The sequence below is a fragment of the Suillus subalutaceus genome (assembly GCF_016647625.1).
Source record: "Suillus subalutaceus strain FC151 chromosome Unknown DFJ58scaffold_19, whole genome shotgun sequence".
Taxonomy (NCBI): Eukaryota; Fungi; Basidiomycota; class Agaricomycetes; order Boletales; family Suillaceae; genus Suillus; species Suillus subalutaceus.
The window spans coordinates 220,617-473,272 of record NW_024540268.1 but is presented as its reverse complement, the minus strand read 5'-3'; the positions used below and the strand labels follow the sequence as shown (position 1 = coordinate 473,272).

At 48.7% G+C, this 252,656-nt stretch overlaps 78 protein-coding genes and 2 non-coding genes across 80 annotated transcripts; 44 read left to right on the top strand and 36 right to left on the bottom strand.

Moving 5' to 3' along the window:
* Positions 1 to 15: 15 nt before the first annotated feature.
* Positions 16 to 383, top strand: DFJ58DRAFT_168385 (uncharacterized protein). The gene is made up of 2 exons (XM_041379000.1): positions 16 to 220; positions 279 to 383. Exons 1-2 carry the CDS (start codon positions 32 to 34, stop codon positions 372 to 374), a joined length of 285 nt encoding a protein of 94 aa, XP_041247505.1. The 5' UTR covers positions 16 to 31; the 3' UTR covers positions 375 to 383.
* A 3,770-nt stretch (positions 384 to 4,153) lies between these two features.
* Positions 4,154 to 5,635, bottom strand: DFJ58DRAFT_168336 (uncharacterized protein). The gene is made up of 6 exons (XM_041378999.1): positions 5,411 to 5,635; positions 5,119 to 5,350; positions 4,972 to 5,064; positions 4,670 to 4,912; positions 4,599 to 4,607; positions 4,154 to 4,518 (listed from the first exon to the last, which is right to left on the bottom strand). Exons 1-6 carry the CDS (start codon positions 5,446 to 5,448, stop codon positions 4,231 to 4,233), a joined length of 903 nt encoding a protein of 300 aa, XP_041247504.1. The 5' UTR covers positions 5,449 to 5,635; the 3' UTR covers positions 4,154 to 4,230.
* A 1,238-nt stretch (positions 5,636 to 6,873) lies between these two features.
* Positions 6,874 to 8,114, bottom strand: DFJ58DRAFT_771595 (uncharacterized protein). The gene is made up of 5 exons (XM_041389156.1): positions 7,998 to 8,114; positions 7,862 to 7,951; positions 7,743 to 7,803; positions 7,233 to 7,710; positions 6,874 to 7,182 (listed from the first exon to the last, which is right to left on the bottom strand). The coding sequence occupies exons 1-5, from the start codon at positions 8,074 to 8,076 to the stop codon at positions 7,090 to 7,092; spliced, it is 801 nt and encodes a 266-aa protein (XP_041247503.1). The 5' UTR covers positions 8,077 to 8,114; the 3' UTR covers positions 6,874 to 7,089.
* Positions 8,115 to 22,009: 13,895 nt separating this feature from the next.
* DFJ58DRAFT_912002 (uncharacterized protein) lies at positions 22,010 to 23,340 on the top strand. Its single transcript, XM_041395256.1, has 6 exons — positions 22,010 to 22,561; positions 22,647 to 22,674; positions 22,734 to 22,820; positions 22,922 to 22,954; positions 22,982 to 23,021; positions 23,228 to 23,340. Exons 1-6 carry the CDS (start codon positions 22,426 to 22,428, stop codon positions 23,255 to 23,257), a joined length of 354 nt encoding a protein of 117 aa, XP_041247502.1. The 5' UTR covers positions 22,010 to 22,425; the 3' UTR covers positions 23,258 to 23,340.
* Positions 23,341 to 23,450: 110 nt separating this feature from the next.
* On the top strand, positions 23,451 to 24,970 carry DFJ58DRAFT_771567 (uncharacterized protein; the record flags this gene model as incomplete). Its single annotated transcript, XM_041389155.1, has 4 exons — positions 23,451 to 24,091; positions 24,147 to 24,277; positions 24,368 to 24,425; positions 24,501 to 24,970. Coding segments are annotated over 4 exons (636 nt in total), but the record flags the coding sequence as incomplete, so codon positions are not given.
* Positions 24,939 to 25,391, bottom strand: DFJ58DRAFT_743352 (uncharacterized protein; the record flags this gene model as incomplete). Its single annotated transcript, XM_041387258.1, has 1 exon — positions 24,939 to 25,391. One exon carries the CDS (start codon positions 25,389 to 25,391, stop codon positions 24,939 to 24,941), a length of 453 nt encoding a protein of 150 aa, XP_041247500.1.
* A 2,092-nt stretch (positions 25,392 to 27,483) lies between these two features.
* On the top strand, positions 27,484 to 28,758 carry DFJ58DRAFT_655369 (uncharacterized protein; the record flags this gene model as incomplete). The annotated part of the gene is made up of 4 exons (XM_041381848.1): positions 27,484 to 27,629; positions 27,682 to 27,899; positions 27,974 to 28,079; positions 28,374 to 28,758. The coding sequence occupies 4 exons, from the start codon at positions 27,484 to 27,486 to the stop codon at positions 28,756 to 28,758; spliced, it is 855 nt and encodes a 284-aa protein (XP_041247499.1).
* A 7,953-nt stretch (positions 28,759 to 36,711) lies between these two features.
* Positions 36,712 to 38,918, top strand: DFJ58DRAFT_771554 (glycosyltransferase family 33 protein). Its single transcript, XM_041389154.1, has 9 exons — positions 36,712 to 36,984; positions 37,041 to 37,231; positions 37,284 to 37,432; positions 37,482 to 37,571; positions 37,622 to 37,694; positions 37,744 to 38,209; positions 38,258 to 38,372; positions 38,424 to 38,499; positions 38,551 to 38,918. The coding sequence occupies exons 1-9, from the start codon at positions 36,750 to 36,752 to the stop codon at positions 38,758 to 38,760; spliced, it is 1,605 nt and encodes a 534-aa protein (XP_041247498.1). The 5' UTR covers positions 36,712 to 36,749; the 3' UTR covers positions 38,761 to 38,918.
* An 826-nt stretch (positions 38,919 to 39,744) lies between these two features.
* Positions 39,745 to 41,870, top strand: DFJ58DRAFT_724457 (multi-copper oxidase laccase-like protein; the record flags this gene model as incomplete). Its single annotated transcript, XM_041385110.1, has 6 exons — positions 39,745 to 39,844; positions 39,897 to 40,151; positions 40,206 to 40,385; positions 40,433 to 40,499; positions 40,556 to 41,497; positions 41,555 to 41,870. 6 exons carry the CDS (start codon positions 39,745 to 39,747, stop codon positions 41,868 to 41,870), a joined length of 1,860 nt encoding a protein of 619 aa, XP_041247497.1.
* Positions 41,871 to 42,050: 180 nt separating this feature from the next.
* Positions 42,051 to 43,132, bottom strand: DFJ58DRAFT_714759 (uncharacterized protein; the record flags this gene model as incomplete). The annotated part of the gene is made up of 6 exons (XM_041384056.1): positions 42,051 to 42,367; positions 42,424 to 42,538; positions 42,595 to 42,635; positions 42,698 to 42,740; positions 42,772 to 43,011; positions 43,073 to 43,132. The coding sequence occupies 6 exons, from the start codon at positions 43,130 to 43,132 to the stop codon at positions 42,051 to 42,053; spliced, it is 816 nt and encodes a 271-aa protein (XP_041247496.1).
* Positions 43,133 to 43,418: 286 nt separating this feature from the next.
* Positions 43,419 to 45,370, top strand: DFJ58DRAFT_771549 (uncharacterized protein). The gene is made up of 6 exons (XM_041389153.1): positions 43,419 to 43,466; positions 43,522 to 43,655; positions 43,716 to 44,260; positions 44,372 to 44,795; positions 44,857 to 45,133; positions 45,192 to 45,370. The coding sequence occupies exons 2-5, from the start codon at positions 43,541 to 43,543 to the stop codon at positions 45,090 to 45,092; spliced, it is 1,320 nt and encodes a 439-aa protein (XP_041247495.1). The 5' UTR covers positions 43,419 to 43,466; positions 43,522 to 43,540; the 3' UTR covers positions 45,093 to 45,133; positions 45,192 to 45,370.
* A 179-nt stretch (positions 45,371 to 45,549) lies between these two features.
* On the top strand, positions 45,550 to 46,281 carry DFJ58DRAFT_864760 (uncharacterized protein; the record flags this gene model as incomplete). The annotated part of the gene is made up of 4 exons (XM_041394138.1): positions 45,550 to 45,645; positions 45,681 to 45,755; positions 45,814 to 45,841; positions 45,868 to 46,281. The coding sequence occupies 4 exons, from the start codon at positions 45,550 to 45,552 to the stop codon at positions 46,146 to 46,148; spliced, it is 480 nt and encodes a 159-aa protein (XP_041247494.1). The 3' UTR covers positions 46,149 to 46,281.
* Positions 46,282 to 47,410: 1,129 nt separating this feature from the next.
* DFJ58DRAFT_699273 (uncharacterized protein) lies at positions 47,411 to 48,470 on the top strand (the record flags this gene model as incomplete). The annotated part of the gene is made up of 2 exons (XM_041383545.1): positions 47,411 to 47,712; positions 47,761 to 48,470. 2 exons carry the CDS (start codon positions 47,411 to 47,413, stop codon positions 48,452 to 48,454), a joined length of 996 nt encoding a protein of 331 aa, XP_041247493.1. The 3' UTR covers positions 48,455 to 48,470.
* Positions 48,471 to 48,909: 439 nt separating this feature from the next.
* On the top strand, positions 48,910 to 49,289 carry DFJ58DRAFT_838656 (uncharacterized protein; the record flags this gene model as incomplete). The annotated part of the gene is made up of 3 exons (XM_041392472.1): positions 48,910 to 48,945; positions 48,968 to 49,143; positions 49,166 to 49,289. 3 exons carry the CDS (start codon positions 48,910 to 48,912, stop codon positions 49,287 to 49,289), a joined length of 336 nt encoding a protein of 111 aa, XP_041247492.1.
* Positions 49,290 to 50,709: 1,420 nt separating this feature from the next.
* On the top strand, positions 50,710 to 52,928 carry DFJ58DRAFT_838655 (uncharacterized protein; the record flags this gene model as incomplete). The annotated part of the gene is made up of 2 exons (XM_041392471.1): positions 50,710 to 52,160; positions 52,211 to 52,928. The coding sequence occupies 2 exons, from the start codon at positions 50,710 to 50,712 to the stop codon at positions 52,926 to 52,928; spliced, it is 2,169 nt and encodes a 722-aa protein (XP_041247491.1).
* Positions 52,929 to 53,016: 88 nt separating this feature from the next.
* DFJ58DRAFT_168076 (phosphoesterase family-domain-containing protein) lies at positions 53,017 to 55,043 on the bottom strand. The gene is made up of 8 exons (XM_041378997.1): positions 54,972 to 55,043; positions 54,624 to 54,919; positions 54,068 to 54,572; positions 53,961 to 54,013; positions 53,788 to 53,907; positions 53,621 to 53,731; positions 53,500 to 53,570; positions 53,017 to 53,449 (listed from the first exon to the last, which is right to left on the bottom strand). The coding sequence occupies exons 2-8, from the start codon at positions 54,713 to 54,715 to the stop codon at positions 53,106 to 53,108; spliced, it is 1,296 nt and encodes a 431-aa protein (XP_041247490.1). The 5' UTR covers positions 54,716 to 54,919; positions 54,972 to 55,043; the 3' UTR covers positions 53,017 to 53,105.
* Positions 55,044 to 58,866: 3,823 nt separating this feature from the next.
* DFJ58DRAFT_838653 (uncharacterized protein) lies at positions 58,867 to 60,792 on the bottom strand (the record flags this gene model as incomplete). The annotated part of the gene is made up of 7 exons (XM_041392470.1): positions 58,867 to 59,163; positions 59,201 to 59,539; positions 59,596 to 59,724; positions 59,784 to 60,026; positions 60,080 to 60,454; positions 60,512 to 60,721; positions 60,778 to 60,792. 7 exons carry the CDS (start codon positions 60,790 to 60,792, stop codon positions 58,867 to 58,869), a joined length of 1,608 nt encoding a protein of 535 aa, XP_041247489.1.
* Positions 60,793 to 61,620: 828 nt separating this feature from the next.
* DFJ58DRAFT_838652 (uncharacterized protein) lies at positions 61,621 to 65,305 on the bottom strand (the record flags this gene model as incomplete). The annotated part of the gene is given in 14 exon segments (XM_041392469.1): positions 61,621 to 62,070; positions 62,129 to 62,455; positions 62,511 to 62,708; positions 62,766 to 62,945; positions 63,010 to 63,106; positions 63,163 to 63,271; positions 63,424 to 63,584; positions 63,635 to 63,831; positions 63,893 to 64,072; positions 64,127 to 64,207; positions 64,227 to 64,346; positions 64,403 to 64,794; positions 64,846 to 65,022; positions 65,095 to 65,305. 14 exon segments carry the CDS (start codon positions 65,303 to 65,305, stop codon positions 61,621 to 61,623), a joined length of 2,880 nt encoding a protein of 959 aa, XP_041247488.1.
* A 1,837-nt stretch (positions 65,306 to 67,142) lies between these two features.
* Positions 67,143 to 68,562, top strand: DFJ58DRAFT_864754 (uncharacterized protein; the record flags this gene model as incomplete). Its single annotated transcript, XM_041394137.1, is given in 4 exon segments — positions 67,143 to 67,256; positions 67,323 to 67,344; positions 67,391 to 67,914; positions 67,928 to 68,562. Coding segments are annotated over 4 exon segments (1,110 nt in total), but the record flags the coding sequence as incomplete, so codon positions are not given.
* Positions 68,563 to 73,794: 5,232 nt separating this feature from the next.
* On the top strand, positions 73,795 to 75,110 carry DFJ58DRAFT_743344 (uncharacterized protein; the record flags this gene model as incomplete). The annotated part of the gene is made up of 5 exons (XM_041387257.1): positions 73,795 to 73,861; positions 73,920 to 74,044; positions 74,098 to 74,190; positions 74,244 to 74,470; positions 74,639 to 75,110. The coding sequence occupies 5 exons, from the start codon at positions 73,795 to 73,797 to the stop codon at positions 74,841 to 74,843; spliced, it is 717 nt and encodes a 238-aa protein (XP_041247486.1). The 3' UTR covers positions 74,844 to 75,110.
* DFJ58DRAFT_838650 (uncharacterized protein) lies at positions 75,002 to 76,309 on the bottom strand (the record flags this gene model as incomplete). Its single annotated transcript, XM_041392468.1, has 7 exons — positions 75,002 to 75,052; positions 75,143 to 75,262; positions 75,475 to 75,533; positions 75,603 to 75,659; positions 75,745 to 75,844; positions 75,882 to 76,077; positions 76,161 to 76,309. 7 exons carry the CDS (start codon positions 76,307 to 76,309, stop codon positions 75,002 to 75,004), a joined length of 732 nt encoding a protein of 243 aa, XP_041247485.1.
* Positions 76,310 to 77,507: 1,198 nt separating this feature from the next.
* On the top strand, positions 77,508 to 79,215 carry DFJ58DRAFT_167889 (copper fist DNA binding domain-containing protein). The gene is made up of 6 exons (XM_041378996.1): positions 77,508 to 77,590; positions 77,650 to 77,678; positions 77,735 to 77,943; positions 77,996 to 78,094; positions 78,149 to 79,027; positions 79,086 to 79,215. Exons 1-5 carry the CDS (start codon positions 77,588 to 77,590, stop codon positions 78,988 to 78,990), a joined length of 1,182 nt encoding a protein of 393 aa, XP_041247484.1. The 5' UTR covers positions 77,508 to 77,587; the 3' UTR covers positions 78,991 to 79,027; positions 79,086 to 79,215.
* A 2,093-nt stretch (positions 79,216 to 81,308) lies between these two features.
* On the bottom strand, positions 81,309 to 86,947 carry DFJ58DRAFT_655346 (uncharacterized protein; the record flags this gene model as incomplete). The annotated part of the gene is made up of 10 exons (XM_041381847.1): positions 81,309 to 81,618; positions 81,754 to 82,046; positions 82,563 to 83,025; positions 83,161 to 83,462; positions 83,529 to 83,761; positions 83,879 to 84,273; positions 84,331 to 84,457; positions 85,208 to 85,260; positions 85,632 to 85,708; positions 85,802 to 86,947. 10 exons carry the CDS (start codon positions 86,945 to 86,947, stop codon positions 81,309 to 81,311), a joined length of 3,399 nt encoding a protein of 1,132 aa, XP_041247483.1.
* A 1,881-nt stretch (positions 86,948 to 88,828) lies between these two features.
* On the top strand, positions 88,829 to 91,371 carry DFJ58DRAFT_771505 (peptidase S28). Its single transcript, XM_041389152.1, has 12 exons — positions 88,829 to 89,429; positions 89,491 to 89,533; positions 89,587 to 89,701; positions 89,754 to 89,832; positions 89,892 to 90,094; positions 90,150 to 90,359; positions 90,411 to 90,446; positions 90,499 to 90,600; positions 90,660 to 90,740; positions 90,793 to 90,907; positions 90,966 to 91,052; positions 91,110 to 91,371. The coding sequence occupies exons 1-12, from the start codon at positions 88,958 to 88,960 to the stop codon at positions 91,244 to 91,246; spliced, it is 1,680 nt and encodes a 559-aa protein (XP_041247482.1). The 5' UTR covers positions 88,829 to 88,957; the 3' UTR covers positions 91,247 to 91,371.
* Positions 91,372 to 92,164: 793 nt separating this feature from the next.
* On the top strand, positions 92,165 to 92,828 carry DFJ58DRAFT_167686 (uncharacterized protein). The gene has a single exon (XM_041378994.1). The coding sequence runs from the start codon at positions 92,274 to 92,276 to the stop codon at positions 92,694 to 92,696; it is 423 nt and encodes a 140-aa protein (XP_041247481.1). The 5' UTR covers positions 92,165 to 92,273; the 3' UTR covers positions 92,697 to 92,828.
* Positions 92,829 to 95,742: 2,914 nt separating this feature from the next.
* On the top strand, positions 95,743 to 97,516 carry DFJ58DRAFT_714755 (cytochrome P450; the record flags this gene model as incomplete). Its single annotated transcript, XM_041384055.1, has 6 exons — positions 95,743 to 96,068; positions 96,119 to 96,307; positions 96,363 to 96,930; positions 96,983 to 97,027; positions 97,080 to 97,399; positions 97,450 to 97,516. The coding sequence occupies 6 exons, from the start codon at positions 95,743 to 95,745 to the stop codon at positions 97,514 to 97,516; spliced, it is 1,515 nt and encodes a 504-aa protein (XP_041247480.1).
* Positions 97,517 to 98,175: 659 nt separating this feature from the next.
* On the bottom strand, positions 98,176 to 100,932 carry DFJ58DRAFT_167476 (heterokaryon incompatibility protein-domain-containing protein). The gene is made up of 3 exons (XM_041378992.1): positions 100,726 to 100,932; positions 100,454 to 100,672; positions 98,176 to 100,400 (listed from the first exon to the last, which is right to left on the bottom strand). Exons 2-3 carry the CDS (start codon positions 100,664 to 100,666, stop codon positions 98,235 to 98,237), a joined length of 2,379 nt encoding a protein of 792 aa, XP_041247479.1. The 5' UTR covers positions 100,667 to 100,672; positions 100,726 to 100,932; the 3' UTR covers positions 98,176 to 98,234.
* Position 100,933: 1 nt separating this feature from the next.
* Positions 100,934 to 103,143, bottom strand: DFJ58DRAFT_167491 (uncharacterized protein). The gene is made up of 6 exons (XM_041378993.1): positions 102,873 to 103,143; positions 102,703 to 102,817; positions 102,238 to 102,653; positions 101,944 to 102,190; positions 101,143 to 101,889; positions 100,934 to 101,091 (listed from the first exon to the last, which is right to left on the bottom strand). The coding sequence occupies exons 2-6, from the start codon at positions 102,799 to 102,801 to the stop codon at positions 101,041 to 101,043; spliced, it is 1,560 nt and encodes a 519-aa protein (XP_041247478.1). The 5' UTR covers positions 102,802 to 102,817; positions 102,873 to 103,143; the 3' UTR covers positions 100,934 to 101,040.
* Positions 103,144 to 103,325: 182 nt separating this feature from the next.
* On the bottom strand, positions 103,326 to 104,271 carry DFJ58DRAFT_771480 (uncharacterized protein). The gene is made up of 2 exons (XM_041389151.1): positions 104,124 to 104,271; positions 103,326 to 104,057 (listed from the first exon to the last, which is right to left on the bottom strand). Exon 2 carries the CDS (start codon positions 103,887 to 103,889, stop codon positions 103,542 to 103,544), a length of 348 nt encoding a protein of 115 aa, XP_041247477.1. The 5' UTR covers positions 103,890 to 104,057; positions 104,124 to 104,271; the 3' UTR covers positions 103,326 to 103,541.
* Positions 104,272 to 104,608: 337 nt separating this feature from the next.
* Positions 104,609 to 105,646, bottom strand: DFJ58DRAFT_771477 (HSP20-like chaperone). The gene is made up of 5 exons (XM_041389150.1): positions 105,523 to 105,646; positions 105,357 to 105,457; positions 105,240 to 105,294; positions 104,875 to 105,189; positions 104,609 to 104,819 (listed from the first exon to the last, which is right to left on the bottom strand). Exons 1-5 carry the CDS (start codon positions 105,580 to 105,582, stop codon positions 104,703 to 104,705), a joined length of 648 nt encoding a protein of 215 aa, XP_041247476.1. The 5' UTR covers positions 105,583 to 105,646; the 3' UTR covers positions 104,609 to 104,702.
* An 84-nt stretch (positions 105,647 to 105,730) lies between these two features.
* Positions 105,731 to 107,052, top strand: DFJ58DRAFT_771476 (SYF2 splicing factor-domain-containing protein). Its single transcript, XM_041389149.1, has 6 exons — positions 105,731 to 105,907; positions 105,954 to 106,203; positions 106,260 to 106,432; positions 106,492 to 106,619; positions 106,672 to 106,768; positions 106,822 to 107,052. Exons 1-6 carry the CDS (start codon positions 105,812 to 105,814, stop codon positions 106,888 to 106,890), a joined length of 813 nt encoding a protein of 270 aa, XP_041247475.1. The 5' UTR covers positions 105,731 to 105,811; the 3' UTR covers positions 106,891 to 107,052.
* Positions 107,053 to 109,907: 2,855 nt separating this feature from the next.
* On the top strand, positions 109,908 to 110,966 carry DFJ58DRAFT_679953 (uncharacterized protein). The gene is made up of 3 exons (XM_041383191.1): positions 109,908 to 109,983; positions 110,042 to 110,146; positions 110,197 to 110,966. The coding sequence occupies exons 1-3, from the start codon at positions 109,979 to 109,981 to the stop codon at positions 110,819 to 110,821; spliced, it is 735 nt and encodes a 244-aa protein (XP_041247474.1). The 5' UTR covers positions 109,908 to 109,978; the 3' UTR covers positions 110,822 to 110,966.
* Positions 110,967 to 110,978: 12 nt separating this feature from the next.
* Positions 110,979 to 113,877, top strand: DFJ58DRAFT_167393 (WD40-repeat-containing domain protein). Its single transcript, XM_041378991.1, has 10 exons — positions 110,979 to 111,253; positions 111,306 to 111,883; positions 111,929 to 112,052; positions 112,103 to 112,210; positions 112,261 to 112,316; positions 112,369 to 112,815; positions 112,869 to 113,163; positions 113,217 to 113,326; positions 113,378 to 113,494; positions 113,549 to 113,877. Exons 1-10 carry the CDS (start codon positions 111,088 to 111,090, stop codon positions 113,696 to 113,698), a joined length of 2,151 nt encoding a protein of 716 aa, XP_041247473.1. The 5' UTR covers positions 110,979 to 111,087; the 3' UTR covers positions 113,699 to 113,877.
* A 309-nt stretch (positions 113,878 to 114,186) lies between these two features.
* On the bottom strand, positions 114,187 to 115,992 carry DFJ58DRAFT_743333 (uncharacterized protein; the record flags this gene model as incomplete). Its single annotated transcript, XM_041387256.1, has 8 exons — positions 114,187 to 114,340; positions 114,391 to 114,468; positions 114,517 to 114,966; positions 115,016 to 115,036; positions 115,087 to 115,256; positions 115,313 to 115,331; positions 115,388 to 115,488; positions 115,765 to 115,992. The coding sequence occupies 8 exons, from the start codon at positions 115,990 to 115,992 to the stop codon at positions 114,187 to 114,189; spliced, it is 1,221 nt and encodes a 406-aa protein (XP_041247472.1).
* Positions 115,993 to 116,016: 24 nt separating this feature from the next.
* Positions 116,017 to 118,358, bottom strand: DFJ58DRAFT_771458 (carbohydrate-binding module family 43 protein/Glycoside hydrolase family 72 protein). Its single transcript, XM_041389148.1, has 6 exons — positions 118,033 to 118,358; positions 117,754 to 117,955; positions 117,487 to 117,702; positions 117,278 to 117,427; positions 116,614 to 117,224; positions 116,017 to 116,558 (listed from the first exon to the last, which is right to left on the bottom strand). Exons 1-6 carry the CDS (start codon positions 118,190 to 118,192, stop codon positions 116,218 to 116,220), a joined length of 1,680 nt encoding a protein of 559 aa, XP_041247471.1. The 5' UTR covers positions 118,193 to 118,358; the 3' UTR covers positions 116,017 to 116,217.
* Positions 118,359 to 127,702: 9,344 nt separating this feature from the next.
* DFJ58DRAFT_167140 (P-loop containing nucleoside triphosphate hydrolase protein) lies at positions 127,703 to 128,903 on the bottom strand. The gene is made up of 4 exons (XM_041378989.1): positions 128,715 to 128,903; positions 128,597 to 128,663; positions 128,473 to 128,541; positions 127,703 to 128,409 (listed from the first exon to the last, which is right to left on the bottom strand). Exons 3-4 carry the CDS (start codon positions 128,529 to 128,531, stop codon positions 127,737 to 127,739), a joined length of 732 nt encoding a protein of 243 aa, XP_041247470.1. The 5' UTR covers positions 128,532 to 128,541; positions 128,597 to 128,663; positions 128,715 to 128,903; the 3' UTR covers positions 127,703 to 127,736.
* Positions 128,904 to 130,353: 1,450 nt separating this feature from the next.
* DFJ58DRAFT_t56 lies at positions 130,354 to 130,443 on the bottom strand. Its single transcript has one exon. It is a non-coding gene; the product is annotated as a tRNA-Lys (tRNA).
* A 769-nt stretch (positions 130,444 to 131,212) lies between these two features.
* DFJ58DRAFT_t55 lies at positions 131,213 to 131,306 on the bottom strand. Its single transcript has one exon. It is a non-coding gene; the product is annotated as a tRNA-Lys (tRNA).
* Positions 131,307 to 131,432: 126 nt separating this feature from the next.
* On the top strand, positions 131,433 to 131,869 carry DFJ58DRAFT_167001 (ribosomal protein S14). Its single transcript, XM_041378987.1, has 4 exons — positions 131,433 to 131,476; positions 131,527 to 131,609; positions 131,663 to 131,762; positions 131,815 to 131,869. Exons 2-4 carry the CDS (start codon positions 131,548 to 131,550, stop codon positions 131,821 to 131,823), a joined length of 171 nt encoding a protein of 56 aa, XP_041247469.1. The 5' UTR covers positions 131,433 to 131,476; positions 131,527 to 131,547; the 3' UTR covers positions 131,824 to 131,869.
* Positions 131,870 to 132,351: 482 nt separating this feature from the next.
* On the bottom strand, positions 132,352 to 136,258 carry DFJ58DRAFT_167101 (ARM repeat-containing protein). The gene is made up of 11 exons (XM_041378988.1): positions 136,000 to 136,258; positions 135,906 to 135,944; positions 135,230 to 135,842; positions 135,127 to 135,185; positions 134,291 to 135,077; positions 133,900 to 134,237; positions 133,711 to 133,848; positions 133,483 to 133,653; positions 133,311 to 133,430; positions 133,152 to 133,262; positions 132,352 to 133,101 (listed from the first exon to the last, which is right to left on the bottom strand). Exons 1-11 carry the CDS (start codon positions 136,093 to 136,095, stop codon positions 132,544 to 132,546), a joined length of 3,030 nt encoding a protein of 1,009 aa, XP_041247468.1. The 5' UTR covers positions 136,096 to 136,258; the 3' UTR covers positions 132,352 to 132,543.
* Positions 136,259 to 136,993: 735 nt separating this feature from the next.
* Positions 136,994 to 140,756, bottom strand: DFJ58DRAFT_771421 (uncharacterized protein). Its single transcript, XM_041389147.1, has 10 exons — positions 140,583 to 140,756; positions 139,254 to 140,531; positions 138,906 to 139,204; positions 138,750 to 138,852; positions 138,611 to 138,692; positions 138,431 to 138,560; positions 138,028 to 138,378; positions 137,896 to 137,974; positions 137,737 to 137,840; positions 136,994 to 137,685 (listed from the first exon to the last, which is right to left on the bottom strand). The coding sequence occupies exons 1-10, from the start codon at positions 140,646 to 140,648 to the stop codon at positions 137,118 to 137,120; spliced, it is 3,060 nt and encodes a 1,019-aa protein (XP_041247467.1). The 5' UTR covers positions 140,649 to 140,756; the 3' UTR covers positions 136,994 to 137,117.
* On the top strand, positions 140,745 to 142,664 carry DFJ58DRAFT_771414 (uncharacterized protein). The gene is made up of 5 exons (XM_041389146.1): positions 140,745 to 140,989; positions 141,044 to 141,099; positions 141,150 to 141,255; positions 141,308 to 142,421; positions 142,479 to 142,664. Exons 1-4 carry the CDS (start codon positions 140,816 to 140,818, stop codon positions 142,391 to 142,393), a joined length of 1,422 nt encoding a protein of 473 aa, XP_041247466.1. The 5' UTR covers positions 140,745 to 140,815; the 3' UTR covers positions 142,394 to 142,421; positions 142,479 to 142,664.
* A 164-nt stretch (positions 142,665 to 142,828) lies between these two features.
* DFJ58DRAFT_166935 (polysaccharide lyase family 8 protein) lies at positions 142,829 to 145,910 on the top strand. The gene is made up of 12 exons (XM_041378986.1): positions 142,829 to 142,851; positions 142,904 to 143,176; positions 143,230 to 143,342; positions 143,405 to 143,607; positions 143,660 to 143,938; positions 143,994 to 144,061; positions 144,116 to 144,248; positions 144,299 to 144,316; positions 144,364 to 144,407; positions 144,461 to 144,626; positions 144,678 to 144,761; positions 144,810 to 145,910. The coding sequence occupies exons 2-12, from the start codon at positions 142,950 to 142,952 to the stop codon at positions 145,824 to 145,826; spliced, it is 2,352 nt and encodes a 783-aa protein (XP_041247465.1). The 5' UTR covers positions 142,829 to 142,851; positions 142,904 to 142,949; the 3' UTR covers positions 145,827 to 145,910.
* Positions 145,911 to 145,993: 83 nt separating this feature from the next.
* Positions 145,994 to 146,938, bottom strand: DFJ58DRAFT_655300 (uncharacterized protein; the record flags this gene model as incomplete). Its single annotated transcript, XM_041381842.1, has 1 exon — positions 145,994 to 146,938. One exon carries the CDS (start codon positions 146,936 to 146,938, stop codon positions 145,994 to 145,996), a length of 945 nt encoding a protein of 314 aa, XP_041247464.1.
* A 181-nt stretch (positions 146,939 to 147,119) lies between these two features.
* Positions 147,120 to 150,141, bottom strand: DFJ58DRAFT_771410 (uncharacterized protein). The gene is made up of 5 exons (XM_041389145.1): positions 149,881 to 150,141; positions 149,823 to 149,849; positions 149,637 to 149,761; positions 148,568 to 149,534; positions 147,120 to 148,507 (listed from the first exon to the last, which is right to left on the bottom strand). The coding sequence occupies exons 1-5, from the start codon at positions 150,091 to 150,093 to the stop codon at positions 147,302 to 147,304; spliced, it is 2,538 nt and encodes an 845-aa protein (XP_041247463.1). The 5' UTR covers positions 150,094 to 150,141; the 3' UTR covers positions 147,120 to 147,301.
* Positions 150,142 to 150,204: 63 nt separating this feature from the next.
* On the top strand, positions 150,205 to 151,085 carry DFJ58DRAFT_724423 (NO signaling/Golgi transport ligand-binding domain-containing protein; the record flags this gene model as incomplete). The annotated part of the gene is made up of 3 exons (XM_041385109.1): positions 150,205 to 150,491; positions 150,553 to 150,749; positions 150,802 to 151,085. 3 exons carry the CDS (start codon positions 150,205 to 150,207, stop codon positions 151,083 to 151,085), a joined length of 768 nt encoding a protein of 255 aa, XP_041247462.1.
* Positions 151,086 to 152,035: 950 nt separating this feature from the next.
* DFJ58DRAFT_166883 (uncharacterized protein) lies at positions 152,036 to 153,256 on the top strand. Its single transcript, XM_041378982.1, has 2 exons — positions 152,036 to 152,292; positions 152,354 to 153,256. The coding sequence occupies exons 1-2, from the start codon at positions 152,125 to 152,127 to the stop codon at positions 153,167 to 153,169; spliced, it is 984 nt and encodes a 327-aa protein (XP_041247461.1). The 5' UTR covers positions 152,036 to 152,124; the 3' UTR covers positions 153,170 to 153,256.
* DFJ58DRAFT_166886 (uncharacterized protein) lies at positions 153,256 to 154,831 on the bottom strand. The gene is made up of 3 exons (XM_041378983.1): positions 154,673 to 154,831; positions 153,748 to 154,619; positions 153,256 to 153,696 (listed from the first exon to the last, which is right to left on the bottom strand). Exons 1-3 carry the CDS (start codon positions 154,728 to 154,730, stop codon positions 153,343 to 153,345), a joined length of 1,284 nt encoding a protein of 427 aa, XP_041247460.1. The 5' UTR covers positions 154,731 to 154,831; the 3' UTR covers positions 153,256 to 153,342.
* A 641-nt stretch (positions 154,832 to 155,472) lies between these two features.
* On the top strand, positions 155,473 to 158,377 carry DFJ58DRAFT_724420 (poly polymerase catalytic domain-containing protein; the record flags this gene model as incomplete). Its single annotated transcript, XM_041385108.1, has 22 exons — positions 155,473 to 155,772; positions 155,830 to 155,884; positions 155,936 to 156,017; positions 156,068 to 156,170; positions 156,217 to 156,319; positions 156,373 to 156,390; positions 156,444 to 156,544; positions 156,598 to 156,626; positions 156,673 to 156,728; positions 156,787 to 156,833; positions 156,886 to 156,983; positions 157,037 to 157,073; positions 157,153 to 157,185; positions 157,238 to 157,274; positions 157,413 to 157,562; positions 157,616 to 157,666; positions 157,721 to 157,755; positions 157,807 to 157,818; positions 157,874 to 157,896; positions 157,947 to 158,060; positions 158,119 to 158,266; positions 158,315 to 158,377. The coding sequence occupies 22 exons, from the start codon at positions 155,473 to 155,475 to the stop codon at positions 158,375 to 158,377; spliced, it is 1,695 nt and encodes a 564-aa protein (XP_041247459.1).
* Positions 158,378 to 158,589: 212 nt separating this feature from the next.
* On the top strand, positions 158,590 to 160,402 carry DFJ58DRAFT_655234 (microfibrillar-associated protein MFAP1, Zn finger, CCHC type protein; the record flags this gene model as incomplete). The annotated part of the gene is made up of 6 exons (XM_041381839.1): positions 158,590 to 158,941; positions 159,009 to 159,165; positions 159,216 to 159,361; positions 159,411 to 159,694; positions 159,747 to 159,996; positions 160,050 to 160,402. 6 exons carry the CDS (start codon positions 158,590 to 158,592, stop codon positions 160,400 to 160,402), a joined length of 1,542 nt encoding a protein of 513 aa, XP_041247458.1.
* Positions 160,403 to 160,521: 119 nt separating this feature from the next.
* On the top strand, positions 160,522 to 164,577 carry DFJ58DRAFT_864663 (RdRP-domain-containing protein; the record flags this gene model as incomplete). Its single annotated transcript, XM_041394136.1, has 6 exons — positions 160,522 to 162,274; positions 162,322 to 163,292; positions 163,348 to 163,420; positions 163,469 to 163,582; positions 163,634 to 164,233; positions 164,284 to 164,577. Exons 1-6 carry the CDS (start codon positions 160,709 to 160,711, stop codon positions 164,575 to 164,577), a joined length of 3,618 nt encoding a protein of 1,205 aa, XP_041247457.1. The 5' UTR covers positions 160,522 to 160,708.
* Positions 164,578 to 164,708: 131 nt separating this feature from the next.
* DFJ58DRAFT_771389 (uncharacterized protein) lies at positions 164,709 to 167,803 on the bottom strand. The gene is made up of 8 exons (XM_041389144.1): positions 167,666 to 167,803; positions 166,752 to 167,608; positions 166,577 to 166,697; positions 166,507 to 166,521; positions 166,323 to 166,453; positions 166,194 to 166,268; positions 165,060 to 166,145; positions 164,709 to 165,009 (listed from the first exon to the last, which is right to left on the bottom strand). The coding sequence occupies exons 2-8, from the start codon at positions 167,530 to 167,532 to the stop codon at positions 164,873 to 164,875; spliced, it is 2,346 nt and encodes a 781-aa protein (XP_041247456.1). The 5' UTR covers positions 167,533 to 167,608; positions 167,666 to 167,803; the 3' UTR covers positions 164,709 to 164,872.
* A 68-nt stretch (positions 167,804 to 167,871) lies between these two features.
* DFJ58DRAFT_714732 (proteasome maturation factor UMP1-domain-containing protein) lies at positions 167,872 to 168,492 on the top strand (the record flags this gene model as incomplete). The annotated part of the gene is made up of 5 exons (XM_041384054.1): positions 167,872 to 167,874; positions 167,926 to 168,081; positions 168,133 to 168,234; positions 168,284 to 168,377; positions 168,431 to 168,492. 5 exons carry the CDS (start codon positions 167,872 to 167,874, stop codon positions 168,490 to 168,492), a joined length of 417 nt encoding a protein of 138 aa, XP_041247455.1.
* A 252-nt stretch (positions 168,493 to 168,744) lies between these two features.
* Positions 168,745 to 169,485, bottom strand: DFJ58DRAFT_714731 (uncharacterized protein; the record flags this gene model as incomplete). The annotated part of the gene is made up of 3 exons (XM_041384053.1): positions 168,745 to 168,817; positions 168,880 to 169,115; positions 169,171 to 169,485. The coding sequence occupies 3 exons, from the start codon at positions 169,483 to 169,485 to the stop codon at positions 168,745 to 168,747; spliced, it is 624 nt and encodes a 207-aa protein (XP_041247454.1).
* A 406-nt stretch (positions 169,486 to 169,891) lies between these two features.
* On the top strand, positions 169,892 to 170,773 carry DFJ58DRAFT_771387 (uncharacterized protein). The gene is made up of 3 exons (XM_041389143.1): positions 169,892 to 170,238; positions 170,290 to 170,593; positions 170,642 to 170,773. Exons 1-3 carry the CDS (start codon positions 170,087 to 170,089, stop codon positions 170,645 to 170,647), a joined length of 462 nt encoding a protein of 153 aa, XP_041247453.1. The 5' UTR covers positions 169,892 to 170,086; the 3' UTR covers positions 170,648 to 170,773.
* Positions 170,774 to 171,921: 1,148 nt separating this feature from the next.
* DFJ58DRAFT_771385 (Shwachman-Bodian-diamond syndrome protein) lies at positions 171,922 to 173,347 on the bottom strand. The gene is made up of 7 exons (XM_041389142.1): positions 173,237 to 173,347; positions 173,128 to 173,179; positions 173,033 to 173,076; positions 172,848 to 172,977; positions 172,600 to 172,800; positions 172,376 to 172,546; positions 171,922 to 172,325 (listed from the first exon to the last, which is right to left on the bottom strand). The coding sequence occupies exons 1-7, from the start codon at positions 173,266 to 173,268 to the stop codon at positions 172,209 to 172,211; spliced, it is 747 nt and encodes a 248-aa protein (XP_041247452.1). The 5' UTR covers positions 173,269 to 173,347; the 3' UTR covers positions 171,922 to 172,208.
* A 67-nt stretch (positions 173,348 to 173,414) lies between these two features.
* On the top strand, positions 173,415 to 175,715 carry DFJ58DRAFT_771381 (uncharacterized protein). Its single transcript, XM_041389141.1, has 8 exons — positions 173,415 to 173,594; positions 173,699 to 173,739; positions 173,795 to 173,902; positions 173,957 to 174,283; positions 174,378 to 174,441; positions 174,559 to 174,728; positions 174,782 to 175,110; positions 175,164 to 175,715. The coding sequence occupies exons 1-8, from the start codon at positions 173,566 to 173,568 to the stop codon at positions 175,293 to 175,295; spliced, it is 1,200 nt and encodes a 399-aa protein (XP_041247451.1). The 5' UTR covers positions 173,415 to 173,565; the 3' UTR covers positions 175,296 to 175,715.
* Positions 175,716 to 175,931: 216 nt separating this feature from the next.
* DFJ58DRAFT_771379 (uncharacterized protein) lies at positions 175,932 to 176,833 on the top strand. The gene is made up of 4 exons (XM_041389140.1): positions 175,932 to 176,281; positions 176,332 to 176,413; positions 176,465 to 176,556; positions 176,610 to 176,833. The coding sequence occupies exons 1-4, from the start codon at positions 176,162 to 176,164 to the stop codon at positions 176,664 to 176,666; spliced, it is 351 nt and encodes a 116-aa protein (XP_041247450.1). The 5' UTR covers positions 175,932 to 176,161; the 3' UTR covers positions 176,667 to 176,833.
* Positions 176,834 to 183,732: 6,899 nt separating this feature from the next.
* DFJ58DRAFT_771365 (lipoyltransferase) lies at positions 183,733 to 184,702 on the top strand. Its single transcript, XM_041389139.1, has one exon. It carries the CDS (start codon positions 183,760 to 183,762, stop codon positions 184,540 to 184,542), a length of 783 nt encoding a protein of 260 aa, XP_041247449.1. The 5' UTR covers positions 183,733 to 183,759; the 3' UTR covers positions 184,543 to 184,702.
* Positions 184,703 to 185,200: 498 nt separating this feature from the next.
* DFJ58DRAFT_166596 (NAD-P-binding protein) lies at positions 185,201 to 186,108 on the top strand. The gene is made up of 2 exons (XM_041378980.1): positions 185,201 to 185,300; positions 185,357 to 186,108. The coding sequence occupies exon 2, from the start codon at positions 185,376 to 185,378 to the stop codon at positions 186,036 to 186,038; it is 663 nt and encodes a 220-aa protein (XP_041247448.1). The 5' UTR covers positions 185,201 to 185,300; positions 185,357 to 185,375; the 3' UTR covers positions 186,039 to 186,108.
* Positions 186,108 to 187,320, bottom strand: DFJ58DRAFT_166600 (ATP11 protein-domain-containing protein). The gene is made up of 2 exons (XM_041378981.1): positions 186,985 to 187,320; positions 186,108 to 186,927 (listed from the first exon to the last, which is right to left on the bottom strand). Exons 1-2 carry the CDS (start codon positions 187,207 to 187,209, stop codon positions 186,178 to 186,180), a joined length of 975 nt encoding a protein of 324 aa, XP_041247447.1. The 5' UTR covers positions 187,210 to 187,320; the 3' UTR covers positions 186,108 to 186,177.
* Positions 187,321 to 187,598: 278 nt separating this feature from the next.
* DFJ58DRAFT_743311 (uncharacterized protein) lies at positions 187,599 to 189,112 on the top strand. Its single transcript, XM_041387255.1, has 3 exons — positions 187,599 to 188,668; positions 188,716 to 188,880; positions 188,930 to 189,112. The coding sequence occupies exons 1-3, from the start codon at positions 187,763 to 187,765 to the stop codon at positions 188,975 to 188,977; spliced, it is 1,119 nt and encodes a 372-aa protein (XP_041247446.1). The 5' UTR covers positions 187,599 to 187,762; the 3' UTR covers positions 188,978 to 189,112.
* A 441-nt stretch (positions 189,113 to 189,553) lies between these two features.
* On the top strand, positions 189,554 to 191,437 carry DFJ58DRAFT_771361 (HAD-like domain-containing protein). Its single transcript, XM_041389138.1, has 8 exons — positions 189,554 to 189,934; positions 189,985 to 190,050; positions 190,160 to 190,228; positions 190,280 to 190,384; positions 190,433 to 190,534; positions 190,610 to 190,766; positions 190,869 to 191,014; positions 191,069 to 191,437. The coding sequence occupies exons 1-8, from the start codon at positions 189,605 to 189,607 to the stop codon at positions 191,327 to 191,329; spliced, it is 1,236 nt and encodes a 411-aa protein (XP_041247445.1). The 5' UTR covers positions 189,554 to 189,604; the 3' UTR covers positions 191,330 to 191,437.
* A 567-nt stretch (positions 191,438 to 192,004) lies between these two features.
* On the top strand, positions 192,005 to 194,360 carry DFJ58DRAFT_864619 (heterokaryon incompatibility protein-domain-containing protein; the record flags this gene model as incomplete). Its single annotated transcript, XM_041394135.1, has 2 exons — positions 192,005 to 192,500; positions 192,529 to 194,360. Coding segments are annotated over 2 exons (1,980 nt in total), but the record flags the coding sequence as incomplete, so codon positions are not given.
* A 2,208-nt stretch (positions 194,361 to 196,568) lies between these two features.
* DFJ58DRAFT_699195 (ammonium transporter) lies at positions 196,569 to 198,765 on the top strand. The gene is made up of 7 exons (XM_041383544.1): positions 196,569 to 196,669; positions 196,739 to 196,754; positions 196,817 to 196,887; positions 196,956 to 197,372; positions 197,430 to 197,843; positions 197,893 to 198,209; positions 198,262 to 198,765. The coding sequence occupies exons 1-7, from the start codon at positions 196,621 to 196,623 to the stop codon at positions 198,520 to 198,522; spliced, it is 1,545 nt and encodes a 514-aa protein (XP_041247443.1). The 5' UTR covers positions 196,569 to 196,620; the 3' UTR covers positions 198,523 to 198,765.
* A 399-nt stretch (positions 198,766 to 199,164) lies between these two features.
* On the bottom strand, positions 199,165 to 201,131 carry DFJ58DRAFT_724402 (FAD/NAD(P)-binding domain-containing protein; the record flags this gene model as incomplete). The annotated part of the gene is made up of 8 exons (XM_041385107.1): positions 199,165 to 199,330; positions 199,390 to 199,478; positions 199,530 to 199,994; positions 200,046 to 200,183; positions 200,241 to 200,442; positions 200,491 to 200,582; positions 200,635 to 200,819; positions 200,882 to 201,131. The coding sequence occupies 8 exons, from the start codon at positions 201,129 to 201,131 to the stop codon at positions 199,165 to 199,167; spliced, it is 1,587 nt and encodes a 528-aa protein (XP_041247442.1).
* A 325-nt stretch (positions 201,132 to 201,456) lies between these two features.
* On the top strand, positions 201,457 to 203,676 carry DFJ58DRAFT_771352 (uncharacterized protein). Its single transcript, XM_041389137.1, has 8 exons — positions 201,457 to 202,539; positions 202,592 to 202,602; positions 202,653 to 202,660; positions 202,710 to 202,979; positions 203,039 to 203,070; positions 203,133 to 203,212; positions 203,269 to 203,280; positions 203,338 to 203,676. Exons 1-8 carry the CDS (start codon positions 201,683 to 201,685, stop codon positions 203,403 to 203,405), a joined length of 1,338 nt encoding a protein of 445 aa, XP_041247441.1. The 5' UTR covers positions 201,457 to 201,682; the 3' UTR covers positions 203,406 to 203,676.
* Positions 203,677 to 204,215: 539 nt separating this feature from the next.
* Positions 204,216 to 205,442, bottom strand: DFJ58DRAFT_864602 (uncharacterized protein; the record flags this gene model as incomplete). Its single annotated transcript, XM_041394134.1, has 3 exons — positions 204,216 to 205,092; positions 205,141 to 205,202; positions 205,373 to 205,442. 3 exons carry the CDS (start codon positions 205,440 to 205,442, stop codon positions 204,325 to 204,327), a joined length of 900 nt encoding a protein of 299 aa, XP_041247440.1. The 3' UTR covers positions 204,216 to 204,324.
* Positions 205,443 to 206,543: 1,101 nt separating this feature from the next.
* On the top strand, positions 206,544 to 207,386 carry DFJ58DRAFT_771346 (Cerato-platanin). The gene is made up of 3 exons (XM_041389136.1): positions 206,544 to 207,101; positions 207,170 to 207,246; positions 207,302 to 207,386. The coding sequence occupies exon 1, from the start codon at positions 206,624 to 206,626 to the stop codon at positions 207,053 to 207,055; it is 432 nt and encodes a 143-aa protein (XP_041247439.1). The 5' UTR covers positions 206,544 to 206,623; the 3' UTR covers positions 207,056 to 207,101; positions 207,170 to 207,246; positions 207,302 to 207,386.
* Positions 207,387 to 210,273: 2,887 nt separating this feature from the next.
* Positions 210,274 to 212,654, bottom strand: DFJ58DRAFT_166281 (uncharacterized protein). Its single transcript, XM_041378979.1, has 11 exons — positions 212,089 to 212,654; positions 211,909 to 212,036; positions 211,731 to 211,854; positions 211,468 to 211,674; positions 211,107 to 211,411; positions 210,920 to 211,058; positions 210,852 to 210,854; positions 210,724 to 210,738; positions 210,653 to 210,655; positions 210,374 to 210,440; positions 210,274 to 210,306 (listed from the first exon to the last, which is right to left on the bottom strand). The coding sequence occupies exons 1-10, from the start codon at positions 212,518 to 212,520 to the stop codon at positions 210,402 to 210,404; spliced, it is 1,395 nt and encodes a 464-aa protein (XP_041247438.1). The 5' UTR covers positions 212,521 to 212,654; the 3' UTR covers positions 210,274 to 210,306; positions 210,374 to 210,401.
* A 1,889-nt stretch (positions 212,655 to 214,543) lies between these two features.
* On the bottom strand, positions 214,544 to 216,241 carry DFJ58DRAFT_771317 (uncharacterized protein). Its single transcript, XM_041389135.1, has 6 exons — positions 216,094 to 216,241; positions 215,852 to 216,037; positions 215,662 to 215,800; positions 215,130 to 215,613; positions 214,942 to 215,074; positions 214,544 to 214,892 (listed from the first exon to the last, which is right to left on the bottom strand). Exons 1-6 carry the CDS (start codon positions 216,167 to 216,169, stop codon positions 214,603 to 214,605), a joined length of 1,308 nt encoding a protein of 435 aa, XP_041247437.1. The 5' UTR covers positions 216,170 to 216,241; the 3' UTR covers positions 214,544 to 214,602.
* A 1,718-nt stretch (positions 216,242 to 217,959) lies between these two features.
* Positions 217,960 to 218,592, bottom strand: DFJ58DRAFT_655269 (uncharacterized protein; the record flags this gene model as incomplete). Its single annotated transcript, XM_041381841.1, has 2 exons — positions 217,960 to 218,340; positions 218,392 to 218,592. 2 exons carry the CDS (start codon positions 218,590 to 218,592, stop codon positions 217,960 to 217,962), a joined length of 582 nt encoding a protein of 193 aa, XP_041247436.1.
* A 1,576-nt stretch (positions 218,593 to 220,168) lies between these two features.
* DFJ58DRAFT_838609 (uncharacterized protein) lies at positions 220,169 to 220,762 on the bottom strand (the record flags this gene model as incomplete). The annotated part of the gene is made up of 4 exons (XM_041392467.1): positions 220,169 to 220,261; positions 220,308 to 220,471; positions 220,530 to 220,610; positions 220,666 to 220,762. The coding sequence occupies 4 exons, from the start codon at positions 220,760 to 220,762 to the stop codon at positions 220,169 to 220,171; spliced, it is 435 nt and encodes a 144-aa protein (XP_041247435.1).
* Positions 220,763 to 221,038: 276 nt separating this feature from the next.
* Positions 221,039 to 223,347, top strand: DFJ58DRAFT_724396 (uncharacterized protein; the record flags this gene model as incomplete). The annotated part of the gene is made up of 6 exons (XM_041385106.1): positions 221,039 to 221,278; positions 221,346 to 221,722; positions 221,780 to 221,908; positions 221,968 to 222,074; positions 222,130 to 223,273; positions 223,329 to 223,347. The coding sequence occupies 6 exons, from the start codon at positions 221,039 to 221,041 to the stop codon at positions 223,345 to 223,347; spliced, it is 2,016 nt and encodes a 671-aa protein (XP_041247434.1).
* A 1,637-nt stretch (positions 223,348 to 224,984) lies between these two features.
* On the top strand, positions 224,985 to 225,278 carry DFJ58DRAFT_655251 (DNA helicase Pif1 like protein; the record flags this gene model as incomplete). The annotated part of the gene is made up of 1 exon (XM_041381840.1): positions 224,985 to 225,278. The coding sequence occupies one exon, from the start codon at positions 224,985 to 224,987 to the stop codon at positions 225,276 to 225,278; it is 294 nt and encodes a 97-aa protein (XP_041247433.1).
* A 6,629-nt stretch (positions 225,279 to 231,907) lies between these two features.
* Positions 231,908 to 232,330, bottom strand: DFJ58DRAFT_655329 (uncharacterized protein; the record flags this gene model as incomplete). The annotated part of the gene is made up of 1 exon (XM_041381844.1): positions 231,908 to 232,330. One exon carries the CDS (start codon positions 232,328 to 232,330, stop codon positions 231,908 to 231,910), a length of 423 nt encoding a protein of 140 aa, XP_041247432.1.
* Positions 232,331 to 232,458: 128 nt separating this feature from the next.
* Positions 232,459 to 236,286, top strand: DFJ58DRAFT_714719 (uncharacterized protein; the record flags this gene model as incomplete). The annotated part of the gene is made up of 9 exons (XM_041384052.1): positions 232,459 to 232,514; positions 232,650 to 232,672; positions 232,921 to 232,967; positions 233,174 to 233,836; positions 233,893 to 234,071; positions 234,123 to 234,462; positions 234,516 to 235,071; positions 235,120 to 235,956; positions 236,012 to 236,286. The coding sequence occupies 9 exons, from the start codon at positions 232,459 to 232,461 to the stop codon at positions 236,284 to 236,286; spliced, it is 2,976 nt and encodes a 991-aa protein (XP_041247431.1).
* Positions 236,287 to 236,425: 139 nt separating this feature from the next.
* DFJ58DRAFT_864592 (uncharacterized protein) lies at positions 236,426 to 237,288 on the top strand (the record flags this gene model as incomplete). Its single annotated transcript, XM_041394133.1, has 3 exons — positions 236,426 to 236,697; positions 236,744 to 237,040; positions 237,088 to 237,288. Exons 1-3 carry the CDS (start codon positions 236,470 to 236,472, stop codon positions 237,286 to 237,288), a joined length of 726 nt encoding a protein of 241 aa, XP_041247430.1. The 5' UTR covers positions 236,426 to 236,469.
* Positions 237,289 to 237,802: 514 nt separating this feature from the next.
* On the bottom strand, positions 237,803 to 239,634 carry DFJ58DRAFT_838605 (uncharacterized protein; the record flags this gene model as incomplete). The annotated part of the gene is made up of 7 exons (XM_041392466.1): positions 237,803 to 238,000; positions 238,078 to 238,216; positions 238,338 to 238,445; positions 238,508 to 238,875; positions 238,928 to 239,098; positions 239,154 to 239,362; positions 239,421 to 239,634. 7 exons carry the CDS (start codon positions 239,632 to 239,634, stop codon positions 237,803 to 237,805), a joined length of 1,407 nt encoding a protein of 468 aa, XP_041247429.1.
* Positions 239,635 to 249,487: 9,853 nt separating this feature from the next.
* On the bottom strand, positions 249,488 to 250,193 carry DFJ58DRAFT_911956 (110 kDa antigen; the record flags this gene model as incomplete). The annotated part of the gene is made up of 2 exons (XM_041395255.1): positions 249,488 to 250,070; positions 250,096 to 250,193. 2 exons carry the CDS (start codon positions 250,191 to 250,193, stop codon positions 249,833 to 249,835), a joined length of 336 nt encoding a protein of 111 aa, XP_041247428.1. The 3' UTR covers positions 249,488 to 249,832.
* Positions 250,194 to 252,656: the final 2,463 nt, after the last annotated feature.

Genomic DNA, 252,656 nt, shown 5'->3' with positions numbered 1-252,656 from the left:
AAAGACCATTCCGCCTCTTCAACTCCTCGGCATGATCGCTCTCATCCTTACCATTACCGGTATCTCCGATGAGACAAGTTCTAGCTCGGGCTCAAGCTCGAGTGGGAACATTATGCGCAGAGCCGGTGTCATCCTCTTTGCCGTCCTATACATTATCCTTGTCGGCATTTGCGTGCACCAATGGACCCAAATCCGCTCTGTCATGAGAGACCGCAAGCAGGTGAGCTTTTCGAAGCACCGTCATCTATCCGACCAATGTTCTTACGCATTATCTTCAGCTCTTGAAGGCCATCTCCGTCGCACTTCCCTTCCTGGCTATTTCGGACGCTCTACAGCATATTGTCCACATTCTCTTCGAGCTCGTTTTTCGATAACCTCAACCTTCAACCTACCCAAGCCGACACTAGCGATCCCTCGCAAAATTCACATCTTCACGGTGCGAATGGCAGATCTACCTTGTAATGGATATGCTCATGGAGTATGCCGTTGTGATCATCTACTTGTGTTGCAGCCCTCGTGCTTCCCCTCAAGCGAAGATTACAAGTCTCCAGAATCGTATCAAGACCAGTACCCAATGAATGCGCCTCAGTATTGAGCGTTCAGGCGTCAGTGAATGAGAGTCATGTCCGGTTACGGAGCCGTATTTCGGTTCAATGGATTAATGATACCATCCCCATGATAGCATCTGTTTACAAGGTCCACCTACCGCTCGTAAATATGTTGTCATAGGTTGGCTTAATAGTGTGGTATTAATTATTTTATGACCTGGTTCAAATAAACATATGCATATCTCGATGTCACTTATGGATTGCCTCTGAGGGAGTAGGATATTGAAAACAAATACCGAGGACCTTCAAGTCCCCAGTACTAAGTTGACTGACATGAGGACCGAGTTGCTCATTGACAGGAATATGACCGAGTCCGATCGTCATGCATCATGGCCTTACAACACAATAAATAACCATGTCGATGATCGAGATTAGGAGACCAGACATCTACCTCTATCATATGTAAGGAGAATCGTTCCGTGGAAGCAATTTCCGGGGCTCCTGTTGTGTGGGCTCCACACGAGGTCCCAATAAAGTATTCGATAAACAACGTTATGCCTCTATTGTATGTACTCGGGAAATAGATAACATATGGAAAGTAAGAGATCGTCGTAAGATTAATGATGGCCGTCAGTATACTCAGGAGAGTGCAGCAGATAAGGAGCCAGAAGCGGGTCCAGCGTCCAGCGTTGTTTGATCGTAGCATGAGGATTAGCATTCAAAGTTGCATTAGCAACGACGGGAGTGCAGTGGAGGTGGAGACGGTAGCATGCGGTTGCAAAGACGACTGGGTTTGGAGCTGCGCCGCTGGATTGCTGCGTGACGGTGCTATTGGGAGGGGCGTGAGCTGCTCGCAGTAGGATTTTTCGGATTGGCCTCGGGATTGGCCTCCGTTTCTCTCTTGCTGAAGCATTTCTCTACGTGATGTGAGATAGAGTTCGAAGGAGAAAATGATATCAGGAGTTGAACATCCGAGAAGGATACAGTGACATACGGGTTTGGCCTGGCAAAGCGGGACGTCAACTACTGCTGGGGGACGTTCATGCAGCTCGATATGTGCAGCGCTTCGTCTGGCAGAAAGACGATTTCGAATCCAGTGGAAAGGACGGGGGGCGGGATGGCGTATGGCGTGTATCAGGGTGCATAGGGCGGAATAAAGATGACAACGGCTACGAAGGGTGTGTCCAAACGATGGTGGTGGTAGGGAGTGGGTGCGGTATTGTGCAGACAACTGAAAACATTGTGATGAAAACAATATTGGATGAGATATAATTAACGACGTACGTGAGCACGGTCAGGTATGTCGTCGAAAAAACCTCGGGGTACTTGATTTAGGACCTTGATCGGCTGACGGACAGGACGTCGTGTAGCATCAGTCTAGAAAGCATAAGCTTGGGTGCAATGAGGATTGTTTATGAGAGTTTCACGTACAGCGAGTAGCGACTTGTTTCGCTTGTCCAAAAGAAGGTCGTTGAGGCCAGCTTCTTGTAATATTGCAGAAACATCCCATGTGTACGCGTTATCATTGAAGGCAACCGGTGGCTAGTAGTCTTCCATCTGGACGCAAAGGACACACAGAGCACGTAAAGCGTATGATGGAGGGGCGAGCCAATGGGCTGGCCGTTGTCAAGGTCCACAATTGTGCGGTGTTGTCATTCGATGCGCTTGCGAGGATGCGGCCATTTGGAGATATTGCAATGTCATTAATAATGTCGGTGTGCCCCATCACAGCGATCTGTTTCCAATTTGAAGTATTCCATGTTTTAATCAACCCGTCGGTTGACGCGGAGATAAGTATTTTTCCATCCGGGGTCCAAGCCAACTGATTCACGCAAAGTGTGTGTCCTTTGAGAGTGGCGACAAGCTTGCCTGTCTTCGCATCCCAAATTCTGACTGGTTCCTCGCGTACTGTGTATACCAGTTGCGCTAGTGTTCCAGGAGTCCACTTGTCGCATCCACCGGTTGCAAACATGGTCATGTCTGGCGAGCAGATGACTGCGTGCACTTGTTGGTGCCCAGTCTCAATTAGACCGAGGATTGTCTTTCCCTTCTCCGCGTCCCACTCCCTTGCAGTTCCATCGAGGGATCCGGTCACCACTCGCCGACCATCTCGACTCCAACAGACAGAAACCACTTTTCTGTATGTTCCATCCATTTCGCGATGACTTTGCCTGTGTCGATGTCCCACAACTTCACTGCGCCGTCTACACACCCGCCGCTAACCACTTTCTTCCCGTCCGGAGACAACGCTAATCGTCCACACTTGATTGTCTCCGTCCCGCCAGTCGTGTCCTATCTGTTTCCCACTCTTCAAGTCCCATACTCCGCAGCGAGTCTCCTGAACAAGTCATCATCCGCTGTCCGTCTGGGAGATGTATGGCCCCAGTGACCCAATCGGTGTGTCCTTCGAATTTTTGGCTGGGCGTTATCTTTGATCCACCCTGCAATCCCAACGTTGGATGAAGACATGATCCTCAGTTTCAACTATAGAGTGTATCATTGTCTCAGCTTTCATTCACCAAAGTCCAAAATCATCACTTACTACGATGTGTTTTGACACCGAGACACAATGGGCGTTTAGGTCAAGTCAGAATTGAGTACTGGAAATTCGAGCTGGTACGTTCACATTTGGTATGATAGGCTGTGCAGCTGAAGCGCCCAAGCCTAGGCCCTCGGCCTCATTTCTGATCATGACTTATATTTCCATCAGTCGCAATCTTGGTTCCCGTTTTCACAGCCTGGCCAATGGTAAATTGCGCCCCAGATATTTGCCTCTCCAGCAAAACTACTCTTCGAACGCGCCCGTCGTCTGGCTCAGGCTGTTCTATTGTCTGTCAAAGCTGCATTAACCAAGCGATGATACCTGATGTCAATCCAACCGTCATCGAGGGATGGGTCTCCGTCATCACAACCGCCCGAATGTGTCTCCTCTCAGCTATAGTGCTAATCGGACTACTACCTGACCAGTAGTGCAGGCTGACAGGAACTTGTCATGATCACCGAACATATCAGCGATACAAATGATACTTGTATCGGCGTCCGCACATTGAGATAATCGATAATGACTTCCACGTAACGACTGACAATATCAATCCGCGTCGCTTGCAAACCTTATTTTGACACCAGCCTTTTCATTCAAACTCGGTTTCGCCTTCACTACTAGTAAGTAGTTCTGCGTAACGCATCTCACAAATCTGCCGTGTGCCTTTGCAATACCTAGCTCTTTGTACGACGCTAGACGATGTTGCAGTCTTTATTTATGTGCCGAGCTAATCGCAGTATTCATATTTCACGTTATTTGCAACTGCTGTATATGTGTCCACGATCAGTGGATGACGGGTGACGTGCTATAAGCTTTATTGTAGACTCCACACGATGTATTCTTCACACTGCCGGGTCCAGCCAGCTGAGGCTGGATGCAAGTAAGATTGCTGCCAACGCCGGTAATCACGCTCCTATAAACATGTTACAAATAACTACGTCGATAATGAAGTTTAGAAACCAGACATATACCATCTACCATATGTAAGAAGAATCGTTCCGTGGAAGCAAATTGCGTGGCTCCCATGTACGGGGCTCCACACGAGGTCCCAATAAAGTATGCGATAAACAAATTTATGCCTTCATTGTGTGTACTCGAGGGATGGGATAACATATGGGAAGTAATGGATCGTCGTAAAGATTAATGATGGCCGTCAGTATACTCAGAAGAGGTGCAACAAATAAAGTGCCAGAAACGAGCCCAGCGACCAGCGTTTGTGGTCGTGGCATGACGATTAGTATTTGAAGTTGTATTAGCGACGATGGGAGGTGCAGTGGTGGTGGAAACGGCAGCATGCAGTTGCGAAGACGACTGGGTATGAGCTGGGCCGCTGAATTTCTGCGTGATGGTGCTATTGGGAGGGCGTGAACTGCTTGCAGCAGGATTTTCCCAGATTGGCCTCCGTCTCTCTCTTGCTGAATCGTTTCTCTACGTGATGTGAGATAGAGTTTGAAGGAAAAAAATCATATCAGGAGGAGTTGAACATCCGAGAAGACAAAGTGACATACAAGTAGCGGCTGGCAAATAAGGAGAAAATGATATCAGGAGTTGAACATCCGAGAAGGATAAAGTGACATACGTATCTGTTCGGCCGGCAGGAGACTTCAACTACTCTTGGGGGGCGCTTGTGCAACTCGATGTCTGCACCACCTGACTTGCCAGAAAGATGATTTCGAACCAAGTGGAAAGGACGGGGTCGGGGTGGCGCATCGTGTGCATCCGAGTCGGGGTGTATGGGGCGGAATAAAGTCAAAAAACGGCCACGAAGAGTGTTTCTACGCGATGGCAATGATAGAGGCCGGGGACGGTGTTGTACAGACAACTGAGACCATTAAGACAATAAAAACAGGACCAGTGCATGAGGCATTATTAACGACGTACGTGAGCACGATTTGGTGTGTCCTCTAAAAAACCACGGGGTACCAGAGAGGACTCCATGATTGACTGACGGACAGGATGTGGTGTAGCATCAGTCTAGAATGCGCAAGCTTAAATGAAAAGAGAACTGCTGATGAGATCGTCACGTACAGCGAGTAGCGACTTGTCGCGCTGGTCCAAAAGAAGGTCGTCGAGGCCAGCCTCTTTTAATATCGCAGAAATATCCCATATATACGCGTTGTGGTCATCGCAGCCGGTAGCTAGCAGCTTTCCATCTGCTGAAAAGGACACGCGGTTCACGAAATGCGCATGTTTGAGCGGGGAACTGATGGGCTGGCCGTTGTCGAGATTCCACAATCGAGCTGTGTTGTCGTAGGATGCGCTTGCGAGGATGCGACCATTTGGTGATATGCAATGGCATAGACAGCGTTGGTGTGCTCACCGAGCACAGCGATCTCCTTCCATGTTTTTGTATCCCATGTCCTAATTGAGGAATCAACTGACCCAGATATAAGCGCCAACTGGGTCCAAGCCAGGCAATACACCCAATTTGTGTGTCCTTTGAGAGTTGCAACAAGTTCGCCTGTCTTCAAATTCCAGATTTTGATTGCGGACTCAGAATCAGGAACCGAGCTTCCAGCAGTCGCAAACATGGTCACGCCTGGCGAGTAGACAACTGCCTCCACGCGTTCGTGCCAAGTCTCAATCGGACCCAGGACTGTCTCTCCGTTCTCCACGTCCCACTCCCTTGCAGTCCCATCGTAGGAGCCGCTCACTACTCGCTGACCATCTCGACTCCAGCAGACAGACCACACCGCATTCGTATGTCCCATCCATTTCGCGACGACTTTGCCTATGTCGATGTCCCACAACCTCACTGCGCCATCCACACTCCCGCCGCTAACCACTTTCTTCCCATCCGGAGACAATGCTATCGTCCGTACTTCACTATCTCCGTCCCGCCAGTCGTCTCCTATCTGTTTCCCATTCTTCAGGTTCCACATCCGCAGTGAGCCATCGCTTGAACAAGTCATCATCCGCTGTCCGTCTGGCAGATGTATGGTCCCTGTGACCCAACCAGTATGTCCTTCGAATTTTTGGCTGGGCGTTATCTCTGATGCCTCCTGAATTCCAATGATGGATGAAGACATGATCCTCAGTTTCAACTACCGAGTGCATCCCTGTCTCAGCTTTCATTCGACAAAGTCCAAAACCATAACTTACTATGATATATCTTGATACCCCAACACAATGTGCGTTTATGTCGAGTCAGAGTTGAGTACACTGGAAGTCTGAGCTGGTACCTTTTATATGTAACATATTTTCCACAGCTTGTATTATAGGCTGTGTAGCTGAAGCGCCCCAGCCTCATTTATACCCATGACTTGTATTCTATCAGTCACGATCTTGATCCCCGTTTTTACTCCCTGGCCAATGATAAATTGCGCGCCAGACATCTGCCTCTCCACTTAACTACTCCTCGAATGCACCCGTTATCTGCTCTGTCCTATGTCTGTCAAAACTACGTCAACCAAGCGATGTCAGTCCAATGTCATCCTCTGTCATCCGAACCGCTCGAACGTGCCTCCTCTATCCGACTACTACCTGACCAGTGGTGCAGGCTGGTAGGAACTCACCGTGATTATTAAAAATATCGGTGTACTCCCGCGCGTTGAGATCATCGACAATGACTCCCAAGTTATGACTGACAATACCAATCGCTTGCAAACATTGTTTTGATACTGGCTTTTCACTCAAACTCGGTTTCACCTTCCATAATTAGTCCTGCGTCAATGTTTCCCACAAATCTGCTGTGTGCCTTGGCCTTTTGTACGACATTAGACGATGTCGCAGGTTTTGTAGTAAGCCAGGCTGCTGCTGACACCGTCGGTCCCCTGGTCATCATTTTGTGAGGTGGGAATATGTATAATTCTGACATTACCCTCGTGACGCCTGAATTGTAGATTACTTGTATGATCTACAGTAGACATCGGAGGGCTCAGCAGGCATCGAGTATAAAGTCAACTTCAGTAGTGTAAGGTAACAGCCTCTCATACGGACATATATCGTGCCATCCTGTGCGAGTAAACTCGTTAAGCCACCACTGATGCCAGAAGCGACTCACTTGGAATCTTTATTCTTTCCATTCTTCGCCAGCCGTTCCTCGAGCTTGGCAAACTCATCCAATGCAATGACCTCCTCTTCATCCAAGATCTGATTTATCATCAGCTAGAGGCAAACACCGCAGGGACGTATGAACATACCTGCTCTACACCCTTCACCTCCGGGATATAATGCATCAACATCCTCTCAATTCCAGACTTCAACGTTACGGCGCTAGATGAGCACCCTCTGCAGCTTCCCTTCAATTTAACTTTCACAAAGCCTTCGTCACTAAACCCTCGGTATTCTATATCGCCACCGTCTTCCATGATCGCTGGTCGGACACGAGTTTCAAGCAGCTCTTTAATCATCGCTACCGTCTCAGAGTCCGTGTCAAGAATCTGAGTGTCCTGAGGGCCGGCGGCTTCTCTGTCCTCTTCCGATCGGAAAAGTGGTAAACCGGCAGAAAAATGCTCCATAAGTATTGAGTAAATCTCTGGCTTGATGACTGCCCACGGGTTTTCGCTGTCTTTCGACACCGTGACGAAATCCGGACCGTAAAAAATAGCTTTGACACCCTCAATGCCCATAAGACGGATTGCAAGTGGAGATTTTAACTGCTGATCGCGTGTCAAGGAACTCGGCCGTTCCTTCGCCCATGACACCTACACCAGTATGAATTTGAGAGATCGTCATTGGGCGTAGTCTCTGTCTGTATGAACATGGATCGACCTGGACGTACATCAATAATCCATTGAGAACAAGTCAGAGACAAAAAAGTGGGACGTACATTGTGGGGATGCTACGCCGAACGACGGCGCAGCTTTTTGGGGCGTGGATGCCTGAGGCAGAGTTGCGAGTGTAGGTCCGCGATGTACTGCTGCGCGTACAGGAGTGGATGAAATTGATCTTGTCCAGGACCGAACAGCCATATTCGAGGGTACGGTTCGAGGCAGAGCGTGCGCTCGACAGGGCTCTGATAGATCTGGAGGCAAGCCTAGACATGACGGTCACAAGTACAATGTGTTGGTGCTCGCTCGCTTACTCTGATTCAAAATAGGAACAAACATAAACGTAATGTTGTTGCTCTCAAATAGGAACCTTCGCGTCATTGGCAGGGGCCGGGGGCCGTCAGACGTTTCGACTTTTTCCGGAGAAAAATATGGCCGCAAAGGCCTATATTGGCGAGTAGTAACGTCACGTGTTTGAACAAGCCATCACAGCGAGGCTGTGGCAATGTCGGAAGGAGTCCTTATTCGGATTTCAAGACCTAAGTATCAAGTTACTGTAAGCAGGTCTTCGAGTTCAAGCCCAAGCTCTTGATATCTGCCAACAGATTCAATACGTTGCAATGAAGAAGTTCTCGGGATAAATTATCCATCATAGCATCCATTGCTCTGGAGTCTGAAGGATAAGGTTGTGCTGAGTTTGAAAATTTTTGTGTCAGAACCCGAATTAATATTAGGAATACTAGCAACCGCCGGTGTGCATCAGTTATTTTTAATTTCTCATCTCAATTATTACATAATTAAAACTGCCATGGAAACCGGTGAGAAAGCATGCCCCTTATCCAGGTTTGGAATTCGAGAAATGTTTCGGTATATACGGGAGCATGCCACGATGCAGTGCATGCTTCGGAGGGACCCATCGTGCTCTTATCGTCGTGCGTCTATTGTTTGATTCACATACCACCACCATCCAGCAAGCATTTCCACAACGCTGAAATCGATTAAATCGATACCGTTTCAGCTCAAGCAACTTCGTACGTTGTCCTTCAAGGTTACCATCGCTGTTCAATCGCCCGACACACCCCAACTAGTACTCCCTGAGTCATTTTATTGACGAGATGAATGACTGCTACGACCCTTTGTCGAATCAAAATCTAAGTCAGTATTCTATGTGATTCGTTCTCCCTCTCTCTGACCTCATGTACAGTCACTATATCGTCTGATGGAACTTGGAAGATGCTGTCACAGGTTGCTGTCAAGGGTGCTGAAATGACTCCCCCGATCGTCAGCCCCATCCGAAATGTTTGCGAGGGACCAGAGTTGATCTTCTCAACTACATCCACGGATTATTAGAAAACCGAGGAAGAGACACCTTATTTGGCTGCGTGGCACGGCTGGCGTCGGGAAGTCTGCCGTTGCGTTCACTATGGCTGAGAGGATGAGAGCTCTCAGTGCGACGGACCACACGACTAACGAAAAGCGACTCGCTGGAACGTTCTTTTTCTCGCGCAAAGCACACCAAACAACGCACCGACTGGTTATTTTTTTGCCACGCTTGCCTACCCACCTTGCTAGCAATTTTCCTAGCATCCGGGGAGGACGTGAACCAAAGCTATCCGCGAGAATCCGGCGCTTCTGGACCCCAATGAGTCTTCTTCATGACCAGATGGAGGCGCCTCTCTTCTGCAACCTCTCCGCAAGCTTCAATTCAGGCTGCGCGGGTGTCCGCCTTTGGTATATGTTATTGATTCCCTTGATGAATGCACGTCCGAAACCAAGGTTGCTGATCTCATCTTCCTGCTCGGCCGAGCTTTTCGTGATCCCGAAACTACCTCTGATCCACATTCTGCTCACCAGTCGCTCGGAAGCACATATTGACGAAGCAATTCAGGGCGATGACATGCGCCCGCTGGTGTGTGAGATACCAATGAGGGATACTGGGAAGGGTGTTGCAGCCGTACTTTCGTTAGACGGCGCAGATGTCGACCAGATACCGGGGGACGGTACCATTTTTTCGTTGGATGGTATAGATGTTGAACAGGACATCTATATTTTCTTGGAGCATTCCTTTACACAGTTACGACATCGCTATCCCGGTTTCCCTCAGCCATCAGGAGATCAACTCATGCGGCTGGTTAGCCGAGCGGGCAGACGTTTCATCGTGGCATCTACGATGATGAAATTTATCGTCAATGATGGATACAAAGATCCCCGCGATCGGCTTGAGCTCATGCTCGAGTCAACGTGTGGCTTTCTACCAGGAACGGAGGTGTACAAGTTATACGACCTTATCCTTTCCACATGTACCGATCCCAAGCGGGCATACCAGCACCTGTCTATCGTTGCTGCCCTTGCAGACCCTCTACCTATCGCACAAATCTCGAAACTTCTCGGCCCTGGTCTGGGCCGTGATGTCGAGACAGTGTTGGTGCACTACGGTCAATCATGGATATTCCTACCGACAGTCATCTTCCGGTGAATATATTTCACTCATCCGTTCGTGACTATGCTTCCGACCCCTCGAACTGCGGCCTTCCTGAAATACAAGATATCACACCACCCCACTCGCTACTCGCTGAATCCTGTCTACGCTTGATGATGAAGGACATTCCAAGACGCATGACCCTCCTAGATGCTCTCTCAAAATTGAACAAGCAAAGTCAAGCTATGGAAGCCCATGATCCACAGCGCTTAAAGCAGTTGTTAGCCTTCGTCGTTCAGCCACCGGAGCCAATGCAAGTTCTCACAGGTTTGTTATGGCTTCGGGGAGATCGGGGTTCAGAATTACATTTTTGGCTGGAGACCCTGGATGGACGAGCCTGGCTTCAGGCACAGGACGGAAGAAACTGGCTGCAGACCCAGTGCGGGTATGCCTGGCTGCAGACCCAGCACGGGTTAGACTGGCTGCAGACTCAAGATGGGTTAGACTGGCTCCCAACGGAGGGAGGGCGACATTGGCTGCAGACCCAGGGTTGGCAAGACTGGCTTCCGACCGAGGTTGGACGACACTGGTTGCAGACTCAAAGCGGACGAGACTGGCTGCAACACCAGGGCGGACGAGACTGGCTGCAGCACCAGGGCGGACGAGATTGGTTACAAACCCAAGGCGGACGAGACTGGCTCCAGACCCAGGGTGGGCGAGTATGGTTGCAGACTTCACGAGGAAGAGACTGGGTACAGACCTCACGTGGGAGAGATTGGTTGCAGACCCTGCCTGGGCGGGTGTGGATGCAGACGCAGGGTGGGCGAGAGTGGATGCACACCCAGGACGGGCAAGAGTGGCTGCGGTGCCGGGCTGGCGGAGAGTGGCTGCAGACGCAGAGTGGACGAGAGTGGTTGCAGACGCAGAGCGCGCGGGAGTGGATACAGACCCGGAGTGGGCGAGAGTGGTACCAATCTCAACCTGGGCAATCGTGGCTGCAGTCTCAGGTAAGGCCAACACAGCTGCACATACGGGCCAGGCGAGCGTGGCTTCAAACTCAGTACGCAGAAGCTTGCTGGTTGAACCAATTCAAAGATGTTCAGTTGCGGGACGAACATGGGTGGCTACGGTCTCAAGGTGGGCAAGAATGGCTACAGACCGATGATGGACAATCCTGGTTGCAGACGTACCCTGATCAACGGCATCAGTCGACTCCTTCGGCCTTTGTCTGGGTGGCAATGGAAGAATTTTCGAGTACATTGGAAGTCATCCGCGAGTACACAATCATCCCAGAATTACCACCACCAGCTTGTCAAGTGATCCATCAGTTCAAGAGCTTGCCAGATTTCTTGATGCTTCCGGCATTTCTGGCGTTGAATTACCTGGAGTGTCCCGCCTCTGCATTCCCACAAGATCGGTCTCTACCAGACATGGAGATCATACGTGCTATGGCGGCGTTCGTAACGTTCGCAAAGGAAGCACGAGAAAATAGTCGATCTGCTTCGGACGCCCAGAAGTACTCATATCAAAACTGGGTCTTCCATCTCTCGCGAGCTTCAAATCCATGGGACGACGTGCTCCACGATATATTCAAGGCTTTCTGGGACCGTCATCTCCTCTCCTGGCTCGAAGCTCAGTGGTTGTTTAAAGGGGCTGCAATCTTGCCTCCTTATTTTATCCGAAGGACAGAAAATTGCAAAGGTACTATGCCTCCAATAGTTTATGCGACTCGGCCCTGACTGTGTATGCATATAGGCGCATCTCAAGACTTCCTTGTGAACTCGCTGAAGCTGTCGATTTATGCAATGTGCCTTGTTGATTAATCTCATTTTTCCACGTTGCTCTAGTCGCGTATTTTTTATTTTCTCTCCTTGAGGCATATCCTGCGCTTCTCTACACGAGCGCAAATACATATTGGTCCCACTGTCCTCATTTTGATTCTTGCACCGGCTTTAGGCATCGATATATATCTAACGGATTGGCAGAAAAACGTTAGCTGTACTCTTTCCTTTTTTTTTTTTTGGTATCCTTGTTTATTGTTTTGCGGGGCGGGAGCCCTATGATAGACACTACGCACAGTAACTTTGTTTGTTAACCTCTAGAATATCACGATGACATCGAACTCCAGACGATATGAGGGATGCATATTGCAAAGGACCTCTCCCGCAAGTATTTTTTACAGATTATCGGTGACTTCAAGGACGTGTTTGTAATGCGGACTCGCTCGTAATTTGCACACTGTTGCGAAGTTGGTTGTAGTTTATGTAAATCAAGCGACAATTGATGAAGTCGATTCTGTCCCGTCGCCGGCATGGCCAGCTGCAGATTTTTTATGGGAAACAATGAAATGATTTCAACTCCATTATAAAGTGGTACTAGTTGTTCGCACTTGTACTTATGCGAAACACATGCTCTGTCCTAACATATTTATGTAGAAATGCCTCCGCAGGACAGGTCAACCGTTCTGGGGAGTGACTACATAGTGATATCTCGACTGCCCCAGCTGCTCAGTGGTCTTTATATACATATCTATCTATCTATCTACCGTGACATATTGTAAGCATGGAGCGGAAGCAATTCGCGTCGACGCCACGTGTGCCCTCCACTGGAGACCCCTCTCAGTACACGCGTTCTCGAACAATCTGTTCCGAACGCCTGACACTGCTATTTCAGGTGATCTAAAGAGTTTTCTTTTTGCAGGACCTAGCAATGATCTTCCTGGGATCGGTCTTTACTCAGGCCAAATTCAATCTACATAATTCTGATCAGCCTCGCTTGGCCTCGCAAGAGCGCAGGCTGTGGGGTTAGCCAGCAAAAGGATCTTCCCAAACGAGAGTTCAGGAAGATCTGATGAATACTGCAGTGCGTAAGAACAGGCTCCAAGACGTAGGTACTAAGGTAGAGAGAACCAAGATGAGCCAGGACATACGTGAATACGTGTGAGAAAAGCCGTATACTAAGACGACGAGCAGGTGAGAAGAGGATTCAAGGCACCTCGTCCACACACCTGACACGACGATGAGCAGGTGAGAAGACTCGAAGAGGCGTGAAACTCCTATATCTCCGCCAGCGGCTGCGGAGATTGTTTAAGATAGAACACCGGTTCATCAGGTGACCTATCGTGACACTTCAACAAAACTGCATCATCTCGCTGTGACCACTGTCACTCCGGTCTCAACGGTAGCTACAAGAGCCATTTTCAAACATCACCAACTGTCTTCTTACGCCCGCCTTTTCACTTGCTATATCGTCATCCCATTAGTGCTAAATAGATTGTTTTGGTGCGCCAGCCTGAGCTAGCTCATACCCGTCGAAATCACTAGGAAATCTAACGTCCACATCCCCTCACGATTGACGCTGTTCTACAACTACTCCGGGCTAGCCATATATAGTTGATCTCAGTCGTACGTCGATCCTTGATTTGATTATGGCTTCTATGATCTCTAACGTTTCAAAGTCTAACACAACTAGCTCATCGTTATTCTATCACGCAACTTATGTCATAACAGATGAGTCAAAATCTATGTCAGAATCTGCTTTGCTTATTCCCTTTTGCTCGCTGACATCAATATTAACAGTTTCCTCGTTGTCTGAAGCAACTTGGGAGAGGTTGTCTCGCGTCGCTGTCAAAGGCGCTGAATATGACTCTCCTGAACGCCAGCCCCATCCGAAATGTTTGCAAAGGACCAGGGTGGATCTTCTCAACCACATCCACACATCATTAAACAACCGGGAGAAGAATAAAATCATCTGGCTTCATGGCACGGCAGGCGTCGGAAAGTCTGCTGTTGCGTTCACTGTGGCTGAGAGGATGAGAGCTCTCAGTGCGGCGGACCACGCGACTAACGAAATGCGACTCGGTGCGACATTCTTTTTCTCGCGCAAGCACACGAAACGATGCACGACTGGCTATTTTTTCGCGACGCTTGCATACCAGCTTGCTACCAATTTCCCCACCATCCGGGAGGACGTGAACAAAGTTATACGCGAGAATCCCGCTCTTCTCGGTCCTGACAAGTCACTTCGCGAACAAATGAATTTGCTTTTTCTCCAACATCTTCGGACGCTTCGGTTCAGACTGGCCAAGTCTTTGCCAGTGGTATTTGTTATTGACGCCATTGATGAATGCATATCCGTAACCGAGCTTACTGATCTCATCTCCCTGCTTGGAGAAGTTCTTCGTGATCCCCATGTGCCAGCAATCCACATACTGCTCACAAGTCGCTTCGAATCGCACATCCGTGAAGCCATTCAGAAATTGGGTGTGCAGCTGGTGGATGAAATACCGGGGGACGGTACCATTTTCTCGTTTGACGGCACAGATGTCGACCAGGACATCTATATTTTCCTGGAGCATTCTTTTACACAGCTACAATATCGCTATCCCAGTTTCCCTCAACCATCAAGAGATCAACTCACGCGGCTAGTTAACCGAGCGGGCAGACGTTTCATCGTAGCGTCTACGATGATGAAATTTATCGACAATGATGGATACAAAGATCCCCGCGATCGGCTTGAACTCATGCTCGAGTCAACGTGTGGCTTTCTACCAGGAACGGAGGTGTACAAGTTATACGACCTTATCCTTTCCACATGTACCGATCCCAAGCGGGCATACCAGCACCTGTCTATCGTTGCTGCCCTTGCAGACCCTCTATCTATCGCACAAATCTCAGAACTTCTCGGCCCAGGTCAGGACCGTGATGTCGAAACAGTGTTGGTACAGCTACGTTCAATCATAGACATTCCTACCGACAGCCGTCTTCCCGTGAACATCTTTCACTCGTCCGTTCGTGACTATGCTTCCGACCCCTCGAACTGCGGCCTTCCTGAAATACAAGATATCACATCACCCCACTCGCTACTCGCTGAATCCTGTCTACGCTTGATGATGAAGGACATTCCAAGACGCATGAACCTCCTAGATGCTCTCTCAAAATTGAACAAGCAAAGTCAAGCTATGGAAGCCCATGATCCCCGGCGCTTAAAACAGTCGTTAGTTTTCATCGCCCAGCCACCGGAGCCAATGCGAGCTCTTACAGGCTTGCTATGGCTTCGAGGAGATCGCGGTCCAGATTTACATTTCTGGCCAGAGACTCCGGATGGACGCGCCTGGCTTCAGATCCAGGACGGAAAGAAGTGGCTACAGACTCAGCGCGGGTATGCCTGGTTGCAAACCCAGCACGGCTCGGGATGGTTGCAGACCCAAGACGGGTTAGACTGGCTCCCAACCCGGGCCGGGAGACGCTGGCTCCACAACAGGGGCGGGCGACTCTGGCTATCGACTGAGGAAGGATTAGGCTGGTTGGAGACCTCGGATGGACGAGAGTGGCTGCAGATTGAGGACGCACATTCCTGGCTGAAAGATAAGGCGGGACGAGACTGGCTGCAGGCCCAGGGTGGAGTAGACTGGTTGCAGACCCAGGGCGGAAGAAAGTGGCTGCAGCTACAGGGTGGACGAGAGTGGCTGCAGCTCCAGGGTGGACGAGAGTGGCTACAGACGCACTCGGGGCGAGCGTGGCTGTATTTGCCGTGCGGACGAGAGTGGCTGATGTCTGAGGACGGGGACAATTGGCGACAATCGTACGACGGGCAAGAGTGGTTACAATCCCAGGGCGGGCGGGAGTGGTTACAGACGCCGAGCGGGCGCGAGTGGCTGCAGTCGCAATCTGGGCGAACGTGGCTACGGTCCCAACTTGGGAGAACGTGGCTGAAGACGCAAGCTACTCCGCCAACCCAGCTACAAATACTGGCCAGACAAGCGTGGCTGCAAGACCAGGTGGCGGAAGCCTTCAGGTTATCCCTCGTTGATAAAGCCTCGAGTTTGGAGCGGTTCAGCAATGAGGGCGAGCCAAATTTCCTGCGGTCCAAGGCTGGGCAAGAATGGCTACAGACTGAAGACGGACATTCCTGGTTGCAGAGCCAGGATGGCCGAGATTGGCAGTCGACTCCTGAAGCGTCTGTGTGGGTAATAACGGAAGAATTCTCGAGCACGTTCGCGGTTATCAGACAATACACAATTGCCCCAAGATTACACATGTTGCCAGCGTTCCAAGCCATCCAGCAGTTCAGGAGCTTGCCCGATTTCTTGATGTTTCCGGCGTTTCTAGCATCAAGGCCCCAGGATCATTCCACTCCTGAATTACCACAAGGTCGTCTTCGACCAGACATGGAGATCTCCCGTGCTATGGAAGCCTTTATAGCATTCACACAAGAAGCACGGGAACAGAGTCGATCAACATCTAGTGCTCTCAGCTATGCATGTCAAAACTGGGCCTTCCATCTTTCGCAAGCCCCAAGCTTATGGGACGACGATCTCAACTATGCATTTAAGCTCTTCTGGGATCGTCACCTCCTCTCCTGGCTCGAAAGGCAGTGGTGTTTGAAGGGCCTGCAGTCTTGCCTCGTTATTTTATCCAAAGGGCAGGAAGTTGCGCAGGTGTGTATGTGTGCGACTTTCGCGACTCATCGCTTAACCTGCGCGTTTAGGCACATCTCCAAGCTTCATAGTCACTCATTGTCTCTTGCACACCTGTCGCCTTTGCACTCTTCTCTGCCCATCTCGACACCTTCAAGTGCATCTCTCCCATCTCCCTTATTTCATCGCCTTTCGACATCTCCCACCGCCACCCCATCTATGCGTTTGCTCACCTGCCCCCCATAGCCAGCTGACGCCTCCCGCTACGCCCCCTTTTTCGGTTCCAATTTATGCCCATTGGGGTAATGTACCCTATGTCAATTAGCCTGAGGGTGCCCTGTCTATACCTCTGATCTCGCAAATGCACCAGCGTGAGGGTTACCTCCGCTGGTCCGCCGACCGCTTTAGATGCGCAGATCATCGAAGATGAGTTTAACTTGTCTCCTGATTGCATGATGGTGATGGCGTCCATCTCGTGGGGTGTTCGTCTGAAGCGCGTACTCTCCACCATCCCTTACAACCTGACATTATCACTGACCCTCATACAATCTATCACTAATACCCATTTATATTCGTATTTCACACTCACTCACTATGCACCCTACATCTTGCACTGCACACGGAATTCATGTACTCAGCGGATGTATTTTAAATATAGTTTATTGTCTGGGTCTCCGAGCGAGCTCAGTTTTCTCCTACGCCAGGTATGAATTTCAGAGAATCATCGTTAGGCGTGATCTTTGTCTGTATGAACATGGATCGACCTGGACGTACATCAATAATTCTACGCTGAACGATGGTGCAGCTTTTGGGGAATGCCTGAGACAGTTGCGAGAGTGGGTCCACGATGTACTGCTGCGCGTACAGGCGTGGATAAAATTGAATCCACTGGCAGGACCGAACAGCATATTCGAATCCACTCGAGATAGAGCGCGCGCTGGACAGGGTTCTGATAGTTCTGGAGGCAAGCCTAGACATGACAGTACTATGTAGTCATAAATGTATGTGTCGGTGCTCGCTTGCTTATTCACCTAGCATGCTGATTCAAAATTGGATGCCAAGACTCTGCGCCGTGCGGTGCGTGTCATTCTGACAAATGGACTTGCCCAGAAAACATGATCGTATCGACCAATTAGAACATGTCATGTGAGCGCAGCGGTGGCAGTGGTCAAATTCCTTATTCGGTGTTCAAGGCACCAGGCCTCAGCGAGTAAGTACTTGAGCACCGAGTATCAACTTGTCAAGTAGAACCTTCGAGCTCAAGTACATTTTGATATCTGCTGCAATAATTGATTATTAATGAAGTTCTGGGTATGAATTATCGCTGCTCACAAGATCAAGGATTCTAAGCTGTTCCACCGTCTGAATACCATGGGACATCCATAGTTGGATTCGGTTTCAATAGTAAGTGTGAGGAACACTAAATATACCACAACAGCAGTATCGGGGGACTCAGTTTTGGTTTTGGGAGTTTCTGAGCGCCTGTTGATAACTTGTTTCCACATTCCACCATCATCCAGCAAGCTTTCCAGAATATTGTAACGGGTCGTCCGATCGACCCCATTAGATTTTCCTATCTCCACCTCGGGCGCATGTCCATAGTTCAACACCGATCCAAGTTACACTGGCAGCCGAGGTATTGATTCTTCGTACACGAGGTTAAGATCCAACTTGACGTTACGGCTTAGACTTTCGTCCTCGATAAAATTCGTACGTTGAGTACCTCTGACTTTGCTGTCAATTCAACCAGTGCTTTAGTACTTTGAATGATATGGATTTCGGCTACCAGTACAAACAATTGCCAACGCGTCAGGATCTATATATTATCTTATCTCCTCTCCCTCTGACCTCATTAACAGTTCCTCTACCGGTCGAAGGAACCTGGGAGAAGCTGTCCCAGCTCGCTGTCAAGGGTGCTGAATATGACTCCCTCGAACGCCGGCCCCATTCAAAATGTTTGGAAGGAACTCGGGTGGGCCTTCTTCACTGTATTCACGGGTTTTTAGACGACCGAGAGAAGAGTCGGCTCATTTGGCTGCATGGTACGGCAGGCGTCGGAAAGTCTGCCGTTGCGTTCACAGTAGCTGAGAGGATGAGAGCGCTGAGAGTAACAGACTACACGACTATCGGAGGGCGACTCGCGGGAACGTTTTTTTTCTCCCGCAAGCATACCAAACGTTGCACGACTGGTTATTTTTTTGTGACACTGGCCTATCAGCTTGCTAGCAATTATCCAAGCGTTCGGGAGGACGTGAACAAAGCTATACGCGATAATCCTGCGCTTCTGAACCCCAACGAGTCCCTTCACGACCAGATGGAGGTGCTCTTTCTGCAACCCCTCCGGAAACTTCGCTTCAGGCTGTGCGGGTGTCCGCCTTTGGTGTACGTTGTTGATGCCCTTGATGAATGTACGTCCGAAACCAAGGTCGCGGAGCTCATCTTCCTGCTTGGCCGAGCTCTTCGTAGTCCCGAACTACCTACAACCCACGTTGTGCTCACGAGTCGCTTGGAAGCGCACATCCGTGAAGCCATTCAGAAATTAGAGGTGCAGCAGGTCGAGGAGATATCAGTGGACACTTCTGGGGCTGGTGTCGTTGCGTTAGACGGCACAGAGGTTGACAATGACATCTACATATTCTTGCAGCATTCCTTCACAGAGCTTGAAAATCGCTATTCAGGTTTTCTGCAGCCACCCAAGGATCAACTGGCCCGACTGGCGAGTCCCGCAGGCAGACTTTTCATCGTAGCGTCTACGATAATGAGGTTCATCGATGATCGGGACAATGATCCTTGTGATCGTCTTCAGCTCATGCTGGAGCTAACAAGTGAACTTCCACCAGGAAGGGAAGTGTACAAATTGTACGACCGTATCCTCGCTACGTGTGCTGACCCCCCTCGGGCATTTATGTACCTGTCCATTGTTGCTGCCCTTGCGGACCCTCTACCTATCTCACAAATCTCGGAACTTCTTGGCCCCAGTCATGGCAGGGATGTCGAGACAACACTGGTGCAGCTACGGTCTATCATGGATATTCCTTCCGACAGCCATCTCCCTGTGAATATTTACCACTCATCTGTTCGTGACTATGCCTCCAACCCTTTGAACTACAGCCTTCCTCAAGTTCAATACATTACACCGCCACATTCCCTACTCGCACAGTCGTCTTTCCGCTTGATGATGCGAGACATTCCACAAAGCACGGCCCTCTTGGATGCGCTCTCAGAATTGGAGAAGCAGAGTCAAGCTCTACAACCCCACGACCCCCAGAGTTTACAACAAACTTTAGCCTTCGTCGTCCAGCCACCGGAGTCACTGCGTGTTCTTATAAGTTTGTTATGGATTCGAGGAGATCGCAGTTTAGAATTACAATCCTGGTTAGAGACCCTGGACGGGCGTGCGTGGCTACAGACCCAGAGAGGGAAAGACTGGCTGCAGACGCAGCGCGGGCATGATTGGTTAGAGACTCAAGACGGGTTAGACTGGCTTCCGACTCAAGATGGGTTAGACTGGCTGCAAACTCAGGGCGGGAGACATTGGCTGCAGGCTCAGGGCTGGCTAGACTGGCTTCCAACCCAGGACGGACGAGACTGGCTACAGACCCAAGGCGGACGAGACTGGCTGCAGACCCAGGGTGGACGAGACTGGCTGCAGACCCAGGGTGGACGAGACTGGCTGCAGACCCAAGGCGGACGAGACTGGCTGCAGTTCCAGGGCGGACGGGACTGGCTGCAGACCCAGGGTGGGCGAGTGTGGCTGCAGACTGAGAGCGGGAGAGACTGGGTGCAGACCCTCCGCGGGAGAGATTGGCTGCAGACCCCGCCTGGGCGAGTCTGGATGCAGACCCAGGGGGGGGCGAGAGTGGATGCAAACTCTGGACGGGCAAAGCTGGCTCCAGACTCGGAGCGGACAGGAGTGGCTCCAGACTCAGAGCGGGCGGGAGTGGCTACGGGCCCCGAGCGGGCAAGAGTGGACGCAGAGCTGGAGCGGGAAAGAGTGGCTCAAATCCCAGCCTGGGCAAAGGTGGGTGCAGTCCAAAGTAAGACCAACGCAGCTGCACACCCAGGCCAGGCGAGCGTGGCTTCAGATTCAGCACGCGGAAGCTCGCTGGTTGGACCAGTTCAAAGATGCCCAGTGTCGGGGCGAACATGAGTGGCTACAGTCTCAAGGTGGGCGAGAATGGCTGCAGACCGAGGATGGACAATCTTGGTTGCAGACGTGCCATGATCCAGGGCAGCGGTCGACTCCTTCGACTTCTGTCTGGGTTGCAATGGAAGAATTCTCGAGTACATTGGAAGCCATCCGCGAGTATACAACCTTCCCAGAATTGCCACTGCCAGCTTTTCAAGTGATCCAGCAGTTCAAGAATTTACCCGATTTCTTGGCGTTTCCGGTGTTTCTGGCGTTAAGGCACATCGACCGCTCTGCCTCTGAGTTTCCACGAGATCGTTTTCTACCAGATGTGGAGATCGTTCATGCTATGGCTGCGTTTGCAATGGTAGGAAGCGAAGTACAGGAAAGAAATCGGTCGGCTTCAGAGGCTCTGAAGTATGCATGTCAGAATTGGACATTTCATCTCTCGCGAGCTCCGAATCCATGGGACGATGGGCTCCACCGCATATTCAAGGTTTTCTGGGACCATCATCTTTCCTCCTGGTTTGAAGCGCAGTGGTGTTTGAAGGGACTGCAGCCTTGCCTCGTTGTTTTATCTGATGGACAGAAAATTGCAAAGGTCTGTTTCCAACAGTTTTTGCGATTCAATACCTGGTCAGGCTGATCTGCACATATAGGAACATCTCAATGCCCTCAGGTGATCTCAGTTACGAGTCTGAAGTTGTCGGTTTTATGTTATTGATCTCTTTCTGCCACGTTACTTAAGTTATGTACTTGAATTTTTCTTGTTCGGACATAAGTTAGTCTCCCTAGTTAGACCAAAAGAGAAGGAAGATACTAAGTCACGCTAGATTTTTACCCTACGACCCGCGTTCGAATCTTCTGCTTGCCTTTATGTTATTTTCCGCTTTGTGCGTTGAGCTGACACAAACAGGAGACTACAAACACGGCCAAACTTCGCCACACTCCAAGTTGTGCCAGTCGGCTAGGTATTCACAGTGTGGCTAATTAGGATTAAGGCTCTCTACACACCGCCGACTGGGTAGGAGTCTGAGTCAGCCCTAGACCCCAGCAATTCCCCGGTCTAGTATTCCTAAGCCAAGTAAATCTTAAGTCCGTTTATCTTCTAGCAACATAAGGTACCTGCAGCGGTCCTGCGCTACATTTTGCCCATGCCGTCGCCCACTGACATTCTCTCTTCCACTTCCTTTATTCTACTTAGTAAACTACGTAAGATGGAAGGTGATTTAAGAAAATGCAAGTAAAATTGATCACAACAAAGACTGAACATTATCATGGAGACACAATTTTATTCCCAAACAAATCATCAGGTCTCTATGTTCTAAGCTCATCCAACTTCGAAGAAGGATCCCCCAAACGGACAACACGTCGAAGTCATCAATGCCGTTTGAGTTGCCGTTCACAAGTGCGAAAAGGTTGTCCTGTAGTAGTTGCGAGGGGAATACTCGTTTTTTATCTGGAAAGCGAGCTCGCGGGTGTGGCAGAGGATGGCGGTGGTACCGGCGCAGGCTCTTGTTTTGGAATACCTGGCGATGATATAAGATACGAGCAGTACAATTCTCCATACCTGGGGGAGATGCGATTGAGGCCGGGGATGTCAATGTTGAATAACACGGTGGCGGCGTGTCCGGCGTTGTTGGCGAGATAATGTAAGATGAATTTGGGGGAGGGTGGGCAGGCTTTGGCGGAGAACGACGATGGTGGCCATACGAGGGTGTGGGCGCCAAAAGCACACCTTCAATCACCAGAGAAGGACGAGGGCAGCGAAGGTGATGGACGAATGGAGTTTGGTGCGGTGGAGGCCCGGGGCGCACAGGCACACGCCGCCGCATGCACTGATAAAACTTGACTTGAGAGCTAGATGAGCACGGACAGCGGGTATTCTGGACAAGCAAAAATATGAGTAATGAACCCAAGTCATAGGTTGAGTTGATTGAGGTTTAGATGGCGACTTTCATGTAGACGAATCGTCGTTGGCGCTGACAAGCGCCAGAAAGTTGTCCTGTTCGTAGTCAAGAGGTTTTTGCCGCCGATGTTCCTACTACTCGGGTAAGTCGGAGGTAAATTCGCAGTTGACAAGGTTTTCGAGGTCTTGTCATTATGTTTTTACGTTACGCTGCACGTACTATTATGGTACGCGCAATCGGCAGCCCCCAGAAGTCGGCAGTCACGCAAATGTCACAGTAAGTCACGACATGTTACTGAGCCAGTTTCAAAGTCAGCTCGGCAGTCAAGCAGGAGCGCAAGGAAGTGAGTTAGTATTCGGCGTGAGCAAGCAAGTACAGTATATACTAGTAGAATCTAAGTACGAGGGTGACCATGATTAGTACCGTAGTTGTATAATTGAGGGGGATGTGTAGGGAGACTGTGTGTGTTGTAAGGATGCTGAGGTTGTCTGTCCAAGTTTGATGATGACGCAATGGGACCGCCGGATGAATTATTATGTTGCGTTGTAGAGTAAGATGGTGCGCGGAGAGCTGGATTAGCATAGAATTGATGAAAATATGGCTGATTAGTAAAGTGTGGAGGATAATATGGATTAAAAGAATGTGCACTGGCAGGTGGGGTGAAAAAATGAGTACCGGAAGTGTTGGATGAGGTAGCGTCATTGTCTTGCGAGGCTAGTGTACCGTGGAAATCCACCGAGTTATCCACCTGCGTGGATATCCACCCAGTTATTCACGTGAATAACTAGGTGGATAACTCGAGGTCAAAATTGATAGGGTGGATTATGTGAATAACTCAAATAACAGTATACATGCGCAGGGTTACGCTAAATAGTACTAAATACTCTTAAAAAGCTTAATTATCGAACACTGCGAATCTACAAGCCTACTTAGTTGGTGGAATGTCAAGCAATGTTTGTTTGGTCGAACATCGACGTGAAAATTGGATGGAATAGTGTGAACTTCAAGTCATTTATCCCCCCAGCCGAGCTTCGTGATTCGTGATCCACAAAACTTTCATGCAGCAACACCTCAAAGATCAACTAGTTGAGCTGCGACAATGTCTCAAGGCACTGCCAACGGACATTCCTGTTCCACCGGCAACAGAATCCAAGTACAAGTTCTCCGACTTCAGCCCAGATGCTGAATGGACTATAGACATTGGCGAGGCTGGTGCTGTCAACCGAGAGTTAGAAGTTAGGCTTGGTAATCGCGTCAATGGCCTAAAACTTGTAGAGCGAGGTCTAGAAATAGAGGCCGTAGTGGATGTTTTGGGAACATGGATCGAAAAATGTCCAGGTGACATCATCCTCGAGAAGTGGGTGCATGACATCCTCGAAGCTGCGCAAAGTGTCATTCTTGCTGCTGGAAAAGCTGTGAATTACATTTACTTCGCACCCCAGAAAAACTCATCACTGACGCACCATACAGTTACCAAAGTATTTGCATCAGTCAAATGACGATCCGGACATAGAGCTTGTGAGCTCCCCAATCAAAAAAGCCAAGGCATCGAAGAAGAAAAAGATCAAGATTGTCGAGTCCGACGTGTCTGTCATGCACCTATACACAGATGCCGAACATAAACCTGCGAAGGGAAAAGGTGGTGCGAAAGTTGATCCTCTGATGGATCTTCTCTCTGTCAACACGTACCTCAAAAGTAATCCCAAGATGATTGTTCGGTGTTCTGGAGCTGAATATGGATGCGCCACAACCTGGGCTGCACCTCGCTGGAAGACCCGAGTATTCGGACATGCATTGCAATGCGGAAAACTGGACAAAATCGATTCAACGCTACGGGATCGTGTTCGGACCGCTATGGCCAAGGAATCCCTAGGTCAGACTCAGATGTCACTGCTGACCCCGAGGATATAGCAGAAGATGGCTCAAGTAAAGTTGATTCTTTCGACGGTGAAGATTTCGATGCTGCCAGTATCATCAATCTCAATTCCAGGAAACTAGTCGACGTGCTGGCTGATAAAGATTTGGCACCTGCAGCGCCAAGAAGCACTGTCGTTCTTCCACCAGCAAGCACCATTGTGCAAGAGAGGGTCTTGACAGAGGCAGATTGGGACATGGAATAGATGTTATATGATACATATTTACTTAATACTGGTGAATGAACGCAAATTTCGCAAAACGCGCCATGGATTGAAAATTTGCAGCGCCCGGATAGGCCCGGATCCACCGGGCCGGTTTTGCCGGCGGTGGATATCCACCATACTCACCGGTAGATAACTGACCCCCAATTTCTCCAGGGTGGATATCCACGGTGGATAACTCTCCAGAGGGTTATCCACGGTACACTATGCGAGGCGCCACTACTAGCCTGTCCTGTCGATGACGCAGTGGCTAAATTCTTATTCTTCGAACGCGTTTTTCCCGTCTGGAAGAGCGCAGCAAAACGTGGATTGTAGGCAAAGTGCTGATTTGCGGCATCAGCAAGAAACTCTCTGAGTCTAGTCCTGAGTTCCTCAACCGTTCCATCTCTTGAAATCTTGAGAGCGCCAGCAAGTGCGATAAAATGATCATCCTTGCGCCGGAGTGTTGAGAGTGCATCAAACGTCTTCGACTCGATATCGCGTTCGATCTGAGTGTGGCGCGCTTCATCTTCTGTCTTCTTTTTGGCCTGCTTCTCCGCGTCGGCCTTATCCTTTTCACGCTGCTCTAGCCCCATGACCAGCAGCACAGCACCAGTCGGCACTGGCAAGGCACTGGTGTGTGCAGTATTGAAACTCCGTCACGGCATATATCGGCAGGTGACATTTCTGCGTGACTTCGGCACTTTCAGCTATCTCATTCAATTCTGCTTCAAATGTATTTGTTTGACCTCGTATTGAGTTGTGTTAGAGAGAGAATGATGTCTATGTAAATAATTTTGTGTTTAGGTAGCTGGAAACACGAGTTTTGTGAAAGTGCCGACTTCTGGGGGCTGCCGATTGCGCGTACCATAATAGTACCTTGTTTTCGGGAGCTTTTGGAAGCCGAAGTATTTCGGAAGGGTAACAGGGCACTCATCACTCCAGTCGGGAATTCCCACCGGTATGGTACTTATGGTACCTGAGAGATACAGCTTACGTTATATTGCAATCAATGTTCGTTCACGGTGATCCTGTACTTGATTTGGAAATCATCACCCAATACTATGATATCCGGCGTTGCTGTACTTGATTTAGAAGTTATCGCCCCCTGATTCAATTATGGTACATGAGAGATACAGCTTACGTTATATTGCAATCAATGTTCCTGCACGGCGATCCTGTACTTGATTTGGAAGTCATCACCCAATGCTATGGTGAATCAGAGTACTATCCTGTGAAGAAGTATGGTTTCAAACTCGAAAAACGACGGTCGAGTCACGAACGGTCACGTCGTGACCGATGCCCTCATCCTCTTTCGATCGACGATCCGTATTAACGAGCCGTCAGCAGCCTCAGAGGACACCCGTCACCCCCCCCGCCTTGGAACCTCCGTCGACCCTTGCTCCTACAAACAACGCTTGATCCCGCGCCTGGAGAAAACGAGAGGGCTTTGGCCGGGGCAAACAAGAACGAAGGCGCCCTGAAGCGCTAAGGCCAACGATTCCGCCCCAAACTCATAGCCGTGAGCCAACAGATGTCGCGGGCATCACGGAACTCGGACGCGAAGGTATGGAAGTCGCAGTCACTCACTGAGGGCATTTTCCAGGGACCAGCCGTAGCACCAGGGAAATTTGGAAAGGAGGGTTTTCAGTGGGAAAGGACCGGATTGAGTTGGCGAAGTGGGAAGGAAAGAGTGAGTGAGGGGGGAGCAGCTGAAGAAGGAAGGGAGGAAATATATGCATGGCAGGTATGTCCCATGCCGTCAGTTGCTCCCTGTCTTCTGAAACTGGCCGGATCCGTAATTCCCTTCGAGCACAGATCCTCCCCTCCCCAGCTTTGTACGTCACGATTTCCGCATCGTGGACTTTGCACCATCTGGGTGCCACCCGGCCGTTTGCGTGGTTACCCTGATGCATCAAAGGTGAGGGATGCTTCGATATTGGCTACCACCGAACTTCACTCACCGAAACTCCCAGCGCCCGCTGTTTATACTGCCGTTGAGTGCCGTCAACATGATGTTGTTGAAGCTCTCCAGTGGGTCCGAAGAACTGACCGATGTCACGCCCAGATGCGAACATCTTTTTTCACCTGAGAAACACATGGTGGACGAGCGTGCTTGCCTGCAAAACTGAGGGAGGATGGCTGGAGTGCAGCCCATCGGGTCGAAAAAAAGACGGTCTTTGCGTGCGCTAGGACAGTCCCTTGGATCCGAAAATTGGACCGTCTTTTTCATTTCTTTCCTGCTATCCTCCTCCTTGACCACTTCCGAGCCTCTTTGTTGTTACGAGTCGCTTGATTACAAATCCAATTCTCTCTTTGGCGCAGTCCAAGAGGGGCCTCTCAGCTTTCACTCTTCAAGTCCGTTGACCATGGCTGCCGCAGCCAACTCAGTATGGCACTTTCCTGGCCTGCGTGACGTGCTCCCATCTGCATCAGCTAGTGGTATTGAAATGGATGATATCACTGAGGATGTTGCGGCTGAGCAGGAAACCCTTGTCGAGCCGAGTGACAGGGTATCCGACAATGTCTGCACCATGGACCCTCCCCTCCCGTCAATGTCTGTGAAGTCAATAGATGCACCTGACTTCGCAAGACTGCAGTCAACGCTGATGGATGCCTCAAAGGGTGTCACTGAAGGCACCAGTGCAGAATACAAAAGGTTTGTCGTGTTTACCCACTGGCTTGGGCATGCTGACATGGACTACTTGCAGGCTGATGAACGCATGTGTCGCGTTTCTTACTGGCCTCCGTCTGCTGGGGAGCAACGAGGATTTTTTCTGCAAAAAGCCACGCGCTGATGCGCCGTGGCTGATCGTTGCATGGATCATGAATATGTAAGTTTGTCTTGCGAGATGCCATGGGCTCGCCATGCTGATCGATTCAAAGGTGTGACTCCCTCAATATTGATGGCACAACGAAGCCATCGACCCAGGACCGCGGAACATATGGTCATGCACAGAAGATGCGTGCGTCGATGACATATGCTTTCGGGAGGCTCAATGGTCTGGGCAACATGCCCTGGCATGAGTCGGATGCCGGAGGTGGGCTTATGGTTGGCAACCCGTCGATATCTGTCGAGGTGTCATCGTACATGTGCTCCCTCCGTAGACGGAAGGTAAGCTTTCTTTGCCTGTCCGACACCTCTCTCGATTGATGACCATCCAACCCTAGGTTCAAGCTGGTGAAGTTGCAAATAGTGCTCGTGCCATAACATCGGTGAGCTGCTTCTGGCCCTTGAATGACTCACCCATTACTCAGTTCTTGCAGGATATTTTGCTCAAGTTGTACCACCATAACCACCCTCGCTCACAACTGGACCATCCGAAAATACCAACCTGGCGAGCGAGGTCAATCCGGCTTGGACTTGTGGGGTGGTGGGCGTGTTCAGAGGCTTCTGCAGGCAGCCTACACGGTGTCATTCCTGTGCATGCTCCGTTTTGATGAAGTGCTAAAGATTCAGGTCCACGATCTCCGAGTGCATGAGGACCGGATGGTCCTGCACCTCCCCTTCCGCAAGACCCACCAAAATGGAGGTTCGTGATGCTTCGAAGTCGAACTTAAGAGTGTTTGTGCTGTAGTGCACGTACTGACTATCCTGTAGAGATCAAGCCATTTCACCTGTGGTCCCTTCCATCGTGCGAAGCCCATATCTGCCCTGTTAGAGCACTTGCTGCCTGGTTGAGCGAGTCCAAGATCACATCAGGTTACTTGTTCCGAAAGATCGCGTCCGGTGACCGCATAGCAGAAGCAAACTCTCCAATGGTGAGTTCCTGCTGTATCCTACTAGCTGTACAAATTCCTGATGCACGATGTCAGTCCTCTGAGCAGTTCCTGGAGTTATTTCGCAACAATCTGCTGGACATCAACATTGACCCTGCCCCTTATGGTACCCACTCGTTCCGGAGGGGTGGCTGTCAGTACCTCCACGTCGAAAAAATGCTGGCCACTAAGGAGGATATGTGAGTGGGGAGGTTGGAGCGCGGAGTTCTCCAACCTAACCATAGTGAAGTATCTCATTTCTTCAAACGATGACCCTGCAGAGCCACGGGAACATTTTTTCGACCCTAACAGACCACCTATGGTTAAGTGCCCACAGTGCGGGAGGTGCTGTGCTTGTGCTTAGTAGGTGTTATGTAGAATGTACGAAAACCTTGTATCTCCTCCTTACTCTAAACCGGCTTCCAACTGAATCAAGGAGTACTACCCCCCCGCCTACCAATTACATCTACCTGCATCCTAATCTGTGGGACTGTGTATCCTTATTTTCCTCCCCTGACGTTGCCATTCCGCGGGAGAAGCTTTAGATGAAGTATCACCAAACTCAGTCTACTCGACCTAGCGCCACCCAAACCTCAGTCTACTCAACCTACGACGAGACACTCTGACCCATGCGCCACCCAAACCTCAGTCTACTCAACCTACGACGAGACACTCTGACCTATGACAAGACACTCTGACCCATGCGCCACCCAAACCTCAGTCTACTCAACCTACGACGAGACACTCTGACCCCAAACCTCAGTCTACTCAGCCTACGACGAGACACTCTGACCCACCCAAACCTCAGCCTACTCAGCCTACAACGAGACACTCTGACCCACCCAAACCTCAGTCTACTCAGCCTACGACGAGACACTCTGACCCCAAACCTCAGTCTACTCAGCCTACGACGAGACACTCTGACCCCAAACCTCAGTCTACTCAGCCTACGACGAGACACTCTCACCCATGTGCCACCCAAACCTCAGTCTACTCAACCTACGACGAGACACTCTGACCCCATTTTACAGCTCAGTGTCAAACAGATGCGCATACGAGGAAGCCGAGGATGTGGAGACATAGTCTCCTGATGATTTGGGTTGTAGGCCTACTATATCAACAAAACACCTTGTATACTTGCTACAGATCATGCTGCAATGCCCACTTAATCCTCCTCGTCTTTGACGTCCACGTCCTCCGAGTCTGCTTTTGTGCTCTCATCCCTTTCTTCGATGGGCTCATCCTCGTTTCGCTTTAAGATCTCCTCTACTTGCCCGCTCCTCCGCATCATCTCGCATCATCTCGATGACATCCCTTGCCTCAGCATAATCTTTAAGTTGCTTGTAAACGTTCTGAACAATGCTTTCATTAAAACCATGCTGCTCTGCAAGGAACTTGATGGATGCTGCAAAACCAAGGCGGGCAAAGTGCATGATGTCACCGCTGTGAATGTCGGTGTCTGAGATCTTCGACCCAACAGCAGCAGTACTGCTTGTCTCGCTGGCATAGTCTTTGAATGGTGTTGTCATTGTAGGCTAGTGCTGATTCAGTGCACTGGTCCTTCATTAGAAATGAAAATCGAGCAGTACCTTGGGTGTGTTTGAGCGTGGTGTCGAAGTGGCGTGTAAGAGAGAGAGAGATAATGTTGCCCCTAATGCTGCTGCTGTTGCCCCTTATGTGCTTACATACTAATTTTTCTCCGTGTACTAGACGTGACCGACTCAGATCAAACCTATGGGTTCCGCAGACTATAGAGGCTGACCAGAGTCACCAGACTGTTGAAAAACGCGGACCTGATAGTAAATGTGCCCTTCATTCAACTTGAAAGTTTGTACGTATGAAAAGTTAGTTGCATAGCCCTAGTATTTACTGTCCTTCGTGGCACCCATGAACATGTCCACCAGCCAATTCATTGAATCGTTTAGCGACCGCTGATGGTTTCACCATCACATGCTCTTCTCCACCCTTCCAGTATGTGAATAGATCGTCGAACTCGTCACCATATTCTTTGCGAGCATGCTCAACAGCTGCAGCAAGGACCGTCTTGCGCTTGACACATAGTTTCTGGACGATCGCAGTATAAGTCATGCGTTTGCCATCAGCACTGAACTCCTCCCAGAATTGCGATTCGGTGCCTTCCCGATAGCGTTCAACAACATACTGGGCAACAGAAACGAGGGCGCAGAGCACATCAGCAAGCTGTGGTAGCAGGCCCGAGGTTCAAGAGCAGCACTTACCCGCCAGTCCGTCCACTTACTCTTCGTGCCCTTCCACTGATGATCACGGCCATAGCGGTACAGCAAGGGCCAGTACTCAAGTGCGATTGGGTGGCCTTGAATATTCATGACAGACTCCCCCTCCCAGTGGACTGTGCGGTCATCCCACATGCTGTTGAGCCGTGAGATGTTGTTCACGAAGCTGATGGCAGGGGGGTCTGGAATCTCGGCATCTGCCAGTTTCAGGACGGTGCCATCCCCGAGCGTGACAATGCGCAGCTTGTCACTGACTGGCTCTGGCATAGGTGGTGGTGGTGGTGGTGGTGGCACGGCACTCACAGCATCCTGTTTGAAACATCGGTCAGCTCACGAGAACTTGATGTGGACCTCAAAAAAACACTACCGCTGGGTTTTCGTCAATACCAGCCTCATGGGTGCTAGTTGATCTAGCACCTGGCTGTAGGAGGGCGTCTTGGACAATCCCAACGAGTCTCGTGCCCACGCTCTGGATGATGGCATCTTCGAAGAGGGCATCAGCAGAATGCCGCAAAGAACTGGTGCTGTCAGCAGTTGTGCTAGGATGAGCAGACGGGGTGCTTGCTACTTCAGGTGTGCCATCCGTCAACGCATATGGATACTTGCTATTGATGGCATCGGCCTGCTCAACGAACACATCAGATATGAAAGGGAGCCAGAGGCAGGGGCTCACCCAGGGCAGTAGCGCTGCAATTTCATCTTGCGTGCGCATGTCTTTTGAGCGGCTGGTGGTGGCAGCAGGAGCAGAGGTGAGGGCTGCTTCAGTACCAAGCAGCAACTGGGTGCGGCGTTGGGTTGACTGCTTCATGCGGCCCGCCTTGGCCTTGCTTGTCGAATGTCCCACTCGTGGGCCCTTGTGAGCTCTGTGAGCCCCTGGCCGGAGCCTTGAAGGATGATAACCAAGGTGAGCCAAAATTGTGCCTTTGAAGCGAGCCCTATTCACGCACCTATCCCATGAATCTCGGTCTCGACTGAAGTCTTCCAGCCGCTCACAAAGCACGGACTTGGTGCCAGTGGAGGTGAGTCCAAGCTGGCGGCACTGCTTCTTCAGTGTCTTGACGTTCATATTGGAGCTTAGCATGGTGGCATTCATCCGAGTCAGTCAAATAGAAGATGGCAATTGGAGAAAGACAGACGACTCACATGGAGATGTACTGGACCTCGGGCTCACCATCTGGTCGAAATCGAAGTGGGAAGGGCAGGGCGTGGTCCGCATCAGGTGAGTCCTGAGCTCCTCGGCCTCTGCTGGGCGCTTCAGCAGACTCGACATGCTCGACTTCGCCAGCACCAGCACTCCAGAACGAGTCGTGGTCAGCGACGGAGCCCACCGTGGCAGCAGTGGTGAGGTGAGTGGTGGCGGCAGCGGCAGTGTGGTTGAGGGAGGTCATCACGACGATGTCGGCGCAGTCCTTTGACCTGCTCCGGCGGCGGGGGGGCGGAAGACAGCAGCCACAGAAAGAATTGACGGGGATGCTCGGCCTCCACCAGTGGTAGGTGACCAGGAGGATGAGGAGGACTAACGCAGCAACGAGGATGAGGGCTCCGCCAACGTGCAGGCCTCCTTGGTTGGTGACAGCAGAGGGGTTAGCAGACGAGTCCGACTCGAGTCTGCGTGAGATCTGGAGGCAGCCAGGTCAGCAACCGTCCTGTCGCAGCAAAAAACATACAGCAAGATAAGCGGGGCCGACGATCGAGGAAACGGACGACGAGGAACACACAACGACCGTTCAGAACGCTGTTGCGGTTCCGGGGGTCTGCGCCACCGCGATCGAAGCAAGAAAGACGTTCGTCGCTCACGTCATCCGACGAAACGGCGTTTGCCGAAGCGTCACGCCCGCAAACGGACCGGACCGTGTTGTTTTCGAGAGAAGTTATCGCCCCCTTATTTAATTACAGCTGTTTGCATTCCACTTAATTCCTCGCTTCTCCCGAGGTTCTTCAACTATCTCCTAGCTACTTCCTATAACACTCGCGTCCTAGACCCAAGTAACCTTTGGACTATCCTATCAGTGGGCCATCACTTCATAGCTCAATCTTTTCGCCACGATCCTTCGGTTTTGCGTCTTCGTACAGGGTATGTTGCACCCCGGGATAACCGCTGTTCATATGACATCTAACCTCGCTGCCGAACCCGTCTAGTTGCGTTCCATCACACAATCTATGTCACAACATTGGTGTATGAATCAAAAATCTATGTCAGTATCTATCTGTTTCGTTCTCCCTCTCTCTGACCTCATCAACAGGTCTTCCGTCGTCTGCAGGCACTTGGGAGAATCTGTCCCAGGTCGCTGTCAAGGGGGCTGAATATGACTCCCCCGAACGCCAGCCCCATCCAAAATGTTTGGAAGGGACCCGGGTGGACGTTCTCAATTATTTACTCAAATCATTTGACAACCGAGAGAGTCGATTGATCTGGCTGCATGGTATGGCAGGCGTCGGAAAGTCCGCTGTTGCATTCACTGTAGCTGAGAGGATGAGAGCTCTGAGAGTCGCGGACCACACAACTAACGAAAGGCGGCTTGCAGGAACTTTCTTCTTCTCGCGCAAGCACTCTAAAACGCTGCACGACTGGTTACTTTTTTGCCACGCTGGCCTATCAGCTTGCTAGCAATTATCCAAGTGTCCTGGAGGACCTGAAAAAATCTATACGCGAGAATCCCGCTCTTCTAGGCCCCGACAAGTCACTTCCCGAACAGATGGATGCGCTGTTTCTCCAACCTCTCTGGAGGCTCCGTTTCAGACTGCGCGAGTCTTTGGTGTTTGTTATTGACGCCATTGATGAATGCACATCCGAAACCGAGGTTGCTGATCTCATCTCCCTACTTGGCCAAGCTCTTCGTAAACCCAACCTCCCCGTAATCCATGTCCTGCTCACAAGCCGCTTGGAAGCGCATATCCGTGAGGCTATTCAGAAATTAGAGGTGCGCCTTGTGGACGAGATACCAGGGGGTACCACTATCTCGTTAGACGGCACAGGTGTTGACCGGGATATCTACATTTTCTTGGAACATTCCTTCAGACAGTTGTTAGGTCGCCATCCCGATGTCCCTCCACCAACAAGGGATCAATTTATGCGGCTTGTTAGCCGAGCGGGCAGACGTTTCATCGTGGCGTCTACGATGATCAAGTTTATCGTCAATGATGGATATGAAGATCCCCGCGATCGTTTTCAGCTCATGCTCGAATCAAAGTGCGACTTTCTGCCAGGAGCCGAAGTGTACAAGTTATACGATCATATCCTTTCCACCTGTGCCAACCCCAGGCGGTCATATCTGCATCTGTCCATTGTTGCTGCCCTTGAAGACCCTCTAACTATCTCGCAAATCTCGAAACTTCTCGGCCCGGGTCAGGGCAGTGATGTTGAGACAGCGCTGGTGCAGCTTACGGTCAATCATAGATATTCCTATCGACAGCCGTCTTCCCGTGAATATCTTTCACTCGTCTGTTCGTGACTATGCTTTAGACCCATCCAATTGCGGCCTTCCTGAAGTACAAGATATCATACCACCCCACTCCCTACTCGGTGAATCCTCATTGCGTTTGATAATACGAGACATTCCAAGACGCACAGCCCTCCTTGATGCTCTCTCAGAATTGAAGAAGCACAGTCCAGCTACGCAACCCCATGACCCCCAGAGCTTAAAGCAGTCGTTAGCCTTCGTCGTCCAGCCACCAGAGTCAATACAAGTTCTTATGGGTTTGCTATGGCTTCAGGGAGATCGCAGTTCGGATCTACTATTCTGGTTAGACACCCTGGATGGACGTGCTTGGCTGCAAACCCAGCACGGGAAAGACTGGCTGCAGACCCAGTGCGGGTGTGCCTGGCTGCAGACTCAGGACGGGTTGGGATGGCTGCAGACCCACGACGGGTTGGACTGGCTCCCAACCCGGGCCGGGAGACGCTGGCTCCACAACAGGAGCGGGCGAGTCTGGCTATCGACTGAGGAAGGATTAGGCTGGTTGGAGACCCCGGATGGGCGAGAGTGGCTGCAGATTGAGGACGCACATTCCTGGCTGAAGGACAAGGCAGGACGAGACTGGTTGCAGGACCAGGGTGGAGTAGATTGGTTGCAGACCCAGGGCGGGAGGGTGTGGCTGCTGTTACAGGGTGGGCAAGAGTGGCTGAAGACCCGGCCTGGGCGAGAGTGGTTACAGAGCCAGCCAGGGCAAGTGTGGTTGTATACGCCGGGGGGACGAGAGTGGTCAAAGTCCGAGGACGGGCAAACTTGGTTACAGTCCTATGGCGGGGCGAGAGTGGTTGCAATCCCAGGGCGGGCGAGAGTGGCTACAGATGCCGAGTGGGCGGGGAGTGGCTGCAGTCGCAACCCGGGCGAACGTGGCTACGGTCCGAACCTGGACGAACCTGGCTGCAGACTCAAGCTAGGCCAACGCAGCTACAAACTCAAGCCAGGCGAACCTGGCTGCAGGACCAGATGGCAGAAGCCTCGCGGTCGCTCCTGATCACGGAAGCCTTGAGGTTAAACCAGTTCAGCAATGTCCGGTATCATGGCGAGCCAAACTGGCTGCTGTCCCAGGGTGGGCGAGAATGGCTACAGATTGAAGACGGGCGTTCCTGGCTGCAGACCCAGGATGGTCGAGACTGGCAAGTAACTCCTGCAGCGTCTGTGTGGGCAGCGATGGAAGAATTCTCGAGCGCAGTCGGAGCCATCAGAGAGTTCACAATCACCCCAGGATCGCGCATGCTGCCTGCTCTTCAAGTAATCGAGCAGTTCGGGAGCTTGTCCGATGTCTTGATGTTTCCGGCGTTTCTGGCATTAGGCCCCCGAGATCATTCCATCTCTGCCTCCATCTCTGCCTCCACCTCTGCCTCCACCTCTGCGTCACCACATGGTCGTCTTCCGCCAGATACGGGGATCTTACGTGCTATGAGCGGCTTTGTGGCATTCGCACAAGAAGCACGGGAACAGAGTCAAGCAACATCTGGCGCTCTCAATTATGCATGTCAAAACTGGGCCTTCCATCTCTCGCAAGCTCCGAACCAATGGGACGACGGGTTTAAACATGTATTTAAACTCTTCTGGGATTATCACTCCCTCTCCTGGCTTGAAAGGCAGTGGTGTTTGAAGGGTCTGGAGTCTTGCCTTGTTGTTTTATCCGAAGGGCAGAGACTTGCGCAGGTGTGTTTGTTTGCGATTTCGCGACTTGGTGCCTGACCTACGTGTATAGGTACATCTCCAAGCTCCACAGTCGGCTCAATCACGAGCTTGAAGCTATCACCTGTGTCCAGCTTCACAACGACCTCTTTCGAATGTTTCTAGCGCCCATGCATTCAGCAATCCGTGCGTTGATGAGTCGAGGGAGCCTCTAAGTACAGTTGGAGGCGCGGTGCAAATATACCCGTACCCCGCCCGTTACCTCTTGCACCCACCTGCTGCCTTTAACCGCACTGGTTCCCACCTCTTCCCATCTCTCGCCACCTCCAACTGTCTTTCCCAAATCCTCATCGCTTCGTTATCTCCTACTACCACCTTTCACCACTTTCTCGTCTGCCCAATACCCAGCTGACGCCTCAGGCCTCAGGCCACACCCATGCACAGCCACCATCCCCCGTCCTGTAACGCTATCACTGATCCTCACCCATTCATGTACACTTACATTCACATTCACAATCACTAAGCTCCCTGGTCATCGTTCCCTTGCACTCATATAGATATATTTTAAAATATACTTTATTGTCTGTATTATAGACAAGGCAAGAAGGATATTAAGAGGAGCAGCCCACCACAAACGTCTATGGCAACGTTCTTGCAGGCTGTCTCCTCATCTATTGGCAATAGTACTATTATGCGTTCTCGTCGATTGTGTACTCTGGATAAAGCAGTCAAGATGTGTAGACGCCTACTACTAACTTACTAAGGTCGCTGTCAATGGTGGCTGTGTCGTGTATGCCCTTCTGCTCGCTGTGCTCAAGGCTCCAATGCGATGATAGCAAACAAGAGTCGCGATTTTCACGACTTCTTTATATTCGCAGCATTATCTTTTTTTGCGCTTCTGGTGTTCCTTGTCGTGAATGTCTTCCAGAAGGTGCGACAAACCCCGAAATTGCGCTCAGTCGCCATTCTCGTGTTAGGCGATGTGGGACGCAGCCCGCGAATGATGTACCATGCAGAGAGCTTTGCGAAGCTGGAATTTGACACCTATCTCATTGGATACGAAGGTGAGAACTGCTGGTATCGCATTTTTTCAAACTGACATTCGACACGTCCGAGTCAGGCTCCAAGCCGATACTTTCGCTAACCTCCCTCTCGAATATCAGGTTGTCCTACTTGTCAGAACCACCACCACCTGTTACGCGGATTCCTTTCGTTCTAGCCGCTCCGATCAAAATTCTATATCAGATAGCCACCATTCTATACACGCTAGTCTTTGATATACCCCGCCCGCCCGAGTTTATCATGGTGCAGGTATGAATATAAATGTGGCTGCCACCTTCAGCGCTCGAATATATTTTTGCAGAATCCCCCAAGTATTCCCACTCTCGCTTTAGTGTGGCTTGTCGGAGGGATAATGGGAAGCAAAGTGATCATCGACTGGCATAACCTCGGGTATAGCATTCTCACATTGAGATTGGGGGAGACACATCTGCTCGTCAATATCGCGAAACGGTATGTTCATCATCATTTGTGCCAAGCGTTCTTTACCATCCTCCTTTAGCTTTGAGATCATATTCGGCAGTTCTGCGTACGCTCACCTCTTCGTTACAAACGCTATGCGAAACCATCTGGAGCAGGAATGGGGTTTGATGTTTGTCTGATTGTCTACAATATCAACTTATGATTAATTACTGGTTCCAGAGGACACAAGGCGGTCTTGCATGATCGTCCACCCAGCCACTTTCACAAGTGTCTACCTTTAGAAGTCCATGAGGTACAAAAGTGACTCTGATATCCAGTGGTATCTGACACCTTTGATGTAGCTCTTCATACGGCTTGGACGCTCGATATCGCCATCACTTGTCGATTTTCTCCCCAGTGCGTCGCCGCCATATACGACCCAATTCACCGAAATACTTGGACTCCTACCGTATTCAGCTTCTCACGCACCTAGCTCCCCGACTTCGCCCAGTCTTCGAAAAGATCGCCCAGCGCTGCTGGTGAGCAGTACGTCATGGACACCAGACGAAGACTTTGGCATTCTCTTGGAGGCATTGAAGCTCTACGAGTCTCGTGCTCGTGAAGTAAATCTTACGAATTATGAGAACTCGCAATCAAAACACGATTCAAAGGAACGACAAGTCTTGCCTCGCATATGGATGGTCATCACAGGCAAAGGGCCGCTTAAAGAACGATACATGGCAGAAGTGGAGCTCTTGCAAAAAGACTGGCAGTATGTCAGGTGCACCAGTTTATGGCTTGAAGCCGAAGACTATCCCCTTTTGCTGGGTAAGCCGTTCGCGCATGGTCACAAGTTCGCTCACCAATCTTATCTAGGCTCTGCTGACTTGGGCATATCCTTGCACTCAAGTTCGTCCGCGCTCGATTTACCAATGAAAATCGTTGATATGTTCGGATGCGGACTCCCCGTTTGTGCCCTCGATTTTGCATGGTGAGAACCCGCGTGATTAGACCTCTGTCATATTGATAGCCGCATTCGCAGCCTTCCAGAGCTTGTCAGAGACGGTATTAATGGCCTGGTTTTCAGGAATGCGTCTCAGCTCGCAGAGCATCTGGAGGTAGGACCCATCCCCCCTACGATATAGATGAAGACTGACTACGCATCATAGACCCTCCTCACTTCTTTTCCTTCGTCACCTGCACTTGATTCTTTACGGAAAAATCTGGAACGAGCATTACAGGTACCGCTCAATGTCGAGCGTCATGTCCATAATCACGAACACCAAGAAGGTGATGACAGGGAGTGGGGTTCTTGGTCAGAGAACTGGAACCGTGTTGTGAAACCTTTGGTGCTGAGAGATTCAGGACGATTTGGTTGAATTCTGGGTCTACTTTCGGAGCAAACGATCTCAGTGTTGCATGGGATATTGATTATAACTGTCATTAATTACCTGGACTATACAATCATTTGCAATACCAATCTTATGTTATCGTTCGTGTACAAGCAATCTGTTCGCCTTGGAACGTTTACCATGAATTACAATAAGAGATGTTTGTACACTACGTTTGCTGTTAGTGCCTTTTCTCCTCTTCTCTCTCAAATAGTGTTCGACCGAATGGCGCGCCGACATCGTACTTTCGACAGTGCGGTGTAGAGTTGTTCGTGAGCAAACGGATGAGTCAAACTCAGAGAAGGATTGATAAATTCATCCACCAGTAATGTTGTCTCGTCGCTACCGTGCCGCTGATCCGTCTCAGAGAGTATTTTCCGCATCGCAAAGAGTAGACTTAGACATGGAGATAAGCGCATGGCACGCAGACTGCAGGCTGCCGAGCACACACTGACAGGGACCTGGGAGCCGGGGTGGGGCTTAAATGGAGCGCATACAGAATCAAACGAGTTGCTTCCGCGGTATCAAACGTTTCGTCCTTAAATACGTTAGGCATATGACCGCATGCCCCGTAGCACCCACCTCTCAGTCCGTGGAACACATCCATGGGTACTTTTCAGCCATGATTTCAAGGAAGTTGCCATCTAATTATGTCATCGGCACGTCCAACTTGATTATGTAATGGTTCTTCGTTTGCGGAAAGAATGCTGGCGCTCTCCAAGCTGGCAATTCCAAGCCGCTAAGCGGACCGAATCTTCCTGGCAGATGGACTTCGAGGGTGGACTCGTATCGTGTGCGAACGTTCTAAATTGATCATCCTTGGTTATTTAGAATCCCATCATACAGATGGATATCTTTACCACTGATTCGTGCCTGTCTTCACATCAATAGTCCTTACGAACGTGCATCCTCGAATCTCTAGCCCATATAGAGTGAATTAGCGCCTCAGGGGCCGACATCCTTTTTTTCACGATGTCCACCGTGGTGTCACCCTCGAAGGAGGGTAGCTCGAGCGACCATGAGGATCTGGCTTTAACGAGGCCCGCGTTACACCCACCAGGCAAAGTGGTTCGTGGACTTGCGTCGCAACTGTTTGATTTTATTCCAACTAGAATTTCCAATAGGTCGTCGCAAGTTGTTCATAATCACCGGGATAGCTGGCGCCGTTGTGGTCGTGCTCGCTTTGGCTCTTGGTTTGGGGCTCGGATTGGGATTGAAGAAAACGTCGAACTTGAGCTATGTCACGACGAATTCTTCATTTCTCCTGGATCAGAATTTTGTTGTTACGAACACAACGACAACCAGATACTACGAATTCATCATATCTGAAGCAGTCGGTTCACCTGATGGTGTCGAGAGAACTATGTTAGTGGTGAACAGTACGCCACGTTACTCCATACATGATGATGATCCCACTGACTTTGGAACTTTAGACCAATTCCCTGGCCCTCTTATTGAGGTGAACAGCGGCGATGAGCTTGTGGTTAATGTTTTCAATCAATTACCCAATGGCACCACTATTCACTGGCATGGTCAACTTCAAAACGGGACCAACTACATGGATGGTACCAACGGTATCACTCAGTGCCCTATTCCTCCGGGAATGAATTTTAGTAGGTTTACTTCTTGTGACCACGTTCCACGAGTCTAACATATTTAGCCTATCGTTTCACCATTAATCCGAACCAGTACGGAACGTTCTGGTATCATGCCCATGCATCTACACAGTAAACATCTGCAGCACATGGTGGTTTCCTTTTGAGGCTAACGTGAACAAAACAAGGTACACAGATGGCATTTACGGTCCACTTATAATTCACTCTCTCAGCGAGCCTATTTATGGCCAATATGACCGCGAGGCGCTTGTCATACTTTCGGGGTTCGTATCGGTATTTTTTTTTGTCTGTGTTCTCAGGGCGACTCTCTTTCTAGATTGGTATGATGTGATGTCTTCCGGATTACTCACTCAGTACTTGAGCTCTGCTGGAATCGATGGCTCCAACTATGGTGGAGTTAACCCTGGAGCAGAACCTCCCCCGGATAGCGGTCTCATCAACGGCAAGATGAACGGTTCCTCATTCGATCTTCAACCAAATTTGCGCTATCGGCTTCGTCTCATTAATATGGGCTCACTGACGGAGTTCATGTTCAGCGTAGACTCGCACGTGCTGAGCGTTGTTGAAGCAGACGGGACATCTCTTGTACCTGTGGATGTGCACCGTGTCCCTATACACGTCGCACAGCGCTACTCTGTTATCTTGACGACAAATCAGACAGCAGGATCGTACAACGTACGCGCCGAGATGCAGGCCACTTGCTACAAACTCAGTAATCCAAACCTCAACACGATGGTGCTGGCTACGATGACATACGGTGCCTCGCCAACGACACCAAACACCCAGGATTGGTCGGACGCATTCCCCTCCCTTTGTCTCGACCTCAACAGCACAATGATTGTACCCCAAATTGCCATGAACCCACCCAATAGCACGGACACCGTTCAAATCTTCATGTCTTTTCAGCAAACAACTCAATCTGGCGGAACGCAAACGCTGGCATTCATGAACAGCACGAGTTGGCAAGCAGAGAGCACGAATCCTACCTTGCTGCAGATGTCAAAGCTCGGGATCCAGACTACCTTCGACTCAAGCCAACTTGTCATTACCAATGATAATATCACTGTCGTTGACTTAATCTTGAATAACTACGATGATGCTAGCCACCCGTATGTGCCGTTGATTATACATCAGTCCTAGTCTCTTGTGACTAACGCACCGTGTAGATTCCATCTTCATGGGCATGTATTCTGGATTCTTGGTGAAGGTGATGGCGATTACCAGTCTGGGGTGTCGCAATTCAATACGACCAACCCGCCGAGACGCGACACATTGACTCTTCCCGGCTATGGCTGGATCGCCATCCGCTTCATTACCGACAACCCAGGGCTCTGGGCATTCCATTGTCATATTGGCTGGCACATGGCTGCAGGGCTGTTGATGCAATTTGCGAGTCTACCGAGCCAAATCCAGCAGTTTGAAATGCCATCTTATTTGAGTGACCAATGCACACAGCAGAGTGGGGGTTTGGTGGCAAACTAGTGTGCAGTCTTTAGGCATACTCGTACATTTTCAGAAGTCATTCACACTAGATAAATATTATGTAGAGAATGATGTATGTCGAACGGTTGAACGTAAAGACGGCTGAGGGCAACTCAGACTAGAGAGGGCTTGTGATACAACGACTCAAGATGCAGATGAACCAGCAGCAGCCCTCGAGTTCTACAATTCCAACACATCCTTGACACTCTTCCACTGGTGCCCAGGCCATAGTGCATTACCGCTATGAGCATTCTCCGGGATGTCCTTGTCGGCGTAGTTGTCCCACCCGGAGCTGCCTCGGCCCTGCTCAAATAAGCCTTGCAAAAGAGTCTGCTTAACGTATCCTTCGGGAAGGGAGGTGACATGCTCTACTGCAATATTCTTGGATGCATATAGGGCGCCAACTTTATTGAAGGATGTGCGTTCTCCCTCGATGCGGAACGTAGCATCATGGAGTTTAGCCGGTGGGAGGGATGTAAGAATGTGAGCGGTAAAACCTAGATTGTATCCCATGTCATTATGTATGATCATTGAAAAATGATTATCACAATACCTGCAACGTCTTCCAAGGCAGTGGTAGAAAAGGAAGCATCACCCTTGCCAAGGACCATGAACTTCCCGGTGTCAACTCCAGCGAACTGTGGGAGGAACTCCATGAACATCCCGGTCTGTGTCAAAAGGTGTTACTAGTTCTGCCAGATGTATGGGATAAACGAGTATTTACATAGAAGCGCACTGAAGGAATGCCCAATGACTTCAGGTAGTCTACAATACCACGAGCGTTTAACGACTTCCAACTAAACCAGGCACAAAATAAAAAATCTCACCAGCAAACTGTGATTTGATGACCAGGTGACCACCCTTGCCTCCCTCCGTAGGCAGACCGAATTCATGAGGGAACGAAAAGTTTTACACCAGCTTCCTTGGCAGCGTCAGCGATAGTAGACTGCGCAGGTAATGCGCCGTATGCCAATGCAGAAATCACGACCTCCACTTTATGCTCGCGGAGAATGGAGGCGACTGCTTTGACGTCAGCATAGTCGGCCGTGGCAATCTTTGCGCCCTCGAGGAGTGGGCTGCTGTCGATGTACTCGAGGGTCGAGCGAGAGCAACTACTGACGCGCCCTCGCTCAAGCAAAGCCTAGTAAACAGTCAGATAAACTGAGGAAATACAATCAATAGTTATTGAATCTTGCCTTCACGATACGGCCACCGATTGTGGGGCCTGCGCCTGCAACTGCGAAGGAGGTGTAGAGAGACATGGATAGTGTAGGGAGGGAGGGAGGGAGATAGGGCGACATGTACCTCAAGCCTAGACTCGTGACCAGTCTGATGTACGTCCTTTGAGAGTGGGAATCTTGACGTAGTCCAGGCTGGTCTCGAGCCTACCTCAGGCCGTCATAATGTTCAACGGGCATGGGAGAGCTGTTTTATTTTGTGCTTTATTACTTCAAACTATATATATCACATGATTCTAGCAACGCGTGACGTAATATCATGATGGATAACGTCACTCTGATCTCAGCGACTGACGCGCGCTAGAATCTCATCAAGAACACTCACCACACACAGCGCTCGTAGCTTTGAAATCTACTCGTAAGTTACATTTACTCTTTGTTCACTAAATACTAAAAGTCTCACATGTGTAAAGGTATACTAGCTAAGTTATAATGGTCGTCTTCTTTCAATGCAGTGATGTCCATGAAGATGCTATCGTGTTCGGCGAGCCCCTCAAATTTTCAGAAACATCAAGAGATGTACAACCCCCTCCCAAGGGCAGATTCCGTCCACTCGTTTTCCACTCTTGATAGCACTGAGCTTCCTGAACCGACCGGTTTTGTGTAGCCCCGCATGAAAGCACAGGTAATTTCAAAGCAGCTGACTCTCCTATCCAACTGGATCAGGAGATATTATCTACACACGGTCCTTCAAGCTCCAAGCCACCACCGTTGAGCATGCAGATCAACAGCGTTGACATGGAGCAGGCGTCAACAGCTCTTCAGAAGGTCTCAAATAACTGCACAACTTCCGCATGCGTGAACAAGGACGATGCAAAGAATTATTGCAAGGTTAAGGAAAGAGAGGGGCCCCCGGAACGACTAGCAGTGAACCTGGCCAAGGACGTCCTCTCAAGCGGGCTAGATCTGATTGCGCTACCGCTCAAAATCACGAAACTTTTTACATTTTGGATGCCAATACTCTCATCGAGGTTGATGGGGTGCTGTTCAAGCTTCATCGTTCCAGGCTGGTCATCAAGTCTTCATTCTTCGCACAGCTTCTTGAACATAACCTCAAAGATGATTTCCCTAATAACGACGATTGTGTGGGTGGAAAATAATGGCAAGGTGATGGTATACCACCTCGGTAACATTACTACGGTGGACGACCTCGTGGCTCTCTTGAAATTTGATGATAACCCAATGTAACGTATATCATTATCTTTGCATGGATCAGTCTGACTATCTTTAGCGAATATTACTTTCAACCTCCCCCATTATCAGTTTCTCGCCCCCATTCTCCGTGCTGCGACTGCCTTGGGCTTCGAAACGTATCGTGTTTGGGCAGCTCAAGTTCTTGGGCAAACATGGACATCCTCCCTGGCAGATTTGACCTCCGAGCCGAAGGAAAATGCTGCGGAATTTATTGCCCTTGCACGTTCATGTGACGTGAATAGTGGTGTGAAGCGTGCTTTGTATGAACTTGCCAGAACACGCGGGATTGGTCTGCATGGCAACGACGTCCTTGGGCAGTCAGGACTCGAGCAGATTAGCCATGCAGACCAGAAGTGCGTGGTTCTCATAAGAGAACTGTCGGTCACCACCTGGTCAGAAATCGCTGTGCGAATTGGCATGTCACCTTGCCAGGGGGATAAAGTCAATACATCTACCCCCTGGAACAAGAAAGCGAAGTTTTCCGTATCACAAGGTACTGCTATATTCCTGGTTATTTTAAACGTCTGACTCATTCTTTTCATCACTTGCGTCAGAGACATGTTCATTTGAATATGGCATCCAGGATGCCTGGAACAAACGCATCCATGACTCTGGGCTGTACACAAAATTTCTATTTGATCCGGTGTGCGGTGCCCAGGCGTTGATCGACATTCCGTGGGGGGAGGAAGGCTGGTGTTCTCATTGTATCCGGTCAAAACGAGCTACGTGGAAAAAGATACGAGAAAAACTTTGGAGTGACATGGACAAGTGGATTCCTGGTCATGAATGATTATGTAGCAAGATACTGAACAGACAAGCCCGAGATATGGTGTACGTGAACACTTCTACGGCGTATATACCGGCTGCTATTTTGACTCTCCACCATCAGACTGCTGTTTGACGTGCCGAACTTGAACTTGAAGACTCGTGGCTTTCCTGGAAATGGATCATCTTATTGTGGAGGTGGCGGTTCGTCCCCTGGTTGTTTGGGATCGAAGCGATATTGTATTTGCATAGTCTTTTTTCTAGTCGCATGATGAAATGTTGCAACCTCGTAATGAATAAAAGAAATATGAGTATGATTATTAATGGGCGGTCTTATCGATGACTAGCACTGCGATAATCGTTCACGACCTGCAGAGCTTCTCTAAGTTTAGCGAATGGCTAAGCTCGGAGGCATGTGTTTGTCCGAGTGGTAGTTGTTCGAGCCTTGCGCTGCGATTCGATATTGCAACTTCAGTCATGACATGGACATTTGGTCTCCTGAATTCGTTCTAACAATTGGTCTGGACTTCAAAGGTCAAAACATGGAGGTCAAAGGAAAGTACATTTGCATTGAGATGGTGAGTAATATTCGACTTAAGAATGGAACACCCAGGGAGTGCACGTGTGGGATGTGATAGGAGGACGTTTTCAAGCAATCACAAACCACGGGATCGATGGCATCGTGAAGGTACATGACACGACGAATCAGACGACCTTTGATAGTGAAATCATCTTCGGATATTTAGACCGTTCACCTTATTCCGATAGACATCCGTGCGTGACACGAGCGTATCAAGCAGAGTGTGTTAAAGCAGACGGGCTGGACACACAGACCGTGACGAAGGAGCAAGGGAAAAACGTTAGCAAATCAATTGGGCATCAAATTTATAGAGGCTCACTAGCAAAGACGAACGAGGGCGTAGACGATGCATTCCTGGTTATGACAAAGTTAGTGGCTCTTTGTGCATTGCCAAGGCAAGGACGCAGCCCTCCTGGTGACAAAGTGCACAACTGCGGAGACAAAGATGTGAGCGCAAAGATAGAGGTGGTCACTCATGCATCCGAGTCATGGTGGAAATGAAAATAGCAGTGTGCGGAAGAACAATGGCCAGCATCAGACGGATTAGTTTCCAAATATCGTTGACAGTGGGCAGGCAGGGCTTGTGCAGATTGGCAAATAAAGAACCCTTTGTCACCATATCACGAGGAATAACTGCTTCCTGGTTATTTATGTGACGATGCAGTGATGAAAAATCAAATCATAAAAGCTTTACTCCTTGCCACCGCTTCCACACCACCGTGACAGTGCCACCAATACGTGTACAGTTTTATCATGCCACGGTACAGATATGACTTGCAACACATCGCTCCAGAAAAGAGGGACTCCGAGCGCAAAAGACTATGGTGCATTGAAAAGAAAAAGGATCCTGAAGTAGAACAGAAGATGAGAGCACTGAATACCGAACATAAGCGAGCTTCACGGCAGCGTCTAAAAGCGGCGAAACAACAAAGCATTGGCAACAGTCATTTCGACCCTTCCCATAGCGGTGAAGACAATCATGAAACCAATGCTTCAGTTCATACTTCTCCAAAAAATAGATCCGATATTAAAGCAGAGGACGCCAATTCTACGAGGTCAATACCGATATCGTCTGGCCATTGCAATTCATCTAGAGCTAAAGCACAACCATCTGGCTCCACTGTGACTGGGGTGCGCACTGAACCTCCCCGCGCGCCTTCTCAATCTCAAACCGTTTCCCCTGCCGCCATACGACATCATCCGATTCATCCCTCCATCAGAATCAAACATCGATCTTTCCGCCAAGGGTTGTCTACAACCAAAGGTAGAGCGGAAATATTCTCTCGAGTCTGATATTCCTTCCTTATCTGAGATGGTCACAAAGGCACATTCTCTGGCATCGTAGTCTGCCGAGTCCACTTTTCAGAATGGTCAAGTCCAAGGCCCCGCTGATGTGCTTGCTGCCTGCTCACAGGGCAATATATCTTCAGACCTCTTGAAGAAATCAACGGTGATGAAGGATTCCGCATCTTCCCCCCAAACGGCCGCGTTACATGGCTCAGTTAAGGCCTCTGGCTCCAATCGAACACTCAAGTTCTTCCATTATATCTTCTCTCACTACTTCTGATGACGAAGATGGGGAAAGAAACACGAATGATACAACCAACCTGATTGTTCATGTCGGGTCTGCAACACCACGAAATATGACCGAATATCCTTCGCATATGTCTCTTTCCCCTCTTACGCCTCTGCCGCCCACTTACGACAAGGGCAAGAGAAGGGCTTCGATTGAATCTGTTCCCAGTTGCGAAGAGGACATCTCAATGGAGAACTTCCGGCCTACAAAGCGTTCAAAGTTGGAACTAGCTGCACCTGTATCCCATAAAAACGAACAATTCTGGATCCTTGACGGGAATACGGTCCTTGAGGTTGGAGGCGTGCTCTTCAAACTCCACCGTTCTAGGCTTGTTGATCAGTCAATCTTTTTTTCTCACCTCTTGGACGAGCGCAATGTGCAGATGGACGGTGTCGTAGTAAAAAGTGATGAAAACGGGATAGTGTACCACCTGTCGAATACTACGCCGAAAGACTTAGAGGCACTGCTACAGCTCGATAAAAACCCAATGTAGGGATTTATTTTTTCTCATTTTGATATAATATTGATTACCCACAGGGCATATTATCTCGTCCCCCCTCCGTTCCCGGTCTTGGCTGCTATCATTCGTGCAGCAACTGCATTACGTTTCGATACGTATCGAGCTTTCGCCGTGAAACATTTAGAGAATGCATGGTCTTCTTCTGTCACAGATCTGACCACAGAAAGAAAATCTAATGCAGTGGAAGTTGTAGTTCTCGCGCGGACCTGTGGCATCAATAGCGTGTTGAAGAGAGCCTTCTATGAAATGGTTCGGGTGGCGGGTTATGGTCTTGGTGACGGTGAATTTGATGCAGACAATGGAGAACGGCCCCAGGAAATCAGCCGCGCAGATGAAAGGCGTCTGGAACGCATGAGGGAGCATCTTATCTCGGCCTGGTTGCAGGTTGCGGTGCGCGTGGACCGCACTTTCATATGCCCGAACCAACCAAAGGAGCCTACTGCGGGTACTGAATCGAGGTCATCGACTTTACCCAAATGCCCGTCTCTGTATTCGAAGCGAGATGCTTGGGAGAGGCGTGTTCACGATTCTGGGCTCTATGCCGAGTACAAGTTTGACCCTTTCTGTGGACTTCAAGCCCTGATCGATATCAAATGGGACGAGGACGAGGGCTGGTGCTCAGACTGTGTGCACGCAAAACGAGAAGTTTGGAGAACAATGCGTCAGAGAACTTGGGAGCGTATCGAAGTATGGATGGGTCTTGACAAATAACCGACGTCTGACATTCGGGCCCGATAGTGCTTAACTAGCATGTATTTGTATGGTGACACATCTTGAGCATTAATGTCATTCTTGTGGGACGCGTGAAATTGTATGAACCAAGTTTCTGGCCATATCAACCACCTTTTCGTGCCTCATTCATCTGCGTTAGCCTTCCTGAACCCCTTCTCCGCGGACTCATATCTGCATACAGATCAATCGTCATTAGCTCGATTTCCCATCCTGGCGATAGCTCACAGGACAATATTAATACTGCTCTGGCCACGCTGGGGAGCAGTTTTTTTGTCGTATCTCCTATTCTCGCTGCACTTGACTTCGTTTTGTGCAGGGACCGTTACTTGTCTTTATGGCGTTGGCAGATCGATCCTTAGTACCTGCAGTTCAGTCACGACGGTTGGTCTTCTGGGTTCATTCCAACAATCAGCCTTGAGTTCAAAGGTCGACACATGGACGCCGAAGCGCAATACATTCGCATTGAAATAGTGAGTAAGATTCGACTTCGAGAACGGAAGGCTCAAGGAGTACGAGATAGGAGAAGAACGTTTTCGAGCAGTCGCAAAGACATCTTACCGCGGGATCGGCGGCAATGTGATGGTATATGATGTGACGAATCAGACAACCTTTGATAGTGAGATCATCGTCGGGCATTTGGACCGTTCACCTTACTCAGACAGATATCCGTGCGTGGTATAATTATGTCAGTATGAAGTTCCTTGGGAACAAAGCAGACGGATCGGACTCACGAATTGTTGTGGAGGAGCAAGGAGAAGCGTTAGCAGATCAATTGGGTATCAAATTATGGAGACTCATCAGGACGAGGGCGTAGACTAGACCCTGGTCATGATAAAGTTAGTGGCCCTTCAAGGGTATTTGCTGAAAAACTTAAGTTCAAGTTCGAAGCAAAGCGTTCTGAGTCCGACGTTTTGAGTTGAGAATGCGAAAAGGTCAGACGCAGGCCGCTGGAGCGTACTGAGGCCAGATCTCGGGTTGGGGGGATGAAGGGGACCACGGAGGAACGAGACCAAACCAAAACACGCTGGCAAGATTATAAAGGGGGGTGGGTGGGTGACTAAAACTTTGGCTGAGAGAGCGGAAGGTGGGGAAGGAGGCAAAGAAGGAAATCTAAAGGATCTTTGCAGGGCCGTGCATATATCTATGAAAACGTGAAGATCTGTGCAAGTGTGAGATATATCAAAGCCGCATAGGCTTACAAAGCCCCACCTGATCTACGCTATCAACTCGCAAGCTTCATTCAAGTTGATCGCATAGATCGAGCAGCTCGTACAGAAATATAGAAGGTGGAAGAGCTGTGGGATATGGCCGAGTCTTGCTCGGTCGGAGGCTGGCTCGACACTATTAATTTCTGGATCCCTCCTACCTAGGGATCTTTGACCAAGCACATGCCAAGACTGAGAATGAGTATTGGCAATTTTCGAAAGATACCTCATTATTTCTGCGCAGGGTCGGCCTACTAAGGGAGCAACGAGTAAGTGAGAGAAAAATGACGAGGAGTACGAGCATTGATGAGATGCACGGGAATGAGCGTCAACTTCTCATCCTCGTCGCTGCGCAGGGTCACTGCAGGTTCAAATGATGAAGCGATGAGTGAGAGATTGGGTAATGATTGCCGGCAGGTTAGGATACAATGGTCGTAATCGATTGAACACGCTCCTGCAAATTCTGCCGAAATTTCTGCCATCTGACAGCAATAACAATTCTGCCAAATCGATCAGAATCGTGCTCATAAATATATGCAGAATATAAAAGTGTTTCCCCATCCTCAGAGATATCATTTGAGATCCCCTTCATTTAGCTGCATGCGAGATTAAAAACTCTCAGATGAGCTACAGGCTTACAATCAGTCACTGCTAGCTCCATTGGCTAGCGGCCAAGCAGACGGCCTTTCTTGGTGGAAAAACGTTCCAATCAATTCCGATCGCCCGTTCAAGGCCTTTGCTCCTAGAGCATTAACGAAGTTGAAGTGCTCGAGGGAAATGCTTTTGGTTATGACGAGTTGGGTCGGATCGATAAAGGAATAATACCACTGGCTATTCTAGATGAGGTTGAGGTGGTTAAATACAATGGCGAGGATGACGAGGCAACAAATATTGATGAGTCATCGTTAGGGATGCCGTAACCGTAATATAAGCTGTGGGCCTGCCTGGGCGCCTATATTAGTTTTGCCGGTTATAACCGGCATCTAAGTAGTTCTGCACTACCATCCGGGCTGAACGCGACACACAAAAATGGCCACAGGTAAATCGCCGTCGGCGTCTGGTCTCGTTGGCCATTCTTCGTCAGTACAAGATCATGTGCAGTCGTCATCCTATCAAAGCAGAAAATATGCAGATGTTCACAACAACGCGAAATATCGAGAACCACAGACATCCGACCTTTTAATGGGACCTGATGACGATAGCGATGATGATGAAGATGATGAGGACGATGAAGATTATATACCTGAAGATGACAAGACTTACACTGCCAGTGAAACAGGCTACTCCGTACGCGAAGGCGACTTGGACCTAGGTGGAGACGAAGAAAGTGAAGGCCGAGGTGAAGTGGAAGGGGAAGGCGATGAAGGCGAAGAAGACGACGAAGACGAAGACGAAGAAGGTGAAAGTGAAGATGAAGATGAGGCTGAAAACAAACGTGTCGAACTTGAAGGCAGCGACGAAAAGGTTGAAAACAACCATGGAGACAACGCTTCAGCTCATGCTTCTCTGAAAAACGACATCGAAGCAGCAAACACTAATTCTGCAAGGTCGTTACCAGTGTTTCCTAGGCCTGGCTACAGCAACGAGCCTAGAGCTAAATCAAAAGGGAGTTCACCATGTAGCCTCAAGAGTACTCTATCTCCCTCACCACCTCCCTGCGCGCCTTCTCAATCTCAACCTTTCCCCCTACCATCGTATGACCCTATGACTCCCTTGGACCCGAGTATTGATCTTTCCTTGAAGGGCGATTTGCCGCTAAAGGCAGAGCTGGAATCCTCTCCCGAGCCCGACTTTCCTTCCGTGTCTCAGATGCTCGCAAAGACGCGTCCTTCGGCATCGCAGCCTGCGAAATCTACCTTTGAGAAAGGTCGGGCGCAAGGCTCTGCTCATGTTTCTGCTATCCGTTCACAGGACATTGTCTCTTTGAATGTCTCGAAGTCGCCGATGGCGATTCATAATGTCGCATCTTCCCCCTCACTGTCGCAGCCCAAACGTCCACGTCCTGTGGCTTGCAAGGCGAAGCCACGGGCTCTGCCGATTGAGCCTCGTAGCTCTTCGACTCTATCCCATTCCGCTACTCCTGGCGATGAAGATGGGGACAGGAACAAGAATAACGGCAAGGGAAAGAGAAGGGCTTCGATCGAATCATCTCACAGTGGTAAAGAGGATATCCCAAGGGAGAACCTCCGCCCCACAAAGCGTTCAAAGTTGGAACTAGCTGCACCTGTGCCGCACAAACACGAACAATTCTGGATCCTTGATGGCAACACCGTCCTCGAGGTTGGAGGCGTGCTCTTCAAACTCCACCGTTCTAGGCTCGTTGATCAGTCAACTTTTTTTGCTAACCTCTTGGATGAGCAAGATGTGCTTATGGACGACAGTGTCGTAGTCGAAAGGGATGAACATGGCATAGTATACCACCTGTCGAACACCACGCCGACAGACCTCGAGGCATTACTACAGCTCGATAAGAACCCGATGTAAGGATTTCATCTTTCCATCTTTGTTTGATATTTACTACAACTTACAGGGATTATTATTTCGTCCCCCCTGCATTCCAAGTCTTGGCTGCTATCCTTCGCGCAGCAACCAGGTTAGGTTTCGACACGTATCGTGCGTTCGCCTTGAAACTCTTAGAAAATGCTTGGTCCTCTTCTCTCGCGGATCTCACCACGGAAAGTAAATCCAATGCAGCGGAAGTCGTGGTTCTCGCGCGGACCTGTGGCGTCGAAAGCGTCTTGAAGAGGGCTTTCTATGAAATGGTTCGGGTAACAGGCTACGGTCTCGGCGACGGCGAGTTGGACGGCGACGATGGAAAAGAATCCCAGGAAATCAGTCGCGCAGACGAAAGACGTTTGGAACGCATGAGAGAGCATCTTATCTCGGCCTGGTCACAGGTTGCGGTGCGCGTGGATCGTTCCTTCAAATGCCCCAACCGAACAAAGGGGACTTCTGGGACACCTGGGAGGGCTTATATCCTTGGATCGTCCTCTACTTCATCGCGTCTCCCTGGATGTCCTTCTTTGTCTTCGAAGAAAGACGCTTGGGAGAGACGCGTGCACGACTCTGGGCTCTACGAGGAGTATCAGTTTGACCCTTTGTGCGGACTTCAAGCCCTGATCGACATCAAATGGGACGAGGAAGAAGGCTGGTGCTCAGACTGTGTGCAGGCAAGACGAGAAGCTTGGACAAGAATGCGTCAGAAAACTTGGGGGCGCGTTGGAGTGTGGATGGGTCTTGACAACTGATCGAAGTCTGGCATTCAGACCTGAGGGTAACTATCATGTATTTTGTACAACGATACCTTGTTCGCACGTTGGTAATGTCCTGTATCGATTTGCCCGACGCACTCTGCCACCCACACCAAAAAAACGGATATAACAATATGGGATAAACTTTACTGCAACACTACATAGCTACGTCCACTAGAGTAGCATTGCCGCGACTGCAGCAACAGCGACTGCAGCAATCATGCTGCCTGCATTGCTCGTCAAACCAGCAGCAGAGCTAGTGGTTGTAGCTGCAGATATATTGACTGGTGCGGGAGCATCGGCCGAGTTCAGCGACATGTTGACGTTAGGAGCAACAAAGGTCGGTCCACTACCACCGCCAGTACCGTTCGTGTTGGGTGCTAAATAGGGGACGTAGTAGTCAACGTTCAACGGTCCTGGGATGGTCCCAGTGATGTTGAGCTGGGGAAGGTCGGTAGAGGAACCTGTGAGGTTGTTGTTCTGATATGAGGTGGACGCAGCAACGAAGTTGAAAACATCTGGATAATACAATCAGAATACAGTACAAAAAGGTGCAAAGGGTACGCACTGGCCAACGTCTTGTTGGTGTCCCCACGACCGAGGTTACCGAGGTCCCAGTTGTTCTCGACAGTTGAAAGTCTGTTCGTGGATTAGTTAGTCCAACACCTACGTTAAGTTTCAATACTTACGTCGAGTAATGTGTATAGAACGTTGGATCGGTGGTATTCTTCATGGCCTCGGGGATGACTCCACCCAGGAGGAGGCTGTATACGTTGTTATCAATCGTATAGGTCTCGTTTCTTTGCAAACAAGGACTTTAAGATCAACAAGCATGGTACAATGGGAAGAAACGCACTCGTCGAAGGTGAGCAAGATGAGCGTTGAATTGGTGTTGAAGTTCGTGTCGTTGAGCAAGGGTAAGAGCCAATAGTTGAGCCAGGCAGCAGCATATGCAACACTAGTATCGTGAGCGTCACTGCATGACCTTGTAAGATATTACATAAGGCAATGATTGGAAAATGGGCATACTCGCGGAGGTTCGGGGTGATGAAAATCCACTGAGAAAGCGAATTGTTACCAACCTGTTCCAGGGTGAATACATCAAGTTTGAGATCACAAGTTAAATGAACGCGTACATCGACAGCAAAGTCGTTGAAGTTCCTAATACGCGCCGATCTGGTACTGATGTTCGCTACGGATTCGTAGATGACCAATGGGTTGTGCTTGCGCACGTAGTAGGTGTAACCGTCAGAATTGGTAAAGTTGTATGGTTCATAGCCATCCGTGGGCATATTTTCCTGATAAGTAGCCCAGCTAATGTTCTTCTGATCGAGCAAGTCCACAACAGTGGATATGTTGGTGGGAATGTACTCCAAGAGGTCACCTGGCAGACCGAAGAAGTCGCCACCAACGGCGGCGAGGTAGTTTGGTTCACTTGGATGGGTTACGCCGTAGTACCCGGTCAAGGTGATGCCCTGCGCAGCGAGGGTCTGGAAGACTGGCTGAGAGGCTGCCGAAGCAAAGTCCGTATTCTCCAACCAGATCTGAATGAAGCGGTCAAACACCTTTCCGGAAACGACGGGCGTGTTGGTAATGGTGTTGTTTGCAGGACCGACATAGAAGGATGATTCAGAAGTTGGTCTACATGACTGAAATCAGAGGTGTCTCATAAACAAGGGTTAGAACTCTTACGCAGGAGCTGGGGTAGTGAAAGCTGTCGATGTGACTGCTGCTGATGCAGTCCTGGCAAGGGCAGCAAGGGCGAAGATTGATGGCACAATCATGCTTGGAACTTGTCACGTCAAGATGGAGGCACGGGAGGGCAAGTTCAACATTTCATCCGCACCAGGATACTTATAGGCTCTCAAAATTCATGAAGTGGTGGTGATGCGCCTTGTGAACATTTTGATGTTTGTTGTGTGGGAGCCCGGCTTGACCGGTCCTCGGGATCTGACTCTGAGTGAAAACTAGCTAAAGAACGTTCGAGGCTGCAGATCCCAATTTATCAATGATTCACTCTTTCCACGATTGTGACCGTACCTATGACATTTCGATTCGTTGAATGTTGTCGTCGTTCAGAACAGAGTCTCGTCGGGCTATGGCCGAATTACGAACCAAGGTGATGAAAGGTCATTACATACCGGCACCAATAATTTAAACGCTCACGGCATTGCATCATGTGGTCTCCTTGCACGTTCCTCCTTCATCTCTTACGGTCTTGACATGAATCTCAGGCTCATTGGTTTGACTTCATGTTAGCACCTAATTTCGAATTTTACACTCACGTGGAAGAGACAACGATAGTGCAACAAAGCAGTGCAATCGGAAGACCGCCTCGAACGTGCGTCCTAGTTCTATCACTGTATTCTTGTCCTCACCGACGACGGAGGCGTGCACTGTGGGTAATAGTATATCAAATAGGCGTTTATTTCCCTCACTGGTTACAATTAGATCACAATTTGGGTCACAATGTCGCGCTGAATTTTGATTGATCTTTTACGCGGGGATGCGCCATATGCTTCACGGAATCGTGGATGCCTTATCTTGCACCTGACTTTCCCCCTTAATAGTCACGGGTCCCTTATGCTGAAGATGGTATGTTATTGTGTTTTGTGAGCGTCTATCTCATTACAAATTTTAAATGAAGCATCCATGTCCCTAATCTTGTGTTGACATTTGGGTCTTCGAAACCCGTAACTTGGAAATGCTGTCAAAGAAGTGGCTTCAGCTAGCTCCGACTTTTGTACGCCTCCACGTGGGGTAACTTGTTCCATGCACTTCTATGTCCAACCTCTGACAGGCTTCTAGCTATCACGGACGTTTGGGCCCTTTTAACTGCGACGCACTGCATCCGAAGCTGTCTTGGAAATCAATATCGCGGAGTGCTCATGATACATTGTATAGTCACCGGCCGTATAACTCCACAATCTGGGGTAAAAAATAACACGCACTTTGCAACCGAAGGCTCTCTCACAATCGGAATTCACGAGGGCTGGCTGTACTTATACGACCATTCATTCAGCCCCTCTGCATCGAACACAAAGATCTGAAATGGAAGAGTACCGAATTGGCGCCAGAATTCCTTGCGATGCTCCAGGTGCTGTGTTTACAATCATTCGTTCAACCCCAGTCTGAGCCGAGCGCAAAGAATGGAACGGTACACTGGACTTGCATCCTCTAGGAGAGTTCCTCACGGTTGTTGTTTCGTCATCAAGAATGTATAAAAGGTATAAATCGAAGGTCTCGTCGTCCACTGCTCCCCTAACGTCATTATAAACAATTTATTTGCTCTAAGTATTTAGCCATGTCTAATTATCTCCTCTAGATGTTCCACTGACAATACACGATTGAGAGCGTGTTAAGCTCGAAGATTTCCATGGCATCGTGGGAATCCAAAACGCAACTCCATACTCACTTGACAAGAAACGTTTTTTTTTTGGAAAATGGACGGATTTGTGCTACAGAGACAGAGGAGAGTAGCAGTGATCTTCCTGCCTCTATTTTCACATTCGGTGGTAGAACAGCGCCGCCCGACGACAGCATTTATTTCATCAATGCTCGCCTAATTACTACGGCTGCAGGTGACCAGACTACTTACACTCGAGCTGTACTGTTTGTTGTCTTTTCTTTCTCTGACCGATGCCAAGTGACTGATTCAATTTCAAAAGGAAATCCAGTCGTTGGATAGTGGCCCATACCCAAATACACGTCCACATCGCCTGGACCTCAAAGTGAACGCAATGTGCGCAGCGCAGTGCAACGAAATATGTCGGTGGGGAAGGGATTAGTACGAAATGCACGCCGGGTGCGAAAATTACATTCTGCAAGCATAGTACAATGAGACGAAAACCAATGCGTCGTAAGTACTTCAGTCATATCTTATGCAGTCACCCAGGTGTTCGAGATGTTCCTCTAATTTAAGGTATTCTTGAACGGTGAAGTTATTCATCGTGACAAACGAGCGTTCAGCAACGGACTAATCACGTGTCACGGTCATGGCGTCAACCACACTGCACCAATGCGAAAGCAGAAACACGACTCACTGTCACAGTAGATTCAGTGGCTGACACTCCCACAATTCGTCACCCTACCAGGCCGGTGAGTCACGGAGTTAGACGAAAACTACTCATAGCTCACTTCGCTGTCTATTACTACTGGCGCGCATACATTCTCATCGCAGCAATCATCATCGTGGTTGCAGAGGACGGCACATTCACTGTCAGCGCTGACAGGAGACACTAGTCAACTTAAAAGCAGCAATAACGGCGAGGACGAAGGAGAGACGCATTATTTGTGAGACGTGATATGGGATCCCAAAAATAAATCTGAAGGGGAGTAGGAAGATAGCTTGCTTTTATGCCCTGAATAATGTCCCGCACAGAAACTCAGCGTCCACCTGAAATACTCTTTCAAACAGATGACATTCAAGTTTGCATTGCCAGCACTTTGCCAGCAGACCTCAGATTTGGATTGCGCTGTCTCTGACAAAGTTCTCTTGACGTGACAACTCACTCGGATGAAGAACTGGTGATGTGTAATTTCAACTCGTTGTTGTATCCGGTCTACGATAGGTGACGCGACGATCCCTGAAATGTTCCTAGCGACTCAGGGGTCCCATGGATACAAAGAGAAATACCATGCATGGGGAACGCAAAATCAGATACCAGGAGATCTAAATTCCAAGGGAAAGTCCCCAGGTATACTGTTATTTTTTAGACGTACATAGCTACCATATGCAGTACCATATGATTGTTGAGAATCTCAATTGGTTCTCATATTCTACTGCGATAGATTTAAATTTTACTCTAGTCTGAGGCGCCGTCATATATTTCGGTAAGTTCCGCTCATGCTACTGTCGGAAATTCCTAATTTTGGTTGGCATATCTTAAAATAGCGTGCAAGGTCCCAATTTGTCAGTGGCATTGCGGTCCGGTTGCAAGGGATCCCGAAAATTATGGAAGCTGCTTGCAAGCGATACAGACATTCTTCCAAGACGGTCCCAAGACCATTCCAACGCAAGGTCACGATTTTGAAAACAACTGAAAACACCCCTCATTGGAAGGTCATTGCAAGTCACATGATATCATTCCAAGCATTTCGAGGACTTGTAAGGACGGTCTGATTCTTTTAAGGTAGCGATTTGAATTACAAGTTGTACAAATTACTAAATACCGATTTCTGATGTTTTGTACCTTCTACTGGGGCATTGCACCAGGTCAAAACCTTCAAAAGCGGCTCTAAATCCTGCAGAAGAAATCACGTCAAGTACAATAAATGTGAATAGATAGACAAGCTCACCTCTAATAGACCGACATGAGACACGGGGCATTCACGGCGAGAATGATATGCACCGTTTCAGCATCAAGTACATAAACGGAATCGGTACCGGCTATTGATAGGACTCCCCAGTCATCCTGGTGCCGTTTGTTCGAGGAAATGGGAGTGGCAGTGGCGGAGGATGTAGATGAGAGACATCTGATGGTGAATAGTGATTCATTGCTTTGTCGATGGGCCAATGAGGCAAGCTATCAATATGCATAATGTCAGTACTAAGCTTGGCTGAAGAGTTCAACAATTCAAATGCACCTCAATGTCAGGTTCAGATGTCATGCTGATTGTTGGGTGGCTAGGGGTGTCGCTACCACTGAGGAGTTTTATTAAATTGGAGAGAAGCTAGAGAGATTCTGGAGATGGAATTCTAAGACAAACGAGAGATGATTGTGGTTGAAGCAAAGTGTTGCAAGCCTAAGTGAAGACAAACTTCAACATTTGTTTGGCCTTGTATTAATATATCCATTAATGGAAGTTCCTTCTGTCATCAGACACGTCGTTGAAATCACATTTGAAGTCCATACACAGTCGACAAAAGCATGTAGTTTGATAGAAAGTCTGTACTAATGTAAGCTAATTTTGGTGATAGAGCGGTGAGGATGCTTCATTTGCCCTTCCGGCCTGACCGCCTTACAACAACAGCTTCATCTTCACCCTCCGCAGTTGTCTTGCCTTTGCGCCGTGCCTTTGGTTTTGCGCGTGCTTTAGTTGGAGCAGGAAGGTCAGATTCAGCAAGATCCTGATGCCTAAGATTGAGTTCATCCATTGCAGTAGTGATAGATTCTGAACTTCGAGCCATATTGATGACAGGAGGAGCTGTTACTACAGGGGGAGCTGCAATAGGGGGAGCTGCAACAGCTTGAGGGGGGAGCCAAAATTGAGGGAGCTGGAATTGAGGGAGCTGAAGTATGGTGAGACACAGGTAGTAGCTCATTGACTTGGACATTACCGCTATTAGTATTGTCATTAGCATGTCGTGACGGGATTGGTGGTGTGCCGTCATCAACAACCGGTTCTTCTAGTTCATCTTCTATTGCGCGATTGAAGTCTTCTTCCCATGTGTGACCCAGTCCGTCATCATTGAGAGCAGTAGAAGGGGGAACATAAGACGAAGTTCCTGAGAAAAGGGCATCATTGAAGAATGTGATGACCTGGTGCGCCCAGGCACCTCCAGTCAGTAAACGCTGACGGTAGAAGTTGTGGTATTCGCGGTATGGAATCTTTGTAGTGTCACCAATTTCAGTGAGTTCTGCATCACCAGAGAGTAGGAAGATTGCCTTGTATGAGAATAAGTCACGACTCTAACAACCACACAAAACTGATTTGGACTCACCACGACAGCAGCAGCAGCAATCATACCTGGCGTTATAGCTCGCAATTTCCAGATCTTGGCTTTTGTCCTAGAAGATGCAGCGCCTGTAGGTGCCAATGACGACTTGTCGAAGAGCGATACTTTCAAGACCTATAATCATATATGAGTGTGTTAGCCCATATTGAAGTATCGAGCAAAAAGAGATGTACCTGCACGAGCTTTGCAGTTTTCAACAACTGATGCGGTACTGGATTATCAGGTCTAGGAAAAAGCACAGGTGCGAACTTTGTGTACTCTCCATGGGGACTCAGTAGAAGAGGGCGACAGTTAGGGTCTTCATTTCGTTTGTAGCCTCGTATGAAGATGCTTGCGTTGAGACCAAAGATTGCACTTGCGCATGATTTGACGTCAGATGCCATTTCAGAACGAGCGTTGCTGACACCCCTACCAAACTATTACATTGATTGTCATTAAATGATTGGAATGTAAGAATGGATAGGCATACCTGAGATCCGAAGTTTTGATAGCTCATCAATTCACGTTCTTCTTCAGGAATGAACTTGAAGAGCTCGGCCCTCACACCATCCTCCATCAAGACTCCTGTAAGCCAACGCTCCTTGCTATTGAGGTCGATGTCTGGACAGGTGCGAGCTGACAGCGGGAAAAGTTCAATGTTGATCCAAAGGCAGTGGGTTATCGAGTATTTCCTCCCAAGAGCTCGTATGGTGTCTTCCTTGGCCGCCATCGCAAGATCATTCGAAGTAAGGTTACGACGCTTGCGGCCTTTAGGTACTGCAGCCTCAAGGAGTGCATTCTTCTTTATAGCCTCACGGCATTTACCATGCAAGTCGAGCAATAGTCTCTGCGAGATCTCGAGGGCCTAGTAGTAATAATCTGTGGTAAGAAATGTGAACTTTCTAGCAATACAATGACTTACCTTGCGCAGCTCTTGAGATGTCGCATCTGGAGGTGCAGGAGCAAGCGCAGCGCAGACCTGGATGAGCTCTGCGTCCGAGTCGTCTGAATCAGAATCCGACGAGAACTCTGGATCAGTGCCCGAGCTCGACTCTATAGTTGCTGCGCAACGGTGTGCTGATGGCATGATGGCAGACGACTTCGAGTTGAACTCAGGATAGAGCTGGGGAGACTAGGATTATTAGTGTCAGTGATACATCGTGATTATATCAGTCAAAATTCGCTTACCGCTGATACAGACATTTAGGCCTTGAGGGTACCACATGTTGCAACACATACAAAACCTGAACATGAGTGATATTAGCTGTGGCATTAGAATGGACCTACTACTTAATGGGGACACACCATGTAATACGAAGCATGCGACGTCGACAGGGCATCCTTATTACGTTGAAGATGGTAATACAATTGGAGTTTGGTCAGTACATATATGAGTTGCGGAGGCGAACAAAAAACAGAATCCAAGGCACAATAATAGAGTCCTAGGGTATAGTAAGATGAGAAAGCCGTTGGATAGAGGGTGAAGGTGAAATTGATGATACAGATGGGATGGGAGTCTCAGAGCGCCGTGTGATAGAGGTGAAGGTGAAATGGATGATATGGAGGAGATGGAGAGTCCAGTGACAAGATGAGCTATGTAGAGTGCTCTTGGTAGAAGTGAAGGTGAAATGGATGATACAGAGAAGATGGAGAGTCCAGTGATGAGACGAGCTATGTAGAGCGCTCTTGGTAGAGGTGAAGGTGAAATGGATGATACAGATGGGACAGGGGAGCGCTGTATGTTAGAGGTGAAGGTGAAATGGATGATGCAGATAGATGGGAGAGCACTGTGAGATAGAGGTGAAGGTGAAATGGATGATGCAGATGAGATGGGAAGTCCAGTAATGAGCTATGGAGAGCGGTCTTGGTAGATGTGAAGGTGAAATGGATGATGCGGATGGGATGGGAGAGTGCTGTGTGATAGAGGTGAAGGTGAAATGGGTGATACAGGTGAGATACAAAGGAGAGTGCTGCTCATATCCTGGCTTGTTATTGCAATAGTCATAAATGTAAATGTTGAACATACCATAATTAGAACATATATCTCTGCGAACGAAGGAACATGTCGGAGTCCACATAATCAACGAGAAAAAAGTCGCCCCTTGTACTAGCGAAGTCTGGAACAAGTAATGCACCACGAATAACCGAGTGAAGCGTAATAAACTCCGTCGAAGCGAGTGGTCGGGCACGAAGACGTCTCAGTCGCAAATCTTGATCTATAGCGTGTTGTGGGCCTGTTGGAGCATCCATAGGTTGAACTAGGGCGAGATCCAATGTTTGACTGCCAATTGATTGCTTGAACATGAATAAAATGCAAACAAAAATGTTCTTATTATTCCCATCTTTGTCCTGGGTGCGAACAAGGGCACAGTCACGTCGTTCACGGCCATGAAAGCTCGGGTTGCAGCGCAGGTGGTCGGTAGTAAGCTTCCAGTCCACAACAGACTCGTAATTGACTTTGAGATATTGGTGTTCTTGAACCTGGAGACATGTTTGTGAACAACGGCGACTCGTGGGAGTGAAATATGGAGTTACTGACCGTATCTTGTGCTGAAAGCGTCAGCCACGTTTTGCCATCAGGTAATGGTATATTGTATGCAGGTAGAGCGTGATTAAGGAAGGTCGAGAGCTTTTTGCGGAACTGCCCAAAGGCACGGTTGGACACATTGTCGTTTTCAAGCTGTGCAAAGGTTATTGCGGACTGAGGAGCGCCAAGGTGAATATGTCCGCCAAAAGACCGATCATTCAGGTCCTCTGTCTCAAGCTCTCTCTCCGAAAGTATGGCCTTGCGTCGTTCATCATCGAAATGATCGATGTGGTTGTGGAGGACTACAGAGACGAAGGTTGTGTGGTCAAGCCTGAGTATCTAGATAGCAGGGGTAGTCAACGAGTCAGTTAATGTGAAGTGTGATCAAACATACCTGGTTTGCGATATCTTTGCCATTTGTTTGCAGTTTATAGGCCCTCTTGATCGGCCCATGATGCTTCTCGTTTGGCCGCGTACTAAAGTTTCGCGCAGCTCCTTTTGCCCTAATGTCAGAAAATATGTGCCTCATTGAGTGCACCTTCGGAAAATTCCAGTTTTTTGTCGCTTCGTCACCAAGAACTTCGATATATTGCTGTTTGAAGTATTAGTGTCAAGTAGCGCATAAGTTGGTCTAGATACTAGGACTTACATCTAAGCACTTCTGGAAAACGAGAATCTCGGCCTCCCCAGCTGCAATAGTGCTTTCTGTGTGAACGTCAAATGTTATATACATGTAGGCATGGAGATAGCTGGCTATGCACCTTAGAAGTGCATAACCAGCTTCGTCATCTTTGCGTGTGAGCACGTTCTGTGTTGTATACAATATTTGCTATCAAAACCACAAGAAATATGTCAGTTATAGCTTCAATATGATATAGCACTCGAAAACGTACCTTAGATATATCCAGGAACTTGTTGCCATCGGAAAAACTGATGTTTGTAACGTGGTCGAAGTGGTTTAGGTTTTGCCATCGCAGAAACGCAGTGAACCTATAGAATGAACAAAATACAAGACGAGGATGAAATAAGGATGTAAAGAGACTCACTGGTCATCAGTCGTCTTCTCAGCAGTACGTCCCAGTGTTTTCAGGTGGGCCTTGACTTCCTCGAACATGTGATCGCCAAACAAACCACTGTCGTAAGTGTGCAAGGTATCTTGCGAGAGTGCGTCATGCGGGCTGGACCGTTCAACAATCCACAAAGAGTTCTGACGGTTATGAGACCATTTAGTTTTGAGAGCGAGAAAGTTGAATGAATCACTCACATCGACAGGCCTTAGACTCTGCTTTTTTAGTGCCTGCCCTCACCAGCGGTACGGTCCATGTTCCTCAATCGGACGCAAGCTTGTGCATCATCAATGACGCGGGTAGGGTATATTGTAGAATGGTCGGTGAGCTTGTCCTTCGGGACAAGGCAAATAGGGCAAGGACATGCAGAGTTGAACCCTCGTATCAGGGCCATCACACACCTGATAACGTAGTGAGTAACAGAAACAATGTGAAACTACTAATCACGTACTGCTCTTCGTAATCAGCAGATAAAATCAGTATTAGTGGAAATAACCAGCGTAGAATTCCATCATAGCATTGGTGCGCGAAGCCAGTTTTGGAGATGAGACTGAGGGTTTCAAGGAGAATCGTGAATGATTTGTGCCATACGACCTTCTTTAAATTCGTATAGGACAGCTTGCCATCCTCGTCTGAGTCTGCAGGAACCTGCCACAAGGGCAAAATGATTAAGTGTGAATTGATGTCTTCAAGTATCGCAAAGACTTACTATTGGCAACCAACCCACTAAGCGTCCTCCTCCAGGACCATCAACATTCCTGATTTCAACAGGCAGATTCCCGCAGCGTGCGATTACTGGGTATGCCTTGACAGCACCGGCCGACGAAAGGTGCGTTTTGTCAGCATACAGTATAAATGCGAATGGCGCACCATTATGGGGCAAAGATGTCTTGATTGTACACTTTAATTAGTCACAACGTCATAAGAAAAATGAAAAGCTCACTTGTAAGTCCCACCAGCGGTCTCCTGTCCATGGCTCATGGAAGAAGCGTTCAAAATCAGTTCCGTCATGTTTGTACAGTCGCTGGGCATCCCAAACGAACTGCGGGTGCTAGCAAGGGGTTATCCAAGAGGTCCAATGCCCAGTCCCATAGTGGTCGTGAATATACTTCATACTCGATGTTTTCCTTCTTATACTCAACAGGTACAACATGTCTTTCAAACTGTTACAATATGGTCATATATATATGCAAATGTGACATTATGCTATCGCTCTTACAGGAGTCAGTTGGCTGGATGCCCTCGTCCATGCAGCTGACACGTCATTGTGAGTTTTGAAAGTAAAGTTCGTGCGACCATCCGCAACTCTCCAGATGAACTTGAGTAGTTCATTAGTTTGGTCTTTGCTCAAGGCAGCTCGGTGGGCGAGTTCAGCAAACTCGAAGTCTGCACGACAGCTGAAAGGCTGCCATGGCTCGTCATCGATGACAGGTGATTGTGTCGTCTCCGGCTTATTGGTCCCGTAAACAGAAAAGCTCTCGATGATTGGAGCGTGACCACTGTGAGGGTGATATTCGGTCTTGAATGTGTCGAGACGATCTGAGGTAGTTGCTGTGGCTACTGAAATTGGAGCAGGAATGTTATTACCCATGCTGATATCAGAATCAGAACCTGAATCATGTTGAGATAGAGTCAAAACAAAACAGAAAGAATATTACATACGTAGCCGTGTGTCTTTCCCGACACTTTGCACATCATCGAGGCCTTCAAAACCTGCGTCATCATAATGGTAATGTGAATCCGCTGCGGATGGAGAATCAGCTGCTGAACCAGCCTCTTGAATGACTAGTGTGGTATCTCGGGCAGCCTCATGAGTGCGCCCTTTATTGCTGCGATGTTCTGATGAATCAAAGTTGATGATTTTGAATATAATCAGTGATTGAAGGTAATTTAGACGACATTGAGACGTACTGTGTTTTCCTTCCTTCAAAATTGACCTGGCTGCGGCCCGTGAAAACTCTCTATCCTCTTTCTTCTTTTCCTTCCGTCGCAAGCAGCTTTGTTCGTGTGATTTGAGGCCTCGGGATGTGTACAGTTCATTACAATACTGACAAGCAACCTTGAGAGATGATACCGAAGAGCAGGTGTATTTGCGCCCTCCTGTGGATCTTTGGGGAGCCATTGATGGTAAATAGAAACAGTATAGACAGATGAAATAAGCAAAGGAATCGTTCAGGAAGAAATCATCGATGGATGGAAGATAGGTGGTATGAGATTGAAATCTGACCTTGATAGTGTAAGCCGCTTGCAAGACACAGTTGTTTCCCTGGCAAGTTACCAAAAGAAGGTCACTTTCCTTCCAATATGCTATGAATAGGTCACTTCGCTTTCAATACGCTTTCAATAGGTCACGCTTCCTTGGAAAAGTCTTCCATCACGGATGCAATGCAGTTAAATGACGTCTCAATTTAGAAGCCTTGCAAGGCACCTATGGGAATTTCCGACAACGTATATAACTCCGCTAGCCATATCCTCCACTAGTCACTGCACGGCCATGTCCATGCATCGAATTTCAACCCATATAGTGCCGGACTCCAACCACGCCAAAAACCTAATCTAACACTAAACCACTGCGGGCCATTATACGTATCTCTGTAGATTCGCAAAGGCCCTCCGAGTCCGGGCATCCCAGGACCTTCTTTTTTCTGTCTAAGCAATGCTCCATATTTCATTCAATCGCATTACAGGGGAGGAGCACAGTTGAGTTTACATTCTGACTTAATGTACTCTACTCAGGCTGCCACATCATTGATAGGGTATAGCACGGGTATGGGCCACACCGCGGGTGGTCCCGGTCAGGCGGGTACGGGTACGCACGTGTAGAGATGTGCCATGTACCCGTGATCGCATACATGTCAGTACGATGTACTCACGGGTATATAGCCGCACCATCTCCGAATCTTCTCCGCGGTGTTACATGTTGGACATAACAAAGATTCGCCGCTCACTACCTTGTTTTTCGGAGGTCGTTGACTGCAACAGTGACCCACTGCTTCGATCCTATTTCTCGCTGCTTCAATATTCCTACTAGTTCATATTCTTCCGTCTCGGAGACACATTACTATTGCTGATTACAACTTGGTGATTCAACAGTATAAAGTGAGGTATACAGACTCTGATTAACCATAATGATGGAATAAATCCATCATTATGGTTAATCAGTCTACTGCCAATGACACGGCCTCGCTCGCTGACACTCTTTTTCGCGCAACTCGGCCAGCGTCTATGCAGTCATGGACAAACTCGATAGCCACATGAACAATCGAGACGAAAGAGGAGTTCCGACCGTGATGAAACTTGCTCGTAAGAAAATGGATAGATACTGGAAAATGCCTGATGTCACTCAAACGCGTATCGCATTGCTACAGGTGAGCATAGTGACATCGATATCTGAGCGGGGTTCCTATCGTCACCGTTTTCCTCGCAGTCTTCTCCGAGACAGCACACTATCACGGCCATTTCGTCGCATATCACCGTGGTCTTTCCTACGGTCTTTACTGGGCTGAAATGCCAATGCAGTATCTCCTCGTCTATGTTGTTCCTGGTGGCGCCAGGACAATATGCGCTTCGGTGGCAGTCATGCATGCCCAATTGGAGCGGGTGTCGACGCCATGTACACGCTCCGCTGGAGCCCCTTTCATGCTCCATTTTGGCTCAGCATTTGTTTCTGAGATGATGGCGCGTATTCGTACTGTAACGTCTCGATTAACCTTCGCACAGATGGATTTGCCCGCTGTCAAGAGCCCGAGATCGACGCGATATTCGAACTTTGTGGTCACCCACGAATGAAGAAAGAGAGACGGCGAATATAGTTTACTCTTCATTACTGCTGTAAAGAGATGAGAGTCTGCAGGAGCAGCCTTGTCTACATACGTTAACATTAAGTTTGAGCACATCTGATTATGTAATGTTCCGTTAGTCCAATTATTGGGCGTTCAACATCCATGCCACCCAAAACGCCGGAAGACCCAGAACAAAACCCATATGAGCTGCTTGGGATCTTACAGGAGGCTACCGAAGCCGAAATTAGGACAGCCTATCGAACCCGCTCACTAAAAGTCCACCCAGACAGAGTACGTCTATTCATCCCAAGATCGACGAGAGTCCGAGACTAATTGAAATCGACACTGGTGTTGCAGAACAGAAATGACCCTAATGCAGGTGCGTACCTAGCTTCGTTAAAAATATAGCTAACACATGGATGTAGCTCAGAAATTTCATGCATTGACAACCGCCTCCACCCTCCTCCTCGATCCGCTCCGCCGTCTCGCGCTCGATGCACAACTCCGTTTGCAAGCTGCCAAGAAGCAGCGTTTCGCATCTTATGATAATAAGCGTAGGGCGATGGTCTCTGAGCTGGAGGAGCGGGAGCAAGAGTTCAAGAAGGCGCGAATGGCCAAGGAGAAGGAGAGGACTGCGAGGGAGAGCGAAAACTCGAGGATTCGCGAGGAGGGGCGACGAATGCGGGAGGAGAGGGAGAAGGAGCTCGAGCTGCAGGAATTGGAACGTCGATGTGCGAGGTCGAACGGAACTGTTGAAGAAGACTCCCTCGCTCCACCGCCTCCTGGCGATTTGGATACCACGATCCGTGTCAAATATGCTCTGTCATCACATCCTGCGCTTTCCACAGCATTTGCACTCGCTGCCCACCTTCGACGGTATGGTGAGATTGATGAAGGGATGGTGGTGATGTCGCAGAAAGCCAAGAAGTCGAAAAAGTCGAAGGGACTCGTGGACTGGCGAGATGATAGTGACCGCGCTGGTGCCTTTCAATCAGTTGGGTGCTGCATTTGCTGTGGTATCGAGCGCTGAATCGCTGAAAGATCGGGGCATGGAAGTGGCATGGGCAGGCGGATCTGAACCTCCGATACTGGGCTGGCTTCGCGAACGTGGAGAACTCGGAGGTTCCGCAGCCAAGCGGGTTGAATTGCTCCCAACAAAGACTGCTCCGGAGGGGACGACGTTCAATTCGTTTCCCTCGAGTTTTGTAGGTCTGGTTGACTCGGTCAATTTATTCAAATCACTAATTTTTCTGTTTGGTAAGCCTGCTTTTGATGATGTGGCACCACCGCCACCTCCTACTGTGAAGGCGGGGATGGACTACGAATCGTTGACGCTCCTCCGCATGCGTGAAGCTGAGCGTGCGCGCTTAGAGAAGGAGATATTGGAAGCAGAAGCTACTGAGGGCGGTTAGCCTTGCTTTGCGGCACCCGAAATGGACAGGAACTTGTATTAAGTATTTCTGAACTCCTTCGGGTTGGCAGTATAAGTCTGCTCATGAATCATGAGTTATTTCTTATAGCTGTTGACCTCCGTTGCCTTGGTACTCGAGCGGCTTGTGAGCAGTTAGGAATATCTTAAACCTCCATGGCGCCAAGATTTTCATGCATCGGACTCGCGACGTCATACACAAGAGGTCCTCACAACAGGATTAGGTAAGGCCAACCATGACCTACAATGGTCAATGAGACGTAATTGTAAGTGAGTAACTCACCTTGACAAGGATGACCTGTGCTCCAGAACCAGGGGACGAACGTACAAAATGAGCTCGCGTTCGACAGATATAGCTGCAACGTACATGGAATCGTGCAAGCGCCATACCCTGTATTTCAAGTTGAAACATGAAGCGCGTATACCTGTCCATCTGGCGCAATGATTCACGGTGACGAACCTTGTTATCACCACTCACAAGAGGTGCGTCCCATGGGTCGCCGATCCTGAGTTGGAAGAAAACAGAGTGATAGGCCTATGTAGTTTCATTTCTCGGGCGAATCTTGACCTCGTGCCCTGGATGTAGGAGTACTTAAAACTTACGGCGCGCAGCGCCAACACTTGGTGCAGCAAATTATCTACAAGCAGCCTTAAGCACGTCCTAAACTTCAGCAAGACTCCTAAACCTTGTCATTTCTAACCCTCAGCAGACTCAACTCTTATCTCAACCTCATTAAGTAGCAATGTATAATCAATTGATTCTATTTTTGAGTGAGAGATGATCAGATTATATTCACGCACATACTACATATGATATACTCTATGGAAAAGGTCAGGAAAAGGGTCAGGAATGCTGAGGGGTTAGGCCTGTCGAGGGTTAGGAAAGTGAATGACAAGGTTTAGTGAGGTTTGGGACGTACTTTAAGACTGCTTGTAGATAATTTGCTGCACCAAATGTTGGCACTGCGCGCCGTAAGGTTTAGGTACAAGTCCCGTTTAGGACAGGTATAGCGGCGTTCGGTTCCCTGGTGAACTCGAACTGTTAGAATCGAGCAGCCCTCTCTATATACGCCCATTGTGTTTTGGTGTCAAGACCTGCTAAGAAACATCGTCGTAAGTGATAGACCTTGTTGGATGAAAGCTGTGATGGAGCTGCGCCCAATAGATGATCATGTCTTCATCCATCATCGGAAGGCAGGAGACATCAACGATAAAGCACCGCCAGAAATTTGAAGGACACACCCAATCGGTCGAGCGCGCCATACATCTGCCAGACGGACAGCGGATGATGACTTGTTCATTGGACGGCTCGTTGCGAGTATGGAACTTAAAGAGCGGGAAACAGATAGGAGACGACTGGCGGGACGGTGATGGTGAATTGTGGACCATGGCGTTGTCTCCGGACGGGGAGAAAGCGGTTAGCGGCGGGAGTGTGGATGGCGCAGTAAAGTTGTGGGACATCAACACAGGCAAAGTTATCGCGAAATGGATGGGACACACAGGAACAGTGAGGTCTGTGTGCTGGAGTCGAGATGGTCAGCGAGTGGTGAGCGGGTCTCAGGATGGGACTGTAAGTGAGTGGAACGTGGAGAAGGGAGAGACTATCATCAGTCCAATGAAGACTGGGCACAATATGGTGTTCACAGTCATCTACTCGCCAGACATGACCATGTTTGCAACTGGTGGATTTGACGACACCCTAATTCCTGGATCGTACGAGTCTTTGATCAAAATCTGGGATGGGAAGACAGGCGAGCTTGCCGCCAGTCTCAAAGGACACACTGGCACAGTGTGGTGCCTGGCTTGGACCCCGGATGGAAAAACGCTTATCTCCGGGTCAACCGATGGATCGATTAGGACATGGAATACTTCAAACTGGAAGCAGATCGCACTGCTCCATGGGCACACCAGTGATGTCTGGGATATTGCAATATCTCCGAATGGCCGCATCCTCGCAAGCGCATCATTCAACACAGCGCAATTATGGAATCTCGACAACAGCCAGCTCATCAGTTCGCCCCTCAAACATGCAGTCTCAGTGAACAGCGTGTCGTTTTCGGCAGATGGAAAACTACTAGCCACTGGCTGCTATGACAAGAACGCGTATACATGGGATGTTTTTGCTATATCAAAAGAAGCTGGCCTTGACGACCTTCTTTTGGACAAGCCCAACAAGTCGCTACTCGCTGTATGTGACACTTTCATCAACAGTACTTCTCGCAGCTGATGCATTCTACATAGGCTGATGCTACACTGCGTCCTGTTTGTCAGCCAATCAAGGTCTCCCCTCAGATAACCCGTGGTTTTTTCGACGACACACCAAATCGTGCTCACGTACGTCGTTAATTATGTCTCCTCGACTACTGTTTTCATCACAATACTCTCAGTTGTCTGGCCCCCACTCTCTATCATCACCATTGCATAGAAGCACCCTTCGTAGCCGTTTTTTATCTTTATTCCGCCCCATACACCCCGATGCACATGATACGCCATCCCGACCTCGCCCTTTCCATCGGGTTCGAAATCGTCTCTTTGCCAGACCAAGCAACGCAGATATCGAGCTACACGAGCGTCCCTCAGCAGTTGACGTCCCGTATGCCAAGGGGAAACGTGTATGTCACTTATCCTTCTCGAATGTTCAATCCCTCCTGATATCATTTTCTCCTTCGAACTCTATCTCACATCACGTAGAGAAACGCTTCAGCAAGAGAGCGACGGAGGCCGCTCCTGAAGCCAATCCGGATAAACGCTACTGCAGGAAGCTCACGCCCTCCCAATAGCACCGTCCCTCAGCAATCCAACGGCACGGCTCAAGCCCAATCATCTTTGCAATCGCATGCTGCCGTCTCTACCGTATCTCCCGTCGTCGGTAATACAACTTCGAGTACTACTCCTCACGTAACGATAAAATACCCTGCACGTTGGACTCGCTTCTGGCTCTTCATCTGTTGTGCGTCTCCTGAGTATACCGATGGTCGTCCTTAATCTACCGGTCATTTACCACGATCTCTCCCGTCATTTAACATTCCGTGATACAGTTATCTCACCCCTCGAACACATACCTAACGTCGTTTATTGCATACTTCAAGTGCAGCTCAAGTGCAGCACGCACGTTTCGTTCTTACATATGGTAGATAGCTGTCCCTACATGAACAGCTTGTCCTTGTCTACTCTATAGGTAACAGATGGATGCATCTCGTGTTTGTAAAAATGTGAGACACTGCGTAGTCCCATGTGCATACTATCAAGTTGAGCTACATGTTAGTAATGATAACATCTCCGTTGAGTCACACAACGCCTCCAAACGCATGTCGTGATCCTGCAACGCCGCCTTTGAAGTCATCAACCTCAACAGTAGGCTTGTTAACATCGAGAGAACGGATGACGATGAGACGGAGATCGGATGGAACTGGGATAGGTATATGTTTTACAATGTATTGTTTAACGCTGATGACGATGTATTTCAGTTGCGCAGATAACGCAACGAGAGGTGACCGGTGACGACTCGGCCACTGTGCCTATTACAAGAATGAGTACATCGTTAGATTTTCCATCGACCGAGGACCCATCTTTGTTGTGATCCAACTAAAAGACCCACTTAATAAGCAGTTTCAGGGTATCGCATCCTGCAATTGAGGGTGTTGTCTCCAGGCATATGGACATCACCCCCCAGTGATCCGGACTGTTTAGAAGCTACGACGCCTTCTTGGGATAGACATCTCTTGACTACATTCGAAGTTGTTGCAATCCTCCACGAAGGCCATACCACCAGATTCGTGCATAGTGAATTTATGCCGATATTTACGAGAAAGATAGAACGCGTGGCTGGTTTCAGTCATTAGGAGTCCAGGGTGAGTTTTCGTCTACTGACAAACACGATAATGCATGTCTTACACCAGATGGGTATGAGCATCGGCGGGATGACGAGCACATTTGAGGAGCAGTTGAGTGGGGAGAGACAGTTTTACACTGTTGGTTCTATGTTAACGAAGATAGCGGAGTAAAGTTGGGTCAGGCAATTCACTTTCAGGCCTCATGAGGACAATGTTATAATCGCATGAATTCCGCCTCCCACAGTATGGTAAAGTAGATACCAACCAATAGTAGGGGTCGGTGCTGTGCAACGCTACAATGGATGACAGGTATACGAGTTCAAGTTGGTGTTGGCTGGGGTACCAACAAAAGAGGGGTGGAAAACATGGTGGTTAGTATCAGTGATTGTCAAAGTTCTGGATAGTTTCCCGTGTAGTGAGAGATACGGTGAAATGTACCCCTTGCGCACGAGATGTGTATCGAGTTGACTAGGTAGAGGCGGATGTATGATCTAGGGCGCAATTCAGTATATGATACATTGGCCAGGCAGTAAAACGGGGATCAAAATTGTGAATGATGGAATGCGACTCGTAGCCACAATTGAGGCTTGGGCGCTTCCGCTGCACAGCATATGCTATAAGCTGCGGAGTTGAACAGGAGGATGTCACATGTAAAACGTACCAGACTTCCAGTGCGCTCTTGACCTATACGCCCATTGTGTTTTGGTGTGAAGACGTCGAGACCTGCCAAGAATATCGTCGTAAGTGATGGACTTTGTTGGATGAAAGCTGTGATGGAGCTACGCCCAATAGATGACCATGTCTTCATCCATCGAAGGAAGGCAGGAGACATCAACGATAAAGCACCGCCAGAAATTTGAAGGACACACCGGTTTGGTCCAGCGCGCCATACATCTACCAGACGGACAGCGGATGATGACTTGTTCAAGAGACGGCTCGTTGCGAGTATGGAACTTGAAGAGCGGGAAACAGATAGGAGACGACTGGCGGGACGGAGATAGCGAATTGTTGACCATGGCGTTGTCTCCGGACGGGAAGAAAAGTGGTTAGCGGCGGGAGTGTGGACGGTGGAGTGAAGTTGTGGGACATCGACACAGGCAAAGTTATCGCGAAATGGATGGGACACAGAGAAATAGTGAGGTCTGTGTGCTGGAGTCGAGATGGTCAGCGAGTGGTGAGTGGGGTCTCAGGATAGAACTGTAAGTGAGTGGAACGTGGAGAAGGGAGAGAAAATCCTTGGTCCAATTGAAACTGGGCACGAATACATGACCACAGTCATCTACTCACCAGACATGACCATGTTTGCAACTGCTGGATTACAACACCCTAATTCCTGGATCATACGAGGATTCGATCAAAATCTGGGATGAGAAGACAGGCAAACTTGTCGCCACTCTCAAAGGACACACCAGCACAGTGTTGTGCCTGGCTTGGACCCCAGATGGAAAAACGCTTATCTCCGGGTCAAGCGATCGATCGATTAGGACATGGAATACAACAACGTGGAAGCAGATCGCTGTGCTCGATGGGCACACCAACCAAGTCTATGACATTGCAATATCTCCGAATGGCCGCATCCTCGCAAGCGCATCTTTGGACTACACTGCACGATTATGGAATCTTGACAACAACCAGTCCATCAGTTCACCCCTTCACCATACGTTTTCGTGGACTGCGTGTCCTTTTCGGCAGATGGAAAACTACTAGCCACTGGCTGCTATGACAAGAACGCGTATACATGGAATGTTTCTGCTATATTAAAAGAAGCTGGCCTTGACGACCTTCTTTTGGACAAGCCCGACAAGTCGCTACTCGCTGTACGTGACACTTTCATCAACAGTACTTCTCGCAGCTGATGCATTCTACATAGGCTGATGCTACACGGCGTCCTGTCCGTCAGCCAATCAAGATCTCCCCTCAGGTACCCCGTGGTTTTTTCGACGACACATCAAATCGTGCTCACGTACGTCGTTAATTATGTCTCATCCAATACTGTTTTCATCACAATACTCTTAGTTGTCTGGCCCCCACTCTCTATCATCACCATCGCATAGAAGCACTCTTCTTAGCCGTTTTTTATCTTATTCCGCCCCATACACCCCGATACACACGATACGCCATCCCGACCTCGCCCTTTCCATCGGGTTCGAAACCGTCTCTTTGCCAGACAAAGCGGCGCAGATATCGAGCTACACGAGCGTCCCTCAGCAGCAGTTGACGTCCCGTATGCCAAGGGGAAACGTGTATGTCACTTATCCTTCTCGAATGTTCAATCCCTCCTGATATCATTTTCTCCTTCGAACTCTATCTCACATCACGTAGAGAAACGCTTGTGCAAGAGAGCGACGGAGGCCGCTCCTGAAGGCAATCCGGATAAACGCTACTGCAGAAAGCTCACGCCCTCCCAATAGCACCGTCACGCAGCAATCCAGCGGCACGGCTCAAGCTCAATCATCTTCGCAATCGCATGCTGCCGTCTCTACTGTGCCTCCCGTCGTCAGTAATACAACTTCGAGCACTCCTCCTCACGTAACGATTAAATATCCTGCACGTTGGACTCGCTTCTGGCTCTTCATCTGTTGTGCGTCTCCTGAATATACCGACGGTCATCCTTGATCTACCAGTCATTTACGACGATCTCTCCCGTCGTTTAACATTCCATGATAGTTATCTCACCCCTCGAGCATATACCTAACGTCGTTTATTGCATACTTTGTGAAAATACCGGGCGCTAGCGCTCAGAAGAGCTCAAGTGCAGCACGCACGTTTCGTTCTTACATATGGTAGATAGTTGTCCCTACATGAACAGCCTGTCCATGTCTACTCTATAGGTAACAGATACATATATTTCGTGTTTGTAAAATGGAAGACACTGCAGAAGTCCCGCGTACACACCAACAAGTTGAGTTACATACTAGTAATGGCAACATCTCCGCCGAGTCACACAACGCCTCCAAACGCATGTCGTGATGAGCGTGGTGGACACAGATATCCTGCGCGAGAACAAGCTTAAGCAGGTGCGATCGTAGAAGATCCTGAAATTGTGTGTTTTTAGCGGTGATAGGTCACACGACGTTCGCCAGTGCTGGAAGTGGTGCGCTGCTCAAGAACGAGAGCCGTACTCCAGTTAGGGAGTAGGGGAAAATCATATGATTGTAGCGGGTTGTGCCATTCCCTGACTCCAAAACGAGGGAACGGAAAATAGCTGCGCGTCTAGTAGGAATCGAAGGACCCTCCAATAGCGTACAGGCTGGGGGTCAGTGCCCTCTTTCTCATACTTTAGGTGAAAGACGTTAAAATCATAACCTAAAGGAGTTTAGCAGAGATTAATCGTGAAAATCTGGTAGGTATGCTTGAGTACTTCTGATTCAGTACTTCTGAGAATACTCTTCAGGTTCCTCCGTGGGGGTCGTTTGAAGTTTGACCCACACACTGTAAGCAATGGTTTGTTTCAAGCCAGCAGATCAATATCCAATGGCTGCATGTATGGTTTCTTCGGTCAGTGAAGCTCAATCACATAGAAACGGCGGATTCCTGAGCTGCTGCCTGCAAGCAAACCCATCAACATCACGAAACAACCACCCTGATTTTTCGATCAGGAAACCATTTAACGATATCTGGACAAAATTGATTTGCGATAATCTATGCACGCACCATCATGACGGCCTCGAGTTCGAGAACATCATCCGTGCTAGCTTCCCGGGCATCCATACTTGCACAGATCCAAACGAACACCGTCAGAGATGACCTCGAGACTGCACTTCCGGTCTTTTCATCCGGCACATCATTTATGACGACCGAGGGCAACAAAAACCAATACCAAACGTTATATTTACTCTGAGAGAAGGCGCTATGGACAAAAGAACTCGAGGTTGCGTTGAAGGAGAATGTGGTTGTATTGGTGCATAGTGAAGGATGTGCCCAAGATCCTACCGGATGGCTGCGAAATCGGGAGATATTGGAGTGGATCCTGACGATATTTGGTGGTGAAGCAGGGCTTGTATTACAAGACTCTGGAAGATTTGCTGGAAGGGTGTACGAGTAGCGTTCGGAGAGTCGCGCAGTTGCGGAGGTCTGTCCATGGCTTAGTGTTTCTAGACGTTGTAAATTCTCCAGCTCACAAGTACATCGCACACGCTAAACACGTTTGCGGAAAGGAAATCCGTAAGGCCATGCGAGGACCAATCTAAGCGCGCATAAGTTGTACATGCATGTTAAAACTGCCAAACGCACGGTCTGAGGAGTACGATGCGAACGAAACTCGCGGAATGACTAGTGATGCCGTCGAACAACAAATTTATATTAATTCTTCAAAAAACCGGTTCGCCCACTGGACGTAGTCGCAGATCTGCTTGATGAGTCTGAAAGCCGCCTGGCTCACTAGCATATCTCACCAGCCTTGCGAAACTATTACTCAACGGCATGCATAGCTTTCTGCTGGTTGGTGCAGTCGCCTTGTCAACAATACGAAGTCGAATTGAGTCTATTGCCTCGCCAAGATAGCCTCAAGTGTGTTCAGGAGAAACATCAAACACGATGCGAATCCTCACCGGGGTAAATTGAGCAAATAACCCTTTTTATAGAAACCATGGTGTGACCGATAACGCAAAGGCCCGTGATTATCGCCCACTCGCATGAATGGTGCCCCTGGAGTGCTCGTGTCACGAGTGCCACAGTAAGCGCGCTCATGTCAAGTTTGGGAGAGTTCAGGCTAGCGGCTGGCCACGAAATCTTCAAAGGAAATCGAAGAGGGCCTCGACTTGATCAATTTCAGGCTGGACGGGAGCCAGCGGGAGCCTGGTAGTAGTCACTCGATGAGTGGATACGAATAGCCATTGACCGCACAGATTACAATTTGATGGAGCATGATGTGAAATTCCGAACGCCGCAACGCTATGAATCGGACAGCGTGACGCCATCATGAGCTGTCAGAAACTCGACAGTGGTTCCAGGCGATGCCTTATATGCACATGATCAATTTGCGAAGAAATAAGATGGATGAAGTGAACCAGTCGGATGTATGAAGCAAAAACTGCTCAACGCTTCAGCCAAGTTTAGCGTACAGAGGATTCCCAATTCTCAAGGCACGTCGGCAAAATTACGTAATAACAGTTTGACCATGATGGTCCTCTCACTGGCATGGTCGAATTTTGACCATAAAGATGCTAAAATAGGTCAAAATTGAGAGACTTATTCTTGATACTTTAGCCTCTTTTAGGGTATTTTCGCCTTGAAAAAGTTGTCCATGTTTCTAGTATCTAATTTTATCGCACATATATCCTCACACCGTGCCAAGTGACGGCCCACTCTCAGCTGTATGGAAAGGGTTGTCCTAGCCGCAAAGATTCGTATTTACCGCTATGGTGAATACCCTATCATGATATTTGAAAGCCTTTCAACTGACTCACAACTCATGATGTAGGTCCACATCAATGACAAGAAGTTTGCCTGGTACCCACATCTCTCTTGTCTGTACCTCCGTGCTGGTGTTGACTTTGACATCACAGCGAATCGTGCATTAAAGGACATCGATCCTCTTCTTGTCATCACTCTGAACGACCGCTGTTCGAAGTAAAGAAGAAAGGTCGCCCGGTATCGCAGTGTAAAACATGCCGCGAACTGCGAAACTCAAAGCGATTCCACTCAAAGTGTACTTGTAACCCGAGGGAGGTAGTCGACAAAATTCCCATACCAGCAGCTCGCCCAGACAGGAAACGTAAGTCACACATGTGTACTAATACAATCATTTCTAAACCAGAGTCTCGCAGCGAAACGATTCATGCCGACGGTACCTACACTGCCTAATGGAATATCAGATGCCTTGTCAACCTCGTCTTCCTCGCAGCTTACAAATAGAAGACAGACAGGTAATGATAAACATGCACAAACTTGCTCGCACACAATGACTTACAGGGTTCTAGTTGATTCACTGCTGAACCCTTGCCACTGTAAGAATGTTTGGCAGTGCCTGGGCAGCTGTCGATCTATGCCTCTTAGGAGTTCCCCAGCACCTGCAACTGAATCATCTCCAAACGGTCTAGCCATGCTCGCCAAAGCAGCTGCACTGATCCGTGAGGATGTCGTTTCGTGTCCAACGACCCAATGCTCCGAGAAATCTTCTGTATCTTCGAAGTCGTGCTGTATCAAAGACGCCCAAACAGCAGTTGTTCCCTCAGTCCGATTTGATCTCCCCCCCGTCTATATTGACACTCTCATGTCAACGCCACCTTCATCTTCAATGACAGTACCAGAGTTCCCTACAATCCCTCCATTCAGCGCTTTCAACTCAATCGCTGGGTCTGGGTGCACCTGCGGACTTCAGTGCGCTTGTCCAGGCTGCGTGAAGCATCGTGGGCCTGTTCATGCTTTGAAGGAGCACAAAGATTGTGCTGAAGGGTGTAACCACTGCGTCGACCACTCTGCAGGCGTTGAGCTTCCAGCTCTAGGGCAAGGTGCTAGCGGAAACAGCATGATCGACCAATTTTTCGCGCGGGCTGCGTCCCTACCCATTCCTCCAGTGAATCGTAAAGTTGGGGTTGAGTTCGATCCAACAGACATTACAATCTATCCTGTGGACCTTTTTACAAAGTCAGTTAAAGAATACGAGGTGCGAGGTGCAGCATTCGGACTAGTGACCGTGCCGAAGCTTGAGTGTTGTGGGGGACGGTGTGGTTGTCCATCCGACGACTGCGGATGCGGGCAATCTTGTGATGGTTGTCCTGATGGCCAACATGTTCACAACCGGTCAGAACCTGTTAGCTAACGGGAATTTTTATGCATTGAAGTTTGGGCGTATGATAGTCAGACTCATACTTTAAATTTTAATTTCCTGCTTAATGCTTAATTCCCTCATACCAGGGTCCCGGATAACACTCGTGGAGGCTTTTACAACGTCCTATCAAAATATATCAAATTATTCCAAGCTACGACGTATGGTAGGATGCTATTGGCACGGGAGGCATATGTTCGCATTTTCGTTTTCGTTCAGTATTGGATTATTGATTCAAATGTAACACAAAATCATCTCACACTCGAGGCCGTTCTCGAATCTCGATCATCGGGCCTGACATGCAGGTTCGAAACAAACGTAAGTATTCATACTTCTCTTGGTGACTGATTGTCTCAAGCTGCTAATGCCTTCCCCACTTCTGGCACCTTCTTCCCTTCCGATACCTTTCCCTTCTGCCGGTATCGTTGACGCTGAGCACCGTCGTAATGCAGAATAAACTGATAATCTCTTACCCCGTTGACAAGACTGATACCACCACGAAACCGGAAGGAGCCTATCATCACTGGCTGGGCAGGTACATTATCCATTCCAACCGGTAGCGAAAGGGTGACGGGTGAAAGATAGAGAATGGTGATTGGTGCCTTGTAAATTCGTTACTATCATTCAAGTAGCAGGTGATCCAGCTGGTAAACCTCCAATCCTTCATAGTGGACCCCTTCAGGGAATGCCACGGCAACGTTCCAATACCCACTTCTGCAAGCTCAATCATTACTATCAAATAGTGCACAAGATCCAGAAGTCATTTTATAAAGCTTCAGGTATCGAGATTCCAACTACAATGACTTATTGCCACTCGACGGTCTTTTGAACCCAGACCACTTGATTTTCCCTTCCTTGCGATTTTCCCTGTTACAAACAAAAATTGCGGAAAAGCGGAATAGATCCGTAGTGTATTTTTGCGGTCTATAGCCTGCATTCTCAGCAGTAATATCAATACGTCGAGCAGGCTGACAGTCATAAAAAAAACCTACGGTGATTATACCGTGACGAGTAAAGGTAAGGTTTTGTTCCCGAGCTACATTATTAGTCCAGGGCGAAATTGCGCAAGCTTGAGTGACGCGCTGGGGGCCCCCTAGACTAGATAGTATTGTCCTCCATAGAGTATAACTCTCCGAACAATTGAATTGAAAAAAAAGCTTGAGTGACCCTCTGAAATTTTGAATCGGCGAACCTGCTACACGGCGTCCGCTAAACCCTTCTCGTATTACTCGGGATCCCTTGTGTCCCGGTCAGGAGTACGAGCCAGAAGGTCGGGTTTCTTCCCAGTAAATTTGGAACTCCCCTCGTCTGATAGTAGGTTCGAATTCGGTTGTATTGTTCCTGCTTGTTCATGTACTCCACTACAAAATGCACCCCGTTTCTTCGATGGCTCCTTGATGCACCTGTATTGTAGTCCTAGCAAGATATGATTTTCCACTTGCGATGATTCTGCGTAATACTACGTCTAGGCGCTTATGCATCAAAGTTGACGCGCTCTCACCACGCCATCAATATTCCTGTCTATTTACTTCCGCAATTAAAATTCTTAGGGAGGGGGATCGGTATAACTTCCTTCTTAGATCAGAGCTCGTTGATGGCCGTCACTGCTTTTGAGTAGTTCCAGCAGTCGTGATACTGCTCAATACCCACGACGATCCAAATTCAGGTGTAGAACCTCGTTTTCGAAATCACACTTGCAGTGCTGTTAAGCTCCACCCTGCTCCACAACTGAATAAACAAGGCAGGTGTCGTGGAACAAAGAGTGGAGCTCGCTTATCACGTCAGTACATAAGCTCAAGTGAGGTTTTATCGGGAATTCTCAGTACTTGCACACAAACTAGCACGTCTAAACACAACGATTACATGGAAGACTGGTGGGGCATGGATACAGGAGGTGAATATTTAGATAGATGTTAGCGGTACACGACGGTGAGTGATGTACATCTATGTGATGAAAGTGGGGTCGCATTAATTTATAACTACAAAAAGAAAAAGAACACAGGGACAGGACGTCTGCCTGGGGGATCACATGTTGGGTAGCGTTGCTGTGAGTAATATTTTTCCCCGTTCGTATCCTTTCCGCATCAAGAGATTTGATGCAGATTCAAGCTAGCTCGCTGTAGATGACGTTAGAGATAGGCATCATAGACATGGGATGGGTGCAGCACGATGGTTAGTGGGTAGGCGCAGATAGGAGTCATAGATCGCATCAAAATCGGGAAGCTGAAGAATCTATTCATGAACAGACCACGGGAAAACCAGCATGCGGACTTACTTCTAGTGTCTCTCGGCAAGCGAAAGTTGCTCAATCACTAATTTGCAGTGACAGATGGTCCAGTCCACTCTGGTGCCATAGGTCCCATACCCAGACAAGTCGTGTTCCCACTTTCAGCTTTCGACACCCCATCAGTTCCACCTGGCAAAACTTGTGGGGCACCAGCAGCTAACTCGAAAACGGCAAGGACTTTTTCGTCGCTAAGCGTCCTGCGTTTGATACTGGGGCGCTTCGCGAAAGATACGATACCGGATTTGTCTTCCCTAAGTAGTTCAGTAGGACTGGGGGCACGTTTCCACTTCGACGGCGACGAGGACGTATGATGCATCTGGCTGCCGCTGGCGGAGCTCCGCATGCTCGCCGCGGGGAACGAGCACGTCCGATCCCGGGAACCTTTACTCCATCTTATGCTAGGGATCTCCATGATATCGGGGTTCTTGGAGGACGTCTTGCGGATATCCTCCCCCTCGTTGATATTCGACACTCTCACCGATTCTGGACTCCCCTCGCTTCCAGTGCATTCCCCCCACAACTCTCTCTCCTCGTCCACCATCATAAGGGCGCCCTCGATGACCGCCGCGTGCACGAACACATACTGTCGCAAGCTCTGGCAAAGACTCATCCTTTGCTCACGCATATCTTGCACGATCGTCCAGATGGGGTTGGTATGGGCCATTAATGGTGCGGGTGACAGGTCCTGATGCAGCTGTCGTGGAAGCTTATAGTCGATCACAGCGTGACCCGCCGTACGTTGGTCCAGCTCAGATGATACCTGCTCGGCATCAAGATTCTTCTCCTCAACGAACTGAGGCGCGGGTGGTATTGACGACGGCACAACAGCAACTTGTGCTGCAGAGGGTTTGGTTATGTTGGTGGGCATATGTTGCTTAGGCATACTGGTGGGCTTGATCATCGCTCCCCGGTTTGGTGCAGCACTAATCGCAGAGGTCGTTTCGACCGCCTTTAACCCACTCTTCGCCTTCCCCGACGCCACCATGTCCTCCGACTCATCCGACGACAAAAGGCTGCTCTTCCCACTGGTAGCTTCCACATCCGCGTTCCCCCCACATTCCAAACTTCTCGGGGGGCTCAACAGTTCGTCCGAGCTAGGGGCCGAGTTCGTGCGCGAAACAGGGTATTCACCCTCGAAAAATAAATCGCGACCGGTTTCACTCGTCGTGGGAAGTGCGGGTGTGGAGAAACTCGCCATAGCAGACGAACCGACGATCTGTCGTGCCCGGGGATGCAGATTGGAATTGTTGGCGTGGGAGGCGTTGGACTCGTTCGAAACAGTGACACCACTCTTGGCTGGCTGCAGCGGTGCAGATGAAGAACGCGGAGGCCTATCAACGTCCATCGCATCTTCCTTATCGGTGTCTGCCGAAGGCTGGCACACTGACCTTGAAAGTTTTTCGTTCGAAGAATCAGAACCCGTATTCGAAAGCGAGGTCACTGAGCTGTCTCTCAGACGAGCGCGCATGAAGCCCACTAACCCTGAGTCCGCGCCGGTGCTACCCCAAAAGCCAGAGTTGGATGTGTTCGTCCCAGAGCCAGAGTTGGAGGTGGAGATCGAGTCAGGACATGAATTGGATTGAGAAGCGGAGTGAGAGATGGAGATGGAGACAGAAGAGGAGGGTGGGAAGGCCCCACCGCTACCACTTCCCGAGACGCTGCTAGCACCACTCCTTCCAGAGCCAGAGCCAGAGCCGGACCGCCCGCTCCCTGCCTTAACGTCGACACCAATACCGCTGCCGCTATTACTCCCCACGGAATCATCTGCAGAGTTCAATGCAGATGGTCCACCACTACTTGACATGCTCCCGGGCGAGCCTTGGCGACTAGGGGTGGGTAAGCTCAAAGACATCGAGAGGGGCAAAGGTGGAGGCAACTTTGTCTCCTGTTCTTCCTCGCCAGGGTGCGTCTGGTCCAATACCTGCTCAGCCCACTCCCTCGTCGACGAGCTTGTGTTCTGCCACCTCGTATCCAGATCTGCTGTCTCTTCTGCGAAGGGTACGTGCACGACAAGCGACTCTGAAGAGCTTGTCTCGCCTTCTTTGGCTGCACCTTTCTGTGGATGATGACGGCGAGCCTTCTTGCGGTCGCCAATGACTAGAGGGACAGTCCCAACGATATTCTCCTTTGGCTTCTCCTTCTCTTTCACCTGGTTCACATCCACATCCATCCCACCGCTCTCCGTCCCACTTCCGCTCTCCGCAACCACGCTCTCGCTCTCCTGCCTACCAGCGACAACAGCAACGCGCGCACGAGCCTGAGCCCGAGCCCTACTTTCCCTCCTCTGCTTCAATTCCCTCCTAATCGCATCTAACGCAGCATCCACAGCAATAAACCCGCCTGTCCTGCCCACACCCGCCGAGCAATGCAATAGCACAGGCGGAGAGCACCCAAGCGCAAACGCAGCAATGCCCGTCTTCGGGTCTAGTTCAGGATGCCGCCACCCCTTGCGTCCAAGTTTCCTTCTAGCGCTTGCATCTCCAAGCGGCGGGGACGAGAAGAAGTCCTCTCCTCGCTTCCCTGGGGACCCAGAGGATGCTGAAAGGGAGCCAGAACAGGAGCCGGAGTTTGAATGAGAGCCAGAGGGGGATGGACCTGGAGTGCTTTCTTGGACAGCGCGCTCGACGCACTTCACGAGCTTTAGTACGCCACGAGGATCATCAGGTACATTCATGTCGGGCCAATCCAGATATTGCAGATGCGTCACTTTTCTAGGTGGAACGCCTGGGTAACCGCGATGGCTGAGCGCAAAAGTCCTCACGATCATACTTGGCTGCTTCGAGCCCTTATCACGCGGGGACATGAAGAACCCAATATCAGCGGAGGTATTACAGGAAGTAGAAGGTGAGATGGGCGGGGAGGTGTTGAGGAGCTGCAATTGAAGAGGTCCATAGGATGACTCTACCCAATACGTCCCACATTTAACCATCGCATTCTCAATCTCGCGCGTGAGCATGACGATAACATGAACATTCTGCTCCCACACGAGACTAACGTTTTGTCAGCGTTCACGAAGATAAAGAAAGTTGATAGCAAACAGAACTCACGTCCAAAAATCAATAAATGTCGCAGGTAACGGGCCTTGCGTAGCGATGTAGCGTTTACGTGTGCCCAAGGGCTGCACATACGACGCGTTCACATAATCATCTGCGGGTGAGGGATCGCGTGGTCTATCTGTCGGAGGAACCACCGTCACGTTGAATTGTGGCAAACTCGCGCCCGTGACTGAAATCGGTCCTTGGCTAATAGGTCCGCGGGGTAATGTCAAGTTGAACATCTCCCGCTGAGACCCAAGGGGTGTGTAAGAGGGCATGACCAATGGTGAGACAGTTTTGGGCCCTGTATTCTGAGGTGATCTTGGCCGAGTACCCAATATAGACGGTGACAGGAAACCTCCCGATCGATGTAGCGTGCGCGTGTCCAGCCGGGACGGGGATGGCATTGGGCCATCTTCTGGAATCGGAGGGATCTGCGAAGTTTCTGAAGGGGGAAAGGTTGGGAAGTAGGCGTCGCTTCCGCCACCACTACTGCGTGGAAATAGATTGAAGGGTATCATAGCCACGCCCCCGCGCGTCAAAGCAGACGAGGGAGGGCCGAAGGGTGTCATGGGCATGGAGAGTGGTGTGTGGAAAGCGGATTCCGAATAGAACGGTGACATCAGCACAGAAGACGGAGGCGGCATACCCGACAATGACGGCATACAGATAGTATTACTATCGACGCTCATCAACATATTCCGATCATCTTCCGGTGCGTTTGGCGACGGGGCAGCTGAAAGTGAGGCTAATTGGGATTCTGACGAAGATGCAAATGTGGTGGTTGATTCGGAGCCGGTCGTCCCAGCAGCTGCACAGACGGAAGCGACTTTTTTCTTGTCGTCCTTGTCTCGCTTGGAGCCATGCCCTGCATGTGACCCTTGGTGACGGCCATCATGAAGACGGACACGAGCATGCTCGAAGGGCCATATATGGTTGTATCTGAAGAAACAGAATGAGTTTGGGTTTGGGTTTTGATAGGATATGCGGAGAAAAGAGGTCGTGTTGATGTAGGTAAGTTTTTAATACAAGAAAATGCACAATAACTACGATGACACGCGCAAAACCACCATCACTATCAAGACAACCCATCCAAGATCGTCAGATCCCAAAACAAGCAGGAGCTTGGCGGAATGGCTTTGGCGCACGAAATAATTTTGAAGACTCATCAAGTGATGATGTGGGTGGAGCTCGGCATTGGTCGGGTGTACACCGATGACGCAATGAGGAGCCAAAATGTCGGGATGTACACAACGATGAAGAAAACGCGATGACATCGGAACAAACACGACGATAAGGATAAAAAGACGCACCTGTTCTTGGCTCCCTTCTCGACGCCTGCCGTAATACTAAATGGAAATGCGCCTTGAACGGGAGTAGAAGGAAGGGTCTTTAAGCCTGGTGAACGTGCACCAGCACCAATGATACCCTGCCCACCTTCACCCAAGGTGTAGGCTTGACCAGCAGCAGTATACGCGCTGACCTCGCTTTCCCTTGCATGATGCTCCATGACGCTTCTCAGACGCCTTTGCTCTGCCAATTCTATGCGGTAAAACTGCATGGCAAGAGTTTCAGCGCCTTCCTCCACGTCAGGGTCATTTGAGTCTGGATCAGATTCATGTGGATCATCAGAGCTCTCGCTGCCGCTCTCTACACTCGTTTCCCCTGGGAATGAAGAGTGAGAGGGACGAAGGGCAGAACGACCAGCGATGTCTTGAAGCCAACGAAATGGGAGGTCTTTGATGCGTCTCCGTACGCGCCTGGGAAGACGGAGTGGGATACGTTCCGTGATTCCCTGGCTGAGTTCCAAGTTCTGGCGGATGGTATCGAAGAAAGGGTTGGCAGCATTTGCGACTGCTGGTGTACCCGAAGCTGCATTTGCAGCCGTTGTCGTTGAAAGCGAAAAGGCGGCTTTGGGGAGATGCTTTGGACGCAGTGCTCCAGAGGAGGCACTGCCTTCTGGATCATCCTCGTCTGGACTAGGGTGGTCGGTTGTGGCGCAGTGGCGTGCATCTCGCCACACAGCTTGAAACCCGCCTTTTACCCAGGCGAGTTCGCCTGTGAAACCCTCTGCGCGGAATTTTCTCAGCAGACCAGCAATGTTACTGGTATCTGGAACGAGAGCAGAGTCAGCGTCATATACCAATATATGGTTTACGGTTGGCCATGCTGCAAATCTTGCACGTGCAGATGAGGAAGGAAGCATCTGAACGAGTTTGGAGAGACCAAAGAGAGGACGCTTGATGAGAGTACTTGGTATGCTAAGGGAGAGGGCTCGGTGAATACGGGCGGCGGTATGGGCGGCATGTGGACGGATATCGAGGATGAGAATGGAGGGGTCTGCGAGGTAAGCTGCGAGGTCGGAAGGGTTAACTGGTACGAAGGTGGATGACGACGAGGATGAAGATACGGGTTTTGAGGGGGGTGGAAGAACTGGTTTAGGTGGCAAAATAATATTTTGTGAAGGTGGTTGTTCGTCGGGGAGGATACGTGCGGTGAGAAGATCAGCGGATCCGAAGCGTGCTGCGATAGCATGAGCGAATGAAACGACATTCTCTTGATCTGTTGAGTGTGTTCTTCCCTGTTGACCAGAGAAGGGTACGCTCGTAAAGAAATCGTTGTTGCTCATCGCAGGCAACAGTGACAAAGGCACCTGGCCTCAGTGACTGTGAGGTTAACGTTTACGTTAACGTTCTTACCTTGAATTTTTGGTTCTCGGACTCGAGAAATCTTCAAGCTTATCCTTCGTCACGGGGCCTGATGTCATAAGGGCCAGAACACAGTCTAGACCCATGACGTTGCATGTGCGCCGTCGGATGTCCATTACCAATCCTTGTTTTAATTTTCAACTCATGAGAATAAATTTCATGATCAATGATCAACGTTTTGTCACGTCGGAAATTCCTAATCTGGATTTCAATGCCAGGCAAAAATTGGTTAAATAATAAAGTAATCCTTGAATCGCCACAGAAAAGTCACTGCAATAGCATTGCAACAGTCTTGCAATGAGTACGGCACGCTATACCCGTATTATTGCAATATATTGAAAAATATTAAAATTCTTTGCTTCGTATATACGTGCCGGAAAATTGGAAATGACCGTCCGCTCCGTTCCTCCCGTTGGTTCTGTCCGTACCGTGCGACTCTAATTTGGCTATTCGGAACGCCTCGGAATTCCTCCAAAATCTATATTTTTTTCAGGATTTGGGCCAACTTTGGGTGCGTCACTGGGCAGCACAACCTCACGAATGATATGTCCCTGAAGCTTGAAGCTTGAGGCCTGTTGCCAATTGCAACGAGGTAAACGTGGACATGATCTCTAACATTAGGCCAGGGATACTGACAGTGGACGGATAGATGCGACGTCGACGGATAGGCCGGTCCGACAGAATTTTTGAGGTTCCCTCATTGCTTCATATATCCATACCTCATTGCAACCACTTTTGGAAATTTGCGGCACACCCGCACTACATCTCACTCCACATCGTGTTGGAACATCACCTGTTTCTTGGCATTTTGCCTCCCTGGCAGCCTTGCGGGAACCTCTAGGGACCGCCGTGTAAATATGTACACGTGCATAATCGATTCTGCCGTGTCGTTCGTGAGTCAACTGAATGTCTGTGTAGGTGAACTGATCCTAAAGAACGCACGTCTCACTTGCGGTCCGATGTCGATCCAAATCTTTTCTCAAATTTTATGCACTGGCACACAGTCGGTCGTTCTCTGTATCTTTCCAAGCGTTGACAACACGATTTTTTGGGCCAATCACTAAGTTCTATATCACGAACGAAAGAATTCCACCTGGGTTCTTCGTATTGCGGTGATACAAAGTTCATATGATATCATTCCCGCTCGACCGTTATCTCATCTACTTAATTTCAAGTTCACATCAAGGGAAACATGCAACGCGATATCCTATATTAAGGCAGTGTACCCGTGGGCCGTGGTACACCATCACGGTGACGTACTTCTATAGCCCAATGTGCACACCTACGCTCTCCCAGCGTCGCTTCGAGGTCGCAGGACCGCAATTGCCAAGCGCCGTGGCAGGGGCGTTGCTGATAAATTGTTGGAGTAATGACATGCATGTACGTATTAGATCTTTTGGAACTAGCCTTTGTGACGAGACAATAAAGCCGACCTTCTGGATCTGGTACGCAACTGCCAGATAGGCTGCGCGGGTATATATGTATCCCCGAGTCAAACGATTCTGCGATGCAGTGATGATGATCGATAATCAGTGATGCATAGGTGACGCGGTGGCGACTTTGTTACGGGCTACGTGGCCCAGGTCTCTATTGGTAATTGAATTTGAGACCTGCAGACTGTTATCCTTGAAATTTCATGTATGGCTTTGACGAGTCTGTTTGCCCCCGTCGACGGTGCCAGTGGTAGTTTTCGCCAGTCGTTTGCAATGATGTTGATACTGTCGATCCCAGAGATATAGTCTGAGTCGGGGGCCCGCGCCCGCGGCGGCCCGTCCGCTAAGATACTTCGTACCAAAGCATCATGTGGAACGTGGAACCGAATTTACTCACAACTCAGTCCTACAGTAGTCGTCGACTCTAGCTATAGCTTGCTGGTAACTGACACATTGCCAAGCAAGTTTTGTTCCAAAGAATCGAAGCCAAGGGCCACAATGAGGCTGGCCATTGCTCTATTTTCCTCAATTCTCTTGCTCACAGCGGCTAATGCAGCATCTCCAAGCGGAGCAGATTACATTCGCGCTCATGGTGCTCAAGGAGTCAACTTCTGGAGGCTCGCCAACCAAAAAAGAGAAAAAGATAGGCATATCAGCCAAAGACCGGCTCTAGTCGTCCAAGACAGCAGCAACATCGTGTTTAAGGCGGACACCGACGAACCCAGCGAGTTCCCGGACCAATGGTTCACGCAGCCTATAGATCATTTCGCAGACTCGTCAGACACGTTCAAGCAGCGGTACTGGATCAATACCCGTCATTATACCCCAGGTTCTGGCGGCCCAGTGATTGTTTTGGATGGCGGTGAGACGAGTGGCGAGGACCGTATTCCCTTCTTGGATACTGGTATCGTCGAGATATTGGCCAGGGCGACAGGAGGAGTCGGGATCGTGCTTGAGCACCGTTATTATGGTGAGTTCGCGAGGATCTTGAAAGAACTTTACTCGCATTTGACCTATTCATGATTGCGCAGGAAAGTCTATACCTGTCTCAGACTTCTCCACTGACAACCTGAGGTGAATTACCTGCATGCCCGTATCACACGTATCTGAGAATTGATGGAGCGTAGATGGTTGAACAATGATCAAGCTGCCGCTGACTCGGCTCGGTTCATGGCGAACGTGACGTTTACTGGCATTGATGAGGATCTGACAGCTCCGAACACTCCATGGATATACTATGGTGTAAGGCATTATAATTGCTGAATAAGACAGTGTTCCTTACCAGCACTAACAGGGTTCCTATGCCGGCGCTCGAGCAGCTCATATGAAAGTTCTATACCCCGATCTCGTCTACGGTGCAATTGCTTCCAGCGGTAAGTCATAAGAACGATACACCGTGACCAAGTCCATCTGTGAATTGACTCGCCAACAGGCGTGACGCACGCCACGCTATCAAATTGGGAATATCACGAGATCATTCGAAACGCTGCAGACCCTACATGCGCTAGGCAACTCGAGCACGCCACCCTAGCAATCGATGCCCTCCTGGGCGTGCCCTATGCAAAGCGATTTGTCAAGTCATTGTTTGGTCTTGAAGATCTCGCGCATGACGATGATTTCGTTTCCGTTTTGGAGGTATGTCTCTAACCCATTGCGAATCATCCGCGTGTGTTGACGGTGCAAAAACTAGGCTCCTCTTGGTTATTGGCAAGCTAAAGTCTGGGACCCTGCTGTAGGGAGCACCAAATTCGACGAGTTCTGTGCTTTCTTGGATAAGCCTATCCTTGGAAATGGTAGCATTTTGTCGCTACCCGTCGGCCATGAAGATCGCCTCGTTCATCTTCCTGGTGGCATCAAGCTCGACTTCTCCATCCTGAACTACGCTCAATACATCAAAGAGGTAAGGTCCATCGAATCTGACTGGTAGGGCGTGATTTCTGAGCACCAATAGAATTATGTCTCGCAATGCGACACGTCTGTGGAGGATGTAAGCCCCATCGTCGTGTGTCGAATGTTTTCTAACGAAAGAAAACAAACAGTGTTTTGGCACCTACAACGATAGCAATTTTCTTGCCACTGGTTTAGACCAGGAATGGCGGTTGTGGCTATTCCAGGTTTGCACAGAGTGGGGCTACTTCTCGGTGGGTTGTCAAACACGCGCTTTCCTCGAGCAGTCCATGAATGCATACTTTCATTGTAGACCTCGCCCCCCGACCCAGCCCACCCACGAATCGTCTCCAAGTTGTTAACACTGGAGTACTCGTCGAAGATTTGCAGACAGGTGCGTCGGAGTCGGTTCGCGCAGCAGCGGGACTCATACGGACTTTGGCTAGGCTTATCCAGCTGGGAAGTACTTTATTGTACCGCCCATGCCCAATATCACTGCTGTGAACGCATTGGGTGATTTCGCGATTGCTGCTGACAGGCTAGCGATCATCGATGGCGAGGGTGAGTTTTCTCTATCGCGGTGTTTACTTGGGCGCAACGTGCTAATCCCCGTGTCAAGTCGACCCTTGGAGACCTTGTACGCCCCACAGCGATTACGCAGCTGACCGCGAAGATACGATCCTTCAACCTTTTAAGATCATTCCAAGTACGTATCGACAGCTTGACTGCTATATGTATGTACATCTGATGGCGGTCGATGTAGACGCTGTTCATCATTATGATGAGTACGGATTGAAGAATATCAGCGACGAGCCTGAGGAAATTAGAAAGATTCATGAGCAGATGATTGTTTTCGTTATGGAGTGGTTGAAGGGTTTCAAGGCACCAGGTTCGCGATGATTTTTTCTTGTATTTAACGGTTATTTTCAGAGCGTACGCTCGAAGATATGTGAGTAATTATTTCTGTATCTTCCCGGTTGTGGGTTCATTGAACAAATGGAAGAACTCCGATTGTGACCGAAAAATGTAATGCGATGCGCGAAGGCAACTGGGTCCCTGCAGATCGGAACGCACGTTCATGTTTGACAGCGTCACGACTGTCAAGTTCCGGGGAAAATATGTTATTGCAAGAAACGTCCGAGCCAGATATCAGAATTCCACGCGTCAGCCATGTGCATGAAGATTTGAAAGTGTACCAGTGAATAAGATTTATATTTATCCCTGTTGATTTGGTCGCAACAAACAATCATAGGAGGTCCAACGACCCCTAGTAGCTTATAGACTCCAATCCTCTCCTTGTACTTAACTTGAAAGCTTTAAACATCGTACCTCAATGTCTATTCCCAGAGACATACCATTTCGGGGGAAGACCATGACTGAAACGGAACGAAACCCGCAACTTCTTGTTCTCAAACATGGTCAAAAGCGGGTCATAGTTAAACGGCAAAGGCCGTATAATGTGAGCGGGACAAGTATTTACATAAATATTTGATGGCTCAGATATTTTAAGCTCATGCTTGACTCCGCCTGCCAACATTTCCCAAGCATTCCAAGAGATGTGGTCACGTTGCAGACCAATCGACTCGATGTTAGTGGTGGCTACTATGCGGACATCACAGCTGAGCGCTGAAATATGGGACGATGTCATTCACTTGCTTAACGTCGTTGAGGTGCTCAACGTGAGGAAATGACATTGCCCGTCGACGTCCCATTGCCTGACAATCAATCGGCGCACTAAGTCAGGTTATCGAACAGGGCAAGCTGGCTCGTACGCAGCCCCAAATATTCTACAAGTGTTTTCAGTACTGAAGTTGATGCCACATAGCAGGGATGATGAGAAAGTCACAATCAATGTTTTTTTTCCCATCTGGCGAGATTCACACTGCTGAAATCTCGAGGGAAGTGCGGGTGGACAAACTTGTTGCTGATGCTTGTCAGATATATATTGGGACATTGTCCTACTCCTGTCAGGGCAGATTTGGGTGAGATAATAATACATGCGAAGAGTATCGGATCGTACAACATCGAGGATGGTGACTCCATCAATTCTAAAGTTTATGTGTCTCGGCAACGAAAGCCAGTCATTTATCTATACTCGCTCTCCGATATCGATGTTTCCTTTAAGCTCACCCTCGTTCCTGAATGGAGCCTCTCTGTCGTCTATCCCACCGTTACCACAGAAGACCATGGACAGCGTTTAGAATGGAATGTCCACACCTATCAAGATGGAAAATACATTGCCCTCCGATTTGTCCCTCAAGCGGCATTCGAACGCGCCGCTTCTTTAAGCATTTCTCCGCAGCCTGACGTCGTGACTCGCGTTTCAAAGGTATCTGTAAGAAGCACCTAGCAAATTGGGCTAATGCACGAATGCAAGCAGAGAAAGACGTTGCATGGCGGGTGGGTGTAGTTGGAATTGATCCTGTAAGAGCTGGTGATGTGACTTTGATCAGGGTGTTGGAATGGGGTGGAACGGAGGATGTTCTACTTGGGCCGAACACGAGGATCTAGAACTTCTGGAAGAGTACACCGAATGCGCGTCTCAGGTAGCTATAGCGTCCCCTTTTCTGTTGTTTTGTCATCAGGATCGTTTGGTAGATATAAGGCGACAAATCAAAGGCTTGGTGCCCACCATTCTCCTAGCCTCATACACACTCCCGTCCTACACATCACCACCAGTTGACGTACGTACATGCATCTGAAAATCAATAGTAGGACTCGTCCCCCCTTCATCGTAATCGTCCAAAATTTTAGCATTAAGCTCTCTGACACTGAGGATAAGGCGTGGTCCCAGCACAAACAGTTGCACGAGCCCAAAAAATATAAGAATGCCAGAATAAACCTGACTTCCCACAGACAACGAGTTCTATGAAAATAATGAACAGGGGCCATATACAGATGTCAACGTCTTACCTCAAGTTTTGGAGAGAAATAACCGAGGTGAAAGCAGGTACTGGCGACAAAGCTAACGCACGCAGAATTTCAGCCCAAAACTTATGATGACCAAATTCAAATCATGAGCTCACCATGTGAAATAAAGCATGTGAGTTTTCATTAACACCGCGAAACAATCCCCCATGATTGATCCTGTCGATGGTTGTTGACTGAAGTGCTTTACAGCAACCCAGGCTGCAAGACACAGTGCGATGACCTCCCATACAGTACCGAGTATCCAAGTCTTGGGGATCAGAAGTTGAGTATTTCCCTGAAAGTCAAAATCGCACTGGTAGCTGCCAGATAAAATGAGCTCCTCTGAAATCCGCTTGATGAGCTTCGTGCCTTAAGTCTTTCGACCACAGTTGAAGCTTACTTCCTGAAGTATGTTTATCCAATATTCCGATCATTACTGCGCAGGCGATTGTGACGGCCGAGAAGATAACAATGAGGAAGATCAGCACCCTCTTGGATTGCTGGTACATGGCATGTAACCGAGTGATCATTATGACTTCCATAATGCTTCAGTCAAGTCGATATCACCGAGGTATCGAGCTCACCGCCCAGCATGGCATTTAAAACAAAACTCGACCAATCTAATACCGAAAACATGATGGTGCCTGAGACACCCAGTTATTGATTAACCTTGGCAGACCAAACATCCTAAACAAACTCACAGCTGTTTGCAGTCATATAATAAAACGACAAGCTGGTCAAGAATCTCACTCACCCCTACATTGGAGCGCAGTTAATTGAAAGGGAATATCATGCATCGGTCCAGAATACTCACTGCATCTGTCACGAGGAATGTCGGAAGAGTTGCTGCGTGCCGCTGGTCAGAAGACATGAAAAGGTACACATGATGGGCCATACACAGTATGTTAACGCTGATTGCGAGATGGTTTATGAGCATAGCGCCAACTAGTAGACTTGCATACATACACAGAGTATGGTATCCCAACGTAGCGCACCTAGCAGAATGTTTTGAACTTAGCACAACTTGCAAAACGTACTGATAACGAGCTACTTACACTGAGATATAGGAAAGTCACGATTGACCAACGTTGGCTCTGCCCCGAATCAATTGTATTATGATGTTATTCTTTTGATGTGGGACTTTGCTCACCCAGATCAAATCAACCTGTGAAACGATTCTGAGTGAAGATGTTGCTCTTGTAATGGTATCAACTTACCTCCTGTCCAAATGACAAGGCTGGAAATACTATAAGATGACGGAAGTAGTTCTTCGATACTATCTTGCTCACCAAAATCGTATATCACAGCGACAGCAGAGGCAACTGCGAAATGGGGCCGCAATCAAGCTTAGATGACATCATTATTCGAGTGAGTTCACGTACCTATAATATAGCTGACAAAATGAGATGCATAGACGTACGGCCACAAACTGGGATCATTCGAGACTAAGGTCATATTCGAGGATGGGTGTCAGTGAGAGGTGGATTTGGTTGACGTACTGTAACGCTGGCATCGTTCAGACTGATATACCACCATCCAGCGCATTCTCGCCGAAATAGGCGGCTTGAATTGTTGTTCCTACTGAAGTAATTATCAACAAAAGTACTTTAAGAAGTAGAACGTGGAAATCCTCGGAAATCCGGGAAGCAAGGACTTCGTCAGCACAAACCTTGCTTGCCATGGCAGCAAGGAACGACTCCCTTCTTTCTAGTATATGGTTTGGCTAGGGGAAACACTACCTTTGCAGCTCCCTGAAGGATGCAGCAATTCAGAAAAACTGTCTTTACCGTTTGACGCGGTGTTATGCATTTTCGTTGTTCAAACTTTGCTGTGTTTGCGTGTGGTAGTGATTCCCTTGGACAGACCTTTATAGATGGGCCTTCTAAGAGCAAAGCGAAGCAGTGTGTCGCGCAGATAATTCCGAGATGTCGTTCGCATTGATTTAAGGAGCATGACGTAGTCATCATAGAGTCCAGACCTCAGGCTCGTGTTGTGTCTCAATATGGAGAGGATACGCGCTCTCAGCTCCACTTGGCTAGCCCAGCCTGTCGGGGAATAAAGCTTAAGTATAGTAGCCACATTAACTGTGGCAAGCAGAAAACTCACCTCTCCTACCGACATCTTCCGAAAAACACACTCCTTTGAATTCATCATGCCCAGGTTATGTGACAGCCAGGCGAGACTGACCTGGTGAATACATCCTGGCTCAAATGGTATGCCATGGAGATGCTAGATCATATCCTCATGATATCACGCACATTCTCACTTCCAGTCTTCCTAGTTACATAATTGACCGTCGGTATGCCGGCTAACGCTCATTAATGCATTCCCAGGGTTGCAATCGACTGATTTTGGATTCCAGCCAATCAAAATCATGCAAGTTTTGTTTTTCCCTTAAAGCCCTTGAGTTAAACTGCTTGTTACGCTTATTCCTTCTACAGTCAAAGATTACGAACGGTCTAGTCACCCTCTTCATTGATTGGACCATGGCATCATTTATCCGCCAATTCACTTCCCCCGCGGTACCGCCTACAGCATCTTCCACTTCAAACTCATTCGTTGATATTCCCATTCCATCTTTTATTATTTCTAATTCAAAGTCTGCAACCTGGTTGTATACAACCGTTGCCATCGTCGGTGCTCTTCTCGTGCTTGAACAGTCTGTTTACAGATCCAAGAAAAAGCACTTACCTGGCGACTCATGGACAATTCCAATCATTGGAAAGTTTGCAGACTCCGTGAAACCAACCATGGAGGGCTACATGAGACAGTGGAACTCTGGCGCGTTGAGTGCTATAAGCGTGTTTAACATGTAGGTCTGACTTTGGTTACGATTGGCTGCTACTCTGAACGTGTTCTCAGTTTCATTGTCATGGCTTCATCTAACGAGTATTCGCGGAAAATCCTAAATTCTCCGACTCACGCTGAGCCTTGCCTTGTCCACTCAGCAAAGCAAATTCTCATGCCCGACAATTGGGTATTCCTAACAGGGAAATCTCACGTTGAGTATCGCAAAATTCTGAACACTTTATTTACCCGTAAAGCTCTCAGGTCAGTACTTTCAATAATTCCCATCATACTTTTCCCCCCTAATTTCGTACCTCAGTATCTACATTGGTATCCAGGATGCGATTGCTCGCCAACACTTCAGCCAATGGCTTGCAGACGCGCAGAAAGATCCTTCACCACAGGCAATTATGATGACCGCACGCAACCTCAACATGATCACTTCCCTTCGTGTTTTCTGCGGCAATCACATCCCCGAGCATGGCGCTATTGAGATCAGCGAGAAATACTGGGACATCACGCAAGCCCTCGAACTCGTCAACTTCCCTTTGGCTATCCCTGGTACAAAAGTATACAGAGCTATACAAGCCCGCAAGGTCGCCATCAAGTGGCTGGAGCTTGCTGCATCCAAGGCCAAAACCGCCATCGCTGATGGCTGCGAACCTGAATGCATGCTTGAAGAATGGGTCAAGGAATTGGAGGCCCCAGGATACAAGGGCCGTAAGGATTTCACCGACCGCGAGATGGCTATGGTTGTGTTCTCGTTCTTGTTTGCGTCGCAGGATGCTATGAGTAGTGGGTTGATTTACGGCTTCCAGCACTTGGCAGACCATCCCGACATTTTGGCCAAAATCAGGGAAGAACAGTACCGTGTTCGCGCTGGAGATGTCGAAAAAACCGATCACCCTTGAAATGCTCGACCAAATGCCATACTTGAAGGCGTTTGTCAAGGAAAGCATGCGTGTCAAGCCTCCCGTAACCATGGTTTGTACTTCGTGTGAATTCGATGGTGTTGCACTGAAATACCCTCGCTTAGGTTCCCTACAGGACGACAAAGGCTTTCCCTATCTCTAATGATTATACTGTTCCCGCAAATAGCATGGTGATACCCTCATTCTACAACTCCCTGCACGACCCCTCTGTTTTCCCCGATCACGACGAGCTCATCCCTGACCGTTGGCTCGATCCCAACAGTTCTGCCAACACGAACCCGAGGAATTACTTGGTCTTTGGTAGCGGTCCTCACAAATGCGTCGGTATAGAGTACGCGACGATGAACATCGGACTGGTTCTTGCCACCGCGAGCGTGTTGATGGACTGGGAGCACCATATCACACCCGAAAGCGATCGAGTCCAGTGAGTATCATGGCGCACGCGCGCGTTGATCACACTAACAAGTTCTGCAGGATCATTGCAACTTTGTTCCCTAAAGACGGATGCCTCATGAAGTTTACCCCTCGTCCACGACCTTGATCGTGATGATTTGTTGATTTGTGTTAGTTTTATTGAGCATATGGCTTTTACCTATACCCCCATTAGGACTTGCATTTAATTTTCTTTAGGAGAGGCATTCATGATTCTTGGGCTGCAATCATAGGTTCTGCATTTTTGGTCAGACGCGAATCGTGGCAGTCGGCTAGAATATCGACAGCGATTGTGGACCTATTAAGTATCGTGACGTCGCTTTCGCTGCTACGCGTTTTCGGCGGAGGGTAATACACATCCTGGATTAAGCCCAAGGTTCGTTTGCAAAATTACGGCGCAGAAAAGCCACCGACGTACGTCCAGTCTAAGATCTACAGCGCACAAATGTACAATAGATGTCACGAATCATATTTGGAAAGCTTGACGAATACTTGGGACTAGTCAACATCTCGCAAATCCCTCAAATCTTTCAGATCTCTTAGCTTGTAAGCAAGGTGAAGATGGTGACTGACATGAATGATAAGGCACGTTGGAAGAGAAGCGACGGCATTATCGACTCGGACCGTGATGACGGCCGTCCATGACATTGTTGTGCCTGCATCGTGAGACGGCATGGACCCTGCAGTTCAGTTCCCTGCATCCTGTCAGTCACACATACCCTTCAGGCTAAGGTCGTGACTATACAGTAGAGTCAACAGGCCCTCCCGAGAAACTGAATGTGGAATTGTTGATTCAAACAGCTGAGGTATACTATCACCGCCAAACATTATCGAAGAAACACCACCTTCTCCTCCATTCCTGAAGCAATCCAGGCTGCTTCGTGAATGATGCCCAACCCAACACGTTCCATCAAACCCCCATTCTGACTAACCGCCATCACATATAGCAAGCATTCGTTGTAATACTCAAACCTCTCTATGTCGTACCCGTCGTTCAAACTGGTACGGGAAAGGACGATGAATTCGAGGGAAGTCGGCAGGGCAGCGTCCAATGGTAGGACAGCAGTGCCGACCCAAATGGGAGGGGAGGAACCGGAGAGAATGTTGAACAGACCATGGTGAATAGATGCGTTCGATTCTTCACCACGTCGCCGTGCAATGGCAAAGTGGCTAGAAGTCGTGCGGAAAATGAGGGTGCCTGGGTTGAGCGCTCGATGACTGTCTGGGGTCATCTCCGTTGGGTCTATAATCCCTCGCGGGGAAGAATATGTGGACACCTTTCTTTCTGTCTCGCGAATCAAAACAACCCGCCGGGAATCCCTGCGTACATCAAGCTGCACTATAATGCCACCATGGTCCACGATGTACCATGGATCGACAAACATTTCTACCACCGAAGGCTTGGCAAATTCAAATTCGTTCACGAGCCAAGCATCCTCAGGATGGGTCACCAAATACCGATGCTCCGACACGTAGTTAACGGCACCATGCCACGTAGCCCACGACCAGGAGGGCCAGGGTAAACTGCATCCATCAGGGAGCGAACGACGAGTACGAGGTGTGTGTGGATGGTGTTGCCAGAGAAGCGAGTGATGCAGGTCCGTCAACATCATTCCATAGCGAAAGGCTCTGTCTGGGTCACCGAGCCCAAAGGCTTTTGCCAAAGCATTTGTCACTCCCGTGAGAGCATCGACGATGTCTGATTCCACAGTGAGGTTGCGCCGTGTACACTGTCTAACGGCCGCCAAGTAACTCGTGAAAGGGTCTAATGACTGAGGGAAATATTCTGCCCGTGAAAGCTTGAGAAAACTGGTGGAGTCACACTTGCTTTCAGCGATGACGTCTTCACATAAGACATCAAACTGGCACTCAAAGTAGACTTGCTGCCCAGTGAAGTATATCCTTCGGCGGGAAAGTGCGCACTCTTGATAGGTCCAACAACGTGTATTCCATGCGGACAAAGTAAGAGCCTCCTTAAGTCTTGGAGGTGCCGCATAGAGATGAAGTCCTTGAACGACTTCGATATGCTGTTGCGTTCTAGTTTGTGGACGACATCCTGGGAGAGGGTCTCGAGCCGTGGTGCCACCGGCAGCGATTATTGTAAGATAAGACAGGCCGTACACAAGATCCATATTGTTTATCTGAGCAAACTTGTCCTGCGAATTGTCTTGAATGATGCATAGAGTATCGATCCATATGTAACGTTCACCAAGTTGTCGAACGAATAGAATCGAATCAGTGATGGTATCCGGGAGCTTTGCCGTGTTTAACCCGCCAGGCGTGCCCCGCTCTGCAATATTATCTTTCGTCGTCCAATACTCTGCGCCAATCCCTCCCCATATGTAACTGAGAGCGACGTAACGACAACCAGGAGGTGCAGGAACCACGGCCATCAATACTACGTCCACAACTCTCACAAACCCCGGCAGTTTCCTGTTGTCGTGTTCGCCTATTCTCAAGAAACTTTTACATATATCTCCATGGCTCTTGTGGCACAGTTTGATCCATTTCTTCACCATTTTGATATCCACAGTGTTCTTCATCCTGCGACAATGAAGGTCGGCCGGTCTTCCAAACTTGAATGCGTCTTCTTGCATAAGGTGAATGTTAAGCGCACTTGCTATCCTGAAAGCTGGATATCTCTTCCAAAGGTCCTCTATGCCTTCCATCGTGATGTGGAGGCGGTGGCAACGGAATTTGGATGGGGGATAAGTGGCTAACTGAAGACAACCGCAGTGTTTCGTGAACATCCTACATTCGATTCCCGAGATATCAACGTGAGGAAACTTGTCCAACATCCATGTTCGCCGAACATGAAAGGATATGAGGCGGCAGAAACTGCATTGGTAGGATTTTTTTAAGATGGACGAGAGATAATCGAGCGGGATATCCTCCGTCTCCGGGATGCCTTCAAGGAAGATCTGGTAAAAATTCAGATTTGCACAGATGGAACAGAGTAATGCCTCGTCGTCTGACGTGGTGGCATGATCCCTCTGTTCACCCTCTTCGATCAGTGGGTAAGCGTGAATGCCACTGAGTTCCTTACCTGAAGATCAGTTCGTATTTGATCCGGATGCAGAAGTGGGGAATGTGACGTTTGCCTCTGGTTTGCACGTGCGGACGAACTAAAGAACCTAAACTCCAAGAGCAACCCCTCCAATAATTCTAGCAAGGGCCAAACCATGTGTGGAGACCGGACTGAGAGTACTCTCAATAACACCCGTGGTTGGTAGACTGTAGTACCTAGTAGTACTGCCATGGTTTCCTGAATGGTAAAATGAACATCAACCCACGTGACTGAGTTGCAGTACGACAAACCTGAGAGGAACCACACGAGTACTCCGAGAACACGAACGAGTCGCGGGATTCACCAGGACTGGTTTAAATTTGACTCCAGGTTGCAGTTGCGAGTAGGTAGGGCCCCCGAGGCAATGCATTCGTGATCAGATAACGTTACCATGAGCGGTATGTAGGTCAATCTGTTGAAACAAGCTACGAGGACCAGGATGATGACAGAATGGGAATGTTGATGTGATGATAACACGAAACGCATCTCCGACGGAATCCACTGAGTATGGCTCAATCAAATATATTAAAATATTGAAGTATGTAAAGTTTCGGTGTAGTAAATGATTACTCGAAATCAAGCATTTCGATGCTCTGTGAAACATTATGCATTTCTCCCTGCGTTTTTATAAGTGCCATATCCACAATCAGTATCCGATGAAAACTCACAACTTCGAGTGATAACAACATTATCCTGTTTGCATCCATAGTCATATCACTCGCAAGGAACTTTTCCTGAGAAGTCGTCTCGAGATATGGGAGACCATGTCCTAGTGGTTCCAGGAAAAGGGCCGAATTTGGTGTCTCACCTTCAACAAGTCGTTGATGTGATTCAATTGTGTTGCCAGCCTTGAAGTCCATCACCCTATGTGGGTTAAAGTCGCGGATGCGTAATGGTCGCGGCTGTAGCTCCCCTTCACGAGAGACGAGGTCGCCGATCAATTCCGCAGTACGGAATCCAAAGATGCGGTGTATGCAAGAGCTGTAGGAGTTCTTGAAGAATCGGGTGTACTTTGAGCCCCAGGCGGACCAAGGTAGATTAGGAGAATCCCGGGTTGCTTCTCCATAACGGCTAATGTAGATAGATTCGAGTTCCAAGACAGTGTTCCGCTCGATATAGAAAGTGAAATAAGGGGATTTGGTGGTCGTGGGCGCCGACATGCACATATTGATAGCGATGAGCTGGTTATGAGTGCTAGCATGGAATGGAATTGGATTGAAGGTGATGTAGTGAAAAACAAAGGGGTCCCGCAATGCAGGGAAGGAGAATTTGGCAATGAACCGGATCGCATTGACCGAATCAACAATGTCAAGGGAAAACAACATTAGTTCCCTCGCACTGGCGACAAGAAACCTATCGTTCGTTAGAAAACTGAAATTCATCGTTTCGCAATCCACGTCAAAAATTTCGAGGCACTGCAAGTCCAGCTCGGTCCTAAGTCACAGCAAAAACAGAAGACTTTGACTCACCTGAAAAGTATCCTTGGACTTCCAGTTCCAAATTTGCAAAAAATCGACCACCCCACCACCCGCTTTGTGAGCATATTTGCAGAACAAGCCATAATAGTCTCCGAAGATCATAGTTTGCGTGTAGGGGGAGTTGAAGAGCTCTGAATCAATTTGATTGTCCAGTGCTTTCACGAGGGGGAATGCAGCTTCAGGATGAACTTTGTCCTCTGAAAGTGATCTGAAAGTGACGTCGTATGCATGGCTCTCTCTGTTGCCGTCAATATAGGCCATCAACAGATGCAAGAAAGCACTCACCCACGGGCTGCTCTGGAAAGGATAGCCACAAGATCCTGTGCGGGCGAAAAACTATAACCCTCGAATGCTGTGCTGTCAATCTTGCAGCTGCGTTGTCGCAAGTTCGTGGTGTGGATGTCACTATTCGATAGCGCGGGCTGGACAAACTTTATCTGTTCGAGAGATTTAGCTGGAATTCCAAGAATGCCGCACGACCAACGGTAGTTGTCGGGAGAGTAAGACATTGGGATGGAATTTCTTTGAGAGTATTCGGCTTTTTGCCATGCAGTTTCGCTTTTTTGAAGCAATTGGCGACGTGTTGCAACGGCGATGTTGCAGTCAGGCAACGAGGCCGGAATCGCATTGAAGTATCGAACATCAATCAAGTATTGCAGCTCAGAGGAAGAGTCAATGAGTTGTCGAATGTTGCTACATATCTGGAGACGCTTTAGTATTAGTAATTTAGGCACAAAAAATCGTCCTTACTTTGCGTGCTCGGACCAGATCGTATACGTCTAGGTGACCAAGGAAGTTCAACAGTAATTCGGCAGGGAAATCCATAAAATTTATGTGAACTTGATCCATGATTGACAATTTGATACTGCCAGTGACTCGGGAGGTGAGAAATGTGAAAAATTAGGAGATATCAGACATACCTATCAGCAAGAGTGATGATGAACAATTAAGAAATGGAGTGGGCACTAAACAAGGGATGTTCCGTGGACAACTAGCTCTTGCCAAGTTTCGACTTATACGATGCGATGCCAATATAAACGCGGATGTGCGGGCAGAATGACCATGACGTCAATCGCCCCGACCCGTTTTAGTATGACGGAGTTCTCGGAGATAGTCTCCTCCGGAGCCCCTGTGGCGTTAGGGTCATCATTTCAATCACATCATGGTCAACTTTTGTTTACATAATCAGCAACATGCCAAAAGACTCCCGAGCTTGCAAGCAGTATCCATAGCGGTTGCATGTATGGGATAGCTATCGGAAGCTGCCCGTTATATAGTCGACGGCCAGTCTTACACTCGCAGGTCTGTTGACTCTAACTTGGACAGTACAAGATACGACGGCATCAGCTAAGCTGCCAGCGCCCTTGCCCGAACCAGCCGTCACGGTCTGCTGCTAGAACATGGGTGCGACTTCCTGTAGACGACAGTAATGCTTGGAATATCTCCGACGTTTTCTAACGGCGAAGTTGAGGAATGCAATGCCAGTGTCACAGAGGATGTTTCTACATTGCGCGGTGTAATGAGGAGCATAGAGAGGAAAGCCTTTGGAACATCGGAGGTACTGAAATGCCACTGAGGAATAAATGAGATCAATGGGTCGGCCTCCAACTTAGCCATATGATATGCGGCAGTCTCGTAAATTTCATGTATGTTCCATCCAAAGGCGTTCGTAAGACACCAACAACCGATGAAAATTTCCTGTAGAATGAATTCCCCTCCGAAATCCACTGCAGGTGGTCTTCAGATTGTATTTCGCCCAATATGAGATGGAGTTTGCAAAAAATTCGTGGTAACGTTGTACGAAGTTGATACCTCGGGCATGACATGGTAATCTCTTTTGGTGTTTGGGCTGAACGAACATGTACTCTCAGACTATAATAGCTCCATAACGATACTGATATCAGTGTAAAAAACGCGCCACAAAGAAACACGTACATGGCCTGTGCTGCACCATGGAGTCTCGATCCCAAGTGCAACGCTCCAGCCTAGAGACGTGGCATACACGTCATATCTGACAGTAGCTCCCCGAAAGATTCTGTTCATATGTACAAGTTGTACAACGCCACTTATGCGATGGCCGGTCGAAGGCTACTCGCGCATCGGCACTGCCCAGAAGTAGTGCCAGTGAGTACTTGGAACGACTCGAAGACAAGACAAGTTAGAAAACACACAGTAATGGTGCAGCAATACAACATCATGAGCTATTTTTGGGAAACGAAGTTCATGAAACACTTGTTATGGTCAACGCTCGGTGCGCTGTTATGAAGTACAGGTTAATTTTTTATGAGCTGTGTTGGGGAAAAGCAACACGCAATTATGTTTATGCATATTATTATTAATATTATGATAATGTAAGTAGACTACGATATATATATATACATTGGTTGATAAGTCACGCACTTGCCACTAGAAGAGACGCGAACGATCGCTTTGTGGTGTATCTATTAAAGGGCCACGCCACTCAAACACACGTAGCACGAAGCATAAGCCAGGTTGATCTTGAGCTTGACACGATAGTCAATAGTGCACAGAAATGAATTCTTCACCGATTGCTCTATCGAGTTCGACCTAACATTGATATGGACGTCTCTGGTACTACACAATGTTCTTCCCGCGCACACGTTAACCTACTTAGTCCCATTGGATTTGCAAAGAATGATAGTGCAATAAGCAGATTCATTGGCAATAACAATCAACGGGATCGCATCTACAGCGTACAGGTTTTCTGTTTTTAGGGGCTACTCTATCGGTCATGCACTGGGTTCAGCATCCTCGAGAGCGGGTGGGCCATCATCATCAGAATCAGAGTCAGCGGGCTCATCTCCCGATGGGCCGGCACCTGCAGCTCCGCCCATGGAAGCCATCATCTGACGATTGTTATGATCAGTAAGTATGATATAGATGTTTTTAGGTGTGACCCACCTTGCTGAAGTCCATACCGCCCATACCACCCATACCGCCCATGCCACCCATACCACCCATACCTCCCATGCCACCCATACCGCCCATGCCCATGTCTCCCATGCCGCCCATACCACCCATGTCTCCCATGCCGCCGATATCTTCTTCCAAAGGGGCGCCATCTTGCTCGTCTTCATCGACCCATTTGCTGAAATCAGTCTTGACAAATGGCAGCTTCATCTTTTCCTTTGTTAGTCGTGGCCAGTACTCAGCCTTGAGAGCCTTCTTTCGTAACACCACCGCGAAAGACCGCGAGCTCAATTTGCTCAGAGATGCCTAAGAGACGATCAATGACGCGTACTTGATAGTATGATAAAGAAACATACTTCTGTGTCTACTTCATCAAATAGCGGGAGCGAGAACGCATATGCTTTCTTGTCGCTGATGTCGGTAGATAGTGTTAGAGCCACAAATCTAAAGGGTTAAATAGAGCGCTGACTTACGTTGTCGACGTTGCTTTGAAAGAAATCTCGGTAGACGTCAGTTCATATTGGAGACTTTTCTCGTCAATGTCTGGCACGTTCACGGTCAACCAAACGATGTTCTGGCGCGCAATCGCGGAGTGGATCATCAGCACAGGAACGATCAAAGATGAAAATCAAGACACACCTTGTCAGCGACAGAATCACTGCTACGTTGAGCCCATAGAACTTCAGGATGAGTTGTCATCGCGTCTTGGATGGTTGTAAATTTGAGCAAGAGATGAAAAACGTTGCCTTCGAATCACGGGGAAGACGAAGAAACAACTAGTTTTCTCAAGTAATATGCGAGGCCAGAATCAGATCGGCAAACGTAGCCACACAAGGTCACGTGAGTTCGCCTTCCACATTCCACAACCAACATGAAGACGATCTCAAAAGGTCACAGGTGGACATTTGGGGGCTGGGCAGGTTAACAAATGTCTTCATTAGATGGCGAAGAGAAGGCAGCGGAGGAAGTCACGATGACGATGGATGAAAGAAAAGCAAAATTGGAGCAGCTGAGAGCCAAGATGGTGAGTAGTCCTGCTTGCCTCGTACTTATCGTTCACTCTACCACAGCGTTCATCTACGAAAGCCAATCGTGCTTCCCTCATTGAGGAGTCTGCTAGAGCAAAGATGACGGTGAGAGATGCTGCACGGCTAGAACGTCAGCGGAAACTTGCGGAGGTGTTGCGCACACAAGCTGAAGCCGAGGATCGGGGGGAGGACGTGGAACGGCAGAAGAATTGGGAATGGACGATAGAAGAGAATGATAATTGGGAAAAGAAGAAAGCGAGGAAAGCACGAAGAGCAGACTACGAGTTTCATGGTGCGGTGTTTTTGGTCTTCCTTACATCATGTCACTCATGCTCAAGTCTTGTGTAGACGATGCTCACGCGGCTCGACGGCGCTATAAGAAGGATCTCGACCTAATTAAACCAGACCTTGCTGCATACAGTCGACAGAAAGAGGTTGTACTGGGGTTGGCGCCTGGTTCGCTTGCCAATTCTGGGAGTAATTCATCTGCTCTCACAGCCTTTGATCCTTCAGGCGGTCAGGTCCGACAATGCTGCCGACCCTTTCATTCTATCGTATTACTGAGCTTGTATATTTCTAGGTTGTCCCATCTGCTGAACAACGGATGGCTGCAGAGAGCTTCTACCGAGATGCCAATACTCTGCTTTATGCTGACAACAAGCCTACTGAAGATGCCATTGATAGAGTGGTTGGCAAGATCAACAGAGAGTAAGTTGTTGAACTCCGTGGTTTCCCTTGCGGCACTGACATCGTACTGTAGTATCGACAAGAAAGGCAAATTCTCCCGGAAGAGACTCAATGAGGATGAAGGCGATATTACTTATATCAATGAGCGGAATCGGGTGTTCAACAAAAAGGTACGTCATTGCATTTGTTTATATCCTTGAAAATATGAGCTAACGAGTAACAGATTGCACGATACTACGATAAATATACCTCAGAGATTCGGGCTAGTTTCGAGCGAGGAACAGCACTATGATCCCGCATCTCGAGCCACGTCTTGAACAAGAAGTGACAACTGACTTCCTTCTTTCAAGTTCTGACTACGGGAGACTACTTAGTGCCATTTGCACTTAGAGCACACACATCTACTCGCTGTAACATTAATTTTTATGACCTTATATTGATATCGATACCTTGAGATCTGGATTGATCATTGCGTAAGACTAGTCAGTACCTTGTTGTGACGAGTTGTGACGTCGGAGGAATTCGTCACCAGTCTATGGAAAGCCGGAGAGCCGCGCTTTGTTACCACCCGTGACATGGGCCAAATATGGTAGTCACAAGTTGAGGACTCCGTACACCTCTAAAGAGATTCATGCGATCGACAACCTGTAGGTTCATGCATAGTATAGCGCGGCTGTCCGGCTTTTTGTCCTGCAGTTACAGTGTCATATTGTGACGGCGCCGGTGCTAGCCCCGACTTGCTTATTCCTGGCATGTTTTGTCCATGTGTCCATCGAATTAAACGCAAACTAGTTTTTATTTCATTTTTGGTAAGTGATTGCTAATCCTAATCCCATGTGATTCTACTGTCAATGCATGATGCTTTTCGACTCGTAACCGAATGAGTCTGATAATCTTGACCAGTACTATTAGCAGCTAAGCCAAACGTGACAGGACAAACAACCTTTTCCTTTTACCACGCCTTGAACATTCACTCATGGATGGATTTTTCAAGGCCTATCTTGAGTAGAAATAGCTAACCGTTTGGCACCAGAACAGATTAGAAATCTGCTCTTTTGTGGTGCGGATTCGAAACCTGTCGACATGGACAACTCTTCCTAAACTTGGCCAGGAAGCGTCCTGGCCCAAGTGGTTAGCACAACGGAATCAAAATCCGTTTCTCTTGGACTACGCAGGTTCGAAACCTGCCTACCAATAGGGTTTTTTTCTATCGGAACACGCCTTGAAGATTCACTCATGGACAGTTCCTCGGAGGTTCATCTCAACTTCGTCCTCGCCAAAGTGGTTACCACAACGGAATCAAAATCCGTTTCTCTTGGACTACGCAGGTTCGAAACCTGCGGAACAACAGGGTGTTTTTTCTATCGGAACACGCCCAATTCCACGGAGCAACTTCGCCCTGACTGAAGTGGTTACTGCAACATAATCAAAATTTGTCTCTTGGACTGTACCAGTGCAGGTCCAAAACCTGCCAATGATTTTTTTTTCCTTCCGAACACGCCTTGAAGATTCACTGATGGACAGTTCCTGAGAGGCTCATCTCAACTTCGCCCTGGCCAAAGTGGTTACTGCAACGGAATCCAAGTCTGCCTCTTGGCCTCGCACTACCAGTGCAGGTTCAAAACCTGCCGACGAGGTTTTTTCTATCCGAACACGCCTTGAAGATTCACTGATGGACAGTTCCTCAGAGGTTCATCTCAACTTTGCCTTGGCCAAAGTGGTCACTTATCACAGAATCGAAATCTGTCTCTTGGACTGTACCAGTGCAGGTTCAAAACCTGCTGGCGAGGTTTTTCTCTCTCAGAACACGCCTCGAAGATTCACTGATGGACAATTCCTCGGCGGTTCATTTCAACTTCGCCTGGCCAAAGTGGTTACTACAACATAATCGAAATATATTTGTGTCGGACTTGCGCAAGCTCGCAACCTGCCGAAGACAAGGTTTTTTTCTATCAGAACACACTTTGTCATTCACTCATGGACAGATTCCTCGGAGGCTCATCTTAATTGTTCTTAACCAAGTGGTTACCTCAACAGAATCAAAATCTGTTTCTCTTGCAGTCGGTTCGAAACCTGCTGACAACATTTTTGCATGTAAAGATCCTCAGACTGTCTTAACTAGGCCCAGTCATTGCGCTGAAACCTGCTTTTTATGTGATAGTCTGTCCATGAAATATAATTCACCTTCATGCCTCGTGCGGATCGTCTCAGAAACATTAGGTATATCCCTGAGATGTGTACGTGCAAACCTAGATTCTCGACGGACTAACCAAAACTGTCGGGATTCACCACCAAATGAAACATTGATGGAGCTGGAGGTCAGAAGAATGCACGGCACAAGCTAAGGACAGAGTGAGTCTGACGGTCAGGCAGATAGCAGATGATGTAACCTCCCCAGCCTCGCTGGAGTCTCATCGATGAACACTCCTTCGGTCGTTGGCTCTTCCAAAGCGACCGAGGAAGATTCGGAAGCTAAAGGTGGGAGAATTGAAAGTGGCAGACCGAGCCATATCATTCTGATATGTGTAGTTTGCGTGCGCACCTGTTTTGTGTTGATGCGGGGCGGAACATGCTTTCGATTGCCGCAGCAAGACCCGGGCAACTGGACGGAGATATCAATAGAGAGGTCAACGCGAAACTCGTTCATGCGAAGCAGGCTTAGATACAACGGACACAGCATCGCCTGGGAGTTGCTGATCCATTATACCAACAAGACAGGAGGGACCAAAGCCAATGGCGAAGACAGAGCAGAAGACGAGGACGCGGCCATGTGATGAGGTGAACAACGACGGAAGGCAAGAAAGCCCCTCAAGAAAACAAGCATTTGTAAGGAAATTGGAATAGGGGCGAGACAACAGGACAACTGCAATTCAGTCTGGTCTGTCTCGGAGAGTTTGGCACGCGAGGAATAGCGCGCGCGCGTTTGCTCGACTGAGCAAAAGGCTCATGGAGAAGTTCAGCAGCAGAGTTACGTCTAGGAGCCACCAAACACTTATGTAAAGATGAAAAGCAAGTCACCATGCAGGAGGTCACGCACATACTAGTAGTAGTGGTGGTGGTGGGCCGTGGCGATTATCAGCGCTCTGACCGACAGCAAGTGAGCGCGAGTCATCATAGGAAAATCATCAATCAAATGATGGAGACTCGAAGCAGATCTCAGCAGTATGGGTTGAACAATGTTCCGAATCCTGGAATACTGGAAAATTTGCTCAAAACCGAACCAAGGTCTGGTGCAAATTTGCTGACTCGGTGCACGAAGTCCTCTTACCTATTACGGACGCGTGACACTGACTAAGGCAGCGCGGCTGTCTGGCTTTCCATACAATCACACATTTACCAGCGTGTATTTGTACATAAGTACAAGTCAGAAATTACCGTTCATGTGGTGAGTCACTGAAGCAAAACAAGAATGTCTCATTAATTGTGATTTATATGTTTACCAGGTGCACAAGGTGGTTCCTACCGCTGTTACTTTTGCCTCTCCCAACTGCTCAACCATACTTTTTGGTGCTGTTCCTGTTTTCATTAGCTTTGCACGCGAAACCATGGTAAGGTACTGTGTTATGAGTGCGTCCAGGTGATGCTGACATGTTCATAGCTTCTACTGCATTGTACTTCTCGGAGCTCTCTTCCTGTCATCATGTTATTGGCAGTCATTCCCACTGGAGACGCGCCTTTCAATTCCATGGTCCTCCACTATCACCACCTTTTATGACGCATTAGAAACAACCTTACCACCCAATTTCGACCTGCATGAATACACTCCACCAATAATTCGTGTCAATGACAGATGCTGGTGCGATTTTACTTCGGGGATTTTCGAATCATACGATATGCAGAAATGGGAGAGGGAAAGTGTGGAGAAATTGGCTGCAGATATGGTGCAGCAGATGAAGGATCGTACGGAGAAACTCGCCGGAGTAGAGGAGCTACCAAACGCCGAAGAAGAAACATTATCACCTGAAGAGACGCATTTCTCGGCAAATGATAGCGTACACGTCATACCCTCTCAGAAGTCCACATTATCAGCGCTTCGTTCAATGTTCGGTAGAACCGAGGCTCAAGCCACAGCATCCATCACAGATACGGAACCGTCGACAACGACAACGACCAACTCCAAGCCGTCCCCGACGACGTCGCCGCCGCCACCCCTTCGTCGACCACTTGAATTTGACCTTAATCCGTACGGCTTTGATCTCATCCTTGACTTTCATTGGTCTTGAGGTCGACAGAAAAATTAGTGTACGACGCATGCTACTCGACACAGCTTGTATCAATATTTTAATTATAGACTACAAGCACTACTTCTGTTGTATACTATATGTGCCTGAAGTAGACTTTTGAATGCTGTCGAGCGTGTGAATTTCAGCCAAGGCGTCGCGGCAGCTGAGATATTCAGAACCAGAAAGCTTGCAATTTGCTCTCCTTCGCATAAGTATCCACAGTACTCAGTTCCCCCTTCTTTCGCTTTCGTGCGGAATGCGACTAGATGTCCTCAAAGTTTAAGGGAAAGTCAGCCGACCGGCCAGACATTACCCGTGCAGCGTTGGACCCGGAACCGTCCACAGTCCACAGTAAGATGGACTTGGTGTCCAAAACCCTCTTTGCGCCCTTCAATAACAAGAAGAAAGACACCTCGCGTATTCTTACAGACCGTGAGCAACACCCGGCACTATTCATCTCAATCATTTAATATATTCTTTCCAGTCGCCCCGGTAATAATGACTCCCCGTATGATGAACGCAGCGGCGACGGTGTCTTCACGTTCGCGAGGTTCTCTTGGTGCCTCAGCTCCTGGAGGATCCCGGCTGGACTTTGCAACCCTCGGACGCGCTCCAATGCGTCTGACCCTCGGTACCCGCCGCATCACATCACGAGACCTCCAAATCGTCGAGGCAACGGATGAGCTCTTGGACGCTGAGATTCCAGAAACGGAGGGTATTGCGTCTGACGTGAGCTTACTTCGCGGGTTCAATGCCACTGTTCCGAGTTCGGAGAAAAACCGGACACGGCGCAAACAGATGCGGAACGTTGAGACTCCGAGGATTGGGCTGAAAAAGCTAGGGATGAGTGCGAGAGGGATGATGATGGAAGATGAAGAGGAGAGAAGTATTGCAAGTGAAGAAGATGTGGTGGTGGTTTCACGTCTTGATGAGCGAGGGAAACGAAAGGGGAAGAGACGAGGCAGGGAGAGCCTTAGTGCAGCAAAGGCACTTGGCAAGGACGAACTTCGGCGACAGACCCAGGAGATACTACTTGACAAGGAGAATCTTCATGTTCGACGGGTATGTTTCTCTATCTCACATCCCGACCTTTCTAACGTGGTGCAGAGCCTAATTAACAGTGAAATTGTGGAAATTAACAATAAAATCAAAGCACTGGATTCAATAAGAGAGAGGTTGGGACAAGACCTCTTAAAATTGCACGAGGATGAGTTGGAGTTGGATGATGAGCGTAAGAGTCAATTGAATTGTGTACACGAAACTTCGCTGACTTGCAGACAGTCGGGGGTGTGCAGGAACGAATAGAATTCGAGGAAGCTGCCTTCCGCCAGAGTGACAATACCAAAACCGCACCGGTACCTCATGTTGCCCCTTCACGGCGGCGGAGAGGTACGCTTGTTACGAATTTGGCTATTGCATATATTTACCATGTCTTGAAGGTCCCGTGTTCTTACCGTCAGAACATGACGAACTCCCACCAGGAGTAGCATTCATGGTGAGTTCAGCATCCAATCTCATCCTCTGAAACCCCGTCTAATTGGTTGCAGACCCTAGAAAGCCACCTCACACCAATCACCGCTCTTGACTTCTCCGAACCTTACGGAACGCTTGTGAGCGCATCACAAGAAGACTCCCAACCACGGCTTTGGGATTTGATGACAGGCTCTGAAATCGGACGATTGCGTGGGCATCGCGGTGCCGTCAAGTGCATACAAGTTGAGGATAACCTTTGCTTGACCGGCGCAGAGGACGGCAGCGTGCGCCTTTGGGACCTTCGACTGGTAGATGAAGACTGGGAAAGGGATGGTCTTGCCGATGTTGCGGAGGAGGATGAGGGTACCGCTTATGATGGGGAACTCGTCGAAAAGCCGAATGGAATTCGGTCGAGTGAACCTAGCGAAGCAGGCACGGCTGACCAGACTGGACCGTGCATCAGATTGTTTGAAGGGCACAGTAAGGCTGTCACCGCACTTTACTTTGAGGATGAATGTTTGGTAAAGATCTTTCATTCGTTCTTCAGCTCCGTGTCGTCTCACTGCGCATACAGGTCACTGGTGCATCGGACAAGACACTTCGTCAATGGGACCTTGCGACTGGACAGTGTGTCATGACAATGGATATCCTATGGGCTATCTCCCATTCACAGCCCACTATATCAGGTAATGGCATACCAAATCACCTTTTCCCAAGTGCCGCTGCTTCTGCGGGGCACTTCGCCGTTCCTACACCTCCTTCAGCAGACGGTAGTTGGGACATGTATGAAGATTTTGTGGGTGGGGTCCAGTTCTGGGGTTATGGACTCGTGAGCGGTAGCGGGGACGGGGCGGTACGAATGTGGGACAGTAAGTTGCTCTTGTCACTTCTGCCGCATTTGACGCGAAAGTTCTGTTTGTAGTGCGAACGGGACAGGCCCACCGAACGTTAATGGGACATACCGGCCCAGTGACCTGTCTTCAGTTCGATGAGATGCATATTGCCAGCGGCAGTCTCGACAAATCAATACGGGTATGCACGTTGATTTCTTTGGGTCAGTGATGTTCTAAAGTGTGTCCTAAGATATGGGACGTCAGGACAGGCGGCACATTTGAAACCCTCAAGTATGATCATGCTGTGACCGCGCTGCAGTTCGACACCCGTAAAGTTATTGCTGCTACTGGTGAAAATGGGGTGAAGGTGGACCTTTTGGCTGTTTGTGAGTATTGCTGGATGCTAACTCTCTGTCCGCAGATCTACAATCGCACGAGTATGCAACATTCGTCTCTTTCCACGAACGGCCATACGCAACCCGTCGAGCGCATACGATACATGGACCGGTACCCTCGTGTCGGGCGGACGCGATGCTGCAGTAAAGATATGGACTTTATGATTCTCGATTAGAGAGGTCCTAAAGACCTTCGACTGTCGACAATGTTGGTGCCAATTAGAATCTATATATACCTCAACTTAGTGCAGACAGGTCCAGTTGGTTATAACTTAGCACCAACACATCGAATAGATGTAATAGCATACACAAAGTTGCATACATCTCCAAGTTTTGTTTGCAGCTTGAGTTCAGGCTTGTCATATACAGGCATATACAGGGTAACGTCTTGGACCTTAGCGCGCTGGTTAACAAGGAGGGTACGCTTCTGGTCCTCCCACTACAGCGAGCAATGGTTAATGGCAGAGTAACGATGAGCATCACTATTAGAATCTAAGCCAAGATGAGTTTGTATCTGGCAGTGTGCAAATAAAGCAAGCGGAGTGGCGAACGGAAACAAACAAACAAGAAAAAAAGATACACGTAGGCATATAGAAGATATACAAAGCAAGACATGACATAGATAATTTCAACTACAGACAAAGTTGCCGATAAAAAAAACATATTAGGCTCTCCTATAGCCAACTTCCGGGGCGTCACGGCGAGGGGGATAGTCTCTGACACGCTTGTCAGGAGCAGACCTGTCGCCAGAATATCCATTAGCGGCAGGATAGGCATCGTAATGCGCAGAGCGGGGTGGAGGACTCATTGAGCGGCGACTTCTGGCTACATGAGGAATTATGAAAACATAATGTAATAAAGGACTCACCGATAGCGAGGCTGCTCGGGAGAACGAGGGTAGTCCGATTGGCGTGGGGGTGGTGTAAGTGGCCTAGGAATGTAATCCCTTGGAGATAATGAGACTTCAACCACAATACAAGAAGTCGGGCCATACCGGAGCGGTCTATCGTAATCATCGCGGCGAGGAGGGGGACCAGGAGGTGTCCTAGGCCTCGAATTCGTGGGAGGGTACCTATCATCTGGCGGAGGACGCCTTTCATACCGGTCAAAGTCCCTTGGTGGAGGATAGCCTCTCGGTGGAGCATCCCTGTCATATGGGCGATCATACCGGGAAGGAGGTGGCGGCGGAGGTCCCCTCATTCTAAAATCATCATAATCGCGCGTGCGTAGAGGCGGCCCCATTAAATAATCTCTCTGTTCCCTTATAGGCGAGACGGGACGCCGTAAATCTCTGCCAGGAGGCGGCGGCGGATAATCATAATACCTCGCATCCTGTGGAGGAGGGTATCGCGCCGGGGGACCGAAGTCTCTAGGAGGCAAATAATCCCTAGGTGGTAATCGTTCAATCAACCCCACCTCGTGAGAAGAACCCCTAGGAGGACGCCTGGTTGAGAGTAAGTAGTCTTGACAGCGGTGTTAAGATAAAAACTTACGATTGTAAACGAGGGCATTCCCTATTTATAAAGCTATTAGCAACAAATGACCAAGACCATCAACTACGTACCTGGCCCAATGACCAATTTCACCGCATCTGAAGCATGCGCCGGGATCATCAGAGCGCCTGGCAGTGCGTCCGCGACCGTGGGAAAGCTCCACTCGTATTTTGTTACCCATAAAATAACCTTCGTTGTATTTAGCAACACTTTCTTCGGCAGCCTCGCGGCTGTCAAATTCCTGTCACCGAGTCTTCATGAGGTCACTCAAGCGACTAGGAAGCAGTGATAACGTACGACAAAACCGTAACCAATTCTACATGACAGACGTTAAATAAAAACCAACTCCTCAAGCGGAATCAAAGAACGTACTTCAATTCAATGTGTGTGATCCTTCCAATCTTTCCAAAACAACTTTGAAGGTCCTCTTGGCGTGTATGGTCTGGTAAACCGCCAATGTATACTTTGTTCGGCTGTGCAGCACAATGTGTTCAACATGAGGCCAGACAATGAAGCGAATCAGAACAGCGAGAAGACAAGGGCAAGACCAGCGAACAGAGGAATTTGCACGCAAAATTTCGACGTGAGGGTTTAGCGACCAGGGACAGGAGTAGCAAGCCGCTTAGTCGCAGAACCAACTAATCGCCCAGTATCATAGTCTGGAGACAAGATCATTGCGCAGGCGGTAGAGATCCAAGCTAGTGGAGGATTCATCAAGAATAAGAGGAGACCTAAGCACCTTGGATAACTTTTCGCGACCGGAGTCGGTTTTGCTGCCAGAAAACGCCGTTGTCACCGCTGGAGGTACGTTTATGACCAGAGCCGCTGGCCATTTGCCCGGAAGTCGTTTCGTCTGCTGCCAGAGGCGCGTCGTCGACGAGGGGGTCAGCACTGGACATGGGTCCCATGTTATCTGGGTCTTCACCGAAGCCCCATTTGTCATTGGTGTCTTGCGCTGCTAGCGGTGATGCAGCCATCTTGGAGGTTTTGGGGCAAAAATATTCTGAGAGGGGATCAACAGAACATGTCATAAACAAACAAATTCTGCCACACTTAGACAAAACATGTTCAAACACAATTGGAACGGCGAAGGAGCGAATATAACTACAAATATTAGGGTAGTATTGTGGTAGTATATCAATGGATATACAGAAAAAATAGTCCATTTATGCAAAAGTCCATCACGTAAATAAAATTCCACCTCAAGCTATGGTCCAGAGCCCACTAGCGATACCAACTGAAACAAGAACTCCCATGCCCATCAGGGTCCTGGCATCAGCGAGAACAACTGATGCGGCGTTAGGTGAACTACTACTTGTACTGGAGCTCGATGATGACCCAGAGGGGCTCAGGGCTCCTGCAGGGAGTGTGGGGACGGACGTGCCCGAAGCACTCGCGAGACAGGACGATGCAACGGTATTTGCAGCGCTGGCACTGGATGGTGCCTTGCTATTGACGGTCCCGTTCCCACCGAAGCTACATGATTGAGCGTTGGCCCCGTTTGCTATGTAGTAGTCGCTCATCACATAGGACAACATTATGGCTACGAGAAATGATCAGGGCTTGCGCTATGCAGCGTTCTCACGTCATGAACTTACTAGGGTCGCACCCAGATACCGCGCCGTATTGTCCTGTTGTCCCGTTAGAAGAAATTGCGCTGCAAGATCCGCCAGACTGTCCGATGAGGCTGCACGCGTAGTCTAGCAGCGATCCAACGATTGCTGTGTAGTTACTGGTCGAAGGCGTGAATTGGCAGCTGAGATTGTTTTCGAGACATTGGCAAGCAGAGAAGTTAGGCGTGGGAGGAAGAGTGTTGGAGGCAAGCCAGCTTGAGTTCTGTTGAAAGCACGATGGATAGGTGGGAGTACCGGCACCGCTCTGCGAAGGCGAATTAGGTGGCGACGCAGCAGCATACTGAGTCTGTAGGTTGGTGAAATCACTGCTGGTAGTGACAGTGGATCCATCAGGTGAGATCGTAACCATACCAAACTGTCCCTGAGCGCTCGTAGCTGGAAAGTAAGAGAATGCAACACCACCAGACCAAACGGGAGTCATCTGCGAGCTAAAAAGCGCCGCAACTTCTGTCCACAGACGAGGGGGAGAAGTAATGCACCCGTATTCGCTGAAGTAGGCTGCAACATTGTAACCCGCAAATTGTCCTTCTATACCAGCATAAGAAGCCTCATAGGTTGAATTTCCACACCATTCACTGCAGGACGATGTCAACGATCGACAAATGAAATACCAATGATTCAAACTGACTAGTTATTCAACCCGAATAAATCAAGGGCAGTTGCACCGGAGTTTGACCCAGAGGGATCACAGGACAAGTAGTTAGCCAAAGGGTCAAGCCATGTAGCATCACCGTCGATGGACGCATAGCCAACGAGCGCGCTAGAACTGATAGAATTACTGGGAGAAAAGACATTTAGCTTCATGGGAACCGATCTGGAAATTCGGGTTTAGCCTACATGTATGCTTTCACATCGCGAGCAGCCGCCTTGACGAAGGTAGCAGCAGCGGTACCGTTAGCTGCGATGACGACTTCATTTCCAACGTTGTAAGCCAAAACGTTGTTGTATTTTGAGAAGACGCTGATGGTCTCGATGTATAAGTCAAGTAGATTGGTGGTCCAGGTTGGCGCGTCGCGATCCATCGAACCATTCCCAGGAAGAGAAAGATCGATGCTAGACAGTATCAAAGGGCTGGTAGGCTGAGGATTCTGCATGGATACTCACATAGTATAAATACCAGCATTGCTGAATGTTTGCATACAAGAGTCGTGGTTCAGCGATGAGTTAACGCTGTAGGCACGGATGGTATTGACACCAAGCTGCTGCAGGTAGGGAAGGTCACGGGTGCAGGCAGTGCCATTGGCCAAGGGATCGATAAAAGTGGATGGCTCAAGAAAGGTATTGCTTGCGCTCGCGATCACCGCACCTGCATCCCATTGTGAGTATTGACATAACATTTGACGATAGCAAACATCAACTCGATGTTTACCGATTTGTCCTTACCTTGCTCCTGGTAAGCTACACCTTTGATATAAAACCTGTTCCCGTCCGCAGTATAAAGGTATCTTCCATTGCGAGTTACCGTCTGAATAGCAGCGTCAACGCCACTCAGAAAAGCACCTGCTAGAGCAAGGCCAGCTGCGAAGCGTGAGCTCGCTCGCATGATATCTCGCTCAGAGATTTTAGGAAACGGGATGAAGAAGTGATGCAGACGGCTGTGAATGCCGTGACTTTTGTAGTAGGGAACGTGTGGTTGTTGTGGTCGTGGTATATACTGCAAGTTAATCTTGACTGTGGCGGGTTCGACAACTGGGAAGACACGGAAGAGTCCGGTTTATGTAGTCATACCCGTATATGGCAGGCGGCTGCGTTCACAATAATAATGGCCCGATCACTGATCAGACAGGCTTCGAAGTTCCAGGCCTTGGAGCTGTTCGTCATATGTCGGTCACTGGGCCGAGCGCAACGTACGGTCAGCACCACCCGTGTGGCTTACGCCTGCAGGCAGGCCATCTAGAAGTGGCTCGTATTAAGCATATCAAGTCAACCGGGAAGACTGCATGAGTAACAAGAAACTGTTTGCCAACCTGTGCATGCTGGGTACGCGTACCTCGCGCAGATCATAATTTTTGATCTCACACGATGTCTTGCAGTGGCATTTGTGATCAATTTGCCAAGGGCCGGTTCAGTTTCAAAAATGACTCATGAGCCTGCTTGCTTGACTCGTCTTGGCATGTTGCTTGTTTCAAGTTGGAGGGTGGTGAAAGCAAGTCATCGTCATTTTGCCTATCCAATAACTGAATACTTATGTAGCAGAGCCAGAGCGTTGCTATGTGAATGAATGTTATAAATACTTCAGGCACAAAGGCGTTTTTTGAATCAAATCGACAGTCTAAGTGTCAGACGTATAACCTTGTTTGGAGATGAGGCTCCTGAAGCAGGGTCAGTGTTGAGTACTGAGCCGCGAAAATCAATGAAATACACACCTTTGCAAGTTTCTGCCCTTCGGACAAAACAACAAGGCAAGACGGCAAACCCGTCAAGCACCACTGCCTTTCGAGCCAGGACAAGAGATAACATCTCCAGAAAGACTTGAACAGATGTTTGAGCGCGTTGTCCCATGGATGAGGTGCTCGTGAGAGATGGAAGGCCCAATTTTGACATGCATAATTGAGAGCGTCGGAAGCTGACTGGCTTCTTCCCCGTGCTTCGTCTGCGAAACTGGTAAATGCCCTCATAGCATGGATGATCTCCACGTCTGGTGTAAAACGAGCTGCAGGTGTGGAGCAATATTGTTGTCTCAGCGCGAGAAACACCGGAAACATCAAGAAATCTGGGAAGTTCTTGAAATGCTGGATGACTTGAAATGCTGGCATTTCCGGGTCGATAATGTATTCGCTCAATGCCTTCGACATGCTCGAGAACTCTTCCATCGTCACCCAGACAGACGCTGCAGGAGTCGACCGCCATGCTTGGCCATGAGGTGTCTGTAGCCAGTCTCGCCCGCTACTAGTCTGAAGCCAGCATCTCCCACACCGAGTCTGTACCCAGTCTCTCCCGTCCTCAGTCTGCAGCCAGTCTTGCCCGACCTCGGTCGGGAGCCAATCTCCCCCTCTCCCGGTCTGCAGCCAGTCTCTTCCACCACTTGTCTGCAGCCAGTCACATCCACCCCTGGTCTGCAACCAGTCCCGGCCACCCCTTATCTGCAGCCAGTCCATTCCCCCTTCAGTCCGCAGCCAGTCCCGTCCACCAAGTGTCTGTAGCCAGCTTGCGCCGCCCGAAGTGCGCAGCCAGCGTCGCCCACTTTGGGTTTGCAGCCAGTCTGGGCTAGTCGGTGTCTGCAGCCAGTCTCGACCACTACTGGTCCGGAGCCAGTTTCGGCCACTCTGGGTCTGGAGCCAGTCTCGTCCACCTTGGGTTTGTAGCCATTCTCGCCCGCTCTGAGTCTGCAGCCAGTCCCGCCCACCCCGGGTCTGCAACCAGTCTCTCCCACTCCGTGTTCGCAGCCAATTTTGTCCACTCCTTGTTTGCAACCAGTCCCGTCCGCCCCTTGTTTGCAGCCAGCTTCGCACACGTGGGGTCCGCAACCAGTCTCGTCCACCCTGGGTCTGCAGCCAGCCTTGCCCGCTTCTAGTCATCATCCAATCTCGTCCGCTCCTGGTCTGTAGCCAGTCTCGCCCACTTCGGGTCTGTAACCACTCTCGACCGGTACTGGCATTTAGCCAGTCTCGCCCACCCGGGCTTTGCAACCAGTCTCGTCCACTATTGGTCTGCAGCCACTCCCGCCCGTTGCGGGTCTGCAGCCAGTCTCGCCCGCCCTGGGTATGCAACCAACCTTCCCCACCATAAGTGTGCAGCCAGTCTCTCCCTCCTTGGGTGTGCAGCCAGGCACGTCCATCCAAGGTCTCGAGCCAGGGCTGTAGATCTGAATTGCGATGTCCGCGAAGCCATAACATACTACTAAGAATGTGCAGTGGCTCCGGCGGTTGGACGATGAAGGCCAACGAGTCTTTTAAACTGTTTGGGTCACCGGGTGACATAATTTGGCTATGCTTCTTCAACTTGGAGAGTACATCGAGCAGAGCAGTGCTTTTTGGAATATCTTGCATCATCAAACGGAAAGAGGAATGGGCGAGCAGGGTATGGGGTGGGGTGATAGGTTGTACTTGAGGAAGGCTGCAGTTTGAGGGATCCGAAACATAGTCACGAACGGACGAGTGGTGGATATTTACGGGGAGATGGCTGTCAGTCGGAATATCCATAACAGATCGCAGCTGTGCCAATGTTATTTCGACATCCCTCCCCTGAGCAGGGCCAAGAAGTTTCGAGATCTGTGAAATTGGGAGAGGATCCGCAAGGGCAGCCACAACAGACAAATGCATGTATGCCCGCTTGGGGTCAGCACACGTGAAGAGGATATGGTCATATAACTTGTACACCTCCGTTCCTGGCAGCAGGTCACTCGTCAGCTCAAGCATGAGCTGCAGCCGGTCACGGGGATCATTATCTCCATCATCGATGAACTTCATCATCGTAGAGGCCACGATGAAACGTCCACCCGCTCGGCTTGCCAGCCGCGCAAGTTGATGCCTTGGCGGCTGCGGGAAATCGGAATGACGACTTTGCAGCTCTCTGAAGGAATGCTCCAAGTAGGTATGAATGTCATTGTCAACATCTGCATCATCCAGCGAGATGGTGACAGCAACTTCATTCTGGATTGCTTTACGGATGTGCTCTTCCAAGCGACTCGTGAGCAGAATGTGGATGACGGGAAGATCACGGTCACGAAGAGCTAGGCCAAGCAGGGAGATGAGGTCGGCAAGCTCGGTTGCGGACATGCATTCATCAAGGGCGTCAACAACAAACACCAAAGGCGGACACTGAGACAATCTGTGACGAAGACTCCGGATAGGTTGAAGAAAAAGCTCCTCCATCTGGTCACGAAGGGACTTGTCAGGGTCTAGAAGCGCAGGATTGTCGCGTATAGTTCTTTTCACATTTTCCCGGATACTAGGAAAATTGCTCGCAAGCTGGTAGGCGAGTGTCGCGAAAAAGTAACCCGTCGTGCAGCGTTTCGTGTGCTTGCGGGAGAAAAAGAACGATCCGAGGAGCCGCTTTTCGTTGGGCACTTGCTCTCTCACTTTCAAAGCTCTCATCCTTTCAGCTACACTGAATGCGATAGCAGACTTCCCAACGCCTGCCGTGCCATGCAGCCAAATGAGCCGACTCTCCTCTCGGCTGTCTAGTAATCCGTGGATCTGGTCAAGAGGGGCAGTTCGGGTCCCTTGCAAACACTTCGGATGAGGCTGGCGCTCACGGGAGTCATACTCCGCACCCTTGACAGCGACCTGTGACAGCTTCTCCCAAGTTCCTTCATACAGTGATCGAGGATCACCAAAAGCTGTTGATGAGGTCAGAATACAATAGGGAATACGAGATGGGAATACTGGCAATCTTGACTCATTGACGAAGGTCAAAATCAGATGTGACAAAATTTGCGCTACTAGTAGTTTGGTTTGACTGCGTGGTTAGAAATCGCAAGAGCAATAGTTTGGATAGACGACGTACGATGGATTAAATTGTAAGCTGTAGTAACTAGAACGTTTGAGTCGTGGAAAGCTTATAAGTCACAAAGGAATTCTTTCTGAAGTCTTATCGTACTATGAGTGCGTTCGGACCATAATACCATGAACCTGACGAGTTGGGGAATCATGGACTTGAGCGCCATCAAAATCAGAATCATCTGTCACATGAGAGTCACACTAGTAGAAGGCTACTGCCAAAAAGGAAGACCGTCAGTCATTCCTCCTCCTCAAATGATTAACGTTGGGGCGTCGAGAGAAATCGAGAGACATGCAAATATTGAATGTCTGTATTGCAGCGGAGAACAAAGTCTTGGTACGTACTAATACTGGGTCCTGTGACAAGTGCCCACTGCCAACTAAGCTTGGAATTTATCATTATCTTCTACTCAAAGTAGGAGAGTTCATCCCGGTGCTCACGGATGGCTTGACTCGTGAGCAGAAGTTTTTGGCACTTGCACTTCTATCTGTAGCATCATGTGGCCCTTTCCACTGATACCAACTTTAGCACCACAGCATCGGGTGTCCCTTGCACCTGCAGTCTTCATCAACTCGAGAGTTCTACGTCTTTCAGCCCACAGATTACTCGTTTCGCTGCCTTAGCTCTGAGTCATTACTGCTGAATGTACTGTGGAAAACCTGCCGGTGCCAAAAACATCGTTATACCTCATGGTAAATGATCTAATGAATTCGGACCAGTGTCAGTATTTCTTTCTGATGCTCTCTCGTACACCTTCTGATATCATGACAGTTTCCGGTAATCATCGATCATCCGATGGAACTTGGGAGAAATTGTCCCAGGTTGCTGTCAAGGGAGCTGAACACGATTCCAGGGAACGCCAGCCCCATCCGAAATGCTTGAAAGGGACCCGGGTGAACCTTCTTGACTACATCTACAGATTATTAGACAAACGAGACACGAGTCAACTCGTTTGGCTGCATGGCACGGCCGGCGTCGGAAAGTCCGCCGTCGCGTTCACTGTAGCTGAAAGGATGAGATATCTGAAAGTGACAGAGCAGACGAAGATTGAAATGCGGCTCGCAGGAACATTCTTTTTCTCCCGCAAGCACACGAAACGCTGCACGACTGGTTATTTCTTCCCAACGCTTGCCTACCAGCTTGCGAGCAGGTTTCCTAGCGTCCAGGAGGATGTGAAAACAGCTATCCTGGGGAATCCTGCCCTTTTAGACCCAGATAAGTCTCTTCGCGACCAGATGGAGGGGCTGTTTCTACGACCTCTCCGGAGGCTTAAATTTAGGCTGCGTGGATGTCCGCCTTTGGTGTATGTTGTTGATGCTCTTGATGAGTGCACATCTGAAACAGAGCTTACCGATCTCATCCTTCTCCTTGCACGGGCTCTTCAGGAACCTGATCTTCCCGTCATCCACATTCTGCTCACGAGTCGTCCGGAAGCGCACATCTGTAAAGCCATCGAGAAAGAAGAGGTACGCCCACTGGTATGTATGATACCAGTGAATACTTCCGGGGAGAGCGTTGCTGCCATAATCTCGCTAGACGGCGCAGATGTTGACAATGACATCTACATCTTCTTGGAGCATTCCTTCAGAGAGCTTCAAACTCGTCATCCTGATTTTCCGCAGCCACCGAGAGATCAACTGGAGCGGGTAGCGAGCCGAGCGGGCAGGCGTTTCATCGTGGCGTCTACGATGATGAAATTCATCGATGATCGTGACCATGATCCTCGGGATCGGCTTCAGCTCATGCTCGAGCTAACAAGTGCACTGCTACCAGGAACAGAAGTACACAAGTTGTACGACTGTATCCTCTCCACATGCGCCGATCCGCAGCGGGCATATATGCACTTGTCTATTGTTGCTGCCCTTGGGGACCCTCTGCCAATTTCACAGATTTCGAAACTTCTTGGTCCTGGCCAGGGCAGGGACGTAGAGACAGTGCTGGCACAGCTACGGTCTTTCATGGATACTCCTACTGACGGCAGTCTCCCCGTGAATATCTATCACTCGTCCGTTCGTGACTACGTTTCCGATCCATCGAATTGCGCACTCTCTCAGACGCAATGTATCACACCTCACACCCTACTCGCTCAGTCCTCTTTTCGCTTGATGATGCAAGAGATTCCGGAAAGCACGGCCCTCCTCGATGTGCTCTCGGATCTGAAGAGGCAGAGTCAAACCACGCCACTCCTCTTCCCGCAGCCGAGCCTAGAACGACTATTAGCCTTCATTGTCCAACCACCGGAGCCATTGCAAGTTCTTTTAGGTTTTCTGTGGCTTCGGGGAGATTGCAGTTCCGATTTACAACCTTGGTTAGAGACCCCAGATGGGCATGCCTGCCTGCAGACACAAACGGGGAAGGTCTGGCTGCAGACACAAGCGGGGGAGGACTGGTTGCAGACACCGGGTGGGAAAGCCTGGTTGCAGACCGGGAACGGGCAGTGCTGGATGCAGACCCGGAGATGGCGAAGATGGTTGCAGATCCCGAGTGAGCCAGGCTGGCTGCATACTCCGTTAGAGTGTCTGCAGACCTGGTGCGAATGGGAGTGGCTGCAGACCTGGGATTGTCGAGAGTGGCTGAAAGACCCCAACGGGCGAGAGTGGTTGCGGACTACAGGTGGGAGAGAGTGGCTACAGGGCCCGAGCGGGAGAGTCTGGCTAGAGACCACGAGCGGGCAACAGTGGCTGCAGATCCCGAGTGGACAAGAGTGGTTGCAAATCCCGAGCGGGCAACAGTGGCTACAGACCTTGAGTGGGCAACAGTGGCTGCAGACCTCGAGTGGACGACAGTGGCTTCAAACTCAGAGCGCAAGACAATGGCTGGAGACCCCGAATGGACGACAGTGGCTGCCTACTGAGAATGGGCGCGAGTGGCTCCAGACCCCGGATGGACGACAGTGGCTGGAAACCCTGAACGGACGAGAGTGGTCAGAGATGCAGAGCGAGCGAGAGTGGCTGCAGAGCCTCAGCGGGCGAGAGTGGTTGCAAACCAACCAGGGGCAAGTGTGGTTGCAGAGCCCAGGTGGACGAGTGTGGCTGCAGAACCCAGGCGGACTAGATTGGCTGCAGACGTCGAGCGGGCGAGAATGGCTGGGGACCTTGAGCGGACGAGAGTGGCTGGAGACCATGAGCGGGCGAGAGTGGCTAGAGACCTGCCCGCGAGAGTGGCTGCAAACCCCGAATGGGCGAGAGTGGCTGCAAACCCCGAATGGGCGAGTATTGCTGCAGACTCCGATTGGGCAATACTGGTTGCAGACTTGGAGAGGGCAAGAGTGGCTTCAGACTCCAAGTGGCCAAGTGTGGCTCCAGACCCCGACCGCGCAGGAGTGGCTACAGACTTTGAGTGGACAAGAATGGTTGCACAACCCAGGCGCGCGACCATGGCTGCAGACCCCGAGTGCACGAGAGTGGCTCCAGCAAGAGTGGCTGCAGAATCAAAAGGGCCAGCGATGGCTCCAGACCCAGAGCGGGCAAGAGTGGCTCCAGACCCCCAGCGGACGAGTATGGCTGCAGACGCAAGGCGGGCAAGATTGGCTGGAGACCTCGAGCGGGAGAGAATGGCTAGAGACCCTGAGTGGGCCAGAGTGGTTGGAGATCCTGAGTGGACCAGAGTGGCTAGAAACCTGCCCGCGAGAGTGGCTACCGACTCAGAGCGGACGACAGTGGCTGCGGACCCCTAAGGGGCAAGAGTGGCTACAGACCGAGAGTGGGCGAGAGTGGCTCCAAACTCTGAGTGGACGAGGGTGGCTACAGACGCAGAGCGAACGGCAGTGGCTGCAGAGCCTTAGTGGGCGAGAGTGGCTACAGACCCTGATCGGGCGAGAGTGGCTTCGGACACCGAGTGGACGAGTGTGGCTGCAGACACCGGTCGCGCAAGCGTGGCTGCAGACACCGGTCGCGCAAGCGTGGCTGCAGACCGAGAAAGGGCATGCCTGGATACAGACCCTGGGTGGGAATGACTGGTTACAGACTCAGAGTGGGCGAAAGTGGCTGCAGACACAGAGTGGACAAGAGTGGTTGCAGACACCCCATGGTCGAGCATGGCAGTCGACTCCCGCAGCATCTATCTGGGCGACAATGGAAGAATTCGCAGGCACATTGGAAGCAGTCCGGGCGTACACAATCCCAGTTTTTCCTTTACTGCCAGTTTTTCAAGCAATCCAGCAGTTCAAGAGTTTCCCACATTTCTTGATGTTTTCGGTATTCCTGGCGTTCAAGCACCCGCACCATTCCACCTCCGAAGTACCACAGGGCCGCCTTTTACCGGACAGCGAGCTAATCTGTGCCATGAACGCCTTTGCGAGTTTCGCAAACAATGCACGGGAACGAAGTCGATCAGCTCCCGACGCTCTTAAATATGCATGTCAATATTGGGCCTTTCATCTCTCGCGAGCTCCGAATCCACGGGACGACTCGCTCAACCACATATTCAAACTTTTCTGGGATCGTCATCTCCTGTCCTGGCTCGAAAGACAGTGGTCTTTAAAGGGCCTGCGTTCTTGCCTCGTTGTTTTATCCGAAGGGTAGAAACTTGCAAAGGTGTGTGTATCCTACGCTATGCGCGACCATTTATCTGACCTGCGCATGTTTTGAGCTTCAGGGTCATCTCGGTCACGAGCGTGTTACTGCTATTGCTAGCTCTAGCTCTAACGACACAAGGCCTTGATCATTGGCTATGCATTTTACTGTGATATAATTTAGTTGTATACACACCGGAAGCACGAATAACTGTTGGCTCGGTGGTGATTCCATTTACGATGTTGTGCTTTGTTGCTCGCTGTGCGTTTATTCTTGTTCGTTTGTCTCCTCTTCTTTGCATTCCTTCCTTTCTTCCATCCACACGGGGCCTCTGCAGGGTGAATAGAGGGGAGCACCCACGACGAGGAAGAGTTCTATAGTAAGAATGTATTATCTCAGTCTTCGGAAAGGACTTATTGTACGTGTACCAGTAGCTAGTTGGAATACATTCCACACGACTCGTCAAAGTAAGGGAAAAACCTTTGTTCACATCTCAGTCGGAAAAGACTGAGATATTCGTACCGGACGGGCTCGAATCTTTAGTGAGTAACATAGACTCAGAGATGAGAAGAAATACTTTCCTGATTTCAACAGGGACTTTTGGCTCCTTCAATGATGGCGTGATTGGCATTCAGAATGGCATCAGATATCATCACGCCATCAGATATCATATTGGTATTCACCCCCACTCCCGATGGTGGTGATCCAAGCTGATCTTCATGTCATTGTTTGCATACTAATACTAATATGTAGTATACCCATAATCATAAGTGTTCACCACTGACGAGGTGATTCCGGGAGAACGTGAATAAAAGGATAGTGAACGAAAATAAAACAAAACGAGGAGAATTGAGCATGAATGACAAATAAAAGTAATGCGCACGGGGAATACGTCGGAATAAATGATGGAATAAAATTCGTCCACTCACAACCAATAAGATATATACCAGAAAGTCCCGCGAAGCTTGTAACCATCTTGTTCATTTCCGGTAAGAAAGGCGCGCCTAATAAGATCGCGCAAGTCCTGCTCTGCCTTTCTTTCCGAGGTCTCCAGCGGGATTAAATAGACGTCCCGTACCAGCGTGCATGACATATTGCTCGACACTTATGGGCGGCGCTATTCGCAACCATTCAGTTCATTGACCACAACGGCGACCAGCACCTCATTCCTGCGGGCAAGCTGTCATCGACCGCTGAAGCCGAGCACTTGTTCATGATAAGGTCGTGCAGAATCTTGCTTGACTGTGCAACGCGACGAGTAAGGTCTTCTGGAATGCCTGGATATTCCTGAATCGTTGTGACGCATGCATGGCCTGCGAGATCCATGGTGTTGAATATCTCCTTGTGAGAATCCCACCAGCTCTCCATGGGAGTCTCAGACTCCAATCCTGTGACGACGACGACGATTGGGACTCTCTTCTTCCGGCAGGTCCCAGAGTAAACAGTATTGTAGGTGTCAAGGACGGGGCGAGGGGCAGTCGTGTAGTGCATGCAATACACCAGAAGGTCGATACCATCCGATGGTGACTTGGGGCTCATGAGCTTGTTCAACAAGCTCTTCAGCTGCTTCTTCGCTTGCTTGTGTGGCACCGTGCCTGCACTCCCCTCGTTGAGACCCGCGGTATCAAACAGGGCAAATTTCTGGCCGGAAATGTCTACTGAGTAGCGTTTAGATTCTGGGGTACATCCCGGTGCATCATTGGAGGTCTTCGCGATCTGCTTTTGCGCGATAACATTGATGATTGAACTTTTGCCTGAGCCGGTTTCGCCGAATATGACAACATTTTTTTTCCCGCGGATGCGTCTGCCTACATTTTATCAATAAACTTTCTTTGCGGTGATGCTAGTCAAGAAGTAGAGCACGTACTTCGAGCTTGTTCGATGACAATCGCACCTCCGCCGCCAGGGGGTGTGCAAGTTGACCATTCACGACGCTCTGAAAAGTCGACTGAATTAGCGGTGATCAGTAAGGCCTTGGATCAATTTCATACCTCTTTGGACATCACCCGTTTTCAATTTGAGGGATATGCGCTGATCGTCAACATCCGAATAGTAATGCTTCGGAATCGGTGTCAGCAGACGATGACATTGCTGAAGGTGAGGACTCACTAAACTGTCCGTCTTCCGCGAGTAATTGTTCGAAAGTCGTATCAAACGCGCACACAACCTCATATTGATCGAGCATTAGTCCAGGCTCATATGAGGCGCGAATTTCGAAGTGAACTGCTTTAGATTTGAAGATGGACCTGAGCCACTTGGAAAACGTTTGAGGGCGTTCATGTATGGTGAGGGTCTGGTTCCAAGAAACGCTGCAGTCGGTCATTGCCGCCTTGATTATGGTGTTATACTGGCCATAGGGAGTAGAGACATGGACATAATGGCCGGCGGGCATACGATCAGGCGGCATGGAGAGGCCCGTGACCTCGATAAATGTAAGTATCATGGCTATTATATGGGGCGCTACCTTGCTTAAAGAGTGACAAGTGCCAGCCTGCCTCAGAGTTGGTGAAATAGAGAAGAAGAAAAAGCGGGATAAGTCTGGTTGGCATTTGTAGTAGGAATTAATGGAGCTTTATAACGCCAAGGCTGCGTCCAATCAAGTTTGGGTGTTTGTACGCGGCAGTACGAGAAGCTGGTCGGGTAACCTCGGCTGCCATAACCCGCTACGCCGGTATGTCGATACAACCGTGTCTGCAGTGCTCGTAAAGTTTGGGCTTGCACTGCCTAAGCGAGTCTCCCCTGGTCAGACCATATATAGAAGGAAGATAGCGTCGTTCTAGATCCATGATCAACCTACTTGCTCATCTTTCATCATCTCATTTAGCGTTGATTGCTCTCTTATGATATGCAAGCTGCAGAAGACGGTCGATGGTCGAATGCTTGAAAATACTGGATACTGGTAGGAAATACTACGAATAAAGGCTTCTAGCGTCCGTGACCCTGACCCGCAGCTGTGCAATCCATATCGGTACCCCAGTTCGTCATTTACATATCATTGGCAATCATTAATCGCCTCTCCCCATATAGTCTCCGCGATCTTGCCAGGCGGTACCATTGATGTCATATTATTTCAACTGCATGGTACATTGAGGCCCAGACTATATGGAGTACCTCGGTACCGCAGCCCACCCCGTCTAGACCTGCTAAATGGACTGGTAATGTGACACCTACTTGCCAAACCATACTAGTAGCGCCGTCCCTTTAGTCCCTTCAATGTCCATGCCCATCCACATGCCCATCTTAAATGACTCACACGACCAAAGCCGGTCCCCAATATTTATCTGCCACCCAATTACTACCGCACTCAAGTAGAGACACTTATATTTGCTTGTATGTATCGCGGATAAGAGTGAGTTGTTCTATGTGGGAGGAGCAATCTTCGGCCGGAGCATCAACGAATAGCAAAATATACGAGCAAGGATGGATTATAATGACATATGATATCCACAGGCGCATAGTCTAGAGCTATAGTTGTGTCTCAAGGTGAATTACTTACAACTTGAGGTCCACTATCAGATAAAGCTTGGAACGTTGAACCAATAACCCAGGGATGTGATGCGCGTCTCGTGGCCATGACTCAAACTGGCGCCAGAGTGCAGTGACAGCGATGCCAACCGGAGCATTGCACACCAACAGCCTTACAACGCGCCCATTGACGTAGTTTTGGATAACATTAGCGCGCTGAAGACAAGAAATTCGTAGTCTCCTGTAGTCACTGGCAGGTCAGGTTGAGAGAAGCAAAAACCATAGCCCACCGCGAGGGTCGAACTCGCAGCCTTCAGATCACAATCGCCTAGCAGTAAGAGTCTGACGCTCTATCCGATTGAGCTAGGCGGGCGGTATGGGGTCGCTTGCCCTGTCCCTTACGAATGAAGAGGCTCGGACTAGGAATGGAAAAGGGACTCAGTCTTGGATTAAAGACTCGTTTAGCCATGGTCCTATGGATACCTAGGGAAAGGGACTAAGTGGGGTAATAGTCAGGAAAATGTATGTAGAACTGTGTATAAGAGAGTTCACCTCAGTCTTGGATCAAAAGACTGGAGAAGAATATTCGACGGAGAGAAGAATTAGTATGCTGATCGAGACGGAGAATCAAAGATGAATGTGTATGAGGCGTGTAACAAGGAGCGATTGCGTATGTAAAAGAAAAGGAAAAGGACGAGTACGTACGAGAGTGACATCGAGAGTCATATCTCGGTACTGTCAAATGATTCCTGAGACCAACGTGTTGTAGAAAGCGACCTGGACAATGGTGGAGAAGGAGAGCGGGCCCTTAGCTGCAAGTGGCAGAAACGCTGTGGTACTAGCAATCGTGACGGCGTGGGCGCCTGTCCCCCTCCGTTGACAACTTGAAGTTGCAGGATGCAGCCGCCTATACTGCTTGCACGAGCCTGAGGATAGTGTTGACATCAGATTCAGAATCACATACTGACCGTGATGCCTACACTAGTCCAGTGCTAGTGCTAGTGCTGCTGGTACGTCTGTTGCGAATCTGCGATAGCCTTTTCTGCACCAAGTCTACGTGACAGTTAACATCGGCGCACTGAAAACCAGAAATCGCAGGCCCAAAAATCAGACCATTGTGGTAGAAAAAAGAAAAAAACAGTAGCCCACCGCGAGGGTCGAACTCGCAGCCTTCAGATCACAATCGCCTAGCAGCTAGTAAGAGTCTGACGCTCTATCCGATTGAGCTAGGCGGGCGATATCAGGGCGTCTATTCAAACCATTAAAAGCGCCGCCACGGCTAATACCGAGCGTAGGACACTGAACCTTATCTCAGCCACTGTACAGTTTTTCCAAACACGGCAACTCTGCTATGGCGGGTGATTTCTGATTAGCAAGGCCTTCAACGCAAGCAACAGTCCGGCAAGGTAAGCCAAAGCCTACACCTTCTCACTACGCAATCCAACCTTCGTTTTAGCCTCAAGCAAAAAGTTTTAAAATGACCCACGACGCTGTTTGGTTCTCTCGTCCTAGAAAGTACGGAAAGGGTGCCCGCCAGTGGTGAGTTACGCAGCGTCGTCTACATCATGGGTTGATGAGTGATGGATATCTAGCCGCCTCTGTGCGCACCAGGCCGGTCTCATCCGCAAATACGGCCTTGACTTGTGCCGTCAATGCTTCCGTGAAAAGTCAGCTGCCATTGGTTTCGTGAAGGTGAGCGCCATAGTGTTTGAGCGTGTTGCAGCAGCTCATGTTCGACGAATAGAACCGGTGAAATGTATCCTGTCGCGCACCTGCATCTTATATCATCATTCTCTCGTCACGCTTCTTCATCTTGCCAGATCATTTGGTCGTCTTGTATGCCACTATGATAATATGCCAACAAGACTTGCATGAAATGCACCTACCATCCAATGCGAAGACGTGACCTCGTACCACTGAGATGCAGGTTCGATGCTTGTTGTAGCACACAAATGGGTCATCTTATTGGTTTGAACAAGCACCGCTGCATCGAGTAGTTCAGTGCTTGACGTAAGGGTATCTAATACGTGAATACACCCTTGGCTGGGAACATCAGCTCGAACATAAAACCCAGAAAACAACGACGTCATAGATTGGACAATAAGTACAGAGGTAGTGCTGCGACGGTTTAACCATTAAACAGACATTGCTTTAGATGACGGGGAAGATTAAGGCTATACAAATGGGGTGTGGCAGATAAGAAAGATGTATCAGAAAGCAACTAATAGCAATGAGGGGGTTGGAATATGCCGGTGCGGAAGTACAAATGCGCAGTGGTATGATAGAAGTCGGCCCTTGCTCATGCTTGAAAAATCTCCTGGAAGATAGTGAGATCGAGCCGACGTGCTTGTGAGGTATCGAGCGTCGAACGCAAGGACATAGAATATACATTGAAACCATTAAAGAGTGAATGCGCAGGTGCGCGAGGAACGAAAGAGCAGAAACGTCCAAAGCGGCATGTAATATGCCCGCTCTACATGCCATAGCCGTAGCTCTGATAAGGATCATTTAATGACCCGGCAACACCGACCGTGCCAAAAGGGCTCACGTTAGCATATCCGGCAACGCCCGTGTAGCCAGAGGCGTGGGTATGAGGGGGTGTCAGACTCGCACTATGAGGAGAGGTGCCTTGTAAGACATATCCGTCGATTGAACGCGCCTGAAGGCCGTGCATTTGGGGGCCGAGGTGAGAGTGGGAGTAGGAGCCCTGGCCTTGCATGCCATACAAGCCTCCCTGGGCATAAACATCAGCCACACTAGTAGGGTGCATTGCTTGAGGAATGTGCCGGGCCCCTGCGGAGTGGTGACCGTGACCATGATGACCTGGGTTGCCACCGTGATGACCCTGGTTGCCCATGGGCATCATGCCCTGAGGAGCATGGTAGCCGAAGTTCTCAGCGTTGGCCTGTTCCCGCTGCAACTTGTTTTGGATCCGTTTGCCGTAAGGAGTGTTGCGAATTAAAGGAAGGACTGGGCGAATGCCTTCAACAAGGAGCATACGCTGCGCAGGCTCGGCATAGTCTAGCGCGGTCTACAAGAATGTCCAGCCCAAATCACAAATGCGCGAAATAAAAATAGTACCTGCACACAATAGTTGCCATACGAGTCACGAAGAAGTTTCTCCAAGCGAGAGCGATTGAGTAGCTCTTCAATCAAAATTTTCCTGGTACTATGTTCGGCCACACGGATGCACTAGTCCCAATCAACATGAGAACGATCATTGAGATAAAAAATACTCACTTTCTCAATGACATTGGAGCTAAACTTCTGGACAGAAAGCGCACAAACGTTGCCTGTGAATTGCCGAATGACGGCATCACTAAAACGATTGTCGTTAAGATCCAAGATATATTGGACAACCTAGTAACGCTAACTGTCAGGTATTATAACGGATGAGCAACGGGGCACTAACGTAGTTGCCGTAAGGATCTTGAACGAGCGTCAACGCATTGTAAGTGATTTCATTCACAAGCTGGACGCGCTGGTGGTCCGAAGCATGATCGATGCAGCGCTGCAGCACGCAGCATCCGTGGCGGTGGGTAGCGACCTCTACGCAGTTGGCAGCCACTGCGTTGTATATGAACTGCCGCACCAAAGTCAGTTTACCAACACCACGGTGCAACACCGCCACACTCCTCACCTGGTTATCTTCCGGTGCAAGCTTGTTGAGACATTTTTGAATAACGTGGTTTCCGTTGAGATCCTTGATGAGCACTACAACATGAAGGCTGAGCGCAAGAATGATAGAGTGAATCTGAGTGTTGTATCTATGATCAGTCTGTGCTCTACTGTAAGTCTGGAAGATGAAAATCCGCTGAAAGCGACTTGCCTGGCGTCTAGTGGACAAGAAATCAATCATTTTCTGTACTGCGCGCGTACCGTGCATGTTCAACGAAATGTTAACGAGATCCTGAGCAACGGACTCGCAAATGACATTTCGTTGATCATCTGTGGAGAACTCGAGGAGCTTTTGGCACAGGTAGTTGCCAAAGGGGTCAGTCATGAGGTCCGCAAAATGACCAAATGTTTCGCGGAAGATCATGTCCCGATGTTCAGGAACACCTTCCTCCAGCTTCTTTTGCAGGTAACGGCAGCCATGCTGGTCTTTGCAAAGTGTGGGTATTTCGCCCTGAAGGTCTTCAAGGCGTGTGCCAGCGAAACGGTTCACTACTTGAAAGGTAAGTGAAAAACAACTAGCTTGAGGAGACAAATGGTCTTACTATCCATGTCACCCCTCTTGTGCTTTGGACCGTGTAAACCGTTCATTTTTCCATCAGCGCCATTGCCACGACCAATATGCAGTCCGTATCGCGTCCCATTGTGGTGGTAAAGGGCGGTCGAGCCGCTCGCACCATTGACGCTGTTACCGGACCGGGTACTCGAGTCGAGTTCATACGAATTAAACCGACCGCTGTCCATCTGACCGTTCAACCCATAAACATCTTCGACGCCGTACTGTTCGAAACCCATTGAAACATTGTCGTACTGGCCGGATGACATGCGAGAGAGAGATGGTTGGATGTCACTCTTGCCAGAGTCCTCGATTATCGGGTAACTACCTTGCGAAGAAAGTCGTCCGCTCAAAGCCTGAGAATCAGGAGTATGAGGAGTGCCAGGAGTCTGCAGAAGATGCCCGTTGCTACCGTTTGCCATAGACAGAGGCGTAGCTGGTACTGAGCGCGTCGTGCTCATGGCAGGGGAGCCCCGCCTGGAACTAGGTGCTTGCCCAGTTGAACCAAGAGACGCTTGCACATGTTGGCCTGCATGTGGGGTCGCAGCGCCGCCAAGGGTCCCAGCAGCGGACAGATCGATAGGCGAAGACGTCAGCGTCAAAGTCGGATTGGTGACAGTGCGGCGATCGTTACGGGAGCTTAAGCCGTCGGGTACACGTGGGTTGTTGGAGAATTGTGGCCACTCAGAGTGCTTGTCGCCTCTTGCAGAGAATGAATTCCGTGGGGATGTCTGGGAGCGATGAGCGAGATCCAGAGCAGCAGACGAGGTGGTAATCTTGCATCGCGATGTCAGTCTAGAGTCACACAGAACGCAAGTAAAGTACCCTGTTAGCATAGGATGCGAATTTGTCCTCGTCGGAGGTTGGGAGATGCCTCATTGCGTCTAGAAAAGATGAGAAAGGCAAACCAGACATAGACACCACTCACTGTGCATTTCCTGATCCAATTGCTCGTCAAGCATCATTCCCACATTATACTGCTGGCCGCGAGGACGCTCCTCATCACTGTATCTCCCGCGAGTCAAAAGCGAATGAGCCACGGCGCCAGGGCTAGGCGTCGCTCGAGATGGACGTTCTCCAACTAAGGAGAGACCTTGCAAATGACTAGCAAGCTCCTCGTCGTGACTGCTAGCAGAAGTACGACGGCTGGCTGGCATGCTTTTAGCTCCAGCAGGTCGTCCATAATGACCATTCATTCCATGACCAGACCCAAGTTCTGGGGACCGATGAACGGAAGGCGCATAAGTGACCGACTTTCTTTTATCTGCAACCGCAGAACCAACAGCCTTAGAAAGCGTCTCCGCATCCACAGAAGAGTGTGAGAGAGCTGCCCTAACAAGATTGTCGCCATTCAAAACCGCGTTCACTCTTGGAGGGGTAGTGGGTGCAGAGACCGCGAGGTGGGCTGAGGCAGTGGGATCATAAGGAATGCTAAGCAACTCCTGCGCCTGCTGTTGTTCGAGTGCGCGCATTTGATCCTCAAACATTTTCCGTTGCAATAACCTTTGACGCTCGTGCTCCAAGCGTTTCAGCTCGACGCGCTTCGGGACGTAAGATTAATTACAAGGAAAAAAACAAGGGTGACGATTGTGAATAAGACTCACAGCCGACATATCAGGCATGTTAGTACCCAGTCTCGCAGCCTAGAGGACACAATAATAAAAAACGAGACAACGGAAAGAAGAAAAATGGACTTACCGAGTCTGCGAGATCGAGGAAAGCAGGAGGGCTCTGCTTTCTCCCGTCTGAGGAACGATTATCGGTGGAGGTATTAGTGTTTTCAGCGGTAATCATTGCGAATAACAAAAAAGGTCGACAGCTTTTCTTCCAAAGGTGTGAATGACAGAAAACAGATCGAGGAAAGCGACGAAGAATTAGGAAAATAAGCCTAGTTGCACACAAAGATCCTGAATGAAGAAAATATAAGTCAAGCAAACCTAATGAAAGTAAAGCGCGTCGTAAATACCGACCTGCAAGCCAATTTTGAGCCTGTCTATTAGGATTGATGGTACAAAGCTACCTAGTGGGCTGAATGATTCATAAGTTAGAGAGCAAGTGGAACGTCGTGTAGAATGAAGACAAGCACCTTTTTTTCAATTCTCCAGTTTTTTTGACAACTGAAACTTGAAAGGGAGAACGGTGAAGTTTGAATTTGAGTAGTTATGAGCAGCGTATTTAAGGCACTTCGCTAGCCGGCGTGGGTGAACTGGCAGAGCAAAAATGAAGGACCCCCGTTTTTCAAAGTCCGATGCGAACGGCAGCGAATTCAATCTTCACGGCACTAACACCTAATCTTGCGTAATCGCCGATCCTCCAAAAAGTTGTTCAACTGAGTCCTTTCAACCAAGTCTTCCTCGAGTCCCAAATGTATTCCTTCATAGCACAATCATAAGCCCGGGATATGCATGCTAGACGTGCTTTGTTTTTTGTTTTTTATCTTATTTTATTTACATTATACAAGCGTTTGTTCGGTCTCAGTCCTTAGAAGCTCGACTTCCATTACCTGGACCCTTTACGACGATCGAAATATACGCTTTTGCTAGACCAAACGTAACTTATCCCAACCGCGACTAGGCTCTTCTGCCGTTGTACAAATCAATAGAAGGGCTCATATCCTTGTTTGCCGCCCGCGGTCGCTTTGCGGAGGTCGGACCAGCGTCCGACCACTCACCTGTCAAACTTTTGAAAACAGCGCGCTTGGCAAAACGAAATCTGTCCATTAAAGTCCTGTAAAAGCTCGCCTTCATTAAGATATCAAGCAATCATATAACGCATCGCAGCATCTCCACTTCCCTGACATCGCCTTCAAGGCCCTATCATGAAGCACGCGAAACAACAGTGCAAGGCGCAGTGGTAGAAGCACCGTCCATAGTTTTCTCCATCGGCTCCTTTGCCCCTTCACTAACACTCACTTCCCCTGGCTCAACACCCTTATCCTCCTCACATTCTATCATAACACCCCGAATAGTCCGCCGATCTTCATCATCCCCAATCCTCAAATTCGGAGCCGGCAACCCTGATGTGGCACCCTGGACCCCATCTTGCGCCTCCCAAGCGGTCTCAGGGTCCAATCTTACCGACGCCCGACCGATAGCAGAAGCGTTCCGCGAACGTAAAAATCCGGGCAGGGGCGGGAAGCCAATTGATAGTTTCGAATACCGAGAGAAGGTACTACCTTCGGTAAATGGTACAGTTGCCGTAGGCGTAGTCGAGCCGCTCTCGGGTGAAGTAGTACTCTCGGCCTCTACATCCGCAGGTAACTCACGCGGACTATGGTCAGCTTTTGGACTGTCTGGCGTAAGCACTAGGGCAGGAGGCAGCGAGTGTGCCCGTAGGGGTGTTGCAAGGCCAGAAGAAGCTGGTGAATCGAAAACTCGAGAGTTGCTTTAATAAACAGATCAGGTAGTGAGAACAGGTTGCAAAGCCTCGACTCACTTAGCGCTTGCACATTCACCATCAGTAAGTGTCAGGAGCAAGTTTTTCAGATTAGGTAGCGTGTGTCGCATATCCAGCGCTCGTAAATCGCGATCTGCCATGAGCTGCCACCGTCGGTAGGGTCAGATATCGACAGACATAGCCTACAATCGAGCTTACCATTTCGATATCTTTGTTAAGCAGGAACACACCATACTCAAATCGATATGTGTCAACGCCCTTCGAGAATAGAGGAAACCTAATTTATCCAGTCAGCTGATAGAAATGCAATGCACGAGGCATTAAGTTTACATTCTTGGACCAACCATGGCCGAGATGTTATCTCTGATCAGACTCCGACTCCCTATGCAGGTGATAGGATACGTGAGGCCCTTGCCCATATAGATGGCAAGGAGCTGTACCAGCTGGGCAACAAAACCTAATGCGGTGGCTACTGCATCTTCAGTCACTTCCTTGTGCGAGGCCAGCGACAATGGTGGCGCAGGCTCTGTAGAGTTGAACGGAATAGGTAACGGAACGGTGAGAATCGTAAATAGCAGCTCTAAAGAAGAAAGCAGTTCAATAGGATATACCCGTGACAGCGTTGAGATCAGGGACGTTCGTATAACCAGAAGACGAGCCCGAAGGATGTCAAGACACCGCCTATACATTTACTGATCAGCTTCTGCTCACGTTAGCACGAAGGAGGACAAACTTCTGCTCAGCAACTTCCACAACAGTCTGCCGGAGGTTGGCCTGGTCTTCAGCATACATCGACCTAGCAGTCGCAAGTATGTCTCTCCGCTGTTTTAACATCTTTCGGCGAGAAGCAATATCTCCGCGTACTATAAAGTAATAAGCACGGGATACATATCGGCAAGCGTAAGGGTCTCACACAGACATGTCCGTTCCAAGATCTCTTTCGCTTCAGATTGTCGATCTTCGATACGCGCTTCACGTTCCGAAGCCTCCCGATTCTATTGAATCTCATTTAGAACCGTTCGCGGGAAACAATCCGACCATAATGCACGCACCAATATCGCAACGACATCGTTGTCCAACGTGGTATCTATTTGCCGGATCACATCCGCAAGCGACTCCTCGTGGTCGACGATGCATGACCGGAGCGTAACGAACCTGAACGGCGATGTTAAAAGGAGCATAACATTTCAATCATAAGCTATACTGACTGAAGTAAATCTTGCAAACTCGCGGTTCTGGCATCTGCCCTGCGTGATCTGCGCGATCTGTTAGGCCGTTCAGAAGGCGTCCGGGTGAGATGAAAATGTGCCGGTGTAGCCTGGTCGGCAAAGTGTCCGAACTTCCGAATTCCTATCTCCGGTTCAGAGTTGTACGCAGACGGAGAAGGAGAGCGTGAGTGTGAATGGACTCTCGAAACTGAACGAGTTGACAAGTAAAATGTTTCTGCGCAAGTGGAAAATGTTATGAAAAGGGTGTTGGACGGGAGGCGTGACGGATGGGCCTCGAGCTAATGAAGCAATTAGAATCAAAGAGTGGACAGGCTCGATCACGCATACCTCAGGTTTCAATGGAACAAGGTCTGCAAGGGTGACATTCCATTGCTCGAGGACAGTCCACTCGGGTCCTTCTCTCGTAGGATCAGTCATTAACTCCTTCTGCTTTCCTTTGCCTTCGAGTGGAGCTCCGTCGGTAAAATGCCCACAAGTCTTCGCCCATAGCTCAATCTTCACCGTATCGGCACTTAAATCTGTCCACGGAGCAAACTCAAATCCTGACCGTGCATCAATCACGAAAGAAGGGTTCGTCGAGGGTTGGTGGATGGGTGATATGTAGTTTGGCACGGTGCGAAGCAGAGGTGGTTCTGGGGACGCTGGGGAAGCTGGAGGTGATGGCAGCTGGCTCGCTGTGAGGATGCGTGGGACAGAAGCCGAGGACTTATGTGTTTTAGGGACTATTCGTGGCGTAAGGGACGCTCCTGCTGTTCTGACTGGCGGTGTACCTTTTCTGAGGGTGGTGGAAGAGCGGATTGAGGAGGAAGGTTCCGGTCGGGATAATGATGCAGCCTTGGGGGCCTCCGCACTGTTCGGACGTGACGTTTTGGAAACTTTGCGCACATTTGCTACCGAATTAGGAGGTACAGGGTCATTGAGTGTGGAAGAGCGTGCGCGTGGAGCACTTTCAGCGTGAGTTCGTTGTATGGTGGGCGAGGAAGACGTGAACGGAAAAATATCTGGAGTGTCTGGAACAGTGATTGAAATGAAGGTCTCCACAAGACGGGATTGGACAACTTTCTCCAAGGTCCTCTGCGAATAATCGAAGAATAATGATGAAGACAAAACAGTAGTCAAGGTCGAAGGCGCCTGCGTATTCGAGGTCGAGGAAGGGGTATTAATATTGGTCGTAGATACACTGAGGGACGAGACCATGGAGCTGGTGCGTGCCCGATTACTGGGTTTTATCGTAGGTGTGGTAGCACTGGTTGAAATGGTGCGGGAGATGGCGTTGCTCCTTTGCGTGGGCTCTGCGCTCCCTCCTGAGAAACTTACTTTAGAGTGGGTTCTCCGACGACCTCTCCCATCGCCATTGTCCAGTATTGGTGCATGATCATCTATGCGAGCACTACGAAGGGTATTGACAGAGGTTGTGGAGATCCGCCGTGAGCGTTTTCGTGAAAGCGTTATATCAAGGTCGTCAGAGAAGTTTCCCAGAGGCGTGAATTGAGAGTGTTCAGCTGGGCGAGCGAGAGCGGAAGCAAATGCATCTCGGACAGGAAAAGGCGTTAGATTGCGAACTTGGATGGAACTTATATGACGCAAACGTCTTTGGAAACATTCCTGGTTGTGCGACGTTTAGGGAAGAAGGGCAAGGAATATCTATAAACGTACCTCGTGTTCGACGTTGACGCTGTTTGAGCTCGTCGTTGGCGCTATATCGTGGACGCTGTGTGACATATCCTGTAAGTATATAAGGTCAATGAGAGCGCTTCCGTCTATGTGACGAGTCGGAGTACTTGTCACTACTAGGCTATTGCTTGTTCAGACTTTCCAATTTGGTGTAACATATCAAGCTTTGACCCGTTTCACTGCCTTCAGATCAGAAATAGCACAGAGCGCTTCTCATGCCGCCAAAACCAAAACAACGTAAGGTTGTAAAGGCGCCAAAAAGCGCGTCTTCCCAGTTCACAGAGTCAAAAGACGCTTTATCAGTCTCTGCCATGCCTCCTCCACCCGTGCCACTCAAAGCCATGGCCATCCTCGAGCCTGAAATGAATGCGCTCATGGATTGCTTAAAGGTAAGTTATAAACCTTTTAGATTGCGACTAATACTATTCAAGTCTTTTTGATAGAACGCGGTGGTAAGAACCGGTCAAATTTATTCCTTTCATGCCGATTCCCGAAGACTGTGTGTGGCTCAATAGTTGTCAACTATCACAGCGTACTAACTATCCGCAGTGGTATTAACAAATATGCTCCATATCCACCACGTTCTTTGACAGATTCACTCGGACGTGAGGTCGAAAAATTCGATCAACTTTATGATGCGATGGAATCGCGTTTGGTGAGTTACCACCTTCTTCAAATCGAGGTGCGTCTTCCAATAATGTCCAAAGCTTCGAGCGATCGCTGTGCTAGAACGAGACCTAGCCCGTGAGCAACGTCGCGATCGCGAAGCCGAGAATGCCGCGATTGCCACCCGCACTCGTTCTAAATCCACATCAGAATCTCCAACCACACGCAAAGTTCCTTTACCTCCACTGGAGGCCAACACAGATGTCGTCATGGGTCCACCAGCTCTTCCGGTTCAAGCATCTCCTCCTCAAGGTCTTGCGAATCCTACTCGCCGCGGATCAACTATTTCCCTATCATCCCTGCACCGCCCTCCATTCCCTCTCAAACTAGACCTCTCCTCATCCTCCCTCCGAATGTCCGCAGAAGAAGCCGCTTTATTTTCCCAGAGTTTACCCTCTCCAGTATCCCTTGCGCCCAAATCAGCTCGTCCTTCAGCTCAAACGGAGTTAGACCTCATGGCTGCATTTGCGTCCGCAACTGCCGGTTCTTCACAACACGTTGACATTGACTTAACTGTCGAGGATGATTCTCCTCTACCTCCCATCGACGCGTCCCTAGGAAATTCAGTAGACAAGCCAATTGAGCTCGATCTTGACTCCATCGACATGGAAATGTCAACCATGACAGACCTTTTTGGAGATGGAACTGAAACAGGTTCGGGAGAGAACAGTGGGGTAGAAGGCATATTTTCCCCTGTCGTCCCTGATTCCGGGGCTTCAAACCCCGCAAAAGAGTCTCAAGAAGGCAGTCTTGACATGGAAATGCTCGGCGCACTATCAGCAGTGGATAACAACAACCACAGCAATGACGTGTTCGGACCATCAGATTCTAATGGGCTGGAATCTGCACAGCATTCCACGCTTGGCGTCCAGAGCGCGCATCCTGGAAATGTTGCGCCTTCCCCCAGTGCAATTCTCGCAAGCTTCGCTACTTCTCAATCAGATGGGACCAGTCACCAGCTTCCGGGTGGGGACAACAATTTCGATTTGTCCACTCTTGATCTTGCCAACTTCGACCCTACCTTCTTCCATCGGCCCACAGATATAAACTTGATGGATATGGACGCGTTGCTGGATTCCATGGGTCAGGGCGGGGGCAACTCTGATGGGTCAAAACCATCATCATGAACTCATCACGAGTAGCTCTTCACTTGCAGTTAGCAGCTTGCCTAAACCTTCCAAGTTAATGATGACATAAGACGTGATTCTACAGCGAGCTATCGGAATGGTCCAAGACAAGCTTTTGTTCATATCGCTAGCCACCACTTATCCTAATGAGTGACCTTCTTACCAGTTAGCCACACCCGTTGATTCACACATTTCGTCACCTCACTCTAGAACTCGTAAGTGTATAAAATAAAATAATGTCCGGGCTCGATGTTACAGCAGTAGAACCAAAGCGAGTCTCCGCGGACGGTCATGGTGGTCGTTCGTTCGTTCGTTTATACTTCCCTGTTGTGCGTAGCGAACCTTGCGGAAGCAACAGAAGGCCTTCATGGCCTTCAAGTTCCTGGGTCCTCTCATCGACACGTAGCTCGTCATCTAGGAAAGCCGAGGCAATTCGGTCAGCCACCAAAGGTAGCGAGGTCAGTCTGATGCCGCGTCTTCTTCCAGTGGTGTATAACGGTGCAAACGAAGACATGCATCTGAGTCTTCTGCTTCGCAAGCATTCAGTAGCAGCGGAATGTCGACGTTCGGATCCAAGGCGGTCGCGACGCCTTCGGCGTCTCTCATATCTTCCCCAGGTGTTCAATCTACGAGTTCTATCACGTCCGCCACAAGCGCACCTGCTAGCAATCCAACCCAAGCACTAAATTCAAGCACCTTACAAGACATCGCCATCATTCACTCTCGAAGATTGGACACAATCATAGACAGCATCACAGGCACCCCGAGTGATATAGCAACTTGGTTCGTTGCTCTCGCCAAGCTGCCCGAGTACGCTGAAGCCAACTCCGTTTCAGGATCGCAGATCTTCAGGGAGATGGTAAATGGCCAGACTCTGACATCGATTACACAGCTGGCTGTGATGGTCGGAGAGCAAGCTGGCCAGCTGCAAATCATTGGGTTCGCATCAGTCAGTTGCCCGACACCCAACTTGATGTGACCCACACTCAGTGTACACATCCTTCTCCACAGGAACGATGGCTGCTGCTTGGCACGGGGGACTCAAAGGCTACGATCAATACGTCAACAGTTCGACGCTATTCACTGCCATAGGCAACGCCATGAACTACTGGTTCGATAATGACTTTACGAACGTCGGCTGTCTCGTTGAAGGAGGCACCGGCAGCTGTCCATGCGGCACACCTGGTTACTGGAACACGAACTGGTATTCCAACGTGCGTCTAAATATTGATACCAGCTTCCCGAGGCCTGATGATATTGCCACAGGTCATCCTCATCCCCGGTCTCGTTGCAGAGTCGTGTCTTTTCCTCAACGACACCCTGACACATACACAATTAGGCAACTGCAGCAATATCTCTCTACGTGCGTATGGCGCGTTCGATCACGGATACAGCTTTGAGGCTGGAGCAAACATTTTGGACATGGCCAAAACCGGTTTGGATCAAAGTCTTCTTGTGTCCAATGTTTCTTTGCTCTCGGACGCGTACAGGAGAGTTCATGACACCATCGTCGTACAGGAAAATATCAGCATAATGGCTGATGGAGTAGGTATTCCAGAAGTCCTAGTGTATTCGATTTCTGAACGAATATCTTTGATAGATCCAATCGGACGGCTCCTTCAGTCAGCACCGCGGGTTACTTTACAATGGAAACTACGGGAATGACTTGTACGCACGCATTTTCGTTTCGTTTTGTGTGCATGTTTTGAATTTACTGGATAGCACCAACGACGTTCTCATTTTCGAAACCGCAGCAGCCGGGACTGCATTCGCGGCTGGCATTAAGGCGAGGGCTGCCCTCGAGACATTGATCGATGGAAACCAATGGATGATAAATTTTAATGTCGAAACACAGGTTCGTGCATGAATTTTCTGCCCCAGCAAAAGCTAAATGGTCATTTTAAGGTGTTGCACTGGGATCTTGTAAGTTTCAGCTACGATTACTGACCATCTCTCATGGATACATGTAGAGCCCAGTGGGTCGCTTCATAAGCTCACCAGTGGCCGCCGGCCAGTAGGTAGTCGGTTTTTGATGCAGTCCAACCTCATTGACCTCCTTTGACATAGAGCAAGTTCTGGTATCCTAACGAACTTCTCAAAGGTGGAAGAGCTTGGCGAGCAATGGAATTCGGACGTTCTCGTTAACTTTGCGAGAAGTCTTTCGTCGAACACAACCAATGCAAACGCGGGAGGATTACTCGGAAACCGTATGTTCTATAACAATGATTACATGGTAGGCCGACCAGTACCTAAGCACCCTAAATTCAAATTCAAAAACTCCTAGGTTACTCGGGGTTCTGGCTATGTTACATCTCTCAAGATGTACTCAACAAGAACCCGGAATACAGAGTGTACGAACTCACAGAACGTGAGTCCTTGCCCCCCCCATCAAAATTATCACACTTACCCCCTGCAGCTTCTTGGTTTCCATCTCGCCGACGGCGTCGTTTACACATACCTCCAAGGCGATGAGTATGAAGATATAGCCGCGGTCTGGGACTGGAACCTCATCCCAGGTATCACCGTCGACTACAATGCCACGGCCCTCGACTGCCAACATACCAACTATATCGGAAAGGAAGCATTTGTCGGTGGTGTCAGCGATGGACAAGTCGGCGTCGCAGCCATGCGTTATACCAACCCTATGACCGGGTCCTTGTCGTGGCAAAAGACATGGTTCTTCCTCGAGGACGACATTCAATACGTGATGATCGCCAACATCTCCTCAAAGACGGATGCCCCTGTGTTTTCTGTTCTCGACCAAAGACGTTTCAGAGGGCCTACCGTATTTGTCAATGGTATGGGGACTCTCGGGGGGAACTTCACAGACCCCCACACTCTGTGGCACGGTGACGTCGGGTACGAGTTCCGAGGAGCTAACGAAGCATATGAACTGTCCCTTGAATGGGGCAAAAGGACAGGTGACTGGTCCAGCACAGGTATATTTTCTGGTCAAGAAACAGTCAACTTGTTCGCTGCTCGGTTGCACCACAAAGACCTCAGCGCCCCCATCTCCTATGCTGTTTACCCTGCAGTTGATTACGGCACATTCGCTCTCAAACACGCATTTACTCACTTGACGGAGGTCCAGAATGACGCTTCTGTGAGCGCTCTTTTGGATGAAGACCACTACACTGTCTTTGGTGTCTTCTGGGACGCAGCGGGCGGTTCGTTCACATTCACCGACGAGGTTTACGGATCCATGAAGATCGAATCAAGTGCTCATGCCGCTTTCATCTACCGCATAGACACGGGTAACATCACTGTGGTTGATCCCTCACGAATGTCATCGCACTTGACCCTCAAAATTTCCGTGGATGACGGACTGGGAGGGCCTTGTGAATGGGGAGGGGAGAGCAGTGTTACCGTGCATTTTGACCTGACTAGCAGCGAGTTGGCAGGCAGTAGCATCAGCCAGATCCTAAATTATTGATGAGAACTCTCTACATACATATCTGCATCATCAACATATACTTACCTTCTCGCACATAGATATTGCTGGTCATTAGTGCACCTGGATACTCATCATGTCATACCCCAATTATACGCTGTTGTGTTTCGAGTCCACCTGTTCGAGATCAAGCTACAGTGATAATAAATCTATACAGTCCCCGTCAATAAATACTTATCCAGCCTCTTCCGAAGAGGATGTCCGTCGCGTACGCCAGTAACACGCATTGCGTTTGCAAGTTCTGCCACTAGTCTCCTCCTCTCCTCCACATCCACATCTTGCTTTTCCAGCAACTCCCTGACAGCTCTCGCAAGGCGCCCTTTTGGTAAATTTGGAGCGTTCCCATTATGAGCGCCTGGCTTCCTCCTTTTATTCCCTTTCAATTTGGGGACAGCCAGCAGAGGTTCCATAAGTTCCGTTCTAAACCGTCGAAGCGCCAGCGCAGACAGTGTTACGACACGGTCAAGCGGACTTGCCGCCTCCGCACACGACTCAGCATGCGCAAGCTGCTCGCTCGTCCCCCCTTCATCCCACCCCCACTTCTTCAATTCCTCCGTCCGCCTCTCCTTCAACTTATTCGTAACCCTCTCTTTCGTGTCCCCGTCCTGTATAGCCTTCGCAACAGCATCAAAAATATCGCTCAGAGTGAGCCAGCCTCTGTCTTCGTCAACGGCGCGTTTCACATAGTGTCTGTTCACATAATTGAGGAGACGGTTCACGGAGTGTGCGCCAGCGGCATAGCGGTTGAAACACGGGACGATGTACTGTATCAGAGATGAATCATCCTCTGGGGCCCCGAGTAACAGTTCCCGGGCGACTTCCGCATAGTACTTGTCGATATGCTCATACAAATCCGTCCCGCTTGGTGTAAGTCTTTCGCGCTCCTTGTTATTGCTGACAGCTTCAACTTGCATAGTGAAATAGTTGTAGGTTGCTGTGTGTATACCCATGTGGTATGAAATGTCGATAACGGGCGCTTTTTCAGTCAAGTTTGTGGGCGAGCGGACGATGTGGTTTAGTGCTGGTAGTAGATATCCCCAGAGGGAGGATAGAGATGCAGAGGGATTAGCACTGCCTGCAGATGGATTGGGCATTGGCGGCAGGAGCACCATAGGCTCAACTTGCTTGCCTTTGCCTTTGGACATGATCGCAGTTCGGATATAAAAACTGAAGATCTGACACCCGGTCCCTGTCAGTCGGGAAGCCGCCCTGGTGTCGGAAATCACGTGATATTCGCCGAAGTTCTACCGCTTTGACATTGGCAGGGGCCACCGGGAAACAGATGTCATAATGATCATTAGCATAACTATTAAGTAGATGCACTGTTCCATACCGGACGACGATGGAACAATGCTGCTAACTTAATACATGATATATCGGAAGGAAATATACGTATTGATAGCAAATATAGCAATGTACATAAGAGAAACGCCTCATAAACCCAGGGACGACCCGAACTAGACGATGCCCAGAACAATGGTGGCGCGAAGGCTGCTCATTCTTGGGGCTGGAATTATCGGCTTGGCAGGTTGCCCGTCAGGGCCAACCTCTAGGTGCTCAGTCCGCAAGGAGCTCGACTTCCAACCCCAGCTTTGACTGACTGAAAACACGTCCGGAACGCTCGTGAATCGCGTAATAGATGAACCAGTAGAGCTGGCACAAGAGATAGTGAAGTAAGCTGCAACAGCAGGCCGGGGGTCGCGATATGACTGCACTGGAGCAATGGGAGGCGATGTAGCCGGAATGGTGCTCGGAGAAGAGGTAAAGGACGTAGAAAGGCCGGATGATGTCGGTGGGGATGAACCAGGCGTCGTGCTTTGTGATATAGGGTGAATGGAGGGGGAATAGTGCGTAGCCATAGAGGGTGAGGACTGCGATGCAGAAAGTAGTGGTAATGATGGCACTCTGTTGTTGTGTGTGTGTCCTGTACGATTGAGTGACAATGGCGCCGAAGCGGCAGGGATAGGATCGATGTTCGATTGTCGGTGAAGATAGATTCCAAGCTGAATCCCCTTCTTCCGAATAACTTGCACGTATACATTGAACAAGCTTCCTGCGTACCAAATCGTCTGTGAATGCAAGCGGGACTTCTCCTTCAGTGCGTCGATATCCCAGAACTCCACTGCAAATCTGAATGGAGGGTAGGGTGACCACCGCGCTTTACCGGTTGCGTCAGATGCTATACAGCCTGATGCGGTTTGTCTGTTTGACTTAAGACCGAAGAAATCAGCCTCAGTAGTTGAGGCACGAACAGGCGCCTTGCTGTCTGTGCTCGGACTTGACAATGGTGGAGGTGATTCAAAGAGTTGGTCCATAGAAGCACCTTCGATGCTCCCACTATCGCCAATGCGTACGGATGAATCGTGTCCGACGGGATAATATGGCTTGTCTTTGTCATCTACTGAGTTTAGTGAAGGGTTCGAAGCCGGCAGTCGAGCAAGAATCTCGGCAGTCGTAATGGACAATCCAAGTTCCTTCTCTCGCGAAGGTGGAGGACTCAAGGATGGAGATGATGGAGGAGAGGTTGGGTTTGGTTTGGTTGTAATTTGACATCGAAGTAATGACTGACCCCAATGAGCTTCCTGTAAAACATAAAGGGGAACAAATGGTCGACCAGTGGTAGGAGAGATATGCTGCGATATTGCAATGATATCGTCCATGAGCTTTAAGTCGTAAGTCAGTTTTTGCCACAAAGAACGGTTAAAAGAAATATCTTTACTTACCAGATTGGTATAGTAGATGCCTTCACGGAATAACATTTCCCAGTCTTTCTCCTCCTCTTCATCAATACCCTGCCGTCTCCTAAGCTCGACGATAGTGCAAGCCATATCGTATCGTTCTTTCTCCCCTTTCACAAACAACAAATCGGAGCCTAAAATCTGTCGCACCCACTTCGAGTTTAAGCCACCCCTTGCCCAGATGACGGGAGTTACATGCGGTTCTGGTACGGTAGGCTCACTGGAAGGTGAAGGTTTGGCAGGCATCGTATCGGCTCTCTTGCGCGACGACACGTTTTGCGCAGGAACGGGAACTGGGGTAACAGGGAGTCCTGGACCACGAGATGCTTTCTCTTCGTAAATAAGCATATCCGCGCCCCACCTGGCGATCCAGCATGCCGCGGCCTCGCCAATCTTGTCTGATAACAGTCCATAATGGAAATGAGGTTCGCGGATTGGCCCATCGCCTGGCTCAGATTCTACCTCATCAGATTCAGCAGGATCCTCCTTCTGTACATCTAGATCCAATAATTTATCGGACAAATCATCGGCAGGATCCTGCTTGGTGCTTGATGTGCGTAGAGGAGAACACGGTGTACTAGATGCGCGACTCTCGGAGGTAACTAACTGTGCAATGTTCTCCAAGCCCACCGCTGCTTCGGCTTTGCGGTCAGGATGAGCTTCGATAGCTTTACCAATAGAGAAATTGAGGTAAGGAATGACGGTATACGGTCCGACCGTGTTCATGATGCAGTTGACGGCCTGCGATGCCATGGAGGGTATAGAAAGGTAGACTGCTGTGGCCAGAAGTGAGAGCAACAACTGAGGGCTGGCAGTATGATGCCCCTTGGGTGTATCGAAAGGTATAGGGGGGCCAGAAAAGGAAGGAGTAAGTGGATGAGATGTGCTTGGGATGAGGGATGTTGGGACATATAGGGGCGGACCACCACCATATAGTCGTGCGACGCATATCCTGAAAGTTGTCAATCTAAGGTCGCAAGGTACTTGTGAATAACCCACTCAAAAGCTGAAAAGTCATGAGTGTGGAGCTATCGATATCCATGGAGGTTAAAACGCACCTGCACGAGTGATGTTGCGGTCATCGAAAATAAGGTCAATTTCCTCAGGTCCTCGTAGACGGCTACGTGGTTTGGGTGAGGACTCGAGGAAACCTGCTGTGAATAGCGAGCTGAAGAACTCCTGCAGGTGGTAAGTTAGTAAGCAACTTAGCCTGGAGACGAGAAACGAGCGCTTTACAAACCGACTGTATGAGGACTACTCTGTGCAACTTGTAGATCGCTTCCCATGTGCCAGCGGACATGCAAAGAGACATCTGCAGTGCGAGACTCTAGTAAAGAGTTATAGATGTGTTGCTGTAAATCGACAGAGGAGAATGCTACAGTGTTCATAGGCGGGCTGCCACTGCGTCTCAGTCTATGGATATTATGGGGGGATGAATAAAGGTCTGGGAGAGAAGGAGAGGCGTGTAATACACGAGCTGAGGAAGCCTCTGAAGTTGTTAGGAGTGTCATGATTATGTATCAGGAGGACACTCCACTGCTGAGCTGACTTGGCAGACCGCCAAGCACGTAATTACAGCCGAAAACTGCAAGTCACGACTCACTAGTCGACCTCATTCCACCATGCAACAGCCTCATCCTCGTTTTTCTGTTCTATCTGGTTCTTCGCTCTCTTCTGCAGAACATCTTTCTCCAACTGCAAGCTCAACACGTTTCTCTTTACCTTCTGCGACATCCATAAACACCGCTCTTGGCACACCAAAACCAAGCCTTAGACCTAATATTTACGACAGGAACCTTAATAAAACACGGACATCAGAAGTCTCTACTTCTGCTTTCGCCTTCCTTTTCTCTGAGGTTGTTCAATATACTCAGAAACGCGTAAGTGGGATCAATGATCTCGAACGGCGGTAAGTCCAAATTGCACTTATATTATGTTCCCTTGAATAAACTTGGTGTGGCGGGGCTCAGATTAAACACCCTCGGTTATCGCGCCGGAACTCGAGTCCTTGAGCTCATGGTCTGGCGGGCAGAGTCGTCATCCAAAGCCCCCAAACGAGAAATTCGTTTTCTACCTGCTCTCATGTCCATTCACACACAGGTGTGGAGAGCAGTCTTTGGACGCCCCGCAGATGCAATAGAGAAGAGCGTTGAGAATGAAGATGAATGTATGATCACTTCATTCGTCTTATTGGATTGCTGACTGATTTCCGTCTCAAGACATGATCATCGACAATGATCCTCCGATCGAACGTCATATATCTGTACCTAAAGATATGAACCAGCTTAGCTGTTCTTCATTCACTGCTGGGGTCGTAGAAGCCGTCTTGGACGGACTAGGATTGGCAAGTATTTCATTCTCGGATAACCTCTGTACTGATATGTGCGCACAGCCTGCACGAGTGACAGCTCATCATACCCCTACACAGCAGTTTCCGTTGCGTACGACTATACTCATTAAACTTGACAAGTCTGTACTGGAAAGGGAAGAAATCCTCAAGTGAACATGTACTGCAGTCTTCCCATGTTCCATCCTCTCATCACGAAGCACGATAAGTATTGGTGTGTAACCGATCAATAGCAATACCCCATACTGAGAAACCTGCAATGATAGCTCATCATTGAATAAGTTGCTGCCCCTTCACGGGTCCAGCCAGAGGAATGTATTCAGATCCATATCGTGACTCGAACTACCTCACAATCATCAGCAAAGAGTCCAAGAACATCATTCGTACAGCTCCTCGAGCATCCAAACTCGAGCAGATCTGCACGAACATCGTCAGAGATTGTCTCAAGGCTGCATTTTACTCCCTTTCGTTCAGCACCTTGTTCATGTCAACTTGGGGCGGCAAGAACCATATCATCAACAGAATTATCGTTCCAAGATCGCTCCGATGGTTCGTGTCCACCAAACACACCATGCCGAGTTTGATTACGGGTTGAACGTCAGGTGGAGGTGTAGACAGCTTGACCGTTGCATTTTCTCGTTTCTGACTTGGTTCGGGGCGTTCTCGGACCCAGTTATGGTCTTGTATTCTCGAAATTGGTTCCTAAAATGCATAAACGAAAGGAGACAATGGAGCAAGACACATCGTTGGCTGGCGGCTCCCTTTGATGCCTTAGGATGGTATGCCCTCATTTGGCACTATATCGAGCCGTTGTGGGAGAAGGTGAGAAAGATAATCAAAGAAGATACTCGAGAGACAGCTTGGCAAGGGACAATAGCGAACGGGCACCGAGAGTGCCATTGCCGAAGGAGAAGAGGTTGTCGAGGAGCCAAATGGACTGCGTCCTTGACTGATCAGCTCATTGATGATAGTTTTTTTTCATAGCTATGTACTGGCATGCATGCGGTATATCTCTGTTTAATTGGTAAAGTCTTATCAAGCTTATCTCAAGCCAAGTCGACCGCTTGAGGCAGGACGTCCATAATAATAGGCACTATCATGGTCTTCTCGACTGATAGTACTAACACGGAAGAAAGTGTCGATACGCTTAATTCTATTTGATCCAAGACATCTACTGATCTTGATAAGATACTCGATGGTTTTGATTCGCAGCATTGATGTATCACCTTCCATGGTGAACTGCTCATGTGCATGGGCATCAGACTATCAACAGCTCAGTAGACTGTACCACTGCCCTTATACAGGTGCTGTGGTCACGAGAACAACCACTTTGGACGGTTTTGAAGAAGATGAAAGCCATACTGTACGTACTGCAGACAAGGTTCCAATAACCTTCCATATGTCTGACGAGGTTGATCGCTCAGGTAGCTTTTATGAAGGATTCTCTTTCGTCCCTCAATTCGTACGGGTATTCCCCCCATCCATTGCACAAATATCTCGCATGGATTCGGGAGTTCTTAGGAGAAGGACCGTCTCCCAAACCGTTCATAATCAGCATCACGGAGTCTAGCGCCGAGAGGCTGTCTGAAATGTTAGTTGCGATACAACAGTTCCGCGCGTCAAATTCTACATGGCGTTCCCGCATCGCTGTCGAGTTTAACTCCAGCTGCCCAAATATCAAAGACCATCCTCCACCCTCATACCACCTCCCTTCTCTCAAGCCATATCTTGACGTCTTCGCAAAGGCCTTCCAGGATGACTCAACGCTTACAATCGGGCTCAAGCTCCCGCCGTATATCATAGCAACCCAATTTCGTGATGTCATCGAATGCATTTCGTCTTACACCCGCACCGATTCTGATAGCCCCACAAATCCAATCGCCTACTTCACGTGTACAAACACTCTCGGAAACAGCCTTGTCTTTGCTGATCAGACCCCCACCCCAGATCCAGAAGCAAAGACGGGCATGTCCCGGTTTGCCGTGCCTCCAGGTTTGGGTGGGCTCGCAGGCGAGGCTATTCATTCCCTCTCCCTAGGGAATGTGTACACCTTTTCACGACTTCTTGCGGAGTCAGATGACCCGGCGATGCGGGAAATTGTCATCATTGGCGCTGGGGGCGTGACATCCCCAGAAGCTGTTCAGCGGATGAATCGTGCCGGTGCCCAGATTGTAGGTTGTGCGACCTTGTTGGGAAAAGAGGGCGTCAAAGCCTTTGAGATCTTGTCTAGAAACTTGTGAATAGGTTTGTTGTTGGTAAAGATTACATTTCGACATCTGTATGTCCATCCACGATGGTTCGATGTGTATCAGAGTAAAGCTAAAAGGCTACAGATGAATGCGAGAGTGATTAGGATGGATCTAAGGCGTTTGTTGGATTGAGTGGAGTAATGGTATTGCATCACAAAAAACGTTCAGTAGGATGGAAAAGTTGTGTACAAGTGAGACGAATTGGTATCATAGCACGACGTTGAAAATGTGTCCCATGAAAAGGCAGAAAAGTCTGGAGGGGAGGGAGTAAATGCGGAGATATTGTCGCCATCGTTCTTATCTGTGTAGTCTATGAACAAGGTTGAAGGGTCGCTGTAAAGTGCCACAGGCAGTGGTGAGAGCCTGGCACTTTGGTACAGAGGATAAAAATCAGGCTGGGTAAGGAGCAATGGGTGCGTGGGAGAAGTACTCGACGTTGGTTGATTGGTATCATATGGTGCTTGGTAAGGCTGCTCGCGACATTCGTGGGATTTTGTAATGGTCTTGACCATAGTGAGCTGCATGGAAACGATGAGATGATATCAAATATCGAGAGAAAATATGCGCACCGGTGGAGAAAACTGAGTGGCACCTGTAAAGTCGTAGACCGAAGGACTAGTTGACTTGGTAGTAGGTGGTAAAAGAGGGCTGCGGAATGGTTGTATCTCGCATGCGTCAAAGTCACCTTCACAAGGAGGTTGTATGTCCTTGGATGCTGACCAACTTCTTGGATCAGGGGATGATGTGGAAGTTGTGGCTTTCATAGTGTCGTCGATTTCCTTGACTGCGACCTCAAGTTCTTCGCCATGCTTGCCTGCAAGAAGGAGTTCGGCGACTTGCTCGCAGCGTCTCTTGTCTTCCGTGCCATTCCTCTGAACTTTTCGTTTGGTAGGCTTTTTGGCGCGCAGGACAGGATGAAACCTGTAATTTGGGTACTTCATCGCATGGACGGCCTTCTCCGTTGCAGCCTTATTACGCCAAACCTGTTTCTCTGATTCGGAGAGGCGATTCCAACAGTGGGCGATTATGCGCGTGATGTGTCGATTGTCACGTTCAATATTCGTTCCGATTTTCTGTGCGGCAGAGAAAGCAGAGCGGAAGAGCATGAAAGCATTGCGCGGACGTGGGACGTGATCTGGATCTTTGCTACGCGAGTAGCCACGAGAACATGGTATAGGCATGCTCGCAAGAGCGGCGGAGGAAGGAAAGGACGATGGGAAGGGAAGTTCGGAATTCAGCTTTGCAGAATGTATATCTGGTGCCGAGGAAGTGGAAGCATATGAGGAAGACACTGATTCTGGAGGAGAAGGTATGCGCGTCGATACTGACTCAACTCGGTGCCATTGAAAATCAAGGGGGACCAGAGGACTCTCAAATTGGGGAGGCGATAAGAAATTATACGCTGGATCACCGTTATGATCCAAGAGATCTGATGTATATGCTAAACTATCAGTTCGAGAGAGCGAAAACCACCACAGGGTTTATTGTACGCACCGTAAGATGAGATGGAGTTCAAATCGAACTGAACAATGTGCGCGTCAGGAACTGGCATCTCAGATGGTGGGATCCAAGTAGGGTGTTAAAGTGTTTGGAAACCATAGTATCGATATCAGCCCTTTATAATCAGGACTGTAATATTGGAGGTGGCGGAACTTGGAGGTGAAATTAATGCTCACACTTTCACAATGTCACATCGTGATATCCGAGTCTCCATTTGAACCGACATCCCTCGTTGTGATCACAATTAGTGTCCGCTTATAGAATATGTGATATCTAGTAAAGTAGCGTTCGCTAGATGCCGGGGGCACGTTGCACATCGAGTGTAAGGGTCATCACGCATTTGGCAAGGGCCAGTGAGAATTTCTGCTCCACATTGAAGAAGTCCGGGAATGGGGCCGGTCTTGATCAGATCTCTTTACTCTCTAGAAAGCCATTGTAGCACGTTTTCACCGTGTGGTCCGGATAATGCCGTTCCATGAAAACATATAATCAAGCCCAGGGACTTGTGTGATTTGTTTCAATGGACTACAACGTGTACTGAATATTCCAGAAGATGGCACCAGTAATTCACGTTTCGGTCTCGCCACCGAGACAGCGCTTCTAAATCAGGAACGACCCCTATATCACGTGATAGGGCAGGTGTCGGGATATGACCATATACGTGTTCAGGGCGGTGTAGAGCGTGGTCATGGCACCGTTCCACACGCGCTCACTGACTCGACGCGGTGATAGGGGCGCATTATTAAAACACCTCCGTTCCACTCTCATTATTTGTTTTTCTTCCCAAGTTTGCCATGCCTCGCAAGAAAGCTGTCCCCTCCACCAATGTTGCAGACATTGCGAAGCCAGTGTCATCGCGGTCCACTAGGGCTGGCACGAGGCAGGCAGCAAACGCTGCAGCTGCTCCTACTGCAGTTTTAGCAAAACCCGTATCCCAGCCAGCAAAACCCGTCTCCAAACCAAAATCGTCCAAGGCGAAGCGCGTCCGCAACGACGATGAGGCAGACTCGGATGTTGTCCCTTCTAAAATTGCCAGGCTGAACAAGGACGATGACACCAGTGACAATGAGGCGGATAACGAAGTGAAAAAGATGGTGAGTATCGGATGCCCCGTGGTTTATACAGCGAGATGCTCACCTCTCAATTTCCAGGTCACTGTTGTGAAACGAGGTGCTGCTCCGGTAGACCCAATGTCTGGCCTCGTTAGTAAGTCTTGTATGTATGCGTTAAGAGCGTAGAAATGACCGGAATGTCTAGACACACATCAAGTTTACTCGAGTGCTGAAAGTGTTTGGGACGCAATGCTCAACCAAACAGAGGTTGGCTCTAACAAAAATAAGTGAGCACACGCGTGCATGAAGAATTTTTTATTCTTATCCAAGCACATAGATTCTATGTGATACAACTCCTGCATCCTATTGGAAATGACGCCCAATCCTCCCTCTACACGCGTTGGGGTCGCGTTGGTGAGAATGGTGCAAGTCAAATCAAGGTTGGTCCCAGCATTTGGATTTTGCACCAGGAACTGATTATACCAGGGACCATGGCCGTCTTCTTCTGCTATTATCGAGTTTAAGAAGCAGTTCAAGTCGAAATCCGGCGTTGCGTGGCCCCAACGCTTTGGCATGGTGGCTGCGAAGGGTAAGTGAATGTTTTCTGGCAGTCCAACCCTCATATGAACACCGGACAATCAGGAAAATATACATGGTTAGGTAGGTGCATTCGTAGGTTCAAACGCGATGGTGTGACCTGATATATTCTCCAGAGCGTGTATTCGAGGATGAAAACAACAAGGCGGAAAGCAGTGGCAGCAACTCTAAGGAAGACGAACCTGTTCCGGATTCCGAGTTACTACCTGAGTTGCAGGTAATTCAAGAAAAAAATCTCCTCATCTGCGCTAATACAACCAATTATGGCAGGCATTCTGCAACCTCATTTTCTCATCCAAGTAAGTGGCGTAGCCTAAATCCTCAGCTCCCAACTGATCAATCTAGACTCATCGATGCTCACCTGTCGTCGATGAATTACGATGCCAATAAGCTTCCCCTGGGTATATCACGTTCTTTGATGTGAGTAGGTCAGCTACTTACAGTCTTGCACCAAACTAGGCAAACTCGCAAAGTCAACGATTCTCAATGGATTTGCGGCATTGAAGGTTCGTTCATCACCAGGAAAATATTTGTCTAGAGTCAATTAAACGATTTCAGAAACTTGCAGAAGTGGTCGAATATCCGGATGGCGACATGGCGAAGTCTCTGGGTGGCTTCCAAACCGCCTGTGAAACGCTTACTTCGGAATACTATTCGTGCGTCAAGTGGAAATGTAATCGTTCATTGCTCTGATGCGAGTTTCTGGCAGCATCATCCCCCATGTATTCGGGCGCACGAGGCCCACTGTAATCAGCAACCAGGAATCTTTTGAAAAGGGTAATACACCCGACTTCTTCACCATTTTCATTGCTTACATTTACACAGGAACTAAATCTTGTCGACGCTCTGGGTGACATGGTATGCGAACCGTATTCGTGCATATTCATTTGCTCACCACACGTCATCTCAGGAAATCGCCCATAAACTCATAAATACCTCCACCAACTGTTGACGACGACGGGAAGGCACTTAACCCGCTGGACGCGCACTTCCGTTCGCTTGGTCTCAAATCGATGGACCCTGTCGTTCGAAACAGCTCGGAATTCAAGGCTCTCACACGTTACATCTCCGACACGCATGGACAGACAGCATCACTTCAGGATCGGAGGTTGTACATGCATTTAGAGTGGAGAGGGGCACAGAGACTTCCGCATGGCTCGCGAAGGGGTACGATAAGCTTCCTGCTGGTGATCGGATGCTCTTGTGGCACGGTTCTAGGACGACCAACTTCGCTGGTAAGAAGTGTGCGAAACATACCGCAGATCATGGATTCACTGCTTTACTTTAGGTATCCTTAAACAGGGCCTTCGAATCGCCCCTCCGGAGGCGCCTGTTACGGGTATGCTTGCTGAAGAGTTATTCTACACGTACAGTGTACTGACGTACAACTCAGGCTACATGTTTGGCAAAGGTGTCTACTTCGCGGATGTGAGTGACTTAGTATTCTTATTTCATACCATAAACTAACCTGTTTCCTAGATGATGTCAAAAGTAAGTTCGGAAGGGCATTCCTGAGTGTCAATTTTCAATATCCGTCCTATTTCAGTCTGCAGGCTACTGCTATGCTAGGTGAGTAATGCGGCATTCTCGAATGGCGTCTCACTAAACTTGATGGATAGTTTGAGTAATCAAATTGGCGTGTTACTCCTCTGCGAGGTGGCTGTAAAGCCGTTCCTCGAGATGAACGATGCAAATTACACTGCCAATGAAGATTGCAAGAAAAGCAAGAAGCTGTAAGTGCAATCTTCACTTGTTCCGTATGCATGCTTCTCATGCTGTTCGTGACGCCAGGGCGACGAAAGGGGTAGGGACGACACAACCTACCAATTGGCAAGATGCTGGTATGGCGCTTGGCCACAAAGAACTTGAGGGCGTTTACATGCCCAAGGGAGAGGCATCGATGGTCAACCCCCCTGGTGCCTTTCTTATGTACAACGAGGTTCGTGATCGCGGCAAAACGTTCCCGCGTTAGCTCACATTTCGCTAGTACATCGTCTATGACCCATCCCAGATCCGCTTGCGGTACCTGCTCATGGTAAAGATGCATTAAATCAGGAAATAGTCTCACTTTTCCCCTGTTTGGAACTACTATACTTGATGGTTTCTCGTAGACGTGAATTCATTGATTTCCCTTAGCAAGAGTCCAGAGCTATCGAAAGAAGATTTGATTCCTTTGCATAGTGTTGCCGTCTTCGACAAAGAGATAAATGAAGATTATTTGTTCCTATTTACGCGTCCATAATAACTCTCGTCACGGTCATCATGTCAACTATACTTGCGACTCAAGTTCGCAAACACGCATCAAAGCCAACGCGTGCGGCAGGCAGATATTGGAAGGGTAAAGCGCCGAAAGGAGCTGCTGAATTTCCATCCGACTCAGATGAAGACGATGAGGAGCAGCTCGAGGTTCAGGAAGAAGGAGACGTGCTCATTGGTGGGGAGCAAGACATCGTCGAGAATGATGAGGACGAGGAAACGACGCTTCCAGTGAAGATGGGACAGGGCAGAGTGGTGAAGACTATGAATCTTACTCTAAAAGATGTCAATATCTCGAAGGAAGGCAAGGTCATTGTTGCGGGACGAGAAGAGTCTGGACGGACCAAACTGGAGGAGGGTGCGTGCCATAGTCTTGGTCTGACTCATTTTCGTGCTTAATGATGCTATAGATCTCGTGTCGGAAGAGGAGTCGGAGGAAGCACCGGATGAAGAAGAGGAAGAAGAGGATGAGAGCGAGGTATGTTTACTTAAGGCATATACTATTTTTTTGAATTATCTCCAGTCTAGTGAATCTGAGGAAGAAGTTTCAAAGCCATTATTCCGACCTGTTTTTGTTCCGAAGTACTTTTCAAATACACTTTTTGTTGAGTCACTTATTCACGTTCCTACAGGCGAGGCCGAGAGACGATTGCTGAGCGTGATGCAATAGCTCTGGAAGCCGAGGAAGTAGAGAAGCGGAAACAAGAAACTGCTGAAGAACGGAAGAAGCAGAGTCATGACCTTGTCGCAGAAAGTATACGACGAGAACTATTGGAAAGTGCGTTCTTATACATCCGTCGCGATTGTTATACTCACATACTTTGAAGAGGAGAAGGAAGAGATAATACCTGATGTGGATGATACGGACGGTGTGGATCCCACTGGGGAATTTGAGGCTTGGCGGCTGCGAGAGCTTGGACGAATCAAGAAGGAAAAGGAGGAAGAACTTAGACGTGAAGAGGAAAGGGAAGAGATTGAGCGGAGACGTGCCCTTCCAGAAGAACAACGTTTGAAGGAAGATCTTGAACGGGCTAACAAGCTACGAGAGGAGAAGCCTAAAGGCCAGCAGAAGTTCCTTCAGAAGTACTGGCATAAGGGTGCTTTCCACCAGGTATGTCACCTTCTTTCATCTGTGTCGTCCCATCATTTTACACGTTAATTAGGATGACGCAATCCTCACACGACACGACTACACAGAGGCAACTGAGTCTACGGTGGATGTCTCGATGTTACCCGAAGTCATGCGAGTTAAGAACTTCGGTAAACGCAGTAGAACCAAGTATACCCACCTTATGGATCAGGACACGACACAGGGGAGCGGAGGTTTTGGAGGCGCCGGTTCTGTACAAACAGGGGGTCGATCCACAGAAGGGGGTGGTTGTTTCTTATGTGGCGGTCCGCATCTCAAGAAGGGTGAGGACATGCGTGTTGAGGGGTCCTCCTATCAGACTCAAAATTTTTGGCAGACTGTCCTCAAAATAATCAATTACCTCCAGGGGCCCGCAGTTCTTTAGCGTCTGGTGCTAACGCGGCCACTGGCAGATCACGCGCATGGGGCGAGCAATCATCGTGGCGAGACCGGCCCGATGATAGAGTTGATCGTCGCCGCTCAAAGGAGGGAAAGCCAAGCCGGGAGGACTTCACCAGTGACGATAGATCGCGGGAGAAGAATCACGATTATCGCAATTCTGGCACTGGGCGCCGAAGATCACGGTCAAGGTCACCTTATCGCAGTCGTTTAGGCCATGATAACAGACGGAGAACGCCGCCGGAAAGAGACCATGATGGTTTTAGGGAGAAGAAGCGGCGTCTGGACTAATTTTCTACCTGATCGTTTGGTACATTGCCCTAATACATATACGTTATATATTGAGTCATCATTGGTAGGAAAGGGTCTGAAAGGGTTCCGCAGCATTTCACGTGTATAGCATGCTGTGATTTATTAATATCTTTAATCAGGAGTGACTCGCAACACTTATATACTAGTACTGCCGATGCAGATGGCCAGCTGATAGCAATCATCTTATCCCAATCATATCCCCGTTGATACCAATCGCACAAGGTGATTACTGGCCAGTGAGCGATCCCAAATCATCCCACCTTGTATTAACCTGGACTATGTTAGATGGATATTTTTTTGAGAAACATCGCCTTTGCAGTTACCCAAGAAGATTTGACACTCGAATTCGCTAAGATTCTTCACAAACCCCCATTCCCATCCGATCCACTTCTTAATTTTGAAATCCAAATATTCTACAAGACACACCCAAATGGAAAGCGAGGCATCCTTGCTCTCCCCACAGTGGATGCTGGCATCACTCTCTTGCGTGCTTATGGTGATACAGGGCTTGTCGTCAAAGGCCGCCAAATCCTCCTCAGCAAGAGCACGCAACCGAATAACAATGCCCGTATTTTGAGGTTGAATACTGTTCCTTGGGTTGACCCAGTGAAACTGCGAGAGGAGAAGGAAAGGCTTCTACAGCAATCGAGGCCTTTCCAGCTCCTTCGCTACTCATTTGGACGCTTCACTCGGGATGGTTCTTTTTCTTCGGAATTTAGCCTTCCTGGCACTGCAAATGTCTCCTGCGATCTAGAGCGTCGGCAAGTACGCTTCACTGTCACGCCTTATGATGGGAATGACGACCTCCTTTGGACCTCGACGTCCATTGCGTCTTATGCACAATTGAAAATCGCAGCATTAGTGGGTAACCAGGATGATGATACCCACATTCTTTTCATTCGTGCCGATGCGCCCCCGGTGTTCTCCATGGATAATGACATCGGTGGACTTGGACTTACAAGCCCTCGACGTCTGCCGGGCTTGACGCATTACCATCCCATGCCTCCCGGCAGCCATAGTCTGATGCTGGTATTCAGCAGCCAGTCAGATGCGGATACATTCATGTTCGCATGTCGCAATCGCCTTCATCTGCGGTACTCCCCAACGCCCCATGTTCGGATCCATGACCACACTTCCAATAGCAGCCCTGTCGAGGAACTCCACGAATTTCTCTCCGAGATACCATACGAGCTCGGGTTCCAGGTGGAAAAGACCGTTGCAAATTTTGTTTTTACTCCAATGGAGGTATTTTCGCTGAAGGAGGCGATTGTCTCGTTGCACACTGAACATGGCCCTGATGCGCCAGAAATTTTCCAGTCCTTTGCAACCGAGTACGAAGGACACAACGCGGGTCGTAGACCACGCCGCAAACGCCGGGCGCAGTGGCATACCAGCCAAGAAGATTTAACTTCTCTTCTTGGCCAAGTAATCCACGAGTTCACTAGAGAGCATCAAAGGCCCCTCCGTCTTCTAGCTCCGGCACCGCAGAGTGGGGTATACCAGTCCTACCATCTTATCCTAACGCCAACACGATACATCTTAGAGGGACCTCTCCCAGACCAGTCCAATAGTGTCTTGCGCAAATACAAAAATCACGAGTGCTTCCTGCGCGTTACTTTTCAGGACGAGAATCGATCCAAGCTTCGTCGGGACCTAGAGTCTTCCATCACCGACCTTCTGAAGGAGCGTTATCGCCCAATTCTACTCAAAGGCTATCGCGTCGCTGGACGTCAATTCCAGTTCTTGGGATATTCAATGAGCGGTCTCCGAGATCATTCGGTGTGGTTTATGACACCGTTCACGGATGACAGCGGGACACTGCTGGATGCAGATGCAATCCGGCGCAACCTGGTGAGTCGCTAATGACCCTGGTCGATTTTACCGAACGCAATTGTTAGGGCGATTTCTCGAAACTCGTCAACCAACCCGCTCGCTTGGCTGCAAGGTGGTCTCAAGCCTTTTCTGGCACTGATCCGTCTATTACACTTCTTCCCGAAGAAATCGATTATCACTATCCTGACAGAAAATCGCCCTCTGACAATGTTATGACAGATGGGTGTAGCCCCATATCTGTCGGGCTTGCAAAGGACATATGGAAGTCTTTGCAGAAAGGCAAGAGGCGACCCGCCAAGCTACGCAATGTTCCATCCGCTTTCCAATTTCGTCTCGGTGGTGCCAAAGGCATGGTCGTCCAAGATCCGACAATCGAAGGCAACCTCGTTCGCCTTCGTCCATCGCAGATTAAATTTGATGCACAGGAGAACCTCACTTTTGACGTTCAATCGACATCAGCGAAACCAAAAGCGATGTTCCTTAATCGTCCGCTCATCGTACTCATGGAGTTCTTAGGAGTGGACACCAGTCGAATTATTGAACTGCAGGACGACGCGATTGCCAAAGCTCAATCCGTCCGATCGTCATCCCTTGATGCCTCGAAAGTTATCCAGCAACACGGACTGGGAGGATCATTCCATCTATCATCTCTCTTCAGAAATTTGTCGTCCATTTTGCGGCTGGATGTTGGGAATACGGAGGACGAATCGTCTCAGTCACGGTGGACAAGCGAGCTCATAGAAAGCTCCCTGCATTGCGCCGAAACGCAGATCTTGCGAGAGCTGAAGTATCGCGCACATATAGAAGTGCCGGACTCGTATACTTTGCTTGGTGTTTCCGATGAATGGGGCTGCCTTAAGGAGGGAGAAGTTTACGCAGTCGTGTTTGATGAAAGGACGGGATTGAATGAGCAAATCCTGGGCGATGTCGCCGTAACCCGCAGCCCGCAGATTCATCCAGGCGATCTGCAGGTTGTGAGGGCCGTACACCGCCCAGAGTTGGCGCACCTGAAGAATGTCATTGTGTTTTCGTGCGAGTAAGTCTTGTTTGATGGCTCGCGACAAACGCACGCTGACTCATATCGTCGACAGGGGTCAGCGAGCGCTTGCATCATGTCTAGGTGGGGGTGATCTTGATGGCGACGATTTCAACCTAATCCGTGATGTAAGCCTGAAAATTTTAATACATTCAACATGTCTGAGCATTCTGTAGTCAAAACTGCTGCCAACGCATTACGGCGAACCCGGAGAGTATCAGGCATTACCCATCAAAAGGACAGAAGCCCCATGTACCATCTCCGATGTCGTGGATTTCGTATTTGACTATGTGAGTCTCATTCGGATTTTCAATACCTGCAAAATTAATTATGAAATGTAGATCGAGGCGGACCTTGTCGGTCTCATCGCCATACATCATCTCAGGTTTTCTGACCTGGAGGATCCAGGTTGCGCAGAGTGTATGGAACTCGCGAAATTGGCCTCACACGCAGTCGATTTCCCGAAGAGCGGCACTCCTGTCAACTTTACCCAACTTCCGAGGTTCAAGTCGAGGAATCAACCCAGGCCTGATTTTCTTGCCAAAGAAGGCGCTGATCTCCACAGCGACCAGTACTACAACAGCAAAAAGCTGCTTGGACAACTCTACCGTCGGGTGCCAGTGAAGAAGTGGATTCCTCAAGATTGGAACGAGGACTACTCTCCATCTGATGGAGCCCGTGTGGAGGACGCTCTCTCACACGTGAGCCTCCGTAATCTCGGTCTTTCGGGATTACCCGAATCAACTCAAGAGTTAGTCGAGGAGATGACATATCTACTCGAAGCATATTGTGACCAGCTGCTGGTGATCGGGCAGTCGCACACAATTTTGAAAAGCAAGGACAGCCACGTTTCGGAAGCGGAATTGGTGAGCGGGACTATCATGGCAAATTGGTCCGACCATCATCGTCGGCGGGACGCAGTCACTGCGATGAACTTGCAGGTAAGCTTAGTGCTCAACATGTGCCACAAATTCTTAAACGATAATCTCAGACGCATGAGCTCGTCCGTGCGGTCAGGGCAGAGCTCCTGGTTAAAGATTTGGCGACGACGGAGACAGAGACGTACGATGAAGAAGAAGAAGATTATGATGACTGGACCTTCCGCGAAGAATTTGATGACACGGAACAGCGAAGTATGGGAGAAACGTTCAAGCGCTCTTGGGCAGCGTGGTGCGTTGCGGAAGATACGCTTGAGAAAGAACCGAGGATGTTTGGAGCTCAGAGCTTTGGTTTAATCGCTCTGGGCAAGATGCTCGAGATTGTGAAGGCATCTTATATGATGTGAAGGATCGAGTACCAGAAGCTGGCCTTCATACCAGTGCACTGTAATGGAATTGTATACCATAGGAACTCACAGTAACTCGTGTAAATGATAGTCATTTGAAATTGAAAGCGAAGTCAGAGTGGGGGACGCGATTCTGAGCCATGCGTCTTCATGGTATACTAAAGAACGCAATTAAAAGGACTTCAATTTTCAATGATACCTTACAATCTGAGATATGCATGACCTGATTTCGAATATGTAACCTACAATAGCAAGAATTACTCGGCGAAGCGAAATAATGATTGACAAATTATGATCAAGCATCCAGGAGCTCCCTGGGCATGTCCACGAAAGCAGCAGCCCCATTGCCAATCAGAGCAAGCTGCGTGAGGGACGCTGCACTCTGGCGGTATATCCTCTCCAAAGCCGGATGGGCAGGACGCCCTTGTGATACTACGGGAAATAGTGAGAATACAACCGAGTCAATTCGAGGACAAACTCACACAAAATCGCCTGGTTCACTTCTGTTGCAAGACTCACTCTTGCTGCCTGCCCCGCTACCTCCGCTGCATCCCCACCGGCCCCAAGCGGATCCTCGAAAGCCACGATTACGCTCGTGCGCTTGAAAATGGCGCGCATCTCCGGGCGGTCTTTGTACTCTGACTGCAACTCCTGTCCGTACTCAACCGCACGCTCGAGAGCGGTCCCATACTTGGCAGCAGTAACACCTGACAAACCCGAATGCGAATAAGAGGCGAACGATGCCTTACGCTTGCCTTTGATAGGTATTGCACTGCTGCTGCCGCCGCCGAAACCATTCGTCACTTCAGTACTGGAGATATCCGCTTCATCGTCAACGTCCATCCCCATCCCGTCCGAAGTTCCTTTGTCTTCTCCATCAACCTCTACATTCATCTCTGCATCTTCTGCGCACTTCCGCTTTTTCAGTTCTGCCGCTTCCAATACAAGCTCCACAAATTTACGGCATCGTAGTTTAAAAAGCACGAGTCCTGCATCCGCATCAAGCGCTCGAGGAAAATGTGTTCGTGTGTCGGACAGCGCAGTATCGACATCACCAATGAGCACGGCATGCACGATACGGGTACGGATCTCGATATCATCTATAGGTGCAGGTGCGATTGTAGGGGTTTGGGGCACGCCGTCCATATCCATGATCTGATCATGGTCGGGCACACGACTCGTGGAAGATGAAGGGAACATGCTTGACAATCTCAATGTTGACATTCCTCCTCGAGCGGAACACTGTGCCTCAAACGCTCGTGCCGTACGTGCGTATCCGTGATGCGACAGGTACGAAAGAACGAGATCATTGATCTGGGACTTCACGCGGGTTTCTGCGGTAGATGTCGATGCTGAAGTAAGATCTTTGTCACCGTCAGCTACTGGCCACGTCCAAGGCGCAGATTGAATGCGCGACCATGTAGTGTTTCGTTGTTGAAGCACGTGGTCCTCGATGTCAAACTTGAATGGATCCTGGCCAAAGTTAGCCCGCACAGATTCTCCAGGATGGCAAAGCCCGACTGCTGGATAAATATCACAGTCCTTGCCGATATTGTCGAAAACAGAGCCTGTGGGAATTCAGAATAAAAGAAGTCCTCGGAGGGAAGAATGCGCACCAAGTAAAGCACCGTTCTTCGTGTAAAACGCGCGGTTCTGGCTAAAATCGATACCACAGCCAATGACATCTCCGGCTAATTAGTCCAAAGTGAGTTAAGATACTCAGGTGCATCGTGAAGTAAACGGACCTCCGAACTGGGGACCATATGGTGTGCCCGTTTTCTCAGCCGCAAACGACGACCCGTCATCACCGTGATATCCCCACGAGTTCTTCTCCCACCCCGGTAGGCGAACCAATTTAAAGTCGCGACTCACGAGACTACAAAGGGATGTCAGCGAAATTAATTTCAAATCATCGAATTTTAATCGGACCCAACACTAATATGCCTGAATTTGCGTTTGAGTATATAGACATCAGAAATTCCGTACACAAGGCACTCACCCCTTGTTGCTGTTTGCCTTGCTGGTTACCTCGACCTCGTAGTAGTATATGCCGCAGGCAGGAGGAATAGGGAAAATCGTACGCGCAGCCGCAGCATCTTTGTCGGAGTTGCTTGGAGATCCTGTTTCAATGAGTGTAACGTGTTTGGTAATTCTGCTGCCTTAGCATGACTGACCTTGATAGGTGAGATCCCTTCCATCTGCGGAAACACTTAACATAGAACTTCGATATTCCTCACTCCACCTAGTTGGGAGGCGCAAGAGGGCGGATGACATTAAAGGATTATTCTCTTGCTGTTGCCGGGAGGACATTTCGCCAGGAGGACTAGTGTCTTCTTCATCACTATCAGAGCTAGGAGATCTCTGTGCCCTCCTCCTTCCGCCAGCATACTCAGTACGGAGGACAGCAAGATCAGGCTTCAGTGACGAGGAAAGTTGAGGACTGTCTGTCTGTAATAGATGCCGCAGCGCGGAATGGTCAAGGTACGCCGGGCGAGGAAAGGGTGCTGGGTCTGCAGGGAACGGGCCCACGCTCGAGTGTGCCATAGCTGGTCTCTGAGCACTGGGCGCCCTAATGCCGGTTGCACTGGGCCGACGAACACGAGAAGGTGGAGAGGTTGGACAAGTGGGGTCGACTCTGATTACGCGCGGTTCATAGTATGTGTGAGTTGGTGTAGCTCCTGTGCCTGAAAGGAGCGCAGAACTTGGCTGTGTGAATGATCGAGCTGTCGAACGCATTGGAGGGCTGGACGCCACAGCCATAGAGCTGGATCCACGGATACTACTGATACCTGTAGTAGGACTACGTTGCGGCCATCCCGGATTCACAAGGCGAGGACGGGACTGTGGGGAAGGTGCAAAGGGGATTGAGATGACTGACTCGATATTCCGAACGGGTGAAATACCTCCCCGTGGTGGAACGGGGATGCTAGATGACCTCGCGGGTCTACTGCTCATCTTGGAGTGTAGATAACGTTCCTAGCACAAATGCAGGCACTGAGTATTTAGTGAACGGGCCTGGGTTAGACTAGAGCTTTGTATCCGATAACTGTATCAGCAATGCAGTAACAAGCGAACTGGAGAAACACACATATGGTGGGCGTTGACAACAGGAAGTGATTCGTTCGCAAGCTGGCCTACTTATAGGCACTCGAGCTGGATCATCGTCACCGACTCGTTCTAGTGCATCAAGGGTCACGTTGTGGGGAACGTCACAAGACGTGACATGTAGTTACCCTCGTGACCACCTCCCTGTCACACTGGCTACGCGTACACACTTGCCTTCAGACCACTACCATGGTGCGCGTTCATATCGTTCGGTTGACAGATCAAACTAATCTAGTTATATAGGAACCTTCGTACCGCGTCATTCCATCTTCACAAATCAAAACTGCATCCATAAATGATACTGCAGGCAGTCTAGGCCTCCATGACACCCTCCGGTATGGAATCCGTAGCATCGCTACTGAGACGAGAGGGGGCGAGTTCGAGAACCGTATTGCAAAGGTGTGCTCGAATTCCATTATAAAATGCGTCTCTTTCTGAAGGCGTTCATAGTGGGAAGAGACGCAGGACAACGCGAGGCTACACATGTTGGCCAATCTCTACGGTCCCAGTGCACCTATGAGGTTACTTATGGAACGCCAGATTGTGTCCGCTGTGAGTATGGACGCGTGTGCTAAATATATGCAAATTGAATTTCTTTCAGAGCCCTCATATGCCTGGCATGTCACAGTCAAACATACATCTTGACATCCTGATGGGTCGGGATGAGACTCTAGACTCAACCGACTTCTTCCTCGGTGCGTAATTTGCCAGATACACAAGTGATGTAATCTGACTCGGTGTCCTATAGGCATGGAGAGTGGTCCACCATTAAGCATCCACAACGATATGGAAAAGAAACTCCGACTGTAATCCTAAACTGTTGTAATACCTGCTATCCCGTAATGTCATAACTTCAGTGACTTGTAAGGATAGCGCGCGGACGACGTCAATATGAAAGGTGAGTGAGGAACTCAGATGAATGTTGTCATCTATGCATTGAATATACGTGAGGTGCGTATGGTAGGGATACACTGAATGCGGTGTGTAAATAACAGTAATACTAACAGATCTAAAGCACGGAAAAGTATGTTTGGTAGTAATAGATATGCTTCGTATGCAATACTATGCAACAGTGAATGACTCTCCGCATCCACATGCGTCCTTGATATTAGGATTGTTAAAAACGAATTTGGAGCTACAGGAATCAATCGTGTAAGTTCTACGGTGAAGCATCACCTAAAACGGTGAACGACGTACCTTAACGCATCCTCCTTCCAGTCCATCTCACTGCCTATTATTGAGAAAAGTGCCTTGCTGTCTATGAGCACCTTAATTCCATCTTGATGTACCACTTCGTCAAACTTTTCCGGCTTCTCCACATAGTCAAGGTGGTAAGACAGGCCAGCACAACCCTTGTTTCGCACACTTATACGAATTAATTGTGGTGTCGGACTATTAAGCAAGCCACGCAGCCGCTGTATCGCAGTCGGTGTCTGCAATGAATGATAAATCTTATTGATACAGATAGAATCCATCGTCAGCACATACCATACTTAACACCGCCTTGGTGGACCGAATAGTTGGCCGCGGTCGCTCTGCCTTTGGCACAGGTGGTGGGCGAGCAGCTACTTGCGGAGAAGCTGGTTCGGATGATAGCAACTTTGCAGTGGGTACAACAACAGGTGGTGAATCTTTGAGAGGCTGCTTGGTGTTGGAGCTGGAATGCGCTTCCGGTGGTCTCTGAGGTTGAGAGCTTAAGGCAGACATCATCGCACGACGATGAGTGGAATAGATGGCGGATGCGCGTATTGAGTGGACGACATTGTGTGCTGAACACGAACGACCTAGTGAAGACAGCATCATGGGCGGTTGGGATGAAGGAGGGCAGTCAATTCATCGGAACAACAAGATCTTCCTGTGCTTGGTCATCTTACATATAGCCAATCACGACATCCCATTATCGTGTGTCACCAATTGTTTGTATGTAAGTTATCCGACTGGTCGATCAAACTTTTCAACGTTCAACGTTAACGCCGAATTCTTTGCCCCGTGCCCTCATCTTCCATGTCCTGAGCCAAAGTTTTAGCCACAGTTCTCATCGCTATGCGAAACGGTATCGCACGTTTACTATAACTTATAGTTAAATGATGTCTCATTATCAGAGTATGATCATGATGGCCTGGATTTTTTTAAGATCGGCAAGTGAGACGAGAAGCGGGACCGACTCGGCGCGAATGCAAGACTGACGCCCCAACACGAGGGCTTGGTAGCATATTCCAACAAACAGGCAGACATTTGACACCGGCTCGCGTCGCGCTTTGGACTGCTGCCAGTGAGCCACTTACCTTCCCCAGCAGTCCCCTCTGCAGAGAATACAAATATGTATGCGGACAGCCAGTGTACTCGGGAGCATAGCCTGCTAGGGACTGGTGATGAGCGCGTTCTAACTTGATGCATTACGGACATGCTAACGAACATTGTCAATGTAACACAGCATAACATCATCACTATGCCCGCTCAAAACATGCTGTTTGCAATGGCTTACGCTGCTCAACGTAGCAACACCGAGCTTATAAGTCATTCCCGTGACGCTGGCCAATGTGTTCAGATTGCATAGTATGTATTGTCTCTGTTTCTCTGCGTGGATACCCACTCGTAGTCGTCTAGTCCAGTTTCCACAGGCTTCCGCATCCTACCAGGCAGAATCGCAGCATACTTAAGGCGGCGGCGCTGTTTTTGGGAGTGTTTTTGTGGCTTCGCGCACGAACATCCCACTCCAGTACAATTTGTCACTTCGGCGACTGGCCACATACAGGTTGTTTGTCACTTTCGAGACAACCGCTGCAAATTTTCTAGTATGTTTAGCATTTTTGTTGCTTCTTACTACTTGCATCATTATTTTCAGTCAACCTTAACGAGATACGACATACGGCGCTGCTCGAATCATCGTATGATGACTTCCCAACACGAGGTAATTCTTTCATTCGATGCGGAAGGCATGAATTTCATCCTCCCCTAGTTCTAGGAGATGTTCCCAATATCTTACTGACTGCATTTCGAACTATCATTGCCGGTCTACCGTCTGGCGATGCTGAGATCGCGCCATACGTCATTGATTATCTTGGCTCACACTCGTCGATGCACCTGCGGCCACCTATCATAAATCCAAACCTATCACCCTCCTCCATCCGTGAAGTGGCGAGAAATCGCCGTCGTTCTGGTACGAAAACTCTACATGTTGTTTTTTTTAGTTTTATGCTTAAAGTAAAATATACAGCATTTATCCCAAGACCAAAAGATATCCTACTTGGTCGTGCACGACAATCAATTGGACGTGGAACCGATGCGCCGCCGCACACACATCTCTCACTCTCGGGAATCGGGCAAGGACATATGCATGCGCTCGCTGCCGGCATGGGTATTAGTCGCTATGATGCGATGGGACTTACTGAAGAATGTGATGGTTGTGGTAAGTAGTTTATGGCGAGCGCTTTGAGAGGGCACATCGTGAGGGGATGCAACAAGAGATAGTGCCACATATACTGTACAACCGAAGGTTATATTTATCGAGTACGAGATGTGTCGATATACTTTGTGGGCGCTCTTGTGCAGTTGCGTAAGTAGTGAGAACGAGAAAAAATGTATGCTTGGTTACAAGCAGATAGTGTTTCGGGCGGAAGCCCCGAAGGGGCAACCCAGCCCCTGGACCGATAGTAACCCCGACCTGTGCGAAAGTAAGCCGAGGTGAGCTGCGAGGGGCCGAGGGCGGGTGGCCAACCACCTGGGCCCAGTCACTAGTAGGAATATGACTATGTAACTAAGGGACTCGAGTATGAGTATGTTAGAAAGTTGTAATATATACTGCGAAGGAAAGGGAGTGGTGAGTGGGGAAAATAAAATCCGAAAGGTGACAGGCTGTAGACAGGGCGCCGGAACTTACTGGAGTGTAGCCTGTGCACTGTGTGGTAATAGCCGCTGCACGATGTCCTTAATCTAACCCTACACTCGTATCTCGCTTGGGGGTAGTGGCTCACTAGAATTCCAATTATTGGTGTCCAAACTTCGGGGGCAATGAAGGGAACGGAGTCAGCTCTGAGCGCCTGATCAATGTTGCGTGTAACTGCGTGTTGATTTCAAAGCTTTAGAGATTAGGTTGATAATTCATCATCGGTATGTATCATATTATTAGAATCTGACTTTATCCATATTCATGCCTTCAAAGAACACCGTTGTCAATATATTGTCGCTGCAGGAACGATCTGCTTATTGGTCAACGGAACCGGTAAGCCTGACTTTATTCTTGCATACTTCCCTTACAAATGTGCATGATGCCAACGCACCTGATAGACATGGTGAATCAAGCAATATAAGTTATAACTTTGGATACAAATGCCGGACGACCTCATGATGATGCCTAGAACAGCAAAGACTTCGTCGGTTGTTTTGAAATTAGAAACACCAATAAGATCTGCTAAGGGCAAATTCACTCATGGATGTGAGATAATGACGCAGCAATGATAACATCGACTTATTCCGATCGGCATTATTGAATATCGGGAGGATACACCGATGCGATAATCAATGGTTCAATTGTTGTCAGCGGTTGCGGCAAAGGTAAGTGTCTCAACGCGCCCCTTTCCTTTGCACTCCTTCTGCAATAGTTCGTTGATTGCGCGGATTTGCGAGGGCTCGATAAGCATAACCTAGACAACCTCGTCAGAGTCTTCCGACAAGGCGACGGAATAATACATACAGTTTCCCAGGATTCCCCCTTGTCTTCTTTCTCGACCGTCTCAGCCAACGCACGGAGCTGTTCCTCCAAACGCTCTCCTTCGGCAGCCGGGAGAACGACGCGCACCCGCATCCTTGCACGTTGAATTGGTAGTGTTGAGTGACCCTGGATGAGTCGCAGTGTTTCTGCTACCTAACGCTCCTTGATGAGAACGTAGCGTACGATGTCAACGAACGATCACCCACTTGACTCTTAGCATTCTTCCCCGCTTTCACACTCACACCTGCTTCAGCCATGGCCTTTTCGATCATTCCGACAGGGTATGGACGTTGAGTGGCCGGATCGACGCATTTCTCAGCGACTATTGTAGCAATCTCCTTGCGGAGGGTAGCAAGATCGTGTTCACGTTCTTTCTCTGCCACTTGAACTTCGCCTTTCTTTAAGATCTGCAGTACCGATAAGCAAGGGACCGAGATCGTTGAAAAGGACAGACCTCCTTCACAACATCATCTACCGTCGAGGTACCAAATGCTTTTTGGAGATCGTTAGACTTGGCAACCTCGCCTTTGGATACATTCATGAAGACGTTCGAAATTTGGAGGACGTCATCTAAACTCGTCTCACTGCGCAAGGATCTTGCATTAGCTACGGAGCTATCATATGGATATGATCACATACACTCCGTTTCTCCATTCCTGCACCTTATTTTTGTAGCAGGCAATCTAAAGCTAGGCCATTAGACGATGTTAGTATGTCGGATATCCACACTGTACCTCGAACCGTTTACCACCCTTCTTCAAGCGTACGATAGATACATTTGTGAGCCTGTGCTTCACGTTGCGTCAGCGTAAAACCCCAAGACATTGTCAGCTCAACACTGACTTTATTTGATTTGATGGTTGCTGGATAGGCATCTCGATTCAATGATACAGTACGTTTCAATGTATATGTAATAGGGTGATATAAACAAGTGATGGGAGCAGGCAGAATGCGTGACAATGACGCATTGTATCCGTTTGTTTGTTCAGCTTCGGTGTTGTCACGCCTGTCACCGATCAGTGTCTGGTCCAAGATTGGGCGGTGCACCACAACACAACCCACCGCAGTACTTCAAAACGCCCTCGGAAAACTCTTCTTCTGTCCAAAAACGAACTTCTTAGCCGCATCAGGACAATTCAGGAGCCCGATAATATCCATATCATCACTGCAAGATGAAAGGGTTCACCAAAGCAATCAAGCGGTAAGCTCATCCTTTTTCGGTTTTATGCTAACAATTGGTGGCGTTTGTCGCATCTTTCTGCCTGAGCATCGGCGTGGAGGGAGATGACTCACGATCGTCTACAGCACGCCCCACCTTGTCACATCTAAAGTTGGCTTCGCGAAGAGTGAGATCTAATCTTTGTGATCAACCACTCACTCAAACTATCTACTGTTTGCCAGAGTCTTCTGATCCCGAATTCGACGACTACAATCGCCATTTCATCAGCCTCGAGCAAGCCACAGAGAAGTTGCTTAAAGATACCAGGGCATTCTCGGAAAACGTCATATGTGTGTCAATTATGTCCATCTCATCTATTACCGCATCCTCACGTATACTCTCAGCCCTCTTCACTTCTTCTGCGGGTTTTGCCAACCATTTCAATTTTATATTCTCTCCATTGGCTGCCGAGTATAACTTGCAAGGCAAGCATCCCTCCTGCGAGGCAACTATCACAAACACTCCTCCGTACGCAACTGCTCTCGACGAACTTCGTTCTGCGATCTCCCCTGAACTCGAGCTCATCGATTCACGAATTGTTGCGCCCGTGAAAGAGTTCCAGGGTGTCCTCAAGCTGATCAGGAAGAGCATCACTAAACGCGACCATAAGCTGGTGGATTATGATCGGTTCAATAACTCACTTACTAAATTGAGGGACAAGAAAGAGAAGAGTTTGAAGTGATGAGAAGAACTTGTTCAAGGTAGGTGCCGGAGTGTCTTCTTGTCAGTGACACGTTTGACATTTGTATGATCAGCTTGAGCAAGACTTCGAGATTGCCACAAATGAGTATGATTACATTAACAACGCGCTCAAGACAGATCTCCCGCGGTTCATGCAACTTCGCAACTCATTTCATCGACCCTCTTTTCCATTCATTCTATTATATGCAGTATGTCTTTAGCTGTCGGAACCACCAGTCTTTGCAAGTATTTTACAATTCAACAGGCTTAACGTTTATTATCTTTTCCTTGAGAAAATGAATTCATTCGCGGAGGGTCGATACGACGTTACCAACGCCCCTGGCGCTCAAATCCAGGCTGACTATGAAGAGAAGCGAACGGATGCATGGAGTCAAATTGAGGATCTTAACATCACCAAGCGCATCATATCGACCTGTACGCTCAGCTCTCACCCGTCATATTTTTCACTCATAATTTTTCACTACCAGCGAAATTTGTGCAAGCTAATCGCGCCACTGGTGGCAATTCGTTGACTGTTGGTTCTTCCATCGGTCGCTCACCCAGCATCGCAAGTGCTGGCAGTGGGAGCAGCCGCTCAATGCCACCATCCCGAGCAGCGCCTACATCTTCCTTTACCAAGAAGGCTCCGCCACCACCGCCAGGCCAGACACCCGCACCTCCTCCCCCATACTCTGCGCCTTCAAATGATGTGGGAGCTGCAGCAAAGAGGCCGCCTCCACCTCCGCCGGTGAAACCCAAACCAAAGCCAGAGCCAGCAGTAGAGTACGTTACAGCCTTGTATGATTTCGATGCCCAGGTATGTATCCATTTGATCTCTTGAATGGATGTCTGCTTACCTCTTCGTTTCAGGCTGAAGGAGATCTTTCTTTTAAAACTGGCGACCGCATCGAAATTATGACCAAGACAGAGAGTCAGGAAGATTGGTGGACAGGTCGTCTTAATGGCAACCAAGGTGTATTCCCAGGCAACTACGTACAGTGATATGAAGACGGATATTGACGGTTGAGTATTAATTGAGTAGTAGCTTACATTTTCGGGACATTCCTGCTAGGGACAGCCGCATCAGGCATCTTGCCCAGCCAAAGGGGGCTTCACGCTGACAGTCTTTCCCGTTACCCCAGGTTACCCCTTATCTGCACTTCTGGCAGGGTCATATCCTTTAAGCAAGCGTGCTCCAGCCGATCGTTACTCCGATCTTCATGGAGATATTTCTGGCTTGCTAGATTGGCGCTGCATTGCTCTCACCTGCGGATCCAGCATGTGACATGCGGAAGGAACTTGAACGTTACAATTGCATTGGCGAGAATCAGAGACAACGCATAGCAACTAGGCGTTCGGTTGCGAACTTCCGACGGTTATCTGATATGCAGTAATTGACCAGTGCTTGAATTTGGATTTCTGCAATTGCTACAGTTTTAAGTTTCTAGATCTAGGTTACTTGGTTTTTACATATGATGTTCATATCAGGTGACTGACAGATTGACCTTGCTCCGCAAGGTGACGCGTGACGCGTGACGTTTGAGGCCACTATTGTCGCCGTGGCCGAGAATTGCCGGTATCCTGAGTAACGGTCGTGCAAGGCAATGCATCTAGGAACAAGCTGTTCTACGTGTCGGCTACATCACGCGCTATGAGCTGCTCTGCTCACCATGTGGACAGTGGTACCAGCAATATTCTAGCAGTGGTAAGGTGGCCGTCGCAACGTTGAATATTTTGGGTGACCATACGCACCACCGCGGAGCACGTGCGATGACATCAGTATGGGCCTCCCGACGTCATAACCTGGTTGGTGCGGTATATCATAAACGAAGCAAGTACTGTACGGTCACTTCATTCACCAGACCATCATGTTTCGCAACGTTATCGCCCACAACGCGCGCGCTTGTACTGTATCATATACCCGTTCTATCCATGCCACGCCCGCTGCTAGCACGGTCACCGAGAAAGTGTCTGAAATAGCTGACAAGGTATATATCACCGCTCGCCCGTTTGTCCTCACAAGCTTATTTGTTTCAAGGTAAATAAGAAAGTCGGCCAAGGTCTTGCATCGGCCATTGAGACGGGCGAGAAAGCAGCGGGGAAAACCAAGGAGACACTCGGTAAGTAAATGTTCAACGACGCAGAATCTGTCTATAATGGTCCTGTACTAGGTTCAACAACTGCTTCGGCAAAGCAGAAAACAGAAGACGCAAAGAAAACTACCCAGAAAACCACGGAGCAGGCCAAGCAAAAGGTCGACCAGGTGAACTATTCGCTGCAGTACAAACGGGTTGTCAGTTACTAATCTCTGTTCAGGCTGCTGCTAGCGCGCGAGAAACTAAAGATGACGTGAAGGGTAGGATGTCAAAGTAATCACACCACCGCTGCCCCGCTGCTGTTCCGTATGCATAGTCAGCACGTACTTAAGTTAGGTTGAACCTTATTCACACCTTAATGATATCTATCCACACAAGAGCATGGCGCATGTACACAGGAGTTGTCGTCCACCCCACTTAGTAACATTGAATGTTATGGATTATGGATTAATGACTCAGTTCTGCAAACACAGTAGAGTTTCAACGCACTGCGACAGAAGAAAACATTAGTTCATCTGCATCGTGGAAGCATTTGGGTACCTACTAATTTGGCGGCCAATGTGACTAATCCTTCGCATCCGGCATCCATCAAAATGCAGCGGTCTTGTGAAGAGACTCAAAGATCACCGATCGGTCAACGTCAGCGATAGCCTTGGGAAGTCTTAGTAAGTTTGAAATTTGAAAGCTTGAACTGTGACGCGTCGCGTAACTCGAGCAGAAGCGACCAGTTCACAGTATCATGCGAAAGTCGGATTCCAATCACAAGGCGCACCACAATATATTCAGTCTGGAGGTGTAGGGTGTCCCAGTAGTAGCAGCCTGAGGGTGACAAGATTAGAACTAAGTGGTAAGTGTGACGGTCGCCGACCCACGTTCTGACAACGATGGTGTTCGTGCCTTTGACGTGTTGCAGCGACACGCACGGACTTGCGCACAGGCGCAATATATATGCCAGTAGTATAGACGTTACCTGCATAGTATTTTGTTGACCGGTCAAGCTTTCAAGCTTAAGTTCAGGTCCATTTTCCGTGTGCATGTGCCTGATCAAGTCCATATTCGTCATGAACAATGATTTTCAGTGGATCGACCTCTTCCAATCACAACACAACAACTTGAACTGGGACCTACCACTGCACATTCCTCGCAAATTTTGCACAAAATTGCTATAAAAAATGCCAACAGCCCGCTCAGTTGGAAGTAAGTACTTACTATTCATCGTTGCTTTCAAAGTTGGTTTTGAACAAACTGGAGAATCTTCGGGTGGGAAAATTATGTTCGTTCTGTGTGAGGGCGGCAAACCAGGACAAGTGAATACCGGTCGCAAATAAGTCCCCTCGGATTATCCCAAAGAAAAGGTTTGTAAGAATTTTAGGACTCTCAGGTACTTATAATTAACTCAAAGGCCGCTCCCCAACTAAAAGTCTTGGAAACCTCAATTGAACCAAACACAGCTCATACTACTCACGGAGACTCCTATTCGTGGAAAACTAGAAATGAAGGATTGGCAAGAAATACAGCAAGCTGCGAGTTCAACCACTGAAGGCCAGGGAGACCTCGCTCATAGTAACAATCCCATTCAATGTGGCAAGAGTACAACAACCTAAATTTGCGAAGAAAAGACTGTCTTCTTTCTATGGCCTTTGCCGCAATCTAGGATCCATGAATCGAGGAGCTTCCGTCAGCTATTATATTCAAGGGAATCACCCAGGTCGATTCGCAATAGCTGGATTCTCACCCCATCAGGAACGGTGCACGCTTGATGCTCGAACTTAACTTCATTGACGTGGAGTTGTTGTTTTGAAAACCGCTACACAATATGCTCACGGTCGCTTGGTACTGGTCACATCACTGTCGCTTGCCCCTGCTGAGCTACACTGCCTCAGGCTGATACCGATATGATCTTGCCCAGTCTCCTGCACATGTTGTACTGACGTCTTGATCATCCTGTGCTTTGATAATGAGTCGTTGAGTACCGGACAAATTTGTTCCCAACGGTGTTATTGCCCTGAAGGCAGTACATACTGACGCCCTTTCAGCTTTCTTTGTAAGATTGCTTGTATCATCAGTCGAGGGTGTTCCATAGTCTGGCCTAATATCCAGACATACCAGTCCATATATTTCGGGGGTGGCTAGCGGGGTAGTCCTAGGTGCCAGATCTCAGCCCTCCAGGCAACCTCCGGAGGCGGAAAATGCCTGGGGCCTCCAGGCCCGTCCGTAGGCAGTAAATCTATCCAAGGACACCGCCTTCAGTGTCCAAAGCTCTGGTACGACACGCAAGAATAAACAAAAAGTCCGGGGGAGTGATATTTATCTGGTTACGGTAAGCTATACTCAAGCCCACCGGGGGAGACCATGTACGCATTTATCTCTCGGTGCCGATTGTGAGCTTGCTGGAAACTGAATGCGCGGTTTTGCGCACTTCAATGAGCCGGTAGTTACTAGTGTGGGTTGTGGGGAAGCTTGAGAGAATTATATCGAATGCCGCCCTAGTAACATTGGTAGGTTTAGCTCGGCTCCGTCCTTGGTGATGGCCTGTAGTGGCTTGGCGGGAGCACTAAAGCGGTGGTTCGGAAACAAAGCAACTTTGGTAACTCTTGGTCGTCGTGATGCCAAGGCTAGGCAGACAAAGACGCACTTGTAAGATGGTTTAAACCCACTCTCGAGAACTTAGTGGGCCTGAACAGCAAGTACATGGCACCTGCCTACAAGGAAGGTCACCAAGGGACCGTTGTTCTCCCAGATCTGCACAAAGCAGAGATATCAATATCATAGTACCCCAAGGCACCTGTTACACGCCGAAATGAAATACAACACACTGAGCAACATCATCAGCTCTATGAGACCTCAGGCTGAGTGGTGGGCCAATCAGACTTCGATATCATCTGAAGGACCCGCGGATTTTTTTTGTCAGTGTTTATTGTCCGCTGGGTCCTTGTCCTATGGTACACAGTACACCCGCGGAATTGCTCAGCGGTGCGAGGCTAGAGGCAGGTTATGGGCAGGAACGGAGGCGTTTGATGCAAATGTCAGGGGCGCCGGACTAAAGTGTAGCACGCTGGTGATTTTCTTACCTCGCTACATTGTGATCTGCCAGGCAGCACCAGCAAACACTTACCCTTAGTTCGGTGGAAGCCCTCGCTCTCCCGCCGGGCCACGGTTTTGGTATTGTCCCGGTCCCGAATTAGGTGGGTACTAGTAGGCTTGACAGTGATGAAAACATGTATATGGTACTTAAGAGCGATTTGGATGAAAACACTCACATACATATATTCACAGAGGAGCTCTGACAAGGAAGTTCACAGATTTCATTCGGAAAAACTACAGCTATGTGGTGTGGGGGAATAGAGTTTAACTTATTTAAGTCGGAGATATCTAGTCACGTCAGCTATATACCAATATTAATGCGAATTTATTATGACAAGCGAAAGTCGAAGTTCTGCGCCAGGATGCCGATATTTAATAACCCCACGTATAATACAATGCTGGGCCAGTAATATTTGACTCTCGAGTCACGCGATATTCAAGTGCAACGTCGCAGCTATCCTACTAGAGTCGCGTACCTATGTGGTACGGGTCCCGCCGGTTGGTACTTCGGTGTAAATGAAGGCAATTATAACCCTGCTCAATAATTACAGTTTATTTGCTAGTTTATTTCATATGTGAAGTCGTCGGCAAGATGTCGGAGTGATTGTGTGCCGAGCTGTGGAAGTGCAAAGATTACAAACAAAGAAAACATACCGATATCGAGCATGAGTGACTATTGGAGCGAAGCTGGACAGCCGAAGTTCTCAAGATCTCACTCGCCAAGAGGTTTGTTGTGGATTCTCTCATGTTGCTTCCCTGGCGCTGATGTTGTTGATGCACTGAATTACCGCGTATACTGGGTTTTCCTTCGCGGCAAGTCGGCTTGTATTTCCCTCTCCGCGACAGGAACATCACACGAACTTTACCTGACAGTGGAGAAATAAACTGTTATTGAGTAGGGTTGATATAATAGGGACTGACTAGACTTGATGAAGTCGAATAAGAGGAAATAAGTGATCTGAAAGTACTAATGAGAGAGTATGGGAGACGAGACTCCAATTGACTCCATAAATATTATTGGCGCTTGCCTGAAGTTGCCTGACCGAGGCCTGGGTATATATCATTAGACACTGGTGAATCATACAAGTGGCGGTTGACATTGACGAGAAAAGGTACATGCTAATCTGAGCGCTTGGACTAGATGTCAAAAAATAGAGCATGATGTCTTAGATATGAAGAACTGCCCAAATTAATGCATATTCCATAATATGACAAAATGTGTGAGCGGTGAGAATTCAAGGAGCTGACAATGATGAAACTAAACTTGAGCACGAACGTGACCTGTTTATTATACTACGAATGGTAATGAAATCCTGGTACGAGTAGTCAGCCTCCTCGGAATGTATGATTCTGGACACGGTCTGTCCGATGTCCATCCAGGCCATGGAGATATGCTATTCCCCGCGCTTGGAATGGAGATGCCGTGCTTGACTACGATCCATTGCAAAGCCGCGCTTAGCCCGGGCCAACGCGGCGGAACATGATCTAAATGTTCCCCTATGCTCCCTGTCAGATCTTTGCGAGGCCATAGATCCGAACAAAGCACGACATGATGTCTAATGCGGAATTCCGTTCATTAACGTGGTGCCTGTGTGTGGTATAAAAGCATGCTGCCAAATCCCTGTCACTCTAACCATCTGGTGCCAATCGACCTCCTCCGCTAAACACTTCAAACACTTCTTTGTTCTACATCTCTTCTGAAAAATGCCTGGACCTTTCGCATCCTTGAAGAGACTGTCCATAAGCAGCAAGGTATGTGGCTCAGAAATTCGCCGAAGTACGCCCCACCAATGACATTCCGGCCATTGCCAGCTCTCTCGTCGCAGTAGCTCCCACAGTTCCAAGTCCACCCGTGATTCAATTCAGGGACATCCATCACCCATGGACATCACATACGCTCTCGTACGTTCTGTAGTCGCTCTTCACTTATCATTTTTAACGAGTGCATCAGGCGTTTTCTCCTGCAGCGCCTTCCTACCCAACTTTTGAGGAGACCCCTGCTGTGGACGGTTATGTAAGTTCTATATCTAGCTCCCTCGGGAAAGTAACTCATACAATTTTGTCATTAGGCCGAAATGCTCGATGACGACAACATGTCGTGGGGCGTGCGCCGGTCAGGGCGCCGACAAAGGTCTCTCTTTTAAAGGGACACGTCATTTTGCATATTCAACCACACCTAACTTAACGGTATCTTATGTACACTAATGACGAGCAAGGGATGTACGATCAAATACGCAGAGGAATAAAAAAAAATTGTCATTAGTACCACAAGTGGGCAGCTGATATGTGAGATACTCTCTAGAGAATGGCGTTCCGCACGACGAGAACGGGGATAGCAAAATTCTTGCTGACATACGCGTCTAAAGAAAATCATGGGACACACCTACAGAGATCAGGCTAGTCGTATTGCCGGTGTAATCCAGACTAGCCCAAGAAGAAACAAGCTTGTGACCTGTTGGAGAGGTATACCCGCGACTGTGTACCTGCGTATCAGTAATCTACGGTGCTTACCCCCGGGATTCCCTCGGACACTTCAGATAGCGCTATTCAACATACCCTCTTGTTCACTGGTCTACGAAAACATGTCAATAGTTAGTATGACACTCACTGCGTTAGAGGTCAAGATGTTGACTGGTCATTTTCAAAGTAGAAGGCCCAAGTTCAGAATGTTCAGTTCTGACAAAATTTCCCCAGGTCTAGAAATGACGTTGATACCCCAACAATATCGGTTTCGTCTGCAATTTTAGTTCCCAGATGATCTAAATGAGTGAGACTGTCTTCATAAAGACTTTTACTCGATGAGAGTAAGAATTCGTCAGCACACAAAGTAGTCTAGCGGAGAACTGCGCACAGTAGTCCAGAAATACGTACCACTTCGCGAGAATGCTCCGAAGCTGGCAAGCACATGGAATTCTGCTTCGCGTCTACATGAAATTATTATCAGCATGGCTCGTGACTCCGAGACAGGTACACGAACTCGGATAACTGAGCATATGAGGGAAATAGATCAGCTAGCAGACTCGCTGCATGTCGCATATCCATATTGTCACGAGGCACCGAGGAAGAATATGGTAACACAAGGCAGAACGCGGTGAGAAAAAGCGGGAATAATACTGTAGCCTGAGACGGCGCAGTTGCATGCTGTACACTCACTCATCTATTATGGGCCACGGAAGGGCCCCGGTATTCAATTTTTTGATGGGATATAAGGTGGCACCTCTTTCTCTTCGAACCCTAGATCACAGTGCAAATCAAGACTCTCTTCACGAACCGAGTTGATAGTGCATGACTTACTTGCATTAACACTCCACGCCATCGGCTTACGTCTAACATACACATCTATTTGATTCATTGTCAAGTTTTCTCTCTGCACTAACTGTCATGCAACGAAAATATGTGCGTAGTAGCCAGAGCTTGTCGATAGTGGGGTGATGGCTAATCAGTGACAGAGTAACGATTTCCACGCCAGCCTTGTTGAACATAAAGTAAAAACGAAAAAGCCCCGCCTCTTCAAAAAATCATAGGAGCCTTCAAGTCATGTTTTGGATACGGCTTTGATAGTGCTGATACTGTTTGTCCAAGCCATAGTATACAGTTAGTGAGTTTACTGACATGGAGCATGTTCACAGCCTTCTAGAAGAGACTACCTCAGAAGACAAAATGCCGCAACTGGATTTGAAGGCAGAGACATCTACGGCGTACGCTGCATTTCATGATCGTGTAACTCACCTTAACTAACTATCCATTAGGTCCAAGCAGAATATCTTGATGAAGATGACATGGCTTGGGGAGGTACCAGCCGCAAAAAAATCGTCCAAATGGCAGAAGATGGGCTAGGCCAGGCAAGTCTACGCGGACCCAATAGAAGGAAGAATCATTCCTTTCATGTTATGTGATGCAACGATTTGAGGGGGGACCTGGTCCGCCTGGACATTTAACGGACATGAAAATTAGCATTAATGAATATCCTCATGACCACAATAGTTTAGTACGTTACCGATCATAGACGTTTAAACATAATGGCATCGAAGGACTATGTAGGAAGGACTCCAGATATCGTAAACAGCAGCGTTGGTACCCGTATGTAGGGTGAAATTTTTGAGACAATTTCTTTCGCGGTGATTGGGTGTTTGCAATTGGGTGTTGAGGTTGATTAACGTTGATTGGGTGAGAATCATTGACACTTCGGCTTGGGTATTTACCTATGTTTTGATCCGTCACGTGTGCGTTGACAATGTCACTGGCAGTACTCTCCTTAATACTAATAGAAGTCGAGGTTCTATTCGATGCCCTTACCACCCGTCTTGTACCACTACTTCTCCACACCGCTACCATATACGCGAACTCTCCTGCTCCAAGAAAAGATACATCAGCTTCAGCTTGCTGCTCGTCGTTCATCATCTCATCATGACATTCTACTTCTACTCGAGCACCGCCCAGTGTACACATCTGGACGCCGACAAACAGAACAAGAACTGCACGCAGAACGTGCACGTCTGACATCGATTGGCGCAGAATTTGCCGTAGCAGCACGCGGTGGACAATTAACATATCATGGACCCGGCCAGCTCGTCGGTTACCCACTTCTAGACCTCGCTCGCACATCTCCGCCGATTGGCATCCGTGATTACATTTGCATAATGCAAAAGATGATACAATCTTACTTGCTGCGTACGCACGGGATTGACCATGTACCCTCGGACCACACTGGTGTATTTTTGGACCCTGTAACAAAGATAGCAAGTATCGGCGTCCAAGTACGCCATCGGCTGACGACGCACGGATTTGCCATGAACGTCACAAAGGAGCCTTTGGAGTGGTTTGGACAAGTTGTGGCGTGTGGATTAGTTGATGTCAAGGCTGGGTGCATAACGGAAGCGAAAGGAAAGAATGTGCGGGTGGAGGATGTTGTGCCAGGTATTGTTGATGCGTTTGGTACATTATACGGGAGAGATATGGTGAAATTATACCCCCAGAACGCTGGTGAGCTTGGAGAGGCTATTCTTGCACTAGAGGAAGATGCACTAGCTGCTGGGGAATGGTTGAGGGCACCTTCCCCGAACTTATAGAAGCGGAAATGTTCATTGCAGACGACCGGGAGTTCTGTTGATCGTTTCCATCCGCCATGCACTATGACATCTACAAGTGCGTGATATCGTCTACGTATGCTGCTAAGCAGCCTGCCAGCTGAAAGTATATTGTGAGTATTGAGAGCTATAACTTCTCCCAGCCTCGCAGTGCAATGCTGTTAACAACCTCAAGCCTACTCGCTGACGGTGAATGAGTTGACTTCGGAACTCATCCGTACCGCACAGCGAACACCGGTTAATTATAAGATGGTATTATGAGGGGCATCTAAGTGGTATCAAATAGCTGGGACCTCAGGCCTCAGGCTGAGCCGTTGTTGAGACAGAAGTCGAATATTTATTCGCGGATTCATGTATCCAATGGGTTTCTCGCCGAATCACACAATTGTGAACATAACCAAATTCGTTTCAACTCCAAACTCAGAACTGAAACGCGTTCAAATATGTTACTGCAACATCAGATGGCTTCATTTCGTACGTCCATAGGGAGACCGCTGCGGAGTGGAGTGGACCAGAAATAGTATCGCCACTGCAGCTCCACCAGGACCCACCTCATCATCGACATCATTTGCCTTCCCTTTCAAGACTAGTGACGCAGAGGATGATCCGATGTGGATACGTAGTTCCACTGGGTTGGGCTTCGAGCGGTCTCGCTGACTCAGACCTCTAAAAACGAAAGAAGATAGTCGTTCTTACCCGCAGCCCACCGTGACGATCCTAGTGAACCTTCCTGCCAAAAGGTAGGTTGATCGGAAAACTCTGTGTAACTCGAGCGCTCAGTTTACCTCAAAATTAGATCTTTGAAGTAGACTGTCATGCACGTCTTAATTTTGGGAGCAACAGGCGCCGCAGGTGTGCTTCTTATCCAGGAAGCGCTCCTAGCATCGCACACCGTGGTCGTATACGCGCGCACCCCAGAAAAACTCCCTGAGGAGACCAAGCATGATCCCCGCGTCACAATCCATAAAGGGGAGCTCGATGACAGAGAGGCGCTTTCATCGGCCATCATGGGCGTTGACGCCGTACTTTCTGCTCTGGGCCCATCGGTCTCGCGCGGACCTATGCACCCGAAGGGCACACCTCTTGCGCGGGCATATTCTCTGATCATTGAACTTATGAAAAGCCATCGTGTGCGTCGGCTGCTGGCCCTCGGGACACCAAGTATAACAGACCCGAACGACAAATTCAGCTTGCGGATTTCCATAATAGTCAATGGCGTAGCCACCCTGGCACGTACGGCATACGAAGATGTTGTAGCCATCGGTGAAACCATTCGGACCCAAGGAAATGATCTGGATTGGACGATCGTTCGCGTACCTATCCTAAGTGGGGCAAACGACAAGAGATTTGTTGTAGGTTATGTGGGAGACGGGAATACAGGGATACGGGTAACAAGAGCAGGGTTCGCATTATTTGTTGTGCAAGAACTCGAGAACAACGAGTGGGTGAAGAAGGCACCATTGATCACACTGCCTTGACCCTATGAATTTTCAATCTTTGCATGACTAACGTAGGACTATCCCTATGATCGTAAATCTTTGTACATCCATTGCCCAGATATAACTCCATGATGATCCGAATCTCTGCGCGATAATGTTAGCAAAGATAGTGTCATTCCTAGGTAAGACGGGCATGTTCAAGTAGATCCGCCCAATTGAACTCCTCGGGGTGTTCGTGGAACTGCCTGAGTAGCTTTTCAGCGCGCCGATCTCCCTTCTCACTACTATCTGCACTCTCATCGCCCCACAAATAAAACTTTTGCACGCCCATTGCAAGCAGCTGAGCATCGATCTGACTCAGCAGAAAACGGGTGGTTGACGTATCTTTGCCTGGAATAACGGCCGCCGTAGCTGCTGATGGTGTGATCTCGCCACGAAGTAGCACTATTCCGTGTGTCTTGGCGAAGTCGGGGTAGAATGTTAGAATGAGATATGGGGTAGCGAACGACTGCCGAAGCTTGTACTCCTGGAGCGGTGTAAACAAGACTGTCGCCGTCTGGGGCAGGGCAGATGCGTTACTAGTAGGAGGGGCGCGAGAGAATGGGTCGGGACCAGTGGCAGATGGAAGCAACGGGGGAGCGTGAAAATCCCATTGTAGAAAATAGAATTCATGGGCGGCCGCACTTTCTCGATCTTCAGGTAATACAGCTGAAGAGCCCTCCCGGGAGACAGGTATGACAAACATAGGATATTGTTTTCCTGTGGTAAGCATTTTGTCATAGAGTTTGATTGGTACTGATGCACAGATAAATCCCCTTCCCGTGCCTCCTGTGCGAGAGGCATGATAAGTCGTCCATAAAGCCGAAATTTGCTCCGCGGTGTGAGGGGTTGACATCAGCCTTGGAACATTTATGATCGACTCTAGTGCCTGAAAGTAGCGACAAATCAATCCCGCGCGGGAAATTATGACGCAGGTAAGACTTACTTTCACCGGAGAGCTATCTTTGCGGGTACTTGAAGTTCCTGATACCTTGCTTCGAACCAATTCTGAAGGTGACTTGGCCAACCTTTGCGGATGCGCCTGCGACAGTCGCGCTGACTTGACACTGGCTACCTCCTTACGATGAGCTGCTTCTTTTGCTCGCGTTCTCAGTTCAGATAATTCCAATCCCTGCCTGGTGATGCCAGCGAGCGGTAACAATGGCGACATTCCCAGAATCAGAAATCCACGTCCAGGTAGACCCGGGGGACAGAACAGGAAGGAAAAGTCGGATCACTTGTCAGTATATTGTCACGAAATTGGGCACAAAGGAGGACACATCTCACTCTTGTGCTTTTGTTGAAGCTTCTCTGCATATTTAGATTCGTATGGAGGAGTCGACGGTCCTGCATGAATCCATCTAGCCACAGAAATATACCTGCAAGCTGATCGACTACAAACAATGGCACGAAGGTGTAAGGTGGCTGGAGAACTCTGGAGCCGTAGCATGGTGTACTGTAATTGGACTGTAAAGTTTTACGGTGGAAAGACGCCCACTACCGCGTAATTGCCCGATGGGGATCAGGCCTAGGCACAATAGGAAAGAATAGCTTAGTATTGGCAACCACCTGCAACCACATATGGGACAAATAATTGCGATAGGCGTGCGCATTGTCTGGCAACTGGGCGTACCATCTCCACATCTCTTGTTTTCTTACTATCATCATCTAACGATACCAGCTCATCCGCAAGATACCCCACTCATTCAATCTACACTATCGTCATGAACACCTCCCCCGCACACAACTGCAAAGGCAGCTTCCTCACTCAACTCTTTGCGCTGCGCCGCAGGAATCAAAACACGCATGTCGAGCCCTACATTCATGATCCTGCCGCTGATGCACCACCACCTCCTCCTCCCAAAGATTACAACCGGGCATCAGCGTCTACGCGGCGACCGTTCCTGGGAGAAGAATACATCAACGAGAAGCCCCTCCTGTTCGATGTCGATCTTAACGTACTAGCGCGGTCACCGCAGCCTGCCTCGCAGCCAATTCCCGTCGTCCAGCAAACACCGCCACGGGTCCCTGTCAAGGCATATTCACCTCCTACCATACCGTTGACACCCGAAGAGAAAGCACGCCGTAGATTAGCTGCGCAGCGCCAATCCCAGTTGGAAAAAGAAGCTATATTGAGGGAAGAATACGAACGCCAAGAGACGAAACGACGTGAGAAATTGGAGCAAGAACGCCTAGAGCGTGAGGAAGAAGAGGAAAGGAAAGCAGTGTTGCAAGAGGAGCTGCGGGCTGCGGCGCTAAGAAAAGCTAGACTGGAGAGAGAGGAAAGAGAAATAGAAGAACAGCGATTGCAAGAGCTACGAGAGAGGAAACAGCTAGAGAAAGAGCGGAGGCTACAATATACGAAGGAAATGGAGCGGTGGCGAGCAGAGCAGATGCAACGCGCCGAGTCCCAATGCAGTGAAAAGGAGGAGGAGCGTAGAAGGTCAGTGGAAGGGAGACGCATGAGAGTTGCTCGCATGAACGAGGAAGTATTCTCCGCCAACAGGGCAGATAAGATGGTAGGTTGGGTCACGGTACAAGCGCCCAACATGCTGGCGTGGAAGAGGCGATATTACAAATTTGAACTGGGCCATGCAGAATCCAAGATGCTGCTATACGGAAATCCAAGAGTGAGCTTAATTTATTCCCATTTCGTTCTAATTTCACGAATGTCTAGGAGGTTGTTAAACCCCTCGACGCCCTCCCTCTGGACGGACAGATCGATTCGCTTGCAGAATGGTACGAGGGTTTCGAGGAACTAGAAGCGATCCCCCACTCGTTTGCTCTGCGCTTTGTTGATGGCGTCGAATGGCGGATGTTCGCAGATTCGGCAGAAGAGAAGGTACTAATCCATACTATTTGAGCTCGATTCTGGCTTACATGATAGTTAGGATCGACTGCTGGTGCTGCTGAGCGAGGCGGCAGGCATAATTTTGTGAATTATCTGTGAAATTTTTATTTGTTAACTTACGAGACACGACGAGGGATGATATAAATGTGTATTCCTAGCAGCAGAGCCCATATGTAGTTTTTTCTAGTCCTTCAGCTGGATATAGAGGTCAAATGACACATTCAATGTGAGCAAGGTGAATACTGACATTCCAGTAGCCCTTACGGCGAGCTTGCAAGTGGATGCGGGGATTAACACCTAAGTGTTGGACCTTCTAGTCTTAACTTGCACGCAGAGCCTTGTCAATGATATAGCACCTCCGATATCAGCATTAACGCGCCAAAAATGAAATTTCGGCGCTTGCTCGAGGAGTCGAGGCATTCCATGGCTAGCGACTTAGTAACACAAGAGTTCTGGCATTTGATCGTCAAAGATTAAAGGGAAATACATGCTGAATCTCAAGTAACGTTTTGCAGTCAAAGCAAAGCTTCCAACGACGTACAAGGAAATCGTCTAGTCAATCGCTTTCATGCTCTTCAAGTTTAAGCTTGCTTGAAGCTGGACAAACTTTGTTTGAAAGTAATTGAATACCCGCGGGCGTCTACCAAACATAACCAAACAGTGACATTCATTCGCTTCTGCCAGCTAAAAAGCACTTCACGTCCTTGCTAGTGGAATGTTTTCAGTGATCGTGCGCAGCGCAGCTCAACGACGCGCTCTCCCAGCACTCCGTCACTTTTCAACACCACCTCCATCACCTCCTCAAAATCCCCCTCCTCCACCCCCAACGTCACTTCCAAGCCTTGACTTCCAACCCGCGGAACCAGAGCCAGAAAAGACTCAGCGCACCGGTGCAAAATCATCCAAGGACTCGCTCTCGAGTATAGAGCGAAAAAGACGGTTTTTAGGACGTCTATCTCTTGGTGTACTCGCAGTTGCTCTTGGTGTGCAAGTCGTGTATCTCGGTAGAGATTGGGAAACGGATGAGTTAAAAGAACGAAAACAGGTGTGTTCATAGTTGGAACCCTTGTTCAGCGCTTATCGATTTCAAAAAAGACGGTGGAGGAGGCTCCGTCAGGAAGGTGGGAACGAACGAAGTCGAGGTTTTGGGAGCTGTTCGATGTACGTGACACAGCTAATCCCGTGCACACCAGCTCATAAACTTATTAATCATGTCAACAGTACTTCAACAAACCCCAATGGCCAGAACTACTCCCGCCACCTCTCCCAGCTCCCCATCAAAAAACCGTACACCCTCTTGCTATCCATGGATGATCTCATTATCACGTCAACTTGGGATGTAGGTTGGCTCGTTCAAGTTATGAGCATCGCTGATGATATTTCTCTTCAGCGACAGCAAGGATGGCGGACAGCCAAACGCCCTGGCGTTGATTATTTCCTTGCCTACCTGTCTCAGTTCTATGAAATTGTGATATTTACAACCCAACACCATTATGTGCGTATTATCCCCATTACCACAAGAGTCGACGCTCAAAACCAACAGACCGCCATGCCCATAATTGAGAAACTCGACCCATATAATTTCTTCATCACCTATAAGCTTTTCCGCGAAGCCACACGATCAGTGGACGGTAAAATCGTCAAGGTAACTCTCATCATCCGTTAAACTTCCACCTTACCTCCATCGTCGACTATGCGTTAAAACCTTGTCTTCTCCCAGGACCTTTCTTATCTCAATCGTGACCTCTCGAAAGTCATCCTTCTTGATACGCATCCGGAACATGTAAGCTCACATCCCGAGAACGCCGTCATCGTCCCCAAATGGACCGGTGCACCCGGAGACAAGGGCTTGATTGCCATGATCCCCTTCTTGGAGTGTATGTTCACACCTTTGACTCTTCTCAGTTAACCTTAATCGAATTTTCTCGTATAGCCATTGCAATTTACAAATCTCCTGACGTACGTACCCATTCTCCAAGCGTATGCTGGAAAAGATATTCCTATCGAATACGCGGAGAAGGAGGCAGAAGCAAAGCAAAAGCATATCGAGGAGTGGAAGAGCAAGGCGCGTGGATTATCCAAAGGCGAGTTTACGCTGAGCGGCATGTTCGGTGGTCCGAGTGAAGTCAGTTTGTTCTCATCTTATTTACGTGCCATGACTGACTCTACTATTACGCAGTCCTCGCGCTCGCCTGTTCCTTTGACATACCTCGAGCAGAAACGCCTTGAGGCCCAGCGGCAATATAAAGAGGAGCAGCTGTACATTGCGACGCACAAGGATGAGTTTGAACGGCTGTTGGAGGAGGATAGGCAAGCGATGGCGCGGGAGATGAGCGGGAGTTTGTGGGGCGCGTTGGATGCGATGGCGGGGAAGAAGGCGGGTGCTGCGAAGGTGGACGCGGACGCGGATGCGAAGGGAACGAAGGTGCAGGTGCAATAGGCGGATTGTGATGCACACAACTAGACTGGAGTTATTTACATCTACGCACACATATTTGTTATTGTCATTATTGCTCTCCACTCTTGCACTGCAACGGTCACCCTTATAAGTCGTATTTCTCAGAATCCCTGCTCTCCGGCACGTGCCAGTCTTGAAGCTTGAAGCTTGTATTTGATGCCGGTGCTACTTGAATACTCGCTTGACTTCCTTCAAGGTTAAGATCAGCCAACTTGAGGCCAGTTTGTCGTCCAATGTTTGACTACGAAATTGACTGCAGTACGGGTGAGTAAACCGCACTTGGATGCATTTGTGTTCATACTCGACATGCATGACTCTAGTCCCCAGCTGCACGCGCACTATCACAATTTATGGTCATTCCTTACGAGTCCGGTACTGCTAGTACATGTTCAAGCAAGCTCGTGACGTGTCCGACCTTCTCCCGGACTCGGTCTCATTGAGGTGGAACATACATGACACAACAATACAATGTGCAGCTCGAAATTCCCTCGAATTCGTCCAGAACAGCTATCTTCTGTTTCCCAATCGGCAGGAGAGAGTTCGTAAAAGGTCCGCCGGCCATCGTCTTATTTCAAGATCGAAGAAGGAAGACAGTCTAAGAACCGCTGGATCTGCTGGCAGCTCACCACGATGTCCACGCAGTTTTGTTATCAACCTCTATCCACCATCGGCTCCATCAGGCTTCTCCGAATTGGCAAATTTGTTTCCACCTTACAATACGACCTCATCGAGGTCAACCTTGAAAATAACCCCGTTTACGATGCGCTGTCCTATACCTGGCATCTGGGAAAACAATCAAGCACGAGATCCGGAGTTGATTCAGAGTTTGGAGGATCGATCAACTGTAATGGGATGAAACTCGACGTGACTGCCAACCTTAGAGATGGCTTGCTTCGTCTAGAGCAGTTTCGCCAGGAAACGCTTATCTGGATCGATGCGATTTGCATCAATCAACAGGATCTGCAAGAACGCAGCGCCCAGGTCAATATGATGGGTCGCATCTTTCGCTCTGCACGCACGGTAGTAGTCTGGCTTGGAGAGCCACCTGCAGACTACGAATATGCCATTCGATTCATGGAGCGGCTGCCCTGCATTAAGGAGCAGCAGTCTGAAAGTCTGACAGACTATGAGAATGCTGCCATCGCTACACTGCGTGAGATGACCCCTCCCGCCCATAAAAGGTGAATGGCTTTCCATCGGTGATTTCTTCTGCCAAACATGGTTCCAACGGTGTTGGGTCATCCAGGAAACTGTTCTCGCTAGTACCATTGAGGTCTACAGTGGACCGACCCATATCCCCTGGAGTCTGCTGCAAAATGCTGCGCGGCTCCTCGACGTGGTCCGTCGCCGGTCCTTCTACTTCCAAATGTGGAAGAATAAATCCATGACCATCTTGGGCTCAATCCCCATGATACTGCTTGCACGCGAGCACTGTCACCGCGGCAAGCTGTGGCAGCTTGATACCCACCTTGCCCTGAGTCGCACCTACCAAGTCACCGACCAGCGTGACAAGATCTTTGCCCTACTTGGCATATCGGATAGATCGTCGCTGGAGTCCCCAGTGGTGGAACTCGGCGTGTTCAACGTGGATTACACTAAATCTGTCGAGCAAGTCTATGCCGAGTGCAGTGCGCATTTGGTCGAGGGTCTGGCAGGGTACTCTGTCCTCTCTATGGTGGAAGCCCGCTCATATCCTGCACCTCGCCCCATCCCCTCGTGGGTGCCGGATTTCAGCGTTCCACCGAGCCCTCCACCACTCGCAATCCGTGGACAGTGCCCTTTTTCTGCAGGTGTATTCACCAGTCCTCTACCTACCCGACCCACTATCTCCCCTAATAAGAAAGAGTTGTACCTCCCTGCGGCCGCACGACTGGGCCGCATTTCCCGTACGTCGGAGACAGGGGAAGAGATATATTCCCTTGAGCGCATGACACATTTCTTCCGCTTGCTCGCTGATCCAGCTCTACGTCTCGCCAAATCTGCGACCCCAGCAGCAGCAGCAGAAGCACTATGGCGCACCCTCATTGCCGACCTCGCTGAAGAGCAGCACCCCGCGCCTGCCTGCCTTGGCACTTCATTTAACCAATGGATTGCCTACCTCGTTGTCCGCGCTCTTGACACTGCTTCCCGTGCCTCTGCCCATGCTGCTGATCATTTCCCCGATGGGGAATCTCCACCTGAACCTACCCTTACATCCGATGCTGTGCGCGATTTTATGTTTTCCGCCGATCACATTATAGGCCTGCGATCTGCTCCACCAGAATACCGCTACTCCGACGTCCATGCTGCAGTGCTCGACTTCATAGCAGCATGGGATGGTGCAATGCCTTTGCGGGAGCTGCTGGACGCGACGAGGGTGGCTGTGGCGGCAGGAGATAAGGCCCCACTGGAGGCGACGCACAGGTTTGTGGGAGCGTTCTCGTGGATGTGTTCTGCGAGACGAGTGTTCAGCACAGAGGAGGGAGATCTTGGGATTGCACATCAAGGTGCGAGGGTTGGCGATGAGGTGGTGGTAGTGCCAGGGGCAGCGGTGCCGTTTGTGGTGAGGGAGGTTGAGGGTGGTGCGTATGCCTTGATTGGGGAGGCATTCGTGCATGGAGCCATGGACGGGGAGGCGCTGGAGGGGAAAGATCCATTGGCCTTGGAGGGTCTGCGCTTGGTGTGAGGACTGACCTTTGCATTGCACCTGATTATGATGGATATCAAGAACTCAGTGCCATGTATTTCTAGAGGTTATGGTCGTGCTGAATAGTTTGCACACAGGTTTGTTGACACCCCACAAGTTGGGATATATATACTCACCGCTCAGAGATCGTAGCTAGCGGCCGTTCCTACGAGCATATATAAATCGTGGCCCTGAAAAACCAAGATTATTGCCTTGCTTGCACGCTCCCCGATCACGAAGCCACATCAGGATGTAAATCACGTGGGGTTTCGGCACATCGAAACCACGAGCATTCTGGAATTTCTGCTGATGTATTCAATACTCTATGCATTCAGAATTTCACGCGTCCTGTCAGGCCTTCTTCGCAGTATTGCTCGTAGGGTCGTGATGTATTATGACGAGTCATAATTTTAATAAGGAACAATGCATTCCCAACTACATTAACTTAAACTTTCGGGACTAGTTTGGTGAAGATGGGTGCACTTGGTTTGAGGGAATCGGGTGGGTGTCGATAAAAAATCCTGGGAACACATTGGACTTGGGTGAAGAAGTCAGATATACTCATTTATCCACCGGGGGGCCTGTCGGGACTTAAACCATCCATGCTGCTAACTCAATGGTCAGACCGTGACTGTGGCTTAGTGCAAGGTCGTCGAGTGGTGGCAAGAGGCTAAAATGCGGGTGGGACACGTACATCCCTGCGATGCGGCAGTCATAACTTACAAAAATGTCAAAGAATACGACGTTGCGGGAACAATACGTGTAGGGTGGGAGGCCGCTAGGAGCGCAATAGAAGATACCATAAGCCAAGTGCGCTGACAGGCATCAACACTCAAAGCAGCAGTGTTCTTCTCATAGATGATGCCAGTCCAAGTCGCCGACAGATATATCGATACAGCCCTGTAAATGTTGTTGCCCAGGTATACAATAGTTCCGAGGACATCAGATTGTTTCGTGTCAATTCCCAGGCGGCAGTACATACACGTTCATTGTTGACGGAGATCTAGTTAATCGAATATCTTGTAGTATTCGTGGGACTCCTCCAAGGCAACTCTGTCATTCACAAAAAACAGGATGTTAACTTCTTGACTCAGCAGAAGGAAAAGTAGGTTGGTTGACGGTTGACGTGTCTCGACTTGAGACAGCAGGCAACCTATGTAAATGCTGATAGTGCAATCCCACGCGAAGCAATACGGACTCGGGGATAAAAGTTAGAAAGATAGTAGGGTGTAACAAAGGACTGACGAAGTTTGTAGCTTGTATCCCTACCGCCGTCGGAGTCCGGTCGCGTCACAGGCAGCGGTAAAATAGCCCGGGCCCATCAAAGCTCAACAGTGGATGGTGACATGCTGGAGAGCCCTGGTGAGAGTTTTTGTTGTAGGGGTTGACTGGCATAATAACCGTCCCGACACCCGTGCCTCGTGTCAGAAGTATGCATTCTGCGATAGTGAGGCGTTAATAGCATTGTCAACCTTGGACTTCGAAAGCATTGAGATTCGACTCGTAGCTGAGGCATCTCTGCAAATTATATGCTTGAATTCCTGATATTTTGCTGCGAAATATATCACGATTGTTGTTTGACTTCATGTTGAAACGATTGAAGCTTTAAGATTCAATTCATGATGTGGCTGTGTCGAAATTGCTTTCAAAATCTTACTATTAGCTATGACTAATTCAATAGATTGTCTCCTTTTGTCTTCGCTTCAGTTCAGACAATATGACGATCTCTGCTGCCGTAATGCCAACGAATGGTAACAATGGCAACATTCCCATTCATCTTTGTCCAGGTGGACTCCTTAAAGGAAAATAAAGAAGACAAAGTTGGATGCGTGACAGGTCGGTACATTCTACATCGTCACGAAATCAGACACTAATATCACCTTGTAGTATTGTTCCTGAAGTTCATACGGAGGAGCTGACGCAGTCCAACCCAGCAAGAATGTACCAGGTGATTAACGACCAATAGTAGCACGGAGGCATGACAGCCAGCCTGACTCGGACTGGAGAACTTTGACAGCTCTGACACCATAACCATTTAAGGTGATTGAAAGTTTTATGATGGAACGAACGCCCATTCCGCCCTGTAACAGCCTGTAACGATGGCCTACTAGGAGCCTATCGATTAAGATCTTGGCCAGGCATGCATACAAACATATTGCTCCATTATGTTTGAGATTGCATTGATGAATATGACGTAGTATAGCCTCCTGATGAGCTTCATCGCACTTTTATGTATGCTGCCACATGCATGCCACGACACAGTTCTGTGTACTACTACACATTTCAACCACATTGTGACACGTACCCTTGTTGTTTCTGGTCGCGGCACGCCGCAGCCTGGTGCGAGCAGTGATCACAATTCATCAGCTGCCATCTGCCACGTCGGATTTCAATAGCTCATCCCCGCATTTCCTTGGCTGGAGATCATGACCACCGCTGCTCACACGATGCGTCACCCGTTATTTTTCCTCGGCAACGTAATTTAGACCAGATATGTGCATGCAAGGTTACGCTGTGACTATAAATTAATCGTTGGGTTGTAGAGGAATAATATCCGTTCGTGGCTCTCCAGACAGTCAACTAAGTCTACCGTCACTCATTCGGCAAGATGGTACTGACGAGCATCATCAATGTGTCCAATGCTATCTTGAAAAAGAGTGCGTCCACAACGACAACTACTTAGCAGAGACACTGATATGGAACTCGTCATCTTGCACTACCTACAGGAAATGGTGACCCACCGTGAGGCCATAGTGATTCTGCCAACAAGTCTTCGAACCCAATATTTCTCTCATATCTCACAGGTTCGATGGTGGAGATGTCTCTTTCATTATTGTGGCATCTGCCATGGTATTTTTCATGATACCTGGTCTCGGTTCGCATATTTCTCTCTCTCTCTAACTTTTGGTTATATCCACTGACTTATGGTCACATTATTTCCAGCTTTTCTGTATTCTGGATTATCCAGAAGAAAGTCAGCATTGTCGCTTATCTGGGTAGTTTCTGCCAGCAATGCAGTCTGTATCTTCCAGTGGTACTTCTGGGGTTATTCTTTGGCATTTTCACCAACTGCAACCAATGGATTCATCGGCAACTTGGCAAACTTTGGCCTGATAAACGTCCTCAACGAACCTTCCCCTGGTTCCCCTCTAATTCCTGCGCTATTGTACGCACTATACCAAATGGAATTCGCATGCGTCACAGTAGGAATACTGGTGGGCGGGATCGCCGAGCGAGGTCGGGTACTCCCAGCCATGGTCATCACATTCTTTTGGATGACCTTGGTTTATTGCCCCCTTGCTTGCTGGGCGTGGAACATAAACGGCTGGGGTTATAAATTCGGTGTTCTTGATTTTGCAGGTTAATTAGTCCTTCCCTACTGCCGTCCAGATTTTCTGATATTCTGTGATCTACAAGGTGGGGGTCCCGTAGAAATTGGAAGCGGGGTAGGAGGTCTTGCCTATGCCTGGGTGCTTGGCCGCAGACAGGACAAGGAGCTCCAGAACTTCAGACCACACAATGTTTCCATGGTCAACTTGGGCACCTTTATCCTCTGGTTTGGCTGGCTAGGTTTTAACGGTGGGAGCGCTTTTGGTGCAAACATGCGCGCCGTCATGGCCATGTGGAACTCTATGATCGCTGCTGCGTTTGGCGGTATCGTTTGGTGCCTCATCGACTACCGCCTGGAGCGGAAGTACAGTATGGTCGGATTCTGTTCGGGAACCATTGCTGCTCTCGTTGCGGCCACGCCTGCTTCAGGATACATCAAGCCCTGGGCAGCAATCCTTATGGGCATTTTCACCGGCGCTCTGTGTAATTACGCAACTAAATGTGAGACTACTGAATCATTCTGGAGTGCGGATGCTGACGCAACCTTCAGTGAAATTTCTTCTCGCAATAGATGATTCACTTGATCTTTTCGCTGAGCATGCTATTGGCGGGATCCTGGGTCTCATGACGAACGCATTTTTTGCCACTGAGGTCGTTATCGGCTTAGACGGCGTCAACACGAATGTCATCGGCGGCTGGGTCGACCACAATTGGAAGCAGCTTTATATCCAGTTCGCCTATGTCCTCGCGACATGCTTATATACATTCGTCGTCACTGCCCTGATTGTCCATTATGTCGACACAGTCCCTGGCCTCCACATACGCGTAGCAGCTGGGAGCGAGACAGTCGGTCTCGACGAGGTCGAGGTAGGCATGGATATACTCTTGAATGTTCCCTCAGCCTAACAAGATAACCCAGATCGGTGAATACGCGAATGATTATATCGAAATATGGCGTGACGTTCTGGAGCCGAACCCCATGGCCAACACAGATGCACGTGATTCAACGCTCGACACGATCACCTGTGCCGCTGGACGCAGCCAACCAACCCTTTCGCAAGAAATTTCAACGCGCAATTTGCGGGTTCATGACAATTTTGACTCGGATAAGTTTGAAAAGCCCGTTGAGCTAGAAGTACTGTCAGGGCGGGGCGAGGCCAGAGTCTCTATAATTGCATGAGGATATGGGCTTGGTCTTGGATTATTCACTGGGTGAACATCCATGATTTACCTTCGCCTATCGTTTTTATCACAAGCATTGTATGCGCTCGCTTTATTTCTTTTGACAGCCACTAATTGCTGCATCTGGAGTCGTTGACCCTATGACGAACGAATCTCATGCCTCACGTCACCCCAAATAATTTGTACACGCCGTAGTAGTACACACTTGCAATTTGCGACTTCAAATAGTATTATTGTCTTTATCGTGCACCGTCTGCGAGGTCGAATGTCCCATTTCCCCTCAAGGTTCTTTAAAACCTCAGTCACGCGGCGGGCGGCAGCCAAGAGTCGACCTCCATGTGTAACGGCTTGTCAGTATTTACTAGGGCCAGTAATCTGGCTCAACAAGATAGCCATCATCTCAAAGGTCCGATTGCATCCGTCACGCGATGATGGGAATTGGGATATTGCTAACTTCCCTTCTGTACTCACTTGGCTATCAACACCCACAAGAAGAGGGAGTATCAAATGGGTAGTGTACAATTCCCTATAAATATATTGTGCAACAAGTTAAGTACGTCAGCTAGCACCTTACAACACTGGTGGGTCGAAATGTGGATATATCTCATCCTGGTAGCATATTCATCGGCGCTTGGACAATCTAACAATCCCAGCCGAGCACAAATTCAGCTGGCGCTGCGGTTTGGGTTGCATTTTCGGTTCCTGAGAGCAGAGCGCCACAAATGCCAGTTCCAAATTCTTCATGCAAGAGTAGATCGACGACGTTACGCGAGGCTAGGGTCTCGGTTTCCATAGTCGAGATGAACCTAGGCCAAGGTTGATGTCAGTATAAAAGCAAAAAGAAACAGTGTCATTCCAAACGTACGGCTCAAAAGCATTCACGTAGTAAAAGCCTTGATCGAGCTTGACAGGAGGAAATTCTGATGTAGGAAGCAACAAGGGGTATGCCTGCCACTGATGACGTCGTTAGCATCCCGCTTGCCCATGTAAACGGTAATGATTTACCAATTTCCTATATACCCAACTGACATTACCAAACACTGTCTCGAGCCATTCATCGGTGACACGATCTTTGGAGAAAATTTTCACGGTCGACTCAGGGTCTGTTACTGCGTCTCCTGCCGCTCCGTCCACCTTACGAACCTTCCCGTGGTAAGAAATTGAATTAAATTCGGGCTCCACCCCACCCGCTCGAGCACCCTCGTAGGTGGACAGAATTGTTGCTGGCACCTGAGCATTGGAGGCGAGGCCAAAGTACTCCGGCCTGGGGTGTTCGGAGCGTGTCGTTAGCAACGTGACGTGCAAATGCACATATGGCTGCGGAGGGATGAGTTCAGCCAGATCAGACGGCAGGATAATATCAGTCTGGTGGAAAGGTGCAGCAAGGATAACTCCCTGATACGTCTGGGAACCAGCCGATGTGTAGACAGTCCACAAAGAAGTGCCTGATTTCCGTTTGATCTCCTTGACCTAACATATTGTCAGTGGTCAAACACAAATCTAAGAGAAAGAGACTCCAACATTCGTGTTCAAAAAGACCTTCGCTGTCGAATTCTCGAGAAATTGCTCAAATATGCGGAAATTTCCTGCTACAACACCAGATGCACCACTTGCTGCCATTGAAGCTGCGCCTCCGAGGGCGTGGATCTTGTCCACGTTCTGATGTAACGTCAGTTGACTGATATTGCAGTAAACTATTTGGAAAGTATGACACACCTGCCCGTAGTTGACACGCGTCGCTGCCTCAACAAGCTCTCGTGTAAAGAGCGGAACAACGCCATTACCTTCCCAAAAATCCGAGGCGGTTTGGTTAGTCAGGGACGCCCACTGGAACCTCTTTGAGAACACTGATAGATCATCCCAGCGAGGAGAGTCGGGGGTGTAGAAGTCGAGGAAACGGTCGATCACTGACTGGACACTGTATTCCTAATGAGTCCCGAATATTAAACGAGCGAGAGAAACTTACATAGCTTTCGTTTTAGTGGGTGCGGTGTAGCCATACCTCCATAACACCTTCAAGGTTGCCCACCAGCTTTTCAAATAGCTGCCGCTTTCTATCTTCGATGCCGTATAAAGTTTTGTAGGCAAATTTGTATCAAAAGCAGCTCACCACAAGTACGAAATTCTGGCCATCCCAAATACCAGTGTTCGAATCATCATCTTCGAAGGCTGTCAGAGTCAAGTTGAATTCCTTGGAAGCTCTCATTAGATTCTTGTTTGCGTCGACGAATATAGAAGCTCCTAGTTCCAACGGAGCAAACGTAGTATCGTTGTAAGGATATACTACGGTGCTGCCTGCGGGAGAATTTGTCAATAAAGATGAGCACTGTTCGATAGACAGGAAACTAGAAACTTACGACCTCCGATATAATCTGAACGCTCATATACGTCAATTTCAACGTCAATTCCGAATCTTTCCTTCGCTTTAGATATCCAAAATGCAGCTGAGGAGCCTCCCGCGCCTGCACCAATGATGGCTACTCTTGGAGAAACATGAGCCTGTTCTATGTGGGCAGAGTCTTTTGACTTGAAAAGAGGAATGCTGAAGGGAAGTTGGAAAGCAAGGCTGGAGCAGACGAAAAGCGAGTATATGAGGAGACGGTGCATGACTTTCGATCTGAGTAGGAGTACATACAAACCAAGCATCTACTGCACAGCGAGGTCGTAAATATGTACAAACACAGTTTCACCAAAGCGTGTTTTCATACAATTAAAGTTTCATACGCGTATTTTCACTTAATTTATGATCGAGTGACTTTGTTCGACCAGGTACAAGGAGACTATTAGTACTACGTATACAACACCGTCGGGGGAGACGACAAAGAGTGTGTGGGCCGATTAACCACTTACTGCATACTTCAGGTGCGCGGAGTCGGAACTTCGAGCTTTATTGTCGGAAGAATTCCGTGAACAGCTGCAGTATACCATGCTAGTACTATATCATCGTAGTGCAACCTGCAGAGGCCTATAGTAGCTTGGGGTATCGATAAGGTACGTACGAGTGACTCACCCGCGAGCTCACAGCTTGGCCCCACGGGCCGAAACCACGTCTAGATTTCATAAATAAGCGTATATAGAAGGGCTGTAACTTGTACTGGTGTTCCCACTGGTACTACATCACTCTTCACCATCATATCAACGAGCAATTCGTGTCGACAATGGCAGCGACGACACCCCTGAATCACATTTTCAAAATACCGTCAGAGATAATCGAACATGCTCTTACACTTTGCCATCCTCGCGACGTTGCATCGTTCTCACAGACCTGCCAGAAAGCACTCCGCCTAGTTTATGGGAGCCCAGATCAATATCTCTGGCGTCAATTATTCCTTCTCTTTCCCTTCGACGACCCTCTGCGGATCTCATCCCCATTTCAGGAAGATGGTCAATTCAGCTGGAGGAAGGAGCTACACCGGCGAATGAAGGCGCAATCAATCGCCTGTCGCACAAGTTCAACGCTTGAGGACCTCTTGACGGCCATCGAAACCTTTATTTCTGTCGTGCGCAGCGCAGCTCCCGTCACATGGGGACATGAACGCGTTTCATCTCCCAATTTATTGTGGGTTGTTGAAGTGTTGCAGTCCACAAACATGCTTCGCTCTCCATTACTCTTCTCACAAGAGGGTAACCAACCGTTGGCTCGCCTGCGAGCATACCTTGCACTGACATTGGACGAGTACGATGATGATGACGTCGAAGGGAAGGAAAGATTGAAATCGATACGGATGAGGAGTCGCTCTCAGGTCTACGACCTACGGAATTACCATCAAGACAACGAATGGGGCCCATTCAACGTCACAACAGGAGAAGTAGATTGGACTCACATAGAGTCAATTATCAACGTTGTATCTATGAACCTTTCTGACCGTCCACATGATTGGCCGGATACAAGGCCGCGCTATGGGCTCGAAGCTACTCGAGCATACTCAGCACCCGGTACCACAACACCAGCAACAGGTGATTGGGCTGGTATTGAAGGTCACTGGAGGAGATATGTCTGCTTCATGGATTATCGGTATGACTTTTGTTTACCTTACTATTCGCCCAGCACTCAAGTATCTCACCAGAGACTTGTTTGGTGAGCATACTTGTAACCCGAATTCTTACATTCATTCATATGTTCATCAGCATTCAATGTAATGATTTCCTTTGTGAGACTTACCCTGATATTCAAACATTCTGCAGTATGAAAACAGAGGACGCGGACAACAAGATGGCACCTACTTTGACACTCCAAATTTTGAAGAAGTTGCGCGCCTTGTTGAGCTCAAGCTGAGGCTCATAGACGCTCAGGAAATACCTGAAGTCTACATACTCGACCGCTTCCCTGATTCCCCGTACAAGCACTACCCAACCTTGTATTTCACTGGATCATCTTGGGGCATACAGGGTAACGAGGCGACTGTCGTTGGCTCTGTAGCCATGTCGGAAGGTGGCGTAGTACGATGGCGATTTGTGAGCCCTGTTATTATTACTCATTAAATACGAAACCGAAATGGATTGAGCTATCCCAGGCATCTATTGCCAATTCGCACATTCAATGGAGGTAAGTCGTAGGATGTTGCAATGTCCAAATGCTTATAATACACATTTTACCATAACATTCAGTTCCGAAGGGGTGCAAATCGGCGGCATCGCCAGTGCGTTTGGAGTAATAGGAACATGGACAGGAATCCGTCATGATCACGGTAAGTACCTATTAGTTAGCTTTTAATTTGAGGCTAAACAAGTTCTACTTTCACAGGCGATCCTGTTGGTATGCAACATGTGTCCGTTATGTATCCTTATACTCATAAGCTCTTTTGCATCATAGGTCCCTTTTGGCTTTACAAAGTAGAGGATGATCATCCCATTTATATGCGAGCTTTCATGAACAATTGAGCCAATGCTGTCATGATCGTGACGTCGACCAACACAGATACTGTTTTCTTGTGGACAAGTGTTTTGAATATTGCTTTCGTTGTATATCGTTATATATATACCCCACAGAACATTGTTACCAGCACATTATTATTGCATTCATTGGCCTGCTCAACAGGTGTCCTGCCTGTGGGGAATTAGTACATACACGGGCAACTCTGTCGTAACGGACTAGATAGAAAATCGATGGGATGTAACTCATACAATGTCTGCAGTATTTTGCTGGTCGGAATTCGAGGCTGAAGGCCAGTTGACATGTTCACTAGCTGGTCTACTACCAGGACTTCGGGTAGTCGGAGTATTGACAGGAAATATCGTACTCAAGCGAGGCCGAGTAGCGGAGATTGATGGATTCACTGCGGAGGTGATAGTTCGCATAGAGATACGATAGAACTTACCGAGCCAGATCGCGCACAGCTGCTCGACTCGACGTCCACTGCGGAGGAGACAGAATGTGATCGCAATTGGCTGAGCACGACAACTCCTAGGGTGTACACATAGCATTATTGCGTGTGGACACCATAAACTCTCCGCTTGCAAATGGTGGGGACTAAGTCCATGAAACGCTTGCTGTTTGAGGTTCAGAGCAAACCTCCACATCATTGTGACCTTAAACCGTCGGTCTATGACGGATATGAACTTCAAGCCGGGCTCACAGTGAGGCTATGACGAAATCATCTGAGTCAATCGCTGTCATTGGTGGTTTACTAAGAAACACTCACAGAAGTTCAAGCCTGTGCACAGCGAGTAAATCAATAAATTTCTGAGAAAACACTGTAATGGAGATATGCATATTGTGCAGTGATGTTTTCACCCCCTGGTGAGCTCTGACAATCATGATTGCCAACATCAGATTTATGGTGCAGATGACGCTGTATGCCTAGTGAGCTCTGAGCTTGGTTTGCGCACCTGTGGTACAGTAGCCCGTCTGCGAAAAGAGTACAGAGAACATGCCCCGCTTCTTCACTGCGGATTGAAAGAAGCGTGCGGTTTCAACGACCTTATTCAAGCGCTCTCGATAAAGCCATTTATTCAATGTTATCGCCGACTCCTTCAACAAAGCTGGACAACGGCCCACAACGAGATCCCTATTGTGCGATTCTACCCATGCAAGAGCCAGGAGAGCATTGGCTACTGGGAAAGCTGCAGATGACGGCGCCCCAGACAGGAAGAACTCTAAAATGCGCATTTCACTGGCACGTTCCTCCATTTCGCCTGCCACTGGCTCGACAGCCTTCGAGAACTCCAAATCCAACGAAACTAAATCTAGCATACTTCCAAGAGTAGATTGTCGCGGAGCCTTGAAGATAGCCTTTCGAATCAGAGGGGTCGATGGCGGATCCTTGGGTTTAGGGATTGCCGGCGATATAACAGCAGGAGGAGTGATTAGTGCACCGCGTCGCAGGAATGTTTGATAATCCTGTCTAAGATGCAGGAGCGATTGATGGGCCAAGACATTCCACAAGCTCGGGCTATATTTTTGGTCACCAAATAGGGCTGTTCTGCGGGCGCTCCCGGGCCATGTCGAGGATTCGTCCGAAACCAGTTCCGCTATTAACTCAGAGTACGCGAACACCATGTCCCGAGTCGCAATCCCCGAGACAACCGTTACATTTGGATCTGGGGCAAAGGTGCTAACTTTGATCGGCTGAAAAAACCCTTGGAATGCAGATTTGCTGCTTCAAAGGACGATTACCTGAGGAATATACTCGTCAAATAATGACTCCGCGAACTCCCAACTCATCACAGCGGCGAGGCCTATCATAAATGATCGAACCAACAGCGACCACTGGTGTAATACGGGGTAGAGTTAGAGCCTGGCATATACCCTTTGCAAAATATGGTAAAAACGACCGGACAATAGTGCTCACCACTGGAAGCTCTAAGAGCACCGTGACTGTCGGTCCTTCATCCTACGGCGGCCCCACCCCTCTTTCGTATTTCCTTATCCTTCACTTGTAACAGCGCCTGGACGCGTTTACTTTTGATATCTCTCATTTTGCACTGGCTACTACCTTTTGCTTCTTAATGTCAAACGCACTGCAACACATTCATTCTATCCTGTATCGAAACAGGCGCTGGCTACCTGCTATTCATGCCATCATTGGCAAAAATTTTAGATTCAATCGGGACGCTCGTCACTTTATCGGCCACTGAGCCCACGTCTCAGGGGATATTTCTTATTGAACGTTCATCTGTACATGATCTGCTGTAAGTACCTTCATCTTCGTATGCATCACCCCTACTCCATTCCTTCAAACCTCCCAACACATTAGAAGAAGGAAGTTAAATGACCCGGGCCGGTATTGGCTCTGTCTAGCTAGCTATGGGGAGGCTACCATCGCCACGACGACGTCCAACCCACACCTTACTCCATTATTGGTTCCGAATCCACCATGACCTTACACTCAAATCCTCCTGGTTAGCTCTCAATCACCATCTATACATACGGCCCTCCCGATACCGCTACGAAATAACTAGCCATCAGGCTTAATATCGGATAGAAAGGGGCACACGGAAATTGTTAGACGGACCTCTTATCAACAAGAATTATTATGAGAGGCGCCAGCTCATGACAAGCGTGCGCAGGGCCTTCTCGAGCTCACCCTCTAATGACGTTCTCTGCATGGGATATAGCGCTGCTGATTCACCCGTACCTGACAGGCTCGCTCCTTTTAACTATTTCATCGACACCAGTTGCATAGTTTTCGCGTCACGCGCCGCTGCCGGTCAAGCCTTGTTTTTTCTGCATCATGTTCCCTCGTGGCATTACAGATTCCATCATTTCCGCTAACCACGTTCTAGGACCAGCAGGCTACAGACTAGACACTGGTTTCCATGCCGATCAGAAGATTATTATCAATCCCCGAAGCTCAGTCTTCCATTACACTCGCGCGTATATTTGATCGCCGCCTTGACCATCGCTCTTCCCAACACGAATTAATGACCTAAATGGCGCGGTTATGACTTTCCGAGTGCGACGAGTCTCTCAAAACACTTTCAGCCACATGCGCCGACGTTTCAGGGTGTATGCATCCAATCGGAAAGTCGAAACATCAACGCATAAAAGGAGGCGACTTTTGAAAGCAAACCTCACCTCGGGCCACAACTTTGAGCTCATTCGTTCCTCAGCTATACTATTATACTCCATACACCTCACAAGTAAAGTGCTTTGCATCATGAAATTTTCATCCGTCCTCTTCTCCTTCTCCATCGCCGTCTTTGTCCTTTCCTCTCTGGCGCAAACGACAGAAACCCTTTCATATGATACCACGTATGATGACGCCTCTCTCTCCCTTTCCAGCATCGCTTGTTCAGACGGCACCAACGGGCTTGAGACAATGGGATACACGACCCTTGGATCACTCCCCACATTCCCTAACGTTGGCGGTGTCTACACCGTGACGGGCTGGAATTCCGCTGCGTGCGGAAGCTGCTATAATGTCGCATACGGAAATAACGTCGTTGCTATCCTCGCGGTTGACATATCCAAAGCCGGCCTCACCATTTCAGAGACGGCGATGAATACCTTGACTGGTAATTCGGCCGTTGAGCTGGGAAGAGTGGACGTTACGGCAACCCAAGTGGATGCGTCAGTATGCGGCTTGTAGTTCCATTATGCCGGAGTGTCGAAACGGTATGTATGCTATTGCAGGTCTGTTACGCCTTCATTGAACATTTACTCCTTCTGCAACAGGTAGACAATGTTGGGACTTGGCACTTACAGTTTTGATGGACTTAAACCGCATATCAAAATTAGCTGAATAAACGAACGGCAGACTTTTACTTGGTGAAATTACTTCTATATGTAGTAAGCTACGGCTGTTTTGGATTCATCGATTTACAATTGTACATACCTGCATCGTCCATGGATTGTTCACGTACGGTGTCGTGGACTTGACAGTGTTGCGGACCAACTGTAACTAGATAATCATATCGCAGTATAGACATTCGGATTTAAATTGTATCACGAACGACTCGGTTAGGCATCGTCCAATCACAATCGCTTATGTCATCAATACGCGAGACATCCTTGTGAATGCATTTTTTTCTCTTCTTCATACTTAACAACCTTCAGCCAGCTTTGCCTTTGCAGAGTAACTCTTAGCCAGCCTGCCTTGGCTTTGGGTATTCGGATGGATGGGAGAAGAAAGGCATACTAGGAGTTCAATTAAGCCGGAGCGCCTCCCAGACTCTATGCCACTGCCTTTCGAGGCGGCTTGGGAAGTGCTTGACTATGCAACTCTGACATCTTCGACTCAGTGTAGCCACTAGAGCCTAGTAGTAGAAGAATCACTTCAATCAATCATTTCCTTGAAGAACCATACTTCTGGAAGATCGCTAGTCAAGGCATGTTATGGAGGATCCGACAGCCTGACCCGTTGGAGTTTTCTGTCCTACCAGTCTTCAGCAGCAAATGTTGGGAGCTGGTTCTCTTGATCGTTACGGTGTGCACAATCGACCAGGAACAACCTTGAACGCAAACTATGTCTGTCAGATCCTTGCCTCAATGAAGATTTGCTACGACCATCAACGCAGCGCCGCAAGCATGGCGCTACTTTTGCGTAACATCAATGTATCACCTTTGAACGCCTCGCTACTAGTCCAGAAGTGTAAGCCTACTAGCTTGAGCTGGAGATATTCCGATTCCGACTGACTGACACAAAAACACTCCCCATCCTCCCATTCCTCATGATCCTCCCCATCATCTAAGTAAGTATTTCATTCCGTCCTCGTCGTAATCATCATTACTATCTTCCTCGATCTCATCGAAGCGGATATACCCATATTCTGCTACTCGCAATCGGCTCAAAGACATGCTGTAATATAGGAAACACGCACCATCTGGAAAAAGTTAAATTTAGCAGCTCACCTGAAAAGATAATATCACATACCATGTGAAGATGAAAAGTGACTTGGTTGGGGGGATATCGTTGAGCCATGGCCAAGGAACCCATTCTGGTGGCGTCAAGTTCAATAAACAGTAAAACATTTCAACAGACGACATCACACACCCTATGAGAATAGACCGTTGCCGAAGCACCGCCAGCATTGAAATCACGCGCTTCCTCATTGATAGAGCGGGACTTCGTCGGGGCATCAGCGTCGGGTAAACACGTGTTACGCACTCGCTGAGAGCGGGACACAGCCAGATCACCATCAACGTCGGGTAAGCAGTGCGAAAGACGAGATCACGCACTAGCTGAGAGCGGGACACAGCCAGATGTCAGGTAAGCAGGTCAAAAGACGAGATCACGCACTCGCTGGGAGCAGGACATGGCCATGGCACCATCAGCGTCGGGTAAGCAGTTCAAAGAACGAGGTTACGCACTCGCTGAGGGCGGGACACAGCCAGAGCATCAGCATTGGGTAAGCAGATCAAAAGATGAGGTCACGCACTGTCTGAAAACGAGACACGTCCGTGGCACCATCAGCATCAGGTCAGCAACTCACAAGATGAGATCACGCACCAACTGAGAGTGGGACAGGGTCGTGGCACCATCAGCGTCAATACGCAGGTCAAAAGATGAGATCACGCACTGGCTGAGAGCAGGACATGGCCGCAGCACCATCAGCGTCGGGTAAGGAAATCAAAAGATGAGTTCACGCACTATCTAAGAGTGGGACATGGCCGCGACGCCATCAGCGTCGGATAACCAGGTCAAAAAACTTGAACACGCACAATCTGAGAATGGTACACGGCCGCAGCACCATCAGCGTCGAGTAAGCAGGTCAAAACACGAGGTCACGCACTGGCTGAGAGCGGGACATGGTCGCAGTATCATCAGCGCCAGGTAAGCAGGTCAAAACACGAGGTCACGCACTGGCTGAAAGCGGGACATGGTCACAGTATCATCAGCGCCAGGTAAGCAGGTCAAAAGATGGTATAACGCACTGCCTGAGAGTGGGCCATAGCCGCAGCACCATCAGCATCGGGTAAGCAGGTCAAAACACGAGGTCACGCACTCCCTGAAAGCGGGACATGATCGCAGTATCATCAGCGCCAGGTAAGCAGGTCAAAAGATGGTATCACGCACTGCCTGAGAGCGGGCCATGGCCGCAGTACCATCAGCGTCAGGTAAGCAGGTCAAAACACGAGGTCACGCACTGGCTGAGAGTGGGACATGGTCGCAGTATCATCAGCGCCAGGTAAGCAGGTCAAAAGATGGTATCACGCACTGCCTGAGAGCGGGCCATAGCCGCAGCACCATCAGCGTCGGGTAAGCAGGTCAAAAGACTTGAATACGCACAAGCTGAGAGCGGGACACGACCACAGCACCATCGGCATCGGGTAAGTAAGGTCAAAAGACTTGAACACGCACAAGCTAAGAGCACCATCAGCGTCGGGTAAACAGGTCAAAACACGAGGTCACGCACTTCCTGAGGGTGGGACACGGCCAAAGTACCATCAGCGTTGGGTAAGCAGATCAAAAGATGAGTTCACGCACTGGCTGAGAGTGGGACATGGCCGCAGTACCATCAGCATCGGGTAAGCAGGTCAAAAGACAAGAGCACGAACCACCTGAGAGCGGGACATGGCCGTAGCACCATAAGTGTCGGGTGAGCAGATCAAAAGATGAGATTACGTACATACTTAAAGCGGGACACGGCCACGGCACCATCAGCGTCGGGCAAGCGGGTCAGAAGACAAGATCACGCACCAACTGAGAGCGGGACACGGTCACAGCACCATCAGTGTCGGGTAAGCAAGTCAAAGAACGAGATCACGCACTCGCTGAGAGCACCATCAGCGTCAGATAAGGAGGTCAAAGAACGAGGTCACGTACTTGCTGAGAGCGGGACACGGCCGCAACACCATCAGCGTCAGGTAAACAGGTCAAAATACAAGATTACGCACTGGCTGAGAGCAGGACATGGCCGCGGCACCATCAGCGTCGGTAAGCAGATCAGAAGACGAGGTCACGCACTATCTGAGAGCGGGACACAGTCAGAGCATCAGCATTGGGTAAGCAGATCAAAAGACGAGGTCACGCACTGTCTGAAAACGAGACACGTCCGTGGCACCATCAGCATCAGGTCAGCAACTCACAAGATGAGATCACGCACCAACTGAGAGTGGGACACGGCCGTGGCACCATTAGCGTCAGGAAGCAACTCACAAGATGAGATCACGCACTGACTGAGAGCAGGACACAGCCGTGGCACCATTAGCGTCAGCAAGCAGGTCTATAGACGTGACCACGTACTGGCTGAGAGCGAGACATGACCATGGTACCATCAGCGTCGAGCAAGCAGCTCAGAAGACAAGATCACACACCAACTGAGAGCGGGACTGGGAACATCAGGTAAGCAGGCCAAAAAACGAGATCACGCGCATCATGATGGCGGGACAATGCCACGGTACCATCAGCGTCAATACGCAGGTCAAAAGACGAGATCACGCACAAGCTAGAAGCAGAAGACACATTGAGCCTTCAGTATAAGACTGCTAACGAAGTTTCATGGTAACGTACCATCTGCTGGATGTGAAAGTTGCGAATAAGATGCATTTCTGCTTCAGTTCTGGGAACGCAGTCAATGTTAGAGGATTGTGTGCTCCGCTTTGCACTGGAGCTTCCGCAGGAGATCTGAAATCGTCGTTTGCACACTCGACTTTCGGTTGTTAGGCGCCGTCAGCAGCCGGAAGACAAGCGTACTCACCAATTGATCGAGCAACCAGCCTGGCGCTGAAGCGAATGCATAATAGACCCAGTGCCAACGTCATTGACAGCGCCGCAAAAATGACAACGGTAGTCAACTCTAGAGGACTTCTTCTGTTCAAAGATGACCCTCATGACAATCGTCGTGCCTGCTGCAATGCTTGGCCATTCACAGCTTGTAAGTCGGGTTACTTGCTTGTCGTCGTCGATGCACAAATCGTACTGTTCTTCCTCCATATACTGTCTCTGAATTCGAGCCTCGACCGAGTTGTGTTTGAATAGAAGCTGGAGCTGCTCATTGAATCGCTAAAGAGAATTGGATGAGTAAGCTTCTCCAAGACAGAATTTACGGTGAGGCTTACCTCAAATGAGTCGCAAACGTCCATCGGTATCGGATGTGACCGGTCTGTTGCATCTACCAGCGTCACAAAGCCAAGTGTGACAATCCGCCCCACAGAGGACCGCCCAGGCAAGAACACGCTTTCAATTCTCATCAAGATTTCCTGCTGCCTCTCCAGAGTTTTCCGCACTTCGAGGATGTCATGATGACTTTGCATTTGAGATGACCACTAACCAAGCATAATAGTGAGTAAATGCAAACAATCCTGTGAGAGTAGAACACAACCGAATAATCAACTAGATAACGGTCAATTTCGCTGGAACATCCAATGATAGCTTGCGTAACAGATGTGTGTGCGAGACCACGGTTGTACAACTGTGCTACTTGGGCAGATATGTCTTGCAGCATCCTAAGTGTGACTCGATGTCGGGTAAATTCAAGAACATATCAAGACAGCGTATACCTAATTATGGCATCTCTCCGGTATTGTTCAAAGGGACCTTGAGGGGTCGGGACGTTGCACAGATGGGAACTTAGTTGATGAAGTCGTAAGGTCAGACGATCTAGGTCCGCCTTATTCTGACTGCGCCTCTGTGATGACCTTGGAATCAGGAAACATCCTGGTAACAAAATAAGCTCTCACATCTATGGCTTGAAGGATTGACAATAATCCACTAATAGTAGCTTGCATCGGAGGACCGGCAAGTGGAATTGCACCTGCAACGCTCTGGACGAAAGGCAAAAATGTTTGAGCCATGTCAGAAGCTTTATGGGCAGAGGATTCGCCACGGTGGGAGGATGTTGCGGAGGAAATATTAATGGAGACTTCGAGACCTGGATCCCTGGCTAGAGAACCAGGGTGCACTAGTAGCGATGAATTCGAATAGAGAGTGGATGAAGGAGCGGGAAATTCACTAGGGACATCTGCAGAGATGGAGTCATCGCCTTCATGGTCACGGGTGGTTGTTGAGTTGCGTCGTGTGCGTGCGTTCTTTGCGAAGCGCCTCAATCGAACTGCGATTACTTTGCCCGGATTGAAATTCTTGGCGAAATCTTTGACTCGCGAAGAGGGCATTTTGACCAGATGGGTCAGAGGGAATATGAGACGTAGGGGAGCGAAGAATGACTCGAGATACCGTGACAAGTTGAAAGCTCAGCCCCAGTGAGAACCGGACCTCACCATATCGACGGAAAACGACGGATATATTTACAAATATGCTCAAAGCTACGCAAATCGTGAATTTCACATATATTTAGAAAGATGACGTGCATTATGTTTGATCAACACAACGCAAACACACCATTTTGTCGATGTCTTGCACATTTGCAGACATATCAATCAATCAAGATGATGTGAATTACTCGTTCGCGCTGCTTTTGACTTGGTAAGCGTATACGAAATGATCGATTGCACGAACTTAAGCAAGACTCCGACATTCTCACTAGTCCACCATCTTTTCCCCTCAAACCATGACGATGTCTAGTCCAGGAGCCTCTCCCATTTCCTTACTTTCGGAAGCACCCTGGGGCCTGGCATATTCTCGTTTACAGTAGTCGTTGGACCAGACAGGCCTCAAATTGATGATGTTTTTGGATGAACAGTGGTAAAGCTCCCTGTGTGTATCTTCTCCGACTTTGATATTTTCGATAACCTAATTCGAGATGTTTTCTAGGACACTATCTATGCGGCCTGTTTCTCTGCACTGCCTGGCTCGCAAATCAGTAAGTGACTCGGATACGCCTAACTCGTTTCGAATGTTCGCTGAAACATCTGTTATAGCGCATATATGCGCCTGAATCTCTTATCTAAGTGCAAGACAGTGCTGACTTAGTACACGCAGCACAACGCTTTCTGAACGAACATGCATAACTGAGTATGAACCGAAGCCCCCAGTATTCACTGCCCCTGGTCTACCATGCCACCTTCAACACTGGGTCCTCGTTGTTCGTGCCTGTGCATCACCTAGATCTAGTATTTCGAACAAATAGGAGGTACGTCAATCTAGAAGACTAGAACTTCCAGCAACATCTGACTTTAGGCTTATATGAACTTGCGACACGATCAATATCATCAGCAAATTCTCATCCGACGCCTAATATATTGGTCGACATCTAGCGCAGTTGCAACGGAGCAGGTGGGTAGCAGGCAGTTATTATTTCACGGCATTGATTTATGTTTGCAGGCATATGAATCCGAATGGAATAGCAACGCAGTCGACATCCAGCGCAGGTGCAGAGGTTGACATCAGGCAGGCAACAGGCGAGGACCAGGTGGGCAGCATATGCCAGGGGCAGTATCAACCAGCTATCATTTTTGCGCTGTCATTTGCTTGTTCTTGCAATGTATATCAGCGTCGTTTTCGTGCGATTTCCGTAGTTTTATTGCCTGGTACAACTACAGTTGAGAATCTATGATCATCGACGGAAATATCATATGCTAGAATCAGCGCGAAATCGTGAGATCTCCGTCGAACAGCATCGCTAGAAAATCTCATATGTGTCCCATTCTCTACGGAAATCTACGGAAATCTTGTGTTCCTGGTTCACCAATATTTTGGCCGTTTTCCGTCGATACGGTGAGGTCCGGTTCTCACTGGGGCTCAGCGCTCAGTGACGGGCGGCTGTGTACAACACAGCCCAATCGTTCACGCATGCATGCACAATCATGATGTGACAAGCTTAACCTCGCGTACATATGTATGACATAATGTACGTACTTTTGCAATACACAGTATGAGTTCTGGAACGACTTGCTTGCGATCACAATGGTCATGCAATGAATCATAGGCTCGTGACCAGCCTGGCGTATACTACCACGGATACTCGAGTGGTGTACAGATCTCAGATCTATGACATCTATCTATCTATCTATCTATCTCACCTGTACTTGACCGGGTAATGCATAATCATAGCTTATTAGACACAGGCCATTATGCATGGTGATCTCTAACCTTTGAGGTGATGCATTATCCCCTCGACTGTATGTATAGTGGTGTTCTCACTGGTGTGCATAATGCATAATGCCCTCGACTCTCTTGTGCCTTGCTCCTAGTCATTTGCGGCTGTTCCTGACTGCATCCTTCTAAGATTGCGATCCCGGAGACCGATGCAATGTTTATATATATGGCTACCAACAAAAGAACTGACATTATCCTATTCAGGGCACCACCACTTCTGGCCCGGGTAAGCTTGCAGTAATCGGATGCCATTTCTTCAGACAGTTGTCCCGCATCATGACTTGAATGGCTGCCTGGCGCTTGGCATATGCCCCAATGCCTTCTGACTTGGCAACATCCAACCCAATCCTCCGGCTTGCCTGATCCTTCCACCATGCCGCATGCCAGTCGAAGAATGCACACACCCGGCGCATCTCCTCCTGGAGAAGTTCTACTTCCTCCATCCAACGGTATGCACGCGCCCGAGATTTACACCACTCCACGTGTAGCGCTATATAACACCCCTTTAGTTCATGTCAATCCAATGGACAATTTCTTACCATCAGCGAGAACGGTCTCTCCTTCACTGTCTCCAGTAGTGACTCCGCGTGCCTTCCAAATCCACGATAGAGTTCGGTTACCTTCAGATTGGCCTGTGTGACCATCAGACATTCCACGAACATGCTCAGTCCTCTAGCTTTGGTAGATCATTTCCCCAGCGATGTTCCTGCAAAATGTTGCCGAGGACAACTAGAGCAGTCCAGGCCCTACGGTACCGCTCTGCATCTGTCTTGATACTAAGCTCCACCTTGGTGAGAACTGCCGCTGCGCGTGTATTGGCCTGTTGACCACGCAATTGATTATCTTTGAACTTGCATAAGTGGCTGCGCAGTTGAAGATGTCGATGGAGGTCATCGAGGGCATCAAATGCTTGTGCCTGTCGCAGCTCCCATTCATATCTGCACACACGTTCCTCGCAAAATTTGTTTGAAGCCCCTTTGAGCTGGGATGGCAACCACAGTTTGACCTCGTGGGGTTTTTCTTCCCGTGAGCTGATGGTACTAGCTGTGTCGAATACGCGAACTCGGACAACCGTAGGCATGTATAACACCTGGACCTTGCACCATTGTTTGATTTTGCGCTGTAGAGCATTGCTCCGTTCTTGCAATTTCGTAAGCTGAAGATTGGTTGGATGAGCTCCCAAGGCACCATACTCTCTTTCCAGCCGGCATCTCAAAAACATTGAGCATAAGATACATAGAACAGAAATATGAACTTACTGCTGGTCCTCTATTTCAATACCTGATGATATCAGAACACTCGGTGATACCTCTGTATGCAGTGAGTAGTTAAGACCACGTTCTAGGTCTTCTGCTTCCTTCTGTGAGAGACGTAGTCGTACTGCTGTGAGAGACATGGCTGCAAAACAATGAGAAACATGAATACCATCGCCATAAGAAACAAACTCACTTGTAGTTGTAACCTTGAAGGGATTTGGCTGTAATATATCAGCCTCCCAGCCTTCAATAGCTAGCTTCCACCGAGTGACTTCCTCTGGTCGTTCTGCAACCAATGTCTCATTGAAATCATTAAAGTTGGCAAGGTGCTGATCACGCTGAGGTACGGCTGCCACGAGCTTTCGGAATAGACTGATGTCTTGACACCAAAATGTTAGTTAGGCGTTCCAAATGCACAATGTAGGTTCCACTCACGAAAGTTGGTTACCTTCTTCCAGTTGAAATCTCTGAAGTGATCATCGAGAGTGTCACAGCGTGAGCCGGGGCCCATCTCCCGAGTGCTTGTTGCTACAGGATTAATATTTGCCCACCCACGCTCCGGTGCCTCCCCATCAGTGCGTCCCATCCCTTTGATAAGGTTGTGTGAGTACGTGACTTGGCAGAATGCGACGTGTGCAGGAAGATGAATTTTGGAACAAGGAACACAAAATCTTTGGTACCGCGTTCAACATGCATTTGACATGGGTATGTAGCCATATGATCCCATATGTGTTTGCTCCATTGGCATGCAATATCATAGGACACGTTGAGCGCAACTACATCCTTCGAGTATTGTAAGGTGGAGAAGAATAAATAGTCCATATTGATGTACCTATGGAACACATTGAGTGATGCAATAACTAGTTAAGCTCTCGCTTACCTCTCGCCCTTCTGGAGATCTCCAACACCGCAACGACGCTTCATGTTGTGGCGTGAACAGTCGACAGTACCAGCCCCCATTGCAGCCAAACCACAAGAGTTTTTAGTTTTGGCCAAGTTTACAGTGTTGTGGCTTGCACAGTTGCTTTTCTATATGATGAGTAGGTGAGCGCTGTCATATACCATATTCCCGGGTACAGATCCGAAGATCCGGATCTCAGATCCGATGGACATATCTGTTGTCCGGTCCACAGATCCGATCTAATCCTTATTTCATGTCCTGTTCATATAACTCTAACTATCGTTCATCTCCTTTCGGCATTCCTGTACACCGGTATACTGGTTATCCTTTACTTCCGTTATGCTTACTGATCCGCTACACTTACTGATTCGCTTTAGCTTATACTTCATTCCTGGTTATGATTCGTTATCCATCCGACTTACCAATATGCTGTACACATACTTTGCTTATACTTCGTACATAGCCTCGCGTCCTTGCTTATTGATCATTCCGTTAGTTATCCGTAGTATATAAACCCTTGTACATACGCTGTAGTAGATCAGTTTGAGTATCATCTTGGATTGCACTCATTCTGTCTGGACTCTAAGTCCCTCCGTTATCCGTCCGGACTTGAGTACGATACTCTTGTCTACTCCAAGACTTAGGATTGATTCCTATAGTCTATATATCCGTCTCTGTCTTCGGACAGTCTTCACCCATTGGTTTCTAGTTCAGATCCGATCCGGATTAGCCGTTACTCTATACGTTCGATATCCGGAAGCCTTAACGGATCCGTTACAATACTTATCCGTCTCACTAGACGCGATACTCTAGCACTCTGAAATAAGGGGCAAGACTCGGGAAAGGGGCACAGCGCACGAGCTGAGGCCGAAGCCCTTCGGATCCGATACTTCTTGAGTACGGTCTTAACAAGCGTGTGCGATACGCCTAAGATAGATGATCCGCACCTCTTGTGGCTGCTTTCCAGTGTCATGGAGAAACTTCTTGAATGCTTTCTCTGCAACGAAGTATGCCCAGCCTTTGTTAAAACCAGGATCAACCTTGTCGGATGATACATTTTTGCGTGCCAGGCGGAAGTTAGCATCAATTGCGAGAAACAAAGAATATTTCCATCTAGATCATTCTGTGAGTGAATAAGTCACATAGAATGGACCAACACATGACATACCTATCCTCAGACGGTGTATCTTCCCAGCCATTTGGAAGGTTCTTGCCTGGTTGCGGGCAAGCAGGACACAGCACTGCACATGCACCATGTTGTGTTGCCTCAACCCCATCAGGGTCATGGCCGCGTCCTGAACGTTTGAGTAGGGTGAGGTTTCGCCATTCCTTAACCGTCCATAAGAGAGCATTATAGCGATCCTTTAGGCCATTATCAGAAATGAACGATTTAAATCAAATCAAGAACTTACTTTTGGTGGGTTAAGGCCTGTGTTATTGGTCAAGCGTGTGAGCATTTGCCAATACTCAAAAGTGGAGGCCTTCGATTCAAAAGAAAGAATATGGAAGTTGTGGAGAAGTCGAAATGTTGCAGCAGTCTTTGGTTCCAGTGTAGTAGCTGGGAACCAACACATGCGAAGGAGTTGTGTGGTGCGAGATTGAGCTGTTTGACACTCGCAGAAGCAGAGTACAACATTGTGCACTCCGTTGATATCAAGGAGAATGAAGTCGGTATGAATTAATGAAGGGTTAGAACAATGTTCACCAGGGGGGTGTCCAAGTTGAAGTTGCAGCCCAAGATCCCGCAGGTTAGTGTCTTCAAAATGTTGGCCATTCCAGTACTATGCAAGATAATCAGGGCAAAGTAGTGAGCACTGCTCATTCCCACCTACCTCGATTCTGTGAGTTGGATTTTCTATATGTCTTTCTACCGTGCATGCCTTGCAATAGAGCTCAGTACCAAGACAATCCTCACATTGAAATTCAGGGGCATTCGTGCATCCTGCAGAACCCTGACATGTTTCCTGGAGTGCGAAATCGCCATGACCCTCCATACGGACGAGTTCTAAAAGAAAATGATCCCGTTCCTCCATCCAAGTCAACAATGGGTAATCCTCAAAAGAACGTGTTAGTAAATTTATGTGAGATAAATTTTCACTCACTCCTAGATGTCGATTGCGCCAGTGAAGAAATCACTTCGAGTGATGTTTCAACCAAGTGGTCATTGTAGATAGCTGAGTCGTGGTCTTCGTCAGAGTCCAGAAGAGCCTCATAATTGAAGGTAACAGTATTGGAAGTATCAATGAAAGCAGTTGATTGTGATGGCACTGTAAGAGAGCCTCTTGGAGCACCAAAGTACTCCATTTGAGTCGAAACCTGTGCTGGTCCTTTCAGAGTGTAAGACTGATGTTTGTGAGCTGACTTGAGAGCTGCGTTTGGCAGTTGCTGCTGAGATACCCGATGTTTTGGATTGAGAATGTACCAGTCACACGAGAGCTTGTCGAGTTGCCGGCGTCTTTTGCCCATGAGGACTACAGTGTTGATGATATACAATATTGATTGTAACAGTACCTACACACCCAGTCCCCAACTCCGAGTCCATTTTTGCACGACACTCAAGACCGGGTTCAACACTGAGTAGATTAACACTGTTGTCCAGCTATGTGTGCATTGTAGTTAGTCAGTGACTTGATGAAGTGTCTTAGCAGTCAGAATGTTCAAGGTCTGAGCAAAGTGGGAACGTCTGATGGTAAAGTGTGTAGATACAAAGTGCTGGCCGGTGCGATAGAGTACTAATCATTTGCCAACGCTAATTGCCAATCCAGCATTCCTTCACGAAGAGCTTCAAAATAAGAGTTTGCGCATAAATCCATCTTATGTATCGTTTCTTCGGATGCCTGGATGTGAAACTGTAAAATGCGAGTCACTGAACATACCCCCACTTGTAGTTGCTCGGTATAAGGTCCCTCTAAGCTCCCAGCCGATGTGGATAAGCTGTGGGCTTTCTCCAAGAGATTCCGTGCTTCGTTGACTTCGTTCTCACAACCTGGCCTTAGTGAATGCCATCCTTCATGGTCAGCAGTACAGACAGTATTCAATCCTTCAGACTCCAATCGTTGCCGCAGATTTGAGCCTGGTTCATAACCAGCATTGAACCAGATATCATCCAGACGATTCAGGAATTCAAGCGTCTCCTACAAGCAATGGATTGAAATTTGATAAACCAATTTAACAATTTGACTCACATCTGAGGCTCCACCTCGGCGACGCCAGCGAGTGTGGGATTTGACTCGTTCTTGGTGCCGATTCCTGTTGATGTGAGTTCAATGTTGCATGCGCTAAGGATGGACCAAATTACTAGACTTGCCTGACATAGTGTTTTCTCTTGGAATTTAAATGAGCTTGATGACACTCCTCAGTTGTGTTGTACTTGCGTTTCCGAGTCATGTAAGGATGTGTGAACTTGAATGAAAAGGTATATATAGGTTACTGACAAGCCTTCCGCACTTGAGCGTAATGCATCAGCCACCACTTCGGGACACATTTCAATCATAGCGTGTAAGTCTCATTAATCATTTCATAGCTACAGATACAGTTTCAGCAGTCTGACTGATGTTTCATGCATTTATTTCATTATGTACAAAACGCTATACATAGATATAAAATATATCAATCCCTGCAGGTACACTGCACAACCACTGTCACAAGATCTGCTCCCTCTCTCCTGCGCAGCTTTGCCTTCTGTTGCAGATGTCGGTGCGACTGGTATAGTGAATATATTAAGTGAAGCTTAGGACCAAACACTTACTAGTACTAATGTCCGAGCCTGTCGCGATGCGGCTTGATGCAATTGCTGTCCCACAAATATAGCAATGGTTGCAGGTGTGCGCAGGAAAACACATGCTGGGCATTCTTCGGTCGCTGGGCTTGGCAACTCCTCCGAACCATGTCCCTTGTGCGCAGTAAATATTTCTATTAATCAAGAGTGCGATGAGTAATTGAGTTTCAAGATTGAAATAGTAAAACTGACCGTTTTGGTCACTAATCAATGTCAATGCTCCTCCCAGCTCATGCAATGTGAATGCTGCCGGGTCCTCATGATATCCCTGGTCTGCAGCACAAAGCCTGGTAAGCACTCAGATGAATTGTCTAGAAATAAAACTCACTGTTTTCATCCCTAACCAACATCAATGCTGCGGTCAACTCATTTATGGTGAATGTCAACAAACGGCGAGCCGTATTGTTGGTCCTTGGGCTCTGCATTTGAAACGGGATGGGTAAAGTGTGAGTAAAAGGCAGCAGATAGCAGTAGTTACTGGGTGATTTCAACTCCAATTTCATAGAACACGCTTGCTGATCGGTTGAAACGTGGGGTCCTTGAAATTTTCAGAGTTGGCTTGCGGCAATACTACTAGTTGGCCTGTACAAAACTTATTTTACCCTGGTATTTGAAAAAAAACATGTACCCCAGAAGGTAAGCGTTGATGATTGCAGTGTCCTGTCGCGTCATTATTAATCCAGCACCGGTAGCCAGATAAGATGGCAGGAACAGCCTGGACTACACCTGAGCAAAAGGAATTCCTAGAGACGTACTACAGCGGGTTTCTGTTAGCACAGCTACAGGCCAAGGTTTCACAGTATTGGGACCCAATATACCTTGAATGGTTCAAAAGGTGGCCTGAACAGAATGTAGGGATTGAAAATACCCTTGCTGGCGATCCCCATGCTGGTAGTGACGAGAATACAATTCTGCAGGAGGCACTTCAGAAGCGGAGACAGGTCAGCATGCCCTTGTAAATGGGGTCTCATTGATCATGACATGTACATACTGATATGTGCGAAACAGCAAATAAGGACTTGGTTTAATTATAGGTCCCAGCGCAGTGGCCGTTCAGCTGTGAACTCAATGACTAAAGTCATCCAGAAGACATTAACCAACAAAGCCAAAGGAACTCGAGTGCATACCCCTGCTGAGATCTTTTCGACTATTGCCTATAAGGAAGAGGTACAAGAACAGGTTCAAGATGCGATTAAGTCTGGCGAGCTCATGACTAAACAGGAAAAGTTGTCTGCTGTTTGTAAGCTTACACATGAAGCATACAAAGCTGCACCGCCAGAAGTCAAAGCTTTGTGTGAGGAGAAGGTCCAAGAAGAGCGCAATGTGAAAGTTGCCTGTAATGTGCAAGATGAAAAATTGACGCCTACCAATAAACAGTATGTGATGTAAGTTCAGCTTTTGCCTGTAAAACCAATTTCCCATTGCTTATACCTTATTACCAGGGCTCTCCAGGAATGTACCGCACCCATTGCACAGTTCTTGCAAGTCATCAAGGACATGACTGGGTGGGAATGGACTGTTATTGGTGCTGGACCTGACCCTGATCTCGGTGGCCAGCTAAATGCAATGAGGTGCATCTCAACTCACTCGTTTTCAAAACGCTTGGAAGCTCAAGCCCGAGAATTTCTAGTTACCATACAGGAGTGAATGGAGATGGTCTCAATTGGAAGCAAGCTACCCCAAAGTTCATTGAGAGGCATCTCAATCCATACTTGGAATTTGTTGGAACAGTGATCCGTAAGTGATGTTTTTCTCTTGATGGTTGGTCACGCATACTCATTGGATTCAACAGCAAAACATATCAGAAAGTCTTGTGCCATCGACTTTGTCGCCCCAATTGCAAACCACGTCCTACCCATGACTTCATCTCCCTCAGATGAAGGATTTAGTTCCCTGGAAGGTGCCTCATCAACTCTGGCATCCGAAACTGCCCTGTATGCCCCCCTTACACTCTCGGGTGCCTTGTCTCAGGTGCAGGTAATTTCGTCTTTCAATGAGACGCTACTAGGCACTGGCCATGCCTTTGACGACCTAGGCGCTGGCCTTACCTTCGATGATGAAATGACCACTGACTTCAGCACCGACATCTACTTGTCCCTCAATCCCTATGACAACAGTGTAACCAGCACACCAGCATCTAACTTTGATTTTGATTTACCTGGCTACTCTTTATCATCTGGGGCAACCACGCCAGCGTCCACTATGGGAGACTCATTGCCAGATCTCTCTTTGTCATCCGGACTGATGCCAGACACTCCAATCACATCATGGAGGAAAGATATGTACATTCAACCTGCCTTTGCAACACCCCCTCGCCTTTGCTTCCGCACTACACCCACTATCACTACCTCATCGCCATCTTATGCCCCCTTCCCAATATTATTAGAAGTCGAGCCTGACTTTCATTCTTCTACATATTCACCTGATCCTCCGGTGTTTGTTTTTCCAGCTGCCGGAGCAGCTCTGGATTTGGAGCCGCCAGTATTATCCTCTAGTGTTGGGGACTTGGATTCTTCCCCACCCTCTACTTTTGAGATTTCACAGGTTCTGGAACAGCCGGCACTCACGGTATCTTCTGCTAGTGATTCTGACGGTGTTGGAGACTTAGAGTCTGCTCAGCCGGCACTCACGGTATCTTCTGCTAGCGATTCTGATGGTGTTGGAGACTTAGAGCCTGCTCCTGTGCCCTCCATTGTTGAGGTCACCCAGGTTTTGGAGCCGCCGGTACTCCTCTCTTCTCTTAGTAGTGCATCAGGCTCCACTGACAGGCAAATTGCGTTGCACAATGACCATGCACTGGCATGTGGTCATTGTGTTACGAGTGTCAACGATGCAGTTATTCCTGCTGCCAGTATTAGGAAGATGAAGCGTGTGCACCAGCAGACAACACGTTTGGCACAGGCCGATAACATAGGTGACTCAATCGCTCCAAAGAGGTTTGTGATTGTGGGAGTTCCACTTAGTATTTGCAAGCACTCACTCTATTTCTAGGAAGAGAAAGGCTATGTGATGCTAGTGCTGTCGAGTTTGTCAAATGATGTCTACATGTCTTGCCTATTGTTGAATATATCGAGGATTTTGTGTTGAGACTTCGTGATTTGTGAAATGAAAGGCCGACTTTCAAGGCAGACAGGACATAGCGTGAAATTCTGCATACTTTGAGACTTCAGTGGTCTGTGAGATTTATGAATGAAAGGCTGGTACAACCAGGCATCCAGCTTTATCTATTGCAATGCAACGAGGTCAGACAAACAGTGGTTGGGCTGGGGCTGAGCGTTAGGTAGCTGAATGTGAACTACGAAAATATAGAGAATAGGTGATGAACATGACTTGATTGAATAATTTCTAGGGAGAGGAAGGTGGGTGAAAATGAGAGAGAGAGCGAGACTAAGGTGAAAACAAGCAAGTGAGTCATATGTGTAGCAATGAAGAAAAGAGGTCAAAAGGAAGGAGGCAGGCTTGCTGCTCAGCTGGATGTAAAAACACTGACTTGCCTGCCAGATTGAATAATTTTTGGGAGAGGAAGGTGGGTGAAATTGAGAAGAGTGAGCGAGACTAAGGTGAAAACGAGCGAGCAAGTCATATGTGTAGCAAAGAAGAAAAGAGGTTGAAAGGAAGGAGGCAGGCTTGCTGCTCAGCTGGATGTGTGGTGCCAGTTCCTTCCGGGGACTCAGGAACCAGCACCTTACACATTGATGCTGAGATCGACAAGGCCTAGCCCATCGAAAGTACAGTGAACTATAGAGAAACGTGGGATTAGAGCATAAGATCTCGATCTCCTGCCAATTCAGGGTGGGGGAACCAGGGGGTATATGGCATGTTCTGCCGAGGGCGTGCAGGAAGGGGATACAGTGGGATTAAGGCTAGGAACTGTGCAAACTGAGTACCCGAAATGAGAAATGGCGGAGCTGATCATTACCAGCAGTGTTATGCATGGTGGGAATCCATTATGCATAAGGACTCGCCCATCAAGGACTAGAGACCACCATGCATAACCATACAGTTTCTTACCAGATATGATTATGCATAATAAGGACAGTATAGCCTGTCTATCTATCTATCTATCTATCTACACATTGTAAGGACAGAACATTTGATCCTGCGGACAATCGCGTGACTCTCCTGTCTGTGCTCCACCTGAGCTCGTGCAGTGCTCCACCTCTCCTCCAAATTGGTCCAGCGCCATGTGCGCTTGCCGTCATCTGAGTATTTTCAGATCCATTGATCACTCATTCTCCTCCTAACTACAGACTCCTGTCAGTAGATCATCGATGTCCCCCTCCTATCCGAGTGCTGAGCTCCTATGTTTTGACCACCATGGCTTCAGCGTGCTCCTTTCATGGTATTGTGGGGATTCAAAATGCTACACCTTATAGCTTGGACTCAAAAAAGAGGTTCTGGAAGATGGAAGGTTTCATGCCTGTATCTCTTGATCTGGAAAACAGCATATCTTCGACATCATCTGCAACGGTATTCAGTCACGAGAAGATTGCATGTTCTTTGTTGAAGGCAGACCAGGAAGAGGGAAAACATTCATGGTGAACGCGCTCGCCTCCACACTACGCACTGCTGGACATGTCATCCTCATTGTGCGGAAGCAGTGCGTTGTGCGCAACAGCTTATAGACGTGGTCAGACAGCTCATTATATGTTCAGGATTTTCATAACCGAAGACAGCACAGATCTTCACTCCACCATACATCCCTTCTCTGCACGTGCCGATCTCATTTGCAATGCTACAGCAATCATATGGGATGAGTTGCCCATGGCAAACAAAGCAGCTTGGGAGTGTGTGGACAACTTATGCCATCGCATCATGAATGTCTACGACAAACCTTTTGGCGGGGTTCCAATGATCGGTTTGGGCGACTTTCATCAAGTAGCGCCTGTCATGAGCGGTGCTGGTGAGTTGGCTTCCTTGGCTGCAGAGCCCCTTCAGTGACAAATCCTGTATTATACAGGGTCACCCGACCTACATAATATCCCGTGTAATACGGGCCAGCGGATTATGGGCTGATGTTATGTATATTCCCGATGTTGACGGGTGGGCCGGGAGGCATATTATTTCCGATGGAGACGGGTGGGCCCATCTATGCTGATGTTATATATATCATCGACGATAGCGGATGGGCCGGGAGAAATATTATTATGGAGATGGGTGGGCCCATGTGGGTAATATGTAGAGTAGGATTGACATATATTATAGACCTGAGGAGAGATGTATAGCAAATAGTATTATATAGATGTGTGGGCCTGACGTATTAGTATTATTTTGTAGACAGATGGGCCTGAGGGAGCGGTGAAATATTTATTAGATAGACGGGTGGGCCGAGGGTGAGGGGAATTATTTATTACATAGACGGGTTGGGCTGAGGTTGAGGTGAGTTATTTATTAGATAGACGGGTGGGCCGACGTGGGGTAATATCAGATAGACGGTGGGCCGAGGGTGAGCGGAATTATTTATTACATAGACGGGTGGGCGACGTGGGGTCATATTAGATAGACAGGGTGGGCCGACGTGGGGAATTCTACATAGATGGGTGGGCCGACGTCGGGTAATATTAGATAGACGGGTGGGCCAAGGGTGAGGTGAATTATGTATTAGATAGACGGGTGGGCCCAGATACATATCATATAGACAGATAGGCCTAGGTATTGTACATTTTTACGAGTTTCGAGGCTCGAGTTAAGAAAATTCAAATTTAAGATGATATACATTTTTGTTGTCTTGAAATACCGAGACCCGAGACCCGAGATTCGGCACTCGGTAGTCGGTGAAATGAGTACAGAAATACATAAGATAATACACATTGTTCTCAGAAATCACAAGTTTCAAATGTCGATTTGTAAATCACGAGTCACAAGTCTCAAGACTCGAATCACCGAGTACCGAGTACTGAGAACCGAGTACTGACACCCGACACCCGGAATTCGGCACTCGGCATGCGAGACAAAAGATTGGAAACAAAACTCAAAATTCGAAACTCGAAAGTACTGACTACCGAATACCAAGACCGAGTACTGAATCTCGGGTCTCGGTACTCGGTATTGGTACTCGACACGATGCTCGAAACTCGTAAACTGTTTCGAATCACCGAGTACTGACTACCGAGTACCGAGTACTGAATCTCGGGTCTCGGCACTCGGTAGTCAGTACTCGGTGATTCGAAACAGTTTTACGAGTTTCGAGCATTGTGTCGAGTACCAAATACCGAGTACCGAGACCTGAGATTCGGTACTCGGTACTCGGTAGTCAGTACTCGGTGATTCGAAACAGTTTTATGAGTTTCGAGCATTGTGTCGAGTACCGAGTCCCGAGTACCGAATCTCGGGTCTCGGCACTCGGTAGTCAGTACTCGGTGATTCGAAACAGTTCTACGAGTTTCGAGCATCGTGTCGAGTACCGAATACCGAGTACCGAGACCCGAGATTCGAGTGCTTTCGAGTTTCAAGTTTCAAGTTTCAAATCTGTCGTCTCAAGTCCCGAGTGCCGAATTCCGGGTCTCGGGACTCGGAACTCAGTGACTCAATCAATGGACTGGCAGAGGTTACATTCATTGAAAACTTGTATATACATCTATCACTATGCAATTATGTAGCCATGTCAACCTCCACAGAAGACTCTTCAACCTTCACCTCCACCTCAACATCCATGTTGCTGGAAGAGTCATATTCTGGGACAAGGTTGCTTGGATCACCTGGGTCCACAATTTCGCCGGATGCATCTGGATCCTCTGGATGAACAACTTGGTTGTAGTCGAACAGGAGACCCTCGATGGCAGAGGCATCCGGGAATGTCGGGGCTGCGGGTGTGGGAGCCATTGTTTCCATACTGAGATCAATCAGAGGAGGGAGTGCGGATTCTGGGGGTGACATGGTGCGGGGGCCGGATTGATCAAGCAACAAGGATGTTGCAGGGGCAGGAGTGTCGGGAAGTGGGAATGAGGGGTGCCGGTCGATGATTTCGCGCCTAAGGCCTTCATGAAGGCGTTGCAGGGTGTCAATCTTACCATCCTGCTCTGCCACACGAGCCTCCAGAAGAGCGATTCGAGCTGCGCCATCTCGAATCGCAATGGACATGGCATGGAGATCTGGCATGGGCACCCCAAGTGCTGCAGCAGGGACTGCCGACCTGGAAGACGGAAGGGCTACAAGGGAAAATGAAGGTCAGACGGTGATGAAAAACTCGGGTGACTTACGAGCTGGTGCAGGTGCGGGTGCAGGTGCAGGTGCAGGTGCAGGTGCAGGTGCAGGTGCAGGTGCCTTGACGGCAGTGATAGTCTTGCTGCGACCACGCGTCTGGGTCTTGGGAGTGGTCACAGCAGTGACACCAGAAGTTCCGGCCCGGCCACGAGACTGACTGCGAGTTCGGGCCCTGGACTGGGAGGCAGGGGAAGCTTTGGAGGGGGCGGGAGTTTGGGATGCGGGGGGAGCCTTGGAGGGAGTCTTGGAGGAAGCCCTGGATGGTGTTCTGGACCTCGTCTTCCGGGTAGTAGAGGAAGAACGATCGCGAGGAGGCGGGGATCCCATAGTCGCGGGGGTGCACTTGATCTTCTTTGTTGTGCAGTAGACGCACGACATACATGGAGCCCCGGTCCTCTTGTCCGGCCGAGTTGCGCAAGGCCAGTTGTGCTTGTGGCAAGCATAGCATGGGTTGTTCTGTTGGTTGTATTTGTGTATGGACACTTGAGATATTTCAAAGTACTCACCGGTCCGGGAATGAGAATGTCAACTGCAGGGATGACTGGGGGTGCCTGCACCGGAGGTTCGGGAGTGGGCTGGGAGGGCTCCACAACTGCTGTGTGACTGCCGGCAATCACCTGGTATAATGTAAGCACACACCCGAGTCCCGGACGCATAAATGACACTTACTGTGGCAGGGCCAAAGGGCTTCTTCTTGGGTACCCGGGGCGAGCGAGGCGAATCAGGCGTCCTTGCGACAATTGTGGAGAGCCGGGGAAGGACGACCTCCGGCACTCCACCCAAAGGTGGCTACACGAAAATGAGAGACAATGAAAAAATGAACAAGACGACATACCTGCATAACCGAGTCTTCATCATCTTCCGACTCCACGATGGCCTTGGACTTCACAACGCGAGCAGACCTCTGACGCTTGTGACTCTTCATCGCGGATTTCGGGGGTTGGGAGGAGGGTCCAGAAATCAAGGGGGACTTCCTCTTCTTACTCCCTTCTGCCTCGGGGTCTGGGTCAGCGAAGACGGCCTTACCTTTCCCCTTGTCCCGGGACTCGGTGGTGGGGTTGGTGGAAGGGCCGGCGACATTGCCGGCAGGGATGGCTGGGGAGGGAAGGTTGACAGGAATCGGACCTGTGGATGGGGGGGCAGCAGTTGGGAGATCGAAGGTCTGGTCGCCTAAGGCGTTCCAGGCGAGGACCTTGGGGTACCAGGCGTGCCTCAGAATGCGAGGATCGTCATACCCGATGGAGTGCCAGTCTGGCCAGACCTTGGGAACCATGTTGCGGATGCGCTGGAGCTCTTTGGAGCACGAAATGATGAGGCCGGGAATAGGACCATCCCCGGACCCATACTCCTTGGCTACATCAGACTACCAAGATGTTAGAGAAGAAAAAGCACCCAAACAAAATACATACCACAAGTGTAGCAACCTGTTTTCCCAAAGCCGAGTGGCTGGGACCCGGGGGAATCTGCCGGGCGGCACTGATGATGGCCATGATCTGGGCAGCGGATGCCTTGAGATGGGTCAAAGAGTTGTCAACTGGAGTGGACATGATGAGTGGGTTGAGAGATTTAAAGATCTTGAAATCAGATTGAAATCAGTTATCAGAAAGATGAAGTTTCAAACAAACAAGACATTTGATGGGCGATCCACAAAATCGTTTATTGTTTGTGTTTGTTTGGTCGTGGTTCAACTTTCGGCAATTGCCGGCTTTGTGTTGAACTTCGAAGTTTTTTAGATCATCAGTCAATCAGTCCACCAATTCTCCACACATGAGTGCCCATCCAGCCGTTAGATTTAATGACCCACCGGTGACCGACTATAATTCTATGGATGTGGATGACTCATCTATGGGCCGGGCATCACTAGGTATGTTGTATTCTTATCATGCCTTATCTATTCACCGGGTATCCCTTAGATGACTTAGATGACTTATACCTCGGGCCGGATGATGACATAGAATATGATTCTATGTCATCCGGACCCCCGGATGCGTCGGCTGCAATACCCGGTATGACTATACATTACTGATGACCTGGGATCACCATGCATGCTAACTTCACCCTTGAAGATCAATCACATCCGGGTCAAGCTGATGATGCCAGCTGTCTCATTGATCCAGACTTGTACCTCGGGCCTGAGGATGATGTCATTGATGTTGATGAGTTGCTGGACTCTGCTGATCCTCCCACTTTTGCTCCGGCTACCTCAGAGGTGTCTATTTCATGTGGGTCCATTCATTCTGGACCATTATGGAGACTGATCTTATCTCCCAAGCCGACAAATCATCTACCGAACTCCCTGCAGACCAGCCGGAGCTCAATATCGAGGATGTACGGTTGATGGTCCGGGAGCTCCATCCTTTCGGAAAATACCAACACCCAGAATGTGAGTATCTGAAAGCAGAGCAGTTATCTTTGAGCTAATCTTTCTGGAAGACCAATCCGTCCAAGATCGACTCCATGATTACAAACGCCGTACTGGAGGTCTTCCTGACCCTTCCATCCAACAACTAATCGAGGCCGAGCGTCCATTCCGAACTGCTTGGGCAGAAACATCCGACAAACTGAAAAAAGCTGATGCAGACCTGCAGAGGTTGCAAAGAGTTGAACAGATGAGCATTGAAATGCTCAGGGTAGTAGATTCCATGATTGAACACTTTGAAGAACAACTGACCATGTAAATTACTGCATTGCAACCTGTGAATTTTCATTGACATCCCCACATCATGTACACTACCGAATTTTTCAATACATGTCCCCGGGTGTCGAACGGGACTCGATACACGATGGTCGGGATTCGATAATTGGGACTCAACACTCGGGACTCGATAGTCGGGACTTGATGTTTGATATTCGGGAGTCGATAATCGGGACTCAACACTCGGCACTCGATTTTCGGGACTCGATGTTCGATGCTCGGGACTCGATGCTCAATAGTCGGGACTCGGTGTTTGACGAATCTCGGGGTTCGGGACTCGAGGTTCGATAGTCGGGATTCAATGTTTGTGACTCAATAGTCGGGACTCAATAGTCGGGACTCAATAATCGATATTGACTAGTGGGGACTCTGCATATCATATTAGGTCTGATATATGAAAGTTACACATTGACATGTAAATACAAGCAGGTAATGGCAGGCAGTGTAGTATCAGCCCATTACTTCTTTCCCCTTGCTCTCGTCACTCGAGTGCTTGTGTCCAATGGCTGCTGTGTTGACTTACTCCGGGTTGTCCTCGCCGATGGCTCAATCACCGCTTTCCTTTCCCCGCATGTTCTTCAGCGCCGGCGACCTATTGACTCGTTCTGTTGCACCATCCTCCTGAACATTGCGAGTGACTCTCGCAGTCAGCCCAGTCAGGAGGTCGCCCATTCGCGATGTCAGCAGTGCACCAGTCTTCCCTGCATTGACCGGGCGAGGCTTTGGAATTGCATGTGGGACCACTGTCCCTTCATGTGCTGTCGAAGGACCAGGCTCTGTTCTGGGTCTCTTTTGCGGGGATCTACCTTCCTCTGTGTCATCATCAGCATCATCCTCCATGTGATGAGTGTCGTCCTCGGGATTGCTCTCTGGATCACTCTCGTGATTGGCCTCGGGATCACTGTCAGTTTCGGTCGATGAATTCCGAGGCCTTCGGATCATAACTCGTCTGGCATTACGAGTCCGATGAGAAGGTGAATTTCCGGATACAACCGAGGCTACCATGTCCCCATCTCTGTTCCTCCATGCTTTGAACAGGAATGTTGGACCTTCGCCTTTCTCCTGCCGAGCATACCAGAAATTCAGTAAGGCGGTCGTGTCCCAATGTTGCAACTTCGAAGGCTCCTTCAAGTCCACATCCGCCGGAAGATATGTTCTTGCCACAAAGTCATCCTGACTTTGTACGATGGCGCTCCATGGCACAACTGCCTTGACAATCCCAGAACAGATACCTGTATAAATGCATTCAACAAATGTTCGGGTGTTGCGACGACGGACTCACGATAGTGCGATGTGAGAAATGCTCTGACGATGGCTTTCTTCTCCTCAAGTTTCGTCTCGGTGATGTCAGGAAGCACCGGCATCCCATCCCCATCAATTTCGAGTTCGAAAGCAGGCTTCCTGATTCTCTTTCGACCTCCATTCACCTGTCGCCCACCATCTCGTGCCCCAGCACCTATCATGACAAAGATCAACCAATTCATTCCAGTAGCCAGAGATCAAACACTCACCGAATTGTTCCTGCGCGTACTCCTGCCAAACTGGCTCGATGTCCTCCCAGTCCTTCGTCTTCATGAAACTTTCCCCATCTCCTAATGCCTCGTTATCATCGTGCCTGCATGAAATGTATTGAGATCGAAGATCTGCGATGATCTGCGATGACAAAATTGACTTACATCCCGAACAGCACCTCTCCCTGTTCATTCTTCCATGCCGACATCACAAACACTCTCATCCCGCATTGCCTCCACATCTCCTTCGAAAAGTGCTCCATATACGCCGGTCCCTTCTTACGAGCCACTTGTGCTTGTATCTCGGGAGGAGGAAAGTTGCTGGACCATTCTTCAGCCGTGTCTTTCGCCTTCTCCAACTCATCATCGGACAATTCAGCCATGACTCTTTTTACAGCCGCCTGATAATGCTTGAACATACCGGGACCTCCTGGCTTTGCCCCGGACTCGTCCTCAATCCTCTTCAGCACCTCCTCCCGTTTCTGCTGGTAGATCACCTGCCTAGGAGTCCATTTCCTCCCATACTTTATCATGTCCTTCCTCTCCTTCTTTTTCTGGTTGTTGAACAACCATGTCTTGTACATCTGAGAGTTCATGGAAGAATAAGATGTTAAAATTTTAGTTTTGAATGAAGCAAGGATGAATCACCTGCTTCCTCTTCTTCCATTGTGCTTGGTCGACCTTGGGAGCAAATAGCCTGGCAGCCCTAGCTATGGCAGTGAAAACTGCCCTCTTCTCAATCCTTTTCGCCGAAGTCCACTCAGGAAGGTAGTTCTTCAACTCCGAAATTTCGTTATCCGTGAGCTTCTGTGTCTGTGGTTGACGCGCCCTATGTCTTCCAGAAGTGGAAGTCAACTGAGTGGAATGACCTGATCTTGCCATTGTGAATGAGATTGCAGAAAGGGCTGAGGATGAGCAAGGTGGAAGTAATAACGGTGACAAGTTCAACTTTGAGCAAAGCCTAACAGTTGGTTAATCGACCCATAGTGGACGCAATTCCATTATTGGAAATGAATTTGTAATGACGCATCAAGCCCGCATAAGATCACATTGCAATAACAATTTATTCGCATTCCTGAGCTCGTGCTTTGCTTGCAGCCTTAGAAAATAACATGAAGATAGGTAGATGCACCCCACTGCAAAGATCCCACAGGGTAGAAGCAAGGGGAAGCAGAGGTAGGAAAATTTGGGTCAAGGTCCCACTTGCAAGCACAAAAAGACGTGCATACAGGTCCATGCCTAGCTCTCCCCCAGAATCACCAACACTTCGGCCTGTTGAGGCACCACCTCTTTGGGAAGACATTCCTGACAATACTTACGAGCAAGACCAAGGCTCATTTGAGCCTTTGCAACTCCCAAAAACCATGGCAAGTTCATGTAAAATGTTGCATTGCAATTCAAATGATAGCTAAGTATAACAAATCCAGAGTCAGAATGACTACCTCAGGCAATGGCTGCCAAGGCAGAAATCATATCTGCATCACCTCCTGGATCGAGAAGCTCCACCAGAAGATAGGAGATGCGTCGTCTGCGACCAGGATGGGGTCTACAAATGTCAAGATTGTCTTGGGGAGCCACTCTATTGCACTGGCTGTTGCAGAAGTCAACATCTTTGCAATCCCTTCCATTGGATCAGTCAATGGAATGGTCAATTCTTTGAGCAAAGTTGTCTCGCTCACGTCGGACTCGTCATACACCTCGGTCATGAGGGCAAACAATGTCCGGTACTTACGGATAGGTGGGACTTGTTCGAAGAAGACGAACCGGAAGACCAGCTTGAGCCTGAAGATCTACCATCTGTGTCGGGACCCGAGTTCCAGCCGAAGGAAAACACCATGGTCATCATTGACAAGTCCGGAGTTCATCGCCTCCGGGTTCGATGCTGCGATTGTCCAAATGCCATGAGTCCAGACCTTCAAATGTTTCGACATGGATTTTTCCCCGCTTCATTTAACAAGCCGAAGACTTTGTTCACCTTCAGGGTTCTCGATGATTTTCTACTGGACAACCTTGAATGTGGGACCTCGGCGATGAACTATTACAGCAAGCTCCGGCGAATGACCTCGAGGATGTTTCCACACCTTGTACCGGTAATGCCATGTCTCTCTCATCTAAAGGACATTATATTGACAAGGCATGGGGCAAGGACCGATACCGAGAGCTCATGAGAGTCGCCCGACAGTGGAGGCAGTTGAAGACGATGAAATGGCATGGCTTCGGCCATTGTTCCGACAGCCCGAATGCAGGAGATCTCGCATTATTTTGCCCGGCATGTCCTCAGCCTGGGATTAATGTGTCCTTCTCAGGGGATGAATCACTTGATGAGTGAGTCTTCCTCGATACCGAAGTCACCTCAGCAATAATAACAACTCCAAGGTGGAAATACACCCGGTCATTTGTTATGGATGGAAATTTCAAAGCTGAACACCTGCATCCCATGAAGCCATTTGATGAAGTTTGGCTGTCAGATGGGTTGGGATTCATGGTGGGAAAGGACAGGTATAACACGCATCTTGCAGAGGCTGCCGACACTTTAGAAAAATCAAGCTGCAACAATCACCGGGCAGTAAATCAAGCAAATGCGGCTCGGCACAAGCTGGAATCCACGGGTATCGGGGGAGTAGCCTGTGCGAGACACGGTTGCTTTGTTCCTCACTCGATGGTAGATTTTCAGAAAGGCGAAAGGCAAGCCGACCCAGCCATTCGATATTCACGAGTTAACCATGCATCATTCGCAGACAAATGAACATGGACTATGCCCTTTGTGAGGCTGCCCGGCACAACATGGAAGGCATCACCAGGGCGGTCACCTTCTATGATATCAACTGTCAATACAACAAGCACTTTCGGGTTCGGGTGGATCGAAGCCGATTTCTCGAAATGGTTCCGGAATTGACCATCATTCCCGGAATCGGGTTGTGGCACATCCACGGACATCAGGACAGCTGCTATGTCCGATATGCGTCGAATTTTATCGAAGGCATCGGTCGGATTGATGGAGAGATCATGGAGACCCTATGGTCACGTCTCAACCTGATTTCCCCTGCTGCTCGGGGAATGTCATCCCCGCATCGAAAGGAATGTCTCGATTATCAGATGAATGATTCCAATTTCTGCAAGATGATCCGCATGAAAAGGACCCTTTGCCGAAAATACAAGCAGGCGAAGAATGGCATTGCCGAAAGTGAAAAGGCTTTCGACATACTCAATGAAGCAGCACCCGGCGATTCAAAGACAGAGTGGCTAGCCAGCGAGAGGATCGCTCAGTCCAGCAGAATAAATAATCCTGCGGCTATGGATGTATATGAGATTAATATCAAGAAGGGTTAGTTGACTTTGTCTCCATCAAAGTCTGAATTAATTTTGCATTCAGCACCGAGCAAAAAGGAGATCGAGCTTAGGCTACTAGAGGAGGGTAATGCCCGAAATGCAGCACCTGCTCGCAGGTCTGTGGCGACATGGATATCAATGGGGTTGGCGATTGAAGAGGCTCAAATCGCATTGCTCATCGAGGTCCGAAGAATTGGTAGAAGAACTACCGAGACACAGAAGTTAGACATCGCCCGGCAACGCGATCGTCTCCAAGGCCAGATAGATGGATTCACTCGGTCTGCTATTACGCATCTCGGAGAGGGATTTGATGCAGATGATGATCCTGAAGACTTGTACTTGGACATTCTTGATGATCTCGATGATGACTTGGCAGACTTCACCGAGACATCTGACACATGGGCAAACTCCCCTGAGCTCACTGTAATCCCATTGCCATCAAACCTCGGGGTAGATCGATGCAGACGCTGTATGGCAGACGATCTCATTCCGCTGGAGATGTCTCTTCGTGAAGGGCAGGCCAATGACTCCCTTCACAACCTCCGAATTCACTTGTGCAACAAGGCGATTCTGTTTCGAACAACAGTTAGGCAAGCCAAATCCCAGGCCCTGAAAACTCGAGCTTGGTCCCAGGTGACGTCGGTGCAGCAGGCAGTGTCCCTCCATGCCAGTATATATACGAAGACGAGGAAGCAAATGATGCAACTGGAGCCAGGGCAAGACCAGGTTCAGAAATACAAACCCCTGCTTCGAGAGCAACTCAAAATCAGCACTGCCGTCGGCGATCCAAATGCCCGAGGTCAGCGAAACGAGTCCCTCGCTTGGTTCTGGTCAGTCGAAGTCGACCTTGGGGGTCCCGATCACTCGTGGAATGAGGAATGTGAGTTCGGGCATGCTTGATGTGTCCCGCACTCAGCTGACGGAGTCATCCGAAGTTTACCGAGTTCATTGGCTCCGGGCAAAGGCACTACGGGATCGATGGAAGGAAGAAATGATGTTGGTCCAATTGGAGATGGATTGGACATGTAACTTTTTCTTGTGGAAAGCAACCCAATGGGGTGACAGGATGCGCGAATCATTGGTGAAACACCTTCCGGGTCATGCATGCTACTCGGGAAGGCAATCCCAAATGTATTCATTGCTGGCACAGGATGCCCAGGCAGCATTTCAAGACCTGAAGACCGGGTTTATAGATGCTCGAGATGAATGAAATTTTTTTGCCAACGATATGAAACAGCTACTTTGACCCAAACATTTTAGTCCCGGGAATTGGCCGGGTCGACCCATGTCGGAGTTTGAAAATTTTTATCAATCAACCAGTGGCTCATATCTTGACCTCCGAACCAACTGCCATTGTCATTGTCATTTCCAGCTTCATAATCCTGCATTAACCATGTCTGTATTGCATACTCCCCCAACATCCCCTTCTAATTCTCAGACTTCCGGCAATGGGTTCCGACCCCTCACACTCACTCAGGCAGATATTGCAGCTACAATGTCAATGGCTGCATCTCGCATCCGAGCGTCCATCTCTCAATATCAGATGGAGGCTGCCCACACCCAGGAGCCATCTGCTACTCGGATCACGCACTTTAAAGCCGGGCTGCAATGGGAGATAGCTGTAAGAGGCTGATGACTGTGGTGGTCAATGCTGACATTTCCAACAGACTTTTGTGACTCCCATCCTGCAGTACTCAGCTGCAAGGAACATCATTTCGGTTGTTCCGAGCCCGGTTGCTCATATTCTTCAGTTGATTCCCGAGCTCACCTGGAACATGGTTCCGGACCACATCTTTTCATCCCACCTATGCCAGTTTCAAGACGTTGCAGATCTGGGGGATCCCTCCCGCATTGTATCCACCTATGGTACTCCATGGTGGACCGGATCAACTGCCATCCCGAACGAATTATGGCCATGGGATCAGGTATTCGCTAATTGTGTCTGTCACTACCAGCATTGGCTAGTAAGACTTTTACAGAATTTCCTTGAGTGATGACTAATCCTTTCTAGTCTGGCGTTGAGGACGAACGTCTTGTTGTTCCCGAGCAGGTGGATGAAAGCTCGCTTGCAACGCTGAAGGCACTGAGGTGGATGAGGGAACGCCTCCTGACAGTGATTGAGGATCAACAAGCTGGCATCCGTGAAAAGATGGCAGAGATTCAGATGTACACCGCCGTCCTAACCAAATTGAACCCAAGGGGACCAGAGTAGTTCTAGTCCTTCAGTTCAGAATGTTGAAGTCTAAATTCTGTACATGATGAAATAAGTACTGAAAATTACATACTGACTTTCGAATATCTGACCTATTGCTATATGCTGAGTCCTGCATACCAAATATCGAGTATCGAGATCCAGATATCTTGAGTTCCAAATATTGAGTCCCAAACATAGAGTCCCGGATATCCAGTCCCGAAGCCCAAGATTCGAGACGAGACTTGAAACTCGAACATTGCTATGAGTTGCGAGTTTTGAGTCCCCACCGAGTCCTGACAATCGAGTCCCACAGCCCGACTATCGAGTCCCAACCATCGAGTCCCAACCATCGAGTCCCGACAATCGAGTCTTGAAACCCGAGTCCTGACAATCGACTCCCGAAGCCCGAGATTTGAGTGCCGACCATCGAGTATCGAGTCCCCAATATCGAGACCCAAAACCCAAGCAGCCCGAAGCCCGAGATTCGACACGAAACAAATCAAAACTCCAAACACCACGACACTTTCTTGAATCACCGAGTACCGAAACCCGAGTACCGGGTACCGAGTCTTGAAACCCGAATCCGCACTATCGAGTCCCAACTACCGAGTCTTGAAACCCGAGTCCCGACAATCGACTCCCGAAGCCCGAGATGTGAGTGCCGACCATCGAGTATCGAGTCCCTATTATCGAGACCCGAAACACGAAGCCCGAAGCCCGAGATTCGACACTCGAAACAAATCGAAACAAAACTCAAAACATGACACTCATCAATTTTGGGAGTTGTTTTCTTGAATCACCGAGTACCGGGTACCGTGTACCGAACCCCGAAACCCGGTACTCGGTAGTCGGTGAAATCGAATATCGAGTCCCGACTATCAAGTACCGGGTACCGTGTACCGAAACCCGAAACCCGGTACTCGTAGTCGGTGAATGTGTACAATCACTATGGAATATACTCGAATATCGAGTCCCGACTATCAAGACCCGAAACCCGAATGTTGAGTATGGAGTGCCTGACATCTAGTATCATGTATTTGAAGGTGGGTACTAACACGGGTAACTACCTTTCTACTTCTTCCAATCCAACCTTGCCCATCCACACGACGGAATCCCAGCATAAACATGAACAGCATCCCTCATATACCATGCCCAGGCAATCCGATCCCCTTCCACTGCATGAACCGCGTGTCTGACAATCCTTCCCGAAAATGCAATCATGCACCCCGGATCGTACCTTAACTCCAGCTGCAGGCTTGGCATACTCATCCGAGCATTAGAATAATTCCCCACGCTAGTGAGAATATCGAAGCATTCGGAAATCGATGAGGGGTCTCGATGATTCGGGGTTTCCCGATTGCATATGACGGTGAGGCTGTTAAACACCGTTGCCCAGTACTGGAGAGTCTCTGACATCTTCGGCAGTTCCTTGCTTCGTGCCTTTTCTCCGAGGCTCGCAAAGGCTTGCAACCCTGCCCAGTACTGCTCAGGATGCATCACCCTGAGTGCCGCTGTGGCAATGGCTGCTGGCCTCGCAATGGCTTTGAGGATGTTCTCGGAGGATGGTCCCTTCAATGATGCAGATACCTCCGGATCGGACTGATTCTATGGGATTGGTGAGTTTAACTACCGAGATCGCCATCTCATCAGATCCTACCTCGTGCCCCTGCTGAAACCATGCCGGAGATAAATTAACGCATCCGGGAGTTAGGACATCATTTTCCGAGCTTGGTGTGAACCACTGTTGATTAGTCCGCCAAATCCCATCGAGCTTTATGCTTTGTTCGAGCATGGGAGCTAGCAAATCCGAGGCCGCCCAAATTTCATTCTGTACGTACCATTTGATGTTCAATATCCATCCAGTCACAATATATATAACACACCTGGGTGGCATCGGTCAAGGCGTCTGGGAGGTACCATGCGATGATGGCACCGGATGCATCAAGAATTGTCGCGGGTATGTCGATCAACTTTGTGCCCTCATGGCCAGGAGGACACCTCTCAAGCAACTTTTCCTCTCTCTCTTCATTACGCCCCGTGTCCTTTGGGGAGATCAATTTGCTATATCTTGCAATATCAATCGGCATCTGAACTGTGATGAAGCAATTTGACTGATAAAACGAATTTTCCGAATCTGCAGGAAGACTCACTGGGATTTTTATATGCCTTTATGAGCCGATCAACCAATTGATCACAAGCCATCACCAGATCAGTGTCTAGGTTTGGAGAAGGTATAACTGGGTCTCCTCCTGTCTTCTCTGCATTGAATTTCTGTTCCGTATAATCACATGCCACATGAGTGACAGTCAGGGCCCAAGTGCGCAAGAGGGTTATTTCATCATCGGAAGTGGAAGAAACATCCATGATTGAATTGATCTTGTGAGATCAGAAGCTGAATCCTGAATGTCCGCACTTTGGTGTTAAAGGGGGTGGAGATTGAGAGGATCAGATAAGGGAGCCTTGGATGATCTGAGCTTTCAAAGATCTATTTCTCTTATCATCTATTGCTCAATGAAATACCACATGATTGGAAGTCTGTTGGATGTCAGATACTCGTTTGTCGAGACCCAGGCCTCGGATCTCGGTACACTTCACTCGATTTTGATACCCGGGACACCATAGTTGGAACTTGTCTCGAATCTTGGGTCTCGGGCATCGGGTCTCGGGTCTCGATGGTCGGGACTCGATACTCGATTGTCGGGATTCAATGGTCAGGCGTTGGGTTTCATGACTGGGTAGTCGGGACTCGATAGTCGGGACTCGATGGTCGATTTTCGGGATTCAATAGTTGGGGCTCAGATATTGGTACACTTCACTCAATTTTCGGTGGTCGGAACTTGGCATTTGGCATTTGGTAGGCTTGGATGATGTTGGCTTTCAAAGATCTATTATCATCCATTGCTCAATGAGATACCAGATGATCGGAAGTGTGCTGGACATCACATATTTGTTTGTCGAGACCCGGGTCTCGGAACTCGGTACACTTCGCTCGAGTTTCCACTTCACCCCTTTGCAAAGCTCCGTGCCATACCACATCATTAGATGACTTTGAATAATCACCTCCTTTGATTTGGATGATATACAACTAGCTGAGCTCCATCATGTCTACAATTATCATTCTCCTGGGCCCACCCGTCTATCTTATATACCCCCACGTCGGCCTACCCATCTATGCAATATATGTCTCCCGTCGGCCCACCTGTATATAATACATCTTTTACCACTCCCTCGGCCCACCCATCTACAAAATAATATTAATTCGTCGGCCCACCCGTCTAATATGATATATATCTGGGCCCACCTGTCTATGTGATAACAAGCACCCTTGATATACCCGGCTATTTGATACATATCTACCTTGGTACACCCATCTACATAATATCCAACTACCTCGGCCGATCCGTCTATTGAAAATTCATGTCCATCGGCCCACCCATCTACTTTACATATTCCCCACCTGGGCCCACCCGTCTCCATCGGGAATAATAACACTCCCGGCCCATCCGTCACAGTCGAGGATATATCTACCCTCGGCCCATGGTCCGCTGGCCTGTATCATACGGGATATTATGCACGTCCGTCCACTCGTATAATACGGAGATATGTTACTGCAATATGTGGACTCAGAAGGGATAGGATATACATGTAATAAGACTGTAGCACTTGTTACAAACTCAAGGCAAGGCAAATTACATACCAATGAGGTAGGATGGACAATGTATGGATTCCGACGTTTCGGGTGGATCCTAGAGCATGAGAACAGCGCGCTGGATAAGAGCTAAGCGCGGGAACAAGCGCTAGATAGTGCAGACATGTGCTAATGGACCTAAAACACATTGCTGGTAGTTCCGACAGCGCTATAAGCGCGGGAATAGTGTCGGATAAGTCGTGGGAGTATGAATAGCGCTGTGGGAATGTGCATGCATAGTGCAGGAACGTGCGGAATAGCGTCGGACAAGGGTTATGGCTGAGACAAGTGAAGACTGCTGATAGGGGAGTAGTGAATGATATGAGGGATAACTCTGGTCCACCTATTGAAGGCTTATGCAGGTATACATGCCTAGTGCCAATATGATTGTCACACTGGTAGTCCTGGCAAGGACGTAGGGAGCCGTCTTTCTTTCCTACAAAGAAAAATCCGGAGGCTTGTGGAGATTTTGATGGCTGAATAAAATCTTTCTTTAGGTGCTCATCTAAGAATGCTTTGACGGTGTCAGTTTCTTTCGGGGAGAGGGGGTAGGCTCGTGATGATTTAGGCACAAAGCCTTCCTTAGTATCGATACGATGGTCCACGCCCGGTCGGGAGGGCGGGAGTTGGTTCAGGCCGTCCTTGGCGAATATGTCGGTGAAGTTGTGGAGGTATTCTGGAACCAGTTCTTCAAACGACTTCTTCTTCATTTCTTGTGCTTTTTCTGAGGCGAATTCTTGAGCCTTGTTGCTTATCTTCATATATTCTTCTTCTTTCTTTGCTGCAGCTAGTAGCCAAACGTTCCTTAGAGGGAATGGGATCTTCCTCTGCTCATTCTTTGATGTACCATTGCGAGTAAGGGGAGTGTCATAGGAGATGTTCTCGGTGAGTCAGACAGAGGCCCCATCAGAGGTGTATTCAATCAGTACTTCATCATCAGTGAGGGGATAGGAGGCTATTTCTTTTACCTCAGGCGCTATTTGCGCATCAGTGACCCAGGCATCTTGCATGGTGTCGAAATCCGGGATATCAATGATAATAGGGGTCGGTTCCTCCTGTTTCTTGGCTTTCTTTGTCTTCTTAGCTTTCTTCTTGTCTTCTTGATCTCTTCGAGAGCGTGCATAGCATCGCTTGAGAGAGTCTTCAGGGGTGTGAAGGGCAATTCTTCTTCATCTTCGATGATCGGTTTCATACCGCGGAAGAAGTAGGGGGATACCCCACCATCCTTACGGTGATCATTGATGATCCTTTCGACTTCTCGAGATCTTGGGGTCTCAGAGAGGGCAATCGTGTCATTGGCCCAGTCGATTACCGGGTTCATGACGGTGAGCCAGGGCTTACCAAGGAGCATATCATCTTGGTTTGCTAATTGGGTGACGTTGAACTTGCCCCACATTACGTGCTTGTCAAGTCTGATAAACAGCGTGCAGTAATGTGTGACTCGTCCAGCTTTCGAGTGGCTTCCATCAACTGTGGTGATATGGAAAGGTTTGGAGAGTTCATGTAGTCGAATGCGGTTCTTGCGACAGAAACCTGCGTCGATGAATGATGCTCCAGCGCCTGAGCCGATGATAGCAGTGCATGCAACGGTCTTGGTGCTTAAGGTTGAAAAAGAGTGATGGGGACACAAAATTCATTCGATCTACCAACAGTCTTAGTGTACAACAGGCAGGTAGGAGATGCTGACGTTGCAACAGGGCTCCGCTTCAAAAATCCTCAGATCTGTCCTTGGATCTGGTCTTCATCTTCCTGACAGAGAGTCGATTGACTTCCATGTCTTCTTCGTCCGAGTTTTCATCGGCCTCTTCATCATCAGGCTGGTCGTTGCCACGCCTTACCGGTTCTTTTCCTTTCTTGGAGCTTTCTGCATCTCCTCATCGGACCTTCGGGTGGTGTTGACGACTACTGGCTCTGTGGCCAGTCTCACCACAGGCAAAGCATTGCACGTTCTTCATGTACGTTTGCTTCTCCTTCAGAGTAAGCATACGGTTGACGTCCATCGCGTCTGGGTCGCGTTTAGGACCATTGGGCTTAGGGACGTATCGTGTTCCTTGGTTAGGCTTGTAGGTTTTCTGTGCTTGGTGCATGGCGCGACTTCTTTGATAGTTGGCATCCAACTGGGTGGCGGCGGTGTACCATTTTTCAATGGTGACAGGGATGGTCTCCATCTTGTAGATGGCATCGCAAAGTTGGGGCTTCATGCCAGTTTCGAAGAAGTGGATGAGAGCAACGCTCTCCTTCATTGAGGACTGGGTTGCGAGGGTCTTGAACTCAGCAATGTAGTCAGCAATGTCATTGCCCTGTCTAAGGGTCTTGAGTTTGGTCATAGTGGATACCTTAGCGTCTACACTTAAGAATGAGGTTTTAAACTCTTTCTCAAAGTCGGCGAAGGTTCCTAGCGAGGGGGTGGTCTTGGCGAAGGCTTCAGCAATATAGTTGGTCTTCCAACTGAAGGCCGTTCCTGACGCCATATAGGCCAGGGCGGGTACCAACTTGCTTGGCTTCAGTGTTGTATACTTCATGGTTAAGCATGAAGAAAAGCTTCACGCCGAGGAGCCATCCTTGCGCCATATCTAGGTTTCCATTGAAGTAATTGGGCACTCCGGCCTTGAGTTCGACAGCCTTGGTGGTTGTTGGGGGGTTCGACATTCTAAAACTTGGGTTCGCTGAGAGGTTTCTTGGTGGGCGCTCTTCAGGGAATTCGTCTGACGAAGTAGAAGTGTCTTCTTCAGTCTTCGTTTCTTGAGTATCATGGTCTTCGTTGGCCTCTTGGTACTGTTCATTGAGGGGTTGTTCCTCTTCTTCTTTGGGGTCAGAGTCTGGTGTGTTGGGATCTCTTTCCCAAGCAAACTTCCTTATCCAGGAAGACGTGTCAATATCCATGTGGTGAAAGGATCAGTAGGTAACTTGAATCTTTTGTTATGAATGATGCAAGTTTGCAACTAGAACTTGGATAGGGGCTCTTGCTAAGCCTGCTGAGACCAGGGAGCATTCAATAGCAAAAGTTCACAGCAATAGCTTCGTCGACTAGACGAAGGTATTATCGACGATTAGGATGGCGTGTCTCTAATCGTACTTCACAGCTAGCAAGACTATTGAGTGACGAGCTCAACAGAGATTTAGATGAGAAGTGGAAGCTTGCTTAAGGCTTCTAGCAGATAGGCAGGTAGAACCAAGTAGATTCAAGTTAGAGAATACAAGCAATACCCTACTGGTATATATAGGTAGGAAGTGGTTGAGGGCAGGACTGCTGGATTAGTGGTAAGGGTAAAGGGGACTGAGTCAGAACGAGTCATATGTGAGATAGCACCGGTTGGGCGGTAAGGGTAAAGGGGAGAGTGAGTCAGAGATAAGTACCGGTCAGGCGGTACGGGCATAGGATTTGTGAGTCAGGGGAATGAGACAATGGTAACAGTAAAACGTGCTCAGCAATCTAGAAGAGCTGTGTGTTTGAAGTGAAATGACGTAGTAAGTACAAAGTAAGACAAAGGGAAAGGGAAAATAAATAGGGGCCTAACACGACCCGATGTTCTTGTAACAGCGCTCGGTCACGTCCCATGCGAATGCTAATTCATGAACCCGAACGAGCCAGCGTATAAGCTTCAACTTGTCAGGCCATAACCAATTAGCGGGGTCTAAGTCCAATTTGTCCGCTCTTTCTTGAGTGAAGCGGACACCTGGAACGAAATCAGGCGGGTGGGTAGGCAGTGTAGGCATGCTGGCCAAAGGGTCGTCAGGGTAACCGTCGCATTATTCTATATTTGGGGGGCATAGAAGTTTGTACCGTGTGGACTTTCTTTGCGACTGGCTTGTAGACCAGCGCGTGTCGGGTCTTGTCGAAGGAATATACACTGTTAAATGCATCGACAGACGTGCAGTCAATAACTGAACGAGTAGAGACGAGATGGGTATATTGCGCTGTGAATAGCGCAGCGGAAAATGAGTCATGTTTGCTCCATAAGAGTGGGTGATGCGCGGATGGCGTGAGATGGTAGTTAGAACCAGGAAGTAATGTATTAGGACGTGAAATAAGAGAGAGGGGCGGGTGTGTATGAGTCCATTTGTCTCCTCGCGATATAAGCGGATCATCAATCATCAAAAACCCTTCTTGCAATCACTAGGAGGCGGGTGCGACCCTTTTTCGCATTTGGGACATCTCTTTACCCAGCAGTTGGTAGGAATGTGGATTACCTTCCCTGAGTTCGGGTTGGTCAGAGTGATGTCTTGTTCCCCATTGGGCAAATCCTCAGTGTGACAGCTGGTAAGCGTGAAGAATGGGCAACCTAGCAAGATCTCGAAGTTAGCAGTTGGAACAACTTGGACCTGGAATAGCATTTCTCCTGCTCCAAAGTCTAGCGGAATATTCTCTATGATGCCAACTGTCTCATCGGTAGAGGTATTGACTGATTCCATGACCAGTTTATGGTCAGATCTCAATGGAATGCTGCCTAGCGACCGCCAAACAGATCGCGGCATTACGATGCACTTGGCGCCCTGATCAAGGACACAGGAAAGAACCCGGCCATGACTCGTAACCACTCTGATACATTGCAGTGACTCAAAATGTTCAGCGACAATGTGACCGTCGTCACTCCTTTGCAAACAACTGTTGTACTTCCTCAGGAAATTGTGCGTTGTCTTACTAGGATGTGAAAGGCAAGAAAACTCTCCAAATTTCACAATCCTCCACAGTCAATGGTTCAGACAATTACCAATGGTTGATAATGTGGTCGTTCATGGGGGACGAGGTGTGTTGAACTTTTCAAGCGAACGCTAGTGATGTAAAGGGGCAAAGAAACGATAGAAACAAATAACGATAGAAACCAATAGTAGCACAAGATAGTGCTATAACCTTCTGAATAATGTGTTGCAGCTGTATGCAATGAACTAGAACTATACTATATCCCTCTTGGATATTCCCTACTTATACTTCAGCAATGGAGAACAAATTCACTAGCAGGATCGTCCCAATATGTGGCCTCTAAACCGACTCTCTGCTGCTCAGGATCTCACAGTGAGTAATGACGCAGTCCAGAATAGAGTACACCTTCTTGATGTACTCTTAAGTGGCCAAGCTCTTAATATTTGTTGACAGATTGTAGGTCTTATTTGTGTCTACCCTAATTGATGAATAATACGTGAAATTCTCCCCACAGAACTTTTCCTGTGTCTAAAAGAGAACTAGAATGATTGAAGACGATAGAATCAAAGTTGGCTCAAGAATGTGGCCAGATACTTCTGAAGAATGTGCTTTAAGAATGTGCTAATTGAAGATTATGTAATCAAATGTGGCTCAAGAATGTGGCCAGATACTTCTGAAGAATGTGAAGTATAATGTCAAAACAATGGAGCTAAATAAGCTAATTTTTCTCCTGATATTCACTTGAATGTTCACTCAAATAATGGGGACAAAGAATCTAAGGGGTGAAAGAATGTTCCCCTACATTCCCCTAACTGTGCTTCACTCTGTTAATACTTGGGAATCAAATTGATTGCTTCAAAAGAGGGGAAAATGAGCCCCCTTATATACTACTAGACTAGTGGCTGTGCTACTGATTACTAATGTACTATAGAATATTCCAGAATGTGTCAGAATTATTGAGAAAGAACTATAAAATGTCATGGAATGTCATAGAATGAGTTAGTAAGAAAGATGACTCAGTATGAGTCATAGCAGACATGACTCATTATGACTCATTGTGACTCATTGTGACTCATCTGTTTGGTTACCAATCCAAAGTTGTTTATTTGTATTGTCAACTTGTTTGGTACCACAGCTTTAAGTACACAAATACAAATGAAGTGGCATGGCATATGTTTGTCATAGGGGTAAATAAAATAAAGAATTATAGAAAGGATAAAGGGTACGTTAAGTATTTAATTTGAACTGCTAAGTCGTATCTTGGTGATACATGCTCAGAAATGTCCAAAGTAAATTGAAGTAAGGTATAGAAAATTCAGGGGAAGTGCATAGACTATAGTAAGGAGTTACATGTATCATAAATTTGCCATGACCATGTACGAAACAGGTTTCGTGTGTGTCAGCATTTCGGGTTGGCCACTCAGCTCATTCACTGATACCGACCTGACAGTAACGCACTTGGTGGTAGTCATTTCCTTGAGCACCTTGCGAATGTCAGTAGATACTGCGATCAACTCCCGCATGGGTATGCTGATGCTGGAGTCTAGCATCCAGTTGATTACCTTCTTGTCAGCTTCCTTATCTTCTAGCAGGTGGGTATACCTAAACTGCGTAGAGGAGGGATTAGCGGTAGGCGGTGTCCTGCATGATTTGGGAATCATGCATGGACATGACTACTAGGTATCCCCCTAAAAGACAAAGTCTGTTAGCTTAGTCCTCAGACTAGTCAACCCATACCTTGGTATCAAACCTTGGTCAAATAGTTTCAGTTTTCCCTCAGTGATTCATGAATCCACCATGTTTTGAAGAAAAGTCATATGTGAGATGGGAATCACATAATGACCTAGTTGATATGAGAAGCAAAATGAAGGTTAAGGTATTGCCTTTCCTTTGGCTTATTCACTTTGGCTAGACAAACCCATAGAGAAAAGTTCAAAGCCTAACAAAAACCTATCTAAAAAGCCCGTGTATTGTGTACTATTATTTGTTCCATTATTTCTGAGTTGTTTTCTCTAGTGTTTCTTTACTTTACTTTTCTATTAGGATGCTCTGACTAATCAGATGCTTCATAAAATTGTACCTACAGGGTATGATGTCATAATGATGTCATAGGACTTCACCTACACTCCTGCAGGTATCTTGTTGAAAGATATGATATCATAGTGATGTCATAATGATGTCATGTTCCATGGAATTTGCTAGAACATTCCAATGACTCATAGTGACTCAGAATGATGTCATTATCCCACCATGAATATTCTGGAATGTTCTTTTGCACCTGCTAGAACATTCTGCTCCGGTTTTTGGAATATTCTTCTCACATTCTGAAGTCATTACATCACCTTTTTACTTACATAATATTCCCACACAAAATGTATATAAGGAGAGCCCATTCTCCCCCCCAAAAAATAGATCTCCCACTTGTTGCATTCAAGAATCTCCCTCTTGAGCAAATTGAACTCTCACCTAAGAAGCTTCAGTCTGAACAAATTGCTGCTTACAAAGCCCATTTCCTTTGTAAGAACTGTCCAGACAAGTGCAGGGAAAGTGTTTCCCTTGAGATTACGTAAGTTTCTCGCGATAGAAACCCAGTTTTGTGAGACCAGTGTTCTCACCACGTAGTGTTTACTGACCAACACGAGCTTTGGTCATTGTTGTTATTTGTGAGACCAGTGTTCTCACCAGGTATTTGTATACTGACCAACACAAGCTTTGGTCATTGTTGTTATTTGTCATTGTTTTTTATTTGTCATTGTTGTTATTTGTGAGACCAGCGTTCTCACCAGGTATTTGTATATTGACCAACACGAGCTTTGGTCCACGTAGTCACATTTGAGACCAGCTTCTCAACAGTTAACCATATATTCAGGAAACCAGTTCAAGTGTCTAGACAGTATATCCTAGACAATCCCATAGTTTCAATCAGAGATAATAAAGCTCCAGCTAAGTTAATCTAACTGATTGGTTTAGCGAACCTCCCAAGAACTCACACATTATCTACCATGAAAGAAGAAAAGTCGTAGACCATGTTAATCGAGGACTGGCAAGAAGTCTTATCCAGTGTAATTGTGGTGTCATTACATTCTTACATGTATTCATATAAGACCCTCAGTTATTAAGACAGCGGATCATAGGATGAAGAAGAGGTCGTGGGGTAGCGATGATGAGGATGAAGTACTAGGTGCGGATGATGAGCTTGCTGGTGTCACCACTACAGTACCTTTGTTAGGCACACTGGCGGTCTTCGACCCAGATGCCTTAACCTGTGGAGATGCGACTTCCTCTACTATGTTGGTAGTCTTAGAAGATGGTCCTGGTTTTGGGCGTGGCGGAACATTAACGCCTTCAAGTCACATGTTCTTACCCTTGTCCTTGCGGTTAGCGCGATCCGCTTTCACCGCTGTGAACGCATCGCGGGCTCGGGTTGCTTCTCTCTCTAGGCGGGCTAATCCTTCATCATCAGAATCACTATTCTCTACACTGGCGCATGTGTGCATGAATGCGCAAGGCTCGATATCCAGAGTCGTAGTGGGGTCAGCACAACAATACATCAACCCTAGCACTGTCGAGTTAGAACCTGTAGCAGGTCCATCGCACAGGAATCTGTCTATGCGCTCCTTGAAATTCCCATCAGAGAGTCTTCCAGGGATGTTGCTACCGTTGGGCATAACAATCCTCTTTTCCGGTGTGATGTGGATCTTACCCTTGCTGGCATATTGGTTGTGTAAAGCGCAGCAGTTCGTATACATCAGTAAACTACAAATTTTGTCACAGACATCAACATTTTCGACAGTTCCCACAGTAACCCACAGAGGGACAGCGCTCACAGCAAACCTCTCCCAGGCAGAGCAATTTCACACACTGCTTGGTATTTTACTTTCAAATTTGTTAAGTCCCGCATTACATGTACTACTTTAATCAAACTTTTGCTAGTACTCTATACTCTCAAACTCGACCCTCATCATGCAACTATTATAGACGACGGCATCAACATGCAACGACTCACCAGCCGCCACTCACTGTCGATATCCTCTGCCTGCACCCTCTCACACCCTCTCGCAGATTTTTTTTCTTTATTTTTCATTCATTTTCACTAATTAGTAGTAATTACAACCTTCCCGCACACTGTCAGGATGTGCGTGATATCTTTTTCGACCTACTTACTCAACGCTGATGGTGCCATGGCCATGTTCTGCTCTCAGAATGTCGTTTTCACTTGTTCTCACTCGCCCTCACTCATTCTGACTTGTTCTCGCCCGTTCTGACTCGTTCTGACTTGTCCTTGCTTGTTCTGATTCATCCTTGCTCGTTCTGGCCCGTTTGGACTCGCCCTCACTCGTTCTGACCTGTTCTGATTCATCCTTGTTCATTCTTACTTGTTCTGGCCCATTCTTACTCGTCCTCGCTCGTTCTGGCCCGTTTGACTCGCCCTCGCTCATTCTGGCCCATTCTGACTTGTCCTTGTTTGTTCTGACTCGTTCTTGCCTGTTCTTACTCGTCCTCGCTCGTCCTTGCCCATTCTGACTCATCCTCGCTCGTTCTAGCCTGTTCTAACTTGTCCTCACTCATTCTGACTTGTCCTTGCTTGTCCATGCTTGTTCTGGCCCGTTCTAACTGGTCCTCGCTTGTCTGCGCTCGTTCTCACTTGTAGGTAGTACCCACGGGTAAACCCCTCAACTATGATATGACAACAACGATGACGACGACGACTCGACGATGATGATGACAACTCAACGATAATGACGACAACTCAACGATGACGATGACAACGACAACGACAACATCGACTCAACGACAACTCAACGATAATGACTTGACTCCTCCAATGACTCAACTCCGACGACTCGACGACAATGACTCAATGACAACGACTCAATGACAATGACAATGACGACTCAACTCCTCCTCCTCAACGACAGCAACAACAACAATGACAACGACGACAACCCAATAATGATGATGATGACGACGACGATGACACAATGTCGATGACGACGATATGGCACAATGAAGCGCTGCATTTGCACGACGTCCGTTGTAGATTACTTAATGTCTAGTAGTACTTGTTCATTTGCAATGCATTTGTTTTCATTTACTTTTATGTGTAACTTGAGTTGCAAAAAAAAAGCGATTTCTAATATATTCTGTGTAACTAGAGGGCTACTGTGGAGCTCTGGGAAACTCTGTACAGAGCTGTACAGAGATTTACAGAGATGAGCCTGTCTGTCCAGTGGGGACCAAGCTGTGGCTCTTGTGAGCTGTACAGCTCTGTACAGCTCTGTACAGAACAAAGCAGTTTACTGATGTAGTGATCTCCTCCGCAGAAATAACACGCATTGTTGGAGAGAGGTCATGTCTGGCTCTACTCCCGCTTTACCACAGTTCCGGTGGCAGGTTGCTGAGGTGTGGGTTGCTGGTTAGTTGTGGGCGTGCTAGGAGGTGAAACAGCAACTGCTGTAGGCGCAATACTGGGTAGCAAGAATACTGCTGCATCCTATACTTCTTCCAAGGTGTATGGGTCATCGGGATGGTGGTCAACTAGCTTGATCTCTAGCCTTCGCTTGATGGTGGTATTGACCGTGGAATGGATTCCTTCTAAGAAGTAGTGACTGAGCTCTAGTTCCACTATCCTACTCTTGTCTAGGAGGCATTGCGAAATGTGAAGGAACTTGCGGTAGAACTGTCCGAGTTCTTCCTTCAAGTGGATCGGTTTGCAGACTTGTTCTCTGCAAAGGTTTTCCAAATCAGTGTGTGCATAGCGATGATCGCCTTCGCATCCTGGGTACATAGCCTTGATAGCTTCGACAAACTTGTCCCAATCTTTACCTTTCGTGGCGGGTCTTGATGCCCATGTTTCCGATTCGTCAATGGGCGTGTATCGGATCGCAGCCTTGATGCGCTGCTCAGCGATAAGTCCTGCATAGTCAGCAAGTAGTTCCACATCCTCAAAAAATGGTATGAGGCGCATTGGTATGCCATTGAACTTTGGGCACAGTGTCGGTTCCTCTAAGAGGCATCTTGAATGGTGCGGAAGACATGATGGCGGGTTGAGCGGGTTGAGCGAAAAGAGCGGGTTGTACGACTGGAGGAAGGGTGGTAGTAAATGGTGCTGTCGAGGAAGATGCGGTATGGATAGCAGGGTCGGGTATGGACGGAGGGAGAGTGCTTAGTTCGCTTTCGCGGAGACGGGATAGAGCTAGGTATGAAGGAAGTGGGTACAAAAAGGTTCTGTCTTTCGGGTGACTTGTCGCGAGATGGAGTAGAGGGGGTAAGTGATGATGTGGTGGAGGGAGTGTCTACAGTAACGAACGGAACTTGATGGAGCGGAAGGTAATGTGATGTTAATTGTCCGAGGGGTTCTTCCTCTTCTTCGAAGTCGGGAGTAAGATGGTGGATAACAGTAGCTTCTGAAGATGAGTGGGATCGCAAGTTGAATGCAGCACACTCGACTTCTTCATTGGTGGTTTCTATTACTGAGTAGAAAAAATCTTCTTGCGAAATGTCGCTAAGGTCACGAGGTTTTTGGGTCTCGGTAGGTCTAGGTGGTGTGCCTTCCAGCTTCAAATGGCCCCCTCGTGGTCGGCTCCAGTTGTGAAAGAGAAATAGCGACTAGGCCAGTTAGAAACTAGCGCTACTTATCCAAATAGGCGTGAGTGTAGTATTCGACCCAAGAGGACTGCTATTGAAGCAACTCCCTACTAATATGCAAGGGAAGTGATAGCACGAAGGACTAAAAACCTATAGCGACCTAAGACCAAAAACCAATGAGTAGCACTATAGCGATCAGCGACAAGTGAATTCGAACAGAGAAACATGCATATAAGTGAGAAGCGCTATGTGACGTCCGACTAGCGAAAGCGAGAAGAAATCAAAGGGAGCAAAAGCGAGGAGTAAGATAAGACAGTGCAAGTGAAATGCCTGATAGCGACTAGATTATAGCTCGACTACTGATAGCGATCCCGACGTTGCGAAAGTCAAACTTAAGAGGGAACTTTAGTGACGCGCACTTAAAGCAAGTCAAGCGACACGCGATCAAAGAGATTTGGCAAGAGTGGA

Coding starts and splice junctions, on each gene's coding strand:
- DFJ58DRAFT_166886 (XM_041378983.1), bottom strand. CDS start 154,730: ATGCCAGTTCCTGACGCGCACATTGTTCAGTTCGATTTGAACTCCATC. Junction 154,620..154,672: donor GAACTCCATCTCATCTTACG/GTGCGTACAATA, acceptor CTGATAGTTTAG/CATATACATCAGATCTCTTG. Junction 153,697..153,747: donor CCACTCAGTTTTCTCCACCG/GTGCGCATATTT, acceptor GTTTCCATGCAG/CTCACTATGGTCAAGACCAT.
- DFJ58DRAFT_771346 (XM_041389136.1), top strand. CDS start 206,624: ATGAAATTTTCATCCGTCCTCTTCTCCTTCTCCATCGCCGTCTTTGTC.
- DFJ58DRAFT_166600 (XM_041378981.1), bottom strand. CDS start 187,209: ATGTCGCCATTGTTACCGCTCGCTGGCATCACCAGGCAGGGATTGGAA. Junction 186,928..186,984: donor AAGATAGCTCTCCGGTGAAA/GTAAGTCTTACC, acceptor CGCTACTTTCAG/GCACTAGAGTCGATCATAAA.
- DFJ58DRAFT_167476 (XM_041378992.1), bottom strand. CDS start 100,666: ATGGCAGTACTACTAGGTACTACAGTCTACCAACCACGGGTGTTATTG. Junction 100,401..100,453: donor AAATACGAACTGATCTTCAG/GTAAGGAACTCA, acceptor GAGGGTGAACAG/AGGGATCATGCCACCACGTC.
- DFJ58DRAFT_771385 (XM_041389142.1), bottom strand. CDS start 173,268: ATGCCTATCCAGCAACCATCAAATCAAATAAA. Junction 172,801..172,847: donor TAGATGATGTTGTGAAGGAG/GTCTGTCCTTTT, acceptor TCGGTACTGCAG/ATCTTAAAGAAAGGCGAAGT. Junction 172,326..172,375: donor AGGGGGAATCCTGGGAAACT/GTATGTATTATT, acceptor GAGGTTGTCTAG/GTTATGCTTATCGAGCCCTC.
- DFJ58DRAFT_771352 (XM_041389137.1), top strand. CDS start 201,683: ATGGCAGCGACGACACCCCTGAATCACATTTTCAAAATACCGTCAGAG. Junction 202,980..203,038: donor GCGTAGTACGATGGCGATTT/GTGAGCCCTGTT, acceptor GAGCTATCCCAG/GCATCTATTGCCAATTCGCA. Junction 203,071..203,132: donor AATTCGCACATTCAATGGAG/GTAAGTCGTAGG, acceptor CATAACATTCAG/TTCCGAAGGGGTGCAAATCG.
- DFJ58DRAFT_166935 (XM_041378986.1), top strand. CDS start 142,950: ATGTCGACGTTCGGATCCAAGGCGGTCGCGACGCCTTCGGCGTCTCTC. Junction 143,343..143,404: donor AAATCATTGGGTTCGCATCA/GTCAGTTGCCCG, acceptor CCTTCTCCACAG/GAACGATGGCTGCTGCTTGG. Junction 144,408..144,460: donor TCACCAGTGGCCGCCGGCCA/GTAGGTAGTCGG, acceptor CCTTTGACATAG/AGCAAGTTCTGGTATCCTAA.
- DFJ58DRAFT_168076 (XM_041378997.1), bottom strand. CDS start 54,715: ATGATTGTGCCATCAATCTTCGCCCTTGCTGCCCTTGCCAGGACTGCA. Junction 53,732..53,787: donor ATCTTGCTCACCTTCGACGA/GTGCGTTTCTTC, acceptor TTGTTTGCAAAG/AAACGAGACCTATACGATTG. Junction 53,571..53,620: donor TTCTATACACATTACTCGAC/GTAAGTATTGAA, acceptor ATCCACGAACAG/ACTTTCAACTGTCGAGAACA.
- DFJ58DRAFT_167140 (XM_041378989.1), bottom strand. CDS start 128,531: ATGGTCAACTTGCACACCCCCTGGCGGCGGAGGTGCGATTGTCATCGA. Junction 128,410..128,472: donor TGTCATCGAACAAGCTCGAA/GTACGTGCTCTA, acceptor AAATGTAGGCAG/ACGCATCCGCGGGAAAAAAA.
- DFJ58DRAFT_771414 (XM_041389146.1), top strand. CDS start 140,816: ATGCCGCCAAAACCAAAACAACGTAAGGTTGTAAAGGCGCCAAAAAGC. Junction 141,100..141,149: donor CATGCCGATTCCCGAAGACT/GTGTGTGGCTCA, acceptor AACTATCCGCAG/TGGTATTAACAAATATGCTC. Junction 141,256..141,307: donor ATGCGATGGAATCGCGTTTG/GTGAGTTACCAC, acceptor TAATGTCCAAAG/CTTCGAGCGATCGCTGTGCT.
- DFJ58DRAFT_912002 (XM_041395256.1), top strand. CDS start 22,426: ATGAATTTGGGGGAGGGTGGGCAGGCTTTGGCGGAGAACGACGATGGT. Junction 22,562..22,646: donor TGATGGACGAATGGAGTTTG/GTGCGGTGGAGG, acceptor GAGCACGGACAG/CGGGTATTCTGGACAAGCAA. Junction 23,022..23,227: donor TCAAGCAGGAGCGCAAGGAA/GTGAGTTAGTAT, acceptor GTTGCGTTGTAG/AGTAAGATGGTGCGCGGAGA.
- DFJ58DRAFT_771477 (XM_041389150.1), bottom strand. CDS start 105,582: ATGACAACTCATCCTGAAGTTCTATGGGCTCAACGTAGCAGTGATTCT. Junction 105,295..105,356: donor TTCAAAGCAACGTCGACAAC/GTAAGTCAGCGC, acceptor TACCGACATCAG/CGACAAGAAAGCATATGCGT. Junction 105,190..105,239: donor TTGATGAAGTAGACACAGAA/GTATGTTTCTTT, acceptor ATCGTCTCTTAG/GCATCTCTGAGCAAATTGAG.
- DFJ58DRAFT_167686 (XM_041378994.1), top strand. CDS start 92,274: ATGCTTGTCAGATATATATTGGGACATTGTCCTACTCCTGTCAGGGCA.
- DFJ58DRAFT_771458 (XM_041389148.1), bottom strand. CDS start 118,192: ATGCGAGCGAGCTCACGCTTCGCAGCTGGCCTTGCTCTAGCAGGTGCT. Junction 117,428..117,486: donor CGCGATGTGAAAGCATACAT/GTAGGCTAAACC, acceptor CTTTTCTCCCAG/TAATTCTATCAGTTCTAGCG. Junction 117,225..117,277: donor TTATTCGGGTTGAATAACTA/GTCAGTTTGAAT, acceptor ATCGTCCTGCAG/TGAATGGTGTGGAAATTCAA.
- DFJ58DRAFT_771480 (XM_041389151.1), bottom strand. CDS start 103,889: ATGTACGTGTTTCTTTGTGGCGCGTTTTTTACACTGATATCAGTATCG.
- DFJ58DRAFT_771554 (XM_041389154.1), top strand. CDS start 36,750: ATGATAGCAAACAAGAGTCGCGATTTTCACGACTTCTTTATATTCGCA. Junction 37,232..37,283: donor CCGAGTTTATCATGGTGCAG/GTATGAATATAA, acceptor ATATTTTTGCAG/AATCCCCCAAGTATTCCCAC. Junction 37,572..37,621: donor GAGCAGGAATGGGGTTTGAT/GTTTGTCTGATT, acceptor TACTGGTTCCAG/AGGACACAAGGCGGTCTTGC.
- DFJ58DRAFT_771549 (XM_041389153.1), top strand. CDS start 43,541: ATGGTCGTCTTCTTTCAATGCAGTGATGTCCATGAAGATGCTATCGTG. Junction 43,656..43,715: donor CCCTCCCAAGGGCAGATTCC/GTCCACTCGTTT, acceptor GGTTTTGTGTAG/CCCCGCATGAAAGCACAGGT. Junction 44,796..44,856: donor GAAGTTTTCCGTATCACAAG/GTACTGCTATAT, acceptor CACTTGCGTCAG/AGACATGTTCATTTGAATAT.
- DFJ58DRAFT_168336 (XM_041378999.1), bottom strand. CDS start 5,448: ATGGGATACAAAAACATGGAAGGAGATCGCTGTGCTCG. Junction 5,351..5,410: donor GAAGGAGATCGCTGTGCTCG/GTGAGCACACCA, acceptor CATCCTCGCAAG/CGCATCCTACGACAACACAG. Junction 5,065..5,118: donor GCGACAAGTCGCTACTCGCT/GTACGTGACGAT, acceptor TGCGCATTCTAG/ACTGATGCTACACCACATCC.
- DFJ58DRAFT_166596 (XM_041378980.1), top strand. CDS start 185,376: ATGCACGTCTTAATTTTGGGAGCAACAGGCGCCGCAGGTGTGCTTCTT.
- DFJ58DRAFT_771389 (XM_041389144.1), bottom strand. CDS start 167,532: ATGAGCAGTAGACCCGCGAGGTCATCTAGCATCCCCGTTCCACCACGG. Junction 166,269..166,322: donor ATATGGTCCCCAGTTCGGAG/GTCCGTTTACTT, acceptor TGGACTAATTAG/CCGGAGATGTCATTGGCTGT. Junction 166,146..166,193: donor GAAGAACGGTGCTTTACTTG/GTGCGCATTCTT, acceptor GAATTCCCACAG/GCTCTGTTTTCGACAATATC.
- DFJ58DRAFT_166883 (XM_041378982.1), top strand. CDS start 152,125: ATGGTTTTGATTCGCAGCATTGATGTATCACCTTCCATGGTGAACTGC. Junction 152,293..152,353: donor AAGAAGATGAAAGCCATACT/GTACGTACTGCA, acceptor TTGATCGCTCAG/GTAGCTTTTATGAAGGATTC.
- DFJ58DRAFT_771476 (XM_041389149.1), top strand. CDS start 105,812: ATGTCTTCATTAGATGGCGAAGAGAAGGCAGCGGAGGAAGTCACGATG. Junction 105,908..105,953: donor AGCAGCTGAGAGCCAAGATG/GTGAGTAGTCCT, acceptor ACTCTACCACAG/CGTTCATCTACGAAAGCCAA. Junction 106,204..106,259: donor AGCAGACTACGAGTTTCATG/GTGCGGTGTTTT, acceptor AGTCTTGTGTAG/ACGATGCTCACGCGGCTCGA.
- DFJ58DRAFT_743311 (XM_041387255.1), top strand. CDS start 187,763: ATGAACACCTCCCCCGCACACAACTGCAAAGGCAGCTTCCTCACTCAA. Junction 188,669..188,715: donor TGCTATACGGAAATCCAAGA/GTGAGCTTAATT, acceptor ACGAATGTCTAG/GAGGTTGTTAAACCCCTCGA. Junction 188,881..188,929: donor CAGATTCGGCAGAAGAGAAG/GTACTAATCCAT, acceptor CATGATAGTTAG/GATCGACTGCTGGTGCTGCT.
- DFJ58DRAFT_166281 (XM_041378979.1), bottom strand. CDS start 212,520: ATGCCCTCTTCGCGAGTCAAAGATTTCGCCAAGAATTTCAATCCGGGC. Junction 212,037..212,088: donor CAATCCTTCAAGCCATAGAT/GTGAGAGCTTAT, acceptor AGGTCATCACAG/AGGCGCAGTCAGAATAAGGC. Junction 211,059..211,106: donor GCTGGTTGCTCGATCAATTG/GTGAGTACGCTT, acceptor AACAACCGAAAG/TCGAGTGTGCAAACGACGAT.
- DFJ58DRAFT_168385 (XM_041379000.1), top strand. CDS start 32: ATGATCGCTCTCATCCTTACCATTACCGGTATCTCCGATGAGACAAGT. Junction 221..278: donor TCATGAGAGACCGCAAGCAG/GTGAGCTTTTCG, acceptor CATTATCTTCAG/CTCTTGAAGGCCATCTCCGT.
- DFJ58DRAFT_167491 (XM_041378993.1), bottom strand. CDS start 102,801: ATGGATCAAGTTCACATAAATTTTATGGATTTCCCTGCCGAATTACTG. Junction 101,890..101,943: donor AGTCCAAGGATACTTTTCAG/GTGAGTCAAAGT, acceptor CTGGACTTGCAG/TGCCTCGAAATTTTTGACGT. Junction 101,092..101,142: donor TGTTGTTATCACTCGAAGTT/GTGAGTTTTCAT, acceptor ATAAAAACGCAG/GGAGAAATGCATAATGTTTC.
- DFJ58DRAFT_771381 (XM_041389141.1), top strand. CDS start 173,566: ATGAAAGGGTTCACCAAAGCAATCAAGCG. Junction 173,595..173,698: donor TTCACCAAAGCAATCAAGCG/GTAAGCTCATCC, acceptor GATCGTCTACAG/CACGCCCCACCTTGTCACAT. Junction 174,442..174,558: donor CTCAAGACAGATCTCCCGCG/GTTCATGCAACT, acceptor ACAATTCAACAG/GCTTAACGTTTATTATCTTT.
- DFJ58DRAFT_771505 (XM_041389152.1), top strand. CDS start 88,958: ATGAGGCTGGCCATTGCTCTATTTTCCTCAATTCTCTTGCTCACAGCG. Junction 89,833..89,891: donor CGGTGCAATTGCTTCCAGCG/GTAAGTCATAAG, acceptor ACTCGCCAACAG/GCGTGACGCACGCCACGCTA. Junction 91,053..91,109: donor ACCTTTTAAGATCATTCCAA/GTACGTATCGAC, acceptor CGGTCGATGTAG/ACGCTGTTCATCATTATGAT.
- DFJ58DRAFT_679953 (XM_041383191.1), top strand. Junction 110,147..110,196: donor GCTTTGCACGCGAAACCATG/GTAAGGTACTGT, acceptor ACATGTTCATAG/CTTCTACTGCATTGTACTTC.
- DFJ58DRAFT_167101 (XM_041378988.1), bottom strand. CDS start 136,095: ATGATTACCGCTGAAAACACTAATACCTCCACCGATAATCGTTCCTCA. Junction 135,945..135,999: donor TCCTCGATCTCGCAGACTCG/GTAAGTCCATTT, acceptor TGTGTCCTCTAG/GCTGCGAGACTGGGTACTAA. Junction 135,843..135,905: donor ACATGCCTGATATGTCGGCT/GTGAGTCTTATT, acceptor TACGTCCCGAAG/CGCGTCGAGCTGAAACGCTT.
- DFJ58DRAFT_771595 (XM_041389156.1), bottom strand. CDS start 8,076: ATGTCTAGGCTTGCCTCCAGATCTATCAGAGCCCTGTCGAGCGCACGC. Junction 7,952..7,997: donor CCGTACCCTCGAATATGGCT/GTTCGGTCCTGG, acceptor CTGTACGCGCAG/CAGTACATCGCGGACCTACA. Junction 7,711..7,742: donor GATCTCTCAAATTCATACTG/GTGTAGGTGTCA, acceptor GGAACGGCCGAG/TTCCTTGACACGCGATCAGC.
- DFJ58DRAFT_771361 (XM_041389138.1), top strand. CDS start 189,605: ATGTTTTCAGTGATCGTGCGCAGCGCAGCTCAACGACGCGCTCTCCCA. Junction 190,051..190,159: donor GGTTTTGGGAGCTGTTCGAT/GTACGTGACACA, acceptor CACCTCTCCCAG/CTCCCCATCAAAAAACCGTA. Junction 190,767..190,868: donor CATGATCCCCTTCTTGGAGT/GTATGTTCACAC, acceptor CCATTCTCCAAG/CGTATGCTGGAAAAGATATT.
- DFJ58DRAFT_167001 (XM_041378987.1), top strand. CDS start 131,548: ATGACCCACGACGCTGTTTGGTTCTCTCGTCCTAGAAAGTACGGAAAG. Junction 131,610..131,662: donor GGAAAGGGTGCCCGCCAGTG/GTGAGTTACGCA, acceptor ATGGATATCTAG/CCGCCTCTGTGCGCACCAGG.
- DFJ58DRAFT_771365 (XM_041389139.1), top strand. CDS start 183,760: ATGCCCTTACCACCCGTCTTGTACCACTACTTCTCCACACCGCTACCA.
- DFJ58DRAFT_167889 (XM_041378996.1), top strand. Junction 77,679..77,734: donor AATGACAAGAAGTTTGCCTG/GTACCCACATCT, acceptor TTGACATCACAG/CGAATCGTGCATTAAAGGAC. Junction 78,095..78,148: donor TACAAATAGAAGACAGACAG/GTAATGATAAAC, acceptor ACAGGGTTCTAG/TTGATTCACTGCTGAACCCT.
- DFJ58DRAFT_699195 (XM_041383544.1), top strand. CDS start 196,621: ATGGTACTGACGAGCATCATCAATGTGTCCAATGCTATCTTGAAAAAG. Junction 197,373..197,429: donor CGGTGTTCTTGATTTTGCAG/GTTAATTAGTCC, acceptor GTGATCTACAAG/GTGGGGGTCCCGTAGAAATT. Junction 197,844..197,892: donor GTGTAATTACGCAACTAAAT/GTGAGACTACTG, acceptor CGCAACCTTCAG/TGAAATTTCTTCTCGCAATA.
- DFJ58DRAFT_167393 (XM_041378991.1), top strand. CDS start 111,088: ATGTCCTCAAAGTTTAAGGGAAAGTCAGCCGACCGGCCAGACATTACC. Junction 112,211..112,260: donor CCCTTCACGGCGGCGGAGAG/GTACGCTTGTTA, acceptor CATGTCTTGAAG/GTCCCGTGTTCTTACCGTCA. Junction 113,327..113,377: donor GTCTCGACAAATCAATACGG/GTATGCACGTTG, acceptor GTGTGTCCTAAG/ATATGGGACGTCAGGACAGG.
- DFJ58DRAFT_771410 (XM_041389145.1), bottom strand. CDS start 150,093: ATGACACTCCTAACAACTTCAGAGGCTTCCTCAGCTCGTGTATTACAC. Junction 149,762..149,822: donor GAGTAGTCCTCATACAGTCG/GTTTGTAAAGCG, acceptor TACCACCTGCAG/GAGTTCTTCAGCTCGCTATT. Junction 149,535..149,636: donor AACATCACTCGTGCAGGTGC/GTTTTAACCTCC, acceptor GACAACTTTCAG/GATATGCGTCGCACGACTAT.
- DFJ58DRAFT_771317 (XM_041389135.1), bottom strand. CDS start 216,169: ATGGGCCCCGGCTCACGCTGTGACACTCTCGATGATCACTTCAGAGAT. Junction 215,801..215,851: donor CTTCAAGGTTACAACTACAA/GTGAGTTTGTTT, acceptor ATTGTTTTGCAG/CCATGTCTCTCACAGCAGTA. Junction 214,893..214,941: donor AGAGACCGTTCTCGCTGATG/GTAAGAAATTGT, acceptor GGTGTTATATAG/CGCTACACGTGGAGTGGTGT.
- DFJ58DRAFT_771421 (XM_041389147.1), bottom strand. CDS start 140,648: ATGTCACACAGCGTCCACGATATAGCGCCAACGACGAGCTCAAACAGC. Junction 138,693..138,749: donor ACGATGTCGTTGCGATATTG/GTGCGTGCATTA, acceptor GAGATTCAATAG/AATCGGGAGGCTTCGGAACG. Junction 138,379..138,430: donor GTGGAAGTTGCTGAGCAGAA/GTTTGTCCTCCT, acceptor GTAAATGTATAG/GCGGTGTCTTGACATCCTTC.
- DFJ58DRAFT_771387 (XM_041389143.1), top strand. CDS start 170,087: ATGCTAACGAACATTGTCAATGTAACACAGCATAACATCATCACTATG. Junction 170,239..170,289: donor CAATGTGTTCAGATTGCATA/GTATGTATTGTC, acceptor GTAGTCGTCTAG/TCCAGTTTCCACAGGCTTCC.
- DFJ58DRAFT_771379 (XM_041389140.1), top strand. CDS start 176,162: ATGTTTCGCAACGTTATCGCCCACAACGCGCGCGCTTGTACTGTATCA. Junction 176,282..176,331: donor TGTCTGAAATAGCTGACAAG/GTATATATCACC, acceptor ATTTGTTTCAAG/GTAAATAAGAAAGTCGGCCA. Junction 176,414..176,464: donor GAAAACCAAGGAGACACTCG/GTAAGTAAATGT, acceptor GTCCTGTACTAG/GTTCAACAACTGCTTCGGCA.